This window comes from Medicago sativa, chromosome 7 (genome assembly GCF_051527215.1).
Source record: "Medicago sativa cultivar Bolivia chromosome 7, Bolivia_mono, whole genome shotgun sequence".
Classification (NCBI taxonomy): domain Eukaryota; kingdom Viridiplantae; phylum Streptophyta; class Magnoliopsida; order Fabales; family Fabaceae; genus Medicago; species Medicago sativa.
In genome coordinates, this window is record NC_140755.1 from 88,019,133 (window position 1) to 88,266,710 (window position 247,578).

Genomic DNA, 247,578 nt, shown 5'->3' on the forward strand with positions numbered 1-247,578 from the left:
TTTAGTAATTTTTTGACCAAATATTGTTTAGTAATTTTTTGACCAAATATTTACTTATACTGAAGAGACTAAGTTGATGCAAAAAAAAAAAAGTGAAAAAAATGGTAACGTTTTATTAATATTTAAAAGATTAACTTGAGAGAACAAGGTAAAGAACGACTTCAAAACTGTAATTTAAATTAAAAGATTCTTAATCAATCTTATCTTATTTTTAATAATGACTATATCACGAGAGTAGGAGACAAGCTTTTACTATTCGAGAGTATACCTCAACTCGTTTTAGTTATGTAAACTCGAATCGTAAACTCGTACGAATTTTCCTAAAATTAAAATTATAAAAAAATTATTATATATAGCATATATAAGCTAATATTTAATCAAAACATAACCAATTAACCATATTTAAATAATAAACTTCAACAATATTAAACAAAATTGTTCAGTACATTTAAACTCTGTTCAATCTTCAGTTCTAACTCTAACTTCAATTGTTCCTTTTTCTCATTTAAATATTTGAGCAAGTAATATATTTGAATGATTTCAAATCAATAATAACAAGCTTCTGAATGCATTCCCTAAACTTCAATGTACGTCATTGTCACGCATTGGCATAGCCATTGTCACACATTGGCATAGCTTCTGGACATAACAAGCATGTAAAAAACGAGTTAGGTTAATTGTAAAGGCAACATTTCAGTACCTTGGACTTGAAAAAAGAATTGGGTTTTGAAAGAAAATGAGACAAAAAAAAATGATCCAAAATAAATAAATAAAAATTAAACGTAAACTCGAACGAATTTACCGAGTTTAACACATGTTAACTTGGTCAAACTTTCTGATTTCACCAAAAATTGAGTTTACCTCCAGGTTATCACGTTTTCGGCACCTAAAAACGTAAATTCGAGGGTGTTTACAAGTTAACACCCGATTTATCAAACACCGACTAGGTCCTTGTTTTGAAACATAATTGCATCATTCAACATGTTAGATGAGAGGTTGAAATTCAACATGAAAAAAATGAGAGCATGAGATGGTCCTTTCTCTAGTCAGACTATCAATCCTATCCTACTGAGGTTCTTAGAGTTGTTCCCACCAAAAATAACCTAAAATTCCAAGGGGTTTCATGCCCTCTAATCCATCCTACGAGTGATAGGCATGTGGAATTCATTGACCACACTATCAAAGAATGTGTGTGGACTTTTCTAATCTGGTTAGCCTATCCTGTTAGCATTTGATTCTATAATGCTGATTAAATTATTCTTTTTTGGCTAGCTAGAAGAATTAATTTTTTTGAACAAGAGCTAGGAGAATTAATTTATCACCAAAACAGATAAAAAAAATGTAGTAGAATTTGCTTCATCAATCATTTTAATAGAATTCATTCTCGTGAGTGTTTCATTATACTTTAATGTGTATTTATACAATGATGTTGTTTTGGGCCTCAAGTATTTCTAACTTGGGCATCAAGTATATCTAACTTGTGCCTCAATTATCTCTAACTAATATACAATATATTAATAAATTATCCAATGAATATTTTATATATTCTAATACATTTATGTCATGATTCCCTAAAAAAAAATCATTTATGTCATGTGATGAACAGGGAACCAATCATAATTTAGAAGAGGGTTATGTATGTTCTAATCATCATCAAACTAGTAATTTCTTCTCTATTTAAATTTAAAAAATGGGACGAAGTGCTCATTTTGTATCCTTACATTAACATCAATTCTAAACCTAATAGTCATATTTATAAGAATCTTCACCTATCTAAATTAGTGATGGTCGCATAAGCTTTTGTTGCGGCATTAGGTTTTGATTTCACTATGGGTTTGGGGTTTCACATAATAACGTTTACCATGAATACTTTAGAGAATGTTCGGAAGACTCCAAAAAAAAACGACGGTTTCTTTTTTTATTTTATCAGTTTTTCGCACGTCCTATGCAGTTTAGATTATATAATCTGAACGACATAAACATCCCTAAAACACCGAAACATTTAAGATTTTAAAATTTGAATAGGACGTGAAAGAAACTCATAGGGATAAAAAAAAATAAGGCAAATATTAACTTGTGCCCTCAAGGGCACATGTTAAGGAACTCATTATAGAAATATACATATTAAAAGTCGTGTAGTCAACTTTTTATAAGTTAAAATATTATGTTTTCCAATGCAAAATTACTCTTTTTAGGTCTCTTAACATGTGTCTTAGGGCACAGGTTAACATGACCAAAAAATAATAACCGGAAAAATTCTTGAGTGAATTACTATATGTGCGCCACGATTCATGATGATTGGGCTCGCGAGCCTTTTTTAACTCATTTAGTTTTTTTTTTTCTTATGTTAGGAGAGATCAAAATTCAAAATCGTATGGTAAAATAGTTTATGTTCACTCAAGAGTGTGTTTGGCTATAAGAGGCTCCTCTATGTTTTTTACAATCATTTGTATAGATTTGCCACATCTATGTATATAATTTTTAATTATTTGAGGTATGTATTTTATCAAAAAAGTAATGAATAAGAATTATGAAAACAAATTTCTCTACGTCACTTTGGTTCTTTTATCCCCCCACTTGGCAACCAACTTCACCACTTGAATTCTAGAACTTCTAGCACCGCAAGGAAACATGAATCAGGAATAGGATACTCCTTTTTCATTTTTTCCTTTGACTCAATGCTACCCTAATTATTTTAAAATAAAATAAAAATAAATAAAGTAAAAAGGGTAATTTTTCGATGTAAATCGGATATCACACCAAATTGCATGGTCCAATATCTCAAGTATCGTAAGTTCTAAATCGGCAATAAACATTTTGAACTAAAACATGTCCAAACTAGGGTTAGAATTATCCAAAACTATGATTATGTTAGAAGATATTTGTGTCGTCTGATCCGAGAATCACAGGTAAAAATTGCATAGATTAACTTCTCAAGTATCGTAAGTTCTGAATCGGCAATAAAACTCTTAAAACATGTCTAAACTCGGGTTAGATATCCAAAACTATGATTACATTAGAAGATATCCGTGTCGTCTGATCCGAGATTAGCGGGTAAAAAAGAAATATTTATTTTACTAAAACGAATAAGAAACAAAAAGAAGAAGCATCATAAGCACCCCCACAAAGAAAACAGAAACAGGTCCTGCCTGCCTGCCCTTGAAGGTTTGTAAAATCAACAAAGCCGCCCCCTTTTTTCTTTTGAGCCTACAAATATGAATTTCTTCCTCACATTTTCTTCAAACCCTCTTTTCCTTTTTCATCTTTTTGCTTTATAACATCAACACAAAACAACTAACTCTGTTCTACCACAAAACAAAATCATCTTTTTAAGGTTCTAAAGAACAGAACAACTCGTTCTTGCTTCGTTTCTTAAGGTAACTTCAACCTCTTCAAGATTTCATCTTTTTACACATTGCGATCTGGGTTTTGTTTTCTTTGATCTAATCTCTTCTTATTTCACAACCCCATTTAAAAAAAATTCATTTTTTTATGATTTTTTTCCTCTGTTTATTGAATTTTCAATGTTAGTCTAGTTTGGTTGGTTGAAAATTCTACATTGTTTATGTTTTGTTTTTTTGATAAATTTTTAATAATATATGTGAATTATGAGGGATCAGAATGATTCATATAATGGATAAAAATCCAAGCTTGATGATTTCTTTTATAAATATTGTGTTGCTCCTGTTTTCCTGGAAGTTGATGAAATCTGGGTTTGTCTCTATTTGAATCTCATGTTGAATATTCTGTATATGGTTTTTTATATTATTTTTTATGCTACAACTTGTAATGTGTGTTAATTTCAGTTGAGATTTTGTTTTCTAATGAATATATTTGCAGATCCCTTAATAATTGTTATGGTATTCATATATTTTTTTATGGTTTTTTGTTCAGGGTTTAATCAGGGAATATAGACACATATTTCTCTATGGTAAGCATATATTTAACCTTCTATTCCATGCTATATCATTGAGTTACAAAAATGTATAGTTTCAATGAGAATGTTAGTAGATTGTGAATTTGTGATGATTAAATGTGGATCAAAGTGGTTTTGTATTTATGTGTCTAATTTAATTTCTATTTGATTGTGATCAATAGGGTGAAGCACCAGCGTTCCTTGTTGATGACCTTCAGGATGGACCTCTTAATGGTCTTGAATTGAACAATGGAACTTGCAAAACAACTACTGTCGTTGGCGAAAAAACGGTAAGATTATACTTTATGCTTTCAAGATCATATTTTTATGTGTATTTGTTCATTAATTAGATTAGCTAGCTAGCCAATTTATGCCTAAAACAAAAACCGGGCCTCCGTTTGTTTGACAGTATGTCACTGTTGGAGCTGATGATGGAACTTTGTCCATTGACGTTCAAATTTTTGACCGTAGTCTTGGAGAATGGTCAGTTTGAAGTTTCTTAGCCTCATAGCTGTTTTTGTAAGGCTTTTTGTTACTGATATTCATTTTGGATTGCAGGGTTCACCCAACTGTGCTAGGCACCAAACCCTTGTCATGCAATGGACACTCAGCCGTGCTTTTCGAAAACCGGATCCTAGTTCTTAAGAAAGGTTCCAAATCAGATGACCAGATATGGTTTCTAGAGGTGAGTGTTTATAAGAAAAGAATATAGTAATGCATGAAAAGTCTGAAAAAATGTAGTAGATTTCTGTGTTATATAATAAGTGCTAAATGCTAATTTGTTTTATTGGTACTAGGTGGACACTGAATATGTTAGACAGCAGAGGAAAAAATTGGGGACTGAGGTTGTTGCTTGGAGTAAGGGTGTGATAGGCAATGCTGAGAAACCTATTGTTATTAGTGGTCCTTCTGGAGTTGGTAAAGGAACACTAATATCAATGCTCATGAAGGAATTCCCTTCGATGTTTGGTTTTTCTGTGAGTCATACAACCCGTGCTCCGAGAAATATGGAGAAAGATGGGGTCCATTACCATTTTACTGAGAAGAGTGTGATGGAGAAAGAGATCAAAAGTGGAAAGTTTCTCGAATTTGCTTCTGTCCATGGTAATTTGTATGGGACCAGTGTTGAGGCTGTTGAAGTGGTAGCTGATGCAGGAAAAGTAAGTTACTTCTACTTGACTATCATTCTAAATTCTAATTCATTTTATTTGAAGCTTGGATATTAGAACATTAAATCGTGGGTACACTGGTGTGTGGCATTTTATCCAAATTACCATAGATTTCGACAAGTCTTGCATTTATTCATTCTGAGTTCAGCTAAAGGTTTTAAATAAATATTTTTTTTCCTTGAAGTTTTTAGAATTGATTGATTTTTACAAATACCTATGACTTCGAGAATGTAAGGATTGACTTGACTTGAAGAGCCATTATTGCTGAACTGTGGATTATAGCGTTGTTAGAGGCACATAATAACCTCTCATTACGTTGTTGTGGTTCCGAATTACGACAATTTCTTACCTGATATTTTAATTTTTAAATATTCCAGAGGTGCATTCTTGATATTGATGTTCAAGGAGCAAGATCTGTTAGGGCTAGTTCTCTCGAAGCCATATTCATCTTTGTCTGTCCACCATCAATGGAAGAGCTTGAGAAGCGCCTTCGTGACAGGTGAGTAGTGGCTGCTTAGTGATGTATTTTTATTCTCGACTAATCCAAAATTTAGTCTTAACTTAATGTTTTGAAAACAGAGGGACTGAGACTGAGGAACAGATCCTAAAGCGACTGCGTAATGCTCAGGCTGAGATTGAGCAAGGAAAGTCTTCGAATATATTTGATTTCATCTTATACAATGACAACCTTGAAGAGTGTTATGACAGACTTAAGGTAACTCTCCTGCTAAAGCAAAAACTTCCTCAATCCTGAAAAAGTTCTTATCATCCTAATATACGTATGTTCATTGGTGCAGAAATTACTGGGACTTGATGGTTTTGTTGCAACTGCACCCAAATTAGGTAAGAATTTTTTTAAGTAGCCAAACTGAATGTAAATTTTCAGTTTATAAAGCCATGAAGGTAAATACTAACATGTATAAATCTGTCAATCCAGCAGCACCTAGAGAGATTAATCTACCAACAGATCATTCAGTGTCTAAAATTGATGACAAAATCATCATAAGCTGCATCTCTTCTGGACTTGACAAGGAGTCAAAGAATTCGTAAGACATCTAAACATATAATACTCTAGTGAATCACCAATTTCGTTTCTTAAATCGTAGACATTGGACCATTTGATTCATAAATTAACAAAATTTCAAAATGATCCCTGAAATTGAAATTCCTTAATCATATTAGTTCTTTTGGATGACCTTTTGGAATTTTGTTAATTTCAGGAATCAAATTTATCTGAGTCCTATAATTTTCTTTACTTGTTTTAGCACTATAGGGTAAGGTGCTGATCTTGTATTTGACTTGACAGGATCATGTTGGATGTTTCCTCACTGAAAGGGGGTGCACCTGGAAGGACAAGAGGACTTGATTTTCAAGTCATAGGCTCTATTGATCAGCTTAGCTAACACTCTATGAACTTTAGCCACAACTAACTTGGTTTTTCATCATTCTTATTGTAACTTGCGAAAATGCGACGCTCGAAAAGGCATTAGATTTATGCATTAGACATTTTTTTCACTCTTACCAGCGTTCTTTGATTATTTATGGCAATTGAAATTGACTTGAGTAGTGTTGGTGATGACACATTATTATTCCCTGCATGGGCAATGAGATAATTTTTGTTATTTTCGTGTCTCTAGTATATTTCATCAACATAGAAAGCATAATATCGTTGAACACTCCTAAGATGAGTATGTACACCTTGTGTCTGGCTAGATATGGTGGTTCAAGTTATATTCTTTTTTTTTTTATTGATACTTCATTTCAAGTTATACATTTTCTAATAAATTGAATTTGTTGTGTCTGCATGTTCCATGTTTTGTTAATGCTTGTTTGACAGTTATACATTTGTCCTTGTTGGTAACATTTTCACTATGGAGGCTGCCCCACATTTAACTTGCCATCAGTGCTCCAACCTCCTAAGGTCTAAGGATGAGTTGGAGTACTTTAATTAGCCCTACACATTGTTCTGGTGATGTGCCTCTAAAAATGTAAGAACAATGATCACTGGTCTCTTCCAAGCTTAACTCATGGTATTGAGTTTAAGTCTAAATTATGAGAATGCATACTGTTAAAATATTGAGAATAGAGTTTTGTATTATTGTATATGTGGCTCTTCCTAGTTCAAAGATTTATGAAATAGACAAATTGTTTTGGTATTAAAATTGTATTTAAAACCAATACCAAGATCACCATATGTTACATATGGCTGAACAAAAAAGAACCTTATTTTGTCTGATTAATCAAGATCACCATCACCGTTAAAATACATTTGGACGGAAAAGTTTTATAGAGAAGAGGACAATTTGCAAAGGCCGTTAAAGCAGTTTTCAGTTGTGACGAGTGTGCCCACAGGCCACAGGGAAAAGTGTTTGTCATATTGTCTAGTTTTGGCACTAACATACATAAGGGGGATTGAATGTTGTTGAGTTGATGATGTTACAATTAAAAGTTGGCTTAACTATGCCCTTCATATCATATCTCATCCAAATCAACTCCAACTAGCCGTTAGCTATTTCATTCATTAATCAATATCAATCCTATGGTTGGTTTAGTCCATCATGTGGGGTAGATGAGCATGCTATTCCAACTTGCTCTTGTTGTTGTACCACTTGCAACTGCAAGGTTTGTATTTTTCCACATATATATTATCGCAAAGCTAGGAAGGTAGATTAAAGTACTTTTTCCCTTTCAATTGAGCACTTTGTAAGGAGTTAACTCAAATATCGTAGAGCTGTGAGTTCAACTTTTGTTGCTAACGTGAGAACCTTATTGATGAGTAATATGTAAATACCTTATTGTTATTTGAGTTGTAAGATATACAGTAGTTTTGTTGAACGTTTAAGACTCAACTCACGTAAACCTCCATGTTTATAGAAAAATGATCAATTCAATGTGTATTCGGAGGAAGTAACATCAATTATTCAAGTCAAATCGATTTTATAATTGAAACTCATTAATCACTTCATTATATAGTTTATAATGAAACATGGGATCAAAACAAATCTACAATGGAACACAATACATACAGTGTTTTGTTTGTTAATTTAAAAGAAATTAATTTAAGTATAAACTGTCGAATACTATTTATTGGTTGGTTATACCAAATATTTTGTGGCACTTGACTTGTGTGGTTGTAGTTGTGACTTAGATTTGAACCAACGTAGAAAGAGGGGAATGAATGAGGAAAGCAAGGCAATGTGCAACTTGCCATCTCCCCACCGAACTGTGTTTGTGTGTGGGGACCATGAAAGAGCTTATTCACGGGACCAAGTTAGGGACACATGCCACTGCTGTCCTTCTCTGCCTACACTTACAACTATGGTGCGTTTAATTGGTCAGCAATTCACGTGCTAGGGTTAATAAGGTGCCATATAGGCAGGCATATACTCCATCCGTTCCTTTTTAAGTGTCACTTTTGGAGAATTTTTTTGTTCCTATTTAAGTGTCACTTTACATAGTTCAATGCAACATTAAATGTTATTTTACTAATATTACCCTTATTTATTATTGTGGAGAGAGAAATATATGTAATGAGACATTAAATAAATAAGGTTATTATAGTAAAAATAGAAATTATTGTATCAAAACTAGCAACATTTATTGATTGTCTTGATTTGTGTAAAATGTCAAAATGTGACAATTAAAAAGGAACGGAGGTAGTAGTATTCAACTAGTTTTTCCACCCGTGCAACGCACGGGCAAACGGGCGAATAAAGATTTTTTGTGGCGTTAACAAATTGTTACTCTAAACGTACCACCAAAATAAAAACATATAATGCATTTGTTAGACAAATCAGATTATGTTGTCATCATCAAAATAAAGATTTCATCATTTGACATATAGTTCAATTTAATTTAAAGCAATCACATAACTCAAAAAGGCTATAAGTGACACAAAGAAATAGTCGACACTTGGAAGAGCAATTAATCCAAAAAATAAATATCCTTCTTGAAGATAGATGCATCATCGCATGATAGCTCCAAAGTAATATACAAAATTAAACAAAGGTTTTTGAATTTTATAAATATAGCTTGGATAATTCAATTTTTATTTAAAATTCACTATGAGGAGGAAGGTTCCGTAAGCCTCCCGTGTTTTTTGGGCATATGTTTGAAAGTATCCTAATGATTGGGTAAACAAAGAGTGAATCCTAAGTAAAATAATAATTTTGTTTGTTACAAAGATAAATTAAAAAAAGCAAGTAATTATGGTTACCCAGATTGATGTTAGCCTTATTTGTTTACCCATAAGAATAGTTGTCTCTCTATCATCAGTAATTATTCAAGTTACACTATGAGGAGGTTTGGGGCGTATTTTGAAATTATCCCAATAGAATGGATAAACATAAAGTGTGTCTTAAGTCAAATAGTAATTTTGTCTATGTTTACAAAGATTAATTAAAATAAAATAAAGGAAGTAAATAACCCAAAAGCTGATATAGATATCAAGTCTTTGAGCAACTCTCCAAGACCTCATCTTTGGAATAGCTTCCCTATGCCGCTTTCCAACCACACAAGCAGTGCAAATAACAGGGGAATCCTTGAGCACCGGTAATCCTCATATCGTCCCTTACACATATCTTTTTGAATCACAACAATCAGACCCTTCTGCTGAAGCTGACCAACATTGAAGAGATTATTTTGCAAGGTATGTAAGTAAAACATTATTACTATTGTAGGATTAAGCATCAAAGGTAATTGACTTCATTGTTGAGTTACTATTGTTATATAAAAGAATAAAAAAATAGGCAAACCAAATCATTATTAAAGCAAGATATTGTTTAATTCTACTCAAGTATATCATAAGTATTGTCAAGTAAATAAACAAAAAGTTGATATAGAGCTAGAATAAAAGCTCACAAAACATAGTTTTAAATCATTGGTTGCATAGCTCAGCATATAGAAATTACTCAATGTACTAAACCACATTCAAGAGTACTATAAAACTCAACCACGCAACTTCATTGGTCATTTGCAACTAAGTTGTTTTAACAAAATTCGAAGAGACACACACACATTGGTACTGAACTGAATTAAGACATGAGAAAACCAAACATTGGTACTGACCTACAGTTTTATATCATCAAATTTCCACTAAACCGTCAATCCTACAAACATAAAAAAAACCTTATTAGCAAAGGCGAGTGAAATATTAATCCATTATATTGAGCACTTTAGTCCCCTAACTTAAGATCAGAACCTGATAGCAATTAGCAAAGGCAAATGGACATGAAAAGCAACCTCGCCATAAAAATAGAACCAAAATGCACAAACACAACGCTATATAGTATACCTTGTGATTCTATGCAAATAACTGCTCCAACAATCTTCACAGGAGGAACCAAATCTATCAAGAAAGCAAAATATAGCTTTGTATAAGTATCACCTGTCATGAAATTAACAAAACATGCCTTGCAATTCTGTTGAATGAAGTAAAGTTTTTAGAGAATTATATGACTATAATTATACAAAAAGTTAATGAAAAAATAGACAATGAAAAAAATAAGATTCCTAAAATAAATAATCATCAATGTCATGTGGTTGAGTAAATAAAATCGATCACAAACCTGCCCAATTGTTCTCAACATTGCTTAAGCCCAATATATAATTCATGATTTTAAAAATTCTCATTGTCTACCTAAAAACACTATATAAGTATATGCATATCTAAAATCAAAAAATTTAATTTCATGACAGTTGTAAAATAAATTAGAGACCAATCCATACAAAGAACATATAGAGTATGAACATATATTCCAAAGGTGTCCTAAATTCTAATGACAACAAATTATTTGATAAAGAGATATCAGGTAAAATAGAATCAAACTAAAGTGACAATTTTGTGGACTACTTATTTTACACATTTAACAGGATCTTAGACAAAAGCATCTATTGACTGCAATAATCTATATTATCCAAATAATATAATAATTTTGTGGACTGTTTTATACATTTACCAATTGGAAGGTTGAAACAATAGTGTTGTTGGAAAACGATGGATAGTTAGATGCCTTTCGGAACAACTTTGAATCTTGAAAAGGAAAGCGGGTAAATTGTTTGTTTCAAATTTCAAACCAATTTACAAATACAGCCAAGATGTAGTGAGTAATGTCCCTATTCTGATTTCTTCTGCAGAAAGAGGATGACAAAAGTCATTGAAAGTGCTGGCATTCTGCAGAAGTTTGCCTGTGTTATTTTGACTTGTAGTGTTCTATCCATTGACTCCCTTGGACATGGTTTCAAAAAGTTCTAATTCCAAGTGATGTCATCTGATTGCAACATTAAAAAAAACACATATTTAATTCACTTTTCAATAGTGAGTATACACTATTTTAAATCATGCTAGATAGCAACTAAGTTAGCTTCTTCTAATTCAATAGATTTCAAATTAGCAACTTAAGTTCTTATTAAGTTATATAAAAGATTTATAAGACAAAATATATTCATAATCCAATCATGTAGCCATATATCATTTAAATATTCCTATTTTTGTCATAGCATAAAACTTACAACTAATTGATTCAATTTAGTATAAAATCTATCACCAAATAGTTGTGTTTATGATATGACACAATTAACATAACAGGGAGGAAAATAGCGGGAAGAATCAGATTTTCATAATTTGTGTTCATGTGTCATTTTTAAAATTAATTTGACAAGATTATATTACTTTTTGGGAGAAACTATTTCAGTCTGTAATTTAAAAACAACAAAACTAATATATTATATCTTGAAAGACACTATATAAATCACTATAATGTTAAACAAATAATACTAATCAAGTATAATATTGGGGCTATGACAATTGAAATAAAAATAGTGCTAACCAAGAGAAAAGCAAGCTACTTTTCATTCATTCTAAAGACTCCAAATTTCCACTCATTCATTCTAAAGACTCCAAATTTCCACAGCACTATACATCTAAGAAAGATTAGACATTCAAAATTAATTTACCTTATTGTGCAAGGATAACTGACTTGAGATCATTCACTAATTCCTGTCATGATTGCATGTTTAGCCCAAAATTAAAACTTATAGTTAATACCAAAACACCCAAAACAAACCAAGTGACACCCAATAAAAGTACTTCAACAAACAAATTATATAAACTATTCCAACAATAACACAAAGGGTTAATCTAACCAAGTGATAAACATAAAAAGTGAAAAAGTGTGTGTGAACATGATAAATCTCTCTTATTCAGACACAATCTTCAACCATAGTTTCAATCACTCATTCAACATTCATATCAAAATTAAGTATAATCCATTAAAAAAATCCCAAATAAACTTAAACTAAAAATTTATTCAAGCAAATCCTAATATGTAAATCTGTCAAGCAATAAAACATTAAAAAAAACAGAATATGAAATTGGGATATGTATCCAGAAAAAGTTATAAACTTTTATCGGTAATAAAAGGTGAATAGAACATTTATAAAATCCAATTTCAATTATAAAGATCAAACAAATGAGTAAAACATAAAAATGATAATTTAGCATCCATGACCTCAGAACTTGATTATGAGTTAAGCACATTTAAAACAAATGTTAAATGCCATTTATGATGCGGTTTTTTTTTTTAAGACAAAATTACAAACACTTAATTAAATGTCATTTCTTGTACGATCTAAAACAAAATAAACGAATATGAAACAAAATAAACACATACCTTTTCTTGTTGCTTTTTCTATGAAGGTATCTTGAGAATGAATGATTCAACCCAATAGCTACTGCAATTTCAATTTCAATCATGTGCTTATCAAATGCAGTTATCACTTACAAATATGACCAACATATTGACAATGACAACAACTATCTATCATTTATCCAAAAGTTATAATGTTAACTTGAAATTCCAACTCACATCCAAAAGCATTTCTTAAAAACAGAACAGAACCAAACTATGTGAAAATAACATGAAAAGAAAAATAGAAAAAACATAGAAAACATAAATAAAACGAAAATAATTAAATGCAAAGTTAGACAAATGCAAATCTGAAAATACATCAACCAATCTTTTCACATATGAAAAAGTTAATGTAATTAAAGTAATCTATTAAAGTTGAATAAAATGAAGTTATTATTATGATATAAAATAAAATAGCAATACCTTGCAACCATGTTGCTTGATTTCTCATATAGATTTCTTCATTTCTGCACAAAATCACGTAAAACAAAATTGCAAAATCAGAATTACTCAAACTAACAACCCATCATATTTGAAGCTAACATAGTTAATGAAAAATCCACTATCCATTATAATTTACAAAACAGAAGCAATAATTAATTAACGTTTTGAAATTCAATTTGAAAACTGAATCCGATACCTTTAATTGTCATACCTATTTCTTGAAATTCATCAGCACCAATTTCTGATTGCACATGAAAATAGAAACATGGAGTGTGTGAGTAATTTTCCAGAAAGATAAATGGAATTTGACCAAAAAAAATGTTTACTCAAAATTCAAAATATAATGGATCTATAAATCCGAAGATGAAAATGGATGAATCATTACCTCCTCCCCAGAAGTGTGTGTTGCTATCTCATTCTTTCATTTAGCGACAGATCCAAAATTTAAAACTACAAAAACAAATAATATTAATGTTTAGAGAGATTTATGACAATATAAACAGAACCAAATTAAAATGAGTATTTTTGGATGAAAGAGAGAGAAAGGAACTGATGATACCTCAGCGCGGTGGAGAGAGAATTTCGACGTGGTGGTCAACGGTGGTCTCAAAATTGAACTTGATAGAATGTATAAATGAATGAGTTGCTTTTGTAGAGGATGAAGAGATGAAGATGATGATGGCTTTATTTTAGTGGGAGGAGGCCGAAATTGATAGAAAATGATGAAAGAAGGTAGAAGAAAGATGATTTCATGGATGGAGGTTGGGGTTTACGTGAGAGAGTGTGAGGAAGAGAGAGAGAGAGTGGTGTTGAGTTTGTGTGTGAGAGAAAAAGTGAGGAAAATAAAAAGAAAAAGAAGTTTAGAAGGAACTAGCATGGACACAAGCACGGGCTAGAATTCCGTCAAACTTAAGGGAGATAATATTGTGATGTAGCAGAAGTCCGTTAAAGTTCAACATTAGATGAAAGAGTGCAGGTTGAACATCAAAAGAGTGAAAAACTCATACTTAAGCCTTAACGTTTTGGATGAAACTGTAGTCTCATTTTCACTGTGTTGTTGCCCTTTCTCCGATGTGTTGATCCACATTATTGTTGGCTCCACCAAAAAGTCCAACTGTGGTATGATATCCTGGTTCAATGTTGTAGGGGAGAGGGAGTGTTCTAGGTGGTGGATCACGAACACGGAGAATCTGAAACTTAATGGAGAGATGTTAATGTGTTAAATGTAAGTTAAAATTTTATATTGTATGCAAGAGTAGATGTGAACAACATATAAATAATATGATCCATGTTGTAATGCCTTGAGACTTTGGATGAAGGTTTGATGTTAATCTCACTCGTGTGATTGCTCTTAGCCTAATGTAAGGGTGTTCAAAACTGAACCAATCCAATACAAAAACCACAAACAGAACCAATCCAAACCGAAACTGCAAAAAACTGCATTTGATTTGGATGTATTCGGATCACTTTTTTACTCAACCACATGGTTTGGTTTGGTTTGCGGTTTTCATTTTACCAACCGAACCAAACCAAACCAAACTGCAACATAATAAAAACACTAATTAAAATCTATGTCACCTAGACCAATACTCATAGAAACTCAATGAAAACTTTTATAAATGACATATTTTTTCTCTTGTTAAGTTTCTTCTTTGCTTTTTTATTTCAAAAATGTATTTATGTTCTACTTGAACTTTTAGAGAATGATAAAATATAAGTATTTTACATTTTTTACATAATAGAATTAATTTTTGTCCACATTTTTAATTTGGTTTATGTTGTTTGGTGAAAATGAAAATTTAATGTGGAATGAAATTAAAAACATTGTCGGAACCTTGCTGAAAATATGTTGTGTGTTACCTTTTTAACTCGATTTTAATGTTGTAAACAAAAAATTGTATTGTCTCAAAAAAACCGCACCAACCCATCCAACTCAAACCGTATTTGTTTGGTTTGGTTTGGTTCGGATTGTGCTTTAAAAGTCAACCGAACCAAACCAAACCACATGCTTTTTTATCTTGCGGTTCAGATGACTTTTAGCCTCAAAACCGAACCAAACTGCACCGCGAACACCCTAGCCTAATGTGATCATACAACTCAACTCAGACTCTCACAGAAGTTCCGACGTTGTGATAATTTTATTTGTTAGTTTTTGAATGTCGTTTTGTTTAATTTTTTATCTTAAATTTTAGTTTTCAAATGTCAAAAAATTATTCAACCTCTGTTATATTTGATTCATTCACTTTTGATCTTTGATAAGATCTGACAATAGTAAAATGTAGATGTGTTTTGCTGACATAAAAAATACATACATGTTTATTAGACATTTTAAATTGTCGTGGCATTTTTTTTATGAGTCTAATATTTTGGTAAATTAATTGAACATTAATTCTTATCTCCTTCAATAATGTATAAAAGTACCAGTAACTCGTTATATACTTTATACTCTTAGAGAAAAACAATAACTCCTTACTTGTTTCTCTTTTCATTTCTCTCATGTTCAAATTCCTTTTTCGTCTTCTTTCTTTTTCTAATATACTTTCTTTTTTCTCATGAAAGAAAGGAACAAAAATATTTCTCTATAAAACCACTACCAACCCACATTTTTTAACATGTTATGCCTTTGATCTTTTTTGGCTCTCTCGCCAGATCAGAAATACGGATTGTCTCACACATAATAGTGATATGTTTATGTGTCATGTGTGAGTTAAACTTCTACATTCAAAGCAAAAGTATATATTGAGAAACATGAATGTGAGATGACCAATATATATAATGTCTTTCAGGTTTTGGTGAAGATGTAGTGTCATTTTTGGGGTTTCTGTTAGTTAAATGTGATGATCAATCCATTATAAGCTCACTCAAAACTCCAAACACTATGATGAACTATTTTTTTAGTTTTTGGATTTCATTAGTTTAATTTTTTTTCTATTAAATATAAGTTTTTCAATGTTCACTTTCATGAAAGAAAAAAATTATCCAATCTCCACTATTTTAAATACCTTCACTTTTGGTTTTTGGTGGGATCTAGTAATAGAAAAATGTAGACGTGTTATGTTAAATTAACAAATTACATATTTATCAGACATTTAAAAATGATGTGATATTTTTTTAATTGATTCTCTTTTTGGGTGAAATAATTACTGATAAATCTTCAACTCCTTCAACTGTCCCATAAAATTATCAGTAACTCGCTCTATTCCCAACACTTCAATGGACAAAACACACACTACTTTTTTCCCTTATCATTTCTATTATCTTTAAATTTCTTTTTTATATTCTTTCTTTTTCTAATTTTCTTTCTCTTTTTTTATGAAAGATGATCATAAACCTCCATCCATCAAACCACTATCAACCCACATTTTTTACCATGTTGTGCCTCTGGTTGACCTTATTTGGCTATGTCACCAGACCTCATACGCAAGAGTCTCACACTTATGGGAGATATGTTAAAGTGTCAATTGTGACTTAAAGTTCCACAATAGATGCAAGTAGATCTTGAAAAACATATAAGTGAGATGACCAATATACATAATATTTTAAAGTTTTGGGTGATGATGTGGTGTCAATCTCAGTTGTGTGCTTTGTGATTGTAACACCCCGTTTTCCCCAACTTGAAAATTTCATTTAAAATCAGAGTATTTAATTCATAACGGAATGCTACACACTACTTTAACATCTCAAAACAGATAATAATAATTATCCTTCAAATTCAACATCATGAAAAATCTTAAACTGTTGCAGCGGAAAATAGTTCAACATTTAAAAGTCTTGGCACACAGGCCTTATTGAAAAATCTCATAAATTAGTTCATAAAAGAGACACGTAAGGAATAGAAGTAAAAGCAAGCCCCCATCCCGTTACGTATCAGAGCACCTAGACACCAACTGAGAGTCCACTCATGAACGCCTCTAATCTTTATTACCTGCACATTACCCACGGTCGAGGCAACATATACGCAGAAGGGGTGAGATTTCATAATCAATACATTAAGCATATAACCCAATAAAATGCATTTAACAACTTAAACATTAATAACATGTCAACAATTAACAATCAGTATATTTTTCATTTCATAACAAATACAATCATAATCAACTTAACACTCAACTTGACGACACAACTCATCTTTGACCATGCAACTCTATCAACTCCACAACAACTTGACAACACAACTCATCTTAGACCATGCAACTCTATCAACTCAACAACAACTTGACAACTTAAACATCATGAAACTTCTTGATATGCAAATGCATGTGGTACCAATCAACAACAAAATGAGCATAATAGGCTCTTCAACGTGTGAGCACAAAGGCTGCCGGGCCTAAAGCCCCCAACTTTAATGAGCACAAAGGCTGTCGGGCCTAAAGCCCCCAACTTTAATGAGCACAAAGGCTGCCGGGCCTAAAGCCCCCAACTTTAATGAGCACAAAGGCTGTCGGGCCTAAAGCCCCCAACTTTAATGAGTATGCAATGAACTCAACTTCCAACAACTTAGACAACAACGTGTACAACTCATACGACTCATAATCACGGACGACTTCTTAAATTCCAACAACATAGACCGACTCATGCAACCTCAAGACACTAACAGTCGACAACAGAAAACAGCAGCAACATACAACAATTAACAACGCTTGAATGTGTTAACATTCACATAAAGAATTAATTACATCAATATAAATATCATAAAACATCATTATAGCATTCATGCAGCAACACTTCTAGTTTCAGTCACCATAACAGACTTCTGGAGCTTATGAAAGCATCCTAAACAGCTCTCTAACTTACTTCTAAGGTCATCTCAAGACTACACGTGCGAAAGGATCGCATCGGGACAATTTTGGGCAACTAACAGCCTAACTCGCAGTGGCGAGTAACTTCACTCGCAATGGCGAGCAAAGTGTGCATTCTGGGTTCCTACGTATTTACTCGCAGTGGCAAGTTATTCTGCTCGCAGTTGCGGGCTCACAGGTCACTCGCAGTTGCGAGTTGCATTGCTCGCAGTTGCGAGTTCTGGGTTCTAGCTCGCAGTTGCGAGTGTTCTTGCTCGCAGGTGCGAGCGATGAATGTCAGTACGGCCAGAAACCTAAAAATTCCAACTTTTCACTTAATCTCCTAATTCTAACCTCAATTCAACATCTAATTATCATCTTATGGTATATCTGAGTTCTGTACACTAATTTAGCATCAATCTAACATCTGTTCATGGTTCAATCATCAAAATTGTTCTTAAACCTAATTCTCAATTCTCACCAAAACTTAACCTGATCATACTAAATTCATCCTATAGAATCATACTCTTAATAATATTGAAAATTAGTCTCACCCTTACCTGGATTGAAGCTTTCACATAATATACGGAACGTGATGGCAGAAAGAAACTCGAACAGTTTAACAAGTCCACACCGCAACTTTAATCCAATTTCCAATCGTACTAAAGGTCTCGTGGTAAGGAGTTTTGTCAATATCAACAATTTTTAATAAGGGAAAGGTGTCATACTCACTCAATTGAAATGAAACAAAGGCACTTTAATGATTGGATGGCGCTACCACATGACAACATCAAGAGGTGGTGTTTGTGGCTTCATGGAGGACGTGAATCCATGGGGTAAGGAGAGATACCAACATAACATGATAAGGCATATAGTAAGTGGAGGCAGTTGGTGAGTATTATTTTGAAGAATTAATCAATGCTACTGCTACACAAAGAGGACCAAGATTTCCACTAGAAACTTGATTTGTTGTGGATTTTAGGAAATCAAAAGAAGAATTCGTAGATGAATTGTTCTTGCTGGTGGCTGCATAATTGTTCTAAATTTTGATTTTGATAAATAGTGACGGTGGCTCTCCCCTTTTCTAAAAACCTAACTTCCTTATTTATAACACTTCTTCTATTTCTCTTCTCACCACCAAACTTACTCATCTCACAACACAACCCCACTTCTAATATTTTTATTTTATTTATCATATCTTATTTTATTTAATAATAAAATAAAATAAGTCACACCAACATAACAACTTCACAACATCAATATACTTCACATCAATCTATAAAATCACATAATTTATCTATAAATCATGCAAACTATTTAAATTCTTAAATCATATAAATATATAAATATATATAAATATATAAATCCTCATTAAATTAAGTAAATAATTAAGACGGGCGTTACAACTCTCCCCAACTTATAGAATTTTCGTCCTCGAAAATTTACCTCAAGCAAACAACTCTGGATAAGACTCCAGCATCTTACTCTCTAGCTCCCACGTCAAGCTTTCGCCAGTCGTTCCACTCCAAACCACTCTCACTAGAGGTATCTCCTTGCCTCTCAACGTCTTCACCTTGCGATCATCAATCCTCAATGGTAAAGTTTCCACCGTAAGGTTGTCTCTAACTTGCACATCATCACTCTGAATCACATGGGACGGGTCTGGGACATACTTCCTCAATTGCGACACATGAAACACATCATGCAAATTTGATAAATGCGGTGGTAAGCCAACTCTATAAGCCACCGTGCCAATTCTCTCAGATATCTGATAAGGACCAATAAACTTCGGGGTCAACTTCTTTGACTTCAATGCACGACCAACACCGGTCGTTGGAGTAACTCTCAAGAACACATGGTCTCCCTCTTGAAACTCAAGGTCTTTCCTACGCTTATCATGGTAACTCTTTTGTCGACTCTGCGACGCTTTCATCTTTTCTTGAATCATTTTTACTTTCTCAGTAGTCTGCTGAACAATTTCTGGTCCTAAAACCACACTTTCTCCTGTTTCGAACCAACACAACGGAGTCCTACACCTCCGACCATACAAGGCCTCGAAAGGTGTCATTCCAATACTTGAATGATAACTGTTATTATATGTGAACTCTATCAACGGGAGATGACTATCCCAAGTTCCACCTTGCTCAAGTACACAAACTCTCAACAAGTCTTCGAGTGACTGAATTGTTCTTTCTGACTGACCATCTGTTTGATGATGATAAGCCGAACTCAATCTCAACTTAGAGCCTAAAGCCTCTTGCAAACTCTTCCAAAATCTAGAAGTAAATCTTGTATCTCTATCTGACACGATGCTTGAAGGAACACCATGCCACTTCACAATGTCTCGAATATAAATCTCTGCCAACTGAGCCACAGGAAAATTAATATTAATCGGAAGGAAGTGTGTCGACTTCGTCAATCTATCAACAATCACCCAAATAGCGTCATTTCCCTTAGGAGTATTCGGCAAACTCGTCACAAAATCCATGGATATACTATCCCATTTCCATTCTGGTACATCTAGCGATGTCATCAATCCAGCAGGTTTCTGATGTTCTACCTTTGACTTCTGACAAATTAAACAAGAATACACAAATTGTGCTACATCATGTTTCAATCCAGAACACCAAAACAACTTTAAATCATGATACATCTCTGTAGCTCCCGGATGGATACTCAAGCTACTCCTATGACTCTCTTCAAGAATCATCTTCTTCATCTCATCATTGTCTGGAATACAAATCCTACCTCGAAACCCCAACACACCCTGATCATCGACCTTAATGTCACCATCTTCAGTTTGATTACTAGCAACCAACAAGTCCACAAACTTAACATCAGCTTTCTGCGCATCTTTAATATCTGTCATACCCCAAATTTTGACCACTTTTCTTTGTATTTACCATTTTTATTCGTACTTTTAACGTCGAGTAATTTCGTCGTCTCAAACAGAATTTTCGGCAGTTAGTTATTTTGAAATACCTCATTTCGATCCCTAAGGGACATTTTTATGTTTTATTATCATTTTTATTATATCTTGCGTTTTTATTTTAGTTATTAGTATTTTATTTTATTTTAACTCTTTTTCTTTTTATTTTTAATGTAATTTTCGTTTCATTTTTTATCATTGTCAATATATTTTTTTGTTTAATTTTAGTCCAAGGTCCAAATATCTTTAGTATCTTGTTGGTCAAGTAGCATAGGTCCCTTTGAGAGGGTATTTTTGTCCAAACCAATCACTAGTCTTAACCTAGTTTTTTTGCTATAAGTAGTGGTGCCAATCATTGGCAAAGGGGGGGCTGGACAATTTCCAAAGGAGGCACAGAATCACACACGCAAAAAGCAGCGTTGCAGCCCCAACGCAAACAACAATTTTCTCATTCTTCTTTCCTTTTTCAAATCAAATCACAAAAATCTCACAAAAATACATGAACCCAGCATGAACAATGTGAACCCAGATTAAAACTCATAGTTACTCAAATTTCTCAAAACCAACACCAACAGTGATGAATTCGAGCTTCAAAACCAACAATCTTCATTAACACAAATTGAATCGAACAACAACATCAATACACCAAAACACAAATCGGCTCCATCAATCACCCTAACATAACATTGATTTTCGATCTCAAACAACAATTACCAGGAACAGCAGACTGAGTTCATGAAACGTGAAGTAAGAAGAGGGTGAAACGGGATCCAAGCACAAGAACAATTACAGGTCGATACAAAAAGGAAGGAGACCCGCATTAAAGAGGAACCGAACCGGATTCAAGCCACCACAACACAGCCGAATCCAATGTTAGGATCTATTCGCGAGGTAACGGCGAGGCAGATCGGAAGTGGTGCGAGCTATATCGATTTCCAGTTAGAAGTTTTCCTTCGCAAACCCCTTTCTTCTCCGATCTAACCCTAAGGTTTGGTTTCCTTCAATCTTTTACTCATAGTTGCTTTGAATCTGTCTGTAACATATGAATCTTGCTTCGTTTTTGAACAAAATTACCTGTAAATGGCTTTCTAAATCCAGATCAGTGTCTTGCTTTGTTATTGGAGATGTTTTTCGTTTTAACTGAGGCTTGATGTTTGTGTTTTGTTTAACTTTGAATCATCCCATCAATTCCTTGTGTTGTTTAAAGGAGTCATGTTGATTTTAAAACAAAATTTGAGAGAAGAAGAGCATGAAGGAAGGGGGCGATGCTGAACCCTTTTAGTGAGAGAGGGAGTGAACACGTTTTTTTTGGAGGAAAATAATTTTCTTGTCAATTGTTTAACAGCCACCATATATATGCTAACCCATTAATCCAGACCCATACCCACTGAGTTAACCCGCTCCAGCTTGCAAGGCTTAACCCAAGCCCATTTTCGGTTTACTAGACCCAGTAACATCCTTGCTGTTTTCCTGCTTGCTTTATACACCCCCTGAGATGCTCCTGCACCCCCATCTTGCATCATATTTTATTCTACTTCTTTCAAAACATTTTTGAACTCATTTTGTGACATAATTCTTGCACCTTTTTAACACTTTAACTTTCATGATGCTTTATTTCATTTTGCTTTGATATTTAAAAGAAACATTTCACGCATTTTAAGTATTTTTTTACTCTATAATATTCTTTGATAATTTTGCTTTATCACTTCAATTTTTACTACATGCATTTCTTTGATACTTCAACATCATGCATTATTGTTAGTTTATATGTTGGCTTTAAAATCACTTTATGCATCTTTTGGTTGTGGTTTCACCAAACATTCTTACAATTTTTCACTCCATGATACCTCTTGTCAATTTTGCTTTAAATCTTTCAATTTCTACTTCATGCATTTTAAATGTTTTTTACTCTATAATATCTTGTGTTGGTTCTGTTTTAATGGTTCAATTTCTACTTCATGCATTTCCTTAAAACTTCAACATCATGCATTTTCTTTGATAAGTCATCCTAGTATGTCGTACCTCTAAGCTTTCTTATTATCTTGCTTGCTTTAATTCTAGTATAATCTCTTGCATTTTTCTTCTTCTTGCAATTTATTTAAATTCCATGATATTAGTGTGTATAACTAGGAAATGGATGTATATTCTTATTATTGGTTTGTAGCTTGGCAAAGAGGCCATAGATTGTACCTAGGAATTTTTGTAATAATGTAGGTAACACAAGCACCGACACTTGCACCGACACTATCACTTGATTTATCGCCTTACGCTCGCTTTATTTTTCACGTTATTACGTTAGCTTTCCGTTATTTAGAAAAATCATTTTTATCTCAAAAATTCAAAAGTCAAATTATTTTCTTAATAAACCTTGGATCCAAATCCAAGAGATTTTTCTTTTATTTTCTTAATCAAATTCCTAAATGAATCTTAATTAAACTTAAACTAAATTTCATAAATAAAATGAAACAACCTCACTCCTATTTTATTCTTCTATACCTTGAGGTCTCGCAACCCTTCTTAAAACCATTTTCAAAATAATTAAAATCAACATAACCCACAAAAAAAATATTTTTGAGAGCGAACTACGACGGTTTTGATCCCTTTAAGGGTACGTAGGCAGAGGCTTTAATCCTTTCAAATCGATCAAATAAAAATAACCAAAACTCCTACTTCTTCTCCCTCCATTCTTTCACTCATACTTTAATCAATAAATTTTCAAATAAAATAAAGTTAGAAAGAGGTTCTCACGGAGTACCGTGAACGACGCGGGTGCCTAACACCTTCCCGAATCGTAACCGACCCCCGGATCCAAAAAGGGTTTTTCAATCTCATTTTTCCCTTCCCAAGAATAAAATCGAGCAAGTCCGGTAGATTGAAGGTTCAAGTCCGATCAATGGATTGACACCCGAAAATCTTGGTCTACAAAAATGGCGACTTCACTGGGGATCCTATGCGGGTTAAGCCCACCTTTCTTCCTTTATCTTTTATGCTTTATTATTTTGTATATATTTTTACTTTGTTACGTGAGGGGTGAGAAAATAAGCTCTATACCCGGGCTTGAGCGAAACATAAGATAGGAGTGGTAAACTCATAGTGGCATACCGAGAGTATTCTCGTGTCTTGTTACATGTGAGATAACCACACTTGGCGGAGGAGCTTAAAAGTGATATATGTCGGCGGGTGTTGTCACGCTTAGACTCTATTGCTTTTAAGTTTCCGTTTGTACGCTAAGGACCTTTAGTAACCCTTAACCCATCTTGGCCTTTTTAGGACGTAACGCGGGTGGCTAAACCGGGTGATGTCTCGGTATTAGTTCACTTGCAATGTTACGCTCGAACTAGACTTTCCTACGAACGTTATTGGACCGGGTGTTGTCACGGTATCCGATAAAGTTCTGTGGCGGTTGTAATTCGGGAACCTTGGTAGAACCCTTGTTACTTGTGCAAATAGAAACCATAGTCCTTACCAAATGACGTTATTGTCCTTAAGCTCCATCATGTATTCCTTGCATAATCATGCATACATGCATTCATCCATAAACTTTTTTTTTTTTTTTTTTTTTCATCCAAAAAAAAAATATTGAAGGATTTAGCCAAGCTTCTTGTAAACATCAAAGGAATGGGCCTTGTAAGAATGAACACCAGGCAATACAATTTCAAAAATCTCAACTAAGCTTTTGCTTTTGTTAAGAACTTCTTCCTTGGGTTCGTTCTTACCTTTTGAAAAAGGGAACCTATTGCAATATCTTTACAAATCTTCAAAATGAAACCATGTTCACCTGCAGTGTTTACAATTTACCTTGATAAATCCTTCGATAACAAAAATATTGTACATTTTTTTTGCATAAACATATCATGCATCATGTTGCATTCATAGTTCTAGTCTGTGTCTCATACTTTGGTTCTTTCTGCAAAAGGTCAATCCATCAGTCTACCCGCATCTACAACACTCGTGCAAATCAGAATGCATCATCTTGAACAAGAGAACCACAAGCTTCGTGAAGAGGTGACAACCCTCCGGGCCGAAAATGAGATTTTGAGGAACTTGGTATCTTTGATGACGGTTGCACAGAGCCAGCCATTGTCTCTTCCTATCGGCAGCACTCAAGCTCAGACGGTTGCTTCCACTACCCCGATTTCAACAGTGTTTGCTAGTACTCCTCAACATGCTATGCTGGAAGGTTATCTTTGGAGTACACCTTTAAGTTCTGGTGAAGTATTTCGTCCTGATGTCTCTAAGGTTCAAGCTCCATTTGTGCAACAGACAATGCCTATCCCTCAATTAGGCCCTTTGATCCCTCAAGCTGCTATGACCTACTCAGCTCCTTTGATTCATACTACTCGGCAGGGCCCTGGGTCAATCCATCACTCAGAAAATGTGGTTGCATACGACCGGATAGCTGAACTGGAAGGAAAGTTTGACAGAATACAGTTGGAATTGAAATCTCTTCGTGGGAAAGAACTGTTTGGGAAAAATGCTTATGACCTTTGCTTGGTTCCTAATGTCGTTATACCACCCAAATTCAAGGTCCCTGATTTTGAGAAGTACAAAGGGAATACTTGCCCTGAGCTTCATTTGGTAATGTACGTGAGAAAGATGTCTGCTCAAATAGGTAATGATGAACTCCTTATCCACTGTTTCCAAGATAGTTTGACCGGTGCCTCACTAATATGGTACATGGGTCTGAGCAAGGATGATATCAAAACTTTCAAGGATTTGTGCGAGGCTTTCGTTCAGCGATATAACTACAACTTGCACTTGGCCCCAAACAGAAAGGAACTGCAGGCAATGACCAAGAATGATAATGAATCCTTCAAAGCTTATGCCCAACGTTGGAGAGATTTCGCTGAACAAGTTCGTCCACGTCTAGAAGAGAAAGAATTGACGGAGATTTTCCTGGAAACACTGGATCCGTTCTATTTTAAGCATATGCTTGCAAGTGCATCTGGCGATTTTGCGGATATGATGACCGCGGGCATGCGTATTGAAGACTGGGTTCGAAAAGGACATTTGATCAAAGAAATTGTTCCCACTGATGGTTTAGAGGAGGAAGACCAGGAAATGAGTTTGGTGGAAAGTCAGCCTCAACAACAGTATCTGGCTTATCACCATGTTACCGCTGTTATGCCTGTCACAAATGTTGTTCAAAGTTCGGGTTGTCAACCCCAATTTCAGCAATATCAACAACAGCCTCGACAACAGGCTCCAAGAACTCATATTGATCCCATTTCTATGAAGTATGCAGATTTGTTCCCAAGGTTGCTTGAAAGGAATTTGATCCACACCAAGGCACCTCTTTCAGTACCAACAATATTGCCAGCAGGGTATAGAGCTGATCTCTCTTGTGCCTTCCATCAAGGGGCAGCAGGTCACGATATTGAACAATGTTTTGCATTTCAGAAGATAGTTCAGAAGTTGATCCGAAAAAACCTCATACCTTTGGAAGAGTTTGAATTCGAATGTGCAAGTTAATCTGATATCGGCTCTTGGTATCTAAGGTTGACACTTGAAATGTTTAGCTGAAATTGGGTCTTAGTTGATGTTTATTTCTATTACTCATTTGATCAATTAATATGTATGTTTGTTGCTTTATGTTTTTCAAAACAAAAAAAATCCTTTCGTCCCACCCGAGACGAAATTGAACTTTGTTTAGGGCTTTTTGCTTTATGTATTTTCATCATTAATTAAAAAGTCACTTTGATCCCGACTTTGTTTTTATTATTGTGCTTTTTCTGGAAAAATGGTAATACAAAAAAACCAAAAATTTTCTTTTAATCATTTCCACATATCTGCATAATCGTCATGTTTATATCAATAATCAAATCATGCATTAATAAACCCGTTGAACACTTAAACCCTGTACTCTCTCTCAACTTTGAGTTCCTTGTATCCGAAACTGAAGAAAAGGAGGGTGAAAGTTTCCTAATGAGATATATTGCCTACTGGGGCATTTTGGCCGTTGAAGCTGCAGATATCAAGAAAGATTGTCCAAAAGAGGACATTCATGTACAAAGACTGGCACGAGATGTGCACATTTTAACAGGGGCAACCCCCCCACCATCCCTCAGTACACAATATAAAGGCAATGCTTTACATGGAGGTCAAAGTCCCGGCAACAGAAGTTCCAATGAAAGCCAAGCTTGATTGAATTTAAAAGTGTTACTGCCGTGTGCCATGGACAGTTATATCGAAAGGATAAAGCAAGTATTCGACAAAGAAGGCTCGTCCCCGTGAATGTCAAGAAAGTGGCTTTGTGCTCAAAAATATGTTGATTCCAGGGGCAAAGGAATGCCTAATTACAAAAGCATGGTGACAAACTTGTATGTCCTGTGAATGCCAATGCAGTCAAGAAATACTTTGTTAAAATCAGCTCGATAAGTCGCAAATTGAAAAAGCGGCTTAGGCAAAAAAGAGCGTCTCGATGGATTGAAAACCCGAAAGGGCGGTCCATGCAAAAGTTAGAGACAAAAAAAAAATGTGTTTATCCTGATAGGTTGAAACCCGCAAGGGCGACCTATGCAAAAGTTAAGGATTATGACAAAGTAACTGCATCTGGTCGGACATGACTCACTTGGGGCATTCCAGTCGTCAAAAGACTTCCGACTTATGGCAAGGCATCTTCATCAAATCAAGTATGATTCATCTGGGGCATCTCAACTGTCAAAAGGCCTCTGATCTAAAGCATCTGCAAGTCAAAGACTCGGAACATTGAAATTCAAAATTGCTAGAGAGCATAGCGGTTATTGTGTTCAATGTACCTTTTCCATATAATTACCATTTTCCAAAACTTTTTTAAAATCTGTGGAACCACGCCTTTGGTAGGTCACCACTCCTTTACATCTAATTTGAGCCTATGCCCATTTATTTGAAATTCTCATTTATTCTGTTTGCATAATTTTCTTCTATTTTTGATGTGAATACTTAAAGCAAAAAATAAAAAAAATCTTTTTTAATGTCCTTTGAAAAGAATAAACGACAGGTACATCTTCTTTGAACTTATGAGTAAGAGAAGCATACATCAACATTCGTCCCAAGGACAGTTAAACTCTGCAAGGTAAGCATGACCAAAAGCTGTGAGATGACCTCTGTCAAAAAAAAAAGAGAGAAAAAAGAATACAAATAAGAAAAAGCTCGCTAAGTTGAAAACCCGAAAGGGCGGCTTAGGCAAAAATGAGCGTCCCGGTGGACTGAAAACCCGAATGGGCGGTCCAGGCAAAAATTAGGGGCATAAAAAAAATATATATACTTCCGGTGGATTGAAAACCTGAAAGGGCGATCCAGGCAAAAGTTAGGGACTTTCAAAAAAAAAAAAAAAAAACAATACAAAAAATGAATAAAAAGACAGAGGTATCACAGTTCAAGTGGGCCAAATGGAAAGAATGCACTTTGTGCTGGCTTACGAGTGGCGACTTTTGCCAGAATGGTTGATTGATGGGTTTTATCCTGAGAAATAGCGACTTTTGCCGGTGATTTGATGAATGGCGACTCCTGCCTATGGTTTAATTGACGGTGTCTCCCATCTGTGACTTATGTATTTTATCCCTTAGAAATGGCGACTTCTGCCAAATTGTTGATTGATGAACTGTTTCCCCAAGAGGATTGATTAGTGGGCTTTCTCCCCTCAAGTGGTTTGATTATGGGGCATTCTGTCTCCAAGCGGTTTGATCATGGGGCATTCTCACTTTAGTGGTGTGGTTATGGGTTGTTCCCCCACCAGTGGTCTGAGTATGAGCTTTACCCTGACAGTGTTTAACTCATCTCCAGTAATGTTATCCCCAATGAAGATTGCCGAGTGTTTGTACTGCGGTGTCAATCTATCTCTCATCTTACCTATCCTCTTTTGTTTCATCAAGTTCACCTGTCATATACAGTCATATATTCTTACATTCATATACTCATACATTCATTCATACATATAATCATGCATATAAACATTCATGCACATATTGCTTGCATACAAATATCATTTATACATGATTGCATTTACCACCTCGTGTCTTATTTCAACTGTATCTCATAAAAGCGTCTACCCCAGTGTGTCTGGTCCAGAGATGTCATTCACTGTAAGCCCGGTGGATTCCGGCGAACTCTTACCAAGCCTAGTGGATTATGGCCAACTTTTATCAAAGGCGAACTCTTACCAAGCCCAGTGGATTCTGGCCAACTTTTATCAAAAGCCGAGTGGATTCTCGCAAACCTTTCATCAAAAGCCGAGTGTATTCTCGCAAACCTTTCATCAAAAGCCGAGTGTATCCTCGCAAACCGTTCATCAAAAGCCGAGTGTATTCTCGCAAACCTTTCATCAAAAGCCGAGTGTATGCTCGCAAGCCTTTCATCAAAAGCCGAGTGTATCCTCGCAAACCTTTCATCAAAAGCCGAGTGTATCCTCGCAAACCGTTCATCAAAAGCCGAGTGGATTCTCGCAAACCATTCATCAAAAGCCGAGTGGATTCTCGCAAACCGTTCATCAAAAGCCGAGTGGATTCTCGCAAACCCTTCATCAAAAGCCGAGTGGATTCTTGCAAACGTTTATTTTGCTTCAAATGGTCAGTCCCAAACCACGGACAGCTTGTGTTTACCTGTCATTCCCTTAATATGTCGTCCCCAGCTTGTGTTCAAGAGGCGTCCCTAATCCAATACATGAAAAGGTCATCCTCAAGGCGTTTAATTCATAAATGTCACCAATCAGTTTGTGTTCAAGTGGTAGATCCCATCCAATAATCACTTTGTCAATACTAATCAATATAGACAAGCTTTATCTTCTGTATTTTCGTCCTTACCATGGGCTGTCGGTAATGGACAAGCTTTACTTTCTGCCTTAAGCTTTATTTTCCGTCTCAAGCTTTATTTGCCGTCTCAAGCTTTATTTTCCGTCTCAAGCTTTATCTTCCGTCTGAGCTTTATCTTCAGTCCAAGCTTTATCTTCCGTTTGAGCTTTATGTTCCGTTCAAGCTTTATCTTCTGTATGTTCGTCTTTACCACGGAAGTCGGTAATAGTCAAGCTTTATCTCCCCAGTGCTACTTATCAGTTTGTTCGCCAGTCAGTTTATTTCCGTCGTCTTTGCATTCATACTCGCATCGCATGCATTCATATCATTGTATTCATCGCATTCTCAGCTTTTTGACTGGTCAAAATTCGGTGTACTTAGTATTTAAGTCTCTTCGACCCATCGATTTAAAAGTCTTCTTTCAAATCTTCGTGACGAAGAAACTTAAATAGGGGCATCTGTCATACCCCAAATTTTGACCACTTTTCTTTGTATTTACCATTTTTATTCGTACTTTTAACGTCGAGTAATTTCGTCGTCTCAAACAGAATTTTCGGCAGTTAGTTATTTTGAAATACCTCATTTCGATCCCTAAGGGACATTTTTATGTTTTATTATCATTTTTATTATATCTTGCGTTTTTATTTTAGTTATTAGTATTTTATTTTATTTTAACTCTTTTTCTTTTTATTTTTAATGTAATTTTCGTTTCCTTTTTTATCATTGTCAATATATTTTTTTGTTTAATTTTAGTCCAAGGTCCAAATATCTTTAGTATCTTGTTGGTCAAGTAGCATAGGTCCCTTTGAGAGGGTATTTTTGTCCAAACCAATCACTAGTCTTAACCTAGTTTTTTTGCTATAAGTAGTGGTGCCAATCATTGGCAAAGGGGGGGCTGGACAATTTCCAAAGGAGGCACAGAATCACACACGCAAAAAGCAGCGTTGCAGCCCCAACGCAAACAACAATTTTCTCATTCTTCTTTCCTTTTTCAAATCAAATCACAAAAATCTCACAAAAATACATGAACCCAGCATGAACAATGTGAACCCAGATTAAAACTCATAGTTACTCAAATTTCTCAAAACCAACACCAACAGTGATGAATTCGAGCTTCAAAACCAACAATCTTCATTAACACAAATTGAATCGAACAACAACATCAATACACCAAAACACAAATCGGCTCCATCAATCACCCTAACATAACATTGATTTTCGATCTCAAACAACAATTACCAGGAACAGCAGACTGAGTTCATGAAACGTGAAGTAAGAAGAGGGTGAAACGGGATCCAAGCACAAGAACAATTACAGGTCGATACAAAAAGGAAGGAGACCCGCATTAAAGAGGAACCGAACCGGATTCAAGCCACCACAACACAGCCGAATCCAATGTTAGGATCTATTAGCGAGGTAACGGCGAGGCAGATCGGAAGTGGTGCGAGCTATATCGATTTCCAGTTAGAAGTTTTCCTTCGCAAACCCCTTTCTTCTCCGATCTAACCCTAAGGTTTGGTTTCCTTCAATCTTTTACTCATAGTTGCTTTGAATCTGTCTGTAACATATGAATCTTGCTTCGTTTTTGAACAAAATTACCTGTAAATGGCTTTCTAAATCCAGATCAGTGTCTTGCTTTGTTATTGGAGATGTTTTTCGTTTTAACTGAGGCTTGATGTTTGTGTTTTGTTTAACTTTGAATCATCCCATCAATTCCTTGTGTTGTTTAAAGGAGTCATGTTGATTTTAAAACAAAATTTGAGAGAAGAAGAGCATGAAGGAAGGGGGCGATGCTGAACCCTTTTAGTGAGAGAGGGAGTGAACACGTTTTTTTTGGAGGAAAATAATTTTCTTGTCAATTGTTTAACAGCCACCATATATATGCTAACCCATTAATCCAGACCCATACCCACTGAGTTAACCCGCTCCAGCTTGCAAGGCTTAACCCAAGCCCATTTTCGGTTTACTAGACCCAGTAACATCCTTGCTGTTTTCCTGCTTTCTTTATACACCCCCTGAGATGCTCCTGCACCCCCATCTTGCATCATATTTTATTCTACTTCTTTCAAAACATTTTTGAACTCATTTTGTGACATAATTCTTGCACCTTTTTAACACTTTAACTTTCATGATGCTTTATTTCATTTTGCTTTGATATTTAAAAGAAACATTTCACGCATTTTAAGTATTTTTTTACTCTATAATATTCTTTGATAATTTTGCTTTATCACTTCAATTTTTACTACATGCATTTCTTTGATACTTCAACATCATGCATTATTGTTAGTTTATATGTTGGCTTTAAAATCACTTTATGCATCTTTTGGTTGTGGTTTCACCAAACATTCTTACAATTTTTCACTCCATGATACCTCTTGTCAATTTTGCTTTAAATCTTTCAATTTCTACTTCATGCATTTTAAATGTTTTTTACTCTATAATATCTTGTGTTGGTTCTGTTTTAATGGTTCAATTTCTACTTCATGCATTTCCTTAAAACTTCAACATCATGCATTTTCTTTGATAAGTCATCCTAGTATGTCGTACCTCTAAGCTTTCTTATTATCTTGCTTGCTTTAATTCTAGTATAATCTCTTGCATTTTTCTTCTTCTTGCAATTTATTTAAATTCCATGATATTAGTGTGTATAACTAGGAAATGGATGTATATTCTTATTATTGGTTTGTAGCTTGACAAAGAGGCCATAGATTGTACCTAGGAATTTTTGTAATAATGTAGGTAACACAAGCACCGACACTTGCACCGACACTATCACTTGATTTATCGCCTTACGCTCGCTTTATTTTTCACGTTATTACGTTAGCTTTCCGTTATTTAGAAAAATCATTTTTATCTCAAAAATTCAAAAGTCAAATTATTTTCTTAATAAACCTTGGATCCAAATCCAAGAGATTTTTCTTTTATTTTCTTAATCAAATTCCTAAATGAATCTTAATTAAACTTAAACTAAATTTCATAAATAAAATGAAACAACCTCACTCCTATTTTATTCTTCTATACCTTGAGGTCTCGCAACCCTTCTTAAAACCATTTTCAAAATAATTAAAATCAACATAACCCACAAAAAAAATATTTTTGAGAGCGAACTACGACGGTTTTGATCCCTTTAAGGGTACGTAGGCAGAGGCTTTAATCCTTTCAAATCGATCAAATAAAAATAACCAAAACTCCTACTTCTTCTCCCTCCATTCTTTCACTCATACTTTAATCAATAAATTTTCAAATAAAATAAAGTTAGAAAGAGGTTCTCACGGAGTACCGTGAACGACGCGGGTGCCTAACACCTTCCCGAATCGTAACCGACCTCCGGATCCAAAAAGGGTTTTTCAATCTCATTTTTCCCTTCCCAAGAATAAAATCGAGCAAGTCCGGTAGATTGAAGGTTCAAGTCCGATCAATGGATTGACACCCGAAAATCTTGGTCTACAATATCCTTTAAGAAATCATTATCAATTTTCAGCATTCCTAACTTAACACTTCGAGATGACATTTCACAAACTAAGCTCATATCTCTAAACTGTTCAAGCAATTCAAATTCCTTCACCATCATAGCAGACATATGTAGACTCTTCCTACTTAAGGCATCTGCAACAACATTAGCTTTACCCGGATGGTAATTCAAACTAAAATCATAATCCTTCAACAATTCGAGCCACCTTCGTTGTCGCATATTCAATTCTTTCTGATCAAACAAATACTTCAAACTCTTGTGATCACTAAACACCTCAAATCTCGAACCATACAAGTAATGTCTCCAAATCTTAAGCACAAATACAACTGCAGCTAATTCAAGATCATGAGTAGGGTAATTTCGTTCATGAATTCTTAACTGTCTTGTTGCATAAGCAACCACCTTACCATCCTGAATGAGTACACCACCTAAGCCCAACTTGGACGCATCGTAATACACCACAAAAGGTTCATCAGGTTTGGCAAAATCAAATCTGGAGCCGTCGTCATACGCTTCTTCAATTCATTAAAACTGTTCTCACAATGAACATTCCACACAAAGGTCTTACCCTTACAAGTAAATTGCGTTAATGGAAGTGCCAACTTAGAAAATCCTTCTATAAATCTTCTGTAATATCCAGCCAATCCCAAGAAGCTTCTAATCTCTGTAACCGACTTAGGAGTCTCCCATTGTGATACTGCTTCAACTTTAGATGGATCAACTGCAATACCACTACCAGCTGCAACACAATTTCAACTTATCACTCACTGCTTGATTCTCAATTGACAGTGACGCCATCAACGGAAACATCAGAATTCCATCATGTGCTAACTGCTTCAGCTGCTTAGTAGACTGAACCGTCATAATATTCCTAAAGGCTTAAAAACCCTCCAGAAAGGCTCTAAGACCTCCAGAAGGGCTCAGGCGCCCTCAATAAGGGCTCTTGAGACCTTGGCGCTCTCGCCTTGAGGCACCGCCCTTCTAAGATTCAAGAAACCTCTAGAAACCACCTAAAATACACAAATACCCCTGTTGCTTAGGAACCAAGCAACCGAAACCCAAGCCCATAGCAGGCTATAAATACTACTCTTGAGAGCATTCTCAAGGCATCGAATCATCAGTCTAAACCCTAGCATACGATTCTTAACCCTAGAATCCTTACCGTACTTTTTGCAAGTACAGTTGGCACCGTCTGTGGGAAAAGGTAAAACTAACCTTGACCACGTTTCTAAATCGAAAATCACGATTTGGAAACCCTAAAATCCTTCCAAATCACTAGATCGCCGCCGCGGTGGTTTCACCACGCCTCCTTTCAATTTTGTCATCGTGTTTCCCGCATGAATGTTTCGCCAGGTTTTCTCTTCGATTTTTTATTTTTCAATCTGCTACGTGATCGTTTGATTCTCATGAATGGTAATCCAATCAATGCGTGCTTTAGATTCCAATTGGGTATCTAATATACCTCATACGTAAGCGTTTTTGGTTCTTATTAATTTTAATCCTAGTAATTATTATTCATGGTATCATTTTCTCTTTCCTATAAATTCATGTTTCTTATTCCTAGTAATTATTTGTTCGAGGCTTATTCCTTGTACTCTCATTATTCCATTGTTTCACGAAGCTTTGTTACTTGTGTTATCTTCATGCCTTTAAGGACCCTAAATAAATTTATAGGATTGCTACTTTCATATTTTGATGGAAGACGAATTAAAATCGTTGAAACATCTCTCTCTGTCATATAATATATACTGTTATTCTAGCATTATTATTATGAAAATAATTGTGTTAAAAGGTTGCATATTCAATTAGGGGATGATTGCTTTGCCCAGTTTAAACTTTGTTTGTTTTTTAATATATGTTGTCTATGTTCGATCATCAGAGCGAGCATATACCAAAAAGGACTAATTAATTTTGACAAGAATCAATACTATTTTGCGTGATCTTCCACTTTTCGGAAAAGAAATCATACGCTCTGTGTCTCTAAATTTTCGTATACAAACTGTGTATATGATATTATAGGAGTTTTTACAATTAATATGAACGCAGCTAACATGATTTGTTCACACTATGTGTGTGATATCTTTATAAGGAAAATTCTACAAAGCAAGGTTGGACGAGGATTTCAACGAAAGTGGCACTCTTCACCAAGATTAAAGTTGGAACAATTACGCCGTTTTGAAGACACGAGATTTTACCGATCAAGTGATCTATCCGCCGTCAAAGTTCGGGCCATACATATTTGAAATCAGGTTTGACGTGTGGTAAGCTATTATGAGATTACAAGTGGCTATTGTGAATTGTCGTCGCTTTGATCACTAACTGTTATTGTCAGTTGAAATCCATTAATTTGTCAATACAGTTTAATATGCCTAGTTTCGGTTGAATGATTTTATGAGATGCATATTCTACCATTGTTGTAATTTTTGTGAGTTAATTGTGACTAGTCCTCCATACAGATGTTTTTTGGCGACCTGTCAATGAATAAATGATGTTATAACACATAGTATTGAGATGTCCCTTTCTTCCTCATGGAGGCGTAGTCCATACACTTTTGTTTCTTTACCTAAAGAAGGCTGAGTTACTTTATGCCTACATGTCGTAACATCATGATAATGTTTAATTGAATATAGTTCCTTTGTCTATCGATTATGCTACTCATTCATTTTCCTCTTACTAAGTTATATTCCACTCATATTGCTATGGCTTGTTTAGACAATAAGGGCAAAATCAAGACGCTAAAGCATATGGTAGTGGTAGTTCAGCTGTTATAACCCTTCGCCGAAAAGGCATATGATTGTTTTGTGTCAGATAAACAAAATCTATAAAGAATTGAACAAATTGGAAACGGAGAATTGGTGCACTGATGTTAATTGCCGACAGTATGAACCCCCCCTTCTCGTCTAAAAACAAAGGGGTAGAGCTGACAGAACGACGCCATCGGAAGAAAATTAACAAACAGGTTTATCTTTCTAATCTTTACACGTAGAACGATTGTATATCCAAAACATTTTTAATCTATCATGTCAACAAGCTGATGCCGCATGTATTTAGTTCTATGAGGTGACTGCTTCATTTATTTTGAGATTATTTTTAGGGCGCATACACATAATATGTTGACTTGCTGTTATTCTTCAATAACCTATTGTTTGCGCAACCATGTTTTTGTATTTATTCTGATGGGCGAATAAGTAGAAGAATAAAATTAGGATAATGGGCAGATTGGTTACAATGTAATGAAGAAAGGATGATGAGTAAAGCACAAGAGGTAGAATCAAGTTATTAAAAAAAGACTACTCTAGGTATCCCATGGCAGAAGTAAAGTTAAAAGGTCACATGTGAGGGTTTCTGGCGAGGAAAGCCTTGGTATTTAAGAGGTCCGAGTGACCCACCTCTCTTTTCTGGGAACCCCTTCCATGTACAATTTACTTTGCAAACTGAACTAAACTGTTTAGTAAAAAATATAGATAAAGACTAGTAGCACTAGACCCACATAGAAGAATGAAGATGAGCAGAAAATTTAGTTCCAACTTTATGGGAGGAAACAAAGACATACAAAATAAAATACCAAGCAAATTAGAATTCAAGTTAGTAGGAAGAAGAGAAGGAGTATAAAATAAAAGAACGAAATAGGCGAGCTAGTAAGGAAGTAGCGGGAAAACTTAGTTTCCAATCTAATAAAAGAGAGAAAAGGTTTAAGAGCACAAGATAATCAAATAAGAAGATTAGCAGTAGAATGAAAAATGTCGGAAGGGGAGTAGAAAATTTGGGCGAATTATTAAGAGAAGACAAGGAGTAATTAGTTCTTATTAAATAGGATGATGGAGACGCCTTTATTTTAGAAGTTCGAAAGTAACTTTATATTTAAGATTAACGATGATGTAATCGCCAATACGCATAGCCTGTTATCATCATAATTTTTTGTATATAAGTCGTATTTAAAGAGTTTGACAATTGATTTGAAAGTGGCTAACATGACTTGTTCAAGTATGTGTGTAACATCTTTGTAAAAGGAATTCAACATAACAAGGTCGGGCGAGGACGTCAACGAAAGCGGCAGGCTTGGTGAAGTAGCACTCATCCACATCAACATCAGTTTATAAATTGCAATAAAATTGGTTGGTGAATTAGCTCCAACGGTGCGATAACATGGCGAGTTCTACAAAAACAGCTCCCTTGAAGCCATCTTGTATTAAGTACTATTGTTCCATTAAATTTCATTGAACACTACCTTTGCCAAGGTACTTCCTCTCTTTCTCTATCTTCATCGGTGATTTAAGGCCAAGATAGCACTTATTCAATTAGTTTCAAATTAACCATGTTCCCACTGTTACTAATTTTGGAGGCACGGTTCTACTTCTGCTATATGATAAAGGAAGCTTAGTTGTATTAAATTCGGTATTTCTACTAAAAGGTTTAGGAAGAGACTTTTTGTTGAAGAAAAGACATAGAAAATAATGGAGTGAGCGAGTTAGTTCAGATTTAATGGGAGAATGATAAGTTAATAGGCGAGGAATTCAATTAGAAGAGTGGAGAGGAAAAGGAAGAGGAGTACAAAGCGTAGGCGAGCTAAATAAAAGAAGACAAAGAACAGTTAGTTCCCATTAAATATAATTGCAAATGATTAAAACTCTTTTATTTATTTATTTACTTTGGAAGTTCGGAAATAACGTTATATTTCAGATGAATAAATTGCAAATGATTAAAACTCTTTTATTTATTTATTTACTTTGGAAGTTCGGAAATAACGTTATATTTCAGATGAATAAAGTTTGGAAGGAAGACAAGCCCGCCAAGGGCGAGGTTAAACAAAACAAGAAGAACTCACCAAACAAGGTGCCATGATTAAAAATGCAAGGAAGCAATCGTCCCACCATTAAGAACATAAAGATGAAACACGAAGTTATTCTAACCTTTCTCAACCTTTGAGATTTGTTTTGCAGGCTTTTAACGAGGCGCCCTTTCCTTTTTTCATATATATGACTCTCTCCGCATTTTTTTTTTCTTCTTCTATTATGCAAACAGAATTCACTTACCAATGGCACGAAGATAAAGGATCCACGAGCCCCACAACGCCAACCTTGATAAAGGCTCTGGCTGGGTCGACACAACAACTCGCCTAACCTTCCATCAGAGTTGGAAGTGTAAAATAAAAGTCTTCCCTCAGAGTGGGAAGCAAAAGTCCTCCTTCAGAGTAGGAGGCGCCTTCCATCAGAGTTGGAAGTGTCAAATAAAAAGTCTTCCCTCAGAGTGGGAAGCAAAAGTCCTCCTTCAGAGTAGGAGGCGCCTTCCATCAGAGTTGGAAGTGTAAAATAAAAAGTCTTCCCTCAGAGTGGGAAGCAAAAGTCCTCCTTCAGAGTAGGAGGCGCCTTCCATCAGAGTTGGAAGTGTAAAATAAAAAGTCTTCCCTCAGAGTGGGAAGCAAAAGTCCTCCTTCAGAGTAGGAGGCGCCTTCCATCAGAGTTGGAAGTGTCAAATAAAAAGTCTTCCCTCAGAGTGGGAAGCAAAAGTCCTCCTTCAGAGTAGGAGGCGCCTTCCATCAGAGTTGGAAGTGTAAAATAAAAAGTCTTCCCTCAGAGTGGGAAGCAAAAGTCCTCCTTCAGAGTAGGAGGCGCCTTCCATCAGAGTTGGAAGTGTAAAATAAAAAGTCTTCCCTCAGAGTGGGAAGCAAAAGTCCTCCTTCAGAGTAGGAGGTGCCTTCCATCAGAGTTGGAAGTGTAAAATAAAAAGTCTTCCCAGTCATCAGAGTTGGAAGTGTAAAACAAAAGCCGCCAGGACATCACGCCAAATGTTGAGAATCTGAGCTCGCACAGTCACCGGAGCATACGAGAAAATAAGCACGACAAAATTCAAATTGTTGCAAATAGCCGAAGCATCAAAAGTAATAAAATCGTTTATGTAAATCTCCAAAAACGAATTCAGCAAACAAAACCGACGCAAATTTAATGAGGAATCGCCATAAAAAAGTAAACTCGTCACAACGATACAAACCACTTCGCCTTGTTCCAAGACTCGTGCTTGGGGGGCTGTGAGTGATCAACCTATAAAAACAATTCGAATAGATACTCCATGGAGGTCTATAAAGAAAACATAAAATCACCCTAGGGGGTTTCTCCAAGTTCGGACGACAACGCCCAAAGGAAAAAGCATTAAGAAATTCAAACACTTCGCCTCGTCCCAAGACTCGTGCTTGGGGGGCTGTGAACCACCAAAAACTTTCTAAAGACTTAATGATCTCTAGGAGATCCAGTCCCATGTTGTCATCACTTCGCCTTGTCCCAAGACTCGTGCTTGGGGGGCTGTGAACCGTCATAATATTCCTAAAGGCTTAAAAGCCCTCCAGAAAGGCTCTAAGACCTCCAGAAGGGCTCAGGCGCCCTCAATAAGGGCTCTTGAGACCTTGGCGCTCTCGCCTTGAGGCACCGCCCTTCTAAGATTCAAGAAACCTCTAGAAACCACCTAAAATACACAAATACCCCTGTTGCTTAGGAACCAAGCAACCGAAACCCAAGCCCATAGCAGGCTATAAATACTACTCTTGAGAGCATTCTCAAGGCATCGAATCATCAGTCTAAACCCTAGCATACGATTCTTAGCCCTAGAATCCTTACCGTACTTTTTGCAAGTACATAGACAAAACTCTGCTCCACTTTCTTCTTCAGCAGAAGAGAAATACACCGACTTACTAAAACAATTAATGTGAACATGGTTGTACTCCAACCAGTTCATACTAAGGGTTAAACAACAAACTACAATAGGACAACTTAAATACGGTACAAAACTGTAAAACGACACAACGCGACTCAACTACTTGGTCGGACGGACCGACCTGCTCTGATACCAATTGTAACACCCCGTTTTCCCCAACTTGAAAATTTCATTTAAAATCAGAGTATTTAATTCATAACGGAATGCTACACACTACTTTAACATCTCAAAACAGATAATAATAATTATCCTTCAAATTCAACATCATGAAAAATCTTAAACTGTTGCAGCGGAAAATAGTTCAACATTTAAAAGTCTTGGCACACAGGCCTTATTGAAAAATCTCATAAATTAGTTCATAAAAGAGACACGTAAGGAATAGAAGTAAAAGCAAGCCCCCATCCCGTTACGTATCAGAGCACCTAGACACCAACTGAAAGTCCACTCATGAACGCCTCTAATCTTTATTACCTGCACATTACCCACGGTCGAGGCAACATATACGCAGAAGGGGTGAGATTTCATAATCAATACATTAAGCATATAACCCAATAAAATGCATTTAACAACTTAAACATTAATAACATGTCAACAATTAACAATCAGTATATTTTTCATTTCATAACAAATACAATCATAATCAACTTAACACTCAACTTGACGACACAACTCATCTTTGACCAAGCAACTCTATCAACTCCACAACAACTTGACAACACAACTCATCTTAGACCATGCAACTCTATCAACTCAACAACAACTTGACAACTTAAACATCATGAAACTTCTTGATATGCAAATGCATGTGGTACCAATCAACAACAAAATGAGCATAATAGGCTCTTCAACGTGTGAGCACAAAGGCTACCGGGCCTAAAGCCCCCAACTTTAATGAGCACAAAGGCTGTCGGGCCTAAAGCCCCCAACTTTAATGAGCACAAAGGCTGCCGGGCCTAAAGCCCCCAACTTTAATGAGCACAAAGGCTGCCGGGCCTAAAGCCCCCAACTTTAATGAGTATGCAATGAACTCAACTTCCAACAACTTAGACAACGACGTGTACAACTCATACGACTCATAATCACGGACGACTTCTTAAATTCCAACAATATAGACCGACTCATGCAACCTCAAGACACTAACAGTCGACAACAGAAAACAGCAGCAACATACAACAATTAACAACGCTTGAATGTGTTAACATTCACATAAAGAATTAATTACATCAATATAAATATCATAAAACATCATTATAGCATTCATGCAGCAACACTTCTAGTTTCAGTCACCATAACAGACTTCTGGAGCTTATGAAAGCATCCTAAACAGCTCTCTAACTTACTTCTAAGGTCATCTCAAGACTACACGTGCGAAAGGATCGCATCGGGACAATTTTGGGCAACTAACAGCCTAACTCGCAGTGGCGAGTAACTTCACTCGCAATGGCGAGCAAAGTGTGCATTCTGGGTTCCTACGTATTTACTCGCAGTGGCAAGTTATTCTGCTCGCAGTTGCGGGCTCACAGGTCACTCGCAGTTGCGAGTTGCATTGCTCGCAGTTGCGAGTTCTGGGTTCTAGCTCGCAGTTGCGAGTGTTCTTGCTCGCAGGTGCGAGCGATGAATGTCAGTACGGCCAGAAACCTAAAAATTCCAACTTTTCACTTAATCTCCTAATTCTAACCTCAATTCAACATCTAATTATCATCTTATGGTATATCTGAGTTCTGTACACTAATTTAGCATCAATCTAACATCTGTTCATGGTTCAATCATCAAAATTGTTCTTAAACCTAATTCTCAATTCTCACCAAAACTTAACCTGATCATGCTAAATTCATCATATAGAATCATACTCTTAATAATATTGAAAATTAGTCTCACCCTTACCTGGATTGAAGCTTTCACATAATATACGGAACGTGATGGCAGAAAGAAACTCGAACAGTTTAACAAGTCCACACCGCAACTTTAATCCAATTTCCAATCGTACTAAAGGTCTCGTGGTAAGGAGTTTTGTCAATATCAACAATTTTTAATAAGGGAAAGGTGTCATACTCACTCAATTGAAATGAAACAAAGGCACTTTAATGATTGGATGGCGCTACCACATGACAACATCAAGAGGTGGTGTTTGTGGCTTCATGGAGGACGTGAATCCATGGGGTAAGGAGAGATACCAACATAACATGATAAGGCATATAGTAAGTGGAGGCAGTTGGTGAGTATTATTTTGAAGAATTAATCAATGCTACTGCTACACAAAGAGGACCAAGATTTCCACTAGAAACTTGATTTGTTGTGGATTTTAGGAAATCAAAAGAAGAATTCGTAGATGAATTGTTCTTGCTGGTGGCTGCATAATTGTTCTAAATTTTGATTTTGATAAATAGTGACGGTGGCTCTCCCCTTTTCTAAAAACCTAACTTCCTTATTTATAACACTTCTTCTATTTCTCTTCTCACCACCAAACTTACTCACCTCACAACACAACCCCACTTCTAATATTTTTATTTTATTTATCATATCTTATTTTATTTAATAATAAAATAAAATAAGTCACACCAACATAACAACTTCACAACATCAATATACTTCACATCAATCTATAAAATCACATAATTTATCTATAAATCATGCAAACTATTTAAATTCTTAAATCATATAAATATATAAATATATATAAATATATAAATCCTCATTAAATTAAGTAAATAATTAAGACGGGCGTTACAGTGATGATCTAACTCATTGTTGGTGGCCTTGAAACTCTAAACATTTTGATGAATTATTTCGTTAGTTTTTTCAACGTTGTTTGTATAATTTTTATATTAAATTGAAGTTTTTTGATGTTGTTCGCTTTCATGCAATATTTTATAATATCAATCTCTATTATTTCAACTTCCTTCAGTTTTGGCCTTCGTTGGGATTTCACGATAGAAAAACGTTGACGTGTTATGTTGAGTTGACAAAATACATCTTTATTGAACATTTTTAAATGTTGTGGCGTATTTTTAATTGAGTTTAATTTTTTGGTAAATTAATTACCCAAATATCTCAAACTCCTTCAATAAACCGATAAAATTACTATAAAATCACTCTATTTGTTATAACCTTATGGACAAAACACACAATTCTTATTTTTTTTACCACTATCATATCTCTTAATCTGAAATTTATTTTTCATGATCTTCTTTCTTTTTCTAATTTTTCTATCTCTATTCTCATGAAAGATAGGAACATAAACCCCAATCCATTAAATTACATCAATCCACCTTTTTGACCATGTTGTGCCTCCATGTGACCTTGTTTGACTATGTAGTATGTCACATAATTATGGACACAGAGTCGCACATTGGAGAGAGAGAGAGAGAGAGAGAGAGAGAGAGTTAAAATTTTACATTAGATGGAAGAGTAGATGATGAATAACATAGAAGTGAAATGACTCATATACATGTATCTAAAGATTTTAGATAAAAATGTGGTGTCAATGTCATTTGTGAGGTTTCTCTTAGACAAATGTAATGATCCAATTCATTGTAGGCTTCCTCATAGCTCTGAACTCTATGATGTATTCTTTTGATTGTGGAGATATTCATTATCATTTTTCTCATGTTTAGATTTTTTTTTATCATCTTTCATTTCCTAATTTACTTTCTCTTTACTCATGAAAGAAATGAACATAAAGCTTCATCCATTAAATCACACTAAATAGAGTGATGTTAATGTGTCATATGTAAGTTAAAGTTCCATATTGAATGCATCAGTAGATGAAGAGAAATATATAAATGAGATGATCCATATATCTAATGTCTTAAGGATTTTGACGAAGATGTAGTGTCAATTAATGTGGTTGTTTTTAACCTAATGTGATTATACAACTTAGTTCATGTTAGCTCTTTTCTTGGATTCAATTTATGTCCCTAATTTTTTATCAGATTAGGTTTACGTCTTCTAGTTTTTTTTTTTGTTTTTTCTCCATAAATTTTTATCTTAAGAATACTTATTAGAAACGATCCTTAAAATATCAATTATTTTCTATTTTTAATTTAAAAAATGTCTAGAATACTATTTAAAATGAAAGACATGAGATTTTATTGATCATCATAGGTTAAAAGTTATATATTTAATGTATTTAATTAAGAAAAAAGATATCCTATTTAACAAAGGCATTTTTAATGGCAAATGTAATAATTAGTTGTTAGATTAATTTTTATTTCTTTCTCAAAACAAAATTAATTTTTTTCTTCTTCATCCGAGTTTGTACCAAGAACCTCTAACATCATCGGAAAAACACAATCAAGGAAAATCAATAAATACATTCAATTAGATAATTGATATTTCATTAAATGCTAAGATGATTCTGCATCTTTTGTAGAAAAAAAAATGATATTGTTTGTAATATTATAATTAAATCAACTATATAATCTGACATATTTTTAGGATCCGTTTTTTTTATCAAAACAAATTGACCAAAAATAATTTGAATTAAATCAATTTTATAAGCAATTCAAAGGTCCTTGCAATGACATACACTCATACTCTCACCCATGTTTATTTCTATTTATCATGTATAAGTAATTTTCAAAGTATCATCAGAGGCCGGATCACAGTAGAGTCTAGTTTAGGGTCTCATTATCCGCTATATTTTAAAAGGTGTCTTTTATGTAAATGTAAATATTTTGTAAATCTTTCTTCTAAATAAAGTTATTCAAAGTCATTTTTATGATGTTTTAAGTTCAAATCTTAAAGTAAAACTCCATTTGAGTTGAAAAGGTTTTAAATTCTTAATACTTAAACTGCGATGTTACACATACTTGTTATGTTATATCATATACTCGTACTCATTGGTCCTTGCATTTTAGAAACAATTCAATGGTCCTTGTAATGACATCAATGATATGTTTCATGTTTGAGAAACGAAAAAAAAAAGAAAAAATTAAAGCCCAAGAAAAAATGTCACGTCAACATGCTAGATGAAAGTTGAAGATTTTGCTTGTTAGTAAGTTATATTTGTTGTACCTACACACACATACACACACACACACAACTTGTTAAGGCAAAGAGTACATGACTACATTTGATTGGTTGAGAAATCAAACAATGATGATAATTTGATGGTTGCCTTTGAAACATGATTAATAAGTGATAAAAAAATTCAATTATTCTTTTGTCATTATAAGACTTTTACAGCTTTCCGCTTATAAATAAGGTAATTAATAAAAATATTAATGCATGTTTACATAGACACATTGTCTTGTCAAATAAATCACATGTGTAAACTTTTTTATGAGGTGAATTAGACTTTAACGGTCTTTAGAATATGAAGATGCAATGTGTACTTTCGATTTTTAGATGAGGTGAATTAGACTTTAATGGTCTTTAGAATATGAAGATGCAATGTGTACTTTTGATTTTTAGGAAGACATTTGTATATAATAGAGATGTCCTTATAGTACAAATAAAGAAATTAAACACATAAATGAAATCTTGGAAGTTGTGTATTTTTTAGTTTGAAAGTTCAAAATTTTATTTTTCAATACAAATTTAATTTTTTTAATTATAATTTTACCTTCTTAGCTCGTGTCTTCAAGGCACAATTTAGCAAGAACCTTATTCTTAGTTTCTTAAAAAGACATGTTCAAGTATATTTCTTTCTAAATATCATTTTTAAACAATTTTGTCGAACCATTGGTGTATGCTTTACACCTTGAAATGTGATCATCTCAAGGTATCAAATTTGAATCCTCTTATGCAAATTTGAGTAGGCTAGCCTGTACAGAGTTTGATTTGCCTTTAAATGGCCCCCTCTAGCGGATATGAGAATGGTTACCAGAATTAATCGGTCATGGGTCAGATACCGAGTTTTTAAAAAAAATCATTTAGACACTTTCCTAATTTAATCTAGAGATTTAATTGAAAAAAATGAAGCTATTTTTTTATTTGTTTACAATAGTGAAATTTGCATCTACCAATTTTTTTTTTAAGAAAAACAATTAAAAAAACTTTATATTTTGGTGTGTCTCACACAGATTCAATCCAAACGTGATTGTTACCATTTTTGGTAAATTTTTGTTTTTTTAGCAGAGTAAACTTGGTAATATTATACAAACAATAATCAACTCATAAATATTTTTTTCTTCACAATTTTTTTTTGGTAATATATGGGTATTTGTTTTTTTAGGAAATGGATCCTTAATCGGATGTAAAGGGTTAACATCGTTTTTTTTACTATCTTAGTGAAATCAAAAATGAAAATGGATTTGCATAGGTACCATTGCAATTATAAAATTATAAAATTTACACCGTAAAAAAGGACAATTGCTTTGGCACGTGAAAATCTTCTCATTCTCGATTTGATTTTGAATGTTCATAAAAATTAAAAATTACTACATTAATATGAGTAAGTAATAATAACAAAAAAGAAGTAATTAAAAATGAAAATTTTAATAGGGGTGTATTGGATTAGGATTCTAAAGGATTTTAAAAGACTTTTTAATTATGAAAAAGTCTTGTGTTATTCAATCAAGACTTTTTGTAATTTAAAAAAGTCTTGTGGTATTCAATCAAGATTCTTTGTCATTTTAAAAAAGTCTTGAGGTATTCAATCAAGACTTTTCATCACTTAAAAAAAGTCTCATGGTATTCAAAATCATTCAAATTTCAAAGGATTGTTTAATAAATTAGATTTTGATGGATTTTGTGAGATTGTCTAGTGAAATTTTAACAAAAAAAAGTCTTTCATGAAGACATAAGATTTCTTGGGATTGTTTTTCTTTAAAAGTTTTTACTATCTCTTTCTTATCCCTTCTTCCTTCTCTCTTCTCCCTTCCATCTCTCCCCTCTTTTCTCCCTCCTCTCTCTCTCCCTTCTCTCTTCGTCTCTCTCTCTCTACCCTCTCTTTTCTCCCCCCTCTCTCTCTCCTCCCTCCCTCTCTCTCTCTCTCTCTCTCTCTCTCTCTCTCTCTCTCTATATATATATATATATATATATATATATATATATATACACCCTCCGGTCACAAATATAAGCAAAAATTTACATTTTAGGTTCATTCAATAAATGATGTATGTGGACTATTAAATAGACCATATACATCATTTATTGAATGAACCTAAAAGTAAGTTTTTGCTTATATTTGTGACCGGAGGGTGTATATATATCGCTCTTCTCCCTCTATCTCCTCTCTTCTCTCCCTCCTCTCTTCTCTCCCTCCTCTCTTCCCCCTCTCTCTATCTCTCATAAAAATAAAATAAAAAAAATAAGAGTATGTATTCAAAATATTATGATAGAGAGTGTGTTGTAATCATTTCTTTTTAATGAGTCCTTAAAATTCATAAAATCTTTTGAAATCTTATAAATCCATAAAATCCTTTAAAATCTTATGATGTAAATCCATTGAAATCCAAATTGAAAATCATGATTGTCTTTTAAAATCATGAAAGTCATTAAAATCCTACAAAATCTTTTAAAATCTTTGAGACTTTTTTAAGCAAAAATTGTCCTTCAAAATCCTAATCCAATACACCCCCCTAAATCTTGCTAAATCACATTAGCTTTTTTTAAGGAAAATCACATTGGCTTTTTTTTTTTTTTGAAGTAAGAAAATCACATTAGCTATTAATTCATGTTTTGCACTTCTTTTGATATTCACAATTTCGTTCACGCTTTTCTTTCGCCAGGCCTTTGGGATATGCTTGTTGCTGATGCAATATGAACCTTCTTGAGATTGTAGTCATTTTTTTTTTCCATTTCCTAGCCTTGCAAACAAAAAATCACATTAGTTTTTTTGAAGTAGGGAATAGTGACATACTTTTTTTTTATCAAATAAATACCCTCAATCAATATATAAAAATGGGTTAGGATTAAATGACATTAAAGTGTCAAAGTTAATTTGATGTCAAATTTTAGCCATTGATTGATTTTAATCCAATGATAATATTGATTAAGTTAGTTAAGGAGTCAATGTTAGTCTAAGTTTTGGTCTCCCGGTGGTATTTCCTCTTTCTCTCATATGCTCCCATATCCATGAGTTAGTGTGTTTTCGATTTGACCTTCCATATCCTCAGTTATCTAAAAAAAAAAATGAAGGTTATAGATTTGCTACTTGCTTAGTTTTTTAGGTACTATGTTCCAACATAGGTATATTGATATACGAAACATGGATTCCTCAAGTTCAAGGCATGATGTTTGGAAAAAGGTAAAAACTTTATGTTATACATGACCTTGATCATAGCTTTATAACAATAAAATATCAACAATCAATAAAATTGATAAACATCATTTCCAAAAACAAATACTACATAAAAATAAATACTTCATATATATTTTAATTGATATGTGATGCATTTCTTCTTTTCTCTTGATTGGCTTCCAAGTCCAAAATAAGAATCCGGTAAAAGACAAAGAACATATAAACACCAATTTTGAATAAGAAATCACAATATTCTTCACACACACAAAATCACAATAAAAAGTAACATAAAGAATAAGAAATGTTAATCAAACAATAAAAAAAAAAGGAAATAAACAAATAAAAGAAAAGATAATGTGATTGAAAGTGGTTTTTTTTTTTATGAGAGGAAGAGGTAGATGAAAATAATGAAAAACAATTTGTCTATATATAAGAAAAAAATCATGTCATGATCAATTTTGATTGGCTAATGAAAAATAAATGAGTCATGATCCATTTTGATTGGCTAATAAAAAATAAATGAGTCATGATCCATTTTGATTGGTTGATAAAAAAAATTAAATGAGATGAGAAATTTGAAGATGCCATGTGTACTTTTCAAAAAAATTAAGGCAAATGTTAATTTTACAATATAAAGTTAATTTTAAAATGAATATATTAAAACATTAAAAAAAATTGGCTCACTCCCTTAAAAAAGAATTTGCTAACTGAGTAGAGTAAGTTTTTTATTTTTCTTGAATGACAATAAACTATTAAACGATTCTGACTTTTTAGCATTTATTAATTGAGATTTTTAATGATAGAATAAAAAAATAGTTAAATAAGAGTGTTTTAGCATTTATTAAATGTGCATAATTGTAATTAAGAAAATGCTTGTGACATTTTTTTTTTTTTTTTTGGTAGTTTTTTTTTTTTTTTGGTAGTGGGTGGGGTTTGAACCCTGGATGGTAGTGGCCGGGGTTTGGCCCCTGGACCTTGCATATTTTATGCATTGTCCCAACAGACTGAGCTAAGCGACATTTAATTATTCATAATGAGTTACAGACCATTATGTTCACTTTATTCATTTGGCAGGCTTACCACAATGTACTCATTATTATCTTAAGGTCATTTGGTTGGCTTGTTGTTGGGTAATTTGGAAGGAAAGAAACAATTGTGTCTTCAAAAATGCGGTATTTGATCCTTCTAGTATTGTTGATAAAGTGAAGCAAACTTCCTTTTTGTGGCTTTCTTCGCATCCGGTACCTATTGCGTTTGGTTTTCATGATTGGTGGAGATACCCACTACTTTGTATGGGTGTCATGTAATTATTCTTTGTATTTCTTTTTTAGATGGTGGCTTTCTTGTTAGGTGACTGTGGTTTGTAACAGACTTTGGGTGTTTCATCACTTTAACACACCTTGTACGGGGTGATTCACTCTCTTTTGAGCAATATATTCCATTTAAAAAAATTATTCATAATGAGTGTTTTAAATCATATATATTTTGGACGAAATTAATTCATATATTTTATTATTAGAGAATAACGACATTCGCAGGGTCCTAAAACATGTCATGTCAGTCGGTCTTGTTAGGATGTTTGAGAGAAGTTAAATCAGTCCTTAATATGCAATTTATTATAATGCTTTGAAAGAAAAAAAAACGGAAGTCAGAAAATTAGAAGAACAGATGCGAGAAAAAATAAATATTATTCAAATCCTTTAACACATGCCTTAGGTAGAAATTTCAAATTGAAATGCATTCCTTATTTTTGAATGTATGAGCCTTCTACATATATTTGTATATTGTAAAAAGATAGTGTGCAATAACAATAAAAGACTTTATCAATGAAATGAATAATAAATTTTCACGAATTTCATAATAAGAAACGATGTATATATGTATATATGACAGACATTCAAATCTTGCTTAAATTCTTGAAAAACGGTGTCAATTTCACGTCACTCGCATCAATCATTTATAGTCTTTCTTCACATGAAATAATTGAACATCTGAAAAAAAAGGCAAAATAAATTGATTCAATACACACAAAAAATTGAACGAAAATATAAGAGAGAAAGAAATATATGGACTTAAGAATCAAGCACAACATGAAGCAAAACAAACATAAGAAGCTGATATGTGGTTGCAGAAAGATGAAGAAAGAAGAAAGCAGATGAAAGAGTCGAATAAAACATCTGATATATATAGTCTAAGAGCTTAAGTATAATATTATTTGAAGCAATATGAAAAAAAAAATATATGACACAATAAAACCAAAATCAAGCAATATGATTGGTTCAACAGAACAAAATTGACACATGTTAAACCACCATTGGAGAAACTCTTTTTAATGACGTGATTAACACCTTTAGTCAATTAGAAAGTTGTTGTATCATCACTTTTTCAGGTACATAAATATTACATTGGCTTAGAATCTTCTTAATAAAGGCAAATTAATACTTTCGATTACATGAATCATATCGTAGCTTAGAAATTTCCATGATTAGACAAATTAATCCTTTTTTTTAAAAGATAGACAAATTCATACATGATTAGCGAAAATGAGTGCGGCAAATAATCAACTCTTCAGTTAAGGTAGTAAAATTGTTCGTGGTAGAGTAAAAAAAAATACATTTTGCGTAGTTAAACTTTGTTGACCAAATAAAATTAAAGATTGATCATTTCATACTTTTTTTGTAAAAACAAAATTTGGAATATAAAAAAAGTATAAACAAAATTTGAAGCACTAAAAAACCAAAAAATAAGATGTAACAATGATGCGATATAATTGGCTCAACAACACAATAATGACACATGTTAAAATATCATTCGATATAAAATTTTAACTGATGTATTGAGAAATAATTTAGAAATTTGACTACTAACTATAATTATTCAATAACAAAACAATAAATTTTTAAACTAATTTTAGGCTACTAATTTTCGCTTACCAACTAATCTACAATATAAACAATTGAGACCTTCTTTATTCTAGAGTACACGTGGCAGTTTATTAGCCTAATTAACATTTAATAATTTTCTAAGTCAACTTAATTCAAATCAACTAATTCAAATTAAAATCATTTCATTTGATTTCCGTTTAAAGATGTCGCCAATAAAATCCATTTAATAGGTTTTTATTATTAACTTTCAACCTTTCCAAAAAATAATTAACTTTCAAATTTCAAATGTATTGTACATTATTATTTCAAGTAATTAATTTCAAGTTTAATGCACAGGTCATGCCTAGAAATTGCAGCCTTTATTTGCTGAGAGCATTTGAACCTAATAATTTTTTTTAATATATAATGCACATATTGTCAATAGTTTTGTACACAATTTTGATTTTGATTTTGAAGTCTATTCACATATCCTTCTTTCTTTTTTTCTGCATGGATATTTTACTCTTTTTATTTGTTATGCCTCCTCAAATTTTGATTTTGAAGTCTATTCACATATCCTTTTTTTTTTCTGCATGGATATTTTACTCTTTTTATTTGTTATGCCTCCTCAAATTGAATTCATTAAGAGGACACTTTCATTTTTCCAAAAAGGAGAATGAAGGCAAAAGATCTGTGTTTAAAATCAAAGCGAAGTAGAGAAGAGTAATATATGAACCCCTTAATAAGGCCGCTCCTTAGAAGTAGAAAATGATCATCAAGAATATACGATTCTGCAAGGTCAAGGGAACACAGCCAAGTCCCTTTGTATTCTTTACTATCTATTTCTTTTTAATTACAATTTAGTGATTTACTACTTTTTGAAATCTAAGAAAATTTATTTATTTAAATATTGATTTGTATTTTAAACAATTTTCTTTTGCTGCAATTGTCGAGGCCCAATTTTTATGTCCGTTCGGATTGCACCTCTTTGTGAAATTTGAATCTTTTAATTGTATTTCTGGTAGAATATTATTGCTATTTCAATAAATCGATATTTTTTTAGAACCATCGATTTTAATATTATTAGTTTTCCATTCGTCAAAATATATTATTCTTTTTTAATTTGTTTGATTTGATGTAACATAAATACAGTTTAATGTAATTCATTCATTTTAACATTGTTAAAGTAAATGGAAAAGATTTTTTTCAAAAAAAAAAAGTAAATGGAAAAGATACAGCCAATCTTCATTTTTTTTTAAATTGTCTTTAGCCAAGTTTTTGTACAGTAATACAATATGATGAACATTCAAATAATGGTTCATACAGGATTAATCTGAATTTTTAGTTCAGCACAGGTTAAGATTTATGAATTGAAAAAATTTCCATCAAACATTTATATTTATCTATTCATATATAGTGACACATATTATTGGACACAACTTGACTTTTCCGCAAAAGAGAATGAAGGCAGGAGGTCTATGTTAAAAATAAGAGAGAAGTAGAGAAGAGTGATCTATGAACCCTTTAAAAAGACCACTCCTTAGAAGTAGAGAAAAATCATCAATACTATACGGTCTTCCGCAAGGTCCAGGGAACACCACTAAGTCCCTTTTGTTTTGTTTACTATCTTTTTAAATTACAATTTACTATTTTTTTAGGGAATTTACTATCTTTTTTAATTCTAGGAAAATTTTATTTATTTAAATCTTGATTTTCTATTTTGAACAATGTTCTATTGATGTAATTGCCGAGTCCAAATTTTTCTTTGTGTCTTCATTCTTGGATTGTTTCTCTTGGTGAAATTGATTCTTTTAATCGTGTTTTTGGTATAATGTAATGTTGCTGTTTCAATCTTTCGATTTCAATAAATCCTTTTTCTTTTTGTAGAACCATCCATGTAAATATTATTCGTTTTTTAATTTGTTTGATGGAAGATAATTGCAATTTAATGTAATTGATTCATTTTGATATTGTTAAAGTAAATGGAAATGATCCATCAAATCATCATTTTGATAATTTTCTTTAGCTAAGTAACTGCAGGGTGATACAATATGACAAAACATAAATTTAATCTAAATAATTTGGGATTTTTGTCAAAAGAAAATCATTTAATGTCTAATCTTATGTGGCTTAACGTCATATGTGTCATATTTCTAATGATATTGATACCCATTAAACTAAAACAAATTAATATAAATTTAAAAATATAATTAATGACTCATATGAATTAAAAACAAAAATATTTCTATAAAAGGAATATAACGTAAATACTATAAATAATTTAAAGGAATCACTTTTTTTTTTAAATCTGGCATTTACAATACTAAAAAGTAAATGAGAATTTTTATTGGCATTTAATTTGGAATTTAAATTTTTGCAAAACCTTAAATAAGGACATTTAGTCTTATTTATATCTTCTTTCTCTTTCTCTTTTTATTTTTTTTTGTTACAAATTCTTTCTCATTTCTATTGTTGGGGTTTTCTTCTCTACCAAAATAAATTTCATAGCTTCTATTGCATTCTTCCTTGCCCTTTCTTGCATTTTCTCTTTGATTTCTTTCTCTTTCTTTTTTGAGGGAGATTTCTTTCTCTTTCTAAAATTTTCATTTGTATGGCTTTTACTTTTTCCATATATATATGATGTCTAACTTCCAGTTTGTTTTGATTGTTTTCTTTCAATTTCATGAATGAAATTCTATGGTCTATATTTTTTGTATAATTTATACTGTGGTGCATTTATCGATTAATGTTGTTTTAAAACAAAATACAATTTAGTCATGTAATTAACCACACATTTAGCATTTTGACTTCTTCATGCTTTTATTATGGTATGGTGCATTAATACTACCAACAAATGAAAATGGAATTTAATCAATGCATAATCAAATACTATTTAAAACAAGTTTCCATTTCAATGGTTGTGCATATGACCTTCATTCTTATCTACATATAAATATAAAATTTCAAAATTTTAAAATCTATATTAGCAGTATAGAATTAAATTCGATCCTCCATTTCAACCACATCTAATCTAATTGACTCTGGTTTTAGAAATTTATTTGATTTCCAATGCTTTTTTTTGTTACAATAGAGGAAAAAAGAGAAGAAAGAAAACCAAAAACAAAAGGGCACTACTCCCTAACAAATACTACACCTCGTGCATTAGCAAGGAGCAGATTATACAAATTAATCGGAGGTTCATATAACGTCACAAACAGATAGTTGGACTGCACTCTATCTTAGCAAGAATATCTGCATGCATATTACATTTTCGGAGAGTATAGTAACGTCACAAACAGATGGTTGGACTGCACTCTATCTTATTGTAGTCTTAATGAAATTCATTTGCATAAACTACTTAATTTTTATGTATAGTAACTAATTGATTCGTTAAGCATCCATCTGAGGGTACCGTTATAGAATACAACAGATGTAAATATATTTGTTTCAGAAAACCAAGTTTATATTAAAATAAGATGTTAGGAGTTCATATGTCATGTACGTTTTTTTTGGTACAACATAAGACATGTACTTTATGTGACAAATAGAAAAGCGAGTCGTATTTGAATCAAGTCAGTGATATTGATGAGAGCATTTACATTTTTGTCAACAGTTTGTCACTGAAATTTTCAATTGAGTTTGACAAGATTTACTTTGTATAGAAAAAAATGGTGAGTTAGTTCAAACATTGGACTGTCATACAGGTTAGTCTACAAATATATTTTGCACTGCTAAATGAACTACATATGAAAATAAATGAAAGGCAAATACAGGGTGTTCATGGGAGCAATGTTGTCATTAGTGCCGGTACCATGGAATAGCGTAGTGGTGGTAGGGTTCCGGCAAGATGCTTTTGACTCACAAGTTGCCGCTAGCAATAGCAGTGTTTGAGGTTGCTATTTGCTGCCCCAAACCTCTGTCACATCTGACTTTAGGGTTTCAAGGTGAAATTTCTCAAATCATTTTTCTTAAAACCGTTATCTTTTTTTAAGGATGTACATGTCAATTCGAACCCTTTTTATGTTCTAATTTTATTCCATTGTAGGATCTTTAATTCTTAGGTATGAAAGAATCTTAAATTTTGATATTTTGATATTTTTTATTTTTTATGTTTACTTTGTACTATGTTTTTAGTCTTTGAAAAAATGGCTACCGCTATACCAGTGACGAATCTAATCGAAATTTTATGAGGGGACAAAATTATATAGAAAAAATAAAAAATATTTTTACGATTATTATCTTTACATTTTTTTTATTGTTTATAAAACTATGTGTGTAGTTGCTATAAAGATTGAAAGTGTCAAAACAAGCAAAATAAATTTAAATATCAAATGATATTTTTGTCTTTCATATATCTGCTAATACTTTTCGCAAATAAACTATTTAGGGTAACTAAATCTACTTTATTAGTGTAGCAAAATATAAAAATACACTAAATTATAAAATAATTAAATGAACTAAAGAAAATTGGGTAGCCAAGGCCACCCCGACACGACAATACCCTCCACCCCTGTATACCCTATCACATTTTAAGAGTTGGTGTTATGCAATGTTATATGGGATTAAAAACATAGCATGGGGAAAGAAAGATAATAATGTGATTTGAACATAGAGCATCTCCAATGGAGAGTCCTTTACTTAACATAGACCTAAACCTAACAAGGACCTCTTTGAAGGAAGAAAAAGTTAGTATTTATTAATTACCGACCATTATATAAGGACTCTCTCTTCAACAAATAACGGCTCCAACAATCATAATAAGAAATAATGTAGATAAATGTCAGTTCTACCATCTCAAATTCATGTGATTTTTACTCTTTTCAATTTCTTTTTATTTATTTTATAAATGCACACATTAAAGTACATATTAGTCGGATCAATTTAAGGACTCTTTTTAATTTACTACCATTTGAATCATTGAATCCTTATTCAAAATTTTCTTAAAAAAATTATAAATAAATGATGTGTACATGTGAGACTCAGTTAAAGATTCTTTTTAGTTTACTACTGTTGTAGATGTTCCAAATAACCTTCGCTAGAACATTTGGTGAAATTAACATTCACTAGAAGATTGTATCTACGAATATAGATATATGGTGGATTTGGTTAGATGTCACATTTTCTCTCTATTCAATGTTGTACTTTTGACTACCTCTGATCGTTTTGTTAATATATCCAAATTCTGATATAAGTCTGCTATTGTTGTGTCTTTGCACGGTAATAATGATAATGCAACATATGGACAATGAAGTTTGTTGTTTTTTTTTAACATCATACATTTTTCATTGTTGATTTTTTTATTTAAAAAATTTTTCAACCATTTTTTATACCAACACAATCTTGAATAATTTCTAAAAAAATTAATCCTAGAGATTGAGAAAGAATATTTGATTCCCTTAAAAAAGAGAGAGAGAATACTTGAGCTCGATTGTTGTTTGTAAATCAAAGAAAAAAATGGTATACACAGGGAGTAGTTTACTAACGAGTTTTTGAATGACATTAAGTGTTTATGTATTTCAAACCACAAGTTGAGGCTTAAAAAACGATGCTATGCTAATTAGTTTTTGAATGAGATAAAGTGTTCAGGTATTTCAAACCACAAGTTGAGGTTTAGGAAAAGATGCCTATGCTAATGAGTTTTTGAATGACATAAAGTGCTAAGGTATTCCAAACCACAAACTGAGGCTTAAAAATGATGTCTTGCAATGCTAATGAAAAACATTGATCGGATAGGGTAATAGTCAATGATTTGGCCAAAAACTTTATTACGGCAATTCTCATACCGTGAATGAATATGGTACAAAGTGGTGATGGATTAGAAGACAATACAATTATGCAACACACTTGCATGCATTAACCAATAATTGTCAAGTTACCTAATATAAAAAAAATAATCCAATTCATTCTTACATATCCATACCTTCAATTTCAAACAATTAACACACACAAACTTTGTTGTCATCGTTCAAGTATATTTGGGTTGGTATATCCTGTTTTGTTTTTGTAACAATATTTGAGCTTGATTTATTTCACACACAATTTTGCTATCAATATGGCTCAAATAACAATCCAATATTTTCCCTGGCTTATATACTTCACAAAATACATTGTATTTTTATTTTCAATTTTTATTACAAATGGTCAATGTTAATTATTACTCCCTCCGTTTCAAAATGAGTGTCGTTTTAGGTGTTTACACACATATTAAGAAATGCAATGATTAAGAGAAAGAGAATGGTTATTTTACCAAATTATCCTTATTAACTATTGGTTAGTTTTAAAAGTAATACTTTGAAAGTAGTGTGCAGAGTATTAATTGGAGGGTACAATTGAAAAGAAAAAGTTATTATTGCATTGGAAACTGAAAGCGACACTCATTTTGAAACAATTTTTTTTGGCTAAAGCGACACTCATTTTGAAACGGAGGGAGTATAAAAAAAAAGATGGAATCGCAGATAACAATTCTTACCCGTGCTTGGCACGGGCTTCATACTAGTTAAGCATATATAACATTAAATGATATCACATTAAATGATGCTTAGAATAGAGAGGTGACATGTGTACTTTAGAAAAAAAATAACGCAAATATATATAATAGAGATGGGAGATAAAGAATATAGAAAGTGATGTTTGTTGGGATAAGAGAAAAAATAGGAGGGAAAGGAGGATTTGAAAAATTTTGAAATTTGAATTTCGAATTGAAGAGGGAAAATATGAGATAATGATATTTTATTGTTTGTATTGTGTAAATGCTTAAAGTGGAAACTTTAAAATTAATTTTTGATGGTGATGTGACATTAAGGGGCTTGTGGATGTGACACATTGGATTGGGGATGTGCCACATTGGATTGGTGTCGAAAAAGTTGCTATTTGTTGCTTCATGTTTGTATATTATTAAGATTAAGATTCTTTGCTTAAATATGTTCCTTCTCTCCTAAAATATAAAATTTCCAACAGTTACACGAATCGAGTGTTAACTCGTAAACATATCGGAGTTTATGTTTTTAGATGCAAAAAACATGTTAACTCAAGGGTAAACTCGGTTTTTGGTGAAATCAGAATATTTGACGAGTTTAATCGAGTTAACATGTGTTAAACTCGATAAATTGGACCGAATTTACGAGTTCACATTTTCAATTTTTTTATTTTGGACATTTCTTGAGCCGATTTACTTTCAAAAACCCTATTCTTTTTTCAAACCCAAGGTACTGAAATTAATGTTAAAGTGAATTTAAGTCATGTATTTGGTTCTAATATTGAAAACATTTTATCATCTAGAAAAGAATTTGATGAAGTTGGAGATGAAGACACCGATGATAACGTGTTATGAAACTTTAAAATGATTGAACTTTTGAAGAAATTTTATATAATTTTAATTTTAGCTAAACTCGTATGAATTTACGAGTCAAGTTTTCACATGTAAAAAGAGATGAGGTAAACTCTTGAATGGTAAAACCTTAGTCTCCAATCTTATACATAAGATTAACTTGAGTCAATAAGATTTGATATATTTGAACTAGAATTGAGTCAAGTTTTGACTCAACTTTTTTTATATATAAACCGGAGGCAATGTAGTTTTAATTTCTAATAAATATTCATTTTGTTGTATATTTAAATATTATTTTTTAGACCGTTGAGGACCTATGGAGATGTTAACAAGCAATACATATTGAGGAGAATGAATTGGTGAAAGACTTATGACATTTTTACAATTATTTTATTATAATTTTTGTGACAACATTCTTTTAAAAGGGTTTTTCATAATGTTTTGATTTTCGGGAGTTAAAAATGAACTTGACAGACGTTTGACAATTATTAAACTCTATAAGAATATTTCGAATACCTTCTTTATTACAGGAATAGATTGTTTCTCGTAAACACATCTATAGTTTTCTCTAGTGTCAAATCTAAGCTATTAAACATCCTCTCTCTTTTGATTTTAACAGTCATCAAAGAGGATCTAGCCCCCTTTGTCACCAGTTGGTTACAGAGATTCTAACCATAACAAATTACGTATGATTACAATAGTTTAGCAAGTAGACTAAGATCAATCTCTTGGCCTAATTAATCATCTATACACGAAAATTTTGTATAACCGTTATTGATAAATATTATTGATAAGTTTTTAATTTATTTTATTAAAAAAAGTTTTTATAAATTAGAACCTACTAGATTCAAACTGGACCATATATAATTCAAGTGGTTGAAATGACCGATTCGATATTATGTTTTAAAATTCAATCGGCCATTTCAACCACTTGAATTGGTATTTAATCTGTTTGCCAATTGATTTGGTTTTAGTTAACTACAATCAAGTTGAACCGAATCCATTAGAGATTGAACTAGTTCAACCCCAAATAGTTCGACCAATTTTTTGTTTTGTTGTCATTCAGTTCAAATGGGTGGTTGAAATAGTTTAATTAGTAATCTTTTATTTATAAATGTTAACCGTCAAGCTATACTTAACCCTAATTAAACGGGATTCGAACCCGAGCCTTAATGACTTCTTCTCAACATTTTTACCACTAAGCTACTGACAATTTTCTTGATTTAATTTTACTTCCATTAATTGATATTCAATATCAAAAGCCCTGTTTTTTTTTTTTGAGGGAGTATCTCTTATCTCTTATTTATAAATGTTAACCCGTCAAGCTATATTTAACCCCAATTCTAATCTAAAGATTTCCCTCTCTTATATCTCTTATTAATAAAGCTTAACCCATATCGCAATATTAAACCTAATTTTTCCCTCCACACTTTTCTCTTTTTAATAAAGTTTAACCTGTATCGCAATATTAAACCATATCGCAAAATTTGACCTAATTTTTCCCTCCACACTTTGATGGCAATTTAGTTGCTATTTTTTTTTGGAAGGAGTATCTCTTACTTATAAAGCTTAACTTGTATCGCAAAATTTGACCTAATTTTAGCCTAATTTTTCACTAAAGCATATATCTTCAATGGTGTCAAGTGATAGTAAACCCCCATGTTAACTTATATTTTCAACTAGAGTGTAATTTTCTCAGAGTTTTTGCTATACATCAAGCGGTCAGATTGTTTATTTATATGTTCAAACAACCACGTTTAGATGTCTTTCGATTAAATTGTGTGTGTGTCATTTTGATTGAGTTTGCAAAATACTATGCAAGCTTTTGGTTTGGATATATATGGTAGGAAACTGACATTGCGGTATTAATATTGTGCAATTAACATCGTGATTTCGTTGAAGCATAAAAAAATAGGCAGATTAAAAGTCATGTAAATATATTAGTTGTTGTCATTAAAGTACATTGCTCAATATATCATATTTTACCTTGATATGCATGTAATCACATTATTAATGTTTAACATACCTATTACTGCCAAATATTACCTTCGATATGCACGGGTCGATGGTCTAGTTAAACTAGGATCTAATAGTAATTGGGGTTTCCTATCAAAAAAAATTTGCTCTTCTCCTATTGAGTTTTGCTCACTTCCAACTGAAAAGTCAAAAGTACTCTTACATGACTTAAGACATGCTCAATACTTTCAGCTTGAGTTAACTCACGTATGTTGTACTTAGCGTGACTTAACTCACACATGTTGTATCATGCCTACGTGACTTAAGTCACGTGGAGATATTTTTGTCAGTTTGTACGGAAGTGAGCAATTTTACATGGAAAAAGAGCAATTTTCAAGAAAAAATTGTTACCGGGACAAGCTGGCTCACTCTTTTATAACACTACAAGAAACATTACCTTTTGCCAGGGGCAAAATCCCTGGGAAAAGGACAGAATCCCTGGCAAACTGGACGTTTGTGAGGGAATTTCCCAGGGGCAGAAGCACTCACAAAAGCACTCGTCGCAAACCTTTTGCCAGGGGTTACACCCCTGGGAAAAAAACAAGGGGCTAAACCCCTGGCATATGTCCTGGCTTTTTCCCTGTCATAACCCCTGGCATATTCCCTCACTTTTTTCTGCAACTGCGCAGTCTGCTCTGACTGCTGACTGACGCACTGACTGACTGATGGAAGGTTAAATCAGATCAGTATATACCAGGGACTTGCGAGGGGTTTAACCCCTGGCAAACGGTATATATTTTTTTATTAATTAATTAGATATTTCAAAAATAATTTTAATTAATAAAATGTATTTATATTAATTAGATATTGAAGGAAAAATTGATTTTTTTTTAAAGTTGTTTTTGAGATACAATTAAATGTTTCAAAATAAAGGGCTTATTAGTATATTGCTTTTTTACTATTAGTTTTAATTAAAAAAAAACTCTTTTTAGTTTATTAAAAAACAGATTTTAATTTAACAAAAATAATTGTAACATAGTTTTAATTTAAATAAACAAATTTCTTGTACTATACTTTTTTTAAGTCCCTCCTTTTTAAACAATAGCCATTATTATATTATATTGTTTAATTTTATAAATTGATAAAATATAATAACAGATTTTAATATATTAAAAAAACAGATTTTAACATAGTTTTAATTTTAAAAAAAAACTGATTTTCAATACACTATTTTTTAAAATTGTTTTCCAAAAATAACCCTTTTTAGCATATTATTTTTTATGAAGTATTTTTTTTTAAACCAGTTTTTAAAATTAGAAAAATTTAAAAAAAAAAACAGATTTTTAACAAACAAATTTTATTACACAAATTTAAACAGATTTTAGAAAACAGTTTTATTATACATATTTTATTAAAAACAGTTTAAACTACTATAACAAAACAATTATTTCTTTTATAAAAATAACAAAACAATTATTTCTTCTATAAAAAATCGAAATATATTTTAACAAATTAAAAACAAATCTTTCAAAAATTATAACATCATATATATTCATAAAAAGGAGTAGAGAAGTGAAGAGAAACAAATTAGAAAAATAAGTAGTAAAAAATAAAAACAGAAAAATATAATGAGTGAAGAGAAATATCCCACTACAAGAAATTATGATTTTATTTTAAAAAAAATTATGATTTTATTAAAAACCGATTTTCCCTAATTTAAAAAAAATTAAAAACCAGTTTAATTTTATTAAATTAACAATTTTATATAGTATATATAAATTTAGTGTTGGACCATGCATTTATAACTTCATATATAACATCATATATATTCATAAAAACAAACTACGTATATTTTAAACTACTAATAAATTCTAAAATGTCATCTATATCTATAGTATTTAAAAGTAAAAATTATTAACTTGTTGAAGCTTGATATGAGAGAAGAATAAATCCAAAGAGCAAGCTTAGCAAGAAACCACAAGAGGAGGCAAAACACTTGAACACTGCTGCATGAATTTTTTTAGGTTAATAAGAAGGAAAAAATCAAAACAGAAGAAAATAATAAGTGATGAGAAGAGAAGTGTATTGTTGTTTAAGAGTAGAATGTATAGATGAATTAGAGGAGTAAATTTTTACCAACTCTTAAACAACTAGAATGAAACACGGCACCTGAATATATAGGCATGAAATAAACCAAGGCAAAAACGACGGAAAATCCGTCAGACAAAATAGTCAAATCCTAGCCCTGGCTAGGTGCAGAAAGGTCCAAAAAATACCAGGGATTTGTTGCAATATCCAACGGGTTTACCCCTGGCAGGCCTGATTTGTCCAGCTTTTATGCAGTTGACTAGACAACTAACTGCCAAATGCAGAGATTCGGCCAGGCTTTATGCATGCGAGGGGCAGGCCTTGTGATAATCCCTCGTTTTTTCACTGTACACAGCCTGCAAAAGCTGTTCTTGTCAGCCAGATTTGAAAATTTGTTCCCGCTCACTTTAAGCCAGGGGCATGTGGTTATTTTCCCTCGGTTTACCCCTGTCAAAATGTTTGTGGTCCCGGATTCCCCAATGTCCATTTCCCAGGGATTTTCCTTGGCTTAGGCTGTGGGATATTTCCCAGGGGTTACATGACCCTGTCAAAATCCTTGTCAATATGTAATGTTTCTTGTAGTGTAAATGAGCTGAAAGTTTTTAATCGGTTTGGGTTATGTTTGTAGTAGAGTTTCTTTTAGCCACCTTTTGATTGCTCAAAAATATAACTACATTGAACGACACTTAAGTGTCATTTAACTACGTCATAAAACGATAATTAATCATTTTAGCGTGTCGTTTAACGACACTTTTGATTTTAAGTGTCGTTTGACACTTTTTAGATTTGTTTAATCATTTTATGAATCACTTTAGCATGTGTTTAGTTTCTCGTTTACGATACACAAAAGCAAGTTTGCACGTTTGTGATGCATTTTTATCATGATTTTCAGAAGCTCCAAATAATAGCTTCTACGCTAACATGTTTTTTTTTTTTTGTGATTTTCATCAAACCTCATTTTGCAAAAGCAGTTTCAAAAACACAAACTTAACTGATTTAAAGGTTCTCCAAACAGAAGTTAACTACTGCTAGAAAGCAAATCATAGATGCCTGAAAAGCAATTTTCTTCTTGTTGGAAGAAGAGGTAATTTGTTATCTGGACCATTTCGGAGCCTAGTAGATATTTGCTATCTGGACCTCCTGATCCCATTGTAAACCAGATTCATTTGGATTTGGCCAATTTCATTTCTAGTAATATCTGTAATTTTAAACTTTGAAAAGGAAAAAAATTTGATAAACACTCAAAATCCATCTACACTTCGAAAGAGATGATATAAGAAAAGTGACGTGTGGTTGGTATGATAAGAAGAGAAATAAAGAGAAAATAAAATGTTAAATAAGTGTATGAAATTTATGAGTGATCAAACATAAGAGTCATTTAAAAAAATATCTCATCTTATCGAGATCTTAAAATATTGACACTTCATCTGTTTCACAATGACTATCATTGTAATAGATAAAATTTGTTTTAAAATAAATGTTATCGCTCTTGCATGTAGGAGGTATTATTTATATTAATTGTACTCTCTAATTGATACTCCCACCATCTCAGATTAAGTATCTTACTTAGGTTGCAGGTGATTCTTAAGGAAATAATTATTTGGATTGATATCATCGATAAAATTTTATCATTTATCATTTGCTAAAAGAGTCTTATTAATTGTAGTGAGTGAAATAGTTACGTGAAGTGAAGTATAATAAATAAGGGAAGATTATTGCGAAAAATAATAAATGTTAAATTAATATTTTGAAATGGCCATTATTTTGAGAAACTAAAAAAAATATAAAAGTGACTTTTATTATGAGACGGAGGGAGTACTATTTAGATTAATTTCCAAAGCATATTTATGATTGTATGAAACACGCAAATAGTTGATAAAATCAGTTTAATGAAAGTGTTGTTTATTTAGGTTGGGTTGAGCTTTATAAGACCTAAGTTTGGTCTACTTCAAAAATTATAGGCATGAGTCTGACTTATTACATGTAATAGGCTTATTTTTAAGGATTGAGCAGACCTTTTGAAAAGCCTAGTGAAGTATGAAAACCTATTTATAAGTTTATTTTCATTAATGTCTAATAACACCTATAGGTCTACTACCAAATACGGCAGATCTTATGACGGGATAAACACACCAACACATCTGGTACTAAATAATCAAATCTTATAAAGGCCTAATATCACCAATAGGCCTGTTACTAAACAACTAAGTTGTATAAAGGTATATGTTTATAAAGAAAACTTCAATAGTAGCAATAGTGAAAGAGATATTATATATAAACAGGCTAGTCTGATGGGTCTAATAGACTTTTTTTGTAAGTCGACCTATTTAATAAAATAGGATTTATAAAATAGCTTGAACCAGTTATTTTATTAAATGTGTCGGGCTAGGCTTTAAACAGATCAGGTTGTAGGCCATTGTCGGACGGTCTAGCATTCCACCTTCAATTTAAACAACTTTATTGAATTTCTTGATTTATATGTAAAAATCTTAAATTTACCTTTATTTTGAAACTGGGGAATATGTAAAAATACATTCACCGCAACTTGTGCCTTAATTACCAAGTTTAGGAGAATGTTTGTCGAGGAATTTATAAAAAGAATGACCAAAGATAGAAACCATTTCATATGTCAACGAAGAATTTTAACCATTAATATACTTAGCTATCCATTATAAAAAATTACAAAAATTTGATAATTTAAAATATTTATTGAGATAAATCGACCAACATCTTATATATTAACATTTTTATTTATATAATAGTTAAAAAATATGATCAAGTGACCCCGTGAACATATCTCAGTTGATAAAGATAATACATCGTTATATGCAGGATCGAAGTTTGAACTCTGAACACCTCACTTTTTCCTCTTTAAAAATGAATTTTAGTCACTATACTTCTTGACAAAAAAATGATCAAAGTAGTTTATTCAGAAAAATATGTGATCAAAGTAAGTCATGCTAACAATACATATTCATTGTTATAAAAATGTGACATGAATTTAAGAATGGATGGAGTATTATTTTACCTCAGCTAAAAGGAATTATATTTTACCGATTCTTGGTCCTTGAATTGAAGAGAAAATCTTGTGTGGATTAAGATCAAGAATTTTGGTTTGGTCACACACACAAGATTTTCTCATTCTCTCTCTTCTCTTATCTCTTATACATTTTCTCTCTCTTCTCTCTTCTCTCTCTTCTCTCTTCTCTCTTTGTGTGTGACCAAACCAAAATTCTTGGTCTTGGTCCACACAAGTGTTTCTCTTAATTGAATCCCCACCATTGTTTGAGTCCATGACCATAGTACGTAATGAATTTTTCATTGGATTCTCCTTATCCACGTGCCCTCACTTCTCTTCTCTCTCTTCGTGTAGAACACCATTTCGGTCATCAACTCATCATACATAGACCCAAAACTAACATCATTTTCATGCCAAAATAAAAACCATTTAGACACCGACATATAACAATAAATTTGACTGAATTATTTCAAAATACATGCTATTAAAATTGTCTTTTTATTTCAATTTTTTAAGTTTTTTTTTAACAAGCCAAAATGGAATATGATATTAAAACGAATGTAAATCACCGCACACAAGACGTGCAATGGATGAAACATCCAACAATAGTTACAAAGTCTATGGTGCTAAATCAAGGGAGCACCGTCCTATGGAAGTAATAACAATGAAGAAATTACACAAAAACACTCATACAAAAAAGAGGATGTCAGCACCGGTCATGATAGTCAAAAGCAAAAGTAATCAAATTCGCCTTCAACCACAAAAATGAGTTTAGCCTTATTGTTGAAAATCTGGTTGTTCCTCTCCTTCCGAATAACTCAGACACAAGCAAGTTAAATAATCTTAAAGAATGAATGTGATGATTGCGGCATCGCCGCCATGTGGCTGAACTGAAAAAATGGTCACGAAGCACGCATGGTGAGACCCAAATAAGTTATATATATTTGGAGTTGTGAACACAAATGTTTCTCTCGGTTACAAAGCATCTATATTTGGATTCTCAATTTTCAGCTGCAGATGCTGTACTTTTATTTATATTGTTCTATTCTTTTTTTGCTATTGTCAAATATAAGGGTGACAATGATTATGATAGCCTGCATTTTAATCTCTATCACTCGTGTATTATTTTTGTGATGAATGTAACTTTAATCTTGTAAAGTGAACTGGATACTTCCATGTATATGCAGTCCATTATCCATAAAGAGTACATATAATAAAAGGAAGAGGGATTTAAAGAGATGTAAGGACCAGATCGAGGGAATATTCAAAAGCAACCACTTCCACATTCAAAAGTTGTTTTTCCCTTCTCTTTTCTATATGCTGTGTAGAGATAACACTATCCAGGTAACTATCAAGCAAAGAAAGCTATGAAAAATAGGATTATCATTTGTAAAAAAAAATGGTATTGTAAAAAAAAACTATCCAAAAGAAAAGTAAAATTAGACAAGTTTCACTTTCGTTTTCCTCAAAAAAAAAAAAAGTTTCACTTTTTTAGATAACATATACATTAACCAATTTGTGTATGATGCATATTGTTTTGATGAAGCCAAATCCTATCATTGTCTCTAAATATAGGATCTCATTGCCTAAAACACATAAATTAATAAAGTTGTTAATCATATTAAATTTGTAAACAATTGTTATTGCTTTCACAAGTTTACTCTCTATTAGAGAGAATGAATTTATCTTTCCCATGACAGTACTTCCTCTTATTGTTTACTTTTTATTGAGGTGTACACTTATTGTACTTGTTCATTTCTAAACAGGGGTAAAAATTTGACGAAATACAAAAAATCTCAAAACAGTTCAATATTTACTCTTACTAAAACATGTAAGACACGTATTTCCAAGAAAGACATCAAAGTTAAGGTATAATTTTTTTTAAAAAAAATATATTGGTTATGATTTTTTTCTTTCTCCTAAATTGATTTTTTTCTTTCTCCTAAATATAATTAGGGTCTTGCCAGAACACTCTTTAAAAACATATTAGTATTTAAGATCTTTAAATAGTGTTTAAGGACATGTAAATTGCTAAAAAATTGTTGAGATAATCAATGTGTTCATATTCAAAATTACAATTTCTCACTTTTTGGTATTTAGATTTTAGTATGTATCATTTGCCATTAGCTCTTTAAAACAAAACAAAAATATAATTTGTTTTTATTAAGCGGAAGAGTAAACACTTCCACAAAACATATTTCGAGCAGGAAAAAAAAAACAGCAGCAAAAAGAAAAACTAAAATAATGTTTCAAACCTTAAATATGTCTCCCTAAATTCTCTATACTTTCTCGGATCAAACCTTAGTGATAGCCACCTTTCTTGGATCAAACCTTAATGATTAATAAATCTATATTCAATTGCAACACACTCAAACAAGCAATTAAGGGAGAGAAAAATTACCAATTTACTGGTAACAAAAAATATCATCCCTAACAATTAGATTATCAATTGCATATACTTCAAAAATAGTCATAAGTCATAACTATATTCAAAGATCAGTTTAAAAGAAATTGTTACCTCTTTGTACCAAAAAAAAAAAAATTGTTACCTCTAAACAAATCTAAAGTAAAATCATATAAACCCTTGGAATTAAACAACCATCAAATTCAACTTGCAAACTTTCTAATCGTAGTTAAGAACAACTCCATTTCTGGTGAAGAAAAACTTTTTGATGTTCTAAATGGTGGGCAATTCCATGTTCTCTTCCTCTTTGGAGCTGGTGGACAATCAACGATTTCTGGTATTTGGAATCTTTTACCTTTTGGTGTAGTGAAGCCATCACTTGAACAAATATTTTCTTCGTTAACCTCCTCAACATTAGTAGTAGTAGTAGTACTCTCAACTTCTTCTACTTTGGAGTCTGGAGAAGTAGCATGCTCCCTAGACCGTTTCGTTGAATTGTCTTGCTTTGTTTCCATTGGAGATGTTGTTGAAGTTGAATCCATAAGGTGAATTTTTAAAAGGGTCTCTCACTGGCTATCAAACAAATTTGAAAACTGAACACACTATTTTTTAGATTGGAGAGTATATATAGGCAAGTTAAATTAACGACTATGCTTGGTCACTACGAAACTAAAGTTTAATCCAAATCCTAATAAAACCTAATCCAACTTCCTCTAAAAAAAAAAAAAAAAAAACCTAAGCCAACTTTTTCCATCTATTAATTAATTGGAAACTCACTTCTCACTCGAGGTTATATATTAATGTGTAACCCTACCGTTTTTTTGGTACAATAGTATAACCCTACTTTATTCCCATTCTTCAAAAAAAAAAAAACCCTACTTTATTCCCATAAAAAAACTACTTTATTAGTATTATTTTTTTACTCATAAACCCAAATGAATTATATTATATATTTAAAAAAAATACAGCATATATTCACCTAAAAAAAATACCACGCATATTTTTTGACAAACATTTGTCCAGTGTTTTTTTTATGTATCATTGATAAATTTTGATCTCGTGTATTTTATATTTGTTATTGATGAATATTTATATTATTCTTTTATGTATCATTGATAAATACTAGTCTCGTTATATGTGTGTGTGATTTTATGCATCAATGATAATTAAATATCTCCTTTTTTTTATATTTATCAATGACAAATATTTATTTTTGTATTTTTAATATACTAGTGACACACATGTGTCTTGTATTTGTCATCCAAGAGTAAAAACAATAGAGTAAAAATGAGTGAAAAATTAAGAAGGAAAAGAATGTTGTTTGTTGCGACAAGTCAGGGGAATTCAAATATAAGGTTTTGCTTGTATAGTGAAATAATATAGGTTTTGTCAAGTAGTTTTGATAAAAATTATTTCTAATTTTGCTTATGTATCAGTTGATTAAATTGGGTTAGTTTGACAATTTAAATTGTATGTAATTTTTTTTGTTTTTTTTGGGTAGATAGACGAGATAGCAAAACCATCAGCAAAACCATCATAAACTCACACACCAAAGTGGATGTACCGGGGTTCGAACCCCAGTCATGATGTCCGGCCTAACAATTTCGACATTTTTACCGGTTGAGCTAGGACTTATGGGACAATTGTACATTTGTACGTAATTTTTTAAATATATAATTGATGATATTGTACTGATGTATAATTTATTATAAAAAATCCACAGGATAATAATTTTAATCAAACAAATTTATTGATTTAATATGTTTTATGAATGTCGACAATAACTTGAATTATATATCTTTATAGGGGGAGTTTTCATTGGATTCTCCTTATTCACGTGCCCTCCCTCCTCTCACTTCGTGTGTTTCTCTTGTAGGACACCATTTTGGTCATCAACTCATCATGTAATGAACCCAGAGCTAACATCATTTTCATATCACTTTTTTTGTTGCATATTCGGTTACATAATATTTCATCAGTAGATGCTGTACTTTTAATTCTATTTTCTATTCTTTTTTGGCTATTGTCAAATATAAGGTGACAATGACAATGATAGCCCGCATTTTTCTCTATCACTCGGGTATTATTTTTGTGATAGATGTAACTTTATTCTTTCAAAGTAGTCTAGATGCTTCTGAGTATTTGCAGTGATAAATAGTACATATCATAATATGTGGACTGGAGTGCATTTCATGTATCAAATCATAGTGACTAAAAGAAGGAGGGATTTAAAATGATGAAAGGCCAGAAGATGGTATATTCAAAAGCATTCACTTCCACATTCAAAAGTTGTTTTTACCCTCTCTTTTCTATATGTTGTGTAGAGAGATGACACTATCCTAGGTAATTATCAAGCAAAAAGTGATAACAGAGAAGTTTAGCTTTTGTTAGATAACATAAATTAACACATTAATCAAGCAAAGTATACTAATAAATTAAATCAACTTCTTACAATTGAGGTGTTAACTCGGACATAATTAAGAGCAAATTATATTGATGAAGCCAAATAATATATTTGTTCTTTTTGTATTTAGTTTAATTATACAAGGTTTGTTCTTAAAAATAAGATCTGTTGAAATTAATAATTTTCTAGAGCATGTTTAATTTGAGGTTCTAAAAAAAGTTTTATGAAAAGGGAATTGAAAATAAACATTATCATGTTTTGTAGAAGCTTATGAAAGTTATTATAAACAAAAGCAAACAAATATTATGGAAGCACATAAAGAATCTAATCACAAATTTATTGAAGAAAGTCGCAGAATTGCAGAAGAATATCTGCTCCACTAAGATTTGAAGTCAAAAATGTCATAAACAAATATTGACGTTGCATGAACATGTCCTTTTAGAATCATCATCCATGCTTTTGAAATGTTACAAAAAAATATAAAAAAAATAAGTTTCGCCAACCGTGGGGCTCGAACCCACGACCACAAGGTTAAGAGCCTTGCGCTCTACCATCTGAGCTAGACGGGCTGCTTATATTATAATCTCAAAGAAGATTTATATATTAAAATAAACATTCAGTCAATATTGTTTTGAGTCAACTACCAACATTGGATCCAATTATCCAAACGGACCCATTGAGTAGAATGCCTATTCACCTCGTTTCATAAACTAGCTAATTTGACTAAAAAATTCTAGGCAAGCTATGAGCTATGAAGCCTACCCATGCAACTACAAAAATCGTACTTGTAAATGCTAAAAACATTCGCTTATCGAGAAAAATGTTAGGCTTCAAGTCAATACTATCAAACTAACTCAATCCAAGTGAGTTTGAAATTAATGTGAATTTAAACAAGTGATTGAGATCAAATGGTTATTGAGTCTTATCAAAAGACGAATGGTTTGAGAGAATGAATTTTAATTCTTTTGTAGAACAATTATTGACTAGATTTTATTTACCTCATGGGGCCGAACACCAAACTACTAAGGTCCTCTTTCTTTAAGAATTGAAGGGTTAATATCAAAGAAAAAGAAATTAATGTGAATTTCACGCTATAAAAATAGTCCATTCTTGTGTTTTAATCGGTGGAATCTTTTATTTATGGAGATAGTATTACCTCGGTTAAAAACCATCCCTCATGGTATGGTACGAGAAGGGTTATGAACACTCTTTCTAACACTTTTTTCAGCATTCACTCTTTTATTGGATGAAACTCGTATGAGTTTTACATTTTGAATGTAGATCCCACATAAAGTGTTAAAACTCATGAATTTCACTCAATATAAGAGTGAGTGTTGGAGAAAAAATTAAAAAGAAAATGTTCGTAACATTTTCCTCAATGTAAACATGAAATGGAACAAACCTGTCACAGAATTGGAAACTGGACTTCTATTTTAGATCTTCATTAAATAAAATTGATTTTTAAATAATTGGTGTTAAAAAATAAAAACTGACCTTTATCTTGTAATGATATTTTAAAAAACAGTATAGAATAATTGGTTACATTTGTAAAATCACTTTTAACTTGTAAAAATTGAGAGTTTTGTATTAGGCCAACAATGGAAATTTTGTTCAACCAAAAAGATAGAATTTATTGCTTACCCCATCTATTTTGCAACCAAGATGTTGTAAATACAATTTTGTTCAATTGTTCAAACTTTCCTCATATGAGCCCACCGTGATGTTCTTCGAATGAAACCAGTTACCATACTTCACTATTATCTATTCAATTTAAGCATATACTGTTTTTTAATCTAACTTTAAGCATATTGTTTACATCCAAATAAAGTAATATTTGCACATCACCAAATGAAAGACAATGCTAAGCATGTCAGTGCTCAAATGGAGACTTAAATAAGGAAGATGCCACAAATCTCAAATAAACATGATATTCAAACTTTACAATCAGTGTCCCTTATAGTTTGAGGGACAAAAATTAAAGGGCGTGCCTATTTTTCCCCTACTTGTTAGTCCTACTATACATGTTCAATCTGAAGGCAACTGAAAATGTAAACTTAATGAAAAGTGCCTCCTAAAAATTAAACTAGCATAATAAACACTACTAAACCACTGATTCTGTTTCTGAACCATTTTCTTGTGGATCAAATGGCAAATGAAATGGAGGTGGTGGTGGATCAACATTCAACGTACCATCTAGTACTCTCACTACCTCTTCCATTGGAGGTCTTCTATGTTCATTGACTTGAATGCACCAGAATGCGATTCTTAATGAGCGTTCAAGTTCCTCCAAATCAGCACCACCGACAATTCTTTTATCAACCACATTAGCTACCCTCCCTTCCATCCATTCTTTGTATGCCCATTCACAAACTTGTTCGTGATCTCGACCGGTCAACAAGGTTAATACTAGTTTGCCAAAATCTCCTACATCTTTTCCAGCTGAAAAGCCGCAATATGTAGCCTCACCATCAACTATTGCAAATCCATATTCAGACACCTTAGCAACTGAATCTTCATCCAACATCACATTTTCACATTTCAAATTCCCGTGGCTTAAGAACTCCCTACACCCTGAGTGCAAATAACAGATGGCCTTCGCAACACTTGAGCATATTTCAACTCTCTTTCTCCAAGTTAGCCTCTTGCATAGACTAGAGTCATCTAAATGCTTTTCCAGCGAACCATTTTTGGCGTATTCATACACCAAATATCTGTGATTGAACTCACAGCAATAACCCTCCAGCTTCACTAGGTTCTTGTGGTGGATGCTCCCTATCTTCAGAACAGCACTCCGGAATTTCCTTTCTTCTATGGTTGCATTCAGGTCTTTGATTGCCATCAGACGATTGCTCGGTAGCACACCCTTGAACGTATTTGGCCCTACTCGATTCTTGAAATCACCAGTGATGCTCTTAATTTCTGAGAAGGATAACACCATTAAACCTTTAGAATTCGGGAATGTGAAAGCTAATGTGACTCTTCTCATAGCAGAGCTTTTTCTTCTACAGATGAAGAAAACAATTCCCAGCTGGACAAAAGCAAAGATGACAAATGTTCCTGAGGCTGCCCCAACCAAGCACGGAACACAAATCCTTGGAGGAGAAGGTTTAGATGGAGGCGACTTCATGATACCAGGATTTACGGCAAATGGACCTGAGCAGCTCTTAACAAATGATATTGAGCTTAGAGATGGATCTTCATAGCCAGTTATGTACCTGGTTTTCATTATGGAGCATTGTGGACCCCCATTGTTGGAAAAAGTTGCGACTGCACACCGAGAGTCATTCAGGCACAACTGTTCGCATTGCTGCAGGCTAGTTGTGACAACTGAATCATCTGAAGAATAAATTCCATATAGATGTAAATTTTTGTATTGTTGCATGTTGGTGCCAGATGCACAACCTTGTTCATACGGAACCAAACATTTGTCAGTCTCATTTACCTCAAAAGGGCACCGGCATTCGGCAGAACCTGAAGCAGTGAAGACACAGACACCACGTTGGCCACAAGTAGCAAAAACTTTGCATTGATTCTCAACAGCTTGCCAAACAGATCTCCATGATTGTGAAGCTTCCATCCATGAGAATAACCGGAGATTACCATCCAAATCTAGCCTTAGAAACCGATAACTCACAGAATCATTATGGTCTTCTCCAAACACACTCCAAACAGCTTTCGAATTTTGGTCTCGAAGTTGCAAAGATCCATCAGTTGTAAGGAATGCAGTGAGATTTCCAGTAGAAGAGAGGCTTTCACTCGTCCAGTATACAATATTACTCTGATAACGAAGCTGCAACCGACCAGAAGCATTCATGTAAAGACTATAGTAACTAGTCTCGGGGTCTGTTGTTGAAGCACGAAGCGTGTCGTAAACAGCTAAACTCTGTCCTGGGAGAAGTGTATCAGAAGGAGTATTAAAACTTTGCCAAATAATGTTTTGTTTTGCATCTATTAGAACAAGATTTCCATTGTCGTGAAGAGCAGCCGAAACAACAGATCGATTTCCTGTGTGACTGGTCCACACAGTGACTCCATGTAAGGAATCAAACAAGACAAGTTCCCCTTGTGTAGTGAGTTGGAAATAGGACACGTTGCTTACTTTGTCATGAGCACCAGCAACCCATACAAGTTCTTGTTGGCTATAAGGAATGGACTGTGAATTGAAACGAATGCCGACACTAAACTGGTTAGGTTCATCGGAAATGTTAAAGAACCCGAACGCAAAATCGCCATTGGTAGAAACCCAACGATTATTATCAACAACAGAAAGTTTTGAACCTAATGGTATCACAGCTGTTACAACAGGATGTAGCAAGAAGCCAAATGAAACACACAGCAACAGTCCTAATCTAAGGAAACACTCCAGTTGAAGCATATCTATATAAGCTCAGAGAGACAAATTAAGATATGTTATGATGAGTCCAATAGTCAACTCACATTTGCACCAAAAACCTGTGAAGAGATAAGGTAAGTTAGAGGATTTTGTCAATGATAGCAGCTCAAAAGGCAAAAGCACGTCCATTTTCTAATAATATTAGGTAAACTATAAAGTCAAATTTGAAGGGCATGAAAGAAATTTCCAAATAGAAACAAAAGTAGAAGACAATGTGCAAGTTTGGTACCTTAATAGTTAATCCAAAGCTCAGAAACTCAATAAGCCACACCACACACTGCCACCATGAATATCTTGCAACAAATTAGGAAGCTACCACCATGAATTTGACAAAGGAGCTTCAAATTGAACAGTGTTGTGACCCTTTTGTGTCTAAAACAACAGTAAAGAGATGAATATGAGTACTAAAAAATGAAACTTTATACAAAGATGGGACCCAAATTAGACCAAAAAGTAAGTTATTTATCACAGATTGATTTCATTAACAGGGCCAGAATATGAAACTAACTATAAATGAAAATTGAAATTTGACAAATTTGCATAATGTTGCTTACATCTGAAAAACTGAAAAATGTAATCTTGACATTTTCTAAGTTAGAAAGATCTAGGTAAATAAATAAAAAACAGTGGAAATTAAAAGCCTAAGCTAAGAACTTAGGAATGTTGAACTTGAACATACCAAATCTCATGACCCAGATGGAAAGTTTCTTCCTTTTTCTTGTACTTGCTTTTCTTAGCATCCAAGATGAAAAGGGTAATGAAGATGAGACTTGAACACTGAAAAATGAAGAAAAAAGTTTTTTTTTTTTTTGTGATGGTTGGTTTGGAATGAAGATGAAGTTGAAGAGTGTGAGGGAGTGAAATGTGTGAGGTTGAAGATGGTGTTGTTTTGAAGCTTGTTGGGTTTAGATTTGAAGGATGGAAAATAATATGAAAATTGTGAAGGTTTTTTGAGAAAATGGGGTGAAGAAAGGAAGCAATGTGTTTGAGAGAGAGAGAGAGAGAGAGAGAGATGATAGGGTGAAGAAGGAAAAGGAGAGGAAGAAGATGAAGAAGAAAAAGTGAAAAAACAAAAAGGAAGACAACGGAAAAGAATTTTTAAGAAATTTTACATTTACTTTTTAGAGGAAATTTTTTTACTTTATTGTTGTATTATAGAAAATTTTTTGGATTTACTTCATTGTAATTATCTTTAAAAAAAACTTTATTGGAATTAATTACTGGATTTTATTGTGGATCCTTCCACTGTTGAATTGAAAAGAAGTAAATATTCTTTTATTTAACTCATTTCTAGTAGACGCAGGGTTATCACTCACACTTAAATTCTAGTAAGATATTTATTGATTTTCAAATAATTGTGTATGATCATATTATTCTTAATTTATATCATTACGAAATTCCAAAAACAATTTATTAAGTGTCAAAATCAAATGCCATAGACTACCATTTATAAAAATTGAGAAATGCTAAAAAAGTGTTTTGGGGCATTTGTTAAGAAACTAAAATTAAAAAATTTATCTTAGCAATTGTGTATTTGACTTATTGAAATTTTAAAAAGTAACTTTTTCTGCATAGAATTTCAAAAAGTAGCAATTGTTTCCTTTTTTGAATTCTTAACTAGTACTAGTATCATGGCGCCGTCTAGGGTGGGAGACCTTGATAGGTCTCCTACCGGTGAGAGACCTCATTTTTTTTGTTTTTTTTTTTTTTGCAAAATGAATGAAGCCATTGAATTAAATCCAATGGTTGAGTAAAAAAGGACAAAAATGATGCTTTTGTTATTTCATTCTTAAATTAGGGGTATTTTGGTAAAAGCGATAATAAATTTAAAATATTAAAATAATTTACCGAAATTTTTCGAAAAAAAATGAAATAATTTTTTAAAATTGAAATTTTCGTAAAAAAATGAAATAATATATCCAGATTTTTCGAAAAAAATGAAATAATTTTTTAAAATTGAAATTTTCGTAAAAAAATGAAATAATATATCCAGATTTTTCAAAAAAAAATGAAATAATTTTTTAAAATTGAAATTTTCGTAAAAAAATGAAATAATATATCCAGATATTTCGAAAAAAAATGAAATAATTTTTTAAAATTGAAATTTTCGTAAAAAAATGAAATAATATATCCAGATTTTTCGAAAAAAATGAAATAATTTTTTAAAATTGAAATTTTCATAAAAAAATGAAATAATATATCCAGATTTTTTGAAAAAAAATGAAATAATTTTTTAAAATTGAAATTTTCGTTAAAAAATGAAATAATATATCCTGATTTTTCGAAAAAAATGAAATAATATATTTTCAAAAAAAATCAGATTTTTTAATGATTTTCAAAATTATATATTCCATTTTTTTTCATTTTTCAAAAAATTATATAATTTTCCATTTTTTTCATTTTTTTCATATTTTGCAAGGGAAAAAAAAAAGGAGGTCTCTCACCGGTAGGAGACCTATCAAGGTCTCCCACCGTAGCCTTTGCCTAGTATCATAAGAGCATCCACAATGGAAGAGTCTTAAACATTTGAGACCTGGTACCTAATAGGTACTCCCATTGTGGAAAAAAAATTAAGAGTCTTAAAAGATGCAATGTCTAAATTAAGACCTCATTCTTAAATGGGCATACATCACCTTTTTATTAAAATAATAATTTTCATGTTTTTTTAATAGTATAAAATAGATAGTGTATTAAACAAGGGTCTTGCTAGAAACCACCCATGAAGGTGTCTTTTAGCAATCCACACCTCAAGGTGTGATTTCCACTTTTTAGTTATAACTTTGCTAAAAAACACCTTCATAAAAATTAGTTGGTGTCTTTTAACAAATGATCATAGAATAACTTGCTAAAAGACACCTTCATAAAAGGTGTCTTCTAGCAAAACCCGTTAAATAAATAATAATGGTGGGACCCAATTAGACATTTTGTTAGACGGTCTCCATTGGAGTGGTTGAGTACCTATTATGTACTATTATTAAAAAGTGATGTGTCAATGTATGACTCATTTAAAACTTCAAAGATGAGAGTTTCCATTGTGGATGCTCTAAGAGCACTTGTTAGTACAACCCTCTGGTAATTTGACAATTAATTGTTATGGTTGAGTTTGTTGTAACATAGGTCCATGAGGAGAATCCAACCTAAAATAATATTATAAATAGGTGAGCCTCATATATCAAATAATATTGAGTGTTTTTTTCTATTCGATGTGAAACTCATAACATTTTCACTCCATTTAAGAGTGACAATCCTTACGGATTTCACTTCATGAGGTTCATCATGTGGTACTCATTTCTCTATTTTGAAGTTTCACTCATCTATCATTGTTCAATGATAAATCTTAATCCAGCCTAAAGTTAGTATTTTCAGTTGCTCAACTCTCAACAAAAACATAAATTGCTATATTAAACACATGAGGATATCCCAATTCAAAAGACTCGTTTATTAGATATAAGAGTTTTATGACTTAAGTACCACATTGAGTTTTCTTTTCTGCTTAGTATGAGACTCATAACATGGTTTAACAAATGTACACTAACAACATGATATTTTTTTTACACAAACGTCTAATCATATTTAGCGATCTGTTGTAGTATTAGTTCCTATAATATTTTTTGGAATATTAAAAAAAGGAGATTTGATTTAATGTTTCAATAAAATATTTTACAACGTCGTTGCAAAGTTATCAAATTCATACTTTACGAAGATGAAGTTATGATATACGAATTACAATTTTTAACAAGGTCAAGATTAATTTTCCTCTGGTTTGTGGTATGCAAGAGCTATTAAATAGAAATTAGCATACTCAATGATTCAGACGTATTCATGGCAATAAAAGTGCAGATTGACTAGATAAATAAGTTTTTTTTGTATAAATAAAAATTTACTTCAACGTTGGTAAAAAAATAAACCTTTCTGCAATCAAGATTATACTTGTTAATGTTATGCACACTTTGAACAGACACTCTCCTCTTGGCACACCCCATAATTTGTGGATGTTGCTTATACTTGATTTTTTTTTTTTTAAAGTCTTATACTTGAAATTTGATTCCTTTTCCAAGCAGTGACCTGCCTCTTCAGTCCACCCAAATTCTTCGTCCATGGACCAATGATTGAGCCATCACGAGGAGTAACACTAAGCAAGCATGAAATGGACAAATGGAGTGGTACTTTAATATTTTGAATAATTCAAAGCATCTAATGTTACATAAGATTTGACTTGAAAAATAAATTGATAGCGTCATTTAGTGAGAGATAAATACAAAAAAGTATATAGTGAGTCCTATCATTAACTCATAGGATTTTTTTCATGATTAGGAATCCAATTAAAAATCCTAGAATTTATAATATTCATCCACACAATTTTTATTTTCAGCCTCCGATTTATAAGGAATGAGACTCGGATAATTCAAAGTTCGGTCAAGAAATAAACAAAGTTTGATATAAAATTATTCCATCTAAAAATTAAACTCAAATTCTTATAAACAATTTCTCATTTGGTGGCAATCTATAAACACACACTATATAAATCACTTGTGAATGATGTTAGCAATTTAGTTTGTAAAAAAAAACAATATTTGACACACTATATCTCTCTTAAATCACCTACTTCTTTTTTACATTTTGTACCATAAAAATTACTTAAATATTCCTTTTTATTTTTTAACAAAACATTAGATATAACTCATGAGCATTTAGATAAGATGGTATGTGTTTCTTTTAACTTAACTAAAGAATCCAATCTTAAAGCATCCTCAATTGAGACATCCATTTTTTATACTTAAATGGGTCTCTACGTGTACACATTATTCATTTATAATTTTTTAACAGTAATACCAAATAAGCACTCAATCCCTCCAAACTAGCATCTAATACAAAATTTTTAAACTTGACCCATTACTCAATTATCAATAATTTTATATCATTACATTATAATTTTTTAATATTAAAAAAGCGTAGGTCCCATTTAAATTAAGGGTCTTAAATTAGACCTGGATCTTACAAGACCCCGAAAAAGTTTAACCCTAATGGAGGTGCCTTATAGGCACTGTGTCTTAAATTTTTAAGATCCTTTCATTGAAGATGGTGTTAGGAGAGTTTGTCACCTTAATTAGGTTTCACAAAGCTCGAGTGCGCTGAAGATACCTAATTTACACATAAAAATATTAGATATAAAACGAAATTTATAAAAGAACTTAAATTATTAGCAATTTTTAATATCTACATTTTCGTATTTGATTTTTTATTATTAAAATACATTTTTGTATTTCATATTTCATAGAAATGATATCACGTGGAATACTTCTTTTAGCAAAATACAAATGTTATTTATATGGGGAAAAAACACAAGTATCTGGTGGTTTTCAATTTCACTACGTGTTAAATTACGAGCCCACGACAAGTCATCAATCAAATTTTATCGTCGACCTTTGACCATACGAGTATATACTTTTTATTTTCTAGCATAATTGATAATAGCAATATGTGTGTATGTGATAGAATTTGGAAAACATCCCTCAAAAAAAATTTAGGAAAACATAATACCAACATATATTTTTTGTCAATTATACCAATGACTTTAGTCAACAACCTTCTTTTTGGATGGAGGAGAGTGATATCTACGAAGACACTGCAACGTTCAAGTCAGTAAACGCTGTAGATCTATGAGATAATTCAGGATCAAATGTGTGAATACATGAATCAATGGCCATGAGTTAGTAATTATAAAGTGGATTTAGAGTTTTGGTACTTGAACATTTACCACATATTATGATAAGAGGTCATGGGAAGCACCCATGTGATGGTTCCTTTGAACCTGCAAGAGAGGATATCCATATCCGGTCATGGTTTGAACTTTGACCTAGACCGAAATATTTTCAATTTAAACAATGAGATTCTTAACCAGCTAGTTAGCAAGCTCATTGACCACAACAATGTCGATTCTTCCTACACGACAAACCAAACAAACACAAAGTCAAACCTTTATCATAATCCACAATAATCGACCCAGTTACCCATTCATGAAGGAGAGGTTTTTTATTTCATCCTACTTTTTATCACGCGTCTTGCAATGTTTCAAATTGTATGCCCCAAACATTATACTTTTTTTAATTAAAATCAAAATTTCATAAATAAAACAATGTTTGTAGTTTACAAATATTAAAGCAATAAAAAAAGCGGAAAGACGCGTACGTAAGTATCCATCTTTCCGATAGTTATAATAAATTTTGTTCAAATGTTCCTCTTTCAGCTAGTTATAATAAATTTCATTTGAAATACTGGAAGATTGGATTTCATTTTAATATGTCGAATTAAATTTTTTTTAAAGGATGTCGAATTAATCCACTCGAGAAATTAAATAGTCTTTGCTAACAAGTCTTTTTTAAAATTTCTTGGCTTAAAATGGTCTTCATTAATCCACTCGAGAAATTAAACAAGGTTTTTGCTAACAGGTGTTTATAAGGAACTTTTTAAGGATCCTAAATTTAAAAATCATTTTTTGAAAAAGTCAAACGCTTCAAATTCCAATGCATTAAATACACATGTTTTTATAAAAATTTACTCCTAAATTTAAATCTCCTCATAAAAATACTATTTAAAGTGTTTAAACAGTGACATGAAGACACTCGTTAGTATTTTCCATCAAATAAAGTCGTAAGGTTATTTAATTTTGTCATTCCAAAATCATATGAAAATAAATTAGATCAACATCTTTCAAAAATAAAAATAAAAATTAGATGAACACAATGCTACCTATAAAATTTGATTGAGTATATACTCATCATCCAATTATTCAATTGCATGTCATTGTCTTATATTAATTTATTTTAAACAATAAAATAAAATGAATTTTGTCTACAACAACGCATCAATATACCTGACCAAATTTTAGGGTATCCGAGAATTTACGAACAAATTAACCCTATGATATTATTACTAGATTGATGACCCGTGCGCTGTACGGGTCTTATGAGCTGGAATAACTATTTAATTATGTAATTTCAACTCATAGAAATAATTGTTTGAACTAATATTTAAGAACCAAAAATGATAACTTAGTGTAATAGAAAATTAAAGTTTATGGGAAGCAATTTTTTTTAAAAAATTAACTCTGATATTGGGTAGCGAAACCCTAACTACAATCATAGTACAAAGATAGAAGTCGCACTCTAAATTATTAACAAAAGGATAATATAAGTTTATGTCTAAAGCAAACAATGAAATATTCTTTTAGGAGATACAAAAGCAATTACAGTAGGGAGATTCGCTTTTGATCTCTCCACTTTCTATTAAAAGAATTCATAATTTTAAACTATGTGTGAAAAGGCATGCAATGCAATGATAAAGTGGCCTTTTCCCTTCCACGAATTCTCATTTACAGAATGGACCCACTGGTAATTATTCCCGTTCATATGAAGTTTAACAGTGTATGGTACTCCCTCCGTCCCGCAATAGATGATCTATTTGAAAATGTGCAATTTTGACCTAACTTACTTTGACCATATCTTTATACTAATTTACAAAGATAAATAATATCATATAAGATGTCGTTAGATTCGTCTTGATCAGTATTTTCAAAATATCAAATTTTCATAATTTTTTCTAATATATTATTTAAGATATTTAAGCTCAAAGTTATGCATTGACATGCGTAATAAGGTCAACTGTGTCAAGTATTATGGGACGGAGGGAGTACTATCTTAAGTAGCAGAAAATTTGTTGTCAATATTAAAAAGTGACAGAAAATTGATCTAATAATAATATTGTGAAGAAAGCTAGCCCTTTTTGGAATGCAGCGTGAGAGGCAACAATGAAAGGGTCTAAACTCTAAATTAATATACGGATTACTCTGAGTAGTTTGTTAACTCAAACCCGTGACGTTTCTCCCAATTTGTTAATACATTCTTCGACCCTTAACTTTTAAATTGATCAATTTCATCTTTTAACTTATTTTCAAAGTTCTGTTTGGTCATTAAACTTTAAAATTAATCATTTTGATCTATTAACTTGTATATGTTCACACGACTAGACCCCTCAAAATAGATGAATATGAATATATGATAGTAGATTTTTATAAGTTAAGAGATCAAATTGTGTTAATTTACATTAGTTAAGAGACTAAATCAATCAATTTTAAAGTTAAATGATCAGACTAAAGAGGTATTTAATTGTTCCTTCACAAGTGATATTATTCACTATTTTTTAAAAATGAATTGTCACTTTAAATGGCTATACTTTTAACATTTATGATGAAGTGATCTGTCAGGATGTAGGATTTCTTCTAAGAGTAAATGTGGTGGATAACGGTAAAGGGATAAACAAGTTATTAAAATAAATAAACTAGGGTAGTGGGTCTATCGGACTCCACTTGTGTATCATTATGATGATAAAATATCACTAACATGTCTATCTAACAAAATGTTAGATAGGTTGGATTGGGTCTGAGAGATTAGCACGATTGAGAAGAGTGTCAACATTCTGAAAGTGTTGAAAGAGTTTATACTTACGTATTACTACCAACGAGATCAGCACATTAACAGTTGGATTCGAACTCAAATCTTTATGGAATTTGAGTTGAATCCTTACTAATTGGACCAACTTGCGTTGGCCGCATGATTCTTTATTGTAAAAAAAATAGACTTAGATGTCCTTTATAGTATAAAATATATGTTTAATGTAACAAATGTATAAACAATATACATATATGATATATTTTTAAAAAAATTTAAAAATGCAACATATCTAAACTATAAAAATAATATGTAATAAAAGATTTGATTCACTTATTCAGCATTATGTTGGTCCATCTAGAACCGAACTCACATCTTTTAAACAATATCTCATGTTCACATCTTGTTGATGAGAAATGTGTAATCGGAAGGGGAGATCCTACTTACGATGAAGATTGATCATTGCTAAAAAAAATGGATATTTTACACAAATAACATGGTTTTATGCGTGTGTGAATGTGCGCACATGCATTTCATACATTGTTTGTAATTAGAACGAGTTATAATCATTCTGCAAATGCGGGACTGAATGATGAAGATGTTGAAAAGATGGAGATGACACTTGGGATTCTCCTAGTTTTTACAATAAATATATAATGTAATTTTTCACTTATATCCTATTTTAAGTTGTCAAGGAAGGATGTATTAGAAATAATGGGTGTGAAATTAGCAACTCTTACTATTTTTGTTACAAAATATAGTTTCGAATTTGTCTTAAGTTGTCAAGGAAAGATGTATTAGAAATAATGGGTGTGAGTCGCGTGAGCATAGCTCAATTGATAGGATAATGCATTATTATATGCATGGGTCGGGGTTCGAACCCCGGACACCCCACTTATTCACCTTATAAGATGAACTCTAACCACTAGACTACTTGATAAAAATAATAATAATAATGGGTGTGAAATTAGCAACTCTTACTATTTTTGTTACGAAATATAGTTTCGAATTTGTCTCGGCCTAGTATAGTTGCAATTTTTAAACATGGTATATCTTGGTTTGGACTTGGGGCACTCATATTCTGATAAGAATTGCTAAATAGGCCAATTAGATTGCTTATAGACCCTTCTGAAAATTCTAAATACCCTATCGGGTCCTAACTCCCGATCAGTTCGGTGCTAACTCCCAATCCAAGATATCTACAAAAAATATACATGATCCAAGATTGCAATCCACTGCATGATTAATTTAGATTTATGAATGTGTACGTTTTTATGCAACTCTTACTTTTATTTTGACAAGATATATATGTGACTATTGCCTCGAGAAAAAAGAAATGTGACTTTTTTAGGGGAAAAAAGATATGTGATTGATCCCGTGATCTTATCTCAGTTGGTAGGATATTGCATATTATATGCAGGGGCCGGTGTTCGAACCCAGACACCCCACTTTTCCACAATTAAATTGTGTGAATTATAGCCACTAGGCTACTTGACAAAAAAAAAAAATATATGTGACTGTTATAGTTCAATCCATTGGGTATTGGTATTTAACTCATGTTTTATCAAAAAAAAAAAAAAAACACAAATAATCAAGTGTTATTTATTTGGAAAAACTGTTTTATTTCATGTTTTGTTTTTAAAATTTCAATTGCACCATTATACTGAAAAAAAAAATTACACCATTACACTTTTTACTTTGGTTACTTTTACATTAAAGATTCACGTAAATAATTGTGTAAATAAAAATTAAATGAAGATTTATGTAATTAAATACAGGCCACCACGCATGCTTTAAGTTTTCTCTAATTAGATATTTTATCTTTTGTTCTCTTGTTTTCCAACATTAAGTTTTTGAATGTCAATATTCATGTTTGTTGGCATCTGACTAGAACGGTCCAACCAAAAACAAAAATGATAAAACAAAAGATCCTTCTATAGCGACCTGTATTTGTTTTTTGTTTTCTAATACATGCCAAAACTTTGTTTGCCTTAATTTGATCTCATCTACAAGGTTCTTTGTGGCACTATGCGACATACTGCCTCCTCTTGTTGTTCATTCTTTTATACTCTCCCTCTAATTTGTGAAACTGGATTTGGCATAGTAACTGTGTAATACGGCATTATTATTTTTTATCTCGATCGTTTAATTTCAAGTTAACGGTTGAGATCATTTTAAACACGTGTTTGATTGCACGTTTGATGGCAAAAGACACGCGTGAAGCAATATTATTTTTAGAAGCTACAAAGTAGAGTTTATGAGTTTATGTGTTACTGTGGCTTTTACGAATGTGACACACATGCAAACCTACACAATAGAACCAATTCTACTCTACCATTCAATTCATCAATTTTTCGTTTTCCCTCATTTTGGAATGTATCCAATGGTAGAGACGCCTTTGAGGCCAGGGAGTGCAAACTTCTTTATGGAGCTGGAGCTCATTTATATATGTCTCTTCATCACCAGCAACGTACTTTATCTTTCATTGATTTAATTCATGTGCCATATAATGTAAAAATTGGTTTCATGATAATATTCAAGTTTGATGTTTTTGCTTTTATGCATGTTTAGCTTCTCTGCTTGCGCGAATCAATCCGAGTAATATTTGTTGTACCTGATGTGTAGACAGCAACCGCAACACCGCAACTTTAAGTAATAACGCAGCAACCACAACTTCGAATAACACCGCAGCCACCGCAACTTCAAATAACAACGAATCAGATTCTGCAAAACAAACTAGAAAGTAAACCTGTAAAATCACGTTAGTATTAACCTGAGGCATCACGAAGACTGTCCTTGGAATTTATCCGCCTCAATGTGCGCAAACTCCCCAGGATTCAACAGGTCCTTCTCCTAGTTATGGAGGTTACAGAACAGCAAGAATAATAATTTGATCAGGAAGATGTTTATCTCAGGAATTAGAAAATTGGAAGAGAGAAAACAAAATTCTTTTTCTTCTGTGAGGTAGTTAGCCGAGTAGTAAAAACAATTGCTTTGTTTTCATACTGATATAGCATAATAGAAGTGAGGAAAACGTGTCTCTGTATATGTCAATACCGTTGCTAATAAATAGTCAATCTGTTACACATTAAAAACGTTTTACAAAAGTAATGGAAAGGAAAAACATATACAGGTTAGAAGTTAACTCCCTCATTGACCAAGTAAAACAATTAATTTATGGTCATATCAGTATGAAATAAAGCATGAAAATTATAGCTTTTGAAATATAATAAATAGTATAAAAATACGACAATCCCCCACATATTTCAAAAGTTAAAATAAAAGAATAAAAGAATTTTCCTGAGTAAACATCGGTAGATGTAATGCATCGGAACAATATAGCAAGCTATGGAACCCGTCCTAGACTAGTAAGACTTAACACATAGTGAATTGGTTTAGCAAGCTATGGAACCCAAGACACTTGCTATGTGTTAGAGGTCTCACAGTCACATTACACCCCCACAATTCATGCTATTACGCCGTTGCGCGCTATTAGGCCATGCGCGTGCCTGGTATTCATGAGTGCTCTAGAGACCCGCCACGGTCTCATGCAAGCGGCCCCACTTGACACTCATATAGGTGATTCCATCTAGTGCATGCTCCAACCACACACCACCCATAAGGGCTTATGGTAATCATTAAAAGCCTTTTAAGCTTACCCATCAATTTTATATAGATTAGCACTCGCACATCCAATATCATACACCATAGGAAAGGGACGAAAAGTTTTAGTGCTAACAGAACTAACAAGTAACTTGTTTTTCCCATTGAACCTTCTTCATGGGATCTCCAATCACAAAGGTTGGGTTACCATTACTTATCGTTTTCAATTGGCTCAAGTCCCATTCCCCTCGATGTTTCACATATTAATTTCATCCCTAGAGGCTTTGTCAGTGGATCGGCTAGATTCACTTCTGACTTCACATAATCGATTGATATAGTTCCATATTTTTGCAATTGCTTTACTATATTATGTCTCAGACGTACAAGTCTATTTTTGCCATTGTAAGATGTATTCTTTGCAATAGCTATAGCCGATTGGCTATCACAATGAATTGACACTGATGGTGTTGGTTTTGTTCCTAAAGGAATACTTGCCAAAATATTTCTTAACCACTCAGCTTCACTACCAGTCAACTCAAGAGCTACAAACTCTTACTCCATAGTTGATCTAGAAATTATTGTTTGTTTAGCTGATCTCCATGTAATCGCACCACCACCTAGTGTGAATACATAACCACTAGTAGATTTTGTCTCATCTGAATCAGAGATCCAGTTAGCATCGCTATACCCTTCTAGTACAGCGGGAAATCCACTATATACAATACCATAATTCATGGTACCTTTCAAATATTTCATAAGTCTAGCAAGTGCCTGTCAGTGATCCTGACTCGGGTTATGAGTATATCTACTCAAGCGACCTACTGCATATGCAATATCAGGTCGAGAAAAATTCATCAGATGCAGTAAGCTCCCAATTACTTGAGAATACTGATTCTGGTTAACAGGATCACCTCTATTTTTCACTAATTTAGAGTTAGCATCATAAGGGGTACTCACATGATTAGAGTCAAAATGACCAAACTTTTTAAGAAGTTTCTCAACATAATGTTGTTGGGATAGTATTATACTATCACCCTTCCTTATGATTCTTACTCCTAAAATAACACTTGCTTCGCCCATGTCTTTCATATCAAACTTAGATGAAAGAAAAGATTTAGTTCTGATCACAATATCAATGCAAGTACCAAAAATGAGCATGTCATCCACATATAAGCATATAATAACATGTTCTCCATCCAAAGATTTAACATAAACACATTTATCAACTTCAATAGAGGAGAAACCATCACTAATCAAAATTTCATTAAATTTTTCATGCCACTGTTTTGGTGCTTGTTTCAAACTATATAAAGATTTAAGGAGTTTACACACCTTTTTCTCTTGACCAGAAACAACACATCCTTCAGGTTGAGCCATATAATTTTCCTCTTCTAAATCACCCGTTTGAAAATGCAGTTTTTACATCCATTTGATGTATAACAAGTTTATAAATAGAAGCTAAAGCTATTAAAATCCGAATTGAGGAAATTCTCGTTACCGGAGCAAAAGTATCAAAATAATCAATGTTTTCTTTTTGAGAAAAACCTTTTGCAACTAAACAAGCTTTGTATTTATCGATTGACCCATCAGGATTATATTTTCTTTTAAAAATCCATTTGTAACCAATAGTTTTTGATCCTGGAGGTAAATCGACTAAAATCCAAGTTTTGTTTTTGGTAATAAAATCAATTTCGGTTTTAATAGCTTCTTTCCAAAATTTTGAATCAGAAGAAGAAATAGCTTCTTGAAAATTTTTACGCTCATTATCAACAAGATAAATATAAAAATCACTTCCGAAGGATGTCTCTTTTCTTTGTCGTGTACTTCTCCTTAATTCCTCATTAGGACCTTCAAAATTAATTTCTAAAGGTTGCTTAGAGCTACCTTCAGATTTAGATTTCAAAGGAAAAATATTTTCAAAAAATTCAGCATTCTTAGTTTCCATAATTATATTGCAATCCAAAACATCACTTTTCAAAACAAGAAACCTATAGGCAGCACTATTTTGAGCATATCCTATAAACATACAATCAGATTTTTTAGATCCTAACTTTCTTTTCTTAGGTTCAGGTAACATGACTTTAGCAAGACACCCCCACACTCTTAAATATTTCAAGTTAGGTTGATGACCTCTCCAAAGTTCATATGGTGTCTTACCTGTAGTTCTATGAGGTATTCTATTTAATAAAAAACATGCAGACAATAAAGCTTCACCCCAAAGATTATTAGGAGCATGAGAACTAACTAGCATAGAATTCATCATTTCTTTTAAAGTCCTATTTTTCCTTTCAGCTACGCCATTAGATTCAGGAGAATAAGGAGGAGTTATTTCATGTATAATGCCTTCTTTTTCACAAAATTCATTAAAAGAAATATACTCACCACCACGATCAGATCTAACTCTTTTAATTTTCTTATTTAATTGATTCTCTACTTCAGCTTTATAAGATAAAAACATGTCAAACGCTTCATCTTTATGCCTTAATAAATAAACCTTAGTGTATCTAGAGAAATCATCTATAAAAGTCACATAATAACATTTACCACCTCTTGTTGGAGTTTGATTTAAATCTCCTAAATCAGTATGAATTAAATCAAGCAAATTAGATTCACGTTGCACAGGTGGACATGTCTTTTTGGTTAATTTACATTCAACACAAACATCACATTTATCATGTTGTTTATCACCAAGAGAAATTATACCAAGACGATCTAATTTAAAAACATATGAAGAACTAATATGTCCTAATCTAGCATGCCAAATATCATATGAATCAATCAAACATGCAGAGGAAATATTTTTATTCATAATTGTAGAGATATCCAATACAAATAAACCATTATTATAAAATCCTTCGCCTACAAAGCCCCCGCATTTTGAAAGTAAAACTTTGTTTGATTCAAAAGTGACTGTTACACCCGCTTTGCTCAATATAGACACAGACACCAAATTATAACTCATGTGAGGCACATATAAAACATTACTTAAAGAAATGATTTTTCCAGAAGCGGGTTTTAAATCCACTTTTCCTATACCAAGAACATCAACTGTTCTCAAATCACTTAAAATGATATGTTCCTTTCCTTTCTCTATAGCTTTAAAAGATGTGAACATATTTTTATTTGCACAAATATGCGAGGTAGAGCCTGAGTCTACCACCCATGGTTTTTCCTTCATTGAAAATATTGTATGAGAAACAACATTTACATGTATATCACCTGTCAAAACTTGTAAATTAAATTTAGAATCGATAGCTTGGTTGTTTCCATCTTTGTAACTATATCGAGCAATATGATGTCCGATTTTTTGTTTAAAAATTTTATTGTAAGAGCATTTCAACAAAGCAGATTCCATAATAATAATTATAATAATGATAATGATAATAATAATAAAACAATAACAATTGCAATCACAATCACGTATAAAACTAAATAAATGAATAGCAATGTTTCTACTATTTCATATAGCAAATATATGAATCAGGTTCGGCAATTTATTTTGGAAATCAATTGTTAGATAAACAATAATGATTCTAATTCAAAAGACAAATATATAACATATAGAAGTTCACGGCAATATTTTTGACAATTAATTATTGAATGAAAGTTGTGTACCTTGTAGAAGGTCTGCACTAATTTTCCAATCACCCAAACCTTGATTTGCGGTCACAGTTATAAAGGGATAAATTCCAAGATTGTTGTACCTGATGTGTAGACAGCAACCGCAACACCGCAACTTTAAATAATAACGCAACAACCACAACTTCGAATAACACAGCAGCCACCGCAACTTTAAATAACAATGAACCAGATTCTGCAAAACAAACTAGAAAGTAAACCTGTAAAATCACGTTAGTATTAACCTGAGGCGTCACGAAGACTATCCTTGAAATTTATCTGCCTCAATGTGCGCAAACTCCCCAGGATTCAACAGGTCCTTCTCCTAGTTATGGAGGTTACAGAACAGCAAGAATAATAATTTGATCAGGAAGATGTTTATCTCAGGAATTAGAAAATTGGAAGAGAGAAAACAAAATTCTTTTTCTTCTGTGAGGTAGTTAGCCGAGTAGTAAAAACAATTGCTTTGTTTTCATACTTTTTTTTTTAAATGGCAAATATTATTCACGACGGAAATGCAAGAAGCATTAAACCGCGGATTGTCGAACAAAGATACAAAAAGCCCCGCATATAGACAGAAAGCCAAGCAACAAGCAACACACCAAAATAGTGAAGCAAAACTATACATGCTCGAGAGAACACGCATAGTCGTGCTTCAACACCAGAGTTGCAAAACAGAAGAAAAAACAATACAATAGGAACCAAATCCCCTGTGATAGCAGACCCATAGAAAAAACCTCCCAAACTGATAGCCAAAACCGAACAGCAATAGATGAAAAGAAACAAGCCGCAGCTACTATCCACACAAACTGATCAGGCCCAAACCAGAAGCCACAACAGGCACACCACAAGACAGCAACAAGGACCAGAAAACCTCCACAAGCAACGCCATTAAGGAGCGATTGGAACCCTACCAAGACAATAGATGGGATCCCAACACCACTCATAGAAAAGACACACCGGGATTTTCATTCTTTCTAACACCCAACGCCACGCTAAAACCTTCACCGCCTCCACAACCTCATCCACCCCTTGAGTGATCCCTTTAAATATTATATCATTCCTTACTCTCCACAAAATCCAAATCGTCGTGAGCCAAATCAACCACAAGCCTCTTGATCGATTTTTATTACCACCCCTAATCCTCCAACACTCCCAACGGACAAAGAGGTTATGAGGGATTACAAAATGGCAATTCAACCAAGTCATCAACCGAGACCATACAAGGCTCGCAAAGTTGCAATGCAAAAACAGATGGTTAGTAGACTCGGCCGCCTCATTACACAACACACAATTGATTGACACATCCGGATGAAGAACATTCCGCACAAGAAGGTTAGCCTTAGTTGGGACACGGTTAAGCAAAGCTTTCCATGCAAACGCCACTACCTTTGATGGAGCCGGGCACTTCCATAAATTAGCAAACACCCTTTTTTCCTCCTCTCCCCAAACATCCTCCGTATCAATCACACTCTTCAACCTAATATATGCCGACTTCACCGAGAATACCCCATTATCATCAAGCTTCCACCTCCACACATCTTCATTAAGGGACCACGTGAACCCCTCTAGGTCCTCCCGGAGACTCAAAATCAACTCTTCCTCCCAAACAAAAGGTCGACGTCTCCAACTTAAATTCCACTCCCTCCCATCCTCCGTAACAACTCCCACCTCCCCCACCATCGCCTCTCTTTGACTCGAGATCATATAAAGTCTAGGATACTTTAGCCTAAAACACCGATCCCCTTGCCACTTATCATTCCAAAAACTCGTCGACATACCATTCCCCACCTTACGCACTACCTCCGCATTAAACCAACCCACCTCACCAAAATCCCCTAACTTCACCAAGTCCTTCCACCAAGTTGATGCAAACCTTGGCCAAGAAGAATTATCCCCCTCCAACACTCTCCCCACACACGGACCATACTTCTCCTCAAGCACCTCCTTCCACAAGGAATTCTCACCTTCTAGTAACCTCCACCTCCACTTAGCTAAAAGGCTCAAATTCATCACCCTAATATCCTTAACACCCAACCCACCCTTACTTTTATGTTGACACACCTCTTCCCACTTCACCCAACTAATCTTCTTACCTCCTCCCACCCCACCCCACAGAAATTCCCTTTGAATTCTAACAATCCTCTTCCACACCTTTACCGGCATCTTTAAGAAAGACAAGTAAAAGATGGGAATCGAGTTAAGAACCGAATTCAAGAGCACTATTCTACCTCCAAAGCTAATATACTTATGACCCCACGTATTTAACTTACCATTCAATGCCTCCACCAATGGATCCCACGTAGACAAGCTCCTCCCATTAGCTCCCATCGGAAAACCCAAATATTTAAATGGAAGACATCCCCTACTACAATTCAAAAAATCACACGCCATAACCATAAACTCCTCCCTACCATTCACCCCAATCAAAGAACTCTTAGAAAATTGATCTTCAAACCCGAAACCATCTCAAAGCCACGGAGGATTGATTTCATAGCCCAAAGATTCTCCACCGTCGGTTTCCCAATACAAAGCGTATCATCGGCATATTGTAAATGAGAAACCACCACCCCGTTACCTCCTAACTCAAAGCCTTCAAACAAATTTTCCTCCCTAGCTTTCCTCATCATACCACTAAAACCCTCCGCCACCAAAAGAAACAAAAATGGAGCTAGAGGATCACCTTGCTTAAGACCACGGTGAATGCTTATCTCCTCCGTTGGACTCCCATTGACAAGAATAGACATAGATCCTCCACACACACAAGCTTTCATCCAAGCCACCCATTTCTCCCCCATCCCTACCCGATACAACATATACTCTAAAAAACCCCAATCCACCGAGTCATATGCTTTTTCAAAATCAACTTTAAAGATCAAACATTCCTTCATGGCCTTCTTAGCATAATCTACCAACTCATTCACCACCAACACCCCGTCCACCAAATTTCTCCCTTTAAGGAAAGCCGATTGTGATGGTGATATTATGGAATTCATGACGCTCGCCAATCTTCTTGCAAGCAGCTTTGCCAATAATTTATAAAGACTACCTAACAAAGAGATAGGCCTAAAATCCTTCAACTCCAAAGGGGAAGACACTTTAGGAATTAAAGTCACAAAATATGCCAACATACTTTTCGACAACCTCTCATTTGCATGGAATTGATCAAACATTATTCTCACCTCATTCTTAATCAAATACCAAAAGTCCTTAACAAAAGCAAAATTGAAACCATCCGGACCCGGACTTTTGGCACCATCACTATCTCTAACCACCGCCTCAATCTCCTCCAAAGTAAACGGAGCAATTAATCTCCCCTTCTCCTCCTCCGAAATCCGGTCAAAAATAACCCCATCCAACTTCGGTCTTTCCCAACTACTATTCGCCACATGATTAGTAAAATAATCCACCACTTTCCTACGGATGTCATAAGGCAAGACCACCCACCCATCTCCCTCCTTTAATGCCTTGATCGAATTTCTACTCTTCCTTGCCTTAAGACAATTATGAAAATACCTAGAATTAGCATCACCCTCCTTAAGCCATCTCGAACGGGACCTTTGAACAATTGAAGCGTCCTTCGCCTTAAGAAGCCTCCAAAGTTCCTCAAATTTTGCCTTACGCTCTCTCACTTCCCCCTCCACCAACGTACCATCCTCCCCTTTTTCATCTAAATCTTTAATCTCCCCCACTAACTTCTCCACCCTCTCTTCCATTCCCCCATACTCCTCTTTATTCCAAACCTTGAGTTTCACTTTAAGGCCCTTCATCTTCTCTTTTAACACATAACTCATCCACCCACTCACATCTTGATTCCTCCATGCCTCCTCCACCACACCCTTGAAATTCGAATTCTCAAGCCAAAAATTATTGAAGCGAAACGGTTTTGGACCCCAATCCCACCCACCAATTTTCAACAACAATGGACAATGGTCCGAAACGTCTCTAGGAAGCACCCAAAGAGAGTTATCCCCCCACATAAGGTTCCACTCCTCCAAAACAAGAACCCTATCTATCCGACTCATGGATCTCCCATTTGGATGGTACCAAGTGAACCGGCGGCCTAAAAGATTTAAATCCTCCAACTCCATCTCACCTATAAAATTATTAAAAAGATACATCTCCAAAAGTTGCCCGGATGATACATCTTCATCAACACATCTCCTCTCATCACTCCTACACACCACATTAAAATCACCAAGAACACACCATGCCCCCCACCTCTACTCCTCCGCTCCTTAACCTACTCCTCCCACATCCTCCTTTTTGCCACCAAGTCACATTTAGAGTAAATATTCACCACAATGCATCTCTTTTTTTCCACACCCCATTCCAAGCACACTCCCACATAACCTTCTCCTTGAAAAGAGAACAAAAAATTAGAACTTGATTTCCTCCAAATAGATAGGATCCCACCACTATTCCCTTCCGAAGGTCTAAACGCCCAATCACAATCTATCCCACCCCAAAGCGAGTAGCAAAGCTCCGCGGAGATGTCTTGTAATTTTGTTTCTTGCACCGCCAAAAAGTTCACGTTATTCATTCTCACGAAATCCCGAATTTTATTCTTCTTCACCCTTCCTCCTAACCCCCTCACATTAAAGGTCGTCACTATCATTGACCAAACCTTTCTTCCTCCCTACTAACTTTATATTTCACCGCGACCTCTTCCAAAGCCACAAGTTTTTCAATAATAGGAACCTCTTTCATGGTATAGGAAACCCCTGAACCTTTTTGGATTTTAAGCACCTTCTTTGCTGCTAGTTGTTTAAGGCCTAACCCCCCATCAACTAAATCACTACTTCGGCACCCTCCAACATACTCCAGCTGATCACAAGAATAAGAACACCTTCCTTTACCATCATCCTCAAAACAATCATCCTCAAGACCTTCCTCTTGAAAAGAGTGCGCCCTTCTCTTCAAATCACTCTTAGCACTCTTCCGCTTTTCCTTCATACCCACTTTAGGACTTCCAAGAACCTTACCCTCCATAGCTGCCACCAATTGTTTCTTTTCTAGGGAGCCCATAGTTTTCTTCTTCCTATTCTTTTGCCTCACCTTCAATAGCCTTTGTACATCCGTTTCCGAATCCCCAACTGAGTCACTGTACTCTAACACATCAGATTCTTCGTAACAAAATCTAATGTGTTGGTTCCGTTTAACACCACCTAATTCACCACTCTCCTGCTGCCCAGAATTCCTAATTAAACACCCTTTATTTCCTTTCTCCATCGTAGGGATCTTATTGGGAAAACTGGGCCTATTTAGTACCTCAACAAAAGATTGGGCCACTTCCAGCCCATCACCTCTGTGCCCACCAAGTACCAAGTGGGTCCTCAAAACTGGGAAACCTCCTCCAATAACCGACCCAGGAGACTCCTGTGTCCGGACCCCACCATTTACACTCCCATCACTACCTGCCCGCGCGTGTGGAACCTGCTCCCCTTCAACCTGCAACTTCGCCGCACGGGTCCCAGCCATCTCTCCTTCCAACCTTATACAACTGTCAACTTCCTTCTCTCTCCCATCAACATCCTTTGACCCCCCTGCCACATGTCCACCAAGTATTTGATCATTCAAAAACAAATCAGCTTTTGAGGGAACTATACACTTATAACCCCTAGAAACCTCCTCCTGCCTCCCTGTTTGCTTCTTTGTCTCATGTCTAGAGTCCAACCTAGGATGTTCACACCCTATCCCAAGATGACCAGAATTATGGGAGCTAACACTCGCCACGTCATCATCAGTGTAAAACTCATTTTCCTCACCCAACACCTCAGCTTCTCTGGACCCCACAGACATGACATCATCACCATGCCATCCTCTCTCCTTCGTCAGACATCTCCGACCACCACCTTCCTCCACCATCCACAAGGAATACTCCGCCCCAACCACCCTGATCTTCACCCTCACATCAATAAAAAACTTCCTTTCTATTGAAACTCGTATTCGTGCAACATCTAACTGCTTCCTTGTTATTGTATCTTCGTCAAAATCCTCAAAAACACCCACTAAAGCACCAAGCTGCTTGAACAATGGCTCATCCCATACATGGAGGGGGATTCCATGCACCTTCAGCCAAACCGATCTGTTTGTAGACACCATTTGAGGAGACCACCTTCTCACTCTCTTAAACATAACACTCCACCACTCTTGATGACTCTTCATCACCGCTTCCAAACCGCCATCTTCCCACGTCTGCAGAAGCAAAAGCCTGTTCCCCATCCGTGTCACCTTCACCTTAGATATACCTTCCATCACCATCCCATGCTGGACCGCCCTTACCTCAAGATTTTGGTTCAGCTCCGCCACTCAGCCTACCTTCAACAGCTCCATCATTTCCTTACTAGGAAGGACCTCAAAGCAAGGAAACTCAGCAGCCTCTCTATCCTCCTCATTCAGCAGAACCCCTCTGAAAGTTCTGCCATTAACTGAAGAAGGTTTTGCACCACCGACAACCTTGGTTACCGGCTTGACCACCTCCTTTTTCTTCTCCACCACCGTCTTCTCTGCCCTCCTAAACAGCGCTCTATTAACCTTCAACCGAGACTTCCACAGCCACACCTCCTCCAATCTCACCGCCAGATCCTCCTCGTCTCTGACCTCCTTAAACTTCACAAACCCAAATCTCTTGCCATTCTTATCCAACTTATTTGGTATGAAAACCTCCTCCACCTTACCATACGACATAAACAGCCTACGAAGATCTAGTTTTGACACATTGTCTGGGAAATTTGTGAAGAAGAAAGGAATCGTTGAGTTGTCCAGATACTGGAATCCTCCACGTCCTGCCGCCACCGCCTGAGAAGCAGTGACCACCTCTTTGCCCTTACAAGAATCACTCACCTTTGTCCTAGTGGACCCATTCCCCCCTTCAGTTTCTCTCTCTAGTTTCTCACTCATCTTTTTGACAGACTTTTTATATTGCAAATCAACGTCGAGTCTTGTTTTCATGCTGATATAGCATAATAGAAGTGAGGAAAACGTGTCTCTGTATATGTCAATACCGTTGCTAATAAATAGCCAATCTGTTACACATTAAAAACGTTTTACAAAAGTAATGGAAAGGAAAAACATATACACGTTAGAAGTTAACTCCCTCATTGACCAAGTAAAACAATTAATTTATGGTCATATCAGTATGAAATAAAGCATGAAAATTATAGCTTTTGAAATATAATAAATAGTATAAAAATACGACAATATTGTGGTGGTATGACCAAACTTATTTTTGTGCTTTAACTTTTGCAAAATAAGACCAAAAAAATATAGTATGAATTTATCTTCGGTGATTGTGAAACTTTTTTTTTTTATTCGGTGATTGTGAAACTTTTTTTTTTTTATAAAAAAATTAGGTGAGTTGGGTTTTGGAAGCTCATTAGAGTTAGAGTAGGTCTCAAAGTTCAAAGAGCTTTCACAAAGGTACTTATAAATCACCCACTATCTTCACATTAACAACAGAAATTGAATTTACAATGTTGCAAAGCGAGTGAATCAATTTTAAACCACTTAAGTCAACATTCATTTATATGTTTGCGAGTAGTAAAGAGTATCAAATTTTCGATTTATTTCTAGTGACTCTCAACAATTTATTTTTGGTTATGTTTGGATATCCTATGATTGTCATTTTAGCAATCATTGCCTCATGCATATATACGGATATATAATCATAATGTGTTATGAAAAAAAAAGTATATATAATCATAATATGTTTTACATCATATATTTAAACAAGGATAAAAATGAAGGAAAAATAAACATATTGTAACTCATTTTATTACATCCACTATCTAAATAATGGAGTGGAAATTTGTTCGATTAAATTATAAAATATTCAAATAGGAGAATGAAATCTATATCCCATTTTGTTTTGATCATTTCTCTATGAGATAAATGCTCATTTGTACTTGTTGAGATGTTAAAAATAGTAGCTAACATAGGTCAACATATCTGGTTTAATTGCCTATACGTCATAAATTAAATTGAGTTCGGATCGAGAGTTCTCCTGTTGATAAACTATACATGACATGTAAATTGTATAGTAAATAATTGCGGCATTGGCTTTTTTCCTAGCCTTATGTAAGAGTGTGTCTGTTGTAATCTAAATTTTTATTGACAAAAAACAATAATAATAATAATAATAATAATAATAATAATAATAATAAGTAGAACCATATCTTTTTCGAATAATTTTTTTTGAAAAAGTTTAATGCTTATTTGGCATACAATCATTTGAAAATATAGAGGCAAGAAATAATATTATTTTCTTAGACAACATACCAACGATGGAAGATTTAGTTAATGGTATCATAGAGACTTCGTGAAAGTGGTTTATTATTAGGAAGAAATGAGGCCCTTCTTTATATTATGGATTGTTTTCTAACCTTTTCTTTATCTCAATTTGTTAATTAGGTGATATGGTTTTTGTTGGGTCAAGTACCTCTTGTATTTTTTTTCCTGCTTGATGAGCAGTGATTGATCTAGGATTTTTGAATAGTGAAAGTACTATATATAAATATTTGTAATAGAAATAATTATCCTCTATGATTTTTCATATTATGAAAACCTTGAATGATTTTCGCATTTTCGATATCAATAAAATATTTTTCTCTATATAAATAACTAAACAATCATTTAACCGGTTATCTCTCACTCGATTTGCATCCGATTCTTGATAATATAATATTTATATTATCAAGAAAGGATTTGAGATATATGATTATAGGTGTGAGCTAAAAGAAAAATAATTTGTGATAAGTGTGGGTCATGTGGTCAAAATGTCAATTATTGATATATTCTACTACTAAAAAAAAGTTTCTAAAAATTTTAGGCTTAATTACACTTTTGGTCATCGCATTTTGACCAGCTCACGAAAATGGTCCTGCCTATTTTAAATCGAACAAAATCGTCCATAAACTATCATGTTTTTGCAGTTTTAGTCATATCTCCTATTTTCAACTCCAGAAACGCAGAGAAATGACAGTTTTAGACATACCCCCTATGTTCAACCATGAAATAAACAAGGAATAAAACATGTGGGTACAAGGAATCCACTTTATTCAACATACTAACCAAAAACCCTAATTTCTAAGATATGTTTCAAATTAGGTTTTTTTTTGTTAGTGTGCTGAATATAGTAGATTCTTTGTACCAACATCCTTTATTCCTTGTTTATTTCATGGTTGAGCATAGGGGGTAGGTCTAAAACGGCCTAAAACTGTCATTTCTCTGCTTTTCTGGAGTTGAAAATAGAAGGTAGGACTAAACTGCAAAAACATGATAGTTTAGGGACGGTTTTGTTCGATTTAAAAGAGGCAGAACCATTTTCGTGAACTGGTCAAAATGTGAGGACCAAAGGTGTAATTAAGCCAGAATTTTATGTAGGCACAAGCCCTAACATAGAACAACATGCATTCGTCCCTGTTGATGAGTAAGTACTCTTTTATACTTCGCTCTATTTAACTATAGTATTCATTTTACCGTTAAAAATATTAAATAAATAAAAACCATATATGAAAATCTAAGGATTTTCCCCTAACATTACCTTTTTTTTTTATTTCCCCTAACATTACATGAAAACGTGTCTCTCATAATCTAAATTTCTTATTTATAAAAAATGTTTTAAAGATAATTAATAAGCATATGAAACAGAAGTATTATTTCTCAAACGAAGGAATTTAAGCATGTGACAATAAATTTGATGTCAATTATGAATTTCTTAATAATAATAATAATAAATTACTTACATGAAGGTTATGTTAGACCCCATGTAACGTTCTACCACACTCTAGAAGCCGCAATTGATCATGTTATATATGAATTTGTGGTTGTTTACCTTATTTTAAAGAAATTGTCATATTGCTTTAGAGTTTAGAGAGTGCTTTCGGTGGTTGCTTTATATGAAGTTGAAAGATTATAATTATAGGTCATTGCATTACAAAACGCTTTGGTGAGCTCATGAATAATATTAATATATGGATTGTTGGATTCATGGTCAGTGTAATATTAAATCAAATTTCATTTGTCCCGCATGCAAGCACGAGTCTAAATCTGATTTTAATATTTCTCCTTTTTCCAAATTGTAGTGAACTTGGAATCAAACATGGAACTTGATATAGTAGTAAATTATGATTGAAGCCGTCGATGGAGTGAGGGTAAGACAAGTGTCCGCTAAGCAATGAAAGAGGTCCCATTTGGTCCTAATGATAAGGAACCATGATAGCCGGCCTAATTTTCCAAGTCACAATCCAACAAGAATGAGGTGTTAATTAAGATAAGAGTCTATTTCATCACCTTGTTCCCACCACCAAATCAAAGTGAGAAAAATCACTTTCAAATGTTGAGACAGATTGAGAAATTTATGCTTTTTTAAATGGTTCTTAGTTCCCAATTTCTATCTGCATCCTCTTGGCCCATATCAAAAGACAAACAAATAAAAAAGGGTACATCTTAGCCGTCCATTTTGTTCATCAACAAAATTTGTCCGAACCATATTCTCCTTACCTTAATTTGCAATAGATGCAAGTGAATGAATACGGTTGCAGTTTTGAACAAACAGTTCATGTACATGCTCTTAACTTATATGTGGTATCCCTTGAAAATGAGTGGGAGAGCAACTTTAAATAATTAATAAAAATGGAGAGTTTGGTTTGGGTGTTCCATTGCCAAATAGGATTTAATATATAAATGATTCATTTTGGATGTGATTAGACAATACATCAAACAAGTGGAATTAGTTAATCTAATCTAGAGAATATATTATGTGTTGTTTTGTCAACAAAAAAATAAATATACATATTATATCACAATTGATAATACTTTTCAATTAATTCTTTTTGAGAAAGTTGGATCTAGTTAAGAAGAGGGAAACTCTTAATAAATTTTAGGTATAATTATGGTCCCCTTATTTTGGTTTGCTCATAGTTTTGGTCCCTCTATTTCGAAATCACACAGTTATGATCCCCAACAGAAAATCTGACACAAAGTTGGATGAGTTGGCACTGTTTTAATGACGTGACATAATTGTCGCTGATGTGTCTCAATCCACGTGTGAAAAATGAATTTACATGTCATTACATATTATTTTAATATAATTTCAAAAATCAAAACCATAAATTAAAATTAATAAAATGAATTAACTTAAAAAACTTAAAAAAATTAATGCAAAGGCAGAATGAATTTGGGAATTTATATGAACCCTAAAGCCCCAAATCTTCTTCATCATCTCCTTTGTTTTAATTCCTTCAACATTCACACATCCTCTTTCTCGATTCGTTTTACACTATCATCATTAATTCGTTTTACACATTCATCTTCTTCGGGTCACAACTTCGACAGATGAAAATCCTGAGGGAAGAGTATTCTTCATGGTTTGTGTTCATGAATGAGTTGTCAATTTTTTCTCTTCGTATCTTTAATTTCAATTATTGAATCCCTTTGGTGACATATTCTCTTGTGTTTTTGTTGATACAAGAAGCTTTCGATTTTGGGGTTTCAATACACGAAACTGAATCAATTTGTGATTTTAGGGTTTTAGTGCAGGAAAAAGGAAAATGATAATAGAACGGTAAAACGAGAGAAGAAGAAGAACATGGAAATGGTTTACAGTTGAGCAGGGCCGGCCCAACATATCAAGAGACCTAAATAAAATTTTATGGCAAAGCTTATTGGAATTTAAAAAAAAAATAACACAATGCTTATTTATTTTTTTTTGGTTACAATAACACAATGCTTATTAAAAGCATAATAAATCAAATTTTTTTTTTAAAGAATAATAAATCAAATTTTGTTGAGTCCAAGATTTGACCTTAAGACCAAAAGGATTTGAGACCTTAAAATTGGCCAACTAAACTAAACAAATATTGATTATTAATATGTCATATTATGTACTTATAGCTAAATTGACTTATTTTGATGCCTTTTTTAAACTCAAAATCTTGAGGCCTAAAGCCCTTGCTTGGGTGGCTTGACCCTTAGGTCAGCCCTGCAGTTGAGATGTTGGTGTTATGTAATTTTCATTGTTGATACTGTCATGGTGTTAAGACAAAAAGAGGATGACGATCGTAGAAAAAGATGAAGAGGATATGTTGTTGCTTTCTACTTTTGTTTTATTCTTTTTGATTTTTTAACTTAAAATATGTTAATTTACTTTAATTTTGTGGTTTGTTTTGTTTTTTAAATTAAAGATATAAATATAATGACATGTAAATTTGTTTTACACATGTGGATTATATCACATCAGTGCATATGTGACATATCATTAAAACGGTGACAACTCATTCAATTTTATGTCAGATTTTCTGTTGGGGACCAAAACTGTGTGATTTCGAAATAGAGCGACCAAAACCGTGAGCAGACTAAAATAGGGAAACCAAAACTATAATTAATCCTAATTTTTATTACATTTTCAGACTCTCAGTTTCTATCTGAAAACATATCTTGTTTCAAACCTATTTCATTTTTATGTCTTGCAATTTTCATCCTATAAAGAAACTTTTATTTGGTTGAAAATGCCACAGCCTATCTACGTGATGGTTGTCTTGTTGATAGTTTTAATATATAATAAGGTTTAGCAATAAATCTATACGTGATGGTTGTCTTGTTGATAGTTTTAATATATAATAAGGTTTAGCAATAAATCTAACTATCTCAATGAACCCAATCTAAAACCCTCACTCACTCTTTTTGTCTGTATATCACTAGATAATGACCCGCGCGATGCACATGTGTTGTTATATTTTTTGTATATTTGTATTTATAACTTTTGCATATACATAATATAATAACTAATAAGAAAGAGTTAGAGTGCATAACAACTGACCTAGAAAAAATTATTACTGAAGATTAAAATGGAGGAAAATGTAAAAAAAGGAATGAAAAAATAGTGAGCATGGAAGAAATGTTATATAAAACATGTTCGCAAATGAAACAACTAAAGAGAAGAGAGTTAATGATATTTGAAATTTCAAATCTCTAATTTTTTAAAATTATAGATGTCATCTACAGAAGATTTGAAAGTCCTGAATAATCTGATTCTCGACGCACAAAAAATATATGTTCAAAATAAACTAATAAAATCTTAATTCTTCAAACTTGTCCACCAGTGCATAACATCATACCAAAAGAAATAGTCCATCATTTTAAAGCACACTAATAAAATCCTAATTTATCTCTCTCAAAACTAACATAATTTTCCTGTCGAACCTGGACCTTTTCTAGTAAGGCTACACATTGCAAAATAGAAAGATCTATATGCATTGATTACAAAGAAAAGTCTAAAGATATGGATACACTAGTTCATATGACTGGAATGATCTAGAAAAGTCAAGATTTCCCTAGTACTTAATTTTATCTTATTTAGTAGAGTGTCTAGAAGCTTTCTTAATATTATTTTGTATTCTCTATATCTAGAGACTTCCATATGATTCTTCATCACTTACACAACCCATGATGTTCAATGAAGAAAAACAACACAGTCTACATATTAGAGGACAAAGAAAGAAAAAAATGGCCTAATTTTTTTGGACAATGCCATATTTAAATAAGTGGCACGTGAGAAGAGGTATAATTTAGCCCTTGATCAAAATATTACCCTGAAAAAACAATTCAATTTAAGAGAGTCGAGATTCAATGTCATCAAACGGCAAATTTAGGTGAGGTGTCAAGACAAATTTAACTCGTCTCAAAGATGCCAGTGAAGTTCGGGTAAGAGATTTTTCACACAAACGATTCTTAAAAAATAAGATTGATTCTAGGTATGATTCTAGGATAAGGGGAGTAGATGTGGAATTTAATGTTGTTGTTGTCGATGATGTGTTGAGTTTGGCCTCCCCACCCGAGTGTTGGGTCACTAAAACGAGAAGTACATAACTGAATGTATGGGCATACAACGCGCTCTTAAATTCTTTAAATAAACTACCAGCACAACGACAACCTGACAATTTTATTATTATAATTTCTAAACCAATTTTAATTCGTTTAATTTTCATTATTGTTGTCAAACAAACATAAACAGTTTGTTCAATTAAGTTGCAAAAAATATTTGACAGTAAATGCAATCCCAATGTTGGAAACTCCATCTTACCGATAAATTTTACAACTTGAACAATTTCTCACACATGTGGAAATCACCATTATTACTCATTCCCTCTATCTCTTTCAAAGCCACGTGTTCACATTAGTCTTTTGCAAAATTTTAACGTCATTTATCTTCTTGATACGCACTCCAAAAAAATCCCCTATTTTATGGGGTCCACCAATTGTGCACTGTTTTTCTTCTCTGTTTTAGGTATTGACCCTTTATTTCCTTTAAAATTACTTGTCCCACACGTAGTGAGTTTCGAGGATTTAAAGATTTTACCAAGATTAACATTTAAGCTGACATGAGATGTAGATTCACCATGCACATATTCATGTGAATCTTCTTCGTGTTTCCCTTTTATAATTAAATCAACGTATAAATTCCTCCCACAAACACTTTTCCTTCTAGTCACACTAAAATTCAAACTAGTTGATGACACCTCTTTCTTTTTAGGTAGCTGATCTAAACCTTTATTGGCATTAAATTCTTGATTTGAAAATATTTCCACGTCATTGTCTTGATCCATAACGACCTCATGTAGAATATCCTCCACCAAATAGAAAATCTTGAACCCCGTTTTTTCGTATCTCTTATATCTACTCGCGTCACTTTCATCAGTTTCCCCTTTCATCGCGATTTAGACACCACCTTCCAAGGCTTTGCAACATGCGCTCCGATAACTTTGTTTGCTAGTCTCCTCCATCTTTATCTCCCCCTTGACCTACATTATCATCTATTGTTAATGGTTTCTCTGGACAACCTTTAACATAATGACCAAACTTCCCTCGCTTAAGACACAGTAGATGTAACCACCCATACTTTACTTTATATGTTCTCCCTTTAATGGAAAACATAGCAAGTAAAGGTTTAGAGAGATTGGCTTCAACACATAATCTTGCATATGTTCCTATATCTTGTAGCAACGTATTTCTATCAATTGTCACTTTTATATCAATCATATTACCAATGAAGATTAGAACTTTCACACAATAATACAAGATCGGCAAGCCTAAAAATTGCACTGGAAGTTTTAAACTACTATCATTGTCAGATGATCATCTCAAGGATTGAAATTAGGGTTGCACTCCCTAACGTTGACAAAATGATCATATATCGACCATAGTTTGTTCATCATAGCTTGACATTGATCTTCTCTTCTAGTAGAGCTTACTAGAAAATGAGGCTTGCGATATGGTACGAAAGTACCATGCACGATGAGACATGATACAGAGTGGGTAGTGTGTTTATGTTTTTAAATAAACGAAAGTAACAAATGAATAAAATCAAAATTTAATCAAATGGCTAACATGAATCGTTGCTTTTTTGTTGTCTTATCCTCATACCGTTTAGTGTTTTTCATATAAAATAGTCATTCCCTATGTCAACTATGTTGATAACTCTTGATCTCTCCTGTATCAGTTTCAGTCGATTTCCCAACACCATGTATCTTATTTTCCTTCCCAGTGTCTTGACTACAACCCCCCTCTTCCACGATCAATAATGACACTTCTCCTCCTTTGGACTATTCTCATCATTCTTTTCATTATCATCCACCAAATCTTCATCCTCGGACATATGCACCATACTTTGACCTAACCTATTTCCATTTGAAAAACCGAGAACTTATACAAGTATAAGTGTAGGCTAGTCTTCAATAGCCCATTCTTCAAATCGTCATTATGCACTATTTCCACCAAATCACCATAATTTAATAGTTGTCTCAGGTGACTATTGAATTGTCGATCACTATCTTTAACCTTATACGCGCTTCCTTCCTAATAGTATGACTCATCTTTTGATGTTTCATGAATCATCTAGACAAACCCTAACACAAGGTTTTCATCACCATTCACTATCCTTTACGATAATATCTGTAAAATAAATCCTTAGCCAAAATAAGCACGCTCTAAAAAAAATAGTGCACAATAAATTAATGATAGTTAAATGGAGCAAACTTAAACCCACTTTTCTTTCATCGGTTTCTACTATTGGATCATATCCCATTTTTGTAAAACCTTTTTAGTATGTTCATCATCATAATGAATCATGAATATAAATTCCAGTTCTATCTTTATTTATTGGGTGTTGCACATATCTTGCCTTTTTCTTTCTTTAATATATTTTGCATTGCATGATTTGACTCTCTCCATTAACTAGAATTGACTAGAGGCTGAAGTCTGTTTCCGTACACCCGGATTCCAACCCCTCATTCCAATCCACTTGAATGCAACCGGTTCCTCCAGCTCCTCTTGTAACACACCTAACCGGTGATATCACATAGCTTTTCACATTCACAACCGGTTCCCTCGCATCACAATAAATTCTTTATGATTCATTTATATGATTCCTAGTTGTTTTTTTACGAAGCAACTAATTATTTGTTCCGTTTACAAAATAGATTTTTGAGCTTACTAGTACAACATATTTTTTTTTTGATATTACTAGTACAACATATTATAATCTAATAAAAAAAAATGTAGTACAACATATTATAAGCTCATATGCAAAAAATAAATCTGCTTAGTTTTTTTTTTATTAAAAAAAAATACTAGCATACACTAACTCACTTGGGTGACATTGAGGTGTCATTGCCGTATGACATTGACTAACCACAATATGATAAGTGACTTTCTTATCCCTCTTTTTAAAGGTTTTTTATTTTTTACATACTAGTGACATTGTGGTTGATCAATGTCATATAACACTGACACTCCAATATTACCCAAATGCTACCCAATGGTAAGATATAAATTTTTGACTCGAGTCTCCCTAGTATCTTTAAAAGGAGATAGATATAAACATGTTATTATTATCGATGTTATATTTTTAGACACACGAGCTTTTAAGATAAAAGCTATTAGCTATAATTAATTTACTGTTTTACAAAACAGACCCATAGCAATTAGCAATTACAAGTTTTTTTTTAATAGGAACATACATCAATGTTTTAAGAGTTACTTCAAGTAACTTATATAATTTATCATATGTGTTACAATTGATGCTTGTTATCCAAAAAAAGATAAAATATGAATTAAACAAAGTTTTTATGTCATTTCATATTTACAAGATTGATTAATTTCCATATTTATAAAATAATTTTGTTCCTTTAAAACAGAGATACTTTTGTTCCTCTAAAACGAAGATAATTTTGTTAAATACTATAAATCCATTCAATTAATTCATCTGTTGTTAACCATTAGTTATCCATTATAAACTAACAATTCAAATGTCCGGTATTCTTTATCAAAGAGATCTGTTATAAAAAAACACTGGTTTGACGAAATGTCCAGCTAACTTGTATATGTTAAAATGATATCAAAATATCTTAATTATTTTGGAAGTTAAGAGTTAAGAGTTAGATCTTACAAACTCGAACATAGAAGAAAAAAATTAAATAACAACTAACTAGTCAGATATAGTAAACACATGTTAACAAATAGCAAGAAGTCAGATATAGTAAAAAACTTATCAAAAAAAAGTAAAAAACTTAGATTATACTGGTAAAAGGTTCGATATTGTCGAAAAAATAGTAAGAAAATTAGACACGCTCCAATACTTTCGCGCCACGTAGTTGTCTAGTCGGCGCTGCTAAATTTGCATGTGAGGTGAATTTGGACTGAATTTCCAGAAAATTTCAACTAACCAGTGAAAAAGAGTTAAATAAGTAAATTACTACAATAACAACAATAATATTTTTGTCGTTCCTTCAAAAAAAATAATATTTTTGTCGTTACTCATTTCAAAGAATAAGTAATAACCACGTCATCACCAAAATTACTTTTAATACCCCTTATCTTTATAAAGAATGACGATTAAGTCCCGCACAGTGTGACAAGGCGTGATGTGATTAGCCAATAAAAAGACGCCGGGCACTGCTCAGAAGAAGAATAATCAAATCGTAACTCTCAGTGCGCTTCATCTTTTTCTCCTTTATTTTATTCAATTACTTTATTAATTTAATTATACTAACTACTTTCTTTATTATCCATGGGCGATTATATCTAAACTCAAAATAATACTATTTTAAAAAGCATCAATTAATTGGTTAATAAATTATTAATTAAACCATCTTTGTCCTTTACATATAGAAAAAATTCAGTTGAAAAGAGAGAATTACATCATATATTCTCGATAGGGTTTAGTCACTATTAAATGAGAGTAAAAACTTCGTATCGATAAGATGATAACACAATAAGACATTTTATCATATTAACTAAAACATGTGGTGTTTTTTTGTGCGTCACACTATCTATGCCCTTATGTTTTCTTCGACTTGTTTAAGTTGCAAACATTTAAAATTCAAACACACAACTGCGACGAAATGACAAAAATTATCTAAAACTTAAACATACAACTTTGTTGTCGTAGATTAAAACGTGGATGAAAATGTCACGTTTATGTGTTTGAAAACATCGATATAATAGTTACATTATATAGACTTTAAGTTTGTGTCACACTCCTTAATCTCTTCGATCTTTTTTTATGATAGAATAGATCGGTAAACATGATCTGAAACTCGCATACACAACAATAATAAAATGAAATGACAAACATCATTTAAAGCTAAACACAACTATATTGTTTCAAGCTTGCGTTCAAATAAAAGTTACTATCAATTTAACAATATCGATATTATGAGTTGAGTTAAACTTGATAGACTTTTACATTTTATATTTAACAGACTACTAATAATTTATTTAATTTTTGGGGGAAGGAAAAAAGAGCGCATGGGAAATGGAGAAGGAAAGAAAAAAGCATTAACATAGGCTCTTCATTTTCTCTCACGATTTTCTTCTTCATCATCATCATCACAATTTTCTCTTACGATTTTTTCGGAATCCAAAACACACCTGAACTTGTTCTTCACCCGTGAGATCCGAGGACACGTCACTCTCTTAGCTCGATCCTGTTACTATAGTATTTGTTTTGTCACTTCAATTTTCAGTGGTAAGTAAGATTCACTTTCAACTTGGTTTCACTTTGCTTCTTCCGTGTTTTTTTCATCTCCGTAAAACATGCTACAACTTGGTTATTAACGTGATCCTTAAACCAACCATGTTTCAAATTATTGTTTTGCTTTGCTTAGAATGTTGTCCTTGTTTTTAGGGTTCTTTAAATCTACTTTTTTTTTCCTTCTTCTATTAATTGTTAATTATTTGAAGATTGAGTTTACTTGATTGGTGGATTTGCTGTTTGATTTTAATTTAAAGGTTTGATTTTTATTTTTTTTAATAATACTGTTTCCTTTATTATTGTTGTTTTTGGCAGTTGTTTTGAGATCAGAAATTGTACTATGTTGTTGTTTTGTTGTGTTTTTTTTTAACTTGTTTTGTTGGCAGAGGAAGTTGATGTTTTTTCCATGCTCTGTTAAGTGGTGTGATTTTTATTTTTCATTTATGAGTTGAAATAAAAAAAAATAACTATTTTTCATACCTTTTTCTTCTCTAGTCAATTTGATTCTTAGTTGTGTGAAGTGTGGCAAAATCTTTATGTTGTGCTTTTTTGTTTAATGTAATTTTGCATGTTTGTCTCTGAAGGATTGGTTTTAATGGGTTTGTTGTGGTTTATGTTTTGTCAGCTAAATCTCATGCAAATGAAAGGATGTGCTGTGAGTCGGAGGGTTTAAAGCCTGTGCCGTCTTCATCTCCGTCTCTATCTCCAACTTCGACACACAATTCTCAACCGAGAAACCACACCATGAATCACTTAACTATCGGTACTGAAGATTCTTTTGCTAGCCTTCTTGAGCTTGCTGCTAATAACGACGTGGAAGGGTTCAAACGATTGATTGAGTATGATCCTACATCGGTGGATGAGGTTGGATTATGGTATGGTCGTCGCAAGGGATCGAAGCAGATGGTCAATGAGCAAAGGACGCCGTTGATGGTTGCTGCTACATATGGTAGCATTGATGTTATGAAAGTGATTATTTCTTTATCGGATGTTGATATCAACAGGCCTTGTGGCCTTGACAAGAGCACTGCTCTTCACTGTGCTGCTTCCGGTGGGGCTGAAAATGCTGTTGATGCTGTGAAGCTGCTTCTTGCAGCAGGGGCTGATCCTAATTCCGTGGATGCTAACGGGGATCGTCCGTTAGATGTTATTGTTTATTCCCCGAAGCTTGAACTTGTGAAAAACAGTCTTGAGGAGCTACTTCAAATTGATGGTCCTAGTGCTGGCTGTAATCTTAGGGTGATTACAAACTCGCTTAATTCTTATTCTCCTCCTTTGTCGGCTTCACCTGAGAACGGGTCTCCTTCTCCACCACCGGATCTCCTGTTGAAGTTGAAGTCAATTGAACTCCCTCTTTCTCCTGCTGGATCTGAGAAGAAAGAATATCCTGTTGATCCATCCCTTCCTGACATCAAAAACAGCATATACTCAACTGATGAATTCCGAATGTATTCTTTCAAGGTCCGACCTTGTTCGCGTGCTTATTCCCATGATTGGACTGAATGCCCTTTTGTTCATCCAGGGGAGAATGCCCGAAGAAGGGACCCGAGAAAGTATCACTACAGCTGTGTCCCTTGTCCTGATTTTCGTAAGGGTGCTTGCCGGCGCGGGGACATGTGTGAATATGCTCATGGGGTTTTCGAGTGCTGGCTGCATCCTGCACAATATAGAACCCGTCTCTGCAAGGACGGTACAAATTGTTCCAGGAGAGTTTGCTTCTTTGCCCACACTCCTGAAGAGCTTCGGCCATTGTATGTTTCAACTGGTTCTGCGGTTCCCTCACCTCGGTCAAGCACGTCTTCTGCCATGGATTTTGCTGCAGCCATGAGCATGTTGCCTGGCTCACCTTCTTCGATGTCTGTCATGTCTCCTTCACCATTCACTCCACCCATGTCACCTTCTGGCAATGGCATTTCACACAACTCTGTTGCTTGGCCTCAGCCAAACATCCCAGCCTTGCATCTTCCTGGAAGTAATCTTCAGTCTAGTCGTTTGAGATCTTCTCTCAATGCTAGAGATATTCATATGGATGATTTTGAGTTGTTATCCGATTATGATCAACAGCAACAACTCCTTAATGAGTTGGCATGCCTGTCTCCACGTCATATTAATTCTAACAGTCTTAGCCGCTCCGGTCGAATGAAGCCATTGAATCCATCAAATCTTGATGATCTCTTTTCTGCCGAGAGTTCTTCTCCTCGATATGCTGATCCAAATCTGACTTCAACTGTTTTTTCTCCGACTCACAAATCAGCTGTCTTTAATCAGTTTCAGCAGCAGCAGAACATGTTGTCACCAGTGAATACAAATTTTTCTTCTAAAAATGTTGATCATCATTTATTGCAGGCGGCTTCTTATGGTGTTCAGCCATCAGGAAGAATGTCTCCACGAAACGTGGAACCTATCTCTCCAATGGGCTCAAGGATGTCAATGCTGGCACAACGCGACAAGCAGCAACAATTTCGTAGCCTAAGCTTCCGCGAGCACGGCTCTAACTCCATGCTTGCAGCTGCTGGCTCAGTCAATAATTCTTGGTCAAAATGGGAATCCCCCATTGGTAAGTTGGATTGGGCTCACAATGCGGATGATGTTGGTAAACTCCGTAGATCATCTTCATTTGAGCTTGGGAACAATGGCGAGGAGCCTGATTTATCATGGGTGCAGTCACTTGTCAAAGAATCTCCAACTGAGATCAAAGAGAAATTGGCAACTTCCATCTCAGGTGCTGCGCCAGCTGGTTCCTCGGGTGAGGGAATGAATATGAGCACACAAATGGAGTCTGTTGATCATGCTGTATTGGGAACATGGCTTGAACAGATGCAGCTTGATCATCTTGTGGCTCAGCAAAACTGAAATGAGTTTTGCTGACCCTGAGGCAAGGCAGTTAACAACTGAAAGGTTTGAGTATATAATATATATGTTATTTTTTGAAGTTTTGTTGTTGATGGAAGAATGTTACATTAACTAAGAAAGGAAGCAGAAAGTAAAAGAATGGGAGGAAAAATTCATTCTCAAGTTTAGTGTTACAAAGGTAACTTTAGGAGAGACAGAAAACCACTGGGTCGCGTTGAGACAGTTAATGCCAACGCCGGGTTTTTTGGCTGCCAATCTTTTCAATTTTTAGGTTCACATTCCTGTCATTTTTTGCTTCCTTGAGGAGCAAATGTTTAATCTATATTTTTATTTTATTTCTTTTAATTATGTAGTAGAAAAACATGTTACAAAAGGGTCATTGGATTTAATTTCCTCAAATCTCCATTTTGGTCCAGTTTTGGGGATGATACAGGATTTGGATGTACTATTTCTATGTAATTTTGAACCAATAATTGTGGATGCCAGGGGTCTGTTTATCAGGGACATTTGAAGATTGATCCTTTGGGCATGTAACATTCAATTAAAGTTTATTGCTATATTTATTCTAATATCTTTTATTTCTTTCTTTTTCAAGTTGATCCTACTATAATTACTATTATTCTGAAGCTGATGACAGTTTTCATTTGCATAATATATAAGTATCAATAACTTATAGCTGGCGATCGTTAGTGGATTGTGTTCTGATGTTTGTGTTGGATTTATTTGTTTGTGCTGGATTGAAATGATAAATTTATGGGACCTTGAAGATTGAGAATTTAGATCCCATATTACATATTTGCAGGTCCGTCCTTGAGATTTTGAGTGTCCCTCGTGAAACATGAAGTCGGTACCCTAATTTTTTTCACATGCAACACATGCGTGCATGCAAACAACACAATCCACACATTAAGTTAAATATTTGATACCCCTGAAAAAATGGGGCCTTGTGTGGCCACACCTTTGGTGCACCCTCAAGGTCACTTCTGCATATTTGTTGTTCAAGAATGAGTTTATATGTTTTTGTATTATATTTTTAACTATTCACATATTTTAAATTTTTGCAATTTATATGCAAAAACTTTTAACAATTTATAGTATGAGATTGAGGGAGTATATCTTTTTTTTTTCCTTCTCCTGATAGAAGACTTCAACACATGCATATGCTTTTGAATGTTGAGAACCATAAAGGTCACAGAAGTTAATTTGTGTTCTGCTAATGTAAAATTAGTGAATTATATACATTTGGATCTATAATCCTTTTTTCCCGAGTTTAGAACCTCTTTCTTTCTAAGCAGAATGGAGGATTACATTTAAGAGAGATATACAGAAGTCATAGATTAACGGAGTCCTCTATTTACTTTATTTATGTAGCATTGAGAGGATATTAACCCTTCCTTATCTCGTCCCTTTCTTTGTTGTTAAATTAACAAACATTTGTTAAATGATGATTTGCTAATGGTGGGTGGTCCATCTCATAAAATCACTTGTAGTGCTGTGTACTCCCTTTTTTTGGACAAAATACATTTGTTTTTATTTTATTTATTATGCGTATTTTATTTTATTTTTGTCATAAAAAATATGAACAATTAATTTTATTGGACAAAGCACTAAATAATTTAAGCAAACACGCATCCTCTACTAAAGGACAACCGCACTTTTCATACCCTCAGCGTTTTCTTTGCATGGATGTCTTCTCTTCTGGATGCATTTTGATTGTACTCCATTTATTTATTGTTAGAGTGAAAACATGACCTTAAAAGTGAAAATGATGGATAGACAGAGGTGTCTGTTCGGTTAGACAATTGCTTTGTGCGTCTCGTGGGTTAATCAACCTCTGAAATAAGCGAATATGAAGTTATGTTATGATGAAAAAAAGTTGATCAAATCGTACTCTCCGATGTGTTTTGTGCGATTGTGAGTTATGTTCCGATAAATTTGGTAGAGTTTTGAGCAAATTAAAGGTCCCCGTAGAGCAAGCATTGTTCGGTTATATAAGTGAATTTATTTACGAAAAATGTTAATAAAATTCTTTTTCTAACACTTATTTTTTTATTGAGTGAAATCTATGTCAATCTTATCATTTTATATGAAAATCTATTTTCCATGTGCGAGACCCTTCCAATAAAAGCGTGAGTTAGAGAAAGTGTTCATAACACTTCTATTTATTTTCAACGAGAGAAACAAGAGAGGAGATAGAGGTGTTTTTCTTGAGTAATTTTCAAGAATCTCACTCATCTCACAATTGTTCAAGGTAGCACAATTTATACAAAAAAAAAAAAGTTCAAGCACACATATTATGAAGTTTTTTTTTTTGTTCCAGGCTCAAAACATAAATGAATCTAGTTAGTAGTACAGAAAATATCAAATGGATGTTGTTGGTGTAGACAGTGTCAATAAATTACCAAGTCTTCATTCATACAAGTTCTTATTTTATTATTTTCTGTCTTTGGTGCTTCTTTCATATATAAAAAATTGATTAAGGAAGACGCATCCTCATGCATCCATCTCAGTGCCAACCGCAACTGGTTAGTATTTGGTGCTTTTGATTGCTAATGTGTATCGTTATATACTTTTAAGTTGTAATTGAGTTTATATAAACCAAAATGACATCCACACACATATATAGTTAAAGTTAGGTAAAATTCCAGGAATGAAACTAACCTAATCTAAAAGGAATTAATAATTAAATGTTTTACAACCATATATTCTCCTTTTGTACAAGATTTTTAATTGATCCTCTTGATTTGTTTCCCTTTTCTTCCCACCTTTTAAGAAGGAATGACAATGCTTCACCATGTAATCAACTAACATTTATGGCATAATGGGATTTCTCTTTCAAGGAATATTTTAGTTCTCTAATCTTATTATGATGAAGGGTAATGGATAGCTGTAACATAATCACAAACAAAAATTCTTTTTGTTCTTTTGCTTTCATACATATCTTTTTCTAGAGCATTATCAAATGTAAATGGATTTTGCCTTTAATTAGTGCTTTGCCCAATTAGACAATTGATGAATGGTTCACAACACTATTTAACATTCAACAATATCTTCATTCCTTAGAAGATAAGTAAAGTAAAAAATTATGAAGGATTTATATCAAAAAAGAAAAGAAGATAAAATCAGGAATCATATCCTTCACGGAAATAAACCAAAAGTAGATGTATACTTTAATACTAGTATTTCCACCCGTGCAACGCACGGGTGAACAAAAAGATTTTATGTGGCGTTAACAAATTATTACTCTGAACATACCACCAAATTATAGACCACGTGTTTTTTGCAAATATGAAAGTTTAGGTTTTTACTAAACAGAAGCTTAAATCAAATATTCATAGCCTCCCGTGTTTTGGAATTTTTTTCCACTTTAAAAAGGAAATCTCATCACAATCAATCAATTTAATTCATTGTTAAATATCTCAAGATACATGACAATGGTGTAATCAGAAAGTAGCCTTGTCTATTCTAAAGAAATTTTTAAAGAACACATAGTATTAAGAAGTTGATTGGGTTACATTTACATCAACAATATAGAGAGACACTACATATGTAAATCTAAATTAAGATAGCAACAACATAAATTGATTTTCAAACAATAATGCACATTGAATTTGGTCCTTCATAGATAAACTCCCTCCATGCATGCACCTAAATCCACTTGTACATTAACTAATATACCGTCTTCTTACCCAAGATTCAACATAGAGCCTTCCTAGTAGATCCTATTCCTGCTAAACACTTGAAAACAAATGAATATAAAATCAATACACAAAATCAAATATAAAATCAATACACAAAATCTAAAAGCAAATGAATATAATCATAAATCATAAATAGGCTACATATAAATTGAAATTTTGCAAAGCATGTCAGAGAGAATCTAGAAAACATAAATTGAAGATAATTGAGATTGTAATAACAATGAAATGCCTAACTGGTTACGCCAATTTGCAGCAAAAAATTAAACATCTGTGATCATTTTCTTGAGCACAATTTTTTATTCCTTCTATTATATGTTTCACATAGTAAATATCATATTACATAGATAAATTACATATTTTGTTTTTTTCAAAAGAAGAAGGTGGAAGGAGAAAAACTCTATCAAAAGGCAGTCATAACAAATTACATGGGAACTGTCAAAAAAATTTAAGGTAGGTAGCTCAGTAGCTTACCAAATCAGAAGAAGGAATGCCCTTATTCAACACACAGACTTAAAAAACAATGCCCTGATTCAACACAAAGCTCATATTAGTGTGGAACCCATTCTTCAATATAACTTCAACCTTTTATGCACAGAAGACCACACTAATCATTAGAAGTTTTTCTCAAGCATACAAATACTAAACAATGAGAAATAAGAATAACCAAGAAGTTTGTACCACAAATTTTATGTGCAATGTAAGTGCATTATTTGGTCCTATTACACAGAGAAAATTTACTTACCTGTTCATGTTACATCCTGCTATAATCATTCAATATTTGTCCAACCTGTTGAATGCAAAATGATCTACACAAATCAATATGTTTGAAAGCTTAACACAAAAACACTAAGACAACAAATTAATAATTTAATTGAACCAAATAACCAGATCTAGGAGTGCAGCAAGTTAAATCAATTGCAAAAGAAAAAGGAACAATTAAGGCACCACTAACAATAGTACATGGAACTAAAACCAATAATTTACAATTCTGTTGTAGAAAAAGCAGAATGCAAATGTTAAGAAAAAACAGAATGCAAAATGGGATCGGCTCAACAACAATCCATGACTAAGAGAACCATTTTTATTTTTTATCCATCTTTTACTGCATGAAAATGAAAATAAAAAATCACACATCATATAAATTCAAGTCATAATTAAAAACCAGGATCACACCTTCAGTTTGATTGCCTCTCCAATATCATTTATTTGAACTCTTTCAAACTTGATGCATAAAACCTATCAACAAATAAAACCAGAGATTAAAAATTGAATAAAACCAACTTAAAACAAAACAATCCAAACAAAAGGGTCGTATATTTTTACCCAATTTAGAACAAAAACAAATTCAAATCAAACAAAACATAATCAAAATCTTCAGCACCATCTAAAACTAACAATATCATCCATTTTCTTCTTGAGACAATTTCTCAAACACTTTGAGAGTGCTCAATTGCACAACAAAAAAATCAAATACAAAACCAACTAAAAATAAGGCATCTAAAACGAACACTTTGTGAGTGTCCACATATCTTAACTTATAATCTTACCTTGGAGTTAAGCATATAATCAAACCAAAACACACAAAAAAAAAAAAAAACAAATTTGGGTATAAAAAAAAAATTGCAAATAGATTGTTGCTTTCAAAACTCAAACCTATAAATTTTAACGATAACAACAAATAATGACAGAGAAATGGGTTTGCAATGGATTGTGTTGATGATAAATTTAATGGATGTAAAGAAATTATATACTTAGTTGAAAAAACAACCGTACAATATAAGCAGAATCAAGTGTTTGAATACTTGAAAATTATGGGTTACAATAAAAAGATATTTAAGGATCTAACAATAAACAACAACATAAAAACAAAAAATCACAACCTTGTTGTAGAAATCAGATAAGATGATAGTAGGTCCGTTTGATGGTTCCAAAGGATTGTCGTTATTAGTCTTCCAATCCCATTCATGCACAGACAAAAATACCAAACATTAATCACAACAATCTAGAAATTCAAAATCACACATAACATTAATCATAAAAAAAACAAATAGAAAATAAAACTTACCTCAACAACGATTCAAAGTACGACTTCAAGTTGTTCATGAGAAGAAAAGAGAGATATGGTGCATAACCCGTTGTTCATGAGAAGAAAAGAGAGATATGGTGCATAACCCGTTGTAAACGAAGAAAGAAGTAAGAGGAGAATGAGTTTGTGTGTGTTTTTTAAAGAATAAGAAGAAAAGGGTTTGTGTTGCAACGTGAGAGAGGAAAAGAGGGAGTGGTGGAATGTTTGTGAATGAGAGAGAAAGTGAGGAGAATTAGGGGTGAGAGAGTAAAAAAATAGAATGAGATAAATTAATGTATGAGGAAAAAAAAGGGTTTGAAGAAATTTGAATTTTGAATTGAAGAGGGAAAATGAGAGGAAATAATAGTTTAATGTTTGTTGAAATGTGAGTTGAAACTTGAAAGTGATGTTTGTTGGGATAAGAGAAAAAGTAGGAGGAAAAGAAGGATTTGAAAAATTTAGAAATTTGAATTTTGAATTGAAGAGGGAAAATGTGAGATAATGATATTTTATTGTTTGTATTGTGTGAATGCTTAAAATGGTAAAAATAAAATTAGTTTTTAATAGTGATGTGACATTAGGTGGCTTAGAATTTTGACACATTGGATTTGTGTAAAATTTTTTGCTATTTGTTGTTCCCCATTTGTATATTATTAAGATGGTTAAAAGCTTGGTACCATGACCATGACAATTGAGATATTATATTATAGTATTAAAGCGTTCTTCCATGGATTAGGTGACTTATTAGTATTATTTTTTAATTTGGGAGTTGCTCTCCCTATCTTGGAAATCGACATGGATGCAAGTGGTTTCCACTAGTAGTTCATGTCATCTCATCAGTTTGATAAAAATGTCACTGCAATACTGCATTGGTTTCATCGATTTTTTTCAAGGATTGGTTTAATCGATTGTTTAGTGGATTTTTGCAGTATTTGTAACTATAATTAATTTATCAAATAAATGTAATTTTATAAAATAAATACTTATTGATACAATATTAATCGTGTAACATCAAAATAATACTCCTTCCGTTTCTAAATATAAACAAATTTAACTTTTTAAATTCATTCAATTAACGATGTATGTGGTTTATATTATGGATCAAATATATCATTAATTAAATGAACTTAAAAAATCAAATTTGTTTATATTTAGAAACGGAGGGAGTAATTTTTAAAAAAATAGTATGTTCATAAATATCAATACATATATACAAATACTTCATAATAATAATTTTGTATAATGTGCACAAGTAAATTTTGCACCATAAACAATTTCATTCATTTACTTGTCAAAAAAACAATTTCATTTAATTTAACGATGAAAACTAACTTATGTATAATATAAAATTTATCTATTAATAGTGTCGGCACGTGTCCCTACTATGATTTTGAATTTCTAGATACTATATGCATGTTTCTTTACTACTCCCTTCGACGCCCCACAATATTTGTCACACTTAATTGTAAATATAACTATCTTTTTTATAAGTGATTTTGTATGAGTCACTTTAGAAGAATTTTTTTTTTTTTTTTTTGATTTTATTATAAATCACTTTACATTACCAATGCATCATTAATGATTTTTTTCCTATCAGGCCATTTATCAATTATCAATATCTCTTCTTTATATTCTTTTAATATTTTTTTCTCATGTCATTAATATGGGATAATTTTATAAAATCACTCATAATTTCTCTTTCTTAATACAAAGTTAACTACATTTCTTAATATATGTGAAAATCTCAAAGAGACTTGTAACAAAATATGGAGGGAGTAAAATAAATAGAATGATGATTTTACTAATTTAGCCATATTGGTGTATTCTAATTGCACTAAAGCACTAAATGTAAGTTGTAGATTAATAACTTGAGAATTGTGTAAATTGTACTATTAATTATTAATTAGATGATAGTACAATTGAAAAAAATAATTAAACTTACATTGGAAATCCAAAGTGACAATCTTTTTGGACAAAATATTTATTAGAAATGTAGACAATTATTCTGGACAGTGTAGCGTATTAGTGCATCCACCCATGTAGCGTATTAGTACAATTTTATTTTTTACTAGTATGGTCAACTTCTAGTTTCTACTCTTGGTATGGTCAACTAATTTCTTTGTGGAAACTCCTTGAATATGCCAATTTCAAACTCTATCGTAGCATAGATTTAAAGTATCCCTCTATACTTGATCCTCACTTGGCAGCGGGTACCGTTTTCTAGACTTATATCAAACTTTAGTAACTTGAATTGCTGAAGAGATTTAACACCAGATTCATTGTACTGAATTCACAAAAAGAGGAAGATGATCAAGAGACACGAGAATGCGAAAATCTCTTTCAAAATGCAAAAATCATCTTGAGCAGAGAGGTAAGACTTTATAGCATTTTTTTAGTTAGATTTTGTATAATTCTTTCAAAATAAGTTATAAGAAAATATTAAGTATAGCATATTTCAAGTTCACTTGTCAAAAAGATAGTTATGGATTTTGCATAATTTTTTAGTTTTTTCTTTTCTTCTTTCAATAAGATTTATTTATTGATAATGTCTAGCTACAACATCATCGTATGCAAGTTCTACCCACATTTTATGAAGGGTTGCAGAGGGCATACACAATCATGTGCTCTTACAGCTAGACTGACAAATACAAAGAGTACAAAGCTCATACAACGTCAACTACACCAATAAAACACCTAGCTTGCTAATACACCACCACATGCAAGCAATCAAGAGCTAGATGTCATTGAACTACAATCAGGCAAGAAAAAACAAAACAGTAATTGACTATAGTGTGCATCATGCTAAATTGCTAATCATAATCCTCCAACATGGTAGACCCTGTTACACAATAGCTAACAGTTTAAAGTAAGCTGCAACACCCTTTATCTTCTCATGATTGAAGTTTAATGACATTCAATAACACACCAGCTTTGTTGTTAACCTGCTACATTCTTGCACACCATTAGAACTGATTGCATATATAACCATCCAAATCCAAGGCAGAAGGCTCGCTATTTAATACTTTGGAAATTAAATCCTCTCATAGGTCTCAGACTTTTACCGCTGCATACACCTCGTCTTCACCCAAAAGCTGACCTCTTATTCAAATCTTCCTCTTACATCAATAACAACTAACATCAAGTGCCCTTCCATTTGTACCTCATACTCCTTAAACCATGCTAGATATCATGCCAATTTCAATTTCCAAATAACTCAATCATGGCACCAAATTATATATTTAGCCCTTTACTCACCCTCGTCACTGCTTGCATCACATCACAGTATACAACACACCATGCATTTACTCCAGATCACGTCCAGCATTTGTCTATCCTTCATGCCTGACCATCCAAATAAAACTCCCACCCCATGCTAGTCAGAATGCATACTATCACTGCAAAACTCCCTCTGTCTACACCAGAAACAGATCCCAAAATAGTTGTTGATCTATCTAAAAAAAACAAGCCTCAATATACATATTCGCACACGCACAAAACCTTATATAAGAAAAATTTGTTAGTTGAACATAAATGTAATGAGATGAGAAACTTTTTAGTGTCACAATAGTGATAGAATTAGCTAGCTTAAAATTTGTTGGCTCCTATTTCATGCTCATAATGGGAACTGACTGCTTGTTGTTTAAAAATTGTTAGGCTCATATCTTGTAAATCATCTAAAACAACTAACAAAATGTGAGATCCAGGGCTAAAATCGAAGGCCAAAAAATACGAGACTTACACTTCAAACTTCTTATATTCATCATAATGACAAATATTTTACTATCGCTATAAAGTCCAAATAATATTTTACTGTCGCTATAAACTTCTTGCAGTTTAAAGTAAGCTGCAAATTTTGACATGTTAGCAGCTTCATTACATATTCCCTCATCACACAGAACAGTAAGCAACCCTACAAAACTGTATCGCTATAACCATTTAGTGAACTTCCTTATCTATGTTGTATCGCTATAACCCATTTAGTGCTATTTGTGGTGGTTATCTTTAACAATGTAGACATTGTAAGTAATGATTTACGTCGGATTTTCATCATAAAAATTTGCTTTAAAATCAGTATAATATACTATAAATGAATACAAGGATACAAGGAGTAAAATGAGTAATGAGAAATGGACAGACCTACTAGTTAAAAAATTTGTCGATTTATCTTTATGTTCGAATGCTGTTTTTATTTTTGTTTCTGATGTTGTTTCCATCAATCAACAAAACAAACTAAAATTAGTATGGCCATAACAAACTTTGGTTTTATAACCGAACCTGTAGTAAGTAGTAACTAGCAAGGAATCAGTGGTCTTGGGGCTCTTCAATGAGTACAATACTAAATAGCCTCTCTTTTTCTCCATAACTTATTAGCAGCAATATACAAAAAATTAAAAATTTAAAAATTACCGCAATATTGCACATGGTGAGAAAGAAAAATAAAACAAGATAGTTTTGTGAATGATGTAATGTTATACCCGCAAGCTGATGCTACTTTTGTTCCAGGTAAATAATGTTTATAATGCCCCTAATGTATGATCACCAATAATCTCCACAAGTACATTTTCCATCCTCAAATCGATGGAACCGATTATTGTCCCTCACGATGATGACCCTTCCAGTACATTTACTAATAAACTTGATAGCAGTGTGACAATCACCACAAACCCGCAAATTCTTCATTACTCTAATTGGTTGTCCATGAGGGAATGTAATAAGTCCAAATGCAATAGCCAATCTCTCACTATGATACCTAATACTTCTACTCTTCTCTTCCCCATCCACTTCTTTTAACACAAAAGAAGTATCAGCAACATAACCAGATTTATCCATTTCTTCACCCAACTCCTCTAACTTATCATAAATTTCTACGGTCTTCGCATGAGACCTATCACCAGCAGCAAATGTGTGAACTCTATTTCCTTCCTCCACCCAACTCAACCCAGTTTCCTTCTTTATTCCGCTGTCCCTCATCATCTTCCTTGCTTTCGCCGCTTCCTCCCATCTCCCAGCAGCAGCATAAGCATTAGAAAGCATAACATGAAGTCCAGAACTGACAGAACCCAACTCAGAAACTCTATCAGCAACATAAGATGCCAATTCAGTATTGCCATGTAATCTACACCCAGTCAACAAAGCTCCCCAAACAGATTCAGTAGGTTCCATAGGCATTTCCTCAATCAATTTAACCGCATCATTTAACTTCCCCGCACGACCAAGCAAATCCACCATGGTTGAATAATGTTGTGTCCCAGGTTCAATACCATAATCCTTCATCAACTCAAAGTAATACTTGCCCTTCTCTACCAACCCCGCATGGCTGCAAGCATAAAGCACACACAAAAAGGTAATAAAATTAGCCTTCATACCACCAACACTCTTCATCTTATCAAACAACTCAAACGTTTTATCCGTATGCGCATGCTGAGCACAAGCAATCAACATCGCATTCCACATACCAAGATTCCTAACCGTAACCTCCTCAAAAATATCGTAAGCTTCTTCAACAACCCCACATTTCGAATACAACGAAATCAAAGAACTCGCAACAAAACAAGACGAATCAAAACTCGTCTTAAAACTCAACCCATGTATTAACCTCCCCATTTGAAGCAAAGTTGAACCACCACAAACCCTTAAAACACTGGACAAAGTAAAATCATTAACACCTTCGTTTTCTTCTTCAACAAGAAACCGTTTAAAAAGCCTCAACGCTTGATCATCCTCACCCAATTGAACATACCCATAAATCAACCCACTCCAAGAAACAACATTTCTATACGGCATTTCATCAAACACGTTATGCGCATAACCAATATCACCACATTTAGCATACATATCAATAATAGAACTCCCCACAAAAATATCAAGATGGTAAGCCGTCTTTAAAGCAAAACAGTGCAGCATTTTAGCAACGGGGAGCGACGATAGAATCCCGCATGATTTAGTAGCACTAGGAAAAATATGGTCATCAGGAAGAACACCTTGACGGAGCATGAGACGAAAGTAGTTAAGAGAGAGTAAAGGGAGGTCATTTTGAGCGAATGAAGAAATGACAGAGCTCCAAGTAGTGGCGGATTTGTGAGGAGAATCGTGGAAGATTTGAAGGGAGGAATAAGGGAGATGGGTTTTGGAGTAGAAGTTGATGAGGTGATGAGAGAGAAGAGGAATAGTTTGTAACCCTAATTTGATGATGTGAGCGTGGAGTTGAAGACCTTTGGGAAGGGAGCGAGAGTAGGTTAGAGAGAGAAGAGTGTTGCATATGTTTCTGTATAAAGGTTGTTGGTTGAAGCTGTGGGGGAGTTGAAGTAATTGATGCTGAGAATCGACCATTTTATGTGTTTATGTTTGAATGCTGTGTGTTTCTGAATGTTGGTGTTGGCTAGACCAGACCCATTTTAAACTCGGTCCCTAAATAAAAAACCCTAATACTATAAAAATAGGAAATCATAGTAGTAATCTAGGTTTGACGATAGTATGTTTGATCTTCATAGTATGTTTGACGATAGTACACTTAAAAAGTTGCCAAAAAACCTTATCGGCTTTCTATGGCTCGAAGATCGATTTGCCACAAGATTGGATCAATTCATGCTACATTATCAAGGTGCTATGATCCATTCAATTCGAGTAAATTTTCCATTAGGTGCTGAACATAGCGATGTCATTGGTAGATTAATTTCCAAAGGAATTGCTAAGGGTGTCAAACATATTGAACTACTCTTCTCACCAGGAGTTAATGCTCCTCGTGAATATTTGAATGAAACAAAGCCATACACATTTCCCTTCACTCTTTTATCTAAGACGGACTCTCTGACGTATCTGTCCTTAGAGAAATGCCTCCTAGTAGCACCTATGGACTTCTCTGGTTTTAAGAAGTTGAGAACTCTTGTGTTGCGTCAGGTTTATGTGAAGCAGGATCTAATTCAGGGTCTGTTTTCCAACTGCATTTATCTCCTAGACTTCACCCTTGATGCATGTGGCTTCTTTTCTTACTTGAAAATAATCAGTCCAACTTTTTTTCATCTGAACATTGTTAATTGTCAGGGTAGGGTAGGTCAACGAAACATCGGTATCATTGCATCAAATCTCATATCATTTCAATATTCTTCTAATGGCACTCACGTACACCAAATGAACATTAATGCTAATATGTTATCCCAGTTCAACTATAGAGCTAGAGAGATTTCTAAACCTGTTGGGTTTTCTGGATTGAAAAATGTGACAACAATTGTGTTGGATTGGATGGACTCCGTGAATGTCTCCAAACTCAGGTCGTGCCTCGTTTGTTTGAGGAATGTCTCCAACTTGAGAAATCATCAAATGTGATATGGAAATTAGTAGTATAAAGTTGCGTCATTTAAAAATAATTGATTGTGGCTCTAAGAATTTTTCTCATCCTTTGAATGTAGTGGACGCTGGATGAGGAAATTTTCTGTTGTGGCTCCATCATTATCGAATGTTTTTTGGAATGCTGCTGTAAAAGAGAAAAATCGACATTTCTTGGGTCCAATTCCAAGATTACATCAGATTGAGAATCTATCTATGGTCATGAGTCATTCACAGGCAAGTTATTCAAACCTGTCTTTATTATTTTATGCTTATCCTTTCCAATATAATTCTTAAAATTTCAAGTAATTGTTTATAATTGATGTTATTTTATTTGTTTTGCTTTACATCTTTATTTTTTGGGTCTTGCTAACAAGTGCCCTAAGGGTATTGTTTAAGGAACCCAAAAAAAGAAACTATGTTTTGAAAATACAAGCCAAACACTTTTAAAAGTCATAACCGTACAATTTCCAACGCAAAAATTGCTACTTTTAGATGCTTAAACAATGCCCTTAGGGCACTTGTTAGCATTTTCCTTATTTTTTTACATCCTTATTTGGTTGTTTAATGTCTCAGTATCATTTTTAATGAGTCGGTTTAATAGCAAGTACTCTCTCTGCTCACATTTATAAGCAAAAAACACTCTTTTAGGTACATTGAATAATTGATGTATCTAACATATAAATGTGACTAGATATATCAATTATTCAATGTACCTAAAAAAGTGTTTTTTGTTTATAAATGTGACCAGAGGGAGTATATATTACTATTAATTTTATCCCTCATAAAATTTATTATTAATTTTGAATGGCACTCTATATTATTATTTATTATATTATTCATTAAAGTCGTGATAATATTTTAATAAAAGAAAAATTATTTACAAGATGTATGTCGTTTTTTACTTCAAAAAAAAAAGATGTATGTCGTTTTTCATTGGACCCTTGTAAGTAATCTATAAAAGTTGTGAAATGATATTTGTACAACAACTTTGTGACAACTTTCTCTTTCATACTCAAATTATGTTTTTATTCTCTCTCTTCATTTTTCTCTCTCCATTGTCACAAAAGTTGTTTAAAATGGTTGTTCAAATATCACTACTCATAAAAGTTTGCTTGTTAGTTTAAACTTTTTTTTTTGACAAAAACAAAACGATATTCATTCATTCAAATCGATAGAATACATCAGAATCAAGATCGCTAAAAACGTAAAGGATGGATCTGCGAACAAACTCACAGCACCCAAGTTAATAGCATACAACGGCAAAATGCCTACAAATAATATGATAAAATCTAAATCATCAGAATACCCTTGCTTCTGGATCTGCAACGTTGACGTCCAAATCATTGATTGAATCTGTGATTGACTAAAGCTGATCTTTCAATATGAACCAACGAACACCGCAACAAGATGCCAAATCAAACAACGCCGCACAAGACGACGAACAACACAAGGTCGCACTCAGACGACGAAATCACGAAAAAACACAAAAGAAAACGCTTGATATTTGTGAAAATCACTTATTTAGATCGAAAGAAAGGGGAAAAAAAGATGCAGAGGGGTGATTTTAGGTCAAAAAATGACCTAAAACCACCCCTCCTCGATGAGTGAAAGAGAAGGAAAACTTAGAGAGAAGTTGGAGTTTCTCTCACTAAAAAAACTAGGGTCGGCTGTTAGTTTAAACTTAAAAAATTAAATATTAGACACACTTGACCCATGTGTGATGGTTTACTTGCTTAACTCTTTTTGAAGAATTTACTTGCTTATTAACTTTTATATCGTGCTATTAAACTATATAAATTTTATAAATAATAGTATTACCCTTTCAATTTCAATAAAAAGCCTTAATACTATACAGTATTATTACGTGACGCTTGAATCCTCCTCTAAAACAAACCAATAATATTTTTTTTAATCAAGGAACTTTGTTTTGTTAAATGTGATTAGTTTTTTCTTTTTGTTAAAAATGAAATGTATGGATATTGTTATTGTAATGTATGGACATTATATTTGGGTAAAAAGAAGAAAATGAATGTGATGAACTTTTGTTGTTAAATTTTAGTTAGTTATTCCCTCATGAAAATAAGGATAAAATACATACTTCCTCATGAATGAAATATAAGTATAAGTGCAGAATTTTAAAATTTTCATATGCGTAATACCATGATTGTTATTTTTCAAATTTCAGGTTAGAAATTCATCACATGCCGTTGGATTTAAAAGTAAGCATGCAAGGTTTTTTCGAAGTGATTTGAAATATGTTGAGTTACATGGTTCTCTATGCACTCCAAGTGCTATTGAGTTTGCGAGGCACCTATTGAGGAATTCGAACTCGCTTGAGAAAATTAGTTTTGACTCTCTTGACAAATTTTATATAGGCGATGGAAGATGGATTAAGGGCTCCAATAGTTATTGGTTTAAACATAATTTTATTAATGGTAGGCTTAAAGATGAAGTAAAAGGGCAATGTCAACTTATAATTTTGTAGTCTTATTTTATTTATAGTGAATATTGTAATGTGGTTAATTACAACATACTCCCTCCGTTTGAAAATGAGTGTCGTTTTAGGTGTTTACACACATATTAAGAAATGCAATGATTAAGAGAAAAAAATGGTTATTTTACCAAATTATCCTTATTAACTATTGGTTAGTTTTAAAAGTAATATTTTGGAAGTAGTGTGCAGAGTATTAATTGGAGGGTACAATTGAAAAGAAAAAGTTATTATTGCATTGGAAACTGAAAGCGACACTCATTTTGAAACAATTTTTTTTGGCTAAAGCGACACTCATTTTGAAACGGAGGGAGTATTATTTTGTAGTCTTATTTTATTTATAATTACTACTGTTTAGATGGATTTTTCGTGCCTATATGTTTGTTTGTTTTTTTGACAAGCGTGCCTATATGTTTGTTCTTTTTATTCTTTATATTGATGATCTAAATCGTGTATAAATCATGAACAATAATTTTATGAAATTTTAATTTTAATTAAAACTATTTGATTGAGTAAAATTTTAGGTATATATATTTTCCACTTTCATAATATAATAAACTATATTTTTTTAGGGATAATAAACTATATTATCTTTTTTAATAACACCAACAATATAACAAATATAATACGGATCATTATATTTATGTTCTAATACACCAACAATATAACAAATATAATATAGATTATTATATTTATTTTTGAATTATACTAATAATATAATATTTTGTAGATAAATTTATTAAAGGTACAATTGGAAGTGAAAAAGTCACTTAAGAACTATGCCGAACACATTTTAATTCATGTGCCTCCTTTTTGTTCATTTATGCAAATATCTCTGCAAAATTTCTACCATATTTTCTTCTTTCGTGTTCAATTGTTATTGGTTTTTTTAGAGCATCTCCAATGGTAATTTTTTAAGGAATTATTTTGCATTTAATTAACTAATACAGTAGAAACTCTTTAATTTAATACTCGGTAAATTAATAAACTCTCTAAAATAATAAATTTGTCCGGTCCCGACTTGGGCCAATGTAAAAAATTGAAAAACTCGATAAAATAATAAGATAATAATTTTTCGGGAGATCCCTTTATAATTTTCGGTCCCAAGAAAATCATAAATTAATAATTCATAGAAACTGAAAAAAAATATATTAAGAATACATTGAACACGTTTGTTCCTCTTGTTTACATTTACTGTACTTCAAAAGTCATTATTGATTTCCAATGCATATGAACACAGTAGTTACTAATTTACGTTGAGTCCCAAGGTTCGCTGCAACGTAATTCTAAGAGGCATAGACTAGTTTGCCTTTTTGTTTGGTATGTACAATATAATTATTTAAAAACTCTTTAAATTAATAATTATTAATTTATCGATAAATTAATAACTCTCTAAATTAATAAATTTCTCCGGTCCTGACATTATTAATTTATAGAGTTTTAACTGTAATATGTGTTCCTATGATGCTACAATATACTAATACAACTCATACACATTTTGCTCTAATTGCAAATAATTATGCAACTCTAAAGTAACTCACATTTCTATGTAGTTTTAATGTTTACTTAATTAATATTGTTTCAAATTCAGATACTAATTGATCAATTTCTATGACATCTTATCTTATGTAAGATATGCCAACAATTTTTATGATACTTACTTTGTCAAATCAAGTCCCTCTAATGGAATGAAAATTAAACCATGAATTTATCAAACTTATGAAAACCTCTTTCACACTGCATTTGAAGATGCTCTTATATTTTTATGACGACTTTTGAGTCTTCAATTTTTCAGTAATTCAATTTTTAGTTTTATTTTCATTTTAAAATTTTTCCTTTATGATCTTAAACTGATTATTGTATGTGACAAGTATGGTGTGTAAGATTTGCTAAAAAAATCACAATTCTTTGATTCACTCATCATTTGCTTCGTAGGTTTGTTGCTTCATCTTTCTTGATTATGTACATTTCTTTGAGTGCTCTTCGTATGGTTATTCACACAAAATACTCATAACTACCAATGATGTTTTAAATCCATGATTTTTTTCAAAGTTTGTTATAAGCACAAAAATGAATTTAATGTGAAGAACCACACAAAAAGCAAATAAGAAAATGCACCTAAGTTTTGTACTTTTTGTAAATACGACATTTTTTTGATGTATAAATGTGTTAGTTTCTCCAGATGTGGTTAATTTCTCAAGAATCAACTTTTATTTTTGTTTGAGCAACTCTCAAGTGAGTTGATTTGTATATTTTTTTTTAGTGTTTTTTTATTACCACCATCTCTCTCTCAACACAACTTGATTTCTCCGTATTTTTTAAAATATAAAACTTATGTATGACGTATTTAAAAAATATATATATATTTCTTATATATATATATATATATATATATAGGACATATCTTATGAGAATGATCATCTTATATGAGAATGATGAGAATGATCATTAGTCATTAGATCAAAAATACACGGCTGATATTAAAGCACCGCATTAAAACTCACTCGTACCTAATTAAAACCCTGTCTCCATCATTCCTATTCTCATCGTGTTTATCTCCCACAACAACAAATTCTCCCACAACAACAAATTCTTTCCTCCATCAAGAAGAATAACGTGAACCTTCACAAATTGATTCCCATCAGTTTTTCTTAATACATGTCAAATTGATTTGTTATTTCAATGTTCATTGAGGAACCTCCGTGAACAAAAAAATTCTATAAAAAACCCAAATTACAAAATCAATTCAACATCATAGGAGTACAAATTGAAATAGATTTGAAAGATGAGATCACTTTTAATTGTTTGTTTGATTCACGATGAAATATTAATTTAAGAGGAAAGATTGAAATTGGTTTTTTGTTTACATCATGAACGATATTATCAATAGATAGATCGATTATATGGATTAATTGCTATCAATAGATCAATTTTTCATATAAAAAAAGAAAAAATAAAAGCACAATTTTGATGGTGAAGGGTGGGAATGGATTAAAGCTCTGCTGTGTGGTTTTTGGATCGGCAAAGATGAGAAGCCGAACAGTTCTCAACAAAGGATACACTGTGGAAAGGCACATGTGTTGTTAGAAATAAAACTTTTAATCTCAACCATATATTTTTGATCTAATGGTTGATGATCATTCTCACCATTCTCATATAAGTTAACCATTCTCATATTATACATCCTCTATATATATAGACACACACACACACACACACACAACTTCTCAATTGAGTTGTAGGTAATTTTCACGGTATCTAACTCTTATATTAAAAAAAAACATGTGTAATTGATAAAAAGAAATGATTTTTTTATTTAAAAAACAAAATGACTATATTTTAATCAAGATTTCTCCTCTTTATAAATGTTTATAATAATAATAATAATAATAATAATAATAATAATAATAATAATAATAACAACAACAATAATAATAGTAAATTTGTCAAGTTGTACTCCAAGAAGATTTCATTGGCCTTCAATTCCTCAAAGTGAATAGAAAAATGGAAATAAATAAATAAATATGGATATTTCAATGTGTGAGACTCATAATGATTTCATTCAATAAAATAACAAGTGTTAAAGTGATCAATGTTGAAAAGAAAATGTATTAAGCACCAATCATCATTAAGTTCACTTTGATTTTTCAAATGTCGCATCAAAGAACAATAAAAGAAACCACCAAGAAAAGAATAATAAAAAAAATTAGGAGATTAAATATTTTTTAGGCAAGCAATATTTTTAAATAGTATGGATGATCGGTGTAAAAACTTTGTACACCATCAAACAATCATAACGAATCCTTAAAAATATTTGATTTCATTCAAAACTATTTTTTATAAAGACATTATTGTGAATGATTGTGGTTTTCTAATATCGTACAAATTTTTACAATAACATTGTATAAAAATAAACTTTATTTTACGATGATAGGTGTTATGACACAATATTCGGTTTTGATTTTCTCTAACCCTCGTATATATCTAATGGTTTAAATCAATTGGTGTATCCAAATTCCAAATGAAAGTAGTCTAAACAATAAAAAAGAAATAAGCAAAAGTCTATCTCGGTTTTTGTATTAAAGGTCACTATTTCAATTTCACTCTTGTTAAATTTTAGATTCATTTATCCAATTTCACCTTCTGTTACACCTTACAAAATTGTAGTCTTCATCGACGTCTTGGTCAGAGCCTAAGAAATGGACAAAAATTGCGTCCGATGACAAGTTATCGTCTTCTGATTTGCCGCTGTCGTATTCCAAGTCTGATGAGTCCGAGACGTGTCCTTCTTCGAACAGCAAAAAGCGCAGCAATGCGTATGTCAAGAGTATTGTCAGATCTCATTAACCTGGTAATGGCATCTTGGAACGCTGACATGAGGTAAAATGGTTGCAGGGGTCTCATTGTGAGGCAATTTTCAAAACAACATCAGACAATTTTTCACAAACCTAGGGTTTGGAGAATTCAAACCACTCAGGATGTAATCGAAGACATGGAGACACTCATTGTGTAGAGAGAAAATGATGTAGTGGAGTATCTTAGAAAGAACTTTGCAAAGCTTAGCAAATAGGATTTATAGCATTTTCTCTAATATTTTGTTTATCCGTGCAAATTGAAAATTGAAAACACATTAAATAAACATAAACGTCACTAGATATTCGAGTAAACCATAAAATTTGTCATTGTCTTTGTAAATCATTTTTATATTAGTCTCCAACTCTATTATTATTCTAAATAGTCTTTGTTTGTGTTAAACTTTTAACAATTAAGTCTCTCTGTTAATATTCGTCATGCGACAAAAACATAAAAATATGAAACTAATTGAAACGTTTGACAAAGTTAATAACTAATTTGAAATATTGATAGAGTTAGAAACTAATTTGAGAATGACTTATAAAGATAAAAACCGATCTAGTGGTTTAATTCAAAGTGTTCTCATTGGCGTTGTGAATAGATATATTTAATGTTGACTTTTCATATTTCAAGATATATCGATAATATTAACAAGGGGTATATTTGAAAAAAGAAAAATAAATACATCTAAAAATTTGTAGATATTATGTTTAGAGAAGTTGAAGCTGTGTTTTCAAGGGTTTTGATTGGTTAGAGTTATTGTTGCTTATGACTAAGTATAACTGGTGTATTGGTTGCACTGTCTCTAAAGTAGTGGTTATAAATTACAAATCATGCATGATATGCGAAACTGAAAACAACGATAGTTTACTACCGCTGAGAAAATTAACCATTATCGGTTGTTAGCTATCGTTGCAATCATCGAACGACAATTAGATACTATTGCTGATAAATCGGTAAATTGCATGTGTTTCTTAGCGATTTTTTGTGTGGGAACCGGGAAGAGCAATTTTCCAAATCATAATATGAAGCGAAAAGGAGTTATTAGACTATTAAATAACAATTTAGCCTAAATTTATATCAAACTAGTATGGAGTCCATGCCAGACACATGTAATATTGTCATTTTGAATTATACATAGAAAACTATTTTTCATATAGTTTTTGAATGTTATGTTATTAGTATGTAAGGTTATAAGGAGTTGCACTTATTTGATTTGGGTTAAGAGATAAAAAGTTGGAGGACCTAAGTTCAGTCTCGGCAAATGAGTAAATATTTTAATCTAACAATTAATTAATAATATTTGTCAATTAAAAGAGCATATAACGTTGCAAGGGGTTTAGGTTAAAAGAGTTGAGAGGTCCTAGGTGTAACACCCCGTTTTTCCAACGTAAAAATTTCATAACAATTATCAGAGTTTTTCATCACAGACGGAATGTCACATTTCTTAAAAATCATAAATGGAATAAATAATAATTTATCCTTCAAAATCCAGCAATGTAATATCTAAAACTTCGCAGCGGAAATTATTTCAACATCTTAAATGATCTTTGGCACAAGGGCCTCAACATAAAATCTCAAAGCAACTTAGTTCGATAATGATTCATGAAAACTTCTTAAATAATACGTAATGAACAGAAAGCAATAACAAATTCTCATCACGTTACGTATCAGAGCACCTAAGACACACTTGTGAGGAGTCCACTCACGACCGCAATTAATCTTGGTTACCTGCAAGTTACTCATACGAAGAGCAACATTTTCAAGCAGAAGGGGTGAGATTTCTCAGACAATAATATTAAGCTCAAAAATCATAAATTACATTTAACAATATAAACATATTATAATTTAACAATTATAATCAAATACATAGACATCATCATTTCATCTTAGCAATATATCATCATATAACAGTCACAATCATCGTCACATATCATCATACTAAAAGACATCACAAGGTAATTCGTTAAAACATCACAACTTAACAACTTGACTTGACAATGCATCTAGACTCGACTATGCAACTCTTAACGTCTTAAACCATCTCAAATCATCATGAAATGCAAATGCATGTGGTACCATTCTAGGGCATAAACCCTCATCGTCGTTGAGCAAAAGCTTATAGGGCATGAGCCCTCGTCGTTGTTGAGCAAAAGCTCCAGGGCATGAGCCCTCTGAGTATGCATGGACTCAACATCTTACGTCTTAGAAACTTCATGAACATCTTACAACTCTTTGACTTAGACCGACATTTACATCTTAATAAAGATTAACAGCAACATATGCAACACATATTAATTCATATCATATCAGTATCATGGTACAACAACATCAAACGATAAACATCAACATCTTAAACATCGCATCAACACAAGCATCATAAATAACACATATAGTGCATATACGATTATATATATCATCAGCAACAACATTAAATCATCTTATAACAACTTCACAGATCATCATTAATATTATATTCAAACATCAACAATTCATCATATAAGATCGTATTCAAACATCATCAATTCATCATATATCATCGTATTCAAGTATCAACAATTCATCATATATCATCGTATTGAAGTATCAGCAATTCATCATGCATCTTTGTAAGAACATAAATAATCATGCACAACATATTTTCATGTCAAACCAAGGCTACTGGAAAGATATCACAATTATCAACAACTTTCATGTTTACAACAAAGATCAATTCAAGACAGAAACATATGAACTAAACGCAAAAACATGAAACAGAGAATGCTGTCACTGTGCAATTTCGCTAAGACCTTCTTGTAGTATTTTCATCATAACTCAAAGACCAAACATCATTTTCACGTCAAACCAAAGCCACTGGAAAGCTAACAAAATTATCTAAAACTTTCATGTTTACGCCTAAGACCAATTCTGTACCGATCAATACCAGTTTTCATTTTAAATTCGGAAAAGTTGTGCTGAAAGTCCATAAAAATTCACTGTGACCTACGTGCAGTAATTTGACCATAACTCAAGTTCTATAAATTCTTTTGAAGTCAAATCAACAACATTATAAAGCTAACATCCATACCTACAACTTTCGTGTTTACACCTAAGACCAATCATGTACCGATCAATACCAGTTTTCATATCAAAATTCAGGGCAGAGATGAAAATAATCAGAAAAATCAACTTATATTATTCAAACTTCACATTCATTCAAAATCATCACAATCAACAACAACAACTCAACATAATTCATACTCAATTCATAATATGACATCAACAACAACAATCATCAATAACCACAAATCAACAACAACATAACACAAATCATCAATTATCACTCTTAACCCTAATTCTCCAATTCTCAAAAACTAAACCCACAACATGTTAAATGCAATTTTCAGAATCATAGACTCAAGATTATTGAATGATAGTCCCACCCTTACCTTAGAATTATCGATTGGCAGCTCTTCTCTTGGTTCTTCTCTTCTCTTGTTCTCTTTTCTCTAAACCCTATTTTCTCAAAATCCTTGTTTTTTTTTTTTTGCATATGTCAGTCTTTCAACCTAATATCTCCTCTATTTATAATACTAACTTCTCTTCTTAAATCTAATTAGGCCCAATAACTCTCTTCTTTCTATTTCAGCCCCCAAATCTACTTATTCTAATAATTATATTTCTCCACTAAATATATTCTTCCACTAAATATATTATCCCATTAAATATATTCTTCCACTAAATATATTATCCCATTAAATATATACAATAGGGGCTACTAATATATATATTTCTACACCAGATAACATATATATTTTCACACAAAATAACAAATATATTTCTACACCAAATAACATATATATATATATATATATATTCCATACAAAATAACAAATATATTTCTACACCAAATAACATATATATTATACTAGTAAATACCAGCGTATAACATAACAAAATATCACTCATCAAAATAAGTCGACTAAATTATAAAAAGACATCTAATCTTAATAAAATAATAAATAATAAAAGTAGGGCGTTACACTAGGCATGACAATGGGGTGAGGTGAGGACGGGTTTTACCTTTCCCATCCCCGTCCCCAACTTCCATACCCTTGCTTGTTACCCTACCCATGAACCAACAGAAATGAGAAATTGAATATCATCCTTGTCCCCGACAGATTTGGATATCCCCACCACATCCCTGTCCCTGCAGTGAATCATTTTTTTTAATAAAAAAAAAAGTTTTTTCTAGCCTCGAGAGCGATTTGCGTTGTAAAGGTAGGGTAATCGAAGTGAACGGGGCATAGTGTATATGATGTATCTAAGTGAGAATAATGAGATTCAGCTTAGCTAGGTGAATTCTCCATCTACGATGGGACGTGTGTTTACCGGAGTCAATTTATCTCCGCCTTACCACAGTTATTTGTAGAATAATGTAGGTTATCAAAGATTTCTCACGTTCGGTAATCTAATTAATGAAGTCACCTAAATGTATGTTATCCCGAGTTTAATTAATTGTTGTTTGTAAATTTTTATTTTATGTTTATGTCTTTATTTGGAAATCTTCTTCAATGGCAATATCATGTTTTATCCCACTTGAAAAGATCACTGAGATAATCAATATCTCATCTACGTTGATTATATTTTTTTAGGTATCAACATTTTCCATTTTAATTAATGAATGTTTCATTTTCACTATGTGATTAATATTTGAGTATGAATTACACTAAATGATATTCGAAAGAATTATCTGAGAGGTGATAAGAAACCACCACGTGAGGGGAATGACGGCAAAAATGCACGAGCCTAGAATTTGTTACGTATTTTTAAAATTTATAGATTTTTTGTTAAAAAAAGTACTTTAATAGATATATTGATATTACTGTTAGTTTTTTATTTTATTTTTTATAAAGATAGATGAAATAACAATAATCATCAGAAACTCACGCATATAATTAGAGGAGTCTAACTTCGAACTAAAGTGATCCTTTATATATAATCCTAGCAAACATGCTTACCTTAATCCCTTAACCCTAAACCTAAAAAATTGGCTCCTAAAGTTTAAAATTTAAATGCATCATTTATAAGATATTTTTTTTTTATTTTTTTTATTTTAAGAATTGTTAGCATTTCCCACGTTTATATAAGTAGATCGTAGAAGAAGATGGAAAGCAACACGACCCCGAATGCACCTATGTCCTGCTAGGTGTTTTCCTAGAAAAGCAGAAGCACAAAGCAAGCAAGGGAAAAATGGAAAAAGCATCAGTAGTATCCAGTGGAGAAAATGAGTTGCTATGGAAATCGGAGCCCCAACCCGAATCAATCGTCTCCGTCACACTCTCGCGCGCCGTCACTTCTCTTCTCACCGCTCGCCCTAACAAACTCCATGACTCTATTTCTCGTCTCTCATCATCACATTCACCTTCTCCAACCGCTTCTCTCCACGATTCTCTACGCTTCTTCCACACCTACGTCACCGACGCCGTTAATCACAACCGTTCATTCGATCAACTCCTTCTTCCAATCATCCACTCCGTAATTCAATCTTAATCTCCTCCACTTTTTTTTTTCTCAATCATTTTTCGTTTTTTTTTTGTAATACCGTGTTTGTTTTATTGTATTCGTAGTCGTTGAAATGTAAGGACTCAAAGCACGGTGGACAAGCGATTATTCTGTTGAACTGGCTTTTTCAAGACGAGCTTCTTTTCGTACCGGTTGCCGAAGCTCTTGCTAGTATTATTACTAGAAATCATGATCGTTACTTGTTGTTTGGCTGGTGTTTACTTCTTAGGAGTATTGTAGATTATGATAGTTCTGTTCATCAATCTATGCTTAGCGGTGAGTTTGTATTTTTCGCTTGTGCTCCATTCAATTGTTTATTTTGAACTATACATACATGGTTAGGAAAATAGAATTAAGCTGTGTGCTAATGTTTTGTTCATTTTGGTTTAATTTTATTGTGTTTGGCAGGAATAAGGGATAGGTATAGTGATTTATTGAAGATACTCTCGACCTGTCTTCCTGATTTGGCGGAAATTGTGAAAAAAGAAAGGTATTATCGTTATTGATGAATCACTTTTGCATTTTAGAGAATAATGTTACTGGAAGTTAATGTTGTTTACTGTTTGATTTTGCTTTCAAGCGATGTTTGTGGCCGCAAAGAATGTTGTGTGCATGTTTGTGTATTTGGTTACCTTCAATTTGGGCTCATTTTAGTTGACTTATTTAAGCTTATCAACTGACATAAGCACGTGTGACACTATATGGGAGAACTTATGAGAACAACTCATAAGGCGTCTTCAACATATTTCCATAAGTTCTTCAGGATAACTTATGAAAACAACTTATAGACTCTACGAAAAAAAATTGACTTTATTTTATATTGTATCATAGAAAGAGCTTATTCATTAGTGCGTATACGATAAGAGCTTATGCAACAAGCTGAAAAATAAGCTATTTATCCAAACAAGCCCTTCGTGCTAGTCAATATAGTTCATAAACCTGAGGCCCTTAACATTCATCAAAATTGTGCCATTTACTTATTCCTCCTTTTCCCACCTCTCCAACCTTTTACTTCTGGTATCATTATTTTAGTTAAGTGATGGCCAAACCTACTGCATGTTTGTTGACCTACATTGTTGCGTTTTAGACAATGTTTACACTTTACAGTATGGTGTCAGAAGATAGCATTTTGTTGGCTAAAACCACTTGACTGATTGTTGATCGGGCGTAATGACAATCTCAACAGTATAGAGTTGTTCATCGTCATAAATATGCTGTTTCATGTTTGTCTTTTGTTGTTGCAACATGTTATCTATTTATGTTTCTAATGGTGTCAAATCTATATCTGTTCCTCTTGCCCCTTTAAAATCGTAGTGTCTCTATAATTTATTTATTTTATTTATTTATTTATTCTCTTATTGTTCCATCAAGTTTTGTTACCTGATCTCTTGCACTTCAGCACATTGCAGGATGGTTTTGAGTTGCCATCTCGCCTTGGAGTGTCTGCCGCTGATTGCTTTTTGACCATTTCGGGAGCATTGACAAAAGCGGCCAAACTTCAAGATAAGAAGTCAAAATTTAATACAAAAGCAAAAGATCAGGCAATCATGTATGTACAAAGTCCTACCATTGACAAGAAGGTGAAATCGGATTCGAAATCTTTGTTAATGTCAAAGTTCGAAAGGGACTATACTCTCTGGCATCATTTAGACGACCTTATTTGTTTGGTGCAAAGACTCCTTTCTGTAAGTTAGACACTGAATATTTTTTCTCTCTAAATCATTATGTTTTAGACAAGATGTCATACACATATATTCATGTTATGAAAATATGGTATCCACTATCCAATTGGGATAGTTTTATCAAACAAGTGAAAATAGAAAGTGATGGCATTATATAACACAGTTCATGAGCAAGGCTTTTAGAAGGTCAGTGACTCAATTATGGAGCATTTTCTGTCAAATTGACTTTGGAACTAAAGCCTGTTCTTTTAGGTTCATGATTTATGTTTATCCCTATTATTTCATACTTAATATCAGACAGATTCGCATACTGAATAAATGGAATGAAAAGAGAAGCTACAAAGTCCTTTTTCCACATTCTTCCTCAAAGAGTCAGAATAGCTACTGATATAAAACTACCTTGGTTTTTGTGATGGGCATTTATCTGTTTCCACAAAGATATTATCGATATTGAAATTGAAACTGAATTTTAAACACCACAGGTGCCAGAAGCTGATTCAATTGTTTTCATCAAAATTTATAACGCGAATGTTCATATGAAATTAGAATGTAAATAACATGTTTGATGGTTCAAGGAGGAACATTTTCCTTTCTGTTAAATTTTCACCAAATTTATTCAACTTGTATGACAGTGGAGCAAAAAGAGTCGTTTTTTACACGCCAAAGGCTTAGAGCAAGTTCTAAAATGGCTGGAGGAGATAAAGGATCACTATGGGTCTTTTCAACCTGAGGCAGGTTCTGGATTCATTGCATTTTTTAGTGGCTACTTCATATTTAGTTCATTCTCATAGAACTCTGAACCATATTTTTTTGCCTGCTACATTTAACACAGATTCTAATGCTTTCAAGACTGGGGATTTACTACTCTCTTCTTGCTGGAAGCATTATTACTTGCTATTACACTTGGAAGATCAGAAGTTTTCTCAGCATTACAAGGAACTGATGGACCAATATTTGTCTGGAATCCAGGTTTTATGTAGTAGAGATTAACTGCAATGATATTTTGTAATGATTTCAGAAATCACCTTGTGTCCCAATATGTGTCAGATAACATTGTATTGCTGTTCGATTTTTTGCAACGGAGATAAATTATTTCTTACTTATTTGTCTTGTTTGCAAAGAAAATTAAAGGTTTGATAATTTTGCTGTATATATGCAAAGGAATGTGTTTCTGCGTAGTGTCTCTGATTGTACTCCCTTGCAAGTACCACTTTACTATTTGCATGTGTGAATTAGTGACACATAGTGCGCTTCTGTTTCCATTATGGTAACTATTAATAGTTTGTTTGAGGTTAGAAGTTAGTCAGTTGGTTCTACAAAAGTTGTCAGAATTCAGCTTAACTGATTTTGTAAGCTGTGTCGGATCCAATTTTCATTTTGTTTTTCATAGAATGGCTTAGTCTTTTGATACAATTTGGCCCTCATCTCTAATCCCATATGCAATCTAGTCTCCATCTTTAGACCCAGATGCCCCACATGCAGTTTGGTATCTTATCCAGTCCCAAATACATCATGTCCTCATCTACTGTCCCCATTTTACTATGGCCTCATCCAAGGTAATCAAAATCGCGATCTACACGATCCTACAGTATTTGACGTCTAGCATGGATCACATACAGAACTGTTATGAAATAGGATAGCGTGGGATCAATAATCTATTTACTCGTAAGATTGATGGGATTGGCAAGTATTTTGGTGGGATTGATGATATTGGTTATTTAAACTTCTAGTTTAGGTATCTATCATTTGACTACCTAATTTTGGTGTTATTGTCTCGGCATTTGTTAAACACTTGGTGCTTTGTATGTTCCTAGTTAGAGTTGTTAAGTTGTGCTTTTTAATACTCTAACTTAAGTTGTTAATTTGCGATTCATAATTCTGTATGACTTTCGTATGGATTTTGAGTTCAAGTTTAATTAAGTATTTTTAGCGATTTAAAGGTTTTTCTCTTCCTAGTTATGCTATTTTATATGCATATGTATGCATTTATATTTGCAGAACACATGATTTGTGGTTAAATCCTACAATTTACAATTTTGACTCCCCTTCTCAATCCTAAGTCTCGATTTTGACTCCCCTTCTGACAATGAGTTAAATATACGAGACAATGACATGTTGACTCAATTCTTCGTGGCTTTACTTGATTATGTGTGATGGAATTGTTTGGTTGCTAATATCCATGAAAATTACAGTATTATTTGGACAATCACGCCAGTGGATCGGCTGACAATAAGGACAGTGGGTTGGAGACTACAAAGTTTTTCTTGAATTGTTTATGCCTACTGCTGGGGCGTCTAGACAGCAAGAGATTTGAAAGCACAATGTCAGAAATTGGGATGAAAATCTCACGCATTTTAGTACCACAGGTACCCCTACCTAAGATCTTGAGGAAATACGTTGAAGATATATTTGTAATCAATGCCTTTCACGGCCATTTAGTTCTGCTAATGAATGTTATATTCTGCTTCAATATATTACATACTATACTTTCCCATGCATTTTGTATAGTACTTACTAAGTTATTGTTGTCAGTAACTTAAAATAAAGACATTTTTTGTCACTATTTTTGCCAGAGCTGAAAATTACTAAAAAAAAACATTTGATTTCTGAGTTCTGACCATGTACGGCATGGTGTTGCCAATGCTCTGAATGCAGTAATGACGCCCTTGACAGTTTAAAGAAAGATCAATGCTCTAATTTTGGGCAGTGTAACTAACAGTAGACGCTGATATTTTGTCAAAACCTTCCATAGTTTAATTACCATTGTTTTTTACCCTATGATGTACTGTCAAAGATGATTAGAAAACTAACTATATGAGTTACATATCACTATAGGCTCTGTAGGACATCTGGTTTTCCTTAATAGATACATACACGGTCACTTCGTATGAGCCTTAAAGTCTTTATGAATATATACTGCATACTGGTAAAGATTTTGAGCTATCATCTACGATGCACTAATCTGATCATACCGTGGTTCAGTAATGATATGTACTAGAAATCCAATTAACCAGAGATGAAACTCATGAATAGAACAGATAGAATTTATAGATGATATTAATGGTGAAAACAGTGGAGTAGTAGGCTCCTTATAGAAAATTGAATTATATAAAAGTGAAAAAGATACCCAGTCTCAGACTGCTCTTCTAGAACGAAACCTGTCCCACCAAGGCCAAAGCCTTATCATCTACCCAAGTCTTGCCTGCCTCCATCTATCCACTCAACAAATGCCACCTTTCCTACTGTGTTATGCCTCCTCTCTGAACAGTTTCTCTCAATTACGTGGGCCTATCAAGTAATTTGAATATTGGTTCTCTTATCATAGTGATAGTTGAACTTGATATCTGATTTACTTTTCCCTCTTTTCTGCAGCTTAATTGCACTGATGAAGATGTGGTAGTGGGGGTTGTTTCAATATTCAAGGCTATCATTTTGAAGCCAAATCACTCACAGGAAGATGCACTTGTCAATAGTAGGCAGGCAAATATTGTAATACCGTTTCTACTTCATCTCCTAGATGAGCAGGATGGTACATCTCGAGCTGTCGTTATGCTAATAGCAGAATACTGCTCAATGTAATCAGTCTATTCTTTCTATATGATACCAAGTAGGAATACTTTTTAGGTCTAATTACTCTGCAAGTCCTTGAACTATTTGAGGATTTTTAAGTAGTCCCTAAACTAAAAAAGTTTGTAAGTGGATTATTGAATTCGTTAGTAATTAGGTCCTTAAACTAAAAAGTTTTTAATTGGGTCCCTAAACTTTTAAAATAATTTTGTAATTAGGGAAATAGAATATTATTTACAAGTTTTGGGACTTAATTTAAATCACTTAAATTTTAGGAGATAATTATAAATTATGTAAAAGTTCAGGGACTCGATTAAAAAAGTTTGGTTCAGGGATGTAATTATTATTTTTTGACAAATCCAGGGACTCAACTACAAATTCTTTTAGTTCTGGGACCTATTTAAAAATTCATAAATACTTCAGAGACCTTCAGAATAATTAAACTTACCTTTTTAAGTCCAAGATCTTTCCTTTTCTAATTTAGAGTTTCTTATGACGATCCACCAGAAGCAAAGATGATATGTGCCTTGTGGAAGTTCTGAAACTCCTTGCTTCTGAAAACGTTTCACAGAGAAGAAATGCCATGGATGTTGTATCGGAGATCTTGCATATATCATCAGAGTCAAAACAACTGTTGCCTTATTCTGCTTGGTATGATTGTTCATATAGTTATACCAATTTTTTTTAATTGTTTGTATATTTGATTATTGAAATGTCGATTTTAGGCAAGAAACTGCCAACACATTGCTTGAGCGGCTTGGAGATAAAGATATTAGGATTCGTGAGCAGGCCTCTAAGTTGCTTCCAAAGATAGGTTAGCATTATTACATGAAAAATAAGACATAATTTTAATATTTCCTACATGATATTAATTTAAAACTATTATTGGGCCTTCTAGGTGTACTTTTTAATATTTATCAATTATCATATGATGTGAATTTAACATTATTATTGTGCCTTCTGGTATTGGCTGAAGCTTTTAGGATGATTGTTTCTTAACATGGTATTGGAGCATCTTTTGTCCAAATGGTTGAAGTGTGTAATTTGATCCTCTGAATCTTGTCTCTAAATTAAATTTCAAGTACAAGGCATTGGTGGGCATGTTCTTTTTTTATGCCTCAAGCCAAGTCTAAAGGGTTTTCACATCGAGGACTGTGTTTGAGATGTAGTCAAACACAATTTCTGAGTTCGCACCCGATAGGGCTTGTTTGATTTCAGGAAAATTTCATTTTGTCTTCATGTTTAAATTTTAATTAGAAAACTACCATTAAATTAAATCTTTGAAAAGAAGAAAGAAAGTGAAAAGTACATGTGGCATACTGACATTCTTTTACTTAAAGGAGAAAACCGAAAATGAAAACAGAAAATGTTTTTTAAGTTTTTAGGTTCATTGTTTTGCATTTTCCTTCTTTCACTTCTCTCTCATCACTTGATTTATGTCCTTGTCCAACTGCTTCATGATTTGCCATTATTAGGTTTTGTCCTTCTTTGTGCCATTTATTTTACTGACTTGTATGTTATATCTATATCGATATAAGCGTTAATTTTTTACTGTTAATCCTATATCACATTAAAGCGGTCCATTAAATGTTCCAAAAATATGTTATCTGCATATATGAATGTTTGTGACACCCATTGCTTATCCGACAAATATTTGGCAGTCATTACTCAAACATATATGCCCTTTTGTAATTTTATTACCATTTGTATGGTGGTGCATTCTCATTGCTGATTCACTTATTCTTGCAGACCCTTCATTGTACTTGCCTGCATTGGTTCGTCTTGTATACTCTCCTGATGAGAACCAATCATCCGCTAGTGATGCTATCGTTGGGGTCCTCAAACGACACAACCAGAATATTGAAATCATATTCTTGGTTGTCGACTGTCTTAAGTATGTTTTCTTTTTTTCGCTGCTCTTTCCGCTCTTTCTGCTGGGACTTTTTGTAGAGCAGAACATAGAAAAGCATAAAAGCTGTAAACTTCTACATCTAGAGTTAAAAAATTATGATTCTACTGTTTGACTAAAAGTTGGTCTCCTTATCCTTGCAGCAATATCAGCCAGAGCCTAGATCTTCCACAGTCAGCTGGAGATAAAGGTAAAAAAATAAAATAAAATAAATTCTCTTTCTTAATAATTGAAGGGTAGTTTTGGAAAGAGAATGTACATTGTTGACAAATTTAATGTAGCACTACTTTTCTCTGTGTTTTGGCTAAAAAGGTCTTGTATATAGGGACAGAGGTAGTATAATACTAATAAGACAACAAAAACACTATTTTAACCCTGTAAATAAAAAAGTAACAAATCGACAAAATAAAGCAGAGTACTAAATTAAGGAGACTATGTTGAAGATCCTTAATTTAAATAAAACAAAGTACTAAATCTCTGTCATCTTCATCAAATTTTTCCCCTGATGATAAAGGATCTTCAACATTAGAGTCAAAGATCAAATTATCAACATTATGAAAAGGTTGCTCCGCTTTGGTAGGTTGTTCTTGCTCCACATTAGCTTCACCAACATCCCTCTTCAGTAACCCATTTATCATCAGAATCAATTTAATCAAATGTAACCACTTCATTCCTTCTTCTTTCTTGACTTTTTAGCTTCAAGTTGTACATTGTATAAACTAAATCAATCATCTTTTTCTGATGCAAAAAATTCCTTTTCTTTTTATGAACCTAAGACAATAGTATATAATAAAGTTTTAAGAATAAGATTACCTAATACAAACAAAGAAATTTAATAACTATAACCAAAGTCATAACTTCAATTACCATTTAAATGCATCCCAATTACGCTGGCAATCAGAACAGTTGCAAGTAAAGCTCTGACAGGAGTAGCAACCTCTTTAATTCAGGAGTATAATCTCCAAGCATCTCCCACCACTCCGCAAGATATGTAGTCATCCTAGCTTTCTTTGCATGCTTTAATTTAAAGAGAGTCCCTTTACGAAAAATGAATGCCAGCGAGTTTTCTATTAATCTTGGGCCTATGTGCCGAATCATTTATCAACCTTGTCATAGAACTGTATAACCCATGTTTCACCTCAATATCATCAACTCTAAAATTAGCTTCAAAATGGTATTGGGGATTAAGATAATACGCTGATGCATGCCAGGGTCTATGAAGTTGGTTATTTCACTGCTCATCAATAATTTTCTACACAGGTTCATAGCTACAAATGTCAAATATTCTATAGTAGAAAATGTAACACAAATATAAGTGAATTTTAAACGAGACAACAACAGCTTACAACTTCTAAACTTTCATGAACTTGCTTCTAATCTTGCAGTGATCCATCCCCTCATATATGAATCCCCTGTTGGTTTTCGCATTAAATCCACCAATCAAAGCACTTCTGTGAGAGGAACAGCAATCTTAAGGCATACAATTACATTCTTGCAAAACCGACTATCCATGACAACCCTTGCCACATTTTCCATCTTGTGCAATTGCAAACCTACCAGATGTCCACTCATTTGAGCAAATTTACTAGATCTCAGTGAGCCAACAGGTGGTGGTAAGGAGTAGTATGATTTGATCAAATGAGTGGACATGTAGGTTTACAATTCTCTATGAGGGAAAACGTGGCATGAACTGTGATGGACAATCGATTTTAGAAGAATGTCATTGTATGCTTAAAATGCCTGTTCCATTTATGGAAGTGTTTCAATTTGTGGATTTGATGCAAAATCGGCCAGGGGTTTCATATATGAGGGATGGACTGCTGCAAGGATAAATATTAGAAGCAACTTCAGAAATGTTAAAAAATTGTAGTTTTTTTTTTTTTTTGTTTTTTTTTTCTCTTTCGTTCGAAGTTGATTTATGTTTGGTTTGTATTTTCTAACATTATTAATGAGTGGTGGGATAACCTAGTCATTAGTCCCTTGCATGTACATGTTATCTTAATCCTCAATAGTACCATTTTGAAGCTATTTTTGGAGTTTATGATATCGAGATGAAAAATGGGTTATGCAATTGTGTGGCAAATAGGATAAATAATCTGGCAGATAATGTTGAAGCTGTTGAAATTGGGCTTTATTCATCCTTACAAAACCGGCTTTTAAGGTGAGGAGTGCCTCCTCTTTATAAGCTTTTATCAAGAGTCCTATCTATTCATTGTGGGATTGGGTTTTTCCCAATACACCCCCTCACGCCCAACACTCTTGGGCTTGGTGCGTGTATATAAATGGTGGGTGGCCCGATCGATAGGCTCTGATACCATGTTGAAGTTGGGCCTTAGTCATCCTTACAAAACCGGATTTTAAGGCGAGGAGTGCCTCCTTTTATAAACTTTTATAAGAGTCCTATCTATTTGATGTGGGATTGAGTTTTTCCCAATAGAAGCTAATGGGGAGCAAGATCAACCCGCCAATGTGGAGCAGCCTTCAGATAATTTGGTCTTTGATGCTAACGTTTAAGATCCTCTATCATCCGGGGCTTAATTTGACAATGGAGTTGATGTCATGGAAGGATTAGTCATTTGAAGAAATCAGCCTTTTTTCCCCCCCCCGAAATGTTTCGACCTTTATGAAGCAATTATTATTTTTTTGTTGAAATTATGCGTGATTAGATCTCTTACGCAATTTGATCATATCTAGTACTTTGCTTTATTTTGTTGATTTGCTACTCTTTTTAATCACGGAGATTGAGTTTTTGCTGTCATAATGTCATGTATAAGAGTTTTCTTAATACTAGATAAACTTTTGCGAGTCTGTGATCTGAATTTAGCTCTTTAGGTAAAAACAAGTTTACCTAGAATCTTGAGTTTGTCAACCTTGAAGTCTAACAAGTTATCTCCATTCCATGTTGGTTAAAAATGTGGAACCATAATGTTCTTTTGCTTTTTTCTTTGATGACAGAGTCAAAGTTGGATATTGCCCGAGTACTAAAACTGGTTCCAGAATGGTCTAAAAGTGTAAGATTGATTATGTAGCTTTAAATATGGCTATGTAGTATCCATGATTTTTTTTCTCTCAATATTGAATCTGATTAAGAAATATTCAAATAGTTGATTGGTATAAGTAAAAAAGATAAACTTATTTGTTTGGCTAAGAAAAATTGTAGACTACTAAGATATCATAGCTGTGAATGCAAATAGATTATTTTGCCAATTCTAAATTAGTATGTTACCTGAGTCCTTGAATATTGTCAAGAACCATATAATCCTGAAAGTTTGTGTTCTTTCGTGCACACATAAGAATATTTCTTTTTCTCTAATCTGTACACTTACGTGGAAGCACTTTGCACTCCAGGCATGGACAATGACATAAACTAGCCAACTTAACTCTTCGATAGAAGTTGCTCTGATCCATTTTAATAATCAAGTTTAGCCAAAGCTTAAGCTGTTGGTATAGAATAGGCCCTAAATGCTTTATTTTGTATCTAATAAAACTCAATAGTTGAAGAGTTAAGGTTTGACACTCTTTTGGTTTGAAGCTGTTCACTACTTTTTGATATATCTATCTATTTCCTCATCAATGGGAACATGGCTTGACCATGTACATTTGCATCTTGTGTATGTTTTCTTAGTTCTATGCAATGAAATGATGTAAATGATTGCTGTACACATGGATGTTATTTTCTATCTTGCTCTTTATAGATTTTCTGATATGTTCATAATTGTTCCAATAAATGTTCCTTTAGATACAGGTGATTTAGATTACCAAGAACATTCTAATTTGTTATTTCTGATGCGTAACAGGTTCAAGACTGGAACAACTTAATTGGACCGCTGATCGACAAGATGTTTGCAGATCCGTCAAATCCAGTTATTGTCAAATTCTTCAGTTATATAAGTGAAGACCTGACAAATGTTGTTGATCTTGTATTACATCATGTTCTGTTGCATGTTAGAGAACAAAAGGAGTGAGTTTGTGTTACATTTTCTTATAGCAACAATGCTTCAAACTACTATTTTAATTATCGGTGTTGTTACTCTAAACCTTTTAATGAAACAGTTTAGCTGTAGTATATTCCTTTACCTCTATAGTTCTGTCCTGGACAGCTTTAACTGTAACAACAAAGAGCTGTATCTATTTATATTAAATAAATATAGGATACAATGATCTGACACATAATAAGACAGTTAGATTTGCACTTGTAAAGCCATCCCTACTATAGAAACCTGTTGCATGAATCGATTGAGTTCAAAGAAAGAAAATTGAGTTTATTAGAAAACCTGTTATATGCATCTGTACGATGATAACTGGGAGACCCTCCCTTAAAAGATAGTTATTAAGGAGGAAGAACCAAAGCACTTAAATCTTCCACCATAATACCCAAGTCCCTATCATATTACCATCCCTACGAGTCGATGTCCCGACCGCTGTACAATACAACACCTTACTTGGCTTCTCCGGTCGTCCCCTCTGTATGCAGCTCTTTCCAAGCCACCATACCAGCTCTGGTACCATTTGATAAGTATTTGTTAAATGGGCTTGGGTCTTATCCCACAATCTAGCTCAAAGGATGAGGGTGCCCAAACACTTTTATACATCCAATTCCCACATTGCAATCCTTAATCGAGGTCTGATACCATGTTAAATGGGCTTGTATCTCATCCCAAAAGCTAGCTCAACGGATGAGGGTGCCTAAACAGATTTATACATCCAACAGCGAGGGAACCTGAGCAATTTAGGACTCCAAACAATTTCAATAGTATCCAAGCACTCACAGAACCCTCTCTTAAAAACTATGTATTAAGGCGAAGAAGCATCACATATCGATGCAGGACTTGGGCACCCCGTTATACCCAAGTCTCTATCCTATGATGCAAAGAAACGGTTAGGAAGAATATTATAAATATGTAATATAATGATTGATCATGCTGCTCTTTATGGAGACAATGGATGTAGGGCTTACATATTTGCCTTATGTTGCTTGGCTTACATATTTGCCTTATGTTGCTTGGTTAGTTGGTCTTATAAAACATTAAAGCTTAAGTGATATAAAAAATGTGTCTGATCTTATTAGCTAAGCTTTGGATGCTTGAAAAGCAAAGTAACAGAATATTACCTGATTGTAGTTGCTATTTTAGTTTAGCTGTCTTTTGTTAACTAGGATTTCTTGGTAATTCATTTTGTCATTTAAGTGGTTTCTTGTTTGATACATTCCCAATTCTGTAGCAGGATTGATGAAAGTTTCTTAGCAAGATGGGAGTGTAGAAGCTATTCCAGTGACGAGTATGAAGAAATGCAGCGAACTCTGTTTGAGCATCTTTGCCCGATGCTCATTATTAAGATGCTTCCCATGAAAACTTTTGATAACCTCAATTCGTCTGTTATGTATGGACATCTCAGTCAAAATAAAACGCACGGTATATATTCATGCCTTGCGTATCTCCCTTTTGATTTGCCTATTTGTCTTTTCTACCATCACATACTTCTGAATCATTGATTCAGTTTTTACTTTTCATTTGATGTTCCACTAATTTGTTTAAATATGTCTCCAAGTGGACCTAGATTTGATAGCCATGTAGTTGTAAGAAAGAGATTAGATACTCAATTTGATCATTGATATTGGAGGACTCTATTAACCTAGTTTCTCACTATCAATATTCCAAAATGATCCCTAAAGTTACAAAAGGTTAATAAGATTTGTCCATCTGTTGGTATTTGTAGGGACTATAATGACATTAAGTTTGTAATGTTGAAGATGCATTTGAAACCAAGTCAATAATGTCAGGGATACACTTCATAATATATCAAAGACAAATGAACGGGCTTGATTAACATTTTGCAAAGATCAATTTTGGAGTGTTGAGAATGTGGAGGACTAGGTTGATACGGTCCAACAATTTCAGGGACCAAATTGGTATTTACTCCCACAGGGAGAGCATACTCACTTTGAAATAGTTATTTTTTCTTCTCAAAGTTCACAAATATATCTGATTAAGGTGCTCAAAATTATGAGAGTGTGGATTTTTATTGAGTAGATAATAAAAGTGTCACCTAGAAATCATGATGCTTTAACATTTCACACTTAAGGTTCAATTATACAAATTCATCACTTTGGATTTCAATCCTACCAGTCAACCCCAGGTTCTTTAGTGTCATGGTTAAAATACTGTAATTGTCATTTGGCCTGGAAGTTTCTTCTTTTCTCTTTTATTTCATCATAATCTTCTTGTGTGGTAGGTTCAATAAGCAGGAGCCCAGAGCTTGATTATGAGTGTATTGCTGCTTTCCTTCTTAACAGGTTGGTACTTGGGCAATGATCATAGCCTTTATCTTTTTCCAATATTATAAAGGATCCTGGTGCATTTGCCGCACTAATAATTTGTTTCAGGGCACTTTGTGAGTTTGAATTTGAGGATGTTCGGAAGCTTTCTGCTGAGTTGTGTGGACGCATTCATCCACAAGTAATGAATTATTTTATTTAAGTTCGAATCTTTTAGGATGTCATAAGTATTTTACTCGTAGTAGAGCCTTTGTTTTATTTACATTAGTTTGAGAGAATTTTTGACAATGCTCTGCGTACAACATGATTGAAAACTTAGTAAGCAATTCATTATGCATGCTGAGATAAATTTTCGCTTCAATGGAGTTCTTATTTCTGTCGCTTTAGATTATCGGTTATGATTTACTTTTACAGCTTAAAATGTAGAAATCCATAGATTTCATTATGTTCTCTTTTTGACAGATATTTATCTGGGTCGCATTATTTTTTGGCATTGCAGAAAATCTTTATTACTTTTTTTGACAAATAAACCTCTATTACTTGATTAGCGGTTTTTAGAGAGTACTTTAATCTTCTCATGCTGCTGATTTTTAGGTCTTATTCCCAGTTATTTGCTCCAAATTAGACCTGGCTGTTGATTTGAAGAATATACTGGAGATAAAGGCCTGTTTATTTTCAATCTGCACATCCCTTGTGGTAATTACTTTGTTCCGTCAATTTTTAGTGTGTCATGTTCTGCTTTTTGAAGGTCTGTTTCAGTGTTTTGTATTATCTTTATCAATTTAGCTTGCAATGAAGTAGCTTTTTTGGTTTAATAGGTCAGAGGCTGGGAGTCACTTTCTCATCCTTTTATGCATTCAATTAAAAGGATGATTGAAACAGTGCTGTTATGGCCTTGTCTGAATGCTGATTCAGGTCTAAACTCTGAAACTATTTAGTTTCTTAATTCCTTTCGACTTTTTATGAACTAAAACTAATAGGCACAACTTTTTGTCAGTTTCTAAAGTACAACATGGATGCATTGATTGTCTAGCTCTGATGATATCTGTTGAGCTACAAGCTGAGGAATCTATCACCGACTACATGCCAGATAGAGTTTCGGTTATTGGAAAGAAAGGTATTATTGAGTTGAATGATATGATATGATGATTTTAAGTATAGAAATGCTAATAGGTAGTCGAATGTGTCTTCATCGTAAACATGTTGAGTCTGCAGCTGCAGGGAATTCTGTTGTCACATATGTGATGGATCATTTCTTAAATGATAAGGAGGAACTGCCTTCAACTCCCAAGCTTGGCGAAGACAACTGTGAATCTGTGGCTGCAGTTCCTCTTTCTTTCCGTTTGTGCATGGGTAATGTTCTCATCAGTACTTGCCAAAAGATTTCAGAATCTTGCAAGAGGCTTTTTGCAGCCCAAGTTCTTCCTTTTCTCCTTCATTCTCTTAAGGTACCACTGCAAATTTAGTTCATGATTGCTTGATAGTATGATTTTATTACAGTTAATAGTTCTTGAAACTTTACCATCACTATTGTTGGGTTATGAAATTAATACTCTGTCAACAGTTTGAAAAAAGGTCGGAGATCAGAGCAGCATGCATCCAGGTCCTATTTTCAGCTGTCTATCATCTACGATCTGCAGTTCTTCCATATGCATCTGACCTTCTCAAAACCTCACTAAAATCCCTGAGAAAGAAGTCGGAGAAGGTAAATTTATCTTTTCTACAGTAATACCATATACGTTAAATTTTGTTCACATGAACCATTTTAGAGAAGTCTTTCGCATGCTTTTCTATTCGCAAAATCTAACATCTGGTTTGATGTATTAAATATATTGGAGGTGGGTGTTGTGAATCTTGTGACTTGAAACTTATTTCCTGGTCACTTGATAAGAATTTTTTCAAACAAACATTTATCTGAACAAATGTTATCGTTTTATTATATACCTCTTCTGTTTTAGGATCCCGCTCCCTTTTCTAGAAATGGAAGGCTTTGTTTGTTGTTGATGCTGCTATTTATGGAAGCCTTCATAGGCAAACTGTGTCCCACTCGTAATTTCATTAGACCATAGTAGTTAATAGCGGATAGCGGCGCGTAGCGGCCGACCCCAAAAATGCTATAGCGGGATAGCGCCTAGCGCTATGACCGCTATTTCATATAACTTTTTGGACAAATTATATAAATAATACTATAAACTTCTCTCAAAAAAAATATAAATAATACTATAAATTATAAACAAGCATATATCACTTGTAACTTCTGAGTTGTCCCAACTGAGTTGTAACCAAGTCTGCCACTTCATTACATTCACAAAGTGTCTCAATGCATTTATGCAAACCTCTCAGCAATTTGGGATCTGTCTCAATTTCTGGTTTGCTATAAAAGTATTTAGGATTGATTGAACACCAGAAGCTGGGATCCTTCCAGTGATTAAATTGCCAAACAATGTCGAGATTATCACCGGTCCACTTATGTCTTTGAGCACATGAGTCAACAGACACAGAGTTTGATTGAACACCAGAAGCGGAAGCTGCCATGACTGTGTTGTCCACAAAAACAACAAAAATAAGGAAACAGAGAGCAGAATAGAGGATGAACAAAACAGAGGATGCTTTTTAGGGTACAGATCTGATGCTTTTGAGAGAAGATTTAATGAAGAGAGGAAGTTTTTTGAGAGAGCAGATGCGTACAGATCTGAAAGGCGCCGTAAAGAATGAAAGAAGGAAGAGAGAAACTGAAGTTATTAATTAGGGTTTGACGAAAATGACAAAAATACCCTTGTTTTTTATTTAAAACCAAGGAGAATCTTGTATTTTCACGTAAAATGAAATAGCGGTGCAAGAGTGCAAAACCGCTATGCAGTGTTGCGGCCGCTATCTCATAACGCTACGCCATGGCTTATTGCATAGCGGTCCTGGACCGCACCGCACCGCGCGGCCGCTATTGGCCGCTGTTGCGCCGCTATTAACTACTATGCATTAGACTGCCATATTCTTGTATAGACGTAAACAGTGTTACACAGGATATTATTAGATTTTTATACTGGGCCTAACTCATCCTTATAAAATTGGTTTGTAGGGTGAGGGGTGTCACTCTTTATAAACTTATTTTAGGCCTTATCTCTATTCGATGTAGGACTTGAGTTTTTTCTAATAGATGTCGATCAGAATCATTGCTATATATATATAGAGAGAGAGAGAGAGAGAGGCTTCATGGAAACTATAAATAATGTCTCTAAATTAAACGAAGGTAAACTATAGAAATGTTTCTCGGTTCAAAAGATTTCTACTGGCTAAAAATGGAAGTTGGGAAAAAGACAAAAGAGGATGATTTGTTGAGTATAAGCCATATAATTTCTCTTGAAAAATGCATTTAATGTATTGGTGTACTATTTCAATTCAACAGGAAAGGATGGCAGGTGCGAAGCTTATAGCATCTCTTATGGCTAGCGAAGACGTGATTTTGGAAAACATATCAGTTGGACTATTAGAAGCTAGGTCTGTACTGTCAACTGTATCTTCGTCAGATCCTTCGCTCGAGTTACAACAGCTATGTCGCAAGTTGCTAGCATGCATATCTTCCCCATGAGCAACAACTTTTTGTTGATATTGTAGTTGTGCTATAACTGTTCTATCTATTTATTTGTATAGTGTACATAATTCACTTTTTATATGCAGATAAAATAGTTTTGACATTGGTTTCTTAGCCTTCTTGAAAGTCATTGGCAGACTCATGAGTAGATATCTACCGTCATGTTTTATACATCCAATAATAGAATAGCTGTTAATACCATGTTAATGTAAGGGTTTTAATTATTTTTTTGGTACAGATAGAACACCAAAGAAAGGGAAATTATGTTGAATCCAAACTGTACACTGTATAGGAACCGATCCAGAGTCTAGTCAATAGACAAGAAATGTAATCGACTCTTCCCTCACACCGATATGCCTTTAAGGTCATGCCATGCCATGCTTTCCAGAGTAAATCTTCCAAATGTTAAGTTTGCTTAGACTTGAATCTAGCTACTGTTCGTTCTCTATCCATCAAAGCCTCAGATTTTATCAGACAGGCGTCTATGTTATGATCCATCAGATTCTGTTTTTGTGATCCATCAACTTAGTTGAGCTTACATTTGTTTGCCAGGTCATTTTTCTAATTGAAAATCTGGATGATGGATTCACATCATGCTTCTACCAAACTCTTGATTAGGACATGAAAGTAGAAATAATGAATAACAGAATTGAAGGATCAAGAAGTAATAACATAAATTTAATTGGGAGAATCCATTAGTATTTACGAGCAAGGGAGAAACAAACAAATTCACTCATTGAAAATTGGTACAAGAGAAAATGATAAGGAATAGATCCTTACTAGCAATCTTAAATGCTGAACCTTAAAGAGTATATATATGCAAACAAAACTATAGTCCAAAAGAGTCACATGCTGCTCAATGTGCAAATACACCATCGAGTTACTATTATAAGCAAAAATTCAAATTTTAGATTAATTATATAATCCATATTATAAATTACATACATCATTTATTCAATGAAGATTTACCCTGTTTGAGCTTAGGTGTGCAATATGTAGATGTTTCCATCTTAGGCGTAACATGCTCTAAGATATACGGCACATAAAAGCTCCCAACACCGACACATTTGAAGATGTGATTGGATGCCGCATGACTAAAAATTTGTAATCCCAACTTATATAAAGTAAATTTTTTCGATGAATTATTTTCGATGAATTAATTCAATATTTTGACAGATACAAATAAGAGTATACTTTTATATGACGGAAGTAATATATTTAACCATTATCTAAATTAATCATATCGTAAGAAAAAGAGAATTATTTGGTATTTTAGAGTTTGGTTGGATATCAATATTTTGTAGGCAAAATTAGTTTATATGTAAATTTATTTTAAATAATTAAATAATAAATATAATATGACACTATGATTGATGACGCCAATCAAACTCTAGTTTACTACAATGTTCACCTAAAAAAATTCAAACTAATCTAACTCCCTTTTAATTTACCTAATTAGTTTGATTGGCAATTTCCTAAATATTTATTATAAATTTTTCATTGCATGTGACTATTAAATTGCCCGGTCTTCCCTTCCCCACGAGACAAGGATTGAGAAGTGATCGATCTAACAAGACCCTCAATTTTGTCTCCATGACCACTATCATCATAAATTCATTCTTAATCCAATCTTAAGTTCTTAACCATAACCTCTCCCCTCTCATCTCATAACAACACAAAAAACACATACAAACAAACAAAACAAAATATCAAAATAATGCTGCAACTTATGTTTGCTGTGGCTTTTTCCGCTGTTCCTCTCACTTTGTACATTCCACCAATACGCAGCTTCAATCTCTTTGTTGGCACCCTCCAACTCTTCATAAGAGATTACACTCTCTTCTCCGTTCGAACTTTTCCTCGTATCAGACTCGCTCTTTCTCGCATCTTCAATTCAATCCTTCACATAACTTGGTAGGTAATTAAGCTAGTATATGCATGTAGATCCTCTTCTTTTTCATGTTTTTCCTTTTTATTTTTTTTCCTTTCTTTTTTAGGATTGAATCCTTAAAAAAATGAAACTTTTGAGATGGGGTGTACGAGGTTGTTGTAATTAATTACCATTACTTTACTATTGTCATGTTATCGTTATTATTGATCCATGAATAAGAATCCTTAACTTGTGTAATCTTGTTTTTTGTTTTGGTTGGTTAATGTTGTCTTTGAAGAATGTATCTATGTTTTTTGTGGCAAAGGAATATATTATATATCTATGTTGTTTTTTTTTTTTTTTTGAAGGAAATATATCTATGTTGTTATTGAGAAACTTTTTCTTCTTTTTACGGGGGTTGTATTATTGAAGAATTATTTTGATGTTGGATTGTGAAATACAATTACATAGTACTGGGATTAAGATCCAATAGAATTGCCAAAGTCGTACTTAGCTTTTTACAACAAAGAGGCAAAAAGTGGAGATTAGAAAAATTGTGAGGGGATTCATAGGTTGTTCAACTCATTTATGTGATTGTTCAAACAGTCAAACTCTAATGTGACGATCCTCAAATCCCTCCTGACCGGACAATAGGTCATATAGTTGTTTTATACTGTCAATCAAATAACAATCAATCACATGTATGTCTTTAAAAACAATTATGATTAAATTCGAACGTAATTAATCATATGATTGATGGACAATGTAATATATTTTTTAGATTGTATATGAATGAATTGAATTCTTTGAAGAAGAGAATGGCCTTGTAGATATTTCATATTTCTTTCTATTTTTTTGTGATAACAACTTCCCAGTTGGGAAAATATCTATATAGTTAGGGGGAGTGGGTCTAATATCTTCTTGTTACAATGGGTTTGATTGGTGATTGGTTTTTCTATGTGACTCGTTCTTTGTTGGATGGTGACATTTTTGGAACAAGATAGTATTGATAATTTCCCAACTCAACTATCATTCTGATTCTAACTGTTCGCTAGCACTTATTAGTATTACTACTACTAGTTAAACGAATTGAGCAAAAATACTTGCAACTGCATATAACAAATACAAATATATGATCATCTTGATTACGATTGCTATAATGTTCTAGTGCTATAAATATAAAATTCGTGGATAAGAAAGACGTGGCATTACTTGCTGTTATGGACCAAGGTCTATATCAAATCACTTGTTATAATTTCATTAAAGTCAAATGAGATATCTTGTTCATAAGTTGAGGTGTTCCTAATTTAATTGAAAAAAAATGCTCAAGAGTGTCCTATGAATATTGTTCAAGGATATAATATACTCCCTCCGTTTCAAAATGAGTGTCGTTTTAGTTGTTTACACACATATTAAGAAATGCAATGATTAAAAGAAAGAGAATAGTTATTTTACCAAATTATCCTTATTAACTATTGGTTAGTTTTAAAAGTAATACTTTGGAAGTAGTGCACTGAGTATTAATTGGAGGATACAATTGAAAAGAAAAAATTATTATTGCATTGAAAACTGAAAGTGACATTCATTTTGAAACAATTTTTTTTAGCTAAAGCGACACTCATTTTGAAACGGATGGAGTAGCAAGTTTCTATAGAAAAATGTGCTTGGAAGCTGAAATACTTTACATTTTTTCATAAGTTTATTTATTTAAAATTCTTGAACAATACCGTTGAAACAATCAAGACCCTTTGATTGGAAGAAGACCTGGATTTTTCAAATTGTCTCTATTTCTAGGTCAGATTTTAATTTTGTCTCTTTCTCTCTGACGCTAGCAATAGATTACAAAATGCAAGGCATGTCCTTGGCATTATATTATATATTCTCTACATTTGTTAAGATAAATAGACACTACTCATTGAAAGAAATACACAAAGAAGAGATGATGCATTAACGTATTTTTTTCATTTATTTAAGTCTCTCTTATGCAAAATAATTTTATTGATTATGTATTCGATTTCAATGAGTAGTGCATCATCTCTTCTTTGTGTATCATCTCTTAATTAGAAGAAATCGATTTCAACTATTTCATTGAGAATATTTCATTTTATTGATTATGTATTCGATTTCAAGTAGCAAAATAATTTTTGTTTTGTTTTATGCAACTTTTTTGTTTCATGTTACAGGGTTATGCATGAATAGAGATCATGTATGTTTACGTTAATTCAATTCATGAAGGTATATATGAACTAAGTTCACATAGTATACACAAAACGAATTTACATATTATAGGACAATGAGAATTTCCAAATTCTTTAATTTTTATATGGAATTTAAAACATGTTTACGTGAACTCATGTACATTTACAAAAAAATCAGTACAAGAAGTTCAAGCAAACTCAACTCAAGTACATTTATGTAAACTCAATTCCCGTAACACTTGTTAATTCTAAATTTCTTGATATCATGCAAACTCAGTTTAAATACGTTTACACAAATTTAGTTTAAGTAAGTTTACGTAAACTCAATTCAAATACATTTTCATAAACCAGTTCATATGTAACTTGTACAATTCACGTACGCTTATGTAGACTTAGTTCAAGTAAATTCAATTCTAGTACATCTACACTGAGAGTATTTTGGGAATTATTTTTAAATATTTTGAGTTTGAGGGATGCGTAATCAGTACAATAAGGAGTGTAGCTAGCAAAAATTATGCGTATATTTATCCCGAAACATTAAAATTTAAGTTTGTCTTGAAACTTATGCATTTTATATTAAATACATAACTTTTGAGTCTCCTTGAACTTATCTCAGTTGGTAAGAACAATGCATAATATATGCAAGATCCAAAGTTCAAACCCCAAATACCAAAAAAAAAAATACATAACTTTTGAATAAATTATTGTTGTTTTTCAGTAAAAAGTTACTATTTTAGTTGTTTTAACACATGTTAGACAAACCCTTTTTAAAATAGTGAAATGTGCTCTCTAAGAGTGTCCAATATATATTCCTTGGTACGTACAAACTCAACGGTATGATCATATACTGGTCATGCATTTGAGAACCATAACGGGCAAGAATGTGATTCACGAAGAGATGCATAGATAGAGAGAGCAATTACATGGGATAAAGGTGAAGTGAAGTCTCGAGAATCAGGATGTGTATTGCAGGACAACATGTGAAATATAGGTCGTGATTTAGAAAATTGTTGAGGTGGCTCATACTCTTATCTAATGACTAAGATCCTCCTCGAGGACAAATTCATTTGTATCAAAATAGAATCCAAGGATGTGTGTCAGACTTCATTCAAGACAATCACTGCATCGCTTTGAAAAAGTCTTCATTTGCAAATATTCTACTCACAATCTCAACCTAGCATTCAATATCAATATTGCCTTTACTTATCATTATAAAACCCATAAAAAATAATAATAGTGTTATGAGTAAGGTTTAAGGAAATTGTTATATTGGCAACGAAGTGATTGAATGTTAATGAGCTTCAACAAAGTATGAACGGTTTGACGAAATCCGAGTTTAATTTATGAATCAAATAATTTTTGAATTTTTTTTATTTATTTCTTAATTATCCTCTATGTTACTCGAGCCTCCTTCACACTTGAAGAGTTAAAAAAAAAAGAATGTTATACTGGTGTTGTGTTGTCAACATCAAGTTGACACTAAGACTCACCTCAAAATCTTCTTACTTATTAAACTTTGAGTAAATATATATATATATATATATATATATATATATATATATATATTTTAATTTAAATTGCAAGGGTAAAACAATTTAATTCCTTGAATTTGCAACATGATAATAAACCTTATTGCTTAAACTAAAGAATAAATGCTAAATTAATCTCTCTCTTTTTTTCTTTTCCGAATTAGCACTGCAATTTTAAAGACCTATTTTTGTATGTGGCAAAAAACTATTAAAAAAACATAAAAAAAACTATTCAAAAAAATATAAAAGGTACTATTCAAAAAAATATAAAAAAATATAAAAAAACATAAAAAAAACTATTCAAAAAAACATAAAAAAACTATTCAAAAAAACATTAGTTTTTTTTTCTTTCCAAAGTCTCATTCAACTTGAGCTAATCTTACTTCATACGTGTTAGACACTAAATATATGTATTTCTTCTAACCAGGACTCAAACATTGATTTATCACATTGTAAAAGTCTAGTCTTTTTCGTTTGACCCAACTCACGTTGGATCTTTCATTATATTTTGTAGATATTTCCTAAAAATATATTTTGGCAGAAAAACCAAATTGATCGATGATCTTCAATATAAGAGACTAAATGTCTGCCGGAAAATCTAAGGGATTACTCAATCTATGTACCTAAAAAAACTGCTCAATGTTTAAAATTTTGGTTGCCAAAATGTTGATTTACTCCTTAAATGTGATCTCAGAAACCATTCAATCCAAAAGTATGGGATGATTAAGCTTGAGATTTGTATATATCATTTATCCTAAATATGAATGTATTTTATTTCATTGTCTTAATTAAAATATAAACTATATTCAATGAATCATCGTGACAAATTGGAGCTCCAAGAAAACTGTGTGACCCGTGAACACCACAACAATAAAGAATATGTAAAATGAAATAGTCAAACAAAATAATCAATGGAATGAATATAAATATGTTCACCCTCCCTTAAATCGACGTAGAGATCTAAAAGGTCTCTTTAATTTTGTATAAAGCTCTCCTTAGATATTTGAGGGTCGATTATATTTATCTCTTCATTTCTAAAAAAACTTAAATGATTATCTTGTATGTGCAGTAAATAAAAATATATGTATATAACTATCCATCATGCGTTAACAGCACCATGCACACTTGTACTTTTTAAGTCATGCACATATATGCTGGCAGCACTAAGGCAAGGCGATTCAAAATAAAATAAAAACCAGAAAAGCCTAAAAATAATTATTAGTAAGAATTTTGTGGGTAGAAAGATAAAAAAAAAAGAAAATGAAGAAAAGAAAAACAGGATTTTGAAGAATGTATGTACTCAGCAACGGTCACATGGAATTAGCTACTTCTGCAAACGTGAAAACATTTACACCAACCTCCACACTTTGCTCCTACATATCCCCGCTCCTATAACATGCAGTTCCAAGTATCACTCACCACTGATAATATACACACACCACTACCACTTTCACTTGTTCTGTTCTACTATATCCTCAATATACATGATGGATAATTCCAAGAAATCCCCCTTGAAACCATGGAAGAAAGGACCAACCAGAGGCAAAGGTGGCCCTCAAAATGCTTCATGCGAGTATCGAGGTGTTCGTCAAAGAACATGGGGGAAATGGGTTGCCGAGATAAGAGAGCCAAAGAAGAGAACTAGACTCTGGCTTGGTTCTTTCGCGACAGCGGAAGAAGCTGCCATGGCTTATGATGAGGCTGCAAGGAGACTCTATGGACCAGATGCATACCTTAATCTTCCACACATGCAAACACACTCCAATTCAACTATGAAAACTGGAAAGTTCAAGTGGTTGCCTTCAAAGAATTTCATTTCAATGTTTCCTTCTTGTGGACTACTTAATGTAAACGCTCAACCTAGCGTTCATTTGATCCATCAGAGGCTACAAGAGTTTAAGCAGAATGCAGTCGTTGCAAGTCAATCATCACTTACTAGTTCATCTAATGAACCAATGGCAGCAGAGATTCAGAAAGTAGACAGCAAGAAGAGTCATACAGAAGATCCTTTGCCAAAGGAAAAAGATGTTCAAACATCGGCAAATAAGATGCTTGGAGATCTTCAGGAGGACAAACCACAGATAGACCTACATGAGTTTCTTCAACAGATGGGAATACTGAAAGAAGGATCACACTCCGAGCAAACTGAGAGTTCAGGAAGTTCAACAGTGCATGAAGTTTTGCCAAGAGATGATAATGAACAATTAGGAATATTTTCAGACATGAGTGTTAATTGGGAGGCATTGATCGAGATGCATGAATTTGCGGGTATTGAGGAATCAGAAGCCACCCATCTTGAAGCATATGACCCAAATGACCGCCTTAATTTCTCAACTTCCATTTGGGACTTTTAAGAAACTTAGCTGATTTGTCAAGAAAAGAGGAACCACCTTAGCTAGCTTTTATGGAGTTGAAATCTAGTTAGAATTAGATATGATATTCCCTCTAGCATTAAATATAAGCAAAAAATTACATGTATTTGATCTAAATTTGGACTAAATACACATACTTTTTTGCTTATAGTTAAGGTCGGAGGGAGTACTACTTAGTAGTAACTATGCCTAAGCTATAGATCAGATGGTTTTGGTTCTGCTAGTACTCAATTGTTGTTTGTCTTATGTGTGACGAATTTCAATCTATTGACAGCAATGTAAGAGTAGGAAAATAGCAGGAGGGAGCTTGTTTTAGTAGTAGTAGTAGCAAAGACCATGTCACACTCACGCAATAATTTAACAAATTTAAGATTTTGACAGTATATTTTTAACAGAAGAACTTTCAATTAAAAATGATGTTTATAAGCATCATATAGTAAGTATAAAAAAAATTCATAAGAAGAAGAGACTAAAATGGTCTTGTCTACTTTCTTCTATAAATTCAACTTCCTTAAATTCTAAATAGAAAAAGGATTTTATAAACCTTCACAGATCCACATCACCACAATCGACAAATTGATCAATGGCTATAACAGCAACCTTAACAACCTTTGGGAATTTTGCCTATTCATTCTGGTACTCGGATGCACTCTGATATTCGCCATGCTCTTCAAAATATTCAATCAACCGCTTTAGAAATCCATCACTACTGACTGTCTCAGTGTCACAGACAATACAGCATTGTCTTCTTGCACGTGTCACGGCCACATTCATTCGCCGGCGATCACTCAGAAAGCCCACCTGAAACGTATATTCAAGTCTCTTCTTTTATTCTTCATGCCATACTAACAAATTTGTCACATAAGCCCTATATGAAGCAAATTAAAAAAATAGCAGACTTGTTTGAAATACCTCCTTTTTTGAATTTGATCGAACCATTGATATAATAATGGCTTCCTTCTCTCTTCCCTGGAAACCATCAACTGTTGAGATTTCAATATCCTTCAGTGAGTTCTCCTTGTTTTTTAACATCTTCAGTAAAACAACCTGCCAAAAACAACATTTACCATCTTGTCATCCTTCGTAAAACTACTAAAATGTGAAGTTTGTGCCCACAACATTCATAGTAAATGTTCCCACACCTACAGAACAATTCTATACCTGGGCAGCATATGGGGTAATAATTCCAATATCAGAAGGAAGCACCCCACTTTGCACCAATCGCTTTGCATGAGCCATAGCAACTTCAGATTCACCTTCATTAAGGGTGCTATCTTCTTCATCTTTCTTTTCTTCCATATCACATCTGACACAATCAATTTAAGCAGTTAGATTTGCTTCACATTCATATTTAACAGTCTATATTTGCTTCAACTGAAATATAATGACTTTCTCTCTCCGGCTTCCACATATCAGTTCAGTTGTTTGGTAAAACTCTTATACGGATCACTTGATATTGAATACTCAAAATGCCAAATCATTATATACGACATGATGGCACAACAACTTTCATTAAGAAGAGAATGTCACATCATTATTCCACATGTCCAGACTAGTCAAGCAGCTCTGAGAATATAGATATTTCAGCGAATGAAATAGCATCAATACCCAGCCGTGTCTATGAGAAGAAGGGTTGGTTCAATTGAAGATGTCTTCTTCACGCCCTCAAGATCATATAGCATATGTGCAGCAACACATGCATGAGCCTTGACCTGTTATCACATAGTGCCATGCATGAAGATCCAACAAAATGTTTATCTCCCCAATATAATCTGACTATTCAGTTCAGAATTGATAAATTTGCTCTTTAGTAGTTTTTTTGGAGAAAAAAAAAAAGATATGTTTTGTAGCAATGCAATATCAAGACAAGTGCTTTTAAAATTAGGAGCACCTTACTGTTGTAAAGCTCTTTAGAAGACCAATCCATGATAAGTTGATGCATACGGTACTGGACAGTAAGCATAGATGTGACTTCATCTCCATACAGTTCTGCAAGTCTTTCAAAGAGGGTTCTTCCTAAGCCTTTCTTCTCAGCTTCAACACTTTGAATCGTTGGAGGAAGTTGAAGATGGTCTCCTGCAAGTATACATCTTGTACCCTAAAGACAAGGACCTCCATTTAATTCATTATAATCAAAGAGACATTTGGCAACTAACGATTAGAAAGCTATGTATTTTAAATTTTAATGTTGAATCAAGCACAGGTTTAGTATTAGTCTTTTAGTTTTTCCAGTCCAAAGCAACTTTGTTTTTGTAAGCATATTTCGATATTCAAATTCACTTATAAAACATCCAATTCAGTTAAGTATGATATTTGATATATCATGTTGCATCAATTCCAGGACACTTATTGGAGGAATGAACTATATTGTTGGATATTATTATTAGTGGTTGTAGTTGTAGTAAGATAAGAAGACCGCAATAAAACATAAACTAACAAAGGCATGCAATCAAGAGATGATAAAAAGAAAGTCTGAATGCAACAGCGTAATGAATATCATTGAGTGTAGTGTGTAGGCATCAACATTACCTTCAGCAGAGGTATCCAGCATGCAACCTCAAGTGCTTGAGCAGCTTCGTCAATAATCACTAAATCAAATGAAGTATTGCCAAGTTTCTTAGAGGAAGCCCCAATCAGAGTAGTTAATATTACGTCTGAAGTTTTAATCACGTCTGTAACAGCAAGCTGCTGCCTTTTCCGCTCTTCTCTGGATAGAGTCCTAAGTTCCTTCTGTATCTCCCTCCTTGTATTTTTTTCTTTGGTTTTTAGCAGCTTTCCATTCAATACCTAAAAAAAAAAACATGTTACGCACTGTGAAAACTGAAAGGTAATGTAGCTAAAAATTACACTAACATGAAGTTAATGCCAACATAAATCATCAATGACAACTAACATATGAAGCAACAGAACATCAGCCAGGCGACACTAATAATATTGGTAAATGATGATCAATTCATACTTGAGAATTGAGATTTTGTTCTGTGACTTTTATTTTAAAACCTTACCTTCATTTCTTTCCGAATGTCATTTGCGAGACCACTATTATCTCCTCGAAGTACCTAAATTGTAAATTCAGAGAAATTCAATATGGAAGGGTGAAAACAAGTATGATCCATGACAAGTATGACAAGTGTGTACCTGGGCATCCAGTGCACTGTCCACCACTTGAGGCAATAAACGTGCAGGATGACCAATCCTCACCAGCTTAACTCTAATGAAAATGTTGGACATTATGAATGAGTATTAAGTACACACTTGGTGAAACTAAACCAAGTATGAACATGTCTCACCACAGAATGAGAAAAATAACAAAAAAATAAATAGAATCATTATAAAAGATTTGCAAATTATAAAATTTGCACATCATCATTATTTTGTCAAGAGGAAGAACTTTGACAGGGTTCAAAAAATAAACCTAGCATTCTATCAAAAACCATGTCTTTCTCCAATTCATTTATCTCTAGATCCTTCTTGATAGCTTCTCTTATGTTTTTTCTATGTTTCCCCTACCTCTAGTGATTTGACTCCCCTCTATCTGATCTACTCTCCATACTACAGAATCCACAAGTCTTCTCTCTACATGCCCAAACCACCTAAGTCTAGTTTCTACCATCTTTTCTACTATAGGTGCTACCCCAACTCTCTCTCTCTCTCTCTAATGTTGTCCTTTCTAATTCTATCCTGTTTAGTCTTACCACACATCCAACGCAACATCCTCATCTCTGCTACACTTAATTTATTTTCGTGTTGGTTCTTTACCAATCTAGTAGATACACCTTGCTACCAGCCTTAGAGCCAAGTCTCAAATGTGAGAAAATGGTTCTCTACTTTACACAAAAGAAAAGCAGAATGCACAGAAGAAACTGTAACAAAACCTTCCACACCGCCGCTTACAGTTACATATTTGCCACATAACTATCCCACATATAATTGTCCTATTACATAATTAAATAACTACTACATTACTGTCTAATCATAAAGCTGCAATTTTACTAATGTTTCCGTATAATTTTCTTCTAGAGTGCACAAACCACATTTTAAACTTCTTTTCTGCATGATCCAGAACCCGGCACTTACTGACTTTGGCACTGACAAACTTAAAGAGTAGGAAAAAGCATATTCATTTCATTTTAATATTGCCAATTCTGTGAACAATTTTCCACAGGAGGGTAGACGTTGTTTATCTGTGCAGTCAGATTTTTTTTTTTTTTTTTTAAAACGAATGTGCTGTTAGAAGTAAAATATGCCAATGAGGTAAACCAGCCAATTATCATAGCAGCAAAGAGATGGTAAAATAGTTATACCTGTGTGGAACTAGCCGCTCAACGATGTTGTCAACAGCAATATTTGAGGCAGCACAAGCAAGAATCTTAGATCCACGTTTCACTTCTTGTAATATAATTTCCACCACTGTTGTAGTTTTTCCCGTTCCAGGAGGTCCATGTAGCAAGAAAACATTCTTCGACGATAGGGCTTTGGAAATTGCATCTTTCTTTGGAGACAAAAATGTAAATAAATGATTTTGCAAACACAGGCCAGATGTGCAAAGAAAAATGATGAAATACTCGTGCAGAAACACCATTATTGTGATAATAGGGATCTACAGTATTGTTTAATTGATATCCTAACAAGATTTAGTGTGATTAACAAGATTTTTCCAAAGAACAGTGTATATTCAGTCCCCTAACTACAGAGTAATAGATGGGGAGGAACAAAGTTACTGTTCAGGTGGATAAAGTGATAAACCATTATTGTATCCGTAATTTTGAGTGTTTTAATAATCAAATAACGATTATATCAAAATTCTTAGCTGATTAATAGGTCCACTTATTTCCAACCAACTAATATGCAGAGCATGTTCAATGTTCTAGCTTAGTTATATTATATATCAGTAATTGATAAAATTCATTTAATCTAGGTAAATTGTACTCCCTCCGTTCCTAAATACATGTCGCAATTTAACAATGTGTACTATTCACACAACTTACTTTAACCATATTTTTTAATCAATATATAAATACAAATGTTAGTATATTAGATGTTGTTCAATTTGTCTCAATGAATGTTTTCAAAATATCAAATTTTTACAATTTTTTTTATCATAGATAAAAAAGATATTAATGGTCTAAGTTGTGTATTGGCATGTGCAAGGTGGTTGACTCCGACATGTATTTAGAAAAGGAGGGAGTATCTTTTTACTTATGCTTAGATAATAAATAAACCCCTGTATTATTCCTTGAGATCATTATCATAAGTTTAAAAATAATCCAGTTGAGGCCTTAATTATAATAAAGTATTTACAAATCAAGAGCACTAGAGCAGTGTGAAAATGTAAAACAATTATTATACGATATCTTCAGAGAATCGTGATTTCAAAATGCAAACCAAGAAAGAAATTATATAACACACCTGAGAGTGATCAAGATTTTTATTAATGGAAGTGAAAGCTACATCCTTCTTGGACACTGTTGGTTGCCTCTCCCCAAACAAGACAGGAATTAGATCAGAAGCAGGACCCTTATGCACTCCTTTACTCAACTGTATTAATGCATCTTTCATCCTGCGATATGTCACCTGGATGAGCAAAAAATATATCCCGTATATAAGAACCCAGGGGCAAGTAATTGATTTTAAAAAATACATAAAATATCAAGATGCTAACATGTATGTTTACACAAACAAATAGAAAACAGTGAAGTGATTAACCAAAAGCAAGATTCAAACCTTCACAGTAAGTTCTTATTAGTGCAATTCATATATTTCATGAAAACATAAAATTATATATATCAAAACTCACCGAATGTCATTGTAGTAATTGAATTATTTATAATCAAACCATAAAACTATTCTATACAAGAAGAAACAATAAGTGCCTAAGATCAGGAACTTATCAGCATACCTCATTTGCAACTTTTTCCAGCCTTAGGGGACTGTTTAAACCATCTTCTGGAATATCATCAAAAGCAACAGTAATTGACGAGTCCTGTTAGCAATTGTATCAAACCAGCAAGTTAAATTAATATCCAAAGGTGAGACTGTCCACAGCCAACAGCATGGGCAATTTTTTTCTTTTCACAAAGTGAATCAATCAGATACCTTTAATCTGTAAACTACACCTTGCCCAAGAGCAGGAGAACCTAAATCAGCCTTGTTGAGTTTTAAAACAACAACATCATGAGTGCCAAACTGCAACAACAAAAAATCTCATTAACTCCTGAAAGTAATACGGCATTGATTTAATTCATTGAAAATGGTCTTAATCCTTATCAGGGCCACAAGATGATTTTCTTTTATGGATATTGAAGCAAGTAACCAGTTTGATATTGAACAGAAGACAGAGATAAAAGAAAGTCACTCATTTACCTTGTGAGCAGGAAGCACATCTGCTTTTGTGGATTGTAACTCGATCAGAGACTTTCCCATAAGCCCTGTCTATTTTCAGAATAAACAACAAAGGGAGGCACAATGTAAGAATACCTTATGAATTAAAGCTCAACTTACAACTTAAATGCATAGGAAAACATGAACAAGGCTCTGTTTGGATAAACAACTTATTTGCAGCTTATAACACTGGCGCTTATCATGATAAGTGCTTCTGTAGCAAAAGATAAAATAAAGTTAAATTGCTTATAAACTATTTTCATAAGCTATCTTGGAGAAATTATGAAAACAAACTGAAAATAGTTATGAACAATGTCATAAGCTGTTTTAATAAGTTCTCCCAAACAGTCTCAGAAAACTTATGCCAGTAGCTAAGCTCAAATAAATCAATCCAAACAGGCCGTAAATCAACTATAAACCTAGCTCCATTTGCTTCAGAAATCATAATCATCAAATTACATGAAATATCAAATTGAACTTCCAATTTTATTGTTACTACTACATCATTAAACCATCAAATTACACACACACGTGTAAACAAAATACCTTTTCCCAAATAAATTTGAAAAAGATATTACAGAAACAAGAAAGAAGAATAGGAAAAATGTGGTAACCTGGACATCCACACACTTCAAATTGAGGATTGTTGATCCTCTCTTTTGAGCAGTATCCAAATTCCTCGACGCGCCAGTGGCAATTGAGCTCGATATCTCAGCATCCTGAAGCAAAAAAAAAAAGATCATAAAACTAAAAACAAGAACCATGATTCATCATCTTTTCTGAAGCAACCCCATTAACCATTTTTTGAAAGTTTGAAACTTTTTCAATTTTCTAATAAACTAAAACACAACCCAATTCAAAATTGCAATTAGATGGGAAAAAAATAGGATTAAGAACGTAAAATGAGATAAAGGGTATCTGAAAGTTGAAAACTTTAATCGGAGTTTTTGAATGGTGAATGCAAGAAGGTAAAGTACCTTTTCCAAGTCGAGAAGAGGGGTTGTAATAGAGATGAATTGGTCCAAAGAGAGAGGTGATGATGCTTTCTTTTTACTCTCCATTGTAATCCTCCGTCACTGCTACACAGCAGAGAGAGAGAGAGAGAGAGAGAGAGGAGTGTTGCCAGTGAACGTTAGAGAAATGCAGTTAGCTAGCAGCAGCACAAAACGTAATTCAACTTTGTAATTTCCACTTTAAGCAAATTAAGTAATTTTACTTTTTCATAAGTTAATTGTATGTTTGGCATCACAATAGATACATCAGAATCATGGTGATCCACCGTGATTTTGTGGAAGTTATAAAATGTAGCTTTAAACAAATCTTGACGCGTCGTTGTGATTTTGTGGAAGTTATAAAGTGTAGCTTTTAGAAAATCTTGACGCGTCGTCGTGATTCTATATTCAAAATTTTGAAATTATAAAATTTTGATATACTGATTTAGTGTCCATTTGATTTATAATAAAATGAGATATGACATAGGACAAAAACATTTCTCATGTTTGATTTAAAAATTGACCATTGAACTAGACAAAAAAAAATATTTAGTTATTATTCACCTCAAAAAACTAGACAAAAAGTAGGTTGAGAGACTGAACAAACTTGTCCCATATTTGGTTTCAAATTTTGTAAGAGACTAATATATCTTAAGTTGGTAGGTGCCAAGTGACATAGTAGTAGATTAAACACTGATGTAATCAATTTGAATAAGAATTTCATGAAAGTTGTGGACAAATGCCTTGTTCCATAAGCAAATAAGTTAGTGGCTGGACCTTGTTTTGGCTAGAAGTTAGAGTATTTTAGTCATAGAAGGAAACTGAACTCTATAAATAGAGGCTGTGCTTCATTTGTAACTAGATTTTAAATAAATTTTAATGAAGTATCTTCTTAAATCAATATCTTCTTCTCTACTGCTATAGCTTGATTCATGACAAGCAACAGTATCAGCACTAAAAGATTCCAACTTCCAACCCCTAAGCATATCTCTTGTATTCTTCAACTTCATCTTTGACCATGTTTTGAACCATATTCTTTTTTGAACCTTGATGTCATATCTGATAACAAAACTTCATGCTTCTCAAGATAAGCATGCACGTGCATGATCATTTCAATCAGATATATACCCATAAGTCATGTCTATTTTCAGTGCAGACAATACTCTATCAATTGAAACTGCATTTAATATAAGATTAAATCTATTTTAGTCCCTACAATAATAAAGACTTTTTAAGTTTGTTCCCTATAATAAAATTTACCGATTTTTAGTTCTCGACCTTTCATAAAAATAAGTTGATCTTAGTTCGTATGAGAGAGTCAAAGCACTTATGTTTCGGTAGGGACTAAAAGCACATTTGATTTAACACTTTTACTTATGATTGGAATAGCAAAGGAAATGGCATACTTGGCTCCTTTTCCTTGAGACTCTTACAAATTACAATATAAAAATACTGAAAAATCAAAGAAGATAGTTTAAATACAAGGAAATCAACCTAAAAAAGTTCTTAGTTTTCTATATTTACATTTCCAATGTCATACTAACTTGGCATTATTGGACTATTGGCGATGGAATGGTTACATGGAATGGAAGTCAAGGAACATGACACCCCTCTGAATGTACACCTGGAGCTGTAGGACATCTAGCCAAAGGGCAATGATCTGCTTCAAGACCCCACCAAGTTGGACCATAAATACCATAAGATTGAAGAGCAAAATAAAGTAGTAAACCTATAAAGGCAACTCCAGCATCTAAACCAGCTGAAAGGATATAAGTATGTCTAGCCCACCATGCTTTGAACTTTCTATAAACATAGAAATTGAAAAATATTCCAACAAATCCCCAAGTAATGTAATTCACAGATCTCACTGGTGGAATGGCAGATGCACCTGCGGCGATAATAGGAATGTTAATGAGTTGAATCCACTTTTGGTTAGGAAATTTGAGAGAAAGAAGCCACACTGGAACAGGTGCAAGTAGACCAATAAGGAAAAACCAATTCATCTCAGGATAAACGCCGTCTTTGGTAAACATTCTCTTTGGCCCTACAACTCCCCATATGATTGAAGCATTGTAAAATACATCATCACCAGGACATGTCCAAGGACTTCCTTTTGGCAATAATGATTCATCGCATATGTTCTCGATAGAAGTTAGAAGCCACCATGCTGTTCCAAAGTGGACAGATGAAGAAACTACAGTGCCTACTAGCTGCACACTGAACATTGATTTTGGTGGAATTTTCATATAATGGCCTAATTTGAAGTCTTCAAGAAACCCTAGTGCCTGTACCATGCTGATATGGCCATATGTTTTGAAAGCTACATTAGCGAGTGGCTTTCCTGGATAGATGAAACCAATTACCAATTCTGTGATCACATTGAGACCTTTTCTTATGTTTGTTGTTGCTTGAATAACACCAATTGGCAAGGTGAAAACCAATGCAATTGCTAGAGAAAGTAAGATTCCCCACCATGGAAGTTGGAGCTGTTTTCCAAAGCCTTCACAAGCTACCAAGGCCATCATAACCATTAGAATCAGAATAGCGACAAACCACCAGTCAGGAACCTGTTCATAGTTTTTCTTCATGATTCTTGTATGCACATCTCCGAGTTGATGTGTTAACGAACCCGTTGTCTTCTTCCACATCTGAAGTATCATTTTTCCGTGGAAGAGGACAACATGTGAAATAGTAGCTGTAAGAGCTGCAAAGCTCAATCCATACTGGAAAGCAAACGTGACACTCAGATAGATCTTGCTGTAATTGTTGTAACTTTCAATATCAATGTCAAAAGTTTTGGTATTTAGAATTCGAGTAACGTTGTAAGTAGCGCCGGTAGAGTCAAATGTGTGAGAGCTAATCAGTGGAAACTTTTGAGCATCATATAAATTGTTCCAATAGGCAATTGGTATCAAAACATACATATACAAGAAAAATCCAGCCGTTATGTTGATGATGGCAAAGCCAGGAACAGCCAAAGGACTTCCTAAGAAGCCTGCAACAGTGTTCCAATCAAGGCCAAATGAACCAATACCGAGGCCTTTCATGCCGGAACCGATCTGTTGTGCAGTGATGGAGTCTTTCCAAATCAAACAAACAAAAGAGACGGCTGATATTGCTTGGAAAAAGTAGCCAGGAACGATGTAATATGCGAAGCTAGCTACAAAGACTACGAAAAAGAATTGCAGCCTAGAAGTTCCTCCTTTAGGCCTTTTTTCTTTTTCATGAAATGCCCTAAATAGAGACACTTGCACAAGGTTTTCAGGCCACCACATGTAAGGTGAATCAACAAGGAACCTTCTGAAAATACCAGCCCATCCATACCCTAGCATTTGAGTTGATAGCGCTAGAAAATAAGCCGCTACTGGATGGATGTCTTTGTGATAAAAAGCCTTAACAATTGTGACTATCCCAATTGCATATACACTGTTAGATCCTGAGCTAGCAAAGATGGTGATCAACGCATGTTCTTTCAAAGAGAATGGCCCCGGATTCAATGAAAAAGACCAGGTTGTTAAAGGGACTTGAATTGAATTTGTGGGAAGTGTTGCAGCCATAAGCTTCCCAAGTGGGAGTGCGATGATCTGTGCTGAAACAGAAGTGATTCTCAAAGGGTTGGTTCTGTAGCCTAAAAACTGGTTCACAAATGCAAGGAGAACACATGATGCTAAGCCTAGAATCCATGTCCTGAATGTTAGTGCTGGCTGAGAAGGGTCATCAGTGATTGGAACTGTTAACCTCACTTGCTCAATGGGACTATCATTAATGTTGTATTCATCTTCCTCTGCATCCTCTAAGACCCTATTTTGAGACACTCCACTGCTTGATATCTCAGCTTCCTAATCCATAAAACAAATCATTCATCAGTTTACATATACAACTTAATTTAGCACTTACTAGTAATAGATCCGTGCATGGAGATTTGAATGTTATATATTTAAATTTAAAAAGAGATGACAAAAATAATAATTGAGATCCCTAAAAAAAATAGATATCCATACAAAATAAAACTAGTAAATAGTCAAAATATATGGACTAAATTATACAAAATAAAAGTAGTAAATAAATAGTCAAAATATATGGACTCAATTATACAAAATAAAAGTAGTAAATAGTCAAAATATATGGACTAAATTATACTTTTAGGTTTTTCTTGGTCCTCTAAGTTTTTTACATTCAATTCTGATCCCTTAAGTTACAAACAATAAACACTTTCGTTTCTTAATTTTTTTCTTTCTATTTTAGTCTCTTAAAATATAAACATTATACATTTTGATCTTTAAGTTACAAATGTTGAACACTTTGGTCATTTCTGTGGTGCGGGAAGACATTATTGAAAAAAAAAGAGTTTCATACAAAATAAAATTAGTAAATAGTCAAAATACATTACTAGTTACAAACAAGGTTGATCGTAAAGGACATCCACAATAAATAAAATGGGAGTCCAATAAAAAAAAGTTCAAGGTAGATCTAACCATTACATTGGATTGGTGTTTTTTCCTGTGCCATTGAAATGGATTAGGTATGACCGACGGATAAATGCCAAATTCATGTTTATTTTCATAACACTTATTAACTTGTTTTGCAAGTAATCTAAGTAGAAACCCCTAAAATTAGTGTAAATAATTAGCATTTATATTTTGAGACCAGTTCAACTACTATGATCTATTTTCCATCCATTTTATAGGTTGTTGGGCTAAAACATCAAAGAACAAAGAAGGTGTAAAACAAGCCACTTCGTTAGGCTAGCCAAGGCGAGGTGAAAGTGAGTCAAGTTTTTAGATATTATTTTGAAATTCATCTCGTTATACTATATATTTTAATATTGAAATCCAAAGAATACGTTTTTATTTGTTTATTATTAATAAAACAATGAAATTTTGGTATGTACTTTAATGTGCAAAGTAAGACACAAGTAAAACAATTCATCACCTCAAAAGAAAAAAAAGTAAAACAAATCATTGTGGGCATAGTAATACAATTGAGTAAAACACATGATATTCATGTAGAATAAAAAAATCAATTGTTAAGATACAATTAAGGTGAATCAAAGGGAAGCAACTCTTACCAACAATACCATACTTGCAGCAATGCTAGCTATTCCTGTAAAAAATATGAAAAACACATGAAGAAACAAAAACAAAAACCATGTTTTGCTATATGACTAAAGCTGCTAGAGGAAACACCAAACTAACGACATCCAAAAAATAACCTGTTGGTAGATTCTAGGATCAATCAACTCTTAAGTTGCCACAGTTGCTACCATTTGAAGCTAATAGAACTCAACTGCAAAGGATCAGCATGTATAAGCAAAAAAAAAAAAAATACTCATGAGAAATTATTCTCACAATCTATGGCATATGTTCTATTATAAAAGAAAAAAAAAAGAAGCATATGTTCTCCTTGGAGATAAATGTAGACCAACACCGAATCCAAAAAAAAAAGGAAATTACTACAATGAATATATGCCATAAATATCAAGGTAAACATCAAAGTATTTATTTTATTTTATTTTATACAACACATAAAAAAGTCTTAAAAAAATAAAGAGAAAATGATCAAGCAAACTCACTTGCACTGCACCATGTAGGAGGACCATTCTACAATTGTTTGAGCTTATCCAAGATGCCAAAACTGAATTTAAGAAACACAAATGATATAAGGATCAGAGAAAATTAGCAATGGAGTTTATACTTATAGAAGCACATTGTGAGACATGAGAGATTAAAAAAAGTGAAAAATAATATGGACTCTACATTGAAGATCAACAAGACAATCTATCACAGCATTTTCATTTGATGTCTCTAATAAGTTATTTTTTCGATAAATTATCAGTTAATAACCCTTCAGATACGAACAAAAGGTGTGGTGTATTTTTTCTTAAAAGTGCATTACAAATTTACAATGAAAGTTACAATTTATAATGAAAGTTTTTTAAAAGTGGCGCAGTAAATTAATTAGTTGTCCCTTAGACAAGTTGAAGTTTAAATCCTATGGAGAAACAAAGAGACGATGCATTGGAATTTTGATTGTTGGCTATTGCAGTAAAGATACTGATATTGAATTGAATAGTAAGATTTGCATGGGAAAAACAGCAATTGTTACATGTTAAAACTGCTAATTACATGTAAATATTTTGGGAGGTAAGATTTGTAAAATTTTAAAAATTAAATTGTACTATCAATATATGAACAGTAGCTTATCGGTGCATTTAACTTATTTTAAGGGGTAAAAAGAACAAAATATGTCTCGTGAGCTAAGATCATTTAACAAGGACATTGTATAATATATGTAGGGTCGAGGTTCAAACCTCAGACATCTCACTTATTCAAGGACAAATTTCTTGTTTATTTTTAAAAAAAATTAAAAGGTAAATTTCTAAGCACGATTTGTAAAGATCACATATGATTATTTTAAGCTTTTTGATCTCATTAGACACAATTTAGTTTCTTTTGTCATATTGTGGTCAAATAGCTATTAAATTGAATATTCTTTTCATGATGTATGCTCGCAAGCATGTGACCTTATGGTAAGTGCAAGCATGAAGATCTTTTGGTCTATACAGATTTGTTAAGCATTTTAATCTCATTGGACATTTTTGTTGACAGATAATCTCATTGGACATGTTTTAGGTTTTTATTTGTCACATAGTGAATCAAAATTGCATGTAAACCTAAAATAAATCAAACCATTATACTTCAAATTTCTCAACTTTTTTAATAGGATGTTATGGACACCAGTAGATTTTTCTCTACTATGATTTTTTACGTTCATAAAATGATAAAGCTAATTTTTTAGGAGTCAAATGGGCTAGATAAACTTCCAAAGAGATAAACTACGAAATCTGTGTTCAACATGGTTGCTTGTGCTTCAATCAATATCTTCTTTAGTGCTATAGCATATCATTATTCATGACATGCAACAATATCAGAAATGAAGGCCACAAACTTCCAACCACTAAGCATATCTCTTGTATTCCTCAACTTCATCCTTGGCCATGTTTTGGACCTCAAACTTTTGTTTAAAACTATTACAAATAAAATAGGGAAAAATCAAAGACAATTTAAATACAAAAACAAAAATAAAACAGGTTCTTAGTTTTGTACATTTACATGTCCTATAGTATATTCACTTGCCAATATTGTTGATGGAATGCTAACATTGTTGTCAGGGAACAGGACAACCCTCTGCATGTATACCTGGAGCTGTAGGGCATCTAGCCAAAGGGCAGTGGGCTGGTTCAAGACCCCACCAAGTTGGACCATAAATACCATAAGATTGAAGAGTAAAATAAAGTAGTAAACCTATAAAGGCAACTCCAGCATCTAAACCAGCTGAAAGGATATAAGTATGTCTAGCCCACCATGCTTTGAACTTTCTATAAACATAGAAATTGAAAAATATTCCAACAAATCCCCAAGTAATATAATTCACAGATCTCACTGGTGGGATGTCAGATGCACCTGCAATGATAATAGGAATGTTGATGAATTGAATCCACTTTTGGTCGGGAAATTTGAGAGAAAGAAGCCACATGGGAACTGGTGCGATTAGACCGATAAGGAAAAACCAATTCAATTCGGGATAAACGCCGTCTTTGGTAAACATTCTCTTTGGCCCTACAACTCCCCATATGATTGAAGCATTGTAAAACACATCATCACCGGGACATGTCCAAGGACTACCTTTTGGCAGCAATGATTCATCACATATATTCTCAATAGATGTTAGAAGCCACCATGCGGTTCCAAAGTGAACAGATGAAGCAACTACTGTGCCTACAAGTTGCACAATGAACATTGATTTTGGTGCAATTTTCATATAGTGACCTAATTTGAAGTCACCAAGAAAACCAAGTGCTTGTACCATGCTGATATGGCCATATGTTTTGAATGCTACATTAGCTAGTGGCTTTCCGGGATAGATGAAACCAATTACCAACTCTGTGATTACATTGAGACCTGTTCTTATGTTTGTTGTTGCTTCAATGACACCAATTGGTAAGGTGAAAATTAATGCGATTGTTAGAGAAAGTAAGATTCCCCACCATGGAAGTTGGAGCTGCTTGCCAAAGCCTTCGCATGCTAGTAAGGCCATCATAACCATTAAAATTAAAATGGTGACAAACCACCATTCAGGGACTTGTTCATAGTTTTTCTTCATAATCCTTGTATGGACGTCTCCAAGTTGGTTTTTTAGTGAAGTTGTTGTCTTCTTCCACATCTGAAGAATCATTTCTCCATGGAAGAGGACAACATGCGAAATTGTGGCTGTAAGAGCTGCAAAGCATAATCCGTATTCGAATGCAAAAGTGATACTTAGATATATCTTGCTGTAATTGTTGTAACTTTCCATATCAATGTCAAACGTTTCAGTATTGAGAATCCGAGTAACATTGTATGTTGCACCGGTAGAGTCAAATGTATGAGAACTAATGAGCGGAAACTTTTTTGCATCGTACAAATTGCTCCAATAAGCAATTGGAATCAAAACATACATATACAATAAAAATCCAGCCATTATGTTGATAATGGCAAAGCCAGGAACAGCCAAAGGACTACCTAAGAAGCCAGCGACAGTGTTCCAATCAAGGCCGAATGAACCAATACCAAGTCCTTTCATGCCTGAACCAATCTGTTGCGCAGTGATGGAATCTTTCCAAATCAAACATACAAAAGAGATGGTTGATATTGCTTGGAAAAAGTATCCTGGAATGATGTAATACGCAAAGCTAGCTACAAAGACTACGAAAAAGAATTGCAGCCTGGATGTTCCTCCTCTAGGCCTTTTTTCTTTTTCATGAAATGCTCTAAATAGAGAAACCTGCACAAGGCTTTCAGGCCACCACATGTAAGGTGAATCAACAAGGAACCTTCTGAAAATCCCAGCCCATCCATACCCTAGCATCTGAGTCGATAGCGCCAACAAATAAGCCGCGACGGGATGGATGCTTCTGTGATAGAAAGCTTTAACAATGGTGATTATGTTGATTGCATAAACACTACTAGATCCCGAGCTAGCAAAGATGGTAATCAACACATGTTCTTTCAAAGAGAATGGCCCCGGATTCAACGAAAAAGACCAGGTTGTAAAAGGGACTTGAATTGGTTTTGTGGGAAGTGTTGCAGCCATAAGTTTCCCAAGTGGGAGGGCAATAATCTGAGCCGAGACAGAAGTGATTTTCAAAGGATTGGTTCTGTAGCCTAAAAACTGGTTCACAAATGCAAGGAGAATACATGATGCTAACCCTAGAACCCATGTCCGGAATGTTAGCGCCGGTTGAGAAGAGTCATCGGTGATCGGAACTGTTAGCCTCACTTGCTCAATAGGACTATCATTAATGCTATATTCATCACTTTGTGCATCCTCTATGACCCTATTTTGAGATACTCCTCCATTTGATATCTCAGCTACCTAATCCATGAAACAAAGCAAAGGAATGTTTTTTTAAAGGAACAAAACAACAATCATTCATTAGGTCATGTATGGATAAACAACATAATTAAGTGATTATATATACTATAAAGGCTTATCATATAATTTATGTATATATAACTAATTCTTATAACAAAAGATAAACAAAGTCAAATTATATTCAATATAAGCTATAAGTTGTTTTCATACATGATGTTATAGAGCTTATGAACATGTCATAAGTTGTTTCTATAAGTTCTCTCAAACAGTCTCACAGGTGCTTATACTACTATAGACAAGTTGAATAATTCAATTCAAACCGAATAAAAAGTAAGTGCATGCATTATATTATTGGTGTTGGAGAGTGAAAGTAGGTACCTTTTCCAAGTCAAGAAGAGGGGTGGTAATAGACATGCAATTCTCTGAAGAGAGAGGTGATGCATCCTTCTTCATTGCTGCTATGTAAACTAAGAATTCTAAATATTAAACACAGAGAGAGGGATTTGAAGTTGAGCAAGATGCAGTCAGAATTTACGTACTATGTACAGACACACACACACATGTTAATTTCAAACTTAGTTGTATTGAATAGACGTGTGAACTTCAATGTTGCTGCATGAACCTAGACAGGATTCTAGTATTTAGGAGTTCAATTAGATAGTGTGAATTAATGTTGAATTTGAAACATCAATTTCATGATTGGTATTTGTCTTTAGAAGGAAGGTAAGTTAGTTTGCCACCAATTTGATTAGATTAGATGGGGTAGCATACATTACTTTAGAAGGACATTATTTATTCATTAACAAAACCAATGTTCACATGCTGGCATACAGCTCTAACATAAAAAAAATTCTCAGAAAACATATTAAATTTATATGACTATTTCTCAACAAAATAAATAAATAATGATATGACTAGGTTATTTAAGGAGTATCATCATGATCATACTAATATGCCTATACTTGTAACATTTTTTTGTAAACGGCAGACATACTATCATAGCAGGGCGCCGTTTAGGGTGGGAGACCTTCTTAGGTCTCCTACCGTAGGAGACCTCTTTTTTTTTTTTTTTTTATTTTTTTACAACTATAATGATATTTTTTTATGTGAGAATATTATTGAACCTTAGATCAGAATTGCATGATTGAGATTAAAAACCCCCTTTTAAACAACACATGTTCCTTGTTCCTTGTCACATGGTATCATGTGTTTATGTGCTAATATCATTGTTCTGAGATCTCAAAACAGTACAAGAACCTGTGTTTGCTGTTTTGGGATTGATTAGTATTATTAATCACAATTTTAATTATAATTTTAAGGTGAATCCCCAATCACAATTCCTCTTAACTCAATCGTAGCCATGAAGGACCAAAATGCATCCATCAATTTTGAAAATCATGCATCAATTGAACAGTAAATTGAGCTTAAAGAATTAGGGTTGGCAAAGAAACCCATAAAACCAGAGTGAATGAATTGAAGCAGCATATAAAAAAAAAAATCCAGCGATGGAAACAATATGGGTTCTTGAACAAAACTCCCTCACATAGAGGTGATGATTGAACAATCTGGGTTCTTGAAAAAAGAATTGCAGTGAGTTATTGTTGTATGCATCCAACACACCATATCACCCCTTTTCCAACACGTTTTGGTTCTCAGCATTAATATATCTCTCTCTTCCTTGAATAATCACAGAAGAATTGAATGGAAAGGTATGAGAAGAAAATGAAGAAAAATTTGCAGTAGAGAAAGAAAGCCAAAACAGTACAAGAATTATACCATGTGGCAAGGAACATGTGTTATTTAAAAGAGGGCTTTTAATCTCAATCATTTAATTTTGATCTAAAGCTCAATAAACATTTTAAAAAAAAAGGAAGAAAAATGTTCCTTAAAAAAAAAAAAAAGGAAGGTCTCCCACGGTAAGAGACCTATAGAGGTCTCCTACCGGAGACAAAGCCTCATAACATCGCTTAAAGAAATCCAAATTTATTCCACTCACACAAACTTTGTAATTTATGACAATTTTTCTTTTAACAAAACATGTTTCGGTTTTTCATTTGACTTTACCAGCATTTTATTTTGAGAAATTAATATTTATCAAAATTTTAAACCTAATTGATAGCTAACTAAGATTCTAATTATTATAATTATTTTATTTTTATAAATAGTGTTGGAATTCAAATGTGAGTGGACCCACCTAACACCGTAAGGTTTTTGGTAGAGATGTGGTGTCAAAGTCTTTAAGAGTCCTAGATGTTTAACTCATTGTTGCTCCCGACGTTCTCTAGAGTCCCCAACAAATAGCCTTTGGTATCCCATGATATTCATCATACATCTGAGATACAATATTACATTGAGTTGAACTCCCCGGAAATATTATGCATTGGAACTTAGTATACAAATAAATAGGAGCCGGATTAGTCATCCACCTTTGGTGGATCGAAAATCGGTGCGAAAGCCAAAAAAATAAAAAATAAATAGGAGCCCATTTTACATCAAAATTTAGGCAGAAAAGATTCATGATCTCAACGAGCTATTTTAATCTTCAAACACTTGGCTGTGACTTCCCCTACTTTGGTGGAAGTGTGGTTATTAATAAATGGAAGAATCTATTTGGAGAGAGATAAACACAAAAAAAAATAAGTGATGTGTCCTACCACTAAGTGGGTCCCACCATCATTAATTACTCGTTATTTTTTGTGTGTCTTTATCTCTTCAAATGGAAGAAATTGAGAAATTCATAAATGGAGAGGATCTTAACTCATGCTTGATAGCATCACTTTTTTTTGTCAATGTTTGGTAGCATCACTTTAAATCAGCTATAATTCTACTAAAACAAAAATCTCATTAAACAAACATCTTGTCCTTACATTTGCTAACAGATTATCAAATTTTGTATTATGTAAAACTCAACCTGGTCCATGGCTGAATTAATTTACCAGTTGTCCACCAGTTCAATCTGAAGTCCTAATCCTATTCAGCAACTATGCTCCCTCTTGATCAAAGATATAAACAAAACCTCTTTCTCTCTTAAGCAGCAAGAGAGAAACTCAAAAGCTCAGGATCATTACAAGTACATCACTATTTTCTACTGCGTAAATAACACTAACAGATGTTAACATCTATTCATCATACATGTAATTCATGTATCGGTTCAAAAACTCATCCTCCCAGCAAGTTCTGCAAAATTAAAAGGTAACAAGATCAATGATGATGAATAACAGAATAATACATCAAATATGAAATATTAATCTAATCCTCATTAAATGATACAACTCTAACAGACAATATAGATAAATATCCATTTACCAATCACTACTCCTATAAAGCACCAACAATACTTGGAGCAAGAAGTCCTGACTCTAAGCCGTTAATTTCTTCAAACAGCCCTGGCATGTGTATTACAACACCATTCCCAATAACACATAGGTATCCTCATTAAGGATACCAGAAGGAATGAGTTGAAGGGAAAAACAATTCAGCCGCCGGATTATAAATGGTATGTCCACATTAGCTCCATCCTGAAAAATTTAATCACAAATGTCAGTGCAAAATAACATGAGTAAAAAAAGAATGATGAGATAATAAGGCCAAGGAAGAGGGAAGGAACAACAATCGTTTATCAACACCGATTAAACCAAATCGTGCAAAATATTGCAAAGCATAAGTCTACCTTACAGTGATCAAGTTCATACATCAATCAAAATGTTAATACTAGCCTACTAACCGCTTAGAGACAGATTTAGATAAACTTTTAATATATAATTACAAAAGTCAAATTGATAATGCACAAGTTGAAATTTCTTTCAGAACCTTGAGCTCCATCTTATAGCTTTCATAAAAATCTATAAATTTAAATAAGGTTCTAAAACACGTTGTTTTTGTAAACTGCGTACAAATTTTATAGGGAGTATATTAAAAAATGGATATTTTATAGACCAACACATTTGAACCTTTACTTTATGACTCAAAAGCAAAGAAAATTGGTATACTTCACTCCTTTTTCTAGAGACTCTTACGATGTATCAATACTGAAAAATTAAATAAGATAGCGTAGATACAAAGAGATCAAAATAAAACATGTTCTTCAATTTTAGACTTACATGTGCAATATGATATTCATTTGGCGATACTGCTGATGGAATGCTATCATGGAAGTCAGGGAACAGGACAACCCTCAGCGTGTACACCTGGAGCTGTAGGGCATCTAGCCAAAGGGCAGTGATCTGCTTCAAGACCCCACCATGTTGGACCAAAAATACCATAGGATTGAAGAGAAAAATAAAGTACTAAACCCATAAAAGCAACTCCAGCATCTAAACCAGCTGAAAGGATATAAGTATGTCTAGCCCACCATGCTTTGAACTTTCTATAAACATACAAATTGAAAAACATTCCAACAATTCCCCAAGTAATATAATTCACAGATCTCCTAGGAGGAATGGTAGATGCACCTACAATGATAATAGGAATGTTGATAAGTTTAATCCACTTGTGGTTAGGAAATTTGATAGAAAGAAGCCACACCGGTACAGGTGCAATTAGGCCAATAAGGAAAAACCAATTCATCCCAGGATAAACACCGTCATTGGTAAACATTCTCTTTGGCCCTACAACTCCCCATATAATGGAAGCATTGTAAAATGCATCATCACCAGGACATGTCCAAGGACTACCTTTCGGCAACAACGATTCATCACATATGTTCTCGATAGATGTTAGAAGCCACCATGCTGTTCCAAAGTGGACGGATGAAGAAACTACAGTGCCGACTAGCTGCACAATAAACATTGATTTTGGTGGAATTTTCATATAGTGGCCTAATTTGAAGTCACCGAGAAAACTAAGTGCTTGTACCATGCTGGTATGGCCATATGCTTTGAAAGCTACATTAGCTAGTGGCTTTCCTGGATAGGTGAAACCAATTACCAACTCTGTGATCACATTGAGACCTGTTCTTGCGCTTGTTGTTGCTTCAATGACACCAATTGGTAAGGTGAAAACGAATGCAATTGATAGAGAAAGTAAGATTCCCCACCATGGAAGTTGGAGCTGCTTGCCGAAGCCTTCGCAGGCTAGTAAGGCCGTCATAACCATTAAAATTAAAATAGTGACAAACCACCATTCAGGGACTTGTTCATAGTTTGTCTTCATAATCCTTGTATGGACATCTCCAAGTTGGTTTTTTTGTGAAGTCGTTGTCTTCTTCCACATCTGAACAATCATTTCTCCGTGGAAGAGGACAACATGCGAAATTGTCGCTGTAAGAGCTGCAAAGCTCAATCCATACTGGAACGCAAATGTGACACTCAGATAGATCTTGCTGTAGTTGTTGTAACTTTCCATATCGATGTCGAAGGTTTTAGTATTGAGAATCCGAGTAATGTTGTACGTTGCACCAGTAGAGTCAAATGTGTGAGAACTAATGAGGGGGAACTTTTTTGCATCATATACATTGTTCCAATAAGCAATTGGAATCAAAACATACATATACAATACAAATCCAGCCATTATGTTGATGATAGCAAAGCCAGGCACAGCCAAAGGACTGCCTAAGAAGCCAGCAACAGTGTTCCAGTCGAGACCAAACGAACCAATACCAAGGCCTTTCATGCCTGAACCAATCTGTTGTGCAGTGATTGAATCTTTCCAAATCAAACAAAAAAAAGAAACAGTTGATATTGCTTGAAAAAAATAGCCTGGAACTATGTAATACGCAAAGCTAGCTACAAAGACTACGAAAAAGAATTGCAGCCTAGAAGTTCCTCCTTTAGGCCTTTTTTCTTTTTCATGAAATGCCCTAAATAGAGACACTTGCACAAGGTTTTCAGGCCACCACATGTAAGGTGAATCAACAAGCAACTTTCTGAAAATCCCGGCCCATCCATACCCTAGCATCTGAGTCGATAGCGCTAACAAATAAGCCGCTATGGGATGGATGTTCCTATGATAGAAACCCTTAACAATTGTGATTATGTTAATGGCGTATACACCGCTGGATCCTGAGGTAGCAAAGATGCTGATCAAAACATGTTCCTTCACAGAGAATGACCCTGGATTCAACGAAAAAGACAAACTTGTGAAAGGGACTTGAATTGTTTTTATGGGAAGTTTTGCAGCCATAAGTTTCCCAAGTGGGAGGGTAATAATCTGAGCTGAGACAGAAGTGATTTTCAAAGGGTTGGTTTTGTATCCTAAAAATTGGTTCATAAATGCAAGGAGCACACATGATGCTAACCCTAGAACCCATGTCCGGAAAGTAAGCGCTGGCTGGGAACGGTCATCAGTGATTGAAACTGTTAGCCTCACTTGCTCAATAGGAGAATCATCAATACTATATTCATCTGTCTCGGCATCCTCTGTGACCCTATTTTGTGTTACTCCGCCACTTGAACACTCAGCTTCCTATTCCATAAAACAAAGTAAAGGAGAAAATTCAAGGGAACCAAAACTCGATCATAATAAACATCATAATTGAGTGCTTACTATATAAGTGCTTATGTATAAGCTATTTCTATAACAAAAGATAAATAAAGCCAAACTATTTTCATACAAGCTATAAAATGATTTCATAAGCTATCTCGAAGTGCTTATGAAAAAAAAAAAAGAAGCTAAAACAACTTACGAACAAGTCATATGTTGTTTCCGTAAGTTCTCCCTAACAACCTCACAAGTCTATCCAAAGCGGCTTATGCATGCATATTAAATTAATGGAGTTGGAGAGTAGGTACCTTTTCAAGGTCAAGAAGAGGGGTGGTAACTGTCATGCAATACTCTGAAGAGAGAGGTGATGTTTTCTTCTTCATTGCTGCTAGATAAACTAAGGATTGCAGATGTTAAATAGAGAAAAAGAGGGCTGTGAAGTTCAGTAAGAAGCAGTTATGAACTTTAAGCTACATATTTTCATTTCAAGACAGAATTCCAGTATTAATTAGCTCAACTAGCTCGTGTGAATTAGTGTTGAATATGAAACATCAATTTCATGATTAGTATTTGTCTTTGGAAGGTAGTTATGTTAGTTTGCCTCTTCGATTAGATGAGATAGCGTACACTGTTACAACTACGCCCCACCATATATTGATATATTCTTTATTATATGAGATCAGAATCAGCTTGAGGTATCATCATCATCCCTCAATTTCATTGATGCTTTTTCGTTATGCACAGCAAAATGACTATTCATTAACAAAATGACTATTCCATACGTGGGGATACAGCTCTATAATTTGCAACGATCTACTAACATTCCAATATAATATCAACATTTCATGGTCCAAAACAGAAAAATCACAAAAAACAAAAACATATGACCAAATTTACGACTACTCCTCAATAAAAAATATGATATGACTAGTTTGATTTAAGGAGTATCATGATATGTTTTATACTTGTAACATTCTTTATTGTAAACCAATGTATTTTTATTGTGCAACATAAAACTCTCATAAGTCATAACAGAGCTTGCTCTGTTCACAAATACCAAAAATTGAACATCAGACATTTTGAAATCCAAATCCAATCCACCCGGACGAACACTTGTGTGTAATGATAAATATATACTTTATAACAATAACAATTCTTCTTTTAACAAAACATGTTCGCTTTTTTAATTCAACTTCACCATCATTTTATATATTGGGACACAAATTTATCAAAAGTTTAAACTTATTCGACAGTAACTAGGATTCAAATTATTTTAGCTTTAAAAAAAGGGCTCTAGCTATTCTAGAAATAACATTTGGTATCCAATGTTATTCATACATCTGATATACAAAATTACATTTTCTTATAAGCATATAAAAAATAACAGTGAATCAAACGCCCAGGATATATTGTGAGTTGAAATTTTTGAGTGTTCAATCAAAAATACACTGGAACCCCAAAATTCTGCATCAAAGGCAGAAAAGATATATGATCTCAACGAGCCAGCAGATTTGTCAAATTTTCTTTCGGAAAAGCTTTCAATGATTTATCATTCTACCAAAGATTTATCATTCTACCAAATTTTGTTTTGCATAAAACTCAACCTGGTCCAAGACTTGACTAATTTACCAGTTGACTACCAGTTCAATCTGAAGTCCCAATCTTATTCAACAACTACGATCCCTCTTGATCATATGCAATGATTGGATTATTCGGATGAAACCTCTTTCTATAGTAAGCTGCAAGAAAACAGCAAGCTACCAATCAAATTGAATCTAGATCATAACACCAAGGAATGCAGGCAGAGACAAGTGATAAGTGAGAATTAGGATTACACAGAACTACAAAACCATGATGTGTAATTTTTGATGATACTAGAAACTCAAAACCTCAGGATCGTTACAAGTACAACATTATTTTCTACTCTGCATAGAAAACACTAATAACAGATGTTATCATCATACATCTAAGTCATGTATTACTTCAAAAACTCATCCTCCCAACAAGTACTGCAAAATTAAGAAGTAAAAATGCCAATTATGATGAACAACAGAATAATACATCAAATAGTCAATCCTCGCTATAGTCACTAGAAATGTGCTTTCATCCCAAATCAAAGGTTGGTGGGAATAAAACTTATACGCAGAAAGCCTCTAAACTTGCCTATAGTGACATGGAAGTTTGTTGTGAAAATTATTTGAATATGAGAGCATCACGTCCAGGCCCAACACCAATGTAGTGAATAGGGACACCGACGAGTTCTTCTATCCTTTCCACATACAACTGGGCAGCTCTTGGAAGATCAGAATAGTTTCTGATGGAAGAAATGTCGGTCTTCCATCCAGGAAGTGATTCATATTCCACCTAAAACACAAAACCATACAACCATTAGAAAGTACATGCAAATACTATCTTTTCTGAATAACCTTTTCTGTTTATATATCAGTAAAATACATGCAATGACACTTATAATTTTTGAATAACCTTTTCTGTTTATATATCAGTAAAATACATGCAAATACTATCTTATGTAATCAATGACTTGAATGAAAGTGGTGGAAAGGGAAAGATAATATTTACCTTCAATTGCTCGAGAAGACGGAGATCTGATGGGAATGATTGGACTGGGGTGCCATCAGCATGTTTATAGGAGACACCCAATTGTATTTCATCAAGATCAGACAAAACATCCAACTTAGTGAGATTCAATGATGAAAAACCGTTGATCTGACATGAGTAACTTAAGGCAACTATATCCAACCAACCACATCGTCGAGGACGGCCAGTAGTCGTGCCAAACTCCTGCCCAGCAAATCTGAGGAGATCACCTCCTGGACCCAAAATTTCAGTTGGAAAAGGACCAGAACCAACTCTTGTAGTGTAAGCTTTCACCTGCACATCCAAAATAAATTCATGAACCATTCTGCCAGTGTTAATTAAATCTGCTTAAATTGTTTACATTATCTATGTTGGGGGGAAAAGGCACTTGAAGTTCCTGAGCTAAAAGTAAATTTCAAAATAAACAACAATAACTTATGAGATGCAAGGCTTTTTCTTAGGTATGATAATACAATCAAAATAAAAAAATAAAAAAAAATAAAGAACACCAACGACTCCAACAAACAGTATAGATAGTATTCACTTACCACTCCAACTAAATCACCAACTACTCTTGGAGCAATACCAAGACCAGTGCATATCCCGCCTGCTGATGGGCTAGAAGAAGTAACAAAGGGATAAGTGCCAAAGTCAATGTCCAACATGGTTGCTTGTCCTCCTTCAACCAAGACCTTCTTCTTTTGTGTGATAGCTTCATTCATGACATGCACAGTATCGGCAATGTAGGGTTCCAACCTTTCAGCATATCTCTTGTATTTCTCAACTTCTTCCCTGAGCATGTCTGGACCATACTTAAAATCTTTGAACCTCAATGCTGCATCTGATAACAAAAGATCAAGCTTCTGAGGTAAAGTCTCCATGTAACGCAAATCACCAACTCTAATCCCATTACGGTTAGCTTTGCTGGAGTAGCACGGTCCAATGCCCCTCTTGGTGGTGCCAATGAAAGATTTAGAAAGCTCAGCTTCTCTCAGACCATCCACTGTTTGGTGGAAATCAAACAATAGGTGGGCTCTATCAGATATCAATATCCTTCCCTTGCAAGAGACCCCATTTGACTCCAAGTTATCAATTTCTTGAAACAGCCCCGGCAGGTGTACTACAACACCATTCCCAATAACACACAGTGTACCCTCATTAAGGATACCAGAAGGAACAAGATGAAGGGCAAACTTTTTCCCCTCAGCATTATAAATGGTATGCCCAGCATTAGCTCCACCCTGAAAAAATTTCATCACAAATCATCAGTGCAAAATAACATGAATAAAGGAGCTAATAATGCCAAGGAAGAGGGTGGGACTAAAAAAATCACACACCAACACCAAATGAAGCCAAATCTTGCAAAATATAGTAAATTGTAAGTCCACCTTACAGTAATCAAGTACATCAATCAAACCCTCCCAACTACTTAGAGCCAATTTAGATAAACTTTATTTAAAAACACTAACAATAACAAAAACAAAAAAAGAAGTCAAATTGATAATGTATAAGTTGAAATATCCTTTAGTACCTTGAGCTCCTTCATTAGAGCTTGGGTAGGGTCTAACTAAACCTTACAAAACCGGTTTAGAATTGATCTACGAGCCCCTTAATTTTGCTCAAAAGCCCCTCGATTCATCGGATCATGACTCACAATCGGCTTTTTTTTCCATCTGATTGTAACTCCAATTGGCTTTTTCAGGGGTTGAGCAATCCAAGGGGCGCATAGAGCAACTGTCAAACTGGTTTGTAAGGTGAGGACGACCTCTACTCATGCCTTATCTCTTCCAATGTAGACTCAACAGTTTCATAAGATTCTACAAGTGGTTTTGACCTAAACACTCATCACAGTGGAAAAAATCCCAATTATTCCAAAAAAATTACTCATGCATTTGAATGTGTCAGTTTACCGAGCAAATAATGTATCAAGCAACATGCAGAAACAAATCCATTCAATCACAAAGCAAAAAGTGAAAATCAATCAACCCTAAAAGAAAACTACAATTATCCTCATTTCACAGTTTCATTGAAATCTAACCATGACCCACGATTTGAATCATATCAAAAAGCGTTTAAAACTGAAAAAGAAACGAACTTGAGAGAAAAGGGGGAAAAGTAACAAAAACCTGACAACGAGCAACGATTTCGAAGTGTTGAGCTAAGATATCAACAAGTTTTCCCTTACCCTCATCACCCCATTGACAACCTAGAACCCCGGAGACTTGGCTAAGCGACTCGATTCGACGGAGGGAAGAATCGGCGGCGGCGAGTTTGGTCGGAGGTGGCGCAGCTGGCTTAGCGGCACAAACGACGACGTTTCGAGGGTAGCGATTGTGGAAAGAGAAGGGTCGTTGAGGTTGATGAGTGCATATTGCGTGAGAATCGAGACGCAGCGATGAGATACTCATCGCAGCAAGTGCAAGACAGTGAAGTGAAGCAGCGTTGAATAGACGCACGCTCAAAAAAAAGGGTTGGGTGCTTGTGCTTGTTTTCCAACTAGGCTTTGCCCACATTCAATCAATTTTACTATATTTTTTATTTTTACTAGACTTTTCACCCGTGCTATCGCACGGGTCTGATATAGATGAAGATTATTTTTGAACAAATGATTTTTAAATTGCTAGTTGCGACTAACATGTATGACATTTATATTATATTCGCAATAAGACAATCGAATATAATGACATGAAACAAAATAAATTTATCACAACTTTACACTAATATAAGATTTTATCTTACAAAAGTAGTCTAAGTTATAAGTTTTTGCTGGATGGGGTAATAGGAACGTGATCACTACTTGATATTTTTTAGACAACTTGATCACAACTTAATCATATTAATGTCCTCCACATGTTTGATTGTTTCCTCTGTGATCCAATTCAGTTCACTCTCTATACATCCAATAGCTTATTTTGTTGTTTCAAAAAAAAAAAAAAACCAATAGCTTGTCGCAAAAGTGTGTCTAGGAAGCTTATTAATGCATTGTTCAATATCAGTGATTTATGATTTTTAAGATTGAATTAGTAATGTGACATAAACACACTTCAGTGGAATACAATTGTATTTTACTCTTTATTCTCTTTCAATTTTACTAAAAGTGTGCCAATTGATTAGGAACATACCTAATATGCAAAACCTGTAGTTTTTGAAAACTTGGAAATAAATTGATACTTCACTTGCTGTTAAAAAATAAATAATTTGATACATCAGACAACAATAGAACCCTTATAAGAGTGTGAAAGCCACTGATCCAAGATGACATCACTTCACTATAAAAAATCACGTGGGAGTGCTCTTGGCTTAAAACAATATGACTTTTTTAGGAGAATTGATGGTTGTTCTTTATATAGTTAGTAAAATTAATGTATTAGAATATTTCAGCATAACTATAACTATAGTTTACATAAGTATTCAACACCAATAAGTTGGTCACGGACTTACACCATTACAATGTGGGAAAAAGAGTGTTATAACACCAAAGCCACTAAAAAAATTCATCAAGACACATTATTTGCCTCAATTGAAAGAAACTTGATCACTTATACTCAGCAAACTATACAGAGGCAACTTCTGCCACAGAGAAGCATGAGTTGCACAGTTATAAGGCACCTCTCACAAAATACAACAGTCTAAATGAATTCGGCAAGCTGAAAAACAGTGATATGGATAGTCTGCTAGCTACGTCTCTCTTGATTGATACATCAACTCCCCACTGAAGATACAATACAGCAACCAAAATCCTGAAACAGTATGCATATATCAACACTGCAAAAACTACAACACACTACTCAGACAGAACAACTCCAACTCGAAGACAGGCTAAATCAAAGGCAAAATGACCAAACTATCATGACTTGACTTCCCCTTTTTTGGATAAGAAAACATGTCAAAAACAATAAGATTAAAGAAAACATGTAGAGCATCTCATCAAATATAGCTTTAGTTGACCACATTATGCCAGGTTTTGGTTGTGATATGTCAGGGTAAAAACAACATACTCTATTATCATATATCTTTTCTCTATCGAGACATGAAAAACTCAGGGCATGTGAAAAAGTAAAATACATCAAAACAACTTCCAAAATTCCTACAGGAACCAAAAAACATGATAAGTAATAAGCCTCCAAATTATTCATCAATGTATATCTAAAGACTAAAGAAAGCAAAATATAATCAAGCATCATTCTCATAGTTAGGGTACGTAAAACAGTAATTGTAGCCATTAGGGTTTTGGAAAAATTAGGGCTTCAAAATTGGCTTGGGACAACTTTTATATATAGATAGATAAGCTTTCGGGTTAACTTTTATAGATTAATAGATTAACGATTTAGTTAGGGTAAAACAGTAATTGTACCCATTAGGGTTTTGGAAAAATTAGGGTTAATAGGGTTAAACAAATTGGAATTAAGCATTAGGGTTAAAACAGTAAATTTAAGCATTAGGGTTTAGGTTAAAATTAGGGCTAAAATAAGCTTTCGGGTTAACTTTTATAGATAAATAGATTAACGATTTAGTTAGGGCAAAACAGTAATTGTAGCCATTAGGGTTTTGGAAAAATTAGGGCTTCAAAATTGGCTTGGGACAACTTTTATATATAGATAGATAAGCTTTCGGGTTAACTTTTATAGATAAATAGATTAACGATTTAGTTAGGGTAAAACAGTAATTGTAGCCATTAGGGTTTTGGAAAAATTAGGGCTTCAAAATTGGCTTGGGACAACTTTTATATATAGATAGATTAGGGTTAAAACAGTAAATTTAAGCATTAGGGTTTAGGTTAAAATTAGGGCTAAAATAAGGTTTCGGGTTAACTTTTATAGATAAAAATAGATTTTATGACTACAACTATATACATTTAATCTCTCAAAAAAAAAACTATATACAGTTTTTTTAAGGATGTATACGGTTAACCTCTCCAAAAAAAAAAACCATATAAGAATTATATGGATCGAAAAACCAATCAAATAGGGGGCTGAATTTTTTAATAGATAGATATTACATATAATTTAATTGTAATATGTGTTGAGAGAAATCAAAGTTACATCGTTGTAAAACTATTTTACACTGTTTTTTATCGAAATTATTTTACACTATCATAATTTATCATGGTGGTCACATTTTCAAAGATTAGATAGAGGACAAGTTTAGATAGAGCTTTGAGTGATGATCATTGGCAACTCTTTTTTATGGATGCTATAGTTAATGTTTGTCATAATTGAATTTTCAGATCACCATCTGCTTCTAGTCTACCCTTTTGATGTTGGTTTGAATAATTATTCACATGCTTTCACGTTTCAGAGTGTTTGGCTCACTAATAAAGGTTACAGAGATATGATTCTTCATTGTTGAAAGGAAAGTGGTGATATGTGTAGTAAATTTAACGGTCTTGATAATTCCTTTACTAATTGGAAAAAGAACAAATTTGTCATGTGATCGATAAGAAAAGATAGTTCATGGCTAGAATAACATCCCTAAAAAAAACTACAGGATGCCAAATGGCTCAGTGGTTTGTTTTGGTTAGAGAATTCGGTCCAACACGAGTTGGCTCATATTCTCTATAGAGAAGAGTTAACGTGGTTTCAAAGATCTCGTGCCCAAAGGAACGAATATTTATGCATTGAGCACTGCTATCTGCAGCGAAATAAATTATCACGAACCTATCGTGAATTCCTTGCCACCATTGGATTTACTTTAGCAGAAATCATGTGTGAGAACATGCTACAATAACTTACAAAGCATTCATGAGGTTCTCGAGGTGAACTATTTTGTGAGAAGTATCATTATCCTTGTGCATTATATACCTTTGATGAAACAACTCATTCTTGTATAAGATTCAAAAAAATAATCATTGAATAATCGTTCATGCATGTCCTTCATGATTCCCCTCTATATTCATTCATTAGCATAACGACTAGTTTGAATAACCTCAAAAGTGGTGTATGATATGAGCTACTACTAACCATACATCACTTTCGAAATTACTCATTCAATTGGATCTTGTAACCTTTTTCGTGCCCAAACTTCGACAATGCTCATTTTATTGACAAAAATGCTAGACACACGAGTGATAACCCATTTAACACCTTCTCTCACTTAGATGAAAAACTAGTCCAAATTGTTCTAGACCAGAACTCTCTTATATGCAACTACTATGAGCAATTTAATTTAGACATATACAGTATTTCCTGTTAACAAAATTCACTTTAACGGAATCACTGTTATTTGATGACAGTAATAATGTCCGTTTCTTGTCAAAAAAATAAAATAAATAATGTTCGATTTAGTAAAAATAAATAAATAATGTCTCATTACTCAAGGTGTCCCTTCCTTGACAACAAGCAAGGGTACCCTTTCTTTGCGTCCCTTACTCTTTTCCTTCAATTCTTCTAACACTCCATTTGAATTTGAGCCCTTCTCATTCCCCCCTCCTTTCTTAGTAGAACCCTTCCTTGTTGCTAGCCTCTTCAATTCAGAGCAAAACCCTGTGATTTGACTTAGAATTTCCCTGCCACCCAATAAATTTTGAGCTGAAAATGTACTCTTCAGTTTTGATCTTCTATTACTTCTTTCAGGAGGACACTCTTTTGAATCATTCAACTCTTTCAAGTTGTCTCTTTTAGTGTTTGACTTTGACCTCAACAACGGCTTCTTTAGCTTGTTGGTCCCACCATCCAAATTTGTTACAGTAAAGTTTGGATTTTTATTCTCATTGTCTTCATCCATGTTTCTTGAACAATTGGGTCTTCTAGGCTTGTCACAATCCTTAACAGCTGAAGGATTTTCCCTAATACATATACAACATAATAAAATGTCAGATATAAATTACATCATTCTTAGCTTTAGTTTTTTAAGGGACTAAATCATCATTTTCGTTCCTAAATGTGTGACACGGTCTCGCTGTAATCACGCTGAAATTAAAAAACATAATACCTTTGAATGTATCATATTAGTAATTTTATGGATTAAACTGACTCACAGAAGGCACATTCGATGACCATAATAACACATTCAAAGATAGTTTTGTAATATTGATACATTAAAAAACTAGACAAAAAGCGATAATACATTGAAGGACCAAAATAGCTTTACTCTTTTTAATAGATTTGATTTGGTACCTTCGATTTCTATCCTTAAATGGAAGAATTTCAGAAAAGCTGGCCAATCTTAATAACTTTGCCTGCAAGAAAAATGAAGATAATTTATTTAGTAGATTCATTGCATAATTTTTAGTTTTTGGTTGAAAAGATTAAAATTTTAGTATAAGTAATGAGAAAAAAACAAAAATTGAGGTAGTAACCTTGGAATTGGTCGTGGTTGTAGTTGTGGGTTTAAGAAGATCTTGAGAAATCTTGGGATGTTTGCAATCTGCAAGTGAAAGAAAATTAAGTAACAGAGAAAAGCCATCAAAGAAATTGAGCTAGAACCTGTTGAAGAAAGCCTCACCTTGAGTGCAAAACCAGATTTCATCATCATCAACAAGAGGCTCATTGGAGGCAGCAGAGAGATCAACCCATTTGGGCGCGTCGAAGTTCTCGTAAGTATCATCATGAATGAAGGTGGAATCGATGTTGTCCCAATCAATGTTTTCTGGTTCCATCTGAAAAGTTAAAAAAAGAGAGGATAAGATATGTGAAATTGAAAGAAAAATATAGTAAACAAATTTCTGTTAATGTAATGATAATGGTTGAAACAGCCAAAGAGGTGTTGTTTTTTGAGAGCAAAAGCTTAGAATGAACAAATGAAGTTGTATTGTGTGGTTTCTATACTTCTGTAACGTTTGAAGCATCATAGTATTATTCACTTATGATGTTTTACAACAAATTCGACCGTTGGGACCCTTTGTTGAAAAATTAATTAAGTTTTTGATTAATATATTCAATGTAACGTTTGGGCTGAAATATCAAACGATTCTCTCTTGGACGTGGACCAGGAGAATGACTTTGTTAATAACATCCCTTTTTGCTTATACACTCCTTTCCCTTTCTATATTTTAGAGTATAGTGATCATTTTTTTCATCTTTGTTTTTCTCTATGGAAGGGAAACTCAATCAAGAAAAAAAAATGGTATGATAAGAATGATCAAAATTGCAATCATGTCTATGGTGTAAATTTTACCTATGCTAGTAGATATGTATAAGAAAATAAATTCATGATGAATTGGGTATGAACCTTAATGGATATACCTGCAAAAGCTAAGCATATATTTTCTATGTATATTTATCAATGCCAATGGGGCAACTCTTTTAAAAAAAAAAATCCAAAAGAAAAATTCAATGGGGTAACTGTTTCTTTACTTCTTTATGAACTTTTTCCTAAATATATTAATTTCATGGTGGTTGTTTAATTACTTTTGATTGATTTATTTTTTTAACAACAAAATAATTTTATTAGGCATAAAACACCATAAATACTCAACCCACAGCTCCGATGTAAGTAAAAGAGATACTCAACCCACCAAAGCAAACACCTTACACTAGGCATTGAGACAAAAAGGATTCAAATACCATTCAAAATACATTCCGAACAAGATCACTCTATTTATGTTCCATTTAACGATGTTATACCAAGGTCTACCAACTAAACACAATCTGGAACAACATCTCCCGACAGAACACCCCTTGTAGCTAGATTCCCCCTACTAGGAAGCCTTCCAAGAATTAATTGGCACGAAAAAATTTGAACATTTCGAGGAACCCAACTAACCCAAATACCTTTTCAACCCGGGGAATTAGTCACTTTAGTCCCTGAATGGGAGAGGATTCGTCACTTTAATCCTTGAATGAAGAGAAATTGCAAAACAGTCCCTGCATGGTCAATTTCAGGGACTAAAGTGACTAACGGAGTCTACATTCAGGGACTAAATTGACTAACGAAGTTTGCATTCAGGGACTAAATTGACTAACAAAGTCTACATTCAGGGACTATTTTGTAATTTATCTGCATTCAGGGACTAAGATGACAAATCCCTTTCGATTCAGGGACTAAAGTGACTAATTCCCCTTTTCAACCCACTTTGAATACCCACACTCAAAGAAGTAGGAGGAAGAAGTTTATCACACAAGGCGACATATAAGGACTTAACCGGAAAAGTATTAGAATTTTCGATGATTCAATTCCAAGAATCCGTCTCATTCTTGATCATAGGTGTTGATAGAAGAGCACTCCCACACATCATCTATCCACCTCCCCGTCTCACTAATAAAAATAAAAATACTTTCAACGTGTTATTTCAAATAGTAACCTCCACTCCCACACACCACACACCAAGACTTTTCTTTGCGAAATAATAAAAATAAAAACAATCACCCTCTTCTTGCCTCGATTTATTAATGTTATTTCAAATAGTACTTTACTACTTTGGTGGTGGCCTTAGAAACAATGATAGCTCATATTTTTCTGTCAAAAAATAAAATAAAATGATAGCTTATGTTTAGTGATAAGTAAAACATTATCTGTTTCATGTTTTATAGAAAATTTTAAAATTAATTTCACAGTGCACAAATTTTAAAGGTTTATATTATAGCATATCTCATGAATATTAATAAAAAAAAAGTATTGTTTAAAATCCACGTATATGTGAGTGACAAGTGTGTACAAATTAGATAATCATCCATCCAACTAAGCGATAGCAAAATGCACCTCATTTGCATCCCTGTCATGACTGCAACGCGATATGGGTAATATGAAATTTTGTTGTTGTGATGTTTGTTTTTTGGGGTGGGTAGGTTTTGCATGTACAAGGTACAGTACACATACATAGACAATGGACAATTTATACAAGAGAAAACGTGACAGGTAAAGCAATACAATATGACAAGGAACATTAAAGATGATGATGCATGCCTATAACTAAGGAAGTAGCTAAGTTAAAATAGATTATGGGTAATGTTAACCGGTGCTCCCAAGACACTGGTTAAGAAAGCAAATGTAGTAATTATTATTTTGGAACATGTGTTGTCAACTACTCAAAAGCATAAAAAGTTTTATTTTCATTTTAAAATTTCTATTTTTAGGTTCCTTAACCAGTGCCCCGGGGGCACCGGTTAACATGACCCATAGATTATTGATTCCATTGTCAAAGTGCATTTACTTGAATTAAAGTGATGTTTCGTAAAAAAAGAGTTAATTCAATGACATCAATACATAGAAAACATCTGTACTAGTATGAATTTTATTGCCGTTAAAGTTAGTAGGAAGGTTCGTGTTGCAAATAGCATCATTATTGTTTCTTGTATTGATCAATTTCATCTCAATAAAAGAGGAATTGTTTGTTGGTCTATGAAGGTTGCATCCAACAATGAATGAATAAATGAAAGGGTCGGTGGAGGTTGGCATTTACTACTACTTGCTTGACTGACAGACCAGCTAGTCTACTAAACTAGATAGGAAAATAATAGTCCGTGCTTTTTACGATTTTGCCCTTATTAAGGGCATTTTCGTCAATTGGTAAATGGACTCCCCTTGCCTATATATGTGTGAAAAGAAAAAAAAAAAAAAAAACAAAAGAAGTGGGACGAGAGAAACGGGAACGGGAGAGGAAGGGGGAACAGTGAAAGAAGGGTCGTCTTCTTCTTCATCAAAGAGGTGATTTTCTTATTCCTTCTTGAATCTAAGGCCATGCATGTCTCAGATTGAATGAGTTTTGTGCTTTTAATTCAAAAATTTAGGTTTTTGGTTTGTTTCTTTGCAATTTTGGGTTTAATTCATCTATGTGAAATTAAATTTCTCAATTTGTATAGTTTTGAACTATTGTGATCAGATTGTTTAGAAAGTAGCAATTAAGTTGTTGTGGGGTATGTTTGAATTGATGTTTAGTGTTTGGGTTAGAATTGATGTCTTTATAAGCAATAAGCTGTCAATTAAGTTGTTTTGCAGAAGCTTAAGTTGGAATACAAGTTGTTGCAGGTATGGTTATGTGTTCTTTATATTACCAATGCTATATTTAAGTTACCATATGAGTAGTTGGACTGATAAACTGTTTTGGGAGTTGACAGAATTGCTTAAATCATAATTGAGTTGTTTTAGAAGCTGACAGAAAGTGATTATGGAGGATTAGGGCAAGGGCAGAAGTGGATAAATTGTAATTAGGCCGCTGATTGGGATACAAGCTAGGAATAAGCTGTTTTTGGAAGAAGTTTGGTGAAACCCGTATTTGTGACAAGGCTCCACTAAAAGGGTAAGAACTCACTTCCTGTAACGTCGAATCAAGTGATTTTTGTTCTTGGTTTTTGATGATTAAACTGATTTGGGCTGTTTTTGGTTTAATTTGTGCTGAGAAGAAATATCAATGATTAGTTTCTGATGCAAATATGTCTCTGCAGAAGCTGTTTTTGTGTTTTAAAGGTGTTATAACTTTGTATAGCATATTTCTATTTTTTTCCCTAACTTCCGTGTGATGATTCTTTGCAAAACAGAGAGACATTTCATGGTGCACTGAGTTTTGCGGCCTCACTTTCCCACTTTGGCTGAATCTATAGGTACTGACTTCAATTCAATGTCTTTGGTGAATTTAGATGACCAGCAAGTTCACTCCTTAATGATGATGAGAGAAATAGCGTGTGGAGTTGTTGTTGGTCGAGATAGAAAGGTTAGATTATAGATATATAAGAAGTTAATTATGTTTTTACTATGAAAGTTCAATAAAATTTGACTTTGGCTTTCTTCTATGTAATTGATTTATGTTTTTAGGGAGGAAAATCATCAAGGATTGTGAGTAGTGTATTGGCTCTTAAATCCTATAGTGAATGGAAACAAACTGGGGCTAATGGTGTATGGAAATTTGGTGGTACTATCAAACCTGCAACCACTGCAAAATCTTGTGAGAAAAAACTGATAAATTTTCATTATGTTGGTGATTGGTATAATCAGGACTACACGGTTAGTTATTGCCTTTCATTTAAGTTTCATTTTGAGGGTTACTTCTGTCTCTATTTTTTTGAATGTGCCTGAATTTGCATTTTCATTTTTCATAACAATGATCGAACAATGTTAATTTTTTTTGTTACAAGTTCATTTCTTCTTTTCAATTCTAATGGAAAGGTAACATATTTTATATGTTGCTATTGTGTGTAAATTAAGATTGAACTGTGATCTGAATTTTGCTAAGTTGGCTTTTTATCTTACTGAATTTCTGGTAGAATAGACGTTATGGAATCTCAATCTAAACTATGATTGTATTTATTTTGTGGGGATGTTGTTTTGATTTCTCTACCAATTTTAGTAGAGTTTACACTGAATAGAAACGGTGTTCCTTTCTGTGCTACATTAGGTGACTCTCTCAGTGATATTGATTGCTGCTGGAGTTCTCATAGAAGCCCTTGGATATTTTTCCTTTGACTTTTTGGGTATAGCATGGCTTTCATTTCTGTTTTCTTCCAGGTGATATGCTGATATTTTGTTGTGCATAATCCTTTAAATGGGGTAATAGATACTGTAACTGTGCGTGCTTTTTTCATTGTGTTGCCTACTCTCCTATGCAGACCATGTACGTTGTGCTGGTGGAAGAATCTGGCACTGAGAATGGACTTTCATCAGTGGGAATCATGTTCTACAACAGTTTTTTATGTCTTCCATTTTTTATGTTTCTTATTATAGCCACAGGTGAGCATGCTTTCATTTACATTTCATGAAATTGTAGTATTTACTCGCATCATGACAATTGCATTTTGTATTGTTGTTAATGTTGAGGTTGATGTTGGTAGTAGTGAGAGTTGATAGATGGAAATAGAATATAATTGAAGTTTTACTTTTCAAGCAGTACACTAACCTTATTCAATCAACATAAGTGTCTAGATATCCTGCTACAATGATGATTTCAGTTTCTTCTCTTGTGAGCATGGTAAGTTCTCAGTCTAAGATGAAGTTTTAAACCATGGTAGTAGAAACCATGGTAGTAGTAATGATAACGATCGGTTGTGTCGCTATTCTTGATATCTAGCTCAAGATGTCTAGATATCTTGCTGCAATTTGTAGTATGGGAATACTTTGGCCTTTTACTTCAATCCATGTGCAGATTTGAATAATGATATATTACCTTGCATCCTCTGTAGATTTGTAGTATGGGAATACTTTGGCCTTTTACTTCAATCCATGTCTTAACTATATTCATTGTTAAGTATCTGTTCTATTGGCAGATTTGAATAATGATATATTACCTTGCATCCTCTGTAGATTTGTAGTATGGGAATACTTTGGCCTTTTACTTCAATCCATGTTTTAACTATATTCATTGTTGTTTAAATGCTTCTTCAGGGGATTCACTAAGATTAATGAAGATCTTCCTTTCAAATAGCTCTTTTCTTCTGTCTTAAATTGTAGTAGCAACATTTTTCATCATGATCTTCCTTTTGTATCTTTTACATCTAATGACTAATCTATTACAATTTATACTCCAAAAAAAGATAGGACATGATGCTAAACCTTAATTATCAATTGAGAAGCCATGAGAACACTGTCATTTTTATTACTCATCCAGACATGTCCTCTTTCTTCTAAAGAATGCATTTTTAACTTCAGGGAAGTGGTTCTTCGAATGAGCCGATAAGAATAATTAGTTCAAAATTTTAAAGGCTCAAAGAGGTTACAACTTTATGCACGGTTAATACAATGCTTGACTTGAAAGAAAACACCAATTGATTGCATTATTTGAAACTTCTCTTTGCTTGCTTATATGTCACTTCTTTCAGTCCTAAAGTGTAGAGTTGATTCATGTTAAAGTCATGTAGCAAAAGAAAAAAGGGATTAGCAAATAAACTGATATTAGGAGTTTATTAAGATTATGTTGATAGTTTTAGTTTAGTTTCTTCTTAATATTTCTTGGAAGAGAGGAACTTTGTTGAAGATGTAGGCCTGAGCTCTTCTAGAAAATTTTACTTATATTTGAGTCCGGAGGGTGTTTTTCAAAGAACTTCTTTTATTTTTTCCCCACTTTTTCTTCATTAATCCCTGAATTTGCAGGCCTGAACTATAAAATTTACATGATAGAAACAGAGAGATTGTGTATTTCTTTTGCAAGCTGAGGATGTTAAAGAGCTAATTTCCATATTAGGTCTCGCTTTGATTTTTAGATTTCAGAGGATCTTAACATTAACATTATTATTTTGAAAATCATATCCTTTTTTGGGAATCATTGTTACAATGAAAAATAGTTTTGAGTTCATCATGTATAGATACTATAGTAAGCTCAGAAATCATTATAGAGTGACAAATTGATTTTTGAAGTGAAACACAAGCACACTGAACCAATACTGCCACATCTTTCTGTTATGATGTAGCTTTTGATAAGTGATCTGAATTAATTTTTGGACTTATTGACCAAGTAATTAGTATTGTTAATTAAATTCTAAGATTTGTTTCTATGGATTTGGTTCTTTTTCTTTCAAGAAATACTGAATGAGTGAAGTCATTATTTGATGAAGCTGATATGTTGCAGCAACTCAGTTTTAGATAGGAGATGGGCTAATAATTTCTAACATCATTTCCAGTAATAAATATTGCTATATCTCTTAAAGCATTTAAAAATTATCAAATCCCGTTATAAACAAAGTTAATGTGTCTGTTTTCATCTCAGTCTCAGGAGTAGAACCAACCTTCTTATGGATTATGCATACACTTCCTCCATACAAATGTCCTTTTTTCTTTCAATGTATAAAACAATCATTATCAATTGGTAGACTGTGCAGGTTGACTTTGGTGTTTTGGTTCTGAATTTTGATTATATTTAGCCATCAAGTAATTACTTATATATATTTTTTTATACTATGAAGAAAAATCAATTTAATGAATTTTGTTAACTTGCAGACATATGCAGCACAGGGTGGGCCTGAGTTCTTCTTCATTGTAAACATCCAGGTTAATTAGTAATCCTTGGCTTAGGTTGTTCTTAACATAAAATTTAGCATGACACTGATTTAGACGTTTCTTTGAACCAGGTTCCAGGTTCTACAACATATAGCTTGGCACTATACTATATGATGAACACTCCTGAGGAAGATGCTCCTTTGCTTGATAGTTTTATCAAAGGTGACAGTGCCTTCAGAAATTCAAGATTTAAACTCATACCATACATATCTAAGGTTAGTAAAGTAACCAGTGACTGTCGTTCTGCACTCTGAGGTGCATCTTAATGGCTCTTCATATAAAGTAACTGGTGTTTTGCCGAAAACATCTTTTCATTAGAACATGTTTTTCCAGTGGTTGGCTTGAATAACATGTTTTAGCAAACAATGAACTTTCAGGATAATCTGTCTTTTGATTGTGTTTTATACTTCTTATAATGCCTTTCATGTCCATGTGTATTAGATTAAGATAAAATTTGTTTGAAAGGGGGCAACATTTAGGGGGTACCGCTATAGGTATTAGGTACCATAGGTCAGGATGTTAATACTGCAATTTGTAGGAAAGAATGACTTTGTTTTTTCTGATTGAAATTATTAAAAAATTATTTAGGTAATTTTATATGTTGAACTTTATAAGTCAGTAGATTTTTACATTTATTTGTATTCCCTCTAAAGATTATGACAACCGCCTCAGAACTTCGAATGAAGATGTGAAAGCTTAACACCAACATGATTGAAGAGACCAGAAAAATGAAAGTGAAAAGGATTGACAACAATAAAGTGGACATTTCTGCTACACATGCTGCAAAAGGTAACCAAAATATCATTCATTGTTCTGCAACATGAATTTATTTTCACAGGATGAACTCCACAGTTCTAAGTTGAATATTTCTGGTTGCAGGCCTCTCGAATACAAAATTTGAAGATCTTCAAGAATTTGTAACTCTTACGAAGAGTACGTGACCTGGTATATATTTTTCATCAACCCAGTTGGAGTGGTCTTATGACTTCTGCTTGCTCTACCTGTAATTGTTTATTGGTAGTCTATTAGATGGAATTTGCCTCTCTTATACTAAAATTTATGGATTTAAATTATTCGGAGATACCTGCACAACTAAGCACTCTTTCTCAATTTAATTGGGCAAAAGGAAGAAGCTAGAAGTTAGTAAGTGATAGGTACCAAAGTGAAGTAGCTGACAAGTTATAGGGAGATACTTGTGTTTCTTTAATTATTAGTTTTGATTTAATTGTTAGCTGAGTTTAGTAGGTTGCGGTAAAACCTTGGATTCTAATAAAGCTATTTTTTCATTGCTAAAATCTTGATGAGATTTCTCTATTTACTGCACAAAAGGTGAATATGTAAAGGGAAAGTAGAAGGGAAATATTAGCATATGTTAAGGAATAATTGTTTAGACAATCTTGATCATAGTTATAGCATACATAAAGCAAAAAAAGTTATGGGTGATGAATATCATTGTGATCATGTTCTGCAATGGTTTTAGATGTTATGCAACAAGAAGGTTTGGAATTTATTCGGTGATTTGGAAATTGATTAAGGATGTTAATTGTTTTTCAGACTCATGGAGTGCTGAATGTAGTGGGCTAGGGGATCTAGATGCCCTTGGGAGCTGTGATTGCAAGGTACTTGAAGAAGTTCAAATCTGCAGACCCTGCTTGGTTTCACCTTCATGTTACCTGCCAATCAGCTGCCTATATAGTTGGTGTTGCTGGATGGGGTACCGGTCTCAAGTTTGGCAGTGACTCGGCTGTTGTTACATATTCAACTCATAGAACACTCGAGATCATCTGCCTTGGAGCCCTTTAGGTATGAGATTACATGTTCATGTTCATGATTTGTTTACATGAAATATTTTAAATTGCATACGCGGTAACTGTTGCAGTTGTGTCGCGACAATTGATATTGCCGAAAATCACATTCAAATACAGCTGACCCAACTTCAACTGTTGTTGATGAGTAGTTTCTTATACTGTAAACTACTAATATACAAGGTTTTGAATTGTGGCTGTGGAAACTGTTGCAATCATTGATATTGCAGAGAAACACGGTAAATATGATTGATGCAACTTCAATTGCTGTTGTGAAAATATAAAAAAGCAATGTTGATGCACAGCCAGATTGCGGTGTCGAAGTTGTTTTTGAAGCCTTGCTGATATGCCTCTTTTCAATGCTACGTTATGCTGCTAATAATTAAAATGAAATTGACAGAAATTTCTGCTACTGAATACAGGTTTTTGCTCTGCTGTTGAGGCCAAAAAAAGATCACAAATTCAGATGCTACTGGAACCTTTACCATTGGGGTGTCGGATATGCAACTACAATCATCAACATCATCAACATCTTTAAAGGGTTTGAGACATTGGAGGTGTCTACAGCAGATCGCTACAATAACTGGAAGCATGCATACACCGGCATTATTGCAGCATTGGATGGCATTGCTGTACTTTTGAAAGCTTACACATGGATCATTGTGATCAAGAGGAAGAAATCAGAGAATAAGTTGCAAGGAATGAATGGTATGAATGTTATATTACAGTTCTTCACAAAAAACAAATACAATAGCCACTAATAGTTTTAGACTTATAGCTCTTGATGCTTCCTCTGAAGTTGAAAATGCAACAAAGCCAGATCCTCTGCTGACACCATTTGGGTCTCGCATAATCTGAAGTATTATTGGTGAAAAGAATTTAATTGGCCAACGTCTGCAGCATTAAAAAATGAATAGACCGACACAGATATCAGTTAAAAGAATAATAGTGCACGCCTTGTACGAAGTAATTGTGCCAAAACTCGGAGAACATTTCCTTGAGTTTTTCATCAGTAGTGAAATCATCCAGGTTCTTGAAATACAAGTTCAGACCTTGAAATTTGTCTACTACAGGTAATGGATATGGTTCTAGGGTGTAGGGTACGGAGATAGATATAGATGCTGGATTTTGGCTTATGAGTTTTGGTGTTAGACCTTTTTTGTATATTTTGTTGCATGAGTTTTTGTAGTATACTCTTGGATTCTGATTTTTAGATTATTCTTTCATAGCACAGTGAAATCCTGGAGTATGGTTTTCGCCATGCTATTATTCCAGTGGATACTTTGTATCATTTACATACATAATTGTATTTTTTATTAAATTTTTATCTTGATATTTCTCTCTTGCTTCTACTTTCATATTCCTCTTCTTATGTTCTCTTATGTTGAACAACAACAGAGAACGGGGTTTTAAAGTGCAATAACAATGATTGGTGTTATGAAGTATGCGATGACTGGTGTTACGAAGTATCACTGTTAAATATGACTAATACATAGAGAAAAATATTATCCCATTGACATTATAGGTTATCCTCTCTAGGGTGCCAAACTTATTCAGATCCACCATCACAAATATTCGGATTATGCGACCTTCGTTCTCGAATTTACGAAAAATGGCAATGTTTCGTAATTTGAACATCTCTCCTTTAGAGCAAATTTTTTAAAAAATACGTAATTTATCCCGTGCGAAGCACGGGTTTGTAACTAGTAACGTTTTTAAAAGAAAATACAGTACGTAGTTAGTTAGTTATAAGTAGGCCAACCACATCAAATAATTAAACAAATTTCTTTGCAACCAGTTACCTAATGTATAGATTAGATTCAGCAGAATTAATAGGAAGAAATAAGGCTAATACTCTTATGCATAATTTGTCACTTTGACAATTTGTTGTCATACTATAGTTAATTTTGCATTCAAAAAAGAAAGCACGAGTTATATTATAAAATTATCATTGATATGAGAAAAATAAATAAAAAGGAAGGTTAAATATGTTTGAATTATCAAGGAAGGTTATATAACATTGGCCAATGAAGATGTGCCACATAGCACTTCACATTATGTTTTCTCTTTTCTTTTTAGACCTTCCTATATGGCACACCTTCATTGACCAATATTATATAGCATTGGCATCCCAATGGCACACAAATGGTGTCCGAATCAATCGAGTGGCTGGGATCATAATTTCCTAGTAGATGACTTGCCAACTAATGCTGTGAGTTAGGTCTTTTTTCGATCCCCTATTGACTTAGATGGTCTGATATTGTAGGGTACCGAGACATTATATGTTTCAAAATGTCTAGTTTATTAAATAAAAATAATTTTACAATCTTATTGTCTTGAGATGGATACAAACTGTATTAGTATTGTCAATAACAGATAATAAAATATCAACGAGTTGTGTTTAATAAAAGAGGTCAAACTCCCCCTCAAAAACAAAAAAAAAAAGAGGTTAAACTCTACATGTTGCTTGGAGAAAAATCAATATTGAATTTTGACGATAACACATATTTAGTCCTTTAAAAAAAAAATATTTAGAATATACGATTAAGACTATCCTTTAATCTTAAAAAAAAAAAAAATCCTTTAATGCAGGTAACATATGAGAAATAGGTTATAAACAAAAATAACATGAGAAATAAACTTTAACAAATAAAAAATAACATGAGAAATAAATAAAAAATGTAGTGAAGTGAAGGCAAATGAGAAAGTTTAGTTGGAGTAATAAATAAATGGGTCATGTTAGCATAAATTAAGGAGCTTAAAATGGAAATTAAAAATAAATTTTATATTAAAAGTATAACTTTTACAACTTTTAAGATATTGAATGCACAAGTTCCAATAAAAACTTTCTACATTTGCCTTCTTAACTTATACTCCAAGGGCACAAGTTAACATTTCCCTGAATAAATTGGTGGCAAGTGAGGAAAATTAAGTGAAATGTGAGTATCAAAAACATTTGTATGAGATGATAAATGATCTTTAAGTATTTTTAATTTTAAAAAAGAATAGTAGTAATGTCTTCTATTACGATCTTATCCATATTCAATTTAAAGCAGGATTATTAATGTTTGCAATTGCGTAAATATTCGACAAAAAATGTTGTACAATCGGATAATTTTTGAACAACTTTTTAACTCATTGTCACATTTTATCAAATGTACAGATATCGTATTTGACTGATGCCAAAAACACATAAAGCGTGTGGTTCCATTCCACTGTGATCGAAAACCAAATCCCAAAGGACTTATGATTCTCAAGTTGAAGAAGCTGAAGGACAACCAAAGACGAATTAAATTTCAATAAACACACTCTCAGTCAGTCACATTTATTTATTTATTTATTTATAATCATCATTCATCTTAATCTTATCGATTCATTCATTTCCCTCCCTCTTTCTCTTTCTCTTTCTCATTTTCCATTTCGGAAACTCCGTTGTTTGTGTCGGAGTAAGACAGAGACGACAGAGAGAGGGCGGGCATGGCTATTGCAGCGGCTGCTGTCGTGGTTCCACTAGGCCTGCTCTTCTTCACTTCTGGCCTCATCGTTAATTTCTTTCAGGTTTGTTTCTTTGGATTCATCATCGACATGGGCTTTTCTTAACTAACCAAACATACTTTTGTTTCTATCAACATGCAAATCTTGTCTTCTGTTACTTATACTCTTCAATTTGTTGCTTCTTCAACTATGTTATTTGCAACTATATGTTAAAACCCACTACCCAACTGATTCAAATCTGAAATCACCCAATTGGGTTCTCCTCAATTAGATCTTTACCCAGTTATGCGCTTATTTGAACTTACCTGATGATATACATGTTTACTAGACTGTTTGGGAGAGCTTATCTAATGATATAGTGTATATATTTATTGTTCAACTTTTGGAACACCCAATATTGATTTAGAGGTTAAAAATTCATTTTGACATGTTTTTGAGTAGAATTGATTCTAACTTGAACTTAAAAATTGGAGCTTTTCTTTCTAGAATTTTACATTATTGTATCTAAACATAAATCATTTTACCTTCAACTTACTTTTAGTTTGCTTTGATTATATCCTATCTTTTGTAGCTAATAGCATATGAGTGCTTATGTGATAAGTTGTTTATCAAAACAAGGCTTAATTGGTACTTCTTTTGTGTGTTTTAAGTGCTTGAATTGCTTTAACAAGTTAAATTGATCTCTTTTTTTATCTTGTCTTAGGCAATATGCTACGTGCTAGTAAGACCGCTGTCGAAGAATTTGTACAGAAGGATCAACCGGGTGGTGGCAGAACTGTTGTGGCTGGAACTTGTTTGGCTTATTGATTGGTGGGCTGGAGTTAAGGTGCTTAAACAAATTCTAATTTTTCCGGAATCCTTTTTATTATTATTTGCACTTGAAATAGACTTTGCATTTAGCTTGTAGCAACGATTCATAGAACTCTAGGAAATTATATTATTTTGCCATCTTTCCTAGAAAATCATTAGCGCTTTCATGAAAACAAAACGAAAAACTACTTATTTGAAAGTAAAGACTTGTGAACTGTAATTTAGCAGTTTATTTGTTCATTTGGATTAATCTTATCTTTCATTTGGAACTTTCTGGCTCCAGGTCGAAATATACACGGACCGCGAAACTTTTAGTTTGATGGGTAAGTCTTTTGTTAACCTATGCATTTGGCACTGGGTGCTTTGTCTCCTCTTTATTTTTTTCTTCTTGCTTGTGTGTTAGTCTTTTGGGTAGGAAAACTGGACTTGCTGTGAACACCTTTTCTTGTATATTGATTGCCAGATTCTATTTTGAATTTTTCAGGTAAAGAACATGCACTTGTCATATGCAATCACAGAAGTGATATTGATTGGCTTGTTGGATGGGTTTTAGCTCAGGTGATTGTTTTATTTGGTATGACCTTTTTCACTTTTTCAACGCAAGAAATTTATGAAATTCACTGCGTATGCTCCAGTAGCTTATATATCATTTAAAAGTACGTATAATTTGATATTATCATAACAGGACAAAAGGACACTTCTTTACTCTTATGTGTGGGCTGTTGTATAATAAGTTTCGGTATTCATTGACTTGCTATTTTCTATCTGTGCCAATGTTATTTATCTGCGATTCAACTGCTGAGCTTTTATTCAACATGATCAAACAGCGTTCAGGTTGCCTTGGCAGTACTCTAGCAGTGATGAAGAAATCGTCAAAGTTTCTGCCGGTATATGCTTCACTGTGACTTTTACTTTTGAAATGAAAATATAAATTGATTCTTCTATTCACTCAATCAGATGAAATAACAGAATGTACACTCTGCAGTTTAGGGGTTCTTAGTTGTTAGAAACGTTGACACATTTCTCTTTCATATCTTGTAATTGCTCTCAGTTATAAAATACTTATTGTTAGCTTTACAAGTAATTAATGCCGTTGTATCTAGTGAATTTTTTATTTTGGAACAACTTATCTAGTGAAATTTTGGTTGTAACTTACCTGCTTGGAAGTTACATGTAACACTGGTTTTTCTTATTAACTATGTATTATTCTGGTTCATACTTATCACCAGTATAACTATAGAACTGTAAAGTAATATTTTGTGCTTGTGATATTCAATTATTTTCATCAATATTTGGATATTTGCTAACTTCTACATATGCAGGTAATTGGCTGGTCAATGTGGTTTTCTGAGTATCTTTTCCTGGAGAGAAGTTGGGCCAAGGATGAAAACACATTGAAAGTATGAGTTACTGATTTTTTATTCTTATGGGTCATGCTCATAAGAGATACATGCTTGTGGTTGTTATAATGCTGTCTTACTCATGCATATATTTTTCTGTCATACAATCTGTTTGATTAAATTGAATCTCATTCAAATATTTCATCATTATATTTCCAGTCAGGTATACGGCGGTTGAATGATTTCCCTCTTCCATTTTGGTTGGCTCTCTTTGTAGAAGGAACACGTTTTACAAATGTCAAATTATTAGCTGCTCAGGAATATGCAACCTCCACTGGATTGCCTGTTCCTAGAAACGTTTTGATTCCTAGAACTAAGGTGAAGTATAATTTTATATTCTTTATTTACCTTACTTCTTCCTGTACTGTATCTTTGAAATACTGGAAGCTATGCTGCATGGACCATTCAATGTTAGCATCTACTGACTGCTTGTAAAATTTAGCAGAATCTTGATGAAATTATGTTACCATTGTTCCAATCTAAATATGTTAGTATTGCTACGGCTGGCAAGGGTAGCTAAAGGGTAAATTCAGATTGGTTATCTTGTGGATAACACATCTGTTGGTCAATAAATGAAATGTTTTGAGTTCGAGGACTATAAAGACACTAACATACATAGGCTTACACAAGTTATTCAAATTCAGTTGAATTTGATTTTTTGGGGTACATGTTTAACTTTTTTGGTCATCCCTCCCATTTTTTGCTGCAGGGAGGGGTACATGATTAATTTGATTTAGTGACTGTAAATGAGCTCCTTTTATTTATTTATTTATTTCAGATTAATTATTGCGTACATATTCTATTTTTCGTACATCTCGTGTAATCGGTTACTGGACACTTTTTTTTTTTAGATTTTAACTAAGCTAAATTAGAAGACTATTTGTGATGCTTGCATCATAAGGTTTCTGGTTTTATTGTTGCGTAGCTGTTATGGTGCTTCTGAAATGTACATGTGGGGATGTGATCTCATATGTTATGGGTTTGATGAAGAGTTCTGGAAAGGAACAACGGGCTTTGATGGGTTGAGGTATCATTGCAGCACAACTGTGGGAAAGACTACAGTCAAGGTTTTGCGTCCATGTAGATCAGGCATGGATAAAAGAATATGCTGTGAATCTTAGATTGCAATGTTATATTCAATGCAAAAAGCCTAAATAATTAAAGTATTATAACCTATGGTACATGAATAAGGAAGGCAATTCTATTTTTGCTACCAAAGTAACAAAATCTGTAAGGGATAGGATGAAATTCTAATAAACCTAATTAGCATTAAAACTAGCCAGCCCAACCAAAGTTAATTAAAAAAGAAACCCCTAAATACCTTCAGGACTGAATCTTCGTTTTAGGGTGCGTTTGTTTCAGCTTTAAAAAAAATAGATTTTGAGTTAAAAGAATCTAGAGATTTTTTTTTAGAGATTTTTAAAAAAATCTAAGAGCCCGTTTGTTATAGCTTTTTTAAGAAAAAAATCACTTATTTTAAAAAAAAAATCACTTTTAAGAGTTTTGCATCCGTTTGTTACGGCTTTTAAAAAAAATAAAAAAATCTAAAAACAGCTTCAAATGAGAAGTTGTTAAGAGCAGCTTCTTAAAAAATAGATTTTTTTTAGAGGAGAGAGAAAATATTGTTTAAAAAATTGAGCTAATTTTGTAACAAAAAATCCCTTTTATATAGTTGTATTCAAACAAACTAGATTATTTGTTTAAAAAAAGTGATTTTTATTACGGTAAACAAACGCAAAATAGATTCTGATTTTTCATAAAATCTCTAAAATATAATCTCTAAATTATTTTATGTCAAAATCACTTTTATTTTAATCCGTAACAAACGGGCCCTAAAGCTATTTCTATTTGTCTAATATCATAAAAATCATTTTTTTGAGATTTGAAACACTTACACTTGAGTTCCTTGCATTAAGAAAAAAATAGATTTTGGAAAAGCTACTTGAAATAGATTTTCATTTTGAGGCTAAAATTGATTTTTTTAGCAAAATGGATTTTTTAAAAATCTCAAACAAACACAACAAAAACTAAAAAAGTGATTTTTTACTCAAAAAAATAGATTTTTTTCAAAAAAAATCCAAAACAAACAGGCCCTTAATAACCTATGGTACATGAATAAGGAAGGCAATTCTATTTTTGCTACCAAAGTAACAAAATCTGTAAGGGATAGGATGAAATTCTAATAAACCTAATTAGCATTAAAACTAGCCAGCCCAACCAAAGTTAATTAAAAAAGAAACCCCTAAATACCTTCAGGACTGAATCTTCGTTTTAAAAGAAATTTTATTGACATTAAGAACCCTAATATGTGATTATAATCTAGCAAGGTTTTTGGAAGGTTAAAGCCAGGCATTTTATCCCAAGTGAATGAAAATCAGATCGTGTGATCTATGTAGTAAGCCTGAATAATGTAATTGTTCGTAAATGGTTCAATGCTCTACTTTGTAGCAGTTTCAGATGGGTAGTTGCAAGGGGCTTGGTAGAAATAGGTTACAGACAAGTTTGGGTATATTTGATTGGAGCAGCTTGCTTGCATTCATCTTTAATGATGTCTCTCTCTTCCCATGAACTTGTGTGGGACTATTGTGTTTATTGTCTTCAAGCATTTTTCCTAAGGTTTAAGGTTGTTGCCATTTTTAATATGGATAGCAATTAGGTAGATTTTCTTTTTGCCATTGTTTTGTCTCTCTGATGTTTTCTGTATTTCCTGTATTGAAAGATATCTTATTGTTTCACATTTCTTCTTATTTATTGGATCATAATAGGCTGTCTGCTAGCAATTATATCAGGCCTGATTGTTCTTTCCTGTGACTTGCTTTGAAATACTCACTCTTTTTTCTTTTTTCAGGGGTTTGTTTCGGCTGTAAGTCATATGCGATCATTTGTTCCTGCCGTTTACGACATAACAGTGGCTATCCCCAAGAGTTCACCTGCTCCTACAATGCTAAGGCTCTTACAGCGGAAACGTTCAGTGGTAAGCCAATCAAAATCAAGTTTTAGAAATTAATTCATTTTTGATACTTTAATTCTTTCTCTGCCCGTATTTTATCAGGTACAGACACATCATATTTTGAAAGAGAGATAATGTTATTTAGACAACAATTTTGTTGTCCAACACCATGCGTGTGCGCCCACACACACAGTGCAGATATGATATATTTTTTTTATTAGTTTTTCTGACTCAAATCAGTAGTTATAAGTGATGTATTTTTATACGGTGTCAAATTCTTGTCAACTATTAGATGTTCAAATAACGTCCCTCATTTTGAAATCACTACATTTGAAGACTTCATCAACATGATTTCCAATCTTCCTCCTTCAACGCCTTAGATATTTTTATTTATATAATTTCTTGTTAATTGAAAAACTTTAACTCAATTTTACCACCACAGGTGCAAGTTCATATCAAGCGACATTTGATGAATGAATTGCCAGAAACAGATGAAGCTGTTGCTCAGTGGTGTAGAGATATATTTGTGGCCAAGGTAACCTCTGCATGAAGTTCTTTAATGTTCTATATTTTTCTTCTCTTCTCTTAACTATTAATTATGGTATTGTTGAGTTTTTTCAGTGAACTTAATCAGTAGTAAATTTTGAAAAACTGTTCATCTTATCTGCATGCACTGTAGACTAAATTATATATTCTTGTGCTTCGATTTTTTGATAATATATACCATTTTTTTTTACCTCCGGGGCATCAGGATGCATTGTTAGACAAACATGTAGCTGAGGATACTTTCAGTGATCAAGAGCTGCAGGACTCTCGTCGACCAATAAAGCCTCTTGCGGTTAGATACTTCCTTGATATGTCTTAACTCTTTAACATTCCTATTTATTTGTTATTGTTTTGTCTTGTACCCTTTTTCATTTAGATGTTTTTTTTACTAATGATCCATCAATTTCATGTGTGGAGCAGGTAGCTCTATCTTGGGGCTTTGTGGTTGTTGCAGGCAGTGTTAAGTTCCTACAATGGTCTTCATTGCTATCATCATGGAAGGGCGTTGCATTTTCAACTTTTGGTTTGGCAGTTGTTACTGGTCTCATGCAAGTCTTGATTTTATTCTCACAGGCAGAGCGTTCAAACCCGGCCAAGGTAGCCCCTGCAAAGCCGAAAAACAAGGAGGAACAACCCGAGGCTATAAATGACAAACAACAGTAGATCACGCATGTGTTTGTTCAAACCAAAATCATGCATAGATAGGATTTTGGTGAACTTGAAGTTGGCGTTTATGTGCGTTCAACATTCACGTAACACTAATTATTTTACCTTTAAAATCTACCGTGGTATGTCTTCAATTCTTACGTGGTATTGTATTTGTGTATGTTTAGTTTTCAACATAATTAGGATAAAACTTTCTATTGATAATCTTGGATTGACTAAAAATATTCTTCTTCATCCCTTGTTTTTCATTTGGATAATTTTGCTATTTAACAGTCCTGAATTCGCACGCTGTCTTTACTTTATAATCTACTCCGATGGCTATTGTCATTTATTCGACGAGTTTGTGTCTAGTGTTGACTTTGAACATTGAAACCGGGCGCTCTGCCTTGATGCAGAAGCTATTAAGCTAATGTGTTCCACGGCTCTAAATCTTCCGTGGTTCTTGACATTCCTGGCAAATCCACATATATATCAGCTTAAGGTTTATTATTTCCAAAGTAATTTAGTTGTGGTAATTGTTAAGTGAAAAACAAGCTTATGTTACTGGAAGATAAGACAAAAGCTATATACGTTGCCATAAAATGTGAATGAGAAGTGCATTAGTGGTGACAGTCCACGTGAGGCAACAAGGTTTAATGACTCATAATTTTTCAAGGGCCCCTCATAATGGGAAACACAGGAGCCAATCAGAGTGTTTTGTTTGAAGGTGGGGACAACAAAAAACCTTAAAAGATATGGGCTTCAAGTTGGTGGCTCGGGTGGGCTTTGCTCACTTGGGTTTAATGATGATGTGTCCAACCTGCAATTGATTGATGAAAATTGCTTTTCTGACATTGAAAACTTCACAATGACACAAGTAAAATACTTAAATGCTCCCAACGGTAGTTAACTACCGTTCAGGAACTGGCAGCAGTTAACTACCGCTGGACCCAGCGGTAGTTAACTACAACTGAAAAATTGCTTTTTTGTTCTCTCTATTCGCTTTCATCCCTCCCATCTCTGTTCTTCATTTTCCAGCTTTCATATTCAATGTGTTTGGATATACTTGCTATTTTGTTCTTCATTTTCAAATTCTATCAACTAATAACACAAAAATCGTAACATGATTATTTGCAGATTGTGATCAGATCTCATATATCAATTATGGAGAACCATCATACCCAAAAGATCTAATCTGCTACTAATGAATCACCATTTTTTTCATATTGCAAAAGAACATAAAAAAAAAACATAAAGTTATTGAATTTATGAAAGATCCATCAAAAGGGTGGCAATTTTTTTTTCTTTCATAAACCCATTTCATAAAAAACAAAGTGAGAAATTCAGCTTGCAGATCAAGCCAATTCAATTCAACAGTATGAAAATTAAGCTAAAAAAACAACAAAAGGAAAAACAAAAACAAAAGCCGGTAAACGAGGAAAATGAAGAACAAGATAACAGAATAGAGAGAACAATTTTTCAGCGGTAGTTAACTACCGCTGAGTCCAGCGGTAGTTAACTGCTATCAGTTCCTGAACGGTAGTTAATTACTGCTGGGGGCATTTAAGTATTTTACTTGTGTCATTGTGAAGTTTTCAATGTCAGAAAAGCAATTTTCTTGATTGATGTCTCCTCTCAATTCTCATGCAGAAGACTCTTCCACCAACATGAACGTAAGACAGTTTTTATTCATTTTTTAGAGTCAGGACCTGGATATAATTGCTGGTTCGATTGAAGGCTCCGACATGACTTATAACTTGAGTAGGACCTGGATATAACTGCTGGTTCGATTGAAGGCTCCGACATGACTTATAACTTGTAAGTCATGCCGGAGCGTTGAGGATCATTAGTTAAACTGTCGAGATCTAGGTAACCTGTGTGTAATTCTTACCTGTATAGACAGACCGGTTATGCATAAAAAATATAGCATCTTTTTGTAATTTTGATTCGATTTTGGAGCTAAATTTGATTTTGAAATGTTCAAGTATTCTCAAGTTGAATTGATTAATATTGATTCTAATTAGTTTGAAGTAGAAATTTGATTAATTAATTTGAAGTAGAAATTTGATTAGGGGTTGAGGCTTCTATGGTATGACTGACAACCTTATAAGTTGTGTTAAGTAAAGTTGTCAAACTTGAGAAAACGTGTTCTAACAATCAACATGTTTTTATACTATTTGCATTTGACACTTTAGACTTTCTACGATGACTGATTTTACCATCTAAAAAGGTTCAACGGCGCAACATGCTGCTCGCTTGCCTTCTATTCATATGTAATTAATCATTGATCAGTTGATCTATCATTTAATTTCACTTTCATTAATTTTTGGTCTCAAATTTATTGTTCAATTTACTTTTATATTAATATATGTAAATTTAATCACTTCATATTCAACTTACTTTTAATTTAATTTAGTTTAATTTTACGAATTCCATTTTTTTTTTCAAAATTGATTTTTACATCTGGCAGAACCAAAAACAAACTCAAAGAATGTCGGAGCGAATTCACAGCCAACTGAGAATTTGCATCTAATGCCTCATGTACGAAAATTAAAATTGACCACGATTTTAGGGATATTTTGATCTATTAAATTTTTGTGGGGTATGAGGATTAGATCTAGGGTATCTTAAAAAAAAAATCTATACACAGCCTCTAAAAATATGGGATCAAGAAGCTAGTGATCAGTTGTTTCTTGAATAGAGATGAAAGTGTTTTAATTTACTGAAACAAAAATAATTATAATTGAAAAAAAAAACTTGATTTGATTCATTTTAACATAAAGTAAAATTAATTTTGTCATCGTGTGGAATGTAAACCATTATATGTAAAGTCTAAATAATTTGGATGTTAGTGTGAACATGACAAGATTAAACATCAATTCAGTGTTAAATCCCATTCATGCATGTATTTATGAATGGACAAAAAGTAATAATAATAATGTTAGAGTGGGTAACAAAAGCTTGATATTCAATCTTAACCAGGCCACTGTGTTTTTTTCTGTTTTGTTTTGAACAGAAATTAACTATGCCACTGCTGTGTATTCAGGTACTTTTATTGTGTTGTTTCCTAGCACAAGCCTGATAGGTATAAGCCTCGATCACTTTATATATATGAACAGTGAATTCAATTAAACCTAGAGAGCGAGAAAAATGATGTCACAATATTGTACCAATAGTAACTCTCAATCATCATAATCATAATAATATACTTTCAATTAATTTCCACCTCTCTTCCTAGCTAATAATATTAAGTGTCACCAACTCTCTTAATTTACTAGACCCACCAAATTGAACCTTTTACACTCTTTTGGTTTATTCTTTCATTCAATTTATATCTTTTACACTCTGTGTAATGTATCTTATATTTTTTAAAGTTAATATATTTTCTTTAATTTTAAGTTAATTTCTTACACAAAGCTAATAGGAATATTAGTGCCGTTTGTTTATGGCTTTTCCTATATCTCTTCATGGGTAAAATAAAAAAATGTTAGGTAAGATATTATAGAAGTTTTATTTTATTTTGATGAGATATCATAGAAATTTTGAAAATACATTTAAATTAAAAAGTAGATTAAATATTCTCAAAATTCTAAAAAAATTCAAAAATTATTTTTGATATTTTTGAAAATAGAATCTCCATTTTTTTTCTTCATGATTTCTCTACCACAAAAAGAAAATAAATTGTTAGAAAATACTATGACCTTATTTCTCTAGTTAACCTATATCAGTCAATTTCTTCATGACCATATGGAGAAATTAAATTAATACTAGGAGACTAAGCTTTTCTAAGTAGGAGTTCCTTTTTAATATTCATTGTAATCTTGGGGATTGGCAATTGCATGGCATATATTTATACATATAGAAGAGGTCTTTAGAAGACATTGGCACGAGAACACACAATTACTATAATACTATGATTAGCTAATTGTTTATTTTAATGATACTACTATATGCAAACCCACTCGAGCTGTCTTGGAGACACAAAAGGATGAAATAACCAAATGGGATCTCTTGTCAACACAAATACTCTTTTCTAGCTTCAATTGTTTGATTGTGTCCCCTTTTACCTACACAAAATTTATTTACTTCTATATACTCCTATCTTTTTCCTAAATGCATCAAACCCATCATTAAATCTCTTCTAACATATTCAAAATAATTTTTTTTATTAGTACATATTTGCATTGGTTTTTTTTTTCCATGGAAAGACAAACTTAGTGCTTCACCCACTCACATACACTATGTTTTCTCTCAAAAATGTTTTCATGTTTCAAAAGGATTTAAAGGTGAAGATATCAAGAATAGATACACGAGTAGGAGTAACCGTAACCGAGTAAGAAACTGGAAGAAGCACACATATATAGGGGGTACTGTTTATATGCTACAGAGAGCACATATAGTTATTAATTATAGACCGGTGGTGTTAATCATTAGAACATCTGCAACATAATTAATGAGCAAGAATTTTAGTGCTCTTTCATTAATATTGATTCATATTCTTACAGGGAATTACAGTATCTTCTGGCTATTGACCACATTATATTGATGTGATGTAAGAATAATGCAAATGAAAATATATAAAAAAAGGATCTTGCTAACCAATGCCCTTAGGGCAATGGTTAAGGAAACCAAAAGCAGTATATTTACATTGAATTCAACAATTTTTTGACTTTTAAAAAATTAAATTCTTCACTTTTCACTATTTTCCAATGCAAAGTTTCTATTTTGATCATCTTAACCAATGTCCTAAGGGCACCGTTTAGCATTTCCCATAAAAAAAATATACTCTAGTCAATGTTTTAAATCACGACTATTGCTTCACGGTTGTAAAGACATCAAAAATCAAAACCATGATCACAATAATGTTTCAAAATAGTACTTTATAATACAGTTTTTCCATTCCCCTAATATTCCACACCATTTCAATAGCTAAGCAGCTAGCCAATTGCTCAAACTCAAGAAGCCAAAAATGTTAACAATACAATCTTCAGTTACGATTGAATTGAATAATCTTGGAGCAAAACTGCAAAAGTGATAAAAACCACATATAGCTGATTCTACTATGTCTTTTTCTCCTATGTCCTCTTGCATGTTATTCTTAGACTACCATGACCTCTGCTTTTATAGGGGCCAACACATTCTTTTGTTCATTTTGCCAATATTGTAGTATAGGGTTCAGCTAAGCATGTCATTAAATGCTTCTCAACATTCACCAATAAACTGGAAGTTTACACTGCAAATATTTTACTCTTCCCTAATGTCTAACAACAAACACTTGTTGCACCATTAAGCAACTCCCTCCAGTTTTAAAAATAAACGAAATCAAAACGTATTTAGTCCAAACGAAGATTAAATGCATTTTGACTTTTGCTTATATTTAAAAATGTTAAAGTTTTCAATTTTCAATTCATTGATTACACAAACTTTTATAAAAAATTACCATTTAAGATCCTTAACTAATACCCAGAGAGCACTAGTTAACATTTAACTAAAAAGATGCTTAAATATGTAAACGTAATAAAAACATATAAATTTAGCTAAAAGTTTTAAAGTTTGTAAGTTATAAATTATTAATTTGATTTTATTGAAAAAATAAATTTAGAATTTAATTAAACGGTTCGGGGTAGCCCATTTGACACTTCTAGAATATTTTATTTTTAAGATAATTTTTTTTTTCCTTTGAGCTTCTTAACAAGTATTCCAGGGCCACTTAGAACACTCATAACACTCGTTAGAATTTCGGATTTAACTAATGGTTAAAACAATTTTCATCACCACCTTTTTTTATCGAAAATATACTACTAACTTTATCAGACCCACGTTATTTGGTAGGATTCATGTTAAGATAGTGTGTTAAAAAATACGTGTTAAAGGAAATGTGAACATATGACACATGTCAAGGGACCCAATATAAAATGTCTATTTTGAAAATTTTGCATTCAATTTTTTAATCATTTCAGAGTTGTAATTTTTTGTTAAGTAGCCTAATGACTAGGAATTTAGTGAATAAGTGAGTTGTGTGAGGTTCAAACTCCGGCGCCCATGTATATATTATACAATGTCCCTGCCAATTGAAATTAGCTAAGGGAACACATTTAAGAATTGTTGTTTTCAATGTAAAAGTTATACTTTTAATTTTCTTAATATGTGATTAGCATGTGCTGTTAGAATATAATCCCTCGTCCCGGATTATCTGAGTCATTTGCTCATTTTACACCTATTAAGAAAAATGTATAAATGAAGGAGAGAGAAAAATGGTTTTAAGTGCTCTCGTTAAGTATTAGTATATTATCCACTATCATAAATGCAAAGTGAAATATATTGAATTCTGAGTGATAAAAGTAATATTAATTAGAGTTATAAAGGGGAAAAAATAATTAATATTGTATTGAAAAGTGAAATGACTCGCACATGGTTTGGTCATTATTAATTAATTTAAATTTAGAGGTTGCACGGTTCCCATTTCTACCAAGGGAAAGGCAAATTGGATAGAATATGTTTCTCACACAAATCCTATGAACTCATATGAAGATAAATACATACAGCCACAGGGACATGAAACAATAAGCAGTCCCAATATGAGCCCAACATTTCCATTGGTGTGCGCATACCAGTCGGCTAAGCAACCTATGAACTCATAGAGATTGTCCTGTCAAATCTCCCCCATGCCTCATTAGTCATTATATGTAACCTTTTTAGATTATTCTTTTACAGTATTAAAAATGGAGTCATGCTGATATATATAATTCCTCCGTCCCATAATAACTAAGGCATTTGCAAAACTTTTAAATAATTAAAATGGCTGTATTGGTACAGTACATAATGTTTTAATCACCATAACTCGAATTTGTGTTACAATTATGATTTATAGGACAAAATGACATTATTGTATTGTGGGAGTGGCAGTGAGATGCATGTGAAAAGGAAAGAAAACGTTTGCATTGCTTTGCATTGGCCTCTGTTTATATTTTTGGGTCCAGATTAGGCACTAAGTGCTGCTTTTGGATCTCCAACGACTGCATTTAGGAGTGGGCCAATAGGTGCAGTTAACATATTTAATCAAGAGAAATGATTTTTTGACATCAAAATTTTGATGTCAAATATGATGTTCTTTAGTATTTATATGTATATTTGAAATGTGAGTAAGTTGTATCAAATAAAAAGCAAGAGAGAAATGGACATAAATATATACGGTGTTTATATTTTAATGTTTAAATAACATAATCTTTAAACAAACAGGATTATTGTAGCAGGGGGCAAAAAGAAGGGTTGGGAGCCTGGGAGGGATTTACTTTATTCCTGCCATTTCTCAATTCATAAATGCATTATGATGAAAGAACAACACAAAAAATCATGACTTTTATGATACTGTGCAATAGGTTTTTTACATGTGAAATCAAATCCTAAAAGATTGCCAGATTATACATTGTACTCATATATTATTTATACATGGTTCGCTTTAAATTTATATTATGTATTGTTATGTATTACTCACTCCGGTCACATTTATAAGCAAACAAGTACTTCTTAGGTTCATTGAATACATAATATATTTGGTCTATATATTGACCGAATACATTAAGTATTGAATGAATCTAAAAAGTGCTTTTTTGCTTATAAATGTGACCGGATGGAGTATATTATTACATAGGTAATGAGATGTATGTAGGATATACAACATGATGAGTAAAGGATGGAAAACATATTTTAAACATTTTGGATAGTTGATTTTATCGAAGGAAGGATCAAAAGTTTTTTCTCTTTGTTTTCTTGAGTGATTTTATCAAGTGAGTACACTTGAGGTGCCAGCTAAGTGGATAAGATCATAGCCTTATAACCTTAAGGTGTTGAGTTCTATTCTTTAGGAGCGGTTGTAAAATAGACATTAGTGCTATTTCAATTCAACGACGGATGTATGTTGAGTGGTGTGAAGGCATGTGCTTGCACAAAGTTTTCATAATATATTTTTTAGTGGTATAAGACCATCTTTATTCGGAGGGTCTTAACTATTTAAGACTTAGTATCTATTAGGTACCCCCAATGGGGAGAATCTTTTTCACGGTCTTATAAGACTTGGGGTCTTACTTAAGACCTCCGCTTTTGAGCGGGACCCGCACTCTTTTAATATTAAAAAATTGAAATATAATGATATAAAGTTATTGATAGTTGATTAGTGGGTCCCATTTAAGAACTTTGTGTGAGATCTGGGTTGGAGTGATTGAATGCTTATTAGGTACTACTATTAAAAAATTATAAATGAGTGATATGTACACGGGGACCCATTTAAAAACCCAAAAATGGGTGTCTCCATTGTGGATGCTCTAATATGTGTTTTTATCTTATGAAGAAGGGTATGCCCTCACACCCTTCACATAACCTTTCTTTCTCAACTAAGCCAATCACACAAGTTTTTTTTTTCTTCTTCTGAGAGGGCCAATCAAAAGTTAAATTCTACAAGTTGCTTATCAATACACATGGTGCCCCCACTATTTAAAATTTCTTGATCCGTCACTGCTCAATTAATTAAAATCTCCCTTTTACAATTTTTAAAAAAATGATTATCAAGTGAGGGGTTGAGAGAGACAACAAGAAAAATTAGGGATCGCTCTTGGCGAGTAACTGAAGATAATTTCTTGATCACTTTTGTAACTTTTTTGAAAGATTATATATGTAATGGTAGAAATAGAGGTTTATTCGTCACTTTTTTGTAACTCTTTTATATCTCATGCAAAGACTCGTTCATAATGGATTAAAAAACTGCTATCTCCCTCAGACATAGGTGCCGAACTGGATAATCAATCTTGATGTGTTTGTCCCTCTACTCTCTTGTGTGCCTTTGGATTCATTGTTTGGTTTTGCCATACTTGTTTTTGGTTGAATCAATTGTTGCTTGATTTTTTTTTTGTTGAATCAAATGTTGCTTGATTTGTTTAGCTTGATTGTCATTGATATTTGCCTTGCACATCATTGTCTTGGTGGGACTTGATTGAAATCACCAACAATTAGAACAATTTTTTCATTATCATTGATGTTATCGTGAACTCCCCTGTATTATCCGTCTAAATCAAATCATTTGCAAGGGGGTGGTGGCAAGTTGCTTCTCTACATGGCCGGTCTGAGAGTAAGACCACTAAAGTCCTTGTTTTAGACCTACCAAAAAAAAAATATTTTTCATTAAATTTTAAAGGGAAAAAAAAAACCTCATGACAAAAACTTGGCCATCCACTTCATATAATTGTGAGCTTTCTTAACCCTTTTACCTATGTTTGATTTTTACATACCTTAAACATTAAGGACAATATCAAATTCAAGCATGGACAAATTTCTTACCTCCTCCTCCTCATCATCCTCCAACTAACCAAATATTTGTACATTCATAAATAAAGTTAAGAGTAAAACCCATCCATTTAAGGTAATCTCGTTCTATAATTTAGCCATGAATCCTAAAAAAAAAAAAAACATTTTGCAGTGAACCAAAGCAGCACAAAAGCTAACATTTGTAACTATTGTATACAATGGTACCTATGATTATATTATTAGTTACCTTAGTTAAATGATTAATTAGTGGTGGGTTGTTGATAACAACCATGGAAAACCTGAAATTCCAATTCAGCCAAACACGTCTTTGATGATAAACTGAAGTTCAAATTGAATGCATACAATATATTTTAGATTTACATTTATATTTAAAATAGGATATATCACAAAGATATCTTTATAATTTATATTTCTCTTTACAATATTTTTATGATTTGTTAGGGTTTTTTTCTCTTCTTATTTTAATGATATGATTTAAAAATATATTTTTATGTTACAATTTAACTCTATATATAGAATCATGAGTGTCCTCCTGAACTTGACTCAGTTGGTAGGAACAATGCATAATATATGCGAAGTCTGAGATTCGAACATTTTTGAACATCTCAAGATTTTATTAGGGAAAATATATAAGTTCCTAAGCTCCCAAAGAATCGAGTGCCAAATTATGGTCACACATTTTCTATTGTTGTTACCTCTTCCTGATGATGGAATAAATCTCCCAACTTGGGAAGCATCATCCCAACCAATTGAACACTTTATACCAAATTGACAAAGTAAAGCCACAAGTCACAGTGCAGAAAATGGAAACACCTGACTTTCTATTAGAAATAGAAATACTTTTACTAAAATGCAAAATAGAAAATTAAACATGCTTGCAAACCAAACCAATTAGAAACACCACTAGTTTGTAGCTTTCCTAAAGCTCTAGTAGAAGCTAAGTATTATAATCTAGACTAAAAGTAGAAATGTGTCCCAAGACGAGAATGTCGGAAATAAAAATTAGAAGATGATAAAACGAAAAGAAGGAAAATCAATAGCTGAAGTAGAATATGTAGTATCTATAACTCTTAGCTCTTCCAAAACATAGAATCCCCCTATCTATAGCATGTTCCAGTCAATCTCCCGGGTTGTGGATCCTACACATGACAATAAGTGGAAGTGAACATATATAACTAGGTAACTAGAATCATATATAATTAACTTTAGCAAGGATAAATCAAATTATAATAATATTTGGATACGGTCATGCTACTGAGGTTGTTTTATGATTGGTTTCCTAGTACCTCTTAGTTTGGATGACCATGGTTTATTTTCTGCATTTCTTCAAGCTTTGAGTTGTTTGTTTTTGTCCCATTAAAGTTTTCGGCTGCTTTCCTTTTGTTGTTGGCTTGTTCCTCTACCTATCTCCTATGTTTCCCTTTTATTATTTGCGCCAATTTGAAGTGTCTATTGTCAATATAAATTTCACTAAAGCTACCATGTAACAATAAAATTTAGGTCAAATGCATCTAAAGGTCCTTTAAGTTTTTCGTTTTTCCCAAAGTGATCCTTTAAGTTTCAAAAGTCCCAAACAAATCCTTTTAGTTTTTGAATTGTTTCAAACAAGTCATTTTAGAGGATGATGGTGATGATTCAGATGATAGCAACAAAGAGCATTATCCACCATTTGCCATACCTAAAAAGATGACTAATTTTAAGTGGGTGTTAGGAGCCAGATTTAGTACCAAAGATGAGTTTAAGGAAGCAATTACCAATTATGCTATCTACAATAGGACTTGTTTGAAACGATTCAAAAACAAAAAGGACTTGTTTGAGACTTTTGAAACTTAAAGGACCACTTTGAAAAAAACGAAAAACTTAAAGGACATTTAGATGCATTTGACCTAAAATTTATTTTAGATTTAATTCTCATACATGTCATCACCTATTGTAAATTTCTTTTCTATATATACCTAATCAATTACAATGTTTTATAATGGCTTGGTTTTCGGCACTCCTTGTGCTATTAACATCAAGATCTCGGTTAATATAATCAATTTTATTTTCTTAAAAAAATATTAAAAGTGGAGTATACAATGGGTTCTCGTATGCTCATTACATATCCACATCACAATGTGATGTCATTTTTGTTACCTTCATAAAATTTGAATTATATAGTGAGATGTGATTGCATGTATGTGAAAAAAGGTTTGTTGTGTGTATAATTAATCTCATTTATTTAGTGCATACTTCCTCCGTCCCCAGGGGCGGATCTGGCTTCACAATACTAGTGGAGCAAAAAAAAATTTCTCAAACAATTAAATAATATTAAATTTAAGAAGAAGAAGTTACGTTAAAAATAGTTGTAACAACCAAAATTACAAAGAAAATAATCTATTTTTTATTTGTTGAAAATAAACTAAAATTATATTATTACTAATTGTTCTAGGAACGTCTCTTTGTATATAGGTTACAACAGATGAATCAAATGTTCTAACAACAGGATACCCGTGTGCATATGGACGGGTGAACGTGTTGTTGCGCTTTTTTTTTTTGAAGTAATTCGCAATTGCGTAGAAATTAATATATATATATATATATATATATATATATATATATATATATATATATGTATGTATTGATATATGAATAAAAATATAGATATATGTATAAATTGTACAAAAAATTATTTCTTTATTAAATATAAGTAAAAATATAGAGACATGTATAAATTAAAAAAAAAAAATATAACACCATGTTAATATATGAGTAAATATATAGACACATGTATAAACAAAAAAAAAATTAGATGTTTGTATTAATATATGAGTAAAATAATACAATGAATTAAAAAAAAAAACTGGTGTAGCAAGTGCCACACCATGCCCTGTTGGGATCCGCCCTTGTCCGTCCCATAATATAAGCAAAAAAAACTCATTTTCTTTGTCTCAAAATATAAGCAAAAAAGACAAACTTTTATCCTATTTAATCTTGTTTTTTAAAAAAAATCTCTTTTCCAAGAAAAACTTTTGTTTATTCTCATAAAATTAAATGCAAATTACATTCAATTTTCTCTCTCTTTCATTTTTTCCATAATCAATAGCCAATGAAAATTGTTTTTACATCTTCCTATAAAACTTTTTTCAAAGAAAACACAAAACTATACTCCAAATTTTTATGTTTTAGTTTTCTTAATAAGTGTGATTTTTTTTTTCTTATAATTTGGGACGGATGGATTATATATTTTTTTCTTAAGGTTAGCAACAATAAAAGTGATTTCACAAAACAAATAGTAAGTAGCAATACAAGTGAAGAACTAAAGTTAATGGTATCTTAAGGATTAAAGATAAGGAGCGGGCTAGTAATATTAAACCCACTAAAACCAATAAGCACTTTTAAGTGAATAATAGATGCAAGTGTCATGGGTTTGAAAATGTAATACGTGAGGGAGAGATAGCTGACTTTATTGGAATTGAAATGATTGCAAATATTAATTGATCACAAGTTCTTAACCATAAACGGGCGCTAACTGTATTATACAAGTACAAAGAATAAGTATTATACTAAAACTACATTACATAGGACATAGGATTAAGATGGCATATATACAATAAAAATGTCATTAGATTCCAACGTACTTTATCTTGATTAAATTCTAATTATGAAAGACTAGTTAAAGCGTCTGTTTTTCTTTTTCATGAAAATAATCTTTTTTTCTATATAGTATTATCATTATAATGATTTTTCTCTCCCACACCACTTACCTTTAGCTTTCCCATGTTTGATGATACTTCAATCTCTCTCTCTCTCTCTTTCACTCCACCGTCCACTACTTCCTTCAGCCATCTTGTACTCTCTCTCTCTCTATAAAAGCAAACAACTCAAGTAGCTAGCCATAAACTGTTCCCACTTGATCTCTCATCAAATAATATATCCATGGCTGATAACCCTTACTCTAATCTTTTCTCTTCTTCATCAAGTTTCTTCCAATTCAACCATATTTTTCCATCTTCAAATTCAAACCCTTCTCCACAAAACCACCACCCTTTTCTTCACCACCACAACAACAATAACCATACCTTTTTCCACTATCATCATCATATTTCCTCTTCTTCACCACCTTCTCCTCCTCTAAGAGAAGAACTACCTCTTTTAAGCCTAATTCCAACAAAACAAGAAAAATATGATGAAGATCAACAAGAACATGAGGTGGATATTCAAGACCTTCCTTGCACTGCCATGGATTTAGAAGAAAGGGAAGAAGATGGTAGTAGTAGTAGAACTACTACTGTTACTGTTGCACTTCACATAGGTTTACCAAACCCTAGTGCTGCTGAAATGGCTTCTGTACTTTCTTCCTCTAATAACTCCTCAGAGATCACTATCACTGATAAAGAACATGTTGGTGAGGATTCTTGTTCAGGATTCATGGTTAATAATAGGCTTAACAAAGGACAATATTGGATCCCTACTCCTTCTCAGATTCTCATTGGTCCAACTCAGTTTTCTTGCCCTGTTTGCTCTAAAACTTTCAATAGATATAACAACATGCAGGTAGCTATATCATTATCAACACACACACATACACACTCACCAAAGACCTTGTTCTTCTGTTTTGTTTCATCTTTCACACTTCCTTTATAATTCAAGGTTTAAAACAAAGAAAAATAAATTTCCATTGCTTCTGCTTCTGCTTCTGCTTCCCTTTTCTGTCAATAACTTTCTTCCTTGATTTGAACCATTAACGGTTCTCTGATGCTTGGATAGAAAGAGGAAAAGATTGTTTGTTAAACTTTGATGTACTTACTTGTCTTCCTCTTTCATTTCTTTCTTTTTGAAGAAGTTATGATTATTAGTTTAAAGTTTTTCACTTCTGCTTTTTTTTCCTTGACCTCTTTCCTTCTTTTTTCTTTCTTCAGAAATACTTGACCTCTTTCTTCTAGAGTTATAGCATATATTAATTTCATTGGATTTTTTAAATTTATTTTAAGAAATAATTTTGGGATAGCTAGTGTTAAATTTTGCATGGTTTTAAATAAACAACTATTCTTCTAGCTTTTCCTGATTCATATATACTGAGAGACTGGGATCAGTACCTTACTACACCTTTCCTTTTCTTTGATTGACTAAACTACTCAATCAATGTTCCTTATGCCTTTTACTACATTGAAATCTGTGCTACTTCTTTCTGTATTTTCCCACCTGTATAGAACAGAAAATTTTTCAGTGTTTCTTCCAGATCGATCATTAAAATAAATAAATAAAAAATTGTTCCTCTTTGTGGCTTCTTAGTCCAATCCAACCATGCTAATATACCATCCAAATTTGCCTTCTTTTTTCCATAGTTTAATTAAATTATATTCTGTTTTTTTAGCTAGAAGAAATTGCTAAGTGCTAACTATTTGACAAATTTATTTAGCAAAGAAAATTTAGAGATAGAAAAATGTGGAATACATCTTTAAATTTGTCACAGATGTTTAAAGCCTGTTTGAAACACTTTCCAAAAACTCTTCTTTAGTTTTTAAAAACTTGTTTGCGAAACTATTTTTAAAATTACAGTTTTGGAAACTGTCTTCAATTTTTTAGTTTTGGGACTAAAAAACTAAAACATGTAAAAGAATAACCATTGTAAAAAGAAGACTTATATATTTCAAAAACTATTTCAAACAGGCCTTAGTAATCAATTTTATTTTTTTCTTCTCTAACTTTATTTCAACTTTTTGTGATAGTATTTTTATTAGCTGCAGTGTTAGCTACACTCCAAATTAAATCTTTGCCCTTCATGATTGTACATTAATAATTTTTTAAATTATTTATTTTGAATATGCAATGATCGTGTCAGACCGACCTTATTATCAAGATCTACTGAATTTCAGTTTCAGTCTTTTCCAAAATAAAAAATATTTATTTTGTATGTATAAACATTCACTGAGTTTGTAGTACAAATTTTGATCATTTTGCTTTGTTAACTTTATACTAAAATCTTTATAAGATTTTTTGTTTTGTTTTTATAGATGCATATGTGGGGGCATGGATCACAGTACAGAAAAGGTCCTGAATCTCTAAGAGGCACACAACCAACAGGAATGCTAAGGCTACCTTGTTACTGTTGTGCACCAGGGTGCAGAAACAACATTGATCATCCAAGAGCAAAGCCTCTCAAAGATTTTAGAACACTTCAAACACATTACAAGAGGAAACATGGAATTAAGCCATTCATGTGTAGAAAATGTAGCAAGGCTTTTGCTGTTAGAGGAGATTGGAGAACTCATGAAAAGAATTGTGGGAAGCTTTGGTATTGTATCTGTGGTTCTGATTTTAAACACAAGAGGTCTCTTAAAGATCATATCAAAGCTTTTGGAAGTGGACATGCTGCTTATGGGTGTGATGGATTTGAAGAAGAGGATGAACCAGCTTCTGAAGTAGAGCAAGATAATGAATGATTAATCATTATATCTTAATTATCTTAATATGTTAATTATTTTGTGAAATGATTAATATCAGTACCAATTAATTAGTTTAAATGGAAAGGTAAAATTTTCTTTCTTTTTTCCTTTTATGTTGGAACATTTGCTAGGAGAGTAAGTGACTGGATACAAATCATATATAGCTGTTAGCTAGATAAATATCCAACTTTCTTTGACTTTGTTCTCATCATGTATAAAACCTATTAACCCTTCTGCTTTAATATTTTTTTCTAAGCAAAATTTATTAAATCAAGTACAATGATACTCAAAACCCATTACAAAATAGGTTTCCTACACTTTTATAGACAAGATAATGAGCTTTTTCACAAGTTGAGAGGACAAAACTTTTATTTCCACGTTTCCTACTAATTTTATTAGCTACTTCTAACGGATATCAACAATAGATTTGTTCAAGTGGTAAGAGACATGTTTCTTTTAAGCAACCGGTACGTACCAATAACACGGTAACCCTAAAAAAAAACTTCAGTCGGATTTGCCACCAAATACACTTGAATATGCTTATAAGAAAGTAGATGAATTAGTGTTTTTCTGAATTGATTTATAAATTTGGCTAGGGCTGTAGTACGTAAGGTCAAAAATCAACAAAAGGCTTCCTTACTAGGGATGGCAATTAGACCCAGACCCTATGGGCACCCGCAAAAAATACCCGCTATGGGTAGGGTAAAACCCCGCTTTCATGGGTCTGGGCTTGGGTATGGGTAATTACCCGCAAATTTGAATGGGTATGGGCACGGGTATGGGCACTGTACTACCCAGCCCCGCAACCCGCATATATGTATTTATATAATATAAAAAATAATTTATTTATTTTTCGTGTACAATTAATTAATTTATTTAACTATTTAAGCCTAACCCTAAAATAGCTTAATGCAACTTAATAAAAACTTTAGTAACAATTTATTATGACTTTTTTTTTTGACAAAATTATGACTTTAACATGCAACTGCAACTTTTTAATGTATATCTGATGTAAAATATCTATTTTCTCTTTCTTTCTAGGGATATTTTGGATGTTTTTTTATTTGGCTAAATATTATGATTTATACTATTTTATTATTTGATTTGAAATTTTTTGGATCATAATTTTATTTCAATTGTGGTGTTTTTTATTTTCTTTTCATGGCTAAAGTGCAAGTAACGGGTGCGGGTATGGGGACTTAAGTACCCATAGGGTATGGGGAAGGGCACTAAAGTTGTTGCCTACGAGGGTATGGGCTTGGGTACGGGTATTTTTTACAAACGCGGGTATGGGGATGAGTACTATAGTACCCTACCCACTGGGTACCCATTGCCATCCCTAGATTAATGTCTAATCATAATTACTAATTAGTAACTCTAATCTATGTAAATTAATTTATTCCCAATTGTTTCATACAATAATATATATTGTGGGTTCATCCTTTAAAAAAAAAAAATTGTGGGTTCATGTTGCCGAACTAAAGACAGCACAGCTTGCATGCTTTACATTTCTATTTATTTATTTTTATTAAATCTTTAAATTTCTATATTATGTTCGTATTTTTGTAGGTATATAACAGCCACTCTTTGTAGCATAAGTTTTTATACCAAATTTAAGCAAAGGGATGAAATGTTAATTTTTAATTGCGGTTGCCAAATATTGCTGTATATTGCACAATGATATGTATATGTATATATGTAATGTATTATTCTTAATTTATAAATTGAGCTTTTTGTCCAAGATGAAAAACGGTCAAGATGAAGATAAGTCCTTTTTTCTGGTCTCACGATCTCAAATCCAGAACTTTAGGCTATTCAAACTTTGAGGGATAGTGATCGATCGATGCATGTGCATGAACAAATTACTGTTGAGGCATTTCATTGATTTTATTTTGGGCATCGATAACTTTACTTTCTTCTCTCAAACTCGTCTTTTTACGTATATATTCACTAGTTAATCCACTATCTACAATTTGTCTATCTCAAGTCCCGACACCATTAATTGAGAGATAAAAAGTGAATATATCATGATTGGGTTTAAGCTATATTTTGTCTATGATTCAGATCCTTTCTAGCTAGTCATGTAATAGTTGAAACTTAATTAGTCGTCAGATCAATCGAATGAATGAATTTTTTTCATCATCTCTAAGTTATTAACATGGTTTTAAATTGCGGTTGTGGTCGTTGCAATTATGTCATTGCTTTTGTGACGCACATGAAATGGTTTTAGGTTTTTGTTAACGGTGCCCCAACGCACTGGTTAATAAACTAAAATTAAAAAGAAAAAACAAGTTTTTCATTAAAATTAACATTTTTTAACTTTCAAAAAGTAGAATACACAATTTTCAAGAGAATATTTCTATTTATAATTCTAAAATTTAAATTTATGATGTGAAGATTTGAACTATCATGATCGAAATCAACTGAAGTGGTTACGATGGAGCCACAAATGTTATTGAAGATCACACCACAATTGTAGTGCCGTTGCGGAGCTATTGCCACAACAATACTATGGCTGCAATTGTTGATGCGGACCGCAATTTAAAACCTTGGTCATTACATTGTTTTAACCGTGACATTTGGCTAGAGAGAGCCGTATATATATAATGTAAGGACTAAGGATGATGCAGATGAGATGATCCATGTTTGTATTTTGCCACTACTCAGCAGTTACTTAACCATTTCCTTCAAAAAAAAAAAAAAAAGCAGTTACTTAACCATTAAATATGAGTGTTTCACTTTTAGGTATTCAGATCTAACGGTTATGCACTCACTACAATGCAGCCGCTGCAGATGATCTAGATCTCAAAGAAAGTTATATGGAGATTATATTATGGATAAATTTTAGATATTCTTAATTTCATTTTGTGTGAGATCACTCAAATATATAGTATATAGGTCAGCTTTTTGCAAATATATATATATATATATATGATGCCCTTTAATTTGTTATGGATAGTGGAGAAGCTAAGCTAGGATGATAGATGAAACATGTACTGGCATTTAAGATTCACCCTAGCTTGAAAAATTCAAAGCAAATGATTAGCTTTTTGAAGAGAAAAAAAGAAAAATACGTACATAGTATTACAAAAGAAAGAGGATCTCAAAAGATATATAGGTAGGATGGATGATATCATATTGATAATGGTCCCAGATTTGCAAAGGTGTGTGAGAAGGGGATACTATACTACACTATACTACTATGATGAAGTGGATAGATCTCGTTTGCAGCTTTATAAGAGAGAGATGGGCAAAAAGTGAAATATGAAGAAATGAATGAAAACTGAGTGTGTGTGTGTGTGTGGAGCCAAGTTGTGTTGGTTGGGGTGATTGGTAACATATACTGATATGAATACTATACGTTACATTACATTCACCACCCTTCTTTCTGGTGGATAAACTGTAGTTTGTGATCTGAAACGACCTTTCAACTATTTTCATTTGACTACTCGATCTCTCACTCTCACTCTCTGTATTGTAATTTGGGAAAAATACATACATGCTTGGTCACTTTGGACGCTTCATTAGACATATACACATTTGAAAAAAAAATAGGAAGAGAAAAAAAAATTAAATAATTGATGAGTTGAGATCCTCTAAATTTCCAAAAAAAAATGGAAGTGTCTATTATTATACTTTTGGAGTATTTGTCTAAATGATGTGCTCAAATATTTATGATCATTCAAGACTTCCTTTTTAATTTGAATACAATGATCGGATAAAGTATTTTATATACATACATACATTTGATCAAATCATGTCATGTAAATATTTTAAGAACTAATTTAATATATCTTATAATCAATTAAAAAAATGTCAAACAAAATCGATTATTAATTTAAGAGCTTACTAATTAATCTTTTTTAAAATATAAGAAAAAAATGACAAATTTAGCCATTAAAGAAATAGGAATATTATGAACTTTAAAAAATGTCTCATCTTAAACTTCGATATGTGTTGGCCTAACAGAAATGCAGTTGGGTGGGTTATAAAATAAACGGTGCATAAAAATTATTGATTTTTTAAATATAAGAACAAAACTTGACAAACTTAGGATAGGAAGATTATTTATGAACTTCAAAAAATATCTCATGTTAAAATTCATCTTAAACTTCAAATATACTATGCATATGTTGTGCGAGACTGTGATGCACGTGGGTGGGTTGCTAATTTGTTTGTGACACCAAGGATAGCAATTAATATATGAAACAGCAATCAGTAACTAAAGCATTTATTGACAATCAATATCCCACCCCTTTGTTGTGGAGACCAACCCTACCATTATATTTACCCTTTAGGACTCTCTTATTCCTAGCTCCATCAGATGCTCTCTCTTAGAGGTACTTAATTTGATGTGTCTCTCACCATCATCTTTTATGTGTTTGGCATTTGTGCTTTTATGGAAAGTCTCTATCGTAAAACCACCCATACCCCCAATAGGCCCTGCATTGTCATTACAATCAAATTTAAGGCACATACGTGCAATCGACAATAATCATATCATTAATCTAGTTTTGAAAACAACGTTGAATACTTAAAAAAAAAAAAAAAAGGAAAGAAACGTTGATTGCATACTTAAAAGTATATACGCATATTATAAAAGAAGCGTAAACTACACGAAGAAAAAAAAAACTGAAAAAGAAAGTGCGAAACTTTTTTTTCTTGACTGGAGAGTGGAGATAAGTACGTAACAAAAGTATACAAGTCCATGCAAATACGTAAATAAATGTAAGCATCATGTCAGAGACATCAGCTTAAAAAAATGGTTGAACTCCTCTCAAAAAAGAGAATGTTTGAATTGGTGTTCCCAGCAGTGGCTCTAAGGTGGACGACGGTCCAGAGCACCATTTCTTTTTAACTCTCTCTTTGATTAATTTTATTAAAAATATGTTTTTTGGAGAACCTTGGATATGAATGAATCTTTTACAACAAAAAAAATGTAAGAAGAAAGACATTAAAATAATTTAAAAGATACAACTTTATTGATTTGTCCATGGTACCCAAAATCTTAGGACCGCGGTTGTTATTGTAAGCATAACTTGTAGAAACAATGTATTACAATATGCAGGGATCGTGCTCCAAAAGTCCCCATTTATTTATCTTTGTGGTGAAATTTTAAATATTAGACTACTTGATCATAAAAGAAAAAAAAGCTCTGAACTTATAATTGAAATTGAAATTAACTACTATATCTATTTATTTGTAAATCCCAATATTATTTTATTATTATTTAATTGCATCTCTTATTTCAAAATATAATCATCTCCAACGATGATAACAATGAGTTATTCTTCCATGGTCACAAGACCAAATATATAGTCTTTGGACACACTCACATGAAGATATTATCTTTAAAATATTTAATTATTTTTTTATCAATTTTCTTTTCATCATTAAAAAAACTAGTGCCTCCGCGGCGCTGGTTAAAGAATCTATAAATAGAATTTATGTCTTGGAAATATAAGCTGTCATTTTTTATCAAGTAATAATTACATTACTTTTTAATAAAAACTTACTTCATTTGGTGCTTAACCAATGCCCTGGGGGCACTGGTTAACATTCTCCTTAATACTAATGAGTATTTTGTTCATAAATTCTATCAAAAAATATTTTTCTTATTGGTAGATGTAAAACAAGAGTTTTAGTCTTTTTCTTTTACAAGGTACCTTACCATTTATATGCTAAAGTTATAAAATACTCATTAGTATTATCATTAGGATCAGATCAATGGTAAGGTACCTTGTAAAAGAAAAAGACTAAAACTCTTGTTTTACATCTACCAATAAGAAAAATATTTTTTGATAGAATTTACGAACAAAAAGTTATCAACTTATCATCATTATATGCAGAAAAAAAATCTTATATAATAAAATTGTATTGTAGGCCTCAGACTCTCTTTTATACTACAAAAGAAATTATACCTCACTTACTATTAAAAATTATCACCACCGTTATTTATAATAATTTCTTTTCAATAAACTATTGAAATAATTTAAAAATTGATTTAACATTGACAGGGTTTGAAGCTAATTTTGCAGCCTCATGATAAACCGTGTGACATCCATGTAAAGGAGACCAAATAACACAACACGCAAGAATGTGTTATGTGGTATTCCTCTTTTGCATTCATATTCCAATGTCGTAGGGACAACTTTGTCTCCATGGCTCGAATAACAAGTTCCTTCATGATGTTTTTTTATGTGTAGGATTAGTATATACTTCTTCCATTCTTAAATAGACTATGCGTATAATTTTACATAATTTACTTTGTGCGTATTTTGTTACCATATAAAAAAATGTTAATAGTTTTTTGATTTGTCTAAATAAATTTTTTTAATACAGTAACTCTTAATAATTTTTGATTTTAGATAATTAAAGATATTAATTCTTAGAATTTGTGGTTGATGCTACTAACAAAATCCCACACAAGTTTGTAAGGCGAGTATTGTCACTCACTTATAAATATATCTTCAAGTCATCTCTCACCTGACGTGAGACTCTCAACACACCCCTCACAACTGTGTAGAGCAAAGGAAAGTAGTAACTAATATCAAGGTAATCTCAAGCCACAACAACAACAAACTTAGATCTAATCTAGGAATCAAGTGAAAAACACAAAACCACAAGAAAAATATAAAGAGAGAAGAGAAACAAACACACCAAGAAATGTTTATCCAGTTCAGTCCAAATTGATCTACTCTAGGGGAGAGATTGATCTCTCCAAACAACTGTCAATGAGTTCTTTACAAAGAGATATAAAAGGGTTACAAGAAATTAGCTTCAACAAGCTCACAAAGAACAAACCTTTAATTTCTACCTTTTTCCCAATCTCTCCAATGAACAAGACACTCAATGATTTTCACTCACCCAAGGTGTTTACAAATGTTTCCCAACCTAAGAGAACCTCATCAAAGACCCTCAACCCTAAAGTTACCCCCTTTGATTTCTCAATTTTTTCTCTCTTGAAATCTCCTTAAAAAATGAACAATGAATGCTTATATAGTGCCCATAACCTGTCAAAATTGTATCACGATTGTCAAAATCGCGTCACGATAAGTCTTGTACATAGTACAATGCTACAACATTATCCGAAAATCGGGTCACGATTTCTCAAATTGTGTCACAATTTGGCTTTCAGAAACACACTCATATTCTGACTTGAAAATCGTGTCACGGTGCCAAAATCGTGTCACGATTTCAAACTTCCAGCACACTAATTTTGAGTCACTTGCTCAACAAGTGCAGATATAAATGATCGGTGGTCAGATAGTGAAAGCATGATAGCATATGGTCCAATGGATCTTGGAGGAAACTGTGATATCGTCTTACAATTTATGTTTGGGTCTAGGGATGAGAATATGCGAGATCGACATACAAAAGTTTACGGTCTAGCCTATGACAAATCAAATTAGACCATTTTTTTTTTCTTAAATAGAAAAAACTTGGACTTTTTTAGAAGTCTATTATGTTGAGTCATAAAAAAAGTATCTTAGGCCTATCAAACTGACCTACTTAAGTAAATATGAATAATATTATTTATTTATAATATTATTATATTAAATTTTGTACTTTGAATTTAATTATAAATTTGTTAACGTTTTCATTAATTTAAACTATCAGTATACATTAATTTTCCACATATTTCAATGTATTATTATAAATTAGAATTGAAATATGATATTGTATATTTCTTGTCTTTTTATTTTATAATCTTTCTAGAGTGCTCTAAATAATAGGTGGAGGCCAAAAGATACAGACATACTTGGAATGTCTTGGTTTATTACATGATGTTTTTGCTCTCTTTTTGGTTTAAAAATAATAATAACTAGGTCACCTTAATTCGTTAAGGTTTTTAACATACATTCATTCCTTTGTTTGTAACTATAATATTTTGGTAGGAATATCTAGAGGTGGAAAAAATACTCATGACCACGGATACCCATGGGTAAAATCCATCACAGGCACGGGGCGGGTAGCTAAACGGGTATCCACGAGTATAATAAATGGGTATTTGACTACCCATTATTATATGGATACGGACACAGATTTGATTGTATCCATACCCACGGGTACCCATACCCGATAATAAATTAAGTAAATTACTAAAATATCATTATATATCTTATCTTATTATTTAAAGTTGTTACCTTATTGAAGAAAATTTTACCGTTCTCATTAATAATTTATTTTTATTTTTAATTTTTTTAATTCATCTTATTAAGTTCACGGTTTCCACTTCATTCACATCATAAAACACATCCTATGTATTATGTAAGAATCGTGAATTTTCTATGAATTATGTATCTTACTTACTAAAGCTTGTCAGGTCAAGTTAACCCTAACCCTAAAACTAACCTAGATTTTTCCCGCTCTTTCTCAAGCATTTATGTGTAGGTTTGACCTCCTCACCCTTAATACAGACTATAATAACACATTTATGTGTAGGTTTGACATCCTCACCCTTAATACACACCATTATAACACGATTGCATATTATTTTATTTCATTGCAGGAAATTTTAACTGTCATTTATAACACGATTGCATATTATTTTAATTTTAGTCTATAAAAATAATACACGATTGCATATTAATTGTCATTCCAGATTTAAAATGTGAATTAGGTACATTGAAAATAGTATAGCACACGATACCATTAAAACGAAGAAAAAAAACACGAACTTGAAAATTAGACCCGTGAATTACGTACAAAATTGTACAATGGAAATAAAATAACACACAATCAACTGTATATTTATTAGCTATAAAAACACACGGTTGAAAACTTCCATTTATAAGACAGTTGCATATTAATTTAATTTTTGAAATAGAATAACACACGATTGCATATTAATTGTCATCCCAAATTTGAAATGTGAATAAATAACACGGAAAATTGTATAATGGAAATAAAATAACATACAATCAATTGTATATTTATTAGCATTATAACACAATTTCTTTAGTATTAGAACCAATCAATTGTACATTAAATAGTATTAAAACCACACGGTTGAAAAAAATTTTAGAGAAAAAAAAGGCCACAAGATTGCATAATAAAAAAAAACCGCACCGTGTTCAAATTAAATTTAAGAGCAAGTAATTTTTCATAATGGTTAACGTTCAAAATAAATATACCGCCGTAAGAATTATTGGCTTCGCACTGTAACACAATTTTTTTTTCCAATGGGACCATGATTTTTTTTTTTCCAATGGGACCATGATTTAAATGGAATTACCGTTTAACTCAACGTATTTAATCCAAACATAATTCTTGAGAAAATTTCCAACGTACCTAATTTTTCATTAATTTATCGTTTGAAATAATTCTCCCACCATAAGAGATATTTTGTAAGCCACTATAACACATTTTCATTGTGTGCATCGAAATTTGTTTCATGAAATAACGCACTCCACATTCCCCTTCCGATGCGCCACTGATGCTGCCACCTTCAATTTTCATTGATTATGCAAAGTCAACATTACAAATTCAGGAAACCTATATTTATTGGCTGCTCCTCATTTTTACGTGATTGTTGTGGCTGATTTCCTATAAGTAATAACTTTTGTTTCTGAATTCTCAATTGCAACATTCCATAGATTAAGAAATAGTATATTGCTTTTGTCTGCTGCAGCTATGGCCAACGCTTACACAAACCTTTTGGCTGTAACTGGTCGGAAAAGATATCTCAAGATGAAAGTGTGCGTCGCTCATGTATGGTGTATACCATCTAAGAAGGATCCTAAAGACATCACTTTCATGAACATCCTCTTGGAATGTATCATAAATTTTGTACTCTTTATGTTTTACAGCGTATTGTTAAATTTATTATTACTTATTCTACATGAAAATAACACCCGTGCGTCAGCACAGGTCATGGTTCTAGTGATTTATGAATTTTCTATGGATTATATATGATTTATGAAATTTTGAATGGATTATGTATGGATGTTTAAAAGTTGAAGTTTTTTGGTAATTAAAAAAAAGTTGTTATTTGTACAAAAAAATAAATAAATTCAAAAATTCATGGGTACCCATGGATACTTCAATACCCGCGGGTACCCGCATAATGGGTACCCACGAGGGTACGGGACGGGCACAGGTATGATATTTATCCAACGGGGCGGGCACGGGTATCATACTATCCGTACTTATGGGTACCCATTGACATCCTTAGGTATATCATGCTAAATGAATTTGTTAGGTGATGGGTGGGTATATTGCTATCACTTTTTAAAAATAAAAAATAGAAAAAGAAATACACTGAATCGATAGAAATGCAAGAGGTAATACAACTCGTAGATTTTTTCTCAAAAAGAAAAAACTCGTAATCATCCAAAAAAAAAAAAAAAACCCATGTGGGTGCAATGAATGTTAAAAAACCAAAGATGCAAGCAATTCTTTTGCGATTGACGACAAATTCTCTAAAAAAATTTAGGGGAAGTTTAATCTTTCTTTTGTCTTGAGGATATTTTGTGTAGTTTTGTGCATCTAGTTTTACCAAATGATTACGTTCCCTCTCAAACCAAAGAATTGTTTACTTATCGAAAACAAAAAAAAAACAAAAAAAGGAAAAATCATCAAAACAATGATGTTTGACCATTCTCATTAACCTTAGCTACCTCCATTGAAAACCAATTGGCCTCAGACTCTACATACTGTGATGTTTGATTTTAAAGCCTTGTCAAAGTAATTTCTTTTATAAAATAATAGTATTATGACTCTTTTTGGGTAGTAAATAACATTATCACTTATAACATGGATTAGTGTTTAATAAATAACAAATTTGCTCCTTAAAATATTGAAGGATAACAAACCAAGATCCAAAGGTGATGCATGAACGTCATAGTCTACAAAAATATATCTGCATTTTTTGTGAGTTGTATATGTTTTTTAATGAAATGATTACCATGTATGCCTTCTGGTAGGAAAAAGAAATATAATCCTTATAAGTAAATGAACCACTCTAAAAAGACTGATTTTAGGTATTTTTTATCCTCCTCAAAGTAGATGAGACAACTTTGTTAGTAAGGCTCCAATCAATAAAAGGAAAAGTGCCAAAGGAAAAAATAATTTTGACTCATAGTAACGATAACTTTTAAAGGAAAATAAATCACGTATATAAAAATGCATTTTATATGATATAGACAAACCCACAAAGCAAAAAGGAACACACAAAAATCCTTCTTTTGGATTTTTTATAGTCATCCATATGACATATGAATGCTTGGCTGCTTTGATCATTTTTATTTCACTTTGATGTTTGGAAATTCTCCAAGTTGTGGGTATTAGGTGTTTTTTGGTTTGGGGAATATAGAGAAAAAACTTCAAACAGAAGTAAGAGACCATGCTTTGACAAAAGACACACAATAAAGGTAATCAACATATGTGTGTGTGGAAGATTTTGGATGGGGTTCTCTTTTCTTTGCTCAAGTTGAAGAGTGTCAAAAGTTGTGTTTCACGCTTATGCTTATATTCTTACGTTTTAGATTGGGTGTAACACATTCTTATAACCAATTTGTATAGTGAATAGTATTTTTCTCTATAAACTTTTTTTTGAGGATGAGATTATTCACGCTGAACACTGTTGGATTAAATATAAAAGCTAAATAAAGCAGCAGGCAAAGCGCACTCATGAGCAAGCAAACCCACACGAACAACCTTTGGTCGTGTTTGATCTGATAAACAGTAAATATTTAACGGAACAGCAAAATATAATACAAGACAAAACAACACATGATTAATTTTTGTGATATTGAATAATATTTGGTCTTATATGATTTTGTATGGACAAAACACTATTTTTATATTTTAGATAATTTGTACATGAGACAAAAAGTTGTATTGTAATTTAATGAGAACTGAGAACACAATTTTACAAATAAAAAACTGCACAACTTAAGTTGTCATGACTTATCTTTCATCATCAAACGCTGCTCCAAAGTTGAAAAGCATTGTGGATGATGATAGACATCCTTATGCAACAGTGCTGCTTCACCTCGGCTGACATGCGCAGCATAATCGTTAATCAAACAGGAACAGTGGTCATAACATACAAACCAAAAATACCTAATCAAAGTCCAAAACAGTTGTTTTATTAATTCTTTGACTAGCTAGATATATAAAATTCAATTAAGAATGCTATTGCATTATTAGTCTATATCTTGACATGACTATACTTTGATACACATACGTCAAAAAAAAAAACACTTGATGTACATAGATAAAGAACTCCACTTCACAACTCCAAACAAAAAAAAATTATAAACACATAAAAATATACAAAAATATTTCACTATCAAAATATTATTCAACATTCTTTCACTATCAAAATTATTTTTATTTAAGATTGGGACAAAGAAATGTTGGTCATAGTTCAAAGCCATTGTCACTACAAAAAAAAAAAAGCCATTGTTCGTTTCCCACTTCATGCCACTGGTGACATGTATGTATCACATGTCATGAATGTTTTTAATTTTAAATTTTTTATAACTTTTTTTTTTGAGAGGTTAATTTTTTATAACTGTCATCATGTTTTTAATATTTTTTTTTTGGATAACTGTCATCAATGTTCTTAGCAAGTTATAAGTGTTGGATATGCATTGAATTCATATGAAAGTGTTCTGCCTATCTCGCGACGCAGGAAGAAGACTTGCGACGCAGATGCTCGAAGGATTGGAGGGAGTCTATGAAGTTGAAGTAAATGTCACTAGAATGGGGGTTGAATAGTGACCCTTTAAAAATTATCGTGCTTTGGAAAGAAATGGTTAGTAGAACAATAAATAAGTAAGCAAGGCAGAAAGTAAAGAGTAGAGTTTAAGAGAGATCACACAGAGAAGTTATCCTGGTTCCCTCAATATGGGTTAGTCCAGTCCCCACAGCTTTGTGAGATTATCCACTAGTTGTCAGGAGTTTCTTCCTCCTTTTTGCAATGTGCAAAACAATATGTATTCTCTAAGCCTCACCAGGCTTACACTCAAGCTCGGGCTCTTACAGAGGCTGAGCTTGTACAACTATGTATTCTCTTAGCCTCACCAGGCTTACACAACTGATATTATTAGCTTCAGCAAGCTTACACTATCACTCAAGATTTTACAGTCAAGAGGATATACAATCAAAATAAAATTTGATGTTTGGATCTAGTTACAACTTTCAAGCTACTAAGCGAATGAGAGATTGTAATTTGTAATACTCTTAAAAAGATGATCCGAAAATATGATTTGGTACTGTAAGAGTATTTTCTGATATTGAGATTGCTTGATGAATTTGCTTGTTTGTAGGCTTGAGATTGTATTTCAAATTCATGCTTTCTTTGTTGAGAGAAAGTTTCTATTTATAGCCAGCCTTCACCCTTCAATATCTGCAGCTGTTCATTCTTGTGTAAAGACCCTTGCTGTTGATGGGAATTGCAAAATTGTCATTGTCCCATACTTTTGTACGTTGAGCTTGAGCTTGTCAGCCTTGACCTCAACTTTTAACACTAAGAGCTTGAGCTTGTCTTTGGACCAGAAGCGTGTGTGAACAGTGAAAAGTGCATGAACAGTAAAAATATCTTTTCTTTTTACAACTGTTTCATGCTTGTTCTCCAAAATGCATTGCTGTTAATGTCCTTGCATTTCTTAGTCTCTAAGACATCATTATTTAATTATTTTAGCACACTTGGTCACCAAGTCTTGTTTCTTTAAGATATTTTGCTTCCTTGCTCATCAAGATTCAACTCTAGGGCTTTGTCATCATCTTTATCTTTACCAAATTATTAGCACATGATTGGAAGATAATTTTCCCTTGTATTAGCGCATGGCTTTTCTTTGTGATTTTGCTTTATTAACCTTTCTTGATTAATAATGAATTGCCAACTCTAATGCTTATGAGAGTTTGAGCTTGTTCACAATGTTCATTTGAGCTTGAGCATAATCATCCATGGTTTTAACAATGTGTGAGAGTTGGACTTTCCTATCCTTAATAAAATTCACTCAATAGCACACATTAAATAACCAAATAAAATTATAATCTTAATTTTAATACAAGAGTTTGTTTATCATTTAAAAACATTTTCAAAGGGATTTTTGCTTCAACAGTCTAGACAATGTCTGTCTCGCAATGCAGTGAGAAGGCTCACGCCGCGGATGTGCAAGTTTTCTGCTTTTTTAGTCACCATGTTTAAGCTAAGTGCTACCTAGTGCTACCTAGTTGCAATGCAGTGAGAAGGGATCTTGAAGAAAAGATCCTGGAAATTTCAAAAGGAGTTAAAAACTAAGTGCTACCTAGTTTTCCAAAAGTTTAAAATAAACAACTGTTTATACAAGCACGAATTGCAGACTGATTGCAATTTTGAGAAAGTAAGAAAATAAATAGCAAACAGCAGACACCATATTTTTTTCAAGATAATTCTCCCCCTTTGTCAACAACCAAAAAGTGAGGGGGGTGGTCAAAGTTCAGCCTCAGCCTCAGGCTGGAGGTGGAGGTGGAGCCTGATCAGATGGCTCAGGTGCAGGAGCAGGAGCAGGTGCAGGTGCAGCAGACACTGGCAGAATGGGATAAGCAACATCAGGTAGAAAAGGAGGTGGCAGATTTGGAGCAACAACAGGCAAGAATTCTCCCAACATCCAATTATCCATAAAGGCTTGTCTATTTCCAGAACTAGCAATAGTTTGTTGCAAACCAACAATATTCAGAATTACATCAGCATTAGTGGGACCAGCAGGAGCAGCATGAACATTAGTGTTTCCAGAATCAGTATTTTCAAAAGATCCAAGTGAGCCAAAATGACTAGGTTCGGGTAAAGGAGAGGAAGAAGAGGGTTTGTTGAGTTTTGGATCAAGTAGTGGTGAAACGAAGTATTGACGAGCAGCATCCATCAGAGGGTTATCAGATGATTTTGTTGGTGAGATGAATGAGGTTGAAGGATTTGGGTTACTAGTTTGTCCTTGAGAGATACCATGCATTTCATCATCCGGATGAAATCCACCAGTCATGGAGTAGTATTGGTAGGGGTTTAGGTTAAAAGGTATCACAGAAGCAGGATAAAAAAAACATAGAATTAAAACCTTCTTGAACATCTACATTTAAGTTTGGCAAAGGTGAAGATTGGTGAATAGGACCTGGAGATTTTCTAGGGGAAGGAATAGGAGGAGTATTGTGTTCAGGGGTGAATTTGTCTTCTGCCAAAGCCTGATCTTGCTGAACTTCCTCTTTCTCAGCTTCATCCTTGTTCTCATATCCTGGTTCTTCCTCGGATTCAGAATCATCTTCAGATTCTCCAGTTTCAGCTTTTGATTCAGATGCTTCTTTAGGATTTTCATGTTCTGGTTCAAGAGTGGAGTATTCAATCTCTACAGAAGGCTCAGGAGTCTCAGATCCTGACTCAGTCAGATCTGCCTCATGCTTAGGTAGTACTTCCTCAGCCTCAGCCTCAGCCTCAGCCTCAGGCAGAGGTTCACTTACTTTACCCTTTTTCTTGAAAAATCCATTAACCTTATGTTTTGCAGTTTTCTTCCTTTTGGGTTTAGGAATACTAGCAATACGAAGCCTTCCTAAAATAGAATCATCATCTAAAGGTACGTTAAACTCCTTAAAAATCCTAGTCAACAGCATGGCATAGGGTGCAGAACGATGAGCAATGGCGAATTGTTTCATGTGTGCTAAGATTAGATAACCTAGGTTCAGAGGTTTCTTGTGTACCAGATGATAAATAATGTTTAGATCAGCATCGTTTACCTTGTCCCAGCCTCCAGCTCTTACGACAATGCTGCGAACTGCTATGTTATGAAGCAGATGACATGTAGGGTTAAGGTTACCAGCAGTTGGTCGTCCATCAGAGCCTTCTTTCAAGAAGCTTTCAAACACATCATCACGGTCTAGCTTGTAATGATCGAACCATTTATCACCATAGAGATGAACACCTTTGTTCTCTATGTGAAAAAGGTTGCAGATAACCTCTGGAGTAAGTTTGAAAGATACGCCCTTGAGTGTCACGGAGACATGACGGTTTGTTTTGAACTTAGCAGCAGCATAGAATGCACGAGTGAGTCGTGGGTACTGTAATTCTTTTACAGAAAGAATAGGAGTCCAACCTAAAACATCAAAGTGAGGTTTTATATTCTGACCTCTAGCAGCTAAATCAACCAAATCCACTATCCTTCCATTTATTATTGCTTTGTCAGCCCATCTACTCAGATAATTAGTCTTGATAACAGGATTCCAAAAACTTCGTCCAAAGAGGCAGCTTTAACTTTTGTTGGAGCTTCAGACTTTCCATTTTCTTGAGCTCTTGAAGAGCTTGAGCCAGAGGTTTTTGATTTCTTCTGAGATTGAGGAGAAGAAGACTCAACAGCTTGTTTCCTCTTTTTAGAAACAGATTTCTTGGGCTGTTTTGATGGAGGAGGAGTGATTTCAACCGAGGTTTCAACAACTTTTCTCTTGGAGGGTGATTTCCAAGGTTGAGGTGTAACTTGTTCCTGAGGTTGAGGTTCAATTGGTTCCTGAGTTGGAGGTTCGTTTGTTTCAAGAACCCTAGGTTCGATTCTTTCTCCATCAGAATCAATAACGTGAACAGTTGTATCAATCACTGGTGGTTTGTTCACAGACCTCATCCTTTGAGACTTTCTAGTTTGAAATGATGAAGAGGTTTTCGGTTTTGATTTCTTTGATTTGGAACTGGTGGGTTTTGATACAGAGGCAGAAAGGGGCTTTTGAAGCAAACATTGTTGGTGTAGATTCAAGGTCAGAAGAAAAAGAAGCTTTTGATGGTGGCACAGTGGTCATGGGTTTGGGATTGTATTGCACAAAAGGTATCAAAGCTATATTAGAGTTTGGTGGTGGTGATGGTGGAGATTCGGTTTGATGAGAAGGAGGAGGAAATATTTCAGTTGGGTGAGAAGAAGAATGCGGTGGTGAGAGTGGCGGAGGAATTTGTGGTGGTTCGTTTTCAGAGGTAGGTGGTGGTAAGGATTCATTGATTGTTTCTTCCATTTTTGAGAGA

The 247,578-nt window shown here is 33.1% G+C and overlaps 16 protein-coding genes, 5 long non-coding RNA genes, 1 other non-coding gene and 1 pseudogene across 45 annotated transcripts; 10 read left to right on the forward strand and 13 right to left on the reverse strand.

Annotated features, from left to right (window-relative positions):
- The first annotated feature begins 3,117 nt into the window (after positions 1-3,117).
- AGK2 (guanylate kinase) lies at positions 3,118-6,707 on the forward strand. Of its 4 annotated transcripts, none has more exons than XM_085730711.1 (11): positions 3,118-3,377; positions 3,895-3,931; positions 4,099-4,206; positions 4,326-4,399; positions 4,475-4,601; positions 4,714-5,076; positions 5,463-5,584; positions 5,665-5,800; positions 5,883-5,928; positions 6,023-6,131; positions 6,392-6,707. In XM_085730711.1, the coding sequence occupies exons 2-11, from the start codon at positions 3,929-3,931 to the stop codon at positions 6,486-6,488; spliced, it is 1,185 nt and encodes a 394-aa protein (XP_085586837.1). In that variant the 5' UTR covers positions 3,118-3,377; positions 3,895-3,928; the 3' UTR covers positions 6,489-6,707. The 4 variants fall into 4 exon arrangements, with proteins under 4 accessions (XP_085586837.1, XP_085586838.1, XP_085586839.1 ...); XM_085730712.1 differs by having other exon boundaries at positions 6,026-6,131; XM_085730713.1 differs by lacking the exon at positions 4,326-4,399.
- Positions 6,708-9,321: 2,614 nt separating this feature from the next.
- LOC146909831 (uncharacterized) lies at positions 9,322-14,087 on the reverse strand. Of its 5 annotated transcripts, none has more exons than XR_015020635.1 (10): positions 13,777-14,087; positions 13,603-13,667; positions 13,429-13,458; positions 13,197-13,240; positions 12,756-12,816; positions 12,040-12,082; positions 11,043-11,354; positions 10,379-10,432; positions 10,153-10,193; positions 9,322-9,702 (listed from the first exon to the last, which is right to left on the reverse strand). It is a non-coding gene; the product is annotated as an uncharacterized LOC146909831 (long non-coding RNA). The 5 variants fall into 5 exon arrangements; XR_015020636.1 differs by having other exon boundaries at positions 11,037-11,354; XR_015020633.1 differs by having other exon boundaries at positions 13,414-13,458.
- A 2,801-nt stretch (positions 14,088-16,888) lies between these two features.
- On the reverse strand, positions 16,889-19,085 carry LOC146909832 (uncharacterized). Its single transcript, XR_015020638.1, has 2 exons — positions 18,556-19,085; positions 16,889-17,142 (listed from the first exon to the last, which is right to left on the reverse strand). It is a non-coding gene; the product is annotated as an uncharacterized LOC146909832 (long non-coding RNA).
- A 3,675-nt stretch (positions 19,086-22,760) lies between these two features.
- Positions 22,761-26,699, forward strand: LOC146909833 (uncharacterized). Its single transcript, XM_085730716.1, has one exon. It carries the CDS (start codon positions 24,888-24,890, stop codon positions 26,394-26,396), a length of 1,509 nt encoding a protein of 502 aa, XP_085586842.1. The 5' UTR covers positions 22,761-24,887; the 3' UTR covers positions 26,397-26,699.
- A 13,387-nt stretch (positions 26,700-40,086) lies between these two features.
- Positions 40,087-42,307, reverse strand: LOC146909834 (uncharacterized). Its single transcript, XR_015018896.1, has 2 exons — positions 41,754-42,307; positions 40,087-40,340 (listed from the first exon to the last, which is right to left on the reverse strand). It is a non-coding gene; the product is annotated as an uncharacterized LOC146909834 (long non-coding RNA).
- Positions 42,308-70,615: 28,308 nt separating this feature from the next.
- TRNAK-CUU (transfer RNA lysine (anticodon CUU)) lies at positions 70,616-70,688 on the reverse strand. Its single transcript has one exon. It is a non-coding gene; the product is annotated as a tRNA-Lys (tRNA).
- Positions 70,689-72,013: 1,325 nt separating this feature from the next.
- LOC146909836 (curculin-like (mannose-binding) lectin family protein / PAN domain-containing protein) lies at positions 72,014-75,583 on the reverse strand. Its single transcript, XM_085730717.1, has 3 exons — positions 75,192-75,583; positions 74,742-74,884; positions 72,014-74,571 (listed from the first exon to the last, which is right to left on the reverse strand). Exon 3 carries the CDS (start codon positions 74,492-74,494, stop codon positions 72,221-72,223), a length of 2,274 nt encoding a protein of 757 aa, XP_085586843.1. The 5' UTR covers positions 74,495-74,571; positions 74,742-74,884; positions 75,192-75,583; the 3' UTR covers positions 72,014-72,220.
- A 33,383-nt stretch (positions 75,584-108,966) lies between these two features.
- Positions 108,967-112,635, forward strand: OXS2 (CCCH-type zinc finger protein with ARM repeat domain-containing protein). The gene is made up of 2 exons (XM_085730718.1): positions 108,967-109,207; positions 109,839-112,635. Exon 2 carries the CDS (start codon positions 109,862-109,864, stop codon positions 112,064-112,066), a length of 2,205 nt encoding a protein of 734 aa, XP_085586844.1. The 5' UTR covers positions 108,967-109,207; positions 109,839-109,861; the 3' UTR covers positions 112,067-112,635.
- Positions 112,636-115,447: 2,812 nt separating this feature from the next.
- On the reverse strand, positions 115,448-118,108 carry LOC146909838 (uncharacterized). 2 transcript variants are annotated; one of them, XR_015020640.1, is made up of 6 exons: positions 117,833-118,108; positions 117,648-117,716; positions 116,941-117,003; positions 116,510-116,554; positions 116,239-116,292; positions 115,448-115,797 (listed from the first exon to the last, which is right to left on the reverse strand). It is a non-coding gene; the product is annotated as an uncharacterized LOC146909838 (long non-coding RNA). The 2 variants fall into 2 exon arrangements; XR_015020639.1 differs by having other exon boundaries at positions 115,448-115,804.
- A 1,737-nt stretch (positions 118,109-119,845) lies between these two features.
- On the forward strand, positions 119,846-121,583 carry LOC146909839 (uncharacterized). The gene is made up of 2 exons (XR_015018176.1): positions 119,846-120,203; positions 120,386-121,583. It is a non-coding gene; the product is annotated as an uncharacterized LOC146909839 (long non-coding RNA).
- Positions 120,400-124,516, reverse strand: MEF1 (mitochondrial RNAediting factor 1). 5 transcript variants are annotated; one of them, XM_085724654.1, is made up of 2 exons: positions 122,308-124,300; positions 120,400-121,245 (listed from the first exon to the last, which is right to left on the reverse strand). In XM_085724654.1, the coding sequence occupies exon 1, from the start codon at positions 124,160-124,162 to the stop codon at positions 122,369-122,371; it is 1,794 nt and encodes a 597-aa protein (XP_085580780.1). In that variant the 5' UTR covers positions 124,163-124,300; the 3' UTR covers positions 120,400-121,245; positions 122,308-122,368. The 5 variants fall into 5 exon arrangements, with proteins under 5 accessions (XP_085580780.1, XP_085580779.1, XP_085580778.1 ...); XM_085724653.1 differs by having other exon boundaries at positions 120,400-121,280; XM_085724652.1 differs by having other exon boundaries at positions 120,400-121,284.
- Positions 124,307-125,252, forward strand: LOC146909841 (uncharacterized; annotated as a pseudogene).
- An 11,905-nt stretch (positions 125,253-137,157) lies between these two features.
- Positions 137,158-154,768, forward strand: LOC146909842 (ARM repeat superfamily protein). Of its 2 annotated transcripts, none has more exons than XM_085730719.1 (23): positions 137,158-137,519; positions 137,612-137,822; positions 137,955-138,036; positions 138,946-139,231; positions 139,861-139,963; positions 140,061-140,197; positions 141,421-141,594; positions 142,601-142,803; positions 143,303-143,446; positions 143,521-143,609; positions 144,545-144,689; positions 144,848-144,894; positions 147,660-147,715; positions 148,502-148,665; positions 149,925-150,115; positions 150,936-150,996; positions 151,087-151,159; positions 151,573-151,674; positions 151,797-151,893; positions 151,976-152,095; positions 152,194-152,426; positions 152,543-152,683; positions 154,382-154,768. In XM_085730719.1, the coding sequence occupies exons 1-23, from the start codon at positions 137,235-137,237 to the stop codon at positions 154,562-154,564; spliced, it is 3,327 nt and encodes a 1,108-aa protein (XP_085586845.1). In that variant the 5' UTR covers positions 137,158-137,234; the 3' UTR covers positions 154,565-154,768. The 2 variants fall into 2 exon arrangements, with proteins under 2 accessions (XP_085586845.1, XP_085586847.1); XM_085730721.1 differs by having other exon boundaries at positions 149,928-150,115.
- A 6,774-nt stretch (positions 154,769-161,542) lies between these two features.
- Positions 161,543-162,919, forward strand: LOC146909843 (Integrase-type DNA-binding superfamily protein). The gene has a single exon (XM_085730723.1). The coding sequence runs from the start codon at positions 161,649-161,651 to the stop codon at positions 162,516-162,518; it is 870 nt and encodes a 289-aa protein (XP_085586849.1). The 5' UTR covers positions 161,543-161,648; the 3' UTR covers positions 162,519-162,919.
- Positions 162,920-162,921: 2 nt separating this feature from the next.
- LOC146909844 (DNA-binding protein) lies at positions 162,922-170,080 on the reverse strand. The gene is made up of 15 exons (XM_085730722.1): positions 169,895-170,080; positions 169,532-169,636; positions 168,900-168,968; positions 168,633-168,722; positions 168,436-168,519; positions 167,946-168,110; positions 166,841-167,028; positions 165,675-165,747; positions 165,542-165,595; positions 165,066-165,323; positions 164,428-164,634; positions 164,145-164,248; positions 163,698-163,842; positions 163,449-163,583; positions 162,922-163,337 (listed from the first exon to the last, which is right to left on the reverse strand). The coding sequence occupies exons 1-15, from the start codon at positions 169,976-169,978 to the stop codon at positions 163,161-163,163; spliced, it is 1,938 nt and encodes a 645-aa protein (XP_085586848.1). The 5' UTR covers positions 169,979-170,080; the 3' UTR covers positions 162,922-163,160.
- Positions 170,081-171,264: 1,184 nt separating this feature from the next.
- On the reverse strand, positions 171,265-175,802 carry LOC146909845 (oligopeptide transporter 1-like). Of its 3 annotated transcripts, XM_085730726.1 has the most exons (5): positions 175,666-175,802; positions 175,482-175,543; positions 175,122-175,195; positions 174,978-175,012; positions 171,265-173,748 (listed from the first exon to the last, which is right to left on the reverse strand). In XM_085730726.1, the coding sequence occupies exons 4-5, from the start codon at positions 174,987-174,989 to the stop codon at positions 171,502-171,504; spliced, it is 2,259 nt and encodes a 752-aa protein (XP_085586852.1). In that variant the 5' UTR covers positions 174,990-175,012; positions 175,122-175,195; positions 175,482-175,543; positions 175,666-175,802; the 3' UTR covers positions 171,265-171,501. The 3 variants fall into 3 exon arrangements, with proteins under 3 accessions (XP_085586852.1, XP_085586851.1, XP_085586850.1); XM_085730725.1 differs by lacking the exon at positions 175,666-175,802 and having other exon boundaries at positions 175,482-175,621; XM_085730724.1 differs by lacking the exons at positions 174,978-175,012; positions 175,122-175,195 and having other exon boundaries at positions 175,666-175,795.
- A 781-nt stretch (positions 175,803-176,583) lies between these two features.
- Positions 176,584-180,087, reverse strand: LOC146909846 (oligopeptide transporter 5-like). The gene is made up of 2 exons (XM_085730727.1): positions 179,702-180,087; positions 176,584-179,323 (listed from the first exon to the last, which is right to left on the reverse strand). The coding sequence occupies exons 1-2, from the start codon at positions 179,774-179,776 to the stop codon at positions 177,077-177,079; spliced, it is 2,322 nt and encodes a 773-aa protein (XP_085586853.1). The 5' UTR covers positions 179,777-180,087; the 3' UTR covers positions 176,584-177,076.
- A 1,978-nt stretch (positions 180,088-182,065) lies between these two features.
- On the reverse strand, positions 182,066-186,874 carry LOC146909847 (oligopeptide transporter 5-like). Its single transcript, XM_085730729.1, has 4 exons — positions 186,052-186,874; positions 183,424-185,725; positions 182,630-182,841; positions 182,066-182,500 (listed from the first exon to the last, which is right to left on the reverse strand). The coding sequence occupies exons 1-2, from the start codon at positions 186,124-186,126 to the stop codon at positions 183,479-183,481; spliced, it is 2,322 nt and encodes a 773-aa protein (XP_085586855.1). The 5' UTR covers positions 186,127-186,874; the 3' UTR covers positions 182,066-182,500; positions 182,630-182,841; positions 183,424-183,478.
- Positions 186,875-187,014: 140 nt separating this feature from the next.
- ADSS (adenylosuccinate synthase) lies at positions 187,015-190,828 on the reverse strand. Of its 2 annotated transcripts, XM_085730731.1 has the most exons (5): positions 190,468-190,828; positions 188,890-189,582; positions 188,324-188,635; positions 187,907-188,107; positions 187,015-187,482 (listed from the first exon to the last, which is right to left on the reverse strand). In XM_085730731.1, the coding sequence occupies exons 1-4, from the start codon at positions 190,747-190,749 to the stop codon at positions 187,937-187,939; spliced, it is 1,458 nt and encodes a 485-aa protein (XP_085586857.1). In that variant the 5' UTR covers positions 190,750-190,828; the 3' UTR covers positions 187,015-187,482; positions 187,907-187,936. The 2 variants fall into 2 exon arrangements, with proteins under 2 accessions (XP_085586857.1, XP_085586856.1); XM_085730730.1 differs by lacking the exon at positions 187,015-187,482 and having other exon boundaries at positions 187,575-188,107.
- Positions 190,829-194,480: 3,652 nt separating this feature from the next.
- Positions 194,481-197,052, reverse strand: LOC146909849 (uncharacterized). Its single transcript, XM_085730732.1, has 4 exons — positions 195,785-197,052; positions 195,639-195,706; positions 195,457-195,518; positions 194,481-195,125 (listed from the first exon to the last, which is right to left on the reverse strand). The coding sequence occupies exons 1-4, from the start codon at positions 195,936-195,938 to the stop codon at positions 194,654-194,656; spliced, it is 756 nt and encodes a 251-aa protein (XP_085586858.1). The 5' UTR covers positions 195,939-197,052; the 3' UTR covers positions 194,481-194,653.
- A 1,790-nt stretch (positions 197,053-198,842) lies between these two features.
- Positions 198,843-206,338, forward strand: LOC146909850 (uncharacterized). 8 transcript variants are annotated; one of them, XM_085730239.1, is made up of 13 exons: positions 198,843-198,925; positions 199,217-199,246; positions 199,398-199,517; positions 199,756-199,928; positions 200,030-200,218; positions 200,821-200,941; positions 201,127-201,179; positions 203,141-203,191; positions 203,272-203,415; positions 203,854-203,989; positions 204,080-204,145; positions 204,755-205,003; positions 205,428-206,338. In XM_085730239.1, exons 4-10 carry the CDS (start codon positions 199,836-199,838, stop codon positions 203,890-203,892), a joined length of 690 nt encoding a protein of 229 aa, XP_085586365.1. In that variant the 5' UTR covers positions 198,843-198,925; positions 199,217-199,246; positions 199,398-199,517; positions 199,756-199,835; the 3' UTR covers positions 203,893-203,989; positions 204,080-204,145; positions 204,755-205,003; positions 205,428-206,338. The 8 variants fall into 8 exon arrangements, with proteins under 8 accessions (XP_085586365.1, XP_085586364.1, XP_085586372.1 ...); XM_085730238.1 differs by lacking the exon at positions 199,217-199,246 and having other exon boundaries at positions 198,865-198,925; XM_085730246.1 differs by lacking the exon at positions 199,217-199,246 and having other exon boundaries at positions 198,865-198,925; positions 199,855-199,928.
- A 1,857-nt stretch (positions 206,339-208,195) lies between these two features.
- On the forward strand, positions 208,196-215,106 carry LPAT2 (lysophosphatidyl acyltransferase 2). Its single transcript, XM_085730247.1, has 12 exons — positions 208,196-208,319; positions 208,461-208,563; positions 209,204-209,326; positions 209,594-209,633; positions 209,795-209,868; positions 210,138-210,197; positions 210,633-210,710; positions 210,870-211,028; positions 213,559-213,684; positions 214,103-214,195; positions 214,412-214,498; positions 214,627-215,106. Exons 2-12 carry the CDS (start codon positions 208,483-208,485, stop codon positions 214,867-214,869), a joined length of 1,164 nt encoding a protein of 387 aa, XP_085586373.1. The 5' UTR covers positions 208,196-208,319; positions 208,461-208,482; the 3' UTR covers positions 214,870-215,106.
- A 12,793-nt stretch (positions 215,107-227,899) lies between these two features.
- Positions 227,900-230,839, forward strand: NTT (C2H2-type zinc finger family protein). Its single transcript, XM_085725937.1, has 2 exons — positions 227,900-228,705; positions 230,166-230,839. The coding sequence occupies exons 1-2, from the start codon at positions 228,088-228,090 to the stop codon at positions 230,592-230,594; spliced, it is 1,047 nt and encodes a 348-aa protein (XP_085582063.1). The 5' UTR covers positions 227,900-228,087; the 3' UTR covers positions 230,595-230,839.
- The last annotated feature ends 16,739 nt before the right edge of the window (positions 230,840-247,578 follow it).

What these genes read in the sequence shown, in the direction of transcription:
- AGK2 (XM_085730711.1), top strand. An exon ending in GACCGTAGTCTTGGAGAATG is followed by an intron (nt 4,400 to 4,474) that starts GTCAGTTTGAAG and finishes TTTGGATTGCAG; the next exon opens with GGTTCACCCAACTGTGCTAG. An exon ending in GACAAGGAGTCAAAGAATTC is followed by an intron (nt 6,132 to 6,391) that starts GTAAGACATCTA and finishes TTGACTTGACAG; the next exon opens with GATCATGTTGGATGTTTCCT.
- LOC146909833 (XM_085730716.1), top strand. Translation starts at nt 24,888, where the DNA reads ATGCATCATCTTGAACAAGAGAACCACAAGCTTCGTGAAGAGGTGACA.
- LOC146909836 (XM_085730717.1), bottom strand. Translation starts at nt 74,494, where the DNA reads ATGCTTCAACTGGAGTGTTTCCTTAGATTAGGACTGTTGCTGTGTGTT.
- OXS2 (XM_085730718.1), top strand. Translation starts at nt 109,862, where the DNA reads ATGTGCTGTGAGTCGGAGGGTTTAAAGCCTGTGCCGTCTTCATCTCCG.
- MEF1 (XM_085724654.1), bottom strand. Translation starts at nt 124,162, where the DNA reads ATGGTCGATTCTCAGCATCAATTACTTCAACTCCCCCACAGCTTCAAC.
- LOC146909842 (XM_085730719.1), top strand. Translation starts at nt 137,235, where the DNA reads ATGGAAAAAGCATCAGTAGTATCCAGTGGAGAAAATGAGTTGCTATGG. An exon ending in GTCTTTTCAACCTGAGGCAG is followed by an intron (nt 139,964 to 140,060) that starts GTTCTGGATTCA and finishes CATTTAACACAG; the next exon opens with ATTCTAATGCTTTCAAGACT. An exon ending in CACGCATTTTAGTACCACAG is followed by an intron (nt 141,595 to 142,600) that starts GTACCCCTACCT and finishes TCTTTTCTGCAG; the next exon opens with CTTAATTGCACTGATGAAGA.
- LOC146909843 (XM_085730723.1), top strand. Translation starts at nt 161,649, where the DNA reads ATGATGGATAATTCCAAGAAATCCCCCTTGAAACCATGGAAGAAAGGA.
- LOC146909844 (XM_085730722.1), bottom strand. Translation starts at nt 169,978, where the DNA reads ATGGAGAGTAAAAAGAAAGCATCATCACCTCTCTCTTTGGACCAATTC. An exon ending in TGGAAAAAGTTGCAAATGAG is followed by an intron (nt 168,111 to 168,435) that starts GTATGCTGATAA and finishes TTGCTCATCCAG; the next exon opens with GTGACATATCGCAGGATGAA. An exon ending in ACAGTGCACTGGATGCCCAG is followed by an intron (nt 165,596 to 165,674) that starts GTACACACTTGT and finishes TTTACAATTTAG; the next exon opens with GTACTTCGAGGAGATAATAG.
- LOC146909845 (XM_085730724.1), bottom strand. Translation starts at nt 175,508, where the DNA reads ATGGTCCTCCTACATGGTGCAGTGCAA. An exon ending in TCCTACATGGTGCAGTGCAA is followed by an intron (nt 173,749 to 175,481) that starts GTGAGTTTGCTT and finishes TTTATGGATTAG; the next exon opens with GAAGCTGAGATATCAAGCAG.
- LOC146909846 (XM_085730727.1), bottom strand. Translation starts at nt 179,776, where the DNA reads ATGAAGAAGGATGCATCACCTCTCTCTTCAGAGAATTGCATGTCTATT. An exon ending in CTCTTCTTGACTTGGAAAAG is followed by an intron (nt 179,324 to 179,701) that starts GTACCTACTTTC and finishes TTCATGGATTAG; the next exon opens with GTAGCTGAGATATCAAATGG.
- LOC146909847 (XM_085730729.1), bottom strand. Translation starts at nt 186,126, where the DNA reads ATGAAGAAGAAAACATCACCTCTCTCTTCAGAGTATTGCATGACAGTT. An exon ending in CTCTTCTTGACCTTGAAAAG is followed by an intron (nt 185,726 to 186,051) that starts GTACCTACTCTC and finishes TTTATGGAATAG; the next exon opens with GAAGCTGAGTGTTCAAGTGG.
- ADSS (XM_085730731.1), bottom strand. Translation starts at nt 190,749, where the DNA reads ATGAGTATCTCATCGCTGCGTCTCGATTCTCACGCAATATGCACTCAT. An exon ending in TTGGTGATTTAGTTGGAGTG is followed by an intron (nt 188,636 to 188,889) that starts GTAAGTGAATAC and finishes TTGGATGTGCAG; the next exon opens with GTGAAAGCTTACACTACAAG. An exon ending in GTCTTCTCGAGCAATTGAAG is followed by an intron (nt 188,108 to 188,323) that starts GTAAATATTATC and finishes TTTGTGTTTTAG; the next exon opens with GTGGAATATGAATCACTTCC.
- LOC146909849 (XM_085730732.1), bottom strand. Translation starts at nt 195,938, where the DNA reads ATGGAACCAGAAAACATTGATTGGGACAACATCGATTCCACCTTCATT. An exon ending in AATCTGGTTTTGCACTCAAG is followed by an intron (nt 195,707 to 195,784) that starts GTGAGGCTTTCT and finishes TTTCACTTGCAG; the next exon opens with ATTGCAAACATCCCAAGATT. An exon ending in TTTAAGGATAGAAATCGAAG is followed by an intron (nt 195,126 to 195,456) that starts GTACCAAATCAA and finishes TATATGTATTAG; the next exon opens with GGAAAATCCTTCAGCTGTTA.
- LOC146909850 (XM_085730239.1), top strand. Translation starts at nt 199,836, where the DNA reads ATGTCTTTGGTGAATTTAGATGACCAGCAAGTTCACTCCTTAATGATG. An exon ending in GGTATAATCAGGACTACACG is followed by an intron (nt 200,219 to 200,820) that starts GTTAGTTATTGC and finishes TCTCCTATGCAG; the next exon opens with ACCATGTACGTTGTGCTGGT. An exon ending in GTTTCTTATTATAGCCACAG is followed by an intron (nt 200,942 to 201,126) that starts GTGAGCATGCTT and finishes AATCAACATAAG; the next exon opens with TGTCTAGATATCCTGCTACA.
- LPAT2 (XM_085730247.1), top strand. Translation starts at nt 208,483, where the DNA reads ATGGCTATTGCAGCGGCTGCTGTCGTGGTTCCACTAGGCCTGCTCTTC. An exon ending in TCATCGTTAATTTCTTTCAG is followed by an intron (nt 208,564 to 209,203) that starts GTTTGTTTCTTT and finishes ATCTTGTCTTAG; the next exon opens with GCAATATGCTACGTGCTAGT. An exon ending in GAGATATATTTGTGGCCAAG is followed by an intron (nt 214,196 to 214,411) that starts GTAACCTCTGCA and finishes CCGGGGCATCAG; the next exon opens with GATGCATTGTTAGACAAACA.
- NTT (XM_085725937.1), top strand. Translation starts at nt 228,088, where the DNA reads ATGGCTGATAACCCTTACTCTAATCTTTTCTCTTCTTCATCAAGTTTC. An exon ending in ATAGATATAACAACATGCAG is followed by an intron (nt 228,706 to 230,165) that starts GTAGCTATATCA and finishes TTGTTTTTATAG; the next exon opens with ATGCATATGTGGGGGCATGG.